The sequence below is a fragment of the Wyeomyia smithii genome, chromosome 2 (genome assembly GCF_029784165.1).
Source record: "Wyeomyia smithii strain HCP4-BCI-WySm-NY-G18 chromosome 2, ASM2978416v1, whole genome shotgun sequence".
NCBI classification, from domain to species: domain Eukaryota; kingdom Metazoa; phylum Arthropoda; class Insecta; order Diptera; family Culicidae; genus Wyeomyia; species Wyeomyia smithii.
Window position 1 is genome coordinate 115,546,641 of NC_073695.1, and position 288,358 is coordinate 115,834,998.

General features: G+C 39.7%; 11 protein-coding genes, 2 long non-coding RNA genes and 1 other non-coding gene across 23 annotated transcripts; 6 read left to right on the forward strand and 8 right to left on the reverse strand.

Moving 5' to 3' along the window:
• Nucleotides 1-804: 804 nt before the first annotated feature.
• Nucleotides 805-22,293, reverse strand: LOC129725680 (opsin, ultraviolet-sensitive-like). 3 transcript variants are annotated; one of them, XM_055681750.1, is made up of 6 exons: nt 22,141-22,293; nt 21,868-22,072; nt 21,639-21,805; nt 20,783-20,825; nt 20,087-20,223; nt 805-1,653 (listed from the first exon to the last, which is right to left on the reverse strand). In XM_055681750.1, exons 3-6 carry the CDS (start codon nt 21,739-21,741, stop codon nt 1,112-1,114), a joined length of 825 nt encoding a protein of 274 aa, XP_055537725.1. In that variant the 5' UTR covers nt 21,742-21,805; nt 21,868-22,072; nt 22,141-22,293; the 3' UTR covers nt 805-1,111. The 3 variants fall into 3 exon arrangements, with proteins under 3 accessions (XP_055537725.1, XP_055537724.1, XP_055537726.1); XM_055681749.1 differs by having other exon boundaries at nt 21,868-22,256; XM_055681751.1 differs by lacking the exon at nt 805-1,653 and adding an exon at nt 19,891-20,014 and having other exon boundaries at nt 21,868-22,257.
• Nucleotides 5,541-7,370, forward strand: LOC129725681 (E3 ubiquitin-protein ligase sina). 2 transcript variants are annotated; one of them, XM_055681753.1, is made up of 3 exons: nt 5,541-5,645; nt 5,721-5,860; nt 5,920-7,370. In XM_055681753.1, the coding sequence occupies exon 3, from the start codon at nt 5,989-5,991 to the stop codon at nt 6,841-6,843; it is 855 nt and encodes a 284-aa protein (XP_055537728.1). In that variant the 5' UTR covers nt 5,541-5,645; nt 5,721-5,860; nt 5,920-5,988; the 3' UTR covers nt 6,844-7,370. The 2 variants fall into 2 exon arrangements, with proteins under 2 accessions (XP_055537728.1, XP_055537727.1); XM_055681752.1 differs by having other exon boundaries at nt 5,594-5,860.
• Trnas-gga (transfer RNA serine (anticodon GGA)) lies at nt 19,096-19,166 on the forward strand. Its single transcript has one exon. It is a non-coding gene; the product is annotated as a tRNA-Ser (tRNA).
• Nucleotides 22,294-29,315: 7,022 nt separating the features above from the next.
• On the forward strand, nt 29,316-30,275 carry LOC129725683 (uncharacterized). Its single transcript, XM_055681754.1, has 2 exons — nt 29,316-30,025; nt 30,083-30,275. The coding sequence occupies exons 1-2, from the start codon at nt 29,380-29,382 to the stop codon at nt 30,235-30,237; spliced, it is 801 nt and encodes a 266-aa protein (XP_055537729.1). The 5' UTR covers nt 29,316-29,379; the 3' UTR covers nt 30,238-30,275.
• Nucleotides 30,276-39,500: 9,225 nt separating this feature from the next.
• On the reverse strand, nt 39,501-40,479 carry LOC129725684 (diuretic hormone class 2). The gene has a single exon (XM_055681755.1). It carries the CDS (start codon nt 40,231-40,233, stop codon nt 39,889-39,891), a length of 345 nt encoding a protein of 114 aa, XP_055537730.1. The 5' UTR covers nt 40,234-40,479; the 3' UTR covers nt 39,501-39,888.
• A 6,902-nt stretch (nt 40,480-47,381) lies between these two features.
• LOC129725679 (tRNA (guanine(37)-N1)-methyltransferase) lies at nt 47,382-49,866 on the reverse strand. Of its 6 annotated transcripts, none has more exons than XR_008728143.1 (5): nt 49,760-49,866; nt 49,296-49,640; nt 47,870-49,244; nt 47,661-47,816; nt 47,382-47,596 (listed from the first exon to the last, which is right to left on the reverse strand). XR_008728143.1 is itself a non-coding variant. In XM_055681748.1 (4 exons), exons 2-4 carry the CDS (start codon nt 49,233-49,235, stop codon nt 47,423-47,425), a joined length of 1,692 nt encoding a protein of 563 aa, XP_055537723.1. In that variant the 5' UTR covers nt 49,236-49,244; nt 49,296-49,751; the 3' UTR covers nt 47,382-47,422. The 6 variants fall into 6 exon arrangements, 1 of the variants encoding a protein (XP_055537723.1); XR_008728142.1 differs by having other exon boundaries at nt 49,296-49,662; nt 49,760-49,854; XR_008728141.1 differs by having other exon boundaries at nt 49,296-49,710; nt 49,760-49,849.
• Nucleotides 49,867-53,159: 3,293 nt separating this feature from the next.
• LOC129725685 (uncharacterized) lies at nt 53,160-54,801 on the forward strand. The gene is made up of 2 exons (XR_008728145.1): nt 53,160-53,996; nt 54,055-54,801. It is a non-coding gene; the product is annotated as an uncharacterized LOC129725685 (long non-coding RNA).
• Nucleotides 54,802-55,755: 954 nt separating this feature from the next.
• On the reverse strand, nt 55,756-57,495 carry LOC129722917 (uncharacterized). Its single transcript, XR_008727678.1, has 3 exons — nt 57,209-57,495; nt 55,986-56,610; nt 55,756-55,920 (listed from the first exon to the last, which is right to left on the reverse strand). It is a non-coding gene; the product is annotated as an uncharacterized LOC129722917 (long non-coding RNA).
• A 6,543-nt stretch (nt 57,496-64,038) lies between these two features.
• On the reverse strand, nt 64,039-65,537 carry LOC129722916 (uncharacterized). Its single transcript, XM_055676769.1, has 3 exons — nt 64,834-65,537; nt 64,541-64,778; nt 64,039-64,427 (listed from the first exon to the last, which is right to left on the reverse strand). Exons 1-3 carry the CDS (start codon nt 64,834-64,836, stop codon nt 64,087-64,089), a joined length of 582 nt encoding a protein of 193 aa, XP_055532744.1. The 5' UTR covers nt 64,837-65,537; the 3' UTR covers nt 64,039-64,086.
• A 7,673-nt stretch (nt 65,538-73,210) lies between these two features.
• Nucleotides 73,211-75,608, forward strand: LOC129722229 (double-strand break repair protein MRE11). Its single transcript, XM_055675525.1, has 4 exons — nt 73,211-73,452; nt 73,504-74,106; nt 74,173-75,020; nt 75,179-75,608. Exons 1-4 carry the CDS (start codon nt 73,347-73,349, stop codon nt 75,515-75,517), a joined length of 1,896 nt encoding a protein of 631 aa, XP_055531500.1. The 5' UTR covers nt 73,211-73,346; the 3' UTR covers nt 75,518-75,608.
• Nucleotides 75,609-96,923: 21,315 nt separating this feature from the next.
• On the reverse strand, nt 96,924-100,058 carry LOC129722807 (serine-rich adhesin for platelets-like). The gene has a single exon (XM_055676575.1). The coding sequence runs from the start codon at nt 100,020-100,022 to the stop codon at nt 97,434-97,436; it is 2,589 nt and encodes an 862-aa protein (XP_055532550.1). The 5' UTR covers nt 100,023-100,058; the 3' UTR covers nt 96,924-97,433.
• Nucleotides 100,059-100,652: 594 nt separating this feature from the next.
• Nucleotides 100,653-207,881, reverse strand: LOC129726125 (protein sister of odd and bowel-like). 2 transcript variants are annotated; one of them, XM_055682777.1, is made up of 3 exons: nt 207,325-207,881; nt 205,254-207,189; nt 100,653-128,102 (listed from the first exon to the last, which is right to left on the reverse strand). In XM_055682777.1, exons 2-3 carry the CDS (start codon nt 205,792-205,794, stop codon nt 126,250-126,252), a joined length of 2,394 nt encoding a protein of 797 aa, XP_055538752.1. In that variant the 5' UTR covers nt 205,795-207,189; nt 207,325-207,881; the 3' UTR covers nt 100,653-126,249. The 2 variants fall into 2 exon arrangements, with proteins under 2 accessions (XP_055538752.1, XP_055538753.1); XM_055682778.1 differs by lacking the exon at nt 207,325-207,881 and having other exon boundaries at nt 205,254-206,524; nt 206,589-206,925.
• Nucleotides 207,882-248,621: 40,740 nt separating this feature from the next.
• On the forward strand, nt 248,622-255,746 carry LOC129719835 (uncharacterized). The gene is made up of 6 exons (XM_055671244.1): nt 248,622-248,865; nt 248,931-248,998; nt 249,059-251,112; nt 251,836-255,515; nt 255,581-255,648; nt 255,709-255,746. Exons 3-4 carry the CDS (start codon nt 249,157-249,159, stop codon nt 255,238-255,240), a joined length of 5,361 nt encoding a protein of 1,786 aa, XP_055527219.1. The 5' UTR covers nt 248,622-248,865; nt 248,931-248,998; nt 249,059-249,156; the 3' UTR covers nt 255,241-255,515; nt 255,581-255,648; nt 255,709-255,746.
• A 19,733-nt stretch (nt 255,747-275,479) lies between these two features.
• On the reverse strand, nt 275,480-277,284 carry LOC129724478 (zinc finger BED domain-containing protein 4-like). Its single transcript, XM_055679415.1, has 2 exons — nt 276,834-277,284; nt 275,480-276,781 (listed from the first exon to the last, which is right to left on the reverse strand). Exons 1-2 carry the CDS (start codon nt 277,266-277,268, stop codon nt 275,531-275,533), a joined length of 1,686 nt encoding a protein of 561 aa, XP_055535390.1. The 5' UTR covers nt 277,269-277,284; the 3' UTR covers nt 275,480-275,530.
• Nucleotides 277,285-288,358: the final 11,074 nt, after the last annotated feature.

Here is a 288,358-nt window from a genome sequence, read left to right on the forward strand (position 1 = left end):
ATCGGACATAATTGTCGCTGCGCGTGAGCAAAAGTCGAACTAATTTATATACTGTAAATATGATGTATACTTAACGTCAAAATCAACTGACGACAAGGCCAAGACATGTATGCTGAAAGGTGAAACAATTTTTTCAGTATCCATGTGGACGACTGTACGGTGTTGCCATCCGAAAAATGATAATGTGTACGCATGTTTAGTTCTCAAACATGAAACTTTCCGGAAGAATCAAGAGTTATTGGCGCATTATTTAAAATTAAACGTACCATCAGAACTTCCTGATAACCGCTATAAGTACGCTCTACAGCCAAGTTTTCCACGCTTGCGAGGTTAATAAGGCGAAAATCGGGTGCCCCGGTGAACCTTACCATATGCACAATGGTACTGAAACCTGGGTTTTGGTAGAATGGGACCTGAAAATAAATATAACCCTTCAATATGGACCCCCACTCTGACAGTCATGTCACACTTTTCTATCGTAATTTAAAGGCCAAAAAATATGGCAATAGCATTAAGTGCAAAAAATGACAATATCATTAATCTGCATGTTATCTTAAGCGTCGAGCTGACCAAACTGCCACACCTTTTTCATATACAATCTTGAACAGCTCAACGATCGATGACGGACTATGCACGATAAATAGGTTTTGCTCATAGCGACAATTTTATGAGAATTTAAGTCATCAGATGGCAGCACTAACCGTCGGAAATCGGTCGTGTACAAAATGTATGAAAAATATGGAAGTTAGGTATCTTGTTCTAGTTATCTTTGAAAAAAGTCATCGAGATGAAAAATCAATGTCGTCATGTTAATTGCCAAAACAAAATATATTTATATTATATTTAGCACTGCGCTTATCATTGCTTACATCGCACATAAATCATTCTCAAATAATTTCGAATTGTACTGTATGTTTTATTCTTTTCGCATAGATTTGTAACAGCGTTGCTTTGGCCGTAATATAATACTCTATATTTTTTTTCTTTCACGGTTAGCAGAGCTCAGCGCAGACTAATTACCAGTTATCTTGTCCATTGTTCCTGCGTTAGTCGAGATATATTGGATCAATTCGTTTGTGAAAATAATTTTTGAAACACTATTAACACTGATTTACGTAGCAGTGTTGGTTGAGGCGGCTTCTGTAGTCGTCGAAGCGGTGTCAGAGGGTAGAGTTTCGGTGATAGCTAACCATGGTAGGCGCTTTTGAAGCTCCACTCTATACCGTGGGTGACTTATTGCATACACGTAAGGGTCCAGGCAGGCAACAAATTTACAAGCACATGCTGGAAACATGGTTACTCCAGGTGTAAGCAAACTTTGATTTCCGAATGCTCCGATTAATGCCAACACTGCATATGGGGTCCAAGATGCAACGAATAGGAAGCACACCGTAATCGCAGCTTTGGCAATCCGTACTTCAACGGTTGTGTTAGCTTGACTTTGATTAGATCGCAGTGAATCAACATTCATTTTTTTGGCCTGTTCACGTAGTGCTTTCTCATGGTTCACTACATGGGATACAATCTGGCTATAGTAATAAATGATCAGGCTCATTGGAAGAACGTAACTGAACGTGAAAATCGTGCCTACGAACATACGTGTGTCAAAGGTATTGGTGAGGTAATCAAATGTACATGATGTGAGATAGCCCTCTGAAAAAAAAAGGAATACAGTACATTATTTACATGTGACATGTTTCATGCATTTTTTCAGCGATTTCAAATATGTTATACACCATTCCTTAATGCTACGTATTAATCAATTCTATGGACTAGATACTAGGCTTCTGAATACTCCTCTTCGTTAAAATGTGTGCTGCATATGCATTCAACCACCCCTTGGCTATACACTAGAAATGGTCGGGTATGGGAAATTTGTTACCCGTACCCGACCCGTATCCGACTCATCGAGAATTTTCAAACCCGTACCCGATCCGAACCCAAAGTCGGGTTTGTTCAACATACCCGTACCCGACCCGAACCCGAAACATTTTTTTTCCAACGACCCGTACCCGAAAGAAAAATACCACGAAATTGCCGGTATCCGACCCGTCCTGGATTTTTGACGTAGAATACGTCTTACGGCAGCAATTACAGGGACAATACAGGGATCAAATTTCAATACCGAAAACATCGAGAGCGTCACAAAAATTGTCCAATTTCAAACGCTTTAAACCCAGTCAGTTTCCAACCGACTTCTGTCATTTTTGCAGAAATCGATTGGAGAATAATTTAAGCACCCGTTCAAATGCAGAAAATTGTAATCTGATTGTTCAAACTATTGTAATATTGAAAATTGTTGAACATTGTCGAAACGCAAATGTCGACTTTTGATTGGTCGCTTGCTGCCTTTCCCTAAAAAGGACGACAGAAGTTAGCCGGGAATGCACTCTTCGGGCTATATAAGCGACTGTTTCTCCTCAAGCAAATCAGTTTAATAGCAGCAGGCAGCAGCAGCGGACATCAACACCGATGGCAGTAGGCGAAGTGGATCAGCATCGGGCAACAGCGGCGGTGGTAGTGGTTAGCTGCAGTTCTTACCTATTTCAGTTCGGCTTCCCTTCGATCCGAGTTGGACCCCACCAGCGGTAATCCGATTCAGATATCGTTGGGTGAATACAACCCGAAACTGAAAGAGACTCGCACCGCCAGGTGATTTGAGAAGCCACCATCATCCAGCGTATGTAGGGTGTGTGCACATCAGGGTTGATATTTGTTGACACTCTTGAGTGAAAGTGAAAAAAAGCATCCATAAAAGTTATTTTTTACAATCCTTTCAGAGTTCGCCCTTCCCGCTTTTTGCATGGAAGTGAACTGTCAAAACACTTCATTATATTTCATGCGATGGAATCAAGACAACAAAATCAGTTTATCAGTTAACGAAGATTGTCAAGGCATCGGTCAGTGTCAGTGAAAGTGTTTCGGTGAGGTTCATTTTGGTTGAGTGGACTGTTTGTTTTTTTCTTTTTCGCTTTGAAGTGAAGATCATTTGGTTGGATTTGTCGTCAAATTTTATTCCGTAACCGTAAACGGTGCGCGCGATCTATTCCATCTGAGTATAACAGTACGTTACTAGGACGAAAATCTAGTGTATCTGAAAGAGTGCTGCGATCGTTGGAAGTGAAAATTAAAAATGATTGGCCGTAATTTTCGAAGAATTTTGCTGGGGAAAATGACTTTTATCAGCACTGGTGCACATAACGTGTGTGAATATTTAAAGCGTGTATCCCTATTTCTCCAATTTCATTCTTGTTTTGGATACGGCAGCAAGTGAAACCGCGGTGCCGGCTACAGAGGTAAACGTCATCTGGAGCAAAGAGACTATTAAATTAATTAACCCCAATTGAGTGTATTCCCAAACCTATGCCAAGAAAGACATTGACACAAGACAGGCTGTCATATTCTACGTTACCTCTGCGGTCGTGTCTTATAAACAACCTCTTTCACTTTTTTTTAATTCATTTTAATTTTTTTTCGAATACCTGGTTACCTCGCATATTTTATGCAATGATTGTCATATGTGGTTTCTCGAGATAATGGCCGGAGTTGGGCTAGAACCTATGTGTTCATGTGAACGGATGAGTCCAGAGTTCCAGGCGATATATTGGTTCGCCTAGAATCCAGCGCATTACTCTTGTTTTAGCTTTGACCTGTTTTTGTTTTTTCTCTTTTCAATCACCAAAGCAAATGTCAAATCATTTCAGCTCACTGTAATGTGAACGCTCGAGGTGATATCCGATATCATCTGGCGATATCAGGTGATATCCGGCGTAGTCTCAACAAGGCATCACATAGAATTCATCTACTGGTAAACGACGAATTTGCATACCTGAGTGATTTATTACGCAACATATTTTGATAATTTCTAGAACCCGTTTCCTAGCTCATAAAAATTAGAGAAATAAATGAAAATTGTACATGGGGATTGTTGTAGTCCGCTGCAGCTGTTTTTCAGGTAACTCTTCCACCTTTGAACTGAAGCTGTGTGAAACCTGGGGTGACATTGCGCATTTCGTTCCGAGCAACTCGAACAAAAATAAATGATCGCTGGGGGGCGTTATGTTTCGTTTTTAGTAATTTTTTCGACTTTGCGGGTTAGATGAGCCGCAGGACAAATTACAATGACAGCTCCTTTTAAGCTTAAAGCATAACTGGCAGTATGTGGCCTACTCGAAAATAGCGAAAATCGTTCGAATCGAGCTGCGCAATACCACCCCTGTAAGCTCAAGTCTCGAGTTTATTAGAATTTTCAAAAATTCACTTTATGCATGAGATTTTCACGTAGATGTTATGTTTGTCACATAAATCATGCAAAATGACAGAAAATGAACAAGTATAGGAACTTTCACGTAACAATAACGTGAAAAATATTTTGATTGTACGATGAAGACATCCATTTTTGTGACGACAACATGAAGACATTAGAGAAAACATGTGAAGACATTGAAAAATATGTGAACGACCCGAATTTTGCATTAGTGCATTAGTGGTGATCTTTTTTTGTTTGACAGTTTACGAATTACCGGAAGCCTTTGAGCTTCGGGTAGGAAGACATTTTTTCGCGGACCATGAAGACTTTTGAAAAAATTACCTGGCATCCCTGCTCTCACACCAAATCGCGGTAAACAAGTTTGTTCGAGTGTTCTAGAAAAAAAGGAAAAATCATGCGCTCACTCACGTCAGATATCGTTACTGTGAAGCATTCTCAGCTGTCAAAATTCCGTTTGGTAAAAAGGGCAAAATTTCGTAAGCCTCTTTTCTTTTCAACTGCGTACCACGCCTAAATTAAGAAAAGTCAGAAGAATATGTATTTCTTTTGAAATTTCTGATATCCGATATCATCTGGCGATATCAGGTGATATGCGGCGTAGTCTGAACAAGGCATAATTTAAATGATTGTCTTGGTAGTGCAGCTACGAACAAAGGTTTGATTCGAACAAAGGCTTGATTCGAATATGTATGAAATGACAGCGAATAAATGAAAGAGATCCATTCTTTTGGTATATATTATTATTTATAACGTTTTAACGTCTCAGCATTCAGAAATGCACTGTTAGATAAAATTGCAGCAAATGCTAGAGTTGCAATTCCCTCTACTATATGTTTCAATGGAATATAAGAATAGCGTGTCTTGAATACCACCCTCCTGCTTTTTATTCCTTGGCAGATTTGCCCTGACGCAGCGAAATAAAGAAATTCCTTTTAAGTATGGGGAAAAATAAAAAGGTCTTTTTATCGGGTGGGCGATTGTGCCTGCGAGATCCATATAAATGGTGGTAAATAGGAGAGACTTTTTACTGGGATTTCAAAGGTCTCGATCAGACGCTTTATCAGACTTCGAAATATTTCATGTGCTTATTCGCCCTATATGTAATGAAATCGATTTATATACTTAAAATATTCACGTTATTGGTATTTTTTAAAATTCTGTTATGAAAGTCTGATGAAATAGCCAATAATCCTAAATAGTAACAGAAGTAATATTAGTTTTATTTTATACTTCTGTAAATACACATTGTGGTGTTATTACAAGGTGTGGTGTAGTATAGTAAAGGTACGTAATAGAAGAATGGCTCCTACTCAGACAGCAAACGCTAAAAGGGAAAACACTTTCAAACAGTTGTGAGAGAGGGTGAAGTTCGGGAGTAAATATTTTTACCAATATGTTTCTAATAAGTTTCGATTAAGGTGACTGCAATTAGTACTATTTGTTTCCACAGGCAGTAATTTCCAAAAACAAACGAATAATGTAATGGAAACCCAAAAGTGAGCTTTGCTTTTACAATATTTTGATACGCTCATTCAGAAGGAGTGACTACCAAAATACAAGAGGTGGCGGAGCTCCAGTGGCAGCCGAAGAGTAATTATGATTCAAAATTGCAATTTCCATGCACAATAGTATTTTTGTTGTCCTTTTAGTACGTACAAGTTTATATATTGGATTTGTGATAATAATAGCACTGCCAACCAGCTGATAGCAGAAATAAAATGTCTAATAAGAACAATAACCCGAAAAGACGAGAAGTGACCGGATCATCTTCTTCTAATTCCTCTATCTCTTCAGTCGGCGCAGGCGACAATGGCATTTCGGCAGATTTGGCATCGTTGTTTGAATGTCCTGTATGTTTTGATTATGTACTACCACCGATATTGCAGTGCCAAAGTGGTCATTTAGTATGCACAAGTTGTCGTTCAAAATTAACCTGCTGTCCCACATGCCGTGGTTCTTTGGGAAATATTCGCAACTTAGCAATGGAAAAGGTGGCTTCAAATGTGAAATTTCCATGCAAACATTCAAACCACGGTTGCACTGTCTCATTGGTTTACACCGAGAAGGCCGAACACGAAGAAGCCTGCGAATTTCGACCGTATCTTTGCCCTTGTCCTGGAGCGTCTTGCAAATGGCAAGGATCACTAGACTACGTAATGCCACACCTTATGATGTCACATAAGAGTATCACAACTCTGCAGGGTGAAGATATTGTATTTCTAGCCACAGATATCAATCTTCCGGGTGCTGTGGATTGGGTAATGATGCAATCTTGTTTTGGACATCATTTTATGCTGGTATTGGAAAAGCAGGAGAAATACGATGGTCACCAGCAGTTCTATGCTATTGTACAGCTAATCGGATCCCGCAAAGAAGCTGAAAATTTTGCCTATCGGCTGGAGTTAAATGGAAATAGGCGTCGTTTAACTTGGGAGGCGATGCCACGATCGATCCATGAAGGTGTGGCTAGTGCGATTCTTAACTCAGACTGCCTCGTATTTGATACATCCATCGCGCAGCTGTTCGCAGACAATGGAAACCTCGGTATTAACGTAACTATTTCCGTTGTCTAGAAAACCGATTCGTTGACATTTCATTACTTTTACCTAAAAATAATTGAAATAATTTATGAATGCTGTGCACACATATAGAGGCCGCAGACATGTAAAATAGTAAAAGTCATTGCGGAACCTTTCCGTTGTATCATTCGACAAGTATAAATTACACTTGGGGTATGTTAATAGCCCGTATGAATAGAGGAGTTCACTCTGTTTCGCCCGTAAGATTTGCACGGGATGAGTAACTCAAACGCTTTTATTCATACGGCCTAATGTGTACAAGTCTATAATCGATAATGCGAACAGAATTAAACTAGCGATTTAGACGAGCAAGAATTGAATAATAACTTAAATACAATCAATCAGTTTTGTGTGGAAACCAAGCAAATAAATCAACTCGTCTCGGGAATAGCTAAACTAGAACTTGCCTTCGTTTCCATCGAGCGAGCATTAAAATATATGATGTTTTGCCTCACGTTCAGTTTACATTGTAAGGATGTAATATTTTCGGTCAATAAACTAATTTTATTGAATATATAAAATCTATTGTTTAACATTCTTTCTCGTGTATACACATGACACATGACACAAAATTTGTATACACATGACGTGTATATAAATTTCCAAAGGGGAAAGTTTTCATACTTTAAATAATTAAGTTTAAAACTGGTAGGTACGTGCATCAATTCGTTAATAAGTTTCATTACTTGAAATTCTTTCGAGGCCATAATAATTTTTACAGTACAATCTACATTGAGGATGTGATACATAACCATGTGTATTGTCATAATATTTAAAATTTAAATACGCTTGAGTGTTTGCATGCATCCCCTAATTTCTAGAAAGCTTAAAATATATTCGTGCACGATAAAACATATTCAAACATTTGATGAATATCAAAAATTTAAATCGCGTCTGTGGGTGTATGTCGGGCTGCATTTAGGACTGTGGGAGCCCGGGGCAATGGTGCTTATTACGGGAGTCACTTCACGGTGAAATCAGAGTGAAGTGAACAAAACCCTATTACGGGACTCACGTAAGTGAGAAAAACGTCTGCCGCGGAATCTGGGTTATTATGAGTGTCATATCAGTGAAGTGAGAACGGAACAAGCGACGTTTCGCGTGGAATTATTTCACGACCATTTTGAACGGTGAAATGATTCCACGAAGATGCCATAAGTCTTAAAGTTGATTGATTTGTGATCTAATGGTAAATATTGGATTTATTCTTCAGTAACAAAACGAATCAGAATTGGATCCGTGCCTTAAAGCGGTCAAATTTTCATTTTTTTTTGCCCGATGAAAATTTTTGACGTGGGACACGTCTTTGTTTACTATACTGGTATGCATTCTGTAAAATTGGGAATGAAACGAGCAAATGTTGCGTCAGATTTCAAACGCTAATAACAGCATAACCACATGATGGATAATAATAACCAATATGTTGTTGGATAGATAAATAGTATAACAATTTTGTAATGTGTTAATTATTACTTTAATTTCATTGCTAAGCGGTAAAATTGATAAAAATTTCAATAACAAATTTATGCGAATAAAGAACCAATTACATGCGAGCATTCCTAGCACAGACGACGTGAATGGACACCATCCGTTCCCTGTGATATTCCCTATATCAATTTCGAAATAAAAATTGACAGAGTCCCCCCGTCCCAATAGGTCAATTTATTTTTGCTTCCATGAGCTTAGACTAATATAATGTCTCGAAGGTAAAAGTTTTCCTAAAAGTTTGAAACAATACCCATCCTTGAACAATCTCTAAACCTGCGTGTTAGGTACTGAAGAACCTAATAAAAACTGATGTCTTGAAAGAAAACATGCCGGTAAAAGCAACAGTAAAAGTGGAGTAAAGAACCGCAGGTTCCTCGTCGTGATATGATGTCTCGAAGGTAAAAGTTTTCCTAAAAGTTTGAAACAATACCCATCCTTGAACAATCTCTAAACCTGCGTGTTAGGTACTGAAGAACCTAATAAAAACTGATGTCTTGAAAGAAAACATGCCGGTAAAAGCAACAGTAACAGTGGAGTAAAGAACCGCAGGTCTCTCGTCGTCTATGATTGCAGTGGTACTCTTCTATTCGTACATTTCAGCGGTACACTTCTATTCGTACTGCAGTAGTACTATTCGTATCGCAGTGGTACACTTTTGTTCGTACATTTCTATTCGTATGCAATTGAGGAAAACTTGCAATGCTGCTGTTGATGGTGATTGAAAGTTTATCTCATGAATATGATTACCATAAATTACTCAACAAGAATTGTAAACTTTTGCAACGGATATTTAATTAATTTTATCTTCGATATTCACTAAATAATCGTGGCCGGATAGTATCGAAAGAGTAAATTCCTAAATATATACATTTATAGAAGAGTAAGAGCCTGCGAATGCTTGTGATTTTTTTGTTTATTTAGCAAGACTCGTACAGAATCTCTTTTTACATTTCAAAATTGATAGATGAAATATTATTATTCTAAGCTTTACCATAATAAACGTATATTTCTTGTCTTTGTAATACAGCGAATGTAGTTGTAGGCAAATGAAAAAATTGTCAAGCAAAAAATAAAAATGTAATTGTGGATGACGATTTTCTGCTGGAACTTGTGAGAAATTTGTTCAAAATATTTTCTTATGTTTGCCAATTGATGAACCTTTGTAAGGGCTTCCATAGAGAGCTTCGTAGCCGCAAGGTTACAGAGTCCGCTTTGATAAGCGAGTGGTCGTGGGTTCGAATCTTAGTAGAATCAGGCCATTTGGTTGTCAAAGGACTTTAACATGGGTTCATTCTCAGGCTCTCTACTACATACCCTTCCTTCAAGCTGAATTCTATAGTACCCTTGCTGACTTTCATCCTAACAAAAAAGTCCCTCTTATAATAAAACTGTTCTGAGTAACGTATAATAGTTCTCTTCAGGGAATTGTAATTATGACGCGGTCTTGGCTGGAGGAACGAGGTTTCGATACGACTCCTTCCTCTTGACAAAAATATAAGTCCTACTTATAATAAACCTGACCAGAGGTGAAGCATTGAGTGCCTCTTCAGGGAATTGTGATTGTGACGCGGTGTTGGTAGGAGGAACGAGGTTCGATAAGACTCCTTCCTCTTGACAAAATAAGTCCTTCTTATAATAAAACTGATTTCAGAAATATTTACCCTCTACAGGGAATTGTAATTGGCGATATTGGCACGAGGAACGAGGTTTCGATAAGACTCCTTCCTCTTGACATAATGAGTCCCTCTTAGAATAAACCTGGCCAGAGAGGAACGTTAGGTGTAGCCTCAGTTCAGGCAATTGTAATTTGGCGATATTGGTAGGATAGAAAAGAGGCTCGGTATAGTAGAGCAGTAAGCTTGAAATGTAAGGGTAAACTCTCACACACAAGAACGGATATAAATAAAAAAAAGCGTATCATTCACTTCAATAGTGATACTGCCAATAATATGAAGTGCGGAGTACAGAAAACACCTGGGCAATATCACAATAGATCAAAATGACTCTGGTCGCAGTGATGAGTCCACACAGAGAGGAAAAAAAAGGGCTTCCATATTATTTTGAAAGTAAGATCCATACTATAGATTTGATTTAGTTAGAGTTAAATAAGACAAAACCACTCATTATGATAACGTAAGTATTATTGGATTTGGTTTTTGAGGATATAGAGATAATTCTGACTTTGACGCATTATGAGAAATTCTTGGTGCTTCTTCAACAAACACGATATGCTTGTGCCTTGTCAAATACATATTTTTTGCACAAAAAAAAAAAATACTACAGGTATAATATCGCCAAATGTAAATGATATTCTTTCGAGTGTTGTTGAATATATTCCAAAAATTGATTTCCAGGGGAGGCTGAAAATAAAAATACGTACAGTCGCTGAGCAAACACATTGATTCTGTCTGCAGACTCTGTATATTTTGTAACAAAAAATCCCCTAATTACAGTGTTTAGTCCCACGTCACCATTTCATACAACCCTAGGGCTGTATACCTTGTAGTATTTTTGATGTCGAATGTCTTAGAAATGCAGAACACGTCAAGATCTGGTGTTATCTAAAAAAAACGGAAAAAACGACTTTCTGGGACTTAGAGTTTTTTGAGCTGGGAAACAATCTCATTTCACTTGTCCTATTCTCAATTTAACTTCACTGTCAATCTCACTCCACGGAGGTGATTTTTGTCACCTCACTTGAGGTGGAATCGGGAATAGGTCTAAAAAAGTGAAGTGAGCGTGAGAGTGAAATATATTTCACCGTGAAGTGACTCCCGTAATAAGCACCAATGTATCTTGTGCAGGCTTCCCATTTTAGTTGTCGACATTTCAGTTAAAAGATATGTTACACTGAAATATAAATCAAAAGAAGGTTATAGCACGATTGTGTTAGTTTTGTTCCCTTCTAATACAAAGTACAAAAGAAGAGAACAAGAGAAACCAAAGCGAGGGGGCTCGGAGGCCATGGTCCTCCTGAACTCCCCCTAAATCCGGCTATATGTGTATGTTAGTTTTACATTTATATACCTACTAGCTGAACAGGCAAACTTCGTCCCACCTATTTTTGTGTTTAATTTGATAATTTTAAACGCATATATCAAGATGGCTTGACAAAATAATTGTTTTCAATTCTTTTATCACCAATATTTAGTGGTTAATTTGTGAGTTCGAAGTCCAATTTGTGGTAATTTGTGGTAAAGTGGTTTCTGAGAAATTTTCAAAAAACTGAGTCAAGCCATCTTGAAACATGATTTTGCTTCAAATGAATCGGACAACGATGATGTATACATCAATCGAAAGCTTTCAATTTGTGGTTCACGAAAATGTAATTTTAAGGTCATAATTACTAGTGTTTGTACAGAAATGTGTGTTTTATTGTTCAGGTAGTTCTACGTTTTGTTAATTTGTTGTTGACGTTGCTGGCTAATATGGTAAATATCGAGATTCGGGGAACTAAGCCAACACACTTGCTATTACAAGTAGCCCAACAGGCGCAGAATGAATATGTGTAAATTTGTTGGTAAAAAGGATATCGGTGACGAAAATGTACTTCAAAGGAAAGTAATCCAAATTTGACGGATTATTTTTCAGAATCAGTAGGTATTGCAAACAATAACTAACACTTTTTCATCACCTAGATTCTGAGAAATGTTTCGGAAATATTTAAAATTTAATGTTTAAATGGGCTGCCGGGATCCAACTTAATGGTGCTCTCTTGATATTTTTCCATGCACGTGTGCTAACTTATGAGAAAAGTAATAAATAATTCTGCTATCCGTGGTTCTGTCAAAAGCTACTAGTGGCACCGTCGGGAAAAACGTGCTGTTTTGCAAACTGAGGATTTGTTATGATTTTGAACAATTTGTAAAATCAACTCGAACCATTTTCAAAATGAATAAAAAGAACTGAATAAAATCAACAAGCATTGAACCCGAATGGATATTTTTAAAATTGATTTGGTTTATTCAGAAAAAAAAACAAAATTGATTTAAAGCACTGAAATCAATAAGAATATGCTCACACAAGTATTAGAAGTTGGTGTTTGTTTGCTTAACAACCGCATCGACTACGACGCTACAACAGCTTGAATTTGTTGTCAATTGTATGCAGCTTGAGCGGGTATTACACGAAGCAAATATTTGCTATTTTTGGTACGGATTTTATTTTGCGCAAATAAAATTCGTACCAAAAATAGCAAATGTTTGCTTCGTCTAATACCTGCTTTAGAATCATAATAAAGTCTTCAACTGCATCGCACACTAAAAAAACTAGCAACTAGCGAAAAGTTGACTTTTCTGTGCGTGGGTATTTTACCAGTTCCGCTCGAAGTGTACCTTAGGGTGGAGAATCGTTATATGAAAAAAAAAATCACAGGAGGGTTGTGTGCAAAGCCACGACCGCGAGGTTGAAGTAGAATACTTCTACACAGCTCTACTTACGGCTGCACATTAACCTAAGGCCGGACGAAACGGTTCACGCCGCTTTTCGCGTTTAGCCTGGCAGAGGCATAATGTGCACGGCCAACACAATAGAAAGGTGTTTTCACATTGAAAATTAGACACGGTTTAACTGGAGTAAGTGTTGGCAAATGCATCTACCGCTAATACCGCCGCTATCGTACGAAAGCGCTTCGTTTCATGTGGGGAATAATATCAACAACGAAAAATGACGCGCGTCTAAGCACACCCGAACTGTTTCGCCATGCCACTTCCATTTACTTTCTTATAACATCCGCCTCATGGAAGTACCGGCTGCACCTACCGCTGAGGCTGTTACCATACTGCTACTGGTACCCAAAACTATAAACTCTTCAAATTAAGTGTTTTTTGTCCACAAAAGAACAATTGTTCAATTCCCTATCGGATATAATGCAATCGCAGCTCTGTAATATTACCGACAGTAATATTCTTCTGAACAGAATGATCCAACTTTTCCATTAGAGGAAGTGCCGGCTGATGTACGGCAAAAATCTCGCCCGATCGCTCGCGTTGGCGTTCGTTCTCAGGCAGAGGCCTGAGACGTGGTGACCAACCACAGGGCAAGTGATTTGTTTAATTTGAAGGCAGCCACAGGCGCAACCCGCTGATATATTCTGTTACCGCTGAGTGCTGATATCTGCTGCTGCTGCTGTCAACGTTGTGGACGGTCCATCCAGCTCACCTTCCGACTAATGAATGTAGCTAGTTTTCCCAGAAACACTCTTTTATAGCCGAAGGGTGCTACGTAATAGGCCACGCTCTATCAGTTCAGTTGTTCCCATCCCTAATGTTCTTCAGACAAATTATTCCACAATTCGCATTTGATTTTTGTATCCAGCGAATAAACACCGATGGTGCTCTCACACAGGCAACGGTTTTAACTCGTATCTTATTGTGGTTCGTAACATCAAGCGGTTTCGTTTGCACGCTGTTGCGTGTTGCATCATGTTGCAACTTGGCAGCTGGGAGACGACGAAATTCTGTTTATGCTGATTGATTGAATCGACTTCATATTAGCTCTGCATAGTCGAACTAACTGCTTTTGTGAATGCGTTCTAACAGGGCAGTTTATTATTCAATGTCGGTTATGCTGATCGCAGTCTTTGCGCTGCCCCTACAGTGGGGGGTTTACTAAATAAAGTAAAAATTAGACAACTACAACAGATTTTGATTGCATCCCGCACAGAATGTCTGTTTGTGTTGATGCCAGAAAATTATTAACCTTCAATTATTTTTTTATTTGCCTTGAAAAAAGCATTTTGCGGTTCAAAATCGGTTGCTAATTACAACCTTTGAGCTGCCCTAACATTGGGGGAATTCAGATACACGGACAACACATTTTACATTCATTAAATTCGACGGGTGTGACAAAATTAAATTGCTAGGATGCAACACAGAATGCTTGCTTGCGTTGACAAAAATTATTAATTTTCAATGACTTGTTTATTTGCCTTGAAAAAGGCATTTTGATTTCCAAAATTGGATTTCCTGATAGCAATCTTCATGCTGCCCCAACACGGGGGGAATAATGACTGTCTGGCGACACACGCTGAGAAAAACCGCGCTGCTCCTGAGACGTGGTGACCAACCACAGGGCTAGTGCTGCTGCTAAGGAAGGACGACTGCTGTTGTCGCTATCTAGAACTATTATGAGTGGCTCCGGCTGAAACAGGCTCTTATATGGGCCGAATAGCATGTTTTCAACTGCAAGGTATATGATCCTGTCGACCGTGCTTGGGAAGCAAGCATATAACGACCAATCAGAGGTCGAATTTTTCGTTTTGACAAGACTTGGCTATTTTCAATAGTACAATAGTGTGAATAATAAAATTACAATTATCTTATTTTGGGAAGAATCTTAGAAGATTTTCCAATCTATTGCTGCAAGAACGAAGGAAATCCATCGAATACTAACCGATTTATTAGCATTTGAAATTGGACATATTTTTCACTTTTTTCGGTTTTAGATTTTCATTTCACATCCCTATGTAGCCGAACTTCCTGAGAGAAGTATTCTACTTCAAAACGAAACTCAATAGCAGAAAGCCTGAACCAAGTTTTTTTTTGTTCTATTTGGGGCCCCAAACAATTCTAAAATTTTCGGAAGTCGATTGGTTTTGTCTCCGCTTGGCGCATTGCATTTCAAATTTATATGGAAATTTGTATGGAAAAAACAACTTTTTAGCATTTCCCATTCTAAAGAGCTCAAAAAAGCTCAAACCATAGGTTTCATGGCTTCAAATGGTAGTTTTTTTATGCCTAACATCTTGGCCGAAGACACTAAAGAGCTAGGGTGTCCCAAAAAATACTAGAGCTGTTCAAAGTTGATTATGTCGAAATTTATGTTGCAATTTTCTGTCAACACTGCCAGCGTCAGTCAGATTTCCATCAGAAGTAACCTCTGTAACCATGCTTGTCTTTTCTCCTCAGAAAACCTTTAGAGTGCAGGAGAACATCTTGCACTGCGGAAACAACTGCCGTCACACTTAAGAGCAAATCCACGCTCATGCTAAAAGAGAGCGACAAATGATTTTTATCTGTTGAGCTACCTGAACGCACTGCGGTGAAATCTAAAATCTCTCTCTAGTGAGACAATGAACTATGGTGTACTTTCTCACACGTGTAGACATCACGCACAATAATTACACTGCAGAGCTATCTGCGGTGCGTTTCACAGTTGGTTTCTTGAGCATGGCAGAAGAGGAAAAGAGATTGGGAGAAAAAAATAGACTGCGTTGCTCGTGCCGCTCGTGCCGGTCTAATTTACTCTGGTGGAATTCGTTTTCACAGTGTAGCTACATGAGGACTACATTTTTACCCGGTAGGTTTTTTTTCACCTTCCGGATTACTCGCCAGTGGACACTGTTGTGTATTTCTGCGTTTTCTCTGTAGAGTGATTCACCCCTATTGTTTCTATCAGATTTGAGGTGAGCTGGAAGTGTGTTTGTCTCTCTGTAAGCTGGTGGAGACACTTTGAAGTGGAGAAAGAAGCAGTGTGGTGAAAGCATTTGCTACACGCAGGCACATACTGGAAGGGAAGTGCGCGGTGATTTTTTTCTCCTCTCCTTTCACATACTGAGGAGAATGACAAGCATGTCTATGTCTGTCACACAATGTAAATTTTACCTACGCCTAGAATATTGACCTAAATTTGTTTGCTTGATCCAGCTGAGTGTATAAACTCGTTACGACAGGTTACTTATGATGGGAATCCTACTGATGCCGGTACATGAATCTGCATCTGCATTTAAATCGACATACTCAACTTTGAACGGCTATAGCTCTTCTTAGGGACATCCTAGCTCTTCAGTGTCTTCTGCAAAGTTGTTAGGCATCTAAAATACTATACTTTAACATAATGTAGTGCATTATTAGAGTATTATTAAGCTTTCTAGAAAGTTAAATGAAAAAAAGTAGGTTCTCCCATATAAATTATCATACAAATTTGAAATGCAATGCGACAAGCGGAGACAAAACCAATCGCCTTCCAGTAAGTTTAGAATTGTTTGGGGCCCCAAAAATAACCAAAAAACCTTGGTCCTGGAAAATCGATCACTTTGCTCCACCCTAGTACCTATATGTACTGGAAGACTGATGACACGTGTATGTTTTACAACTGGTTTTCATAACCGATTTCGCTAATGAAAACTTATGCCTTTTCTTTTGCCTAATTTACTTCGCTAAGAGTTGTAGGGCTTAAAGAAATTTCTATTACTTACCCGGTACAATTTTACTTTTCTTTTTTCGACTCTAAGCAAAGTCATGCTATTTTTTAATTTTAATTTAAGGAGTAAATGTAGTAATGAAGATAGAAAATTCAACTAACTGAAAATATGATTGTAGAAACTACGAAAAATATAGTTCAGCAGGTGGGACTCGAACCCACAACTTCCAATCTCCGGTCAGATGTGTTCCCGTTACACCACCGCAGAACGTTAAAGACGTAGTTCTAGAATCGAGTTTTGTATCGCTTATCCAATTCTCGCACTTCGTACATTTACTCAGTAGAGACTATTATTTATAGCTGGCTATTGTTTCAACACCCTCAGTGGAAGTTGGAATGACTTCTCAGTGTGAGAGATAGAAACGTGCCAGTAAGTTGCCATCTCTACCAGCAGCAACATCGACTTGCGTCACAAACATTTTTACTTTTCTTTTTTCGACTCTAAGCAAAGTCATGCTATTTTTTAATTTTAATTTAAGGAGTAAATGTAGTAATGAAGATAGAAAATTCAACTAACTGAAAATATGATTGTAGAAACTACGAAAAATATAGTTCAGCAGGTGGGACTCGAACCCACAACTTCCAATCTCCGGTCAGATGTGTTCCCGTTACACCACCGCAGAACGTTAAAGACGTAGTTCTAGAATCGAGTTTTGTATCGCTTATCCAATTCTCGCACTTCGTACATTTACTCAGTAGAGACTATTATTTATAGCTGGCTATTGTTTCAACACCCTCAGTGGAAGTTGGAATGACTTCTCAGTGTGAGAGATAGAAACGTGCCAGTAAGTTGCCATCTCTACCAGCAGCAACATCGACTTGCGTCACAAACATTTTTACTTTTCTTTTTTCGACTCTAAGCAAAGTCATGCTATTTTTTAATTTTAATTTAAGGAGTAAATGTAGTAATGAAGATAGAAAATTCAACTAACTGAAAATATGATTGTAGAAACTACGAAAAATATAGTTCAGCAGGTGGGACTCGAACCCACAACTTCCAATCTCCGGTCAGATGTGTTCCCGTTACACCACCGCAGAACGTTAAAGACGTAGTTCTAGAATCGAGTTTTGTATCGCTTATCCAATTCTCGCACGTAAAAATGTTTGTGACGCAAGTCGATGTTGCTGCTGGTAGAGATGGCAACTTACTGGCACGTTTCTATCTCTCACACTGAGAAGTCATTCCAACTTCCACTGAGGGTGTTGAAACAATAGCCAGCTATAAATAATAGTCTCTACTGAGTAAATGTACGAAGTGCGAGAATTGGATAAGCGATACAAAACTCGATTCTAGAACTACGTCTTTAACGTTCTGCGGTGGTGTAACGGGAACACATCTGACCGGAGATTGGAAGTTGTGGGTTCGAGTCCCACCTGCTGAACTATATTTTTCGTAGTTTCTACAATCATTTTTTCAGTTAGTTGAATTTTCTATCTTCATTACTACATTTACTCCTTAAATTAAAATTAAAAAATAGCATGACTTTGCTTAGAGTCGAAAAAAGAAAAGTAAAAATGTTTGTGACGCAAGTCGATGTTGCTGCTGGTAGAGATGGCAACTTACTGGCACGTTTCTATCTCTCACACTGAGAAGTCATTCCAACTTCCACTGAGGGTGTTGAAACAATAGCCAGCTATAAATAATAGTCTCTACTGAGTAAATGTACGAAGTGCGAGAATTGGATAAGCGATACAAAACTCGATTCTAGAACTACGTCTTTAACGTTCTGCGGTGGTGTAACGGGAACACATCTGACCGGAGATTGGAAGTTGTGGGTTCGAGTCCCACCTGCTGAACTATATTTTTCGTAGTTTCTACAATCATATTTTCAGTTAGTTTAATTTTCTATCTTCATTACTACATTTACTCCTTAAATTAAAATTAAAAAATAGCATGACTTTGCTTAGAGTCGAAAAAAGAAAAGTAAAAATGTTTGTGACGCAAGTCGATGTTGCTGCTGGTAGAGATGGCAACTTACTGGCACGTTTCTATCTCTCACACTGAGAAGTCATTCCAACTTCCACTGAGGGTGTTGAAACAATAGCCAGCTATAAATAATAGTCTCTACTGAGTAAATGTACGAAGTGCGAGAATTGGATAAGCGATACAAAACTCGATTCTAGAACTACGTCTTTAACGTTCTGCGGTGGTGTAACGGGAACACATCTGACCGGAGATTGGAAGTTGTGGGTTCGAGTCCCACCTGCTGAACTATATTTTTCGTAGTTTCTACAATCATATTTTCAGTTAGTTGAATTTTCTATCTTCATTACTACATTTACTCCTTAAATTAAAATTAAAAAATAGCATGACTTTGCTTAGAGTCGAAAAAAGAAAAGTAAAAATGTTTGTGACGCAAGTCGATGTTGCTGCTGGTAGAGATGGCAACTTACTGGCACGTTTCTATCTCTCACACTGAGAAGTCATTCCAACTTCCACTGAGGGTGTTGAAACAATAGCCAGCTATAAATAATAGTCTCTACTGAGTAAATGTACGAAGTGCGAGAATTGGATAAGCGATACAAAACTCGATTCTAGAACTACGTCTTTAACGTTCTGCGGTGGTGTAACGGGAACACATCTGACTGGAGATTGGAAGTTGTGGGTTCGAGTCCCACCTGCTGAACTATATTTTTCGTAGTTTCTACAATCATATTTTCAGTTAGTTGAATTTTCTATCTTCATTACTACATTTACTCCTTAAATTAAAATTAAAAAATAGCATGACTTTGCTTAGAGTCGAAAAAAGAAAAGTAAAAATGTTTGTGACGCAAGTCGATGTTGCTGCTGGTAGAGATGGCAACTTACTGGCACGTTTCTATCTCTCACACTGAGAAGTCATTCCAACTTCCACTGAGGGTGTTGAAACAATAGCCAGCTATAAATAATAGTCTCTACTGAGTAAATGTACGAAGTGCGAGAATTGGATAAGCGATACAAAACTCGATTCTAGAACTACGTCTTTAACGTTCTGCGGTGGTGTAACGGGAACACATCTGACCGGAGATTGGAAGTTGTGGGTTCGAGTCCCACCTGCTGAACTATATTTTTCGTAGTTTCTACAATCATATTTTCAGTTAGTTGAATTTTCTATCTTCATTACTACATTTACTCCTTAAATTAAAATTAAAAAATAGCATGACTTTGCTTAGAGTCGAAAAAAGAAAAGTAAAAATGTTTGTGACGCAAGTCGATGTTGCTGCTGGTAGAGATGGCAACTTACTGGCACGTTTCTATCTCTCACACTGAGAAGTCATTCCAACTTCCACTGAGGGTGTTGAAACAATAGCCAGCTATAAATAATAGTCTCTACTGAGTAAATGTACGAAGTGCGAGAATTGGATAAGCGATACAAAACTCGATTCTAGAACTACGTCTTTAACGTTCTGCGGTGGTGTAACGGGAACACATCTGACCGGAGATTGGAAGTTGTGGGTTCGAGTCCCACCTGCTGAACTATATTTTTCGTAGTTTCTACAATCATATTTTCAGTTAGTTGAATTTTCTATCTTCATTACTACATTTACTCCTTAAATTAAAACTTACCCGGTACGTAACGACCCCAAATTTCCAGTAGTGGTAAAGTTGACCAAGGAATTACATAAGCCCAAACCAGGCAAGTAACGAAAATTGCCTTTGTGTGTGTTAGTCTACCTTCGAAAGGACGCGCAATTGTGTTGTACCTATAATCGTAATGATGCGGATTTAGATGCAAGTATTAAACATATGATTATCATGTCAAATAATTTACAGCAAATATTTAAACGGTATACAAAACGGTATACAAAAGTTACGTACGTATATTGTTTATTTTATAAATAAAAAGCTTACAGAGGGTTTGATATTTCTGTAGGCCTATGTACCTGGATATATAAAAAATCTCATTTATATGCCTAAGTAGGCTTATATTCAAGACGAACAATAACAAGACGCACAGCTCCCTGCATGTGACTGTAAACAAGGTCGGGACGCCCTCAACGCGTCCAAGAAACATCAACTTTGTTTGTATGCGTGTTATCGGTTCGGCACGTTTGACAAGACATTTCTGTAGTTGTTATTGTCAAGCTTGTATTAGATAGTTTATGCACATTACACACACATTCACCATTAATGTTTCCGGGAGTCGTTCGAGGGCGCCACATTACTTGAAGTTCGCAAGGTATATGAGCAGATCTGCCACTTGTGTATCTTGTTATCTTGTCTTTGCTTATATCTAATTATTTCATATGATGAGTAATTTACCTGTCGTAGGCGATACATGCGTTCGTTGCACTAGCCCCGATACCTAAAAGGAATGTCATTTAATTATATGAATGTCACGAGGCTAATGGATATTTCCAGTGGATAAGAGCTAAACAACTATTTTGTTGATCAAAGCATTAGTCAGAACCTAACTTTTACTTCAAACTTGAATGAACTTCAACAACCACTCCTGAACTCATGTTTTGGTTAAACGGGCATAACTCTGACTAAACTCTAATTTTGTGGGTTTTTGAAGTTGTGGAGTGGTGTGTGAGCGTTAGTGAAGTTTTTAAGTTAGATAAAGATGAGCAAGCAAGTTACTTAAACATTGATGGTACTTAATTGAGATTGAATTTTGGTTTTTAAGTGTAGTAGTGTCCCGTTGTTCAGTAAGAAAGTTCCTCGAAACTATTAAGCTTAACCTTATGTCAACTTCTAAGTTCGTTTTGTAAGTGAAATTCCTTTTGTTTGTTTGAAGTGTGTCAATAATATCAATATTATTATAATTGAAATATTCTTTTTTACAATCACTTTTGCTTGTAAAAGAACACGATGTTTTCGAAGTTACGTTTAAAAGCGACGAAATGTGTTCGAAGTTTGCACAGTTGTTAATGAACTCAAAATATCGAATATGAAATTTATAATTCAAGATATAATACTATTAGCTGGTGAAATTACCACTTATCGTAAGACCACGACGAGCAATAATTTCGTAAGCAATATGAAATAAATCGACACTATTTTTAACGAATTCATCTTTTCGCATCGATGACTTAATTTAATGAATGTTTTTGTAATAAACGTAACCACTAGAGTGTAGAATAAAAATGATTCGACTAGTTTTCGAAATACATACCAGAAATGGCGCCCATGAATGCAAAGATTTGACAACCCAGAAAACCAGATGTAAATCCCTTTGTAAAGGAATTATAAATAAAGATGGGAGTTTTGAGCATCATTATGAAGTCAAATATGGCTAAATTTACGACAAAAACATTTGACGGTGTTCTTAGGGATTTAGCACTGATAAAAGAAGAAAGAGAATTATGGTTTATACAGTAAATTGTAATAGTAATTTGACTCACGATGAGAAAATCCATATAACCAATCCATTTCCAACCAAAGAGAATATTGTAAAAGCAATATACAGCAAACCCAACAGATAGTGAAGTGACGATTCAGGCTCGGGATATTTTAGCCAATGTTCTGGAATGTGAGGCAAATCCTCGGGAGCTACATTCCACCCCAGATACCGTGTTTCAGGCGAAAGTCGCGCTTCAGGCCTAAGTACTGTATAATTGTTGAAGTTATAAGACATTTTATTTTTGGTGATGTAGCGAGCACACAGAAAATAACACCTTTAACACACACGCCCTCGTTTTAGTTCTGTTCACTGATAAACGTTTTTCAATTAATGACCTACAATACCGTCCTAGACACTCTTGCAGTGTCTACTGACAAAATTTTAGATATCGTTGTGAACTTTTATACCAAATTTCAACCTAAAGAATTTCTCTACGAAGTCAAAGCAAATGCAATTAAACTGCTTTGATGGGATTACTGGATTCGATTGGTTCGATTTACGCCTCATCGAACGCATGCGACGTTTGATGGCACGATACGAGTAAAATAATTCAATTAAACGGATTTGAAACAGTTCCAAGCGATTCTGAAGGTGTTATGTTAAGTAGCATTTCATTTTCAATGTGAGTAATGTGTCACAGAAATAATACGTGGCTATAATAGAATCTTCGCATACAGAACCGGGAAGATACATTGCATGTACAACGTTCTTTTGTAGTTTAACAAATGGATGAAAGCTCGATCAAAGGCCAGGAATTAAGTTAAATTAGGCAGTGCAGAAATTTGCTAAGTTATCTAGTAACAAGTTGTTGAAGAACATTGTTCGTCGTAAACGTAACAACTAGGCTAGATATAATATATATATATATATATATATATATATATATATATATATATATATATATATATATATATATATATATATATATATATATATATATATATATATATATATATATATATATATATATATATATATATATATATATATATATATATATATATATATATATATATATATATATATATATATATATATATATATATATATATATATATATATATATATATATATATATATATATATATATATATATATATATATATATATATATATATATATATATATATATATATATCATATCTAGTTGTTACGTTTACGACGAACAATGTTCTGTAACAACTTGTTACTAGATTTTAGAAAATACTCAAGAAGCAAACTGCTAGTGTTAAAAAAGAAACGTGGAACTGCTATTGGAATTGGTGATGCATACTAGCAATCGATGTTGTTTGTTGAACAACAATTGTGGACAATCAATGTTCATGCTCCGCCACAATAGGTCGAATACCTGGTGGCAGTGGAATATACCGAACAGGCAAAAAATTTTCATGCTTACAATCTTTACAGTGAGTGTAGAAGAAGTGATGCCTAAGATATTGGTATTTGTATTTGAGTAATCCATCTGACAGGAAAATGTCTCAATGAATAAAAAATTTACTAAATAATCACTGTTTTGAGCCTACTTATAAAATACCGGGTTGGTACGTCAAACACGATGTGGTCTTCAACAACGGTAAAGCAACGAAAACACGCTGTAATTGGTTATTTTTTTAAACAAAGAGCAGTAAAAAAAGTTGCAGTAATGTTGCGTTTCGGAGATTTCTGTTCGGAATGCGAAAATTTAACATTTGGAACAAGGCAGGGGCATCTAACTCTCTATTTAGCAGCTTAGTGATAAACAAACATTGCTGTATTTGTCTTCGGCGTTACAATCAATTTGTTTCTGTGGCACCAATCAACAAATGAACTTAGACAGTTTTGTAAACGGTCACAACACTCCTGCGTTTGTATAACAGCATACAACTTTGAATCGACAGCATACACCAGTTTACAACAACCTCTATTCAAAATCAAAGCAGCATCAATAAAGAATAGAATGAATAGTAGCGTTTCAAGATTGCTACCTTGTGGGGCACCGGACTTATTTGTAAATGACCGTGATACGCAACCAGTAATCCGTACCCGAAGTTCACGATCCGTGAAGTATGATTCTGGCCAGGACACCAATTGAGTAGAAATCCCAAGCCGAGACAAAATATTTGTCGAATGCTGCCTTCAAGTCTGTATATATGGCATCGACTTGCGATTTTCTCTGCATATTTGTTATTTTTTCCGACGTAAATTTCATCAAATTCATTGTAGCCGATCTACCAGACATTAAGCCGTGTTGGTCAATTGTGATATAGCTTTTTGTGACATCGAACATAGTTTCACGCACCATAATTTCCAACAGTTTTGAGGCTGCTGAGAGGCTCCCCGGACGAACACATACGATTCGCATAGATTCTCTAGGATTCCTCACATTGGATTCGTGAGCGTCCTTGAAAAGGATTCCTGAAAAAAGAATCCTCAGGAATACCCTGTATATGGCTCTAGGATTCTTGAATAAGAATCGTGAGTGGGAATGCTCCGGATCGTGTTTGCGATTCCTTTCACGATTCCGTCACCGTGTTAATCGGTATCCTGGGGATTCTTACTCAGGATTCTCAGCGTATTAATAAGGGTCGTGATCCCTTGATAAATAATCACATTGTAACGATCGCCACGTTTGAAAACAGGAGTCAGACTGCTTCCAGTTGCGAGGGAATTTAATCTGCTGGAACGAACGATTGAAAATGATATTCAATGGTAGCGCTAAAGCGGCAATATACCGACATATCACAACTGCTGGCAAACCATCAGAACCGGGAGCGAATGATCTTTTCATTGTTTCCGCTGTAATCAATACGAATACTACACTCAATACGAATACTACACTCAATACGAATACTATACTCAAAACAGAGAACACAGACATGCGTCGTTTTTTGATAGCGTGTAGCAATCTTCTTGCTATAACGCATGCATGACTCAAACGAAGTTTTTAGTAACATCAGAAATACTAAATGTGCAAATTTGTCTGTAAAATACAGATTTTTCGAGTCTGCGTTTTTTCAATTTGCCGTTGTATAAAAGTTCATCAGAGTTTTGAGTTTTGTTTTTTATATATATTTGCGCAGACTCTCTGAAAATGTGTACGAGTGCGTAACCTGTGAGGCAGGGTTTTCAGGATTTCATGCAGTTTCAAAAATTTTACAATCATACATCTCACTATTTTGTGAAACGAGAATTAACATTCGGCCGTGATGAATTGTGTTCGAAATAGTAACCAAAGCCTTAAATCCAGAAAAAACGCAAGTTTAAGATTCGAGGTTCGCTAACATGATTATTACTTAAAGCTTATGAAATTTACTTCCTCACGTAAAAACAAACCAAAATATTTTGTAAAACGACAATGAATACAAAAACTGTTTCCTATGAATATTTTTTCAAGCAACGCGATACCGTTCAGTTATAACAATACTCTTTACAAAAACAACGCTTTTTTTCTCTTGGTTCAAATTGACAGTCAGTAGCAGCTCATTCTGGTTCATTTTGACACTTACACAGCTTCGTATCCGTTTCTCCCTCCCAGGACAGGACTATCCTCCGCAGTAAGAGCAGTCAAGGAGAACGTGATGTCAATCCGGGAAGCGTCTCTAAACATGTTATCAAAGCATTAGCTAACATTTTTAGTTCAAAAAGGTTTCAAAACTTTTCAAAATTGAAACTGATCAAAGTAACCCCAAATAATGAAAATTCTAACAACGACGAAAATAAATGTTTAAATAAAGATTTAAATGTTTAAATAAAGATTTTCGAAGGGCTTAAACTAACTTCTCAAGCAAGTTCTACGGATGCCAGTACTGGTTCTAAAAATATGAAACCTGTAATTTCAGTTGTAAAATTTATAAAAACTCACGAAAGGGTGAAAAACTGATCAATGCTACCCTGTTTTACGGTACATATATTTATCATATAAACTTTTACGTTAAATCTAGCTCAACAGTAACTTAGCTATGGTTATCAGTAAACTTAGCTATGATCCCGTACACACTTAGATATTATCACCGAGACCGGTAAAATACATTACCGAGATTTCAACAGCTGAGATTTCGGTAAAAATCTCGGTAATACATCAAAATACCGAGATTCTGTAAAACCAAAAATTGAAAACCTATCAAATTTCAACGAGATTCTCGGTAATGTTTTACCGAGATACTCAATAAAAAATTACGGAGCTCGGAAAATTTAACTGTCAAATTATTACGAGAACTTCGGTAAAATTTACTGAAGTAAAAGTGTGTGATTTTTTCAGATAAACCCAGAATATGATCAAAACCGATTAAAAATACATATAAATTTATTATTTATTAAGTGAAATGATTCAACCGAGGATTCAACTAAACAGAGCATTAGTGAAAACGGGACAGTTGTATTGCTTCCAGGAAATAAAGTAACAACTATCACTCTGCAATTTCCATCCTGCGAAGCGAGTCGATAACCTACAAAATTGAGTGTAGAAAAAATTGATTTAATCCTTTGTCTTCAAATATTCTTCGCAGCAAAAAAACAAGATCTAAAAAAAGTATACTCACTCAATATTTAAGTTAGTCTGCAGATTTTTTCATAATAATAATCAGCCGTAAAATCTACTCGTTTAACATCTACACCGAAACACGAACAAAACTGTTAGTGAAACACTCGTTATTTTGACAGTTCTGTTTTACGGAATCTCAGTAAGAGCTTTTTTGTTCGACGAAATCTCGGTTAAATGGTGTCAGAGTTCCGAGTTTCGGTATTTTTTCGGTTTCCGATTTCTCAGTATTTTTTTTATTGAACAAAGGTAAACTAAGGTAAACTAAGAAGTTTTCAAGTAGTTCGGTAGTTTAATTTACCGAGAAATCATGCAGATAAGTGTGTATGACCCTCGCAGCGGTTTGGCGGATTTTACTAATGACAGCTTGACGTAAAAGTTTTTGACACATCGATTTGCTCGCTGATTTTCAGCAAACATTTATTTACTGTTTTGTGTTCAGCAAATAGATTTGCTGTAATCGATTACTGGTTTTCAGTAAATTAAACAATTCAATGCTGGTTTACAATGAAAATAAAATTGCTGAATGAAATTCAGTAAATTTTGGAACTGACTTACAGCAACATTTTGGAAAAAATGCTGTGAACCAGCAAACAAGTGTTTTGCTGATATGCTTTCAGCAAAGTATTTTGTTAAACCATGAAGAGACATTTTGGTGTGCAGAATGCCTGCACTCTATGCTACAGCTGTCAAAATTGGAACAAAATCCCAACCTAGATCCCAACAAGCCACTGTGTTCATATACAGCTTAATAAGCAATTATTAAGCGGATTCTGGTTTAATTAAAGCTTAATAAGCTGCTACTTGACTAAATTGTTGGGGGGGCTTCAGCCCCCGCTAGAAAGTGTTAAGCCCCCCCCCCCTAGAATTTCTCAGAGAATGATTGTATTCAATATAAGTACATTCCATATTACTTCTTAAAGCATCAAAATCAACCCAAATTGAGATGTCGTAATTCATTGGCTAAGAACTAGTTCTGCACCCAGGATCGATTCTCAAACCTAGCTCTCTTACTCATCTTACCAGGCAGACGGGAGCTGTAGAAACTCGTGCTGTGTATCAAGAAGTTGTCACCATTTTACTCGGTTTTGAGCTGTGATTCACCAGTTACCCAGACGTCTCATCACTCTCAAGTCTCTTTCGATCTGGTCGAGCCATTATGCACGCTGCGCCCCTTACTTTCTGGTGCCGGTAGGGTTTGCTGACGAGAAGTGATTTCACAGAGTTGTCGTCCGGCATCCTTACGACGTGATCGGTCCACCGCAACCTATTGTCTTTCGTCAGGTGTGCAATGGGGTTCTCTCCAAGCAGCGCTTGTAGCTCATGGTTCATGCGCTGTCGCCGTTATCCGTCGTCCGTTTGTCCTTGCAAAAACACCAAGAGGACTAACGGTTATATCAGGGATTTGTAGTTTTTTGTATCGGAGTGGTCATGTCCGGTCAGCACCGTGATTGATGCGTACGTATGTAATGTCTGAGAAGAACAGGCTGTCGATCGAGAACGTGGTCAATTTGTTCTGCTGTACGTTGGTCGAGGAAAGAAAGGACTTTGGACTGCCAGTCCGCGGGAAGCTGGTGCATAGCTGGCCGTTGTCGTTCGTCACGGTGTGCAGGCTGTGCAGGCCGATCACCGGCTTATATAAGTCTTTCCATCCGTTCATGTCCCCAATGACGATCTTGATGTCTCTACGCGAGAAGCTATCGTAGAGTTTCTCCAGTTGTGCGTACGCTTTTTTTCTGCATCAGGTCTTCCTTCGTGAGGGCAGTGCACATTGGGAATAGTGTAGTTGTAGAACCGGCCTTTTATTCTCAACAAACACAACCTGTCGCTGATTGCCTGCCACTTCATCACACGACTCTGCATCCTGCCCAGCACTATAAAACCGCTACCAAGCTCATTGGTTGTGCCACCGCTTTGGTGGTACTGTGCCTTGCGGCCACAAATCCATCGTACCTTCTCTCCTTTCAGGCAAAGCTCCTGGAGAGTAACGATGTCGAAGTGGCGGGGCTCTAACTGATCCAGCAGAATCCGGTCGACATCCGGGGCGTTGAGCGATCTACTGTTACATATACCGAGTTTCTAATCGTCGTCCTTCTTTCGTCGGCTGGGTCATTGCCGATTGTTCCGGTTCGTTTTGCATTCTTGATTCTCCGTAGTATGTTTATTTTAGTATGCTGCCTTACTAGGGCTGCGATGCCTAGAAATAGGGCATTATGCCTTGAACCATACTGGGGTCTATTTTATTCCAACTAGTACGGGTGTACTGTTAAAAAGCACTGCCCAGCCGTTTACCAAACCTAGCTCTTCTCAATATCGAATCAGTGTTGCTGAAAGAGGTTGGCGTTGACACTGTGTTCAAGATATTCAGTACATCTTCGGAGATTCTATCACGAAGTGATTTTTTCTTCTGTTACGATACTATTTTAAGCGTTGTTAAATAAACATATTTAAACTCTTTTTTCTCTTTTTTTAAAATGACATGCATGAAAACTAGCCCCCCTAGAAATTTTCCTTAGTTGCGCCCATGGATATAAGTAATTTCCAAAATCTCCACACACAACGTTTCTAGGAAAAGTCGAAATGCGTTTAGGTTAAGCTTAGGGTTTAGGGTAGCGAGTACTCGTTTAACATGTTTGTTTTTGAATGTATTTAAACAGCAAGCCTTGCCACTATCAGAAGCAAAAAGGGGATTTGGTAATCTCGAAAATCGGTTGCTATCCAAAACAGCAATGGGCTGCATTGTAAAAACAGCAGCGCTGACAGCAACATACCGGTGTGTATGTGCTAAGCCAGTGAAAACATTCTTGTTGAATTTGATGATTTTACATGTTCGCTGTATAATATTTTCTTAGAGTGCAGGATTACATCAATCGATTACCGACAGGAAATTTTAATGAGCACCCCTACTGCAAGGTTTAAAAACAAAACGTTGGCATTGTAATATTTTGATGGAATTGCGGTTGATAAATTTGTACAGTAAGTTTTAAACTGGTGAACATGAGCGGAATAGAAATAATTTTAGCTAAACAAGTTGAAATGATCCATCGGATTGAACAGTTCTTCGGATTGCATACGGCTAGATCCGCTATATCCGTTGAAATAAGTGTTTTACAAAAGCAAACTCGAAGTAGCACTGAGAGTATTAACAGCGCCAAAAATGCATTATGCCGATTTCGAGATGAGCAGTATCCGAAATACGTTGTTTTAATACGAAAAATGCATCGAAATAATTTTCTTTTACTGGATTTACTAAAGCATCTGCAGAAAACGGATAAAACAGACCATCGAAAAGCTCTAGTAGAACAGAAATTAAACACGGATCATGCTCACCCAAATGTACATACTGTTGATAAAATGTTTTTGGCTGATTACCAAAAATCTCCATTTGTTACTAAAATGAAGCCGCGGTGTCTTTCGTTTTTGGATTTTAATGACAGCATTAGTCCAGAAGAGTTTGAACAAATTCCAAAATATATGCGAGGGCGAGAAAGTTTAGATGAGCTCGTTGGATTTTTACAGACAGTTGTAATATCTTCCTTTGAAGAGAAATACTCTCTGTTATACAAAAATAAAAAAGCTGTTACGAATCAGCAGGATCTGGTGCTGTGGAAAGCTTACAATCAACAACAATCGAATTTTCCAAGTAAATGAAAACACATATCATATAGGTACGTTTTATTTCAATATTAATAAATTGCAGATAGTAAATTTATAACTCAAGGTGATATTGCACGAAAAATGGGAAGGCTGATTGATAAAAAAGTCAATGCAAAGCTAACGATGCTTCGTCATTTGCACATTCTGCAGGAAACGCGCCATGAAGGTACTGTCTACTATTTTTGGATTCGTGAATAAACATTAGCTACAGAAAAAGGGCCTATTTTTCATATTTGAATCGTCGTCTCGTCGTACGTAAAAGGTACATAAATCTTTTTGTTGCATCGCAAATATAATGATGTATATTGATGACTAGAAAGAAGGTGTGAAAATTGAATTGAATTGAATTTGGCTTAACCAAAGACTTCTGAAGGTGTCTTACTTCAGTTTCACTTCCTTCAGTACACTTCAGTTTTTTTCTAGGGCTGCTAGAAGTGTACAATATTCATTTTGGGTTTATTTTTATCTAAACAAACCGCGATTTTGAAACGTCTTAAGGAGATTCATATTTGATTTAGTGAAAATCCTACGAATTGGTAAGTTTTTTACATCGTTTTTGGGGTTAACGGGCAGTGGCAATGATATTGCCACCAACGTTTATGCGGTTGACGGGCAGTGGCAACTGGCAACTATATTGCCACCAACATTCTGCGGTTAACGGGCAGTGGGAACTATATTGCCACCAATGTTTTTGGGGTTAACGGGCAGTGGCATGGCAACTATATTGTCACCAATTTTTGTTTTGACGTAGAATTACGTCTTACGGCAACATATACAGGGGACCAATTTCAATACAGGGCTCCAATTTCAGAAAACAAGAACATCGAGAGCGTTACGAAAATTGTCCAATTTCAAACGTTTTAAACCCAGCCAGTTTCCAACCGATTTTCGTCATTTTTGCAGTAATCGATTGGAAAATCAACTAAGCACCCGTCCAAATGCAGAAATTTGTAATCTGATTGTTCGAACTATTGTACTATTGAAAATTGTCAAGCCTTGTCGAAAAGCAAATGTCGACCTCTGATTGGTCGCATAATGCTTCTTTTCCTAACAAGGTCGACAGAATATACCTAGTTGACTAGGTATGCGCGCTTTTAGTTTTATGTATAATTTATTCCATGAGTGTACCGATACCACACGGACGTTGGTTACTGATCGTGTCAAAGAAAGAAAAGCCAGGTTTCAATGTCTGGCTGATCGCGCTGGGCGCGTTGATATTTAAGCACCTGTTTATCTGGCGGCTGCTATGGAGTTTTCGGTAGCTGCAGAGTTATTGGAAATGGCAGGCAATTCTACTAGAGAAAACGGAAGAATTAGAATCTTCGACAAACGGTTATCCGAAATGATGATAATTGAACAAACTTGCCAGTGTTGTTACTGTTGTGAAATATAATAGCACCTTTTGGTGCTCTACAATTATGTGATTGAAGTAGTTAAGATTTTTCATCATGTGTAACAGACGAAAACCGCTAATTTCAGCATTTGCAAGCCAAGAAAAATTCAACATTGCCTCAAGAACGTATTGGTGGCCCTGGAAAGGGCCGGTTGTAATTTATACTTGTTCTCGTGCTGGATGGCAGCAGATAACAGAAATGCAGCACTTACGCTATTGCGTCTTAAAACAAAACGATTATAGTTTGACATCACAGCAAAATTTCGATTTTCATACTCATGTCTACCATCGGTAATATCAAACACGCAACAATCTGCTTCCATGCGACACGGGGACAGGAACATTTTCTGCTTTCAAGCTGCACAACATGACACAATACATGCTATTTTGTTGCCTTTATGAGAGCGCTATCGGTCCGGCTTGACAGAATGTCCACAAGAAATCACGAAACTTAGAAAAAACTGTAGGAACTGGAAATAAAGGCGGGGATTATCAAAAGATTGCTCTAAGCCTGAATAAATGAGATGTATTTTTTGTTGAACCCCTAGGTTCGACTGGTTACGTATCAGTGAAGACTGGCGTGTAGGCAACACTGCCTGCTTTGACATATAATTGTCTATTTCCGTTGTGAACAAACAAACTCAATAAATCATTCTCTTTCTTATCATTACCTTCTACCGTACACACGTGTTTTAACTACGTTCCGCATTTCCTAGTGCTTTTACCCTGCTAACAGGTTATGTGCTCAGCGTTCTCGGTTAACAAGTATACTGCCGTTCCAAGCATAGTTGTCCCATGTTCTACACAAACCTTATGCTCGCTGGGACAACTATGCCTGGAACGGCAGTATAGGATTTGAGCGAAAAACCTTTTTACTCGGTCGAAAGAGTTTCAGATTCGTAGTTATTCGGTTTCGCGGCAGTGAACGAAAAAATAAAAAACGATGGACTTTTCGAAGGCTAACGTGATTCGATTAAATAATCGAAATTACCGGTCGTGGTCGTTCAAAGTGCAGATGCTGATGAGGTGCGAGGGAACGTGGAGTTACGTCGATCCGGGCACTCCGGATAGTCCGATCACCGACGCATGGCGAGAGGGTGATTCGAAGGCGAGGGCGACAATCGCGTTACTGGTGGAGGATAACCAGCATAACCTCATTATGGCAAAGACGACTGCGAAAACCACGTGGGAGGCGTTAAAGGCGCATCATCAAAAGGCCACTCTTACAGGGAAAGTTTCATTGCTAAAAGAAATTTGTAATGCAAATTATAAAGAAGGTGAAAGTATGGAGATTTTTTTATACGAATTAGAAGAGCTATATTCGCGTTTGGAGAGCTCTGGCGAACAGCTTTCGCATTATATGCAGGTGGCAATGATATTGCGAAGCCTTCCGAAAGCTTTCGATCCCCTCACCACGGCCTTAGAGAGCCGATCAGACAAAGAACTTACGCTAGAACTCGTCAAATCAAAGCTCATTGACCAGAGCGAAAAATTGTACGGTGAGAAAGTGCCGGAAGAGCGCGTGTTGAAAACCAGCAACGAATATAAAGCAGCGGTCGCTGTGTGCTACTTTTGTGGCAAGCCTGGCCATAAAAAGAGGAGCTGCAAGGATTTCCTCAGGCAGAAGAGCAGCGGAGAGGCTTACGGAAAGAAAAAAAAAGTCAAGCCCTGACCAGAAAGCGAGAAAAGTGCGCGAAAACGACATGTCATTCACATTCATGGTGCGGGAAAATGTGGAAAAATGTGCGCGGTCATGGTTGATTGACTCAGGTGCTACGTCGCACATGTGCAGTGATAGATCGGCGTTTATCGTTCTGGAAAGTTCGTGTTCGAATGTGACCGGCGCGAACGGAAATGAAGCTCGCGTTGAAGGCATCGGTGATTGCCTTATCGAGTGTGTGAACGACGTCGGAGAATCGATCAAGCTAACGTTGCGCGGAGTTTTGTACGTGCCCACGCTGGAGGGCAACATGATTTCGGTCAGCAAACTCACGTCAAAAGGTGTTCGGGCCGAGTTCGAAAAATCGCAAATTGGTGTACGCAAATACTGTCGTCGCGATCGGTGATAAAATCGGGGACATGTACTGGTTACGGATGGTTGTAGCAAAAGTGATGAAAACCGAAGAGAAACAACACAGCAAAAACTGCCAACACTCATGGCATCGTCGAATGGGTCACAGAGATCTGGAAGTGCTTAAAGACATTAAACGAAATGATTTGGCAACGGGTGTTACAGTAGTGGACTGTGGTATTCGAGTTACATGCGAATGTTGTATCCAGGGGAAAATGTGCCGCCCGCCGTTCCCTAAAGTCGCGGAGAAAATTTCGAGAAATGTGCTGAACATTGTTCATACGGACGTATGCGGTCCAATGGACGTGACAACACCAGGTGGCAGCCTTTACTATATGTCAATGATCGACGATCTTAGCCGCTTTGCGTATGTTTACTTCCTGAAGAAAAAATCGGAGGTGGAGGATCGAATCCGATGCTACGTGAGGATGGTTGAAAATCAGGTCGGACATAAGCCGCGGATTATAAGGTCTGATCAAGCCGGCGAATACTCCAGCAAGGCTCTCAGGCGGTTCTATGCAGACGAAGGTATAAAAGCAGAATATACAGCGGCATATTCTCCGCAGCAAAACGGGGTATCGGAGAGGAAAAACCGGTCGCTTAGCGAGATGGGGCGATGCCTACTGCTGGATGCGGGAATGCACACTCGGTTCTGGGCAGTAGCAGTGAACACGGCTTGCTACCTTCAAAATCGCTTGCCGTCAGCTGCCGTCTCCCGAACGCCATATGAAATTTGGCATGGTCGGAAGCCGCGGAGTTCAATGACTAATCGGAGAAGCAGCTGGCTAAAGAGGATAAACCGTCCGGAAGCTCACAGCAGCCAGTCAAGCGGACGATCCCGTCTAATGCCGAAGTTATAGAATGGGAGGTAAAAGATTTCTCGAAGAGGACTGAAAACCCTGATGATGTTGGATCCGAAGAAGAGTTTCACGGTTGGGACGATGCGGAAGACTTGGGGTCCGAGGAAAATGACAACGAAGCGGCCACGGTAGATGAACCGCAGTAGCAATCAGTTCGTCGTAGTGAAAGATCATCACCCGGTATCCTGCCTAGTCCCTCCGGGACGGAGTACATCAAGTGAAGGAGAACACAGTTGAACCCAGATCGTATCGTGAAGCCATCTCTAGTGCACAATGTGCAGAATGGACAGCGGCGATGAACGAAGAGATAGAGTCACACCGGGAAAATGGAACCTGGGATCTTACTGCGCTCCCACCGCACTGCAAGGCCATTGGATGTAAATGGATTTACAAGTGCAAAGTGAACGAAAATGGACAACTTGTGCGATACAAAGCCCGCCTAGTAGCGCAGGGTTTTTGTCAAAAGTTCGGGTCAGACTACGATTCAGTCTTTGCACCACGCCGAGCATCCAAAGAGCGAGGAGCAACATGATGGCTGTGAGCGGGCCTGGCACTACTCCGGACAATCTAGTCCGGAGGATGTGCGACGACCCGGACATCTGGAACGCGGTCTGTGCGGCCGCCTCTCAGATTGTTCTGGAGCTGCAACGTGTGTGGCGGGTCAACCACCAACACGCCAGTGGTAGCTAATTACCACTCTCCAGGTAGTTAGCTAGGAGGTTATAAGAGTAAAGAGGGTGCATCACGCACAAAAGCACCTCCCCGACTTAATACTTAACCGTCGTTCCGGGAAGACCAGGGCTGGAGACTGGAGGGGTTTTAGTGGGTCGGGACAGGGATCAGTAGGTGCCTGGGCAGGTGTAACTACCCCAGCATCTCTCCCCTAGTCTCATCCCCACACCCTGAGTTCTCTTCTCAGGTGTCTGTTTGCAGATTTCCCCGCCACCTTAAAAAAAAAACCCGTCGTGAAGCAGGTTACTCTCCGGACTATGCTGACGGTGGCGAGTGCAAGAAAAATGTTGGCCAAACACGTCGACATAAAGACCGCTTATCTCTACGGGCAGTTGCAGGAGGAGATTTATATGCGCCAGCCTCCTGGCTACGGGAATGGTAATGCGGACCAAGTCTGTAGGCTGAAGCGCAGTCTATATGGCCTAAAACAGGCTGCGCGCGTTAGGAACAAGCGGATCGATGATGTACTCAGGGCGATGGGGTTCCATTCAACAAATGCTGATCCCTGTCTTCACATTAGGGAGACGGCAGGTACGTTCTGCTTTCTCTTGATTTACGTCGATGACATTATTGTTATTTGTTCAACTGAGACCGAGTTCGTAGACGTCATCAAGATATTGAACGGTAACTTTAAGATCACAGTTATGGGAGATCTAAAGTTTTTCTTAGGAACCCAAGTCCGACTCGAAGCCGGACAGTACCGACTAAACCAAAAGGCCTATTTGAGCCGTCTCCTGGAAAGATTTAGCATGACTGAAGCAAAGTCGTCGAAAGTCCCGATGAACCCAGGCTTCCTCCAACAAAAGGAGGAGAATATCAGGCCACTGGAGTCTACAGAGCAGTACCAGAGCCTCATTGAGGCTTTGTTGTACGTCGCCGTGAGTAGTAGACCGGACATTTCAATCGCAACCTCTATCTTGGGACGACGTGTGAAGGCGCTCACTGAAGCGGATTGGAACGAGGCTAAGCGAGTGTTGCGCTACTTCGAGTCAACGATCGACTCGGAACTTTGTCTGGGCGGCACAGATAAGCAGTTCGTGTGTTTCGTCGACGCCGATTGGGCCGGCGATGAGTCTGACCGTAAGTCAAGCTCTGGATATCTCTTTAAGTTTCGAGGAGGAGTCATCGAATGGCGTTGTCGTAAATAGCAGTCCGTTGCTCTGTCAAGCACCGAGGCCGAATACGTTGCGTTGGCAGACTGCCTACAGGAGCTTCTATGGATTCGAAAGTTGATGTAGGACGTGGGAGAGCAGCTTGTTTCCCCAATAATCGTCTGGGAGGACAACCAAAGCTGCATCGCTCTAGCGAAATCGGACCGGAATGAGAAGAAGGCGAAGCATATCGACACAAAATACAGCTTCGTGAAGGATCTATTGCGCGAAAGAGTCGTGAAGTTGCAGTACTGCCCCTCTGAGCTGATGGAGGCAGACTTGCTAACCAAACCCCAATTTTTTTTTTCACTAAGCTTAAAGACAAGGAGCTCTTCTAAATATATACGCATAAATTGGGTTTTGTTTACAAATGTCAGATAGGACCTTTTGAAATGTTCCTCGAGAAATGTTTTCGTCGACTGGTGCCGCAAGAACTGGCTAGTAATCAGCAATAAAAAATGCAAGGTTATGACATTGCACCGAATTTCAAACCCGATCATGTTCGAGTACCGCATTGAAGGACCTGAGCTGAAAAAAGTCGATCGTGTGTGCGACCTTGGTGTTTTACTCGATGCCAAGCTTAATTTCCATTTGCATCGTGCCAGCCTAATATCGAAAGTGAATCGACAGAGATCCTCACTGTATAAAAGCGCTCTACTGTTTACTGGTACGACCATTACTCGAAAACTGCAGCATGATTTAGTTCCCCCACCAGCTATCTTGGTGTTTACGGGTAGAACGTGATAAAAAAGATTCGTACGATTCGCACTACGGGATCTACCCTGGCGTGATCCGGATAACCTCCCACCGTATACTGATCGCTGTAGGCTACTCGGCCTTGACACACTTGAACGTCGCCGAAAAATACAGCAAGCTGCTTTCGTTGCGAAAATTATGAATGGAGAAATCGATTCACCGTCGCTCCTGTACCAGCTAAACTTCCGTGCTTCTCAACGTGCCTTACGATCTACTGGCCTGCTTCAAACCTCCTTTCATCGCATATCATTTGGGTTCTACGAACCAGTAACCGCTGCAATCTGAACCTTCCTGAGTGTTGAAGATTTTTTTGAGTTTGACGAATCATCCCGAAAGTTTGTGCATAAGTTGAAGCAAGCAAACATTTTGTAGATTTGACCCTGATTCTTGTTATTTGTTAAGACTTTTGTCAGATAAATTGAAGTAAAATAAACAAACAAATAAACATTCACAACACTTCATTAACAAGGATGTGTCTTGAAAAAGACGGTTATAGTTTGACATCACAGCAGAATTTCGACCTTCATATTCATGTAATAATATACGAGAAGTATTCGGAAAAATATGTCGCTTCACACCATTAAATTGATTAACCCTAATCGAGTGTATTTCCTAAGCTATTGCAAAAAATGTATTGACATAAGACATGCTGTCGTAATTCTACGTTAACCTTGCGGTCGTATCTTATAAACAACCTCTTCAACTTTTTTCATTTGATTCAAAAGTGATTTTTTTAACAAAGATATAGATATGTTGTTCCTCCTGTAAGGAATACGTTTTACTAAAGTTTATGTCGATTCCTTGCGTAGTTTCCACGGCCTCATTAAGGGGCAAGATTGCCCGCTTTGGTATGTTCAAAAGGGTTTCAAAATTTTTTATCTAAAAAACTTATTTTGGATGAAATTCGAGATCGCCGTTTTTTAATACCACTGTTTTTGAAAAAAAAAAAAAAAATCAGTGTAGGATCTCAAATTCCGCTTCTTCAATATATTTTAATGAATGAATGAAAATTTAGACAATTTCCTAATAATTTTCTTTTTTTCAATATCACTGGGTTTTTAATTTTTTTCCTACACATCCACAAAATTTCGTTAAATTCTGAGAGGATGCTTCAACCTCTCAGTCAAGTGGGCGCGAGATCCTTCACATGCCATACTATGCATATTCGAGATTATAGCATGATCAAATTACTTAAATGAATACAGTTAAGTAGACACCAGTTATCGATTTGAAACGGGTAAGCTCAAAATAACCAATTATCTCGTTCACAGATTCAGCTTAAGGGGTTATATACCTTTTTAGTTTTCAAAAAACCGAAAAAAAAATTATTGCATTATCTTGGAATACAACATCTTGAGAACATTTTCACAAATTTTCATAAAGTTCTGAGCAATAGGAAGAAAGTCAGAGCGATTTGCAGCGCGCCTCGCCACGGCCGCATAAGCTAAACTAGAAACTTTACACGCGATTATCTCGGAATAGTGTTTTCCGAAAAATGACTTTGCCGTGATCCTGATTGCGGGAAAACTACTGAACCGATTTCCTTCATCTTTTTTTTTAAATTTTCGTTATTAAATTCACCGGTCCTTGAACGATCGCTTTTTGCAACATACAGTTACATTTTGCCGCAAAAAAAATTTCAATACAATTTTTAGCGCTCAAAACGTGCATTTTTTGGGAAAAATGTTCCCGTTTGCACTGAAAACAAAATACTCATAAAAGCGATCGTTCAAGGACCCGGCACACTTCTAAACTAATGAAATAATATGAGTTTTTTGATTTCGGTAGACCCGCTGAGTCTCTATCAGGATCACCGCAAAGCCAAAATCAAACGTATTTTGTTGTTGTTGATAAACTGTACTTTCAGAAAAATACCACTTTGATGCAAGGAAAATGGTGCTATGCACTTAAAAATAAATTCAAACTTCCTTCATTTTTCTCGACCAAAAAGGTATATAACCCCTTGAACATGCGACAATAATAATAGATTAACAAATTACTGTCAGCTTCATTATTTCCGAGTAAGCCTAGGAGGAAGGGATTCCACGGGGATGATAAATTGCTAAACCACTTCGAGAAATAAATTACCCCACCCCTTGAAAATTTTTATTTTATTCTATAAGTTATATCCCTGTTGGTCATGAGCTTCCCTAGATTTAAGGGCTGGTTACACCAACCCAGCTGTTCTAAGGTCAAATATTATCGTTGATCTTTCAAATAGAACTATTTTACGATTTTTTCGTTTTTTATGCATCAATCAATAAAACATATGGTAACACAACAGATGACACTAGGTCTTGAAAACTTGAATATATTTTAATCGTACATATCGAATATTTCTTTCGTATTCGATGATATTTTAATCTAATTGAATAAATTTATATGTTGCTTTATTCAGTTTCGCTGTTAGTACTATGGAGAATGTCTTTTGTGGATCTTTTTACTCTATTTTCGAAGGGTGTCAAATATAGGGGATAAGCGTGAAAAAGTAAAATACGTTTGAAATATTTAAAAGCTTGGAACATTTTTATTCATGTTTGTTTTCAGACACCTTATCATTAAAAAATACTTTGAGCCTTATAATAATTTATAAAAAGTACTATAAATTACTGCTGCGATTGTAACTATCAATTCTTATTGCTGCTGTCATGATTACTGTTAAATGTAGGTACAATGACAAAATGCCACAAGATTCGGTTCATCGGAACAGTTTTATTGCAAAGTTAAGATTTGTTTAGTGATATCAACCAAACCTTGCAGCGCTTGAAATATCCAATCATTTTGACACCAACTAGAAATCCTCTATAGGTTATCATCGTTAACGTATCTAGAGAGAATATTCCGAGAACTGGTTTAGTAATTTTTTCTCGCTCTTTAGTATAGGCTTTAGTCTTGTACAATTCTGTTATCCACTCTACGTTTCCGTCCTGGTCCACCAGCGAAATTAGCGACAGCCATCGCCATTCTATGCTTCGCCTCTTGGGCCCCTGAGTATCCTCTTGAAAGGCCGAAATCCACTGTTCTCTTGCTATTTTCCAGATCATCTCTGGCTCGCATTATTGTTTGTCCATATCTGGTGATTAAATCAATCAATACGTCCTCAGGCTGGTCTTCCATACTGTTATCGAAATTTTCGAAACTTTTAATCGGTGACGTGTGGACACACAAAATTAATTTTACTGCCATTGCCAGGAACACACACACGAAACACCATATGTTAGACGAGAGCATTGCTTTCGAATGTTTTACGATATATTTGAGCTTTAATAGGTTGAGCGATTGTCAATTTATGGCTTTTTATCACTTCACTTCTATGATTTTACTAAAAGTTTAATAATGGTACAAATTTTGCAACCATATGGATATGTTAATTGCTTTGATGAAAAATGTATGTACAACACGTGGTCGCTCCACAATTATCAGTGCAGAGTTCTGTTGCGTTCTCATGTTATTTATACCTAATCCATGTTAAAGGAGCCAGGTCTACACAACTCTACAGGTAGTGGCACATATGCTAAATAAGAAAATCACGGTTTTATCTGAAAGTAAATGCATTTATGGGCCTGCGCACAATTAATCAAGAGGGTATAAGAGGTAAAATAATTTCGCATCATAGAATGGAATCTGCTTATACCGTTGCTAGGGGTGATAGTGGCAATATAATGATCTCACTTCAAAGGCATAGTTCTATCCATTTATTCACACATGATGGAATGAATCAGGGATATTTATTTTAAAAGCATCGTATGCTTAAAATGAATCCTTCTGAAAAAAAACCCTCCAAACAGGGTTTAAACAATAAAGTTCATTTACTTTTAAAGAGGTAAGGAGAAAACCGGAGTTATTTTTAACTCGATTATTTCTACAACATTTTCTAAAAATAGGTTACAAAGTGGGCTTCGACAAGCGAGAGATCGATCGATAAGTTCGAATCTTATAGCGAATTTCTTTATTCCCAGAGCCAACCTGGAGTTATCTGGCATCTCTTTCTTGCATCGTAAATCACAATATTGTGTCTCTATTCTAGCGTTAATTTGCACTGACCCTGTGGAAAAGAGATATTCGCTATAAGTAGAATCAGAACGTTTGGTGTCCGACAGACTTTTACGCATGAGTTCATTCTCAGGCTCCCCCATCTTCTCACCTTGACCTTTCTGTCACGCTAAATTTAAAAACAAAAAGTCAGTCCGATAGTTGAATAAATACACAGCTTTCCAGGCAATCATGCCGATACTTGGCAGGACTACCTAACGCGAGGCTCGGTAAAAAAGAGCAGTAGAGTTCAGCGTAGAGGAAGGGGTGAAAGCACAAAAACCCATCACCTACCACGGTGGAAAAAGATGCAGTGCTGAAGTTGGTCTCTGGCAGCAACGATTATAACATTTCGTTCCCGTGTTCTCAAGCCGGCCGTAATGGTTAGGCCAAATCAGTGAACATTCAGTAATTGGATTAAGTAAACTCATCGGGCACTCTAAATAAGCAATTAAAAGATGAAAAACCATTAAAAACATGCCGCGTAAAACACGACTTTTATGAAAATCCGTGTAAAAAAACGCATAAATTCCGAAATCAGCGCAGATTCCGAAATATGCATAAAAAACTGCCACACTTAGATGTTATCACCGAGTACGGAAAAATAAATTACCGAGATTTCAACAGCTGAGATCTCGGTTAAAATCTTGGTAAAACATTAAAATACCGAGATTCTGTGAAACCAACAATTGGAATCTTGTCAAACTTTAACGAAATTCTCGGTAATATTTTACCGAGATACGCATGAATTATTTTCGAAATTCGGTGAAATATGCTGAATACTCGGAAATTTAACCTGTCAAATTATTACGAGAACTTCGGTAAAATTTACTGAAGTGCGTATTTTACGATTTTTTTTATACACACTTAGATTTTATTGCCAAGAACTCAACAGTTTATAAATTCAGCGAAATGTTGTACGTGTTTTCGGCAGAATATGTATGTGTAATGTCCACGGTCCACACAAAATTTTTAGAATTTATATGAGCAGTTTTCCACGGGGGGGGGGGGGGGGGGATGAAAATCGTTTAAAATCGGTCCACATGGTATGTGGATGGCCCCTAAGTGTGTTACGGTGGTTTAGAGGAGCTCGTAGTTTCGAGGTTACAGAGTCCGCTTTGACAAGCGAGTTCATGTGTTCGTACCTTAACAGAATCAGACCGTTCGGTATCAGAGGGACTTCTACGCATGGGTTTATTTTCAGGCTCCCTTTCTATAAAAATAGGGCGTGCAAAGGGATAAAAATCTGTCACCGAAAAAGTACCTTCCTATCCCGTTTTAGTCGGTGGAAATGCTTACTCGGTCTCTGACAACAATGGTTGTAACACTTCCTTCTTTCCTCCTCTAACAACCGTGAAGCCCATGCTATGCTGGGTGCGATGTAGTGCGAACTGCGTCTTTTCCCATGGTGAGGAAAAAACTCAACAATGAAAACTGGCCCGCGTCAAAATACATCCCGAACTGTTTCGACGAAATTCGCGCTGCACCGCATTCAGCATAGTATCGGCCCAAAGATGTGACCGGCGCCGTTATCGATCTATACAGATCGGAAACTAGTGAATTGTTGTACATTGAAGATGGTCAATTATTCTCATACTAGCCATCTTACGGTAGTTCTTTGTACAACTCCACTAGCTCAGATCCATTAAGGAGGAGCAACTACGAAATTTGCAGTCATTCAACAAGCCCAAGTAGTTTTTGAAATGTATCGTTGAAACAAAAAAGCACCATTGCACAAACACCGTTCCGTATCGGAGGAACTCGACTTTCTGTTTACACAGACTTCGCAGCCAACTATTGAGTGTACAGGCCACAATTGTGGGGCTAGGTGCTACGATTCTACTGACACTAACAGTCTCTCCCGAGCCGGGACTCGAGCATACGACGACTGGCTTGTTGGGCCAGCATCGTACCTCGAGACCAACTGGGAGGCAAAAAAAACAAAGCCTTGGTTCTACATTCCGATTCGGAACTTGACCTTCTGTTTATTCATACACAGACTTCGCAGCCGACTGTTTAGTGTACAGGACAATTGCGGAGCTAGCGCTACGATCCTACTGACACTAACAGTCTCTCTCGAGCCGAGACTCGAACCTACGACGACTGGCTTTGTACACACTTAGATATTATCACCGAGTACGGTAAAATACATTACCGCGATTTCAACAGCTGAGATCTCGGTAATACATCAAAATACCGAGATTCTGTAAAACCAAAAATTGAAAACCTGTCAAACTTTAACGAGATTTTTGGTAATGTTTTACCGTAATACTCAATAAATTATTACGGAACTCGGAAAATTTAACTGTCGAATTATTACGAGAACTTCGGTAAAATTTACTGAAGTACGAATTTTGCGGTTTTATCAGATAAACTCAGAATATGATCAAAACCGATTAAATATACAAATAAATTTATTAATTATTAAGTCAACTGATTCAACAAAACAGAGCATAAGTGTAAACAGGACAGTTGTATTGCTTCTAGGAAATAAAGTAGCAACTACCACTCTGCAACTTCCATCCGGCGAAGCGAGTCGTTAACCTGCAAAATTAAGTGAAGAAAGAATTGAATTAATCCTTTGTCTTCAAATATTCTTCGCAGCAAAATAAAAACAAGATTTAAAAAAGTATACTCACTCAATATTTAAGTTGGTCTGCAGATTCTTCCATAATAATAATCAGCCGCAAATCCTGCTCGTTTTACATCTACACCGAAACACGAACAGAACTATTAGTGAAGCACTCGTTATTTTGACAGTTCTGTTTTTCGGAATCTCGGTAAGAGCTTTTTTGTTCGACGAAATCTTGGTTAAATGATGTCAGGGTTCCGAGTTTCGGTATTTTAGTTTACTGAACTCGTAAATTCTCTATTTTACGGTTTTCTTCGGTAAACAAATTTACAGTATTCCGGTAAACACGTTCGGTTTCCGATTTCTTGGTAATTTTTTTACGGAATAACGGTAAACTAACCAGTTTTCAAGTAGTTCGGTATTAAGTATTACCGAGAAACCATTGTGCAGTTAAGTGTGTAGGCCAGCATCGTACCTCGAGACCAACGGGGAGGCACTGATACCTAAAAAACAATCGATAAGTTAGAAATCACTTTTTTCCATTGGTCAAAATTTACTTTTATAATTTATACACATATTTATACACATGAAAAAGTAGGAGGGTGGTATCCAAGACATGACCGCATTGTTTGACTACAATAATTTTATATTTACTTTTGAGGCTCTGTTTGCTTTGAGCTTGTTTTACTTTTGGCACTTTTGGTTCGAGCTATTATGTTTAATCACATTTTTTAGTTTTCTTTATTTTTTTCAACTAATTTAAGCTCAACATCCTCCAAAAAGAAGGTTTTGTTCTTTTGTTGCTGAAGCTGACCGAAATCGGTAAAACGGTAAATATCGATAAACAATTACAGTTTGTAGTCGACAATGTATATGTACAGAAAATTTAAAATTGACACAGAATTTCATGAACATGTTAACATTCAATACAGGTCGAATTAAACATTTTTTCAGTAAACAGAATCAGAAAAAAATTATTCCGTTTCAAGATACCAAAAAACAACGAGGATGCCATAATTGAATGTCTCATGTCTGTTATCTTCAAAAATAAACCGACCTAGAATGATAAACAACATTTTCCTCAGCAATTGATGTTTGCATAGTGTTGTTCAATTACAAGTAAAGTTATGGAAAGTAATATTTTCTTGTAAATGCTAATAGAAAAAATTTAATTGAAAAATACAAATACAAATGTGGGAACTCTAATATCAAGATGAAATAAATTTGGTTTTCCTCTATACCGCCACCGCGAGATATTGCATAGGATTGTCATATTGAACTAAATTAATTTAGCTTGCAAAATATAATCATCAGTACAGCTCGTTTATCTAACTTTTTGTAGATTTGTACGAAGCATTCTGGTTTTCTATTGTATTTAAATACCCTTTATTTAGATATGTATTTAAATAAATCTGAGAAATACAGAGCGTAGAGTTCAAAATTAAAAACGCATTTTATCTGTACAATGCACCAAATTCATATACCCTACTATCTGCCTCTACCGACACGTGCAGAATTTTGTTGTCCCCGGCGGTGCAGCGTATTTTGCGGCACCCGAATAACCATATTGATTTCTGATATTTATGTTACTATACGAAACAAGAAGAAAAAGAAGAAGACAAATTGTGTTGTCCAACGGTTGCAACACGATAGGTACAAAGGGGCCATCCACATTCCACGTGGACAGATTTCGGACGATTTTGAACCCCTCCTCCCCCCTGGGACAAATGCTCATATAAATTCTACAAATTTTGAATTTTTTTTCAAGGTGGCGGGGAACAGGCACCTGAGAAGAGAACTCAGGGTGTGGGGATGAGACTAGGGGAGAGATGCTGGGGTAGTTACACTCCTCCAAACACCTACTGGTCCCTGGACATTACGCATACCCCCCCCCCCCACATCCAAAGCTGTCCACGAGGTATGTTGATGGCCCCTTGGACCTTTGCCATGCTGAACGCCAACTCGAGCGAACAGGCGAGAGTCTTGCCGTAGGTTAATGAACAGCCGTAAGTAAAACTGTTCCTTGACCTACGACAAGGCTCTCGCTCGATCGCCACCAAAGATGCCAGATGTTTTTGAAAAATGTCTGCAACTGCTCGAAAAACCGCAAAAATTTGCTCGAAATCTTAAAAAACTCTATCCGTGATCCGAAAAAATTTCGCTCGCGCAGGTAAAAGTCTGTAAAAATCTGCACACATTTTAAGAAATCTGCGCAAATATAAGGAGACTCTGACAAAAATCTGCAGAAACCGTGGAAAAACTGCAAATATCTGCAAATCAATAAAAATCTGCACACGGACTCCAAAAATCTGCGTTTTGCAGACAAATCTGCACATTTGGTATCCCTGATCGCCACTGTGCACACCCCACTGTGCGTCGACAGCGGCAATGTAGTTTTCCCTTGGCTTGGTTGCACACAAATGAATATCGAGTTCTACTGCACTGATAGACGACGAGTGACCAGCGCTCTATTCATGTATTGCTCGGTGCAGTACTGTTGCCTGTGCCAGCATGTTTTCCTTCAAGGCATCAGATTTAATAACATTCTAACAGCAGAACGTAAAACTGTCTGATAGTGGAGGTGGTTACGAACTTTCCGAAAAAGCTTCACCATTTAAGACATCTAAATAGTCTAGGCTCATGGAAGCAAACACTAGTTGACCTATTGGAACGGGGAATTACTGTCAATTTTTTTTACCACTGCTATACAGGATATCACAGCAGCAAGTTGGTGTCTACTCATGGAGTCTGTGTCAGCCATGCTCGCATGTGATCGGTACATTGTACATTGTTTCATTCGACCATGAAAGTTTTATGAAATTTTCACTGTTTGACAATGAAATGGTAATGATAACTGAAGAATCACAAAATTGTCCATCATTTTATCATCCAACGACATATTGATTATTGTGATCCATCATGTGGTTACATCAGTATTACGGTTTAAAATCTTTCATTCCGACGTTACACCTAGGTTTTACTCTCCGCAGAATGTATCTCGATATAGTGCGGTTAGACGTAGTCCTACGTCAAACGTTTGAATGGCATATCACATATTCCAGTGCATGGAAAAATTCTTGTTAACAGGTACTTATATATTATATATGTTCTTATAAAAAAATTTATACACTGACCACTTTTCGTCAGTGCAATGTAGCATTAAAGTATACTGTCGAATCTCTCTATAGCGACATTTTTATAGCGACGAATCTTGCTATAGCTTAATTTGCAGTGGTGTCTTCTGTTTACGTACATACAAAAACTTTCGTTTTACTGCGACATTCCTCTATAACGACGGTCCCTTGAGAAGACTTTAATTCATATTAATACCATGTTCTATTCTGTCTTTGTTTTAAAGTTAGAATAAAAACTGATTTGTGTTAAAAATATTGTGGAATCGTGTACATATTCAATTACTACTCCTTGTGATAACAAACTGTACAAACTACTCCTAATAGTCTTAAAGTATTAACCAAAAGTTTGGTAAAAGTATTTATATATTTTTCATTAAATTAACCCCGAAATAAGTTGCATATTTATTCAGTTCAATTAAATTCAGTTTATCGCGGTAAACTTGTTTCTCAAGGATTTTCACCAAATAACTGTTGAAAACATATGTATTTCGCTGAATTGGTCAACATCATTGACAGTTAACAGCTGTGATATCAACCTCTTGTTCTAACGGATCAAAGGACAAAAAAAATCACAATACGTAAACATATAACGTTTGTCGTTGGCGGTTGTAACCGCGAAATAATTCTGCTCAATGCAAACATCCAACGTATATGGGAAGATTTATTGAATATATATTGTATGCTACATTTGCATCTTATTCAATTCAGCTTCCACTTGCTTTGTGTTTGCCTGTACTTTGTCCTTTTTAACAACCGTCTTCGATGGAATTTTTTTAGTCTTCTTCGTTGTAACTATCTGCGCGTGTAGGTTCTGAAAATTTTTATCGGCTTTTTCTCGCTTTTCATAAACATTAATCTGCGAATTTGAAAAAAGAATTTACCATTTCAAATAGTTTTAAATATTTTATATTTAGTTTTACCTTTTTTAGTTTACCAGAGACTTCTTTTGCCTTTTTCACGTTGTTTTTCTTTGCTTGTGAAACTGCAAATACGTTTTTAGCTTTCTTCGCAATCTGCTTTTGCTGGTTGCGATTTTTTATGTTCTTCTTGCCCATAGTCTTTTTGCGATTTGCTACCTGTAAAAAAATTCAAACTTGTATTCCAGAGCTATTCAATATTGTAATATTACAATTTCGTTTCAATGTTTGTTCGGGGTTATCTTTGTTTCCTTCTAATGAACGTTTTACACCTGAAGATGCACAAAATAGTACTTCCTCCGTCAAACAGAAACTGACTCTCATCATATCTTTGTTTGGGGATACATTTCTAACAAAAGCAATCTCTAGTAAATTGTCGCCTAATTTGAAACCTAAGCTGCTTTCTACCATATGACGGGCAATTGTTTTACTGTCCTCTGTTCCTTTGGCAAAGCAATAACAGTGAACTATTGGATGCGAAACAAGTTTTAGAGTTTCTGCTTGGAATAAACCGACATAATGAACTAAATGTTCGATTGCAAGTGCTGGTAGATTCATAGTAATGTGAATTTTTCCGCTGAACTGGGTATCTTTATTTTTCTCTAGTATTAGTTGACGAAGTTCTTCTCGAATAAAATTAATAGCATCTTTATTAAAGCATGTGGCGTGTGCTTGAACTTTGTTTTTAATACAGTTTTTTACTAAAGCTTTGTATGAATCAGGGTTCAAGTCATTCGCTAAAACAGTACACCCCTTCTTCGCAGCAGGTACACTAAATGGTCCTACTCCGGCGTACACATCCGCTAGTACATCACTTTGATTGAGCATTTTCACTATTTTTTCATGTTCAGTAGATAGCCTGGGATTCCAATAGACCTTAGAAAAATCGAACTCAAAAGTATTTCCATTCTCTTTAACTGTAACTTCAAAATCTTTCTCGCCAGCTATCACTTCCATTTCAAAGTTTCGATAAGTATTATCGATTGTGACAAGTTTATTCACGACTGTCCTGCAACCAGGTACTTTGTCTTTGATGACTTCTCCTATGAGATTCTTATACTCGAGCAAATGATCTTTCAAATTCAAGTGTACTACATGACCAACTTTCGAAAATGACGATAAAATATCTTTATCTTCTGGGAGTACTGCTCTCAGTACTTCGTCATATTTCCAGTTGTCATACTCAAGTTGAATGTTTTCCCACGTCAAGTTGTTTTTGAATAGATTTCCAAATAGTGCATTTTTTTCAAAGTCGTCCCAGCTTTCCATGATCAGTGGGTGCAGCACAATTTTACGTTCGGCTGATTTAACTGGCTTAAATTGTTCCATCTTTAACAAAAATTTTTTAACGCTTTTGCAAACTTTGTTGAAATCTTCGTTTTCGGGAACCGTCAAGTGTGGTACTTTGGCACATTTTTTGAAAGAATTTCTTTCGAGGATGGTCATTCCTCTGACAACGGTAGGAGGGTGAAGATCTGTACATTCCATATTACGAAAGAAGTGACGTAAGCGATAAGTGTACAACTGTAAATTAGATTTCAGAGATATGCGATACCGCCAAAATTTAAAAAATAGCATGTGACTAGGCTAGAAAGTGTCAGATTATTTTTAGAAAATAGTCTACTACACATAACATACCTTTAAGTTTTATAAGCTGGCCGAAACTACTTTATAGCGATGCTAAACTTAAAATCTGTTGAACGTTACAAACACAAAACATGTGTTAATTATTGTTGTTTTAACAGTAACCTCCGTCCTGCTCCCAATTTGAGGAAAATCAAGAAAATGCTTTGACAGTGTCGACTGTATAAGCTCAACAGGGTTACTCATATCATATCGATGTTAGGGATGGGAAACCTATCGATAATTATCGATAGTATCGATAGCTGCCGGCTATCCATAGAGCGCTTAAGCTTTCCGCGTTATCGATAGTTATTGATATTTTCCTCGCATTGGCATTTATACTCCACAATGATGCCAGAACTGAAAAAAAAATCGGCCTTGCCTTTGTTTAAAGAGAATTCGATGATTGTTCGCTCTCACATGAAATCCTCTTTAAAATTGTTAGAAAATTGAAGGATACTCATTTTTGCTCACTCTACCTTACACGGACACCGACGAGATTTTACTTAAGTGCGAATTATGTGTGCGAATAAACTTTTAAATATTGTTCCTGTCCACAACTGGAGTAACACTTTGTTGTTTTTTTTCATCTGGTCTTAGCTGTCAAACTATCGATAATTATCGATAGTTATCGATGGTATTTGGGAATTTATCGATAATTATCGATAGCCATTTTAGTCGATATTTCCCATCCCTAATCGATGTTACTTGGATAGTGAGCGATGTCGGTATAAAGTTCGATAGTATCGATATCCGTAATAAATCGTGATTTGAGCGCAACCAGGGCCCTGTAGCATAATTTTTACGTTACTAGGGATGGGAATCGAAAGCGAAGGTATCGATATTTGGTATCGCGATATATTGAAACGATCCGATACGAAGTAACAACTATATCACAATGAAAGTATCGATACTTCAATATTATCGCAATATCGAAACGGGTGAACGGTCTGCAAAACGCAGATTTTTGGAGTCCGTGTGCAGATTTTTAGTGATTTGCAGATATTTGCAGTTTTCCACGGTTTCTGCCGATTTTTGTCAGATTCTCCTTATATTTGCGCAGATTTATACAGACTTTTGCCTTGCCTTGGATCACGGGTAGATTTTTTTCAGATTTCGAGCACATTTTTCCGGTTTTTCCAGCAGTTGCAGACATTTTTCAAAAACATCTGGCATCTCTGGGGTGAAGTGACAAACGAGAAAACGAACGAAACCGTGGTAGATTTTAGGGTTGTCGATATTAAAAATCAAATATCGATATTCGTTTTATCGATATTAAAAGCGGCATCAATATTGAAATCGATATCACGTGTCGATATCGATATTTTATCGATATTTTCCTTCATATATTTTTTGCTTGGATTTTAGTTAGGCCTGAAACAAACTGAACGCCGACGTGAGCGATCGGGCGAGATTCTTGCCGAAGGTTAATAAACAGCCGTGAGTAGAGTTGTTCATTAACCTACAGCGAGAAACTCATCCGATCGGTCGCGTTGGTGTTCAGCATGTTTCATGCCTTAAGCAGGTATTAGACGAAGCAAATATTTGCTATTTTTTAATACAGATTTTATTTTGTGCAAATAAAAATCGTACCAAAAATAGCAAATATTTTCGACGTCTAATACCTGCTTTAGTATTGCATATTCCGGCGAAGAGTTTGCTATTTCATCTCGTCCGTTAGGACAGCGGGCCGCTTGCTGATCGCTTTACGCAAGGTGCATTTTCCAATCAGATTAAACCGACGTTTCGTGAGCCGCGTCTCCTAATCGTCACTGATCCATTGAATAATCAGCAGCCAGTTACTGAAGCATCCTACCTGAACATTCATGTTATCGCTTATGTAACACCGATTCTTTACTGAAATTCATCGATCCTGCCATCCCAATGTAACACCAAGGCATCGCATTTGATCGGTTTAATGTGGTGGTTATTGCTCCGAGAAGTTCCACACCCAAATTTCTGGAAATTCGCTCTATACATGCTGTCAATAAAAAAAGAAAAATGGCAACCATATTTCTGTCGAACTGCTTACATTTTCCATCTAGCACTTATTGATTCTAATACCAACAATTCTGGTACCTACTTTTTAGTTGGTTTGCCCCAAAATAGCTGAAATAGAGTAAACGTCCTTTAATTTCTATTGACCTTTTTTCGAATAAATCTATTTATAAATGGAAAACCCAGCCTTAACCAGGGTGGCCACCCAACCGAGAAAACCGGGAAAAAAACTGGAATTGTTTGGATCCGGGAAAAAACCGGGAATTTCACTGAATATTACAAGCCGGGGTGAGATTGTCAGCTATCTCATGGCGATCACTAAAATTCCTTGAATAAGTTTTCTTGAAAACGACCAAGAAAGACTGGTCTTCTGACCCGGAAGAGATGGCTGACAGGTCACGGGCTGGATGGCACAATCTCACCCCGGCTGCCAGTATATTCAACTCATTTCTCACAGTGCTTATATCAGTTTTGTTTTTATTCATCTTTCTCTTGGAAACTAACTTGACCACGGTAAGCTCCCCGGAAGTAGCAGTGAAACGGCTCGAGTTTTGCCTAGAGCAAATGGTTCACGAAGATAATCTCGCGGGAACTGTAGTTGACAGATTTCGCCAAGAATACTCACAACTGTTGGGTATGCATTCGACGGAGACATTGCTGACTTCCTACCGCCGTAGTGAAAAACGCCTTGATACTTTCTGTAGAGATCTGATAGCTGATTTAGGCAAGAAACGTCCTAACTTGACCGTGTTTATTAAGGAGATTTTGATCCAGCGATTGGTGTACGATGCAGTACAGGATGCCGGTGGTGAAGACGAAATTGATATCACCAAGTCGTTAATCTATTACGCTCGCGTTTCACATAGCCGATATATTGAATTGTTGAAGACAAAGAAGAAGGAGAATTCAGATCAAGATGAAGAAGCCAGAAAGAAGAATGCCACGGCCCGTGCTCTTGAAGCTAATGTGTAATTCTTTTATATATTGAATCTTCGGTGGTTGAGGTAAAAACGGTTCCTACAAACTTAATTTGGCCTAGGAGTCCCCGGTAATGAGTATTATATGCGTTGTTTATAAGTTTTAAAAATTCTACGCCCCTGCGAGCGACCTTCCGGCAGTTAACCGGAACATTCGCCATGGCGGACGAAAACCTGCGTGCAGGCATATTTTCAAGCTTTTTCTGTGTTTTTTATTAATTCCTCCTCCGTTTTCGTGACAAAATTGTTGGAATAGATCTTGCGCTTCAAGTTTGCCCAGAAATTCTCCATCTCCTCCAAAGATCGCTTCGAGTAGTGGGTCGACGCCAAATCTGGCCAGAACACCGTGTCTTCGCCCTTATGGTATTTCTTGATAAACGACACAACTTCTGGCAGGCACTTCGTACTGGAAATTTCCTCGTTCACGGCCAGCCCGGAGCAAAAGAAGAGCAACTTTGACATCCCTTTCTCGCTGATTGTCAGCCACAGCCGCACCTTCTTGGGGAACTTGGTCTGTGAAATATACTTCACCTCGGTGCTCACTTTCTTCGTAGGGGAGGTAAAATACAAAGTGCCCTACTAATCGTTGTCATCTAGGGTTAGATAGGTCTCGTCGTCCATCACCAATGTCACATCGCGATTTGCCAGGGAAATCGACTTGACCATCTTAAACCTCTGTCGCTGCGTCATTGCCTGCAGCTCCGAGACTAGCACCAGTGGACGGGACTGCTGCTTCCTGACATGTATGCCCATGTTTTCCAACAACTTTTTCACTGTTTTACCGCATGCACCAACCTCCCGACCAAGTGCACGCAGTGATTTAGCCACTTTTCCCTCGGTCTTCCTCTTCAGCATCCTTTGAAGCTTCTTCTCGTTCAGGGTCGTTGGCCGTCCAGAACTGGGCTTTCTTCCGATGCTTTGATCGTTGTCCAATTGTGTCAAGATATTGTAGATGCCGGAACGGCATACCAGGCGTCTACAAAGTGCCGCACGATGTCCGTTTTTGACGTGGCGGGGTACCATTTTTTTACCGCAAACGTTATCCTCTTGAAAAAGATGACGTCCGTCACATTTTTCGAATTTCTGCAACAATATTTCTGGATTATAATAAGCCTAAACACGCTTAAAAAGTGACTATATTAGAATGTAATTCGATAATGGGATGTAAATCGACAGTCACGCTTTTTTAACCCTTAACTGTATGAAAAAATGCAGAATTCTGAAGTACAAATAACCGGGAAAAATATTTGAACGAACCGGGAAAAACCGGGAAAAAACCGGGAATTTAATTTCGAGTTTTGAGTGTCACCCTGCTTAACGTTTGTTTTCAGTATAATGTGCACTTTTAATGAATATCTTATATTGTGTGTAAGCATTTTAAATTTAATTTTGATGCCTTGATGAATTTATGATCGGTAGGCAAAATTTCGCCGGTAGCACTCCCCTGATGGCAACCGAGAATATCGGACAGCAATATCGAGTCGCAATATCGAAATATCGATAATATCAAATGCGCCAATATCGGTCAAAAATATTGATATTGTGACGAGCAAATATCGATAATATCGAATATCGATAAAATATCAACAACCCTAGTAGATTTCATTTAACGAGGCAAGTAGCGGGAGAAGAACGCTAATACTACTAGTATGCCATTATAAACTAAATTAAACTAAACTTAATTTGGTGTGATCTTACACTCGAAGTAGCGGCAGGAAATGGCACCGCAAGGACAAACATTGTAAGTATTTATTATTGTAATTTTATTGTAATTTTATATTGTAAGTATATTTATTCAGGTGCGAATGCAACTTCTCTCGGAACAGCTACAATGGCAAGCTTCAATGAAACGACAACTTGACTGATTGTCAACAGCTACGACAGGTGGATGCCTTTGCAAGCAATTGAACCACACAAGAAACCTAAGCTCGATGAAGGAACAACGACGACTGTAACTCCTGGGACGCTTGGAATCGTGAGCAGGAAAGCATCTACACCACTCAAACCTCGTATCAAGCGGGTGAATCTGCACAGTACGCAATATGCTGTTTTATCTGGAGCAGGAGAAAGAATGCTGCAGAAGTCAAATGCTGTACGGGGCCTACCTCAAGTGATCGATTGTGGTGCGAACAGCGGTGATAATCGGGGTGGTCATTCTGCACCGAGAAACAAACGACGCTTTCGGACTATGCTAGAGTAGTCAGTCTATACACCAGAGAGGCGTCAAGACACTCACTGTTAAGGCAACTGTCAACATCAAAACGGGCGAGCTGTATGAATTTGCATTACCGTCATACGTTTTGGTGTGGCAGTTGCCTTAACGGTGGGTGTCTTGTTAGTTCTCTAATTTACAGTTTTCTATACACAATGCTGCAAATCGAAACGTTGCTGAGAATTGAACTATCAATAAGACATAGGAATTTGCTAGGATTGTATTTTTATTCTGTTTGGTGTGCAAGAAAATAATCTACATTTAGTATTTAGTAGTAGAAGGCCGTGTGTAATTTCAGACAAAAGGTTTATAAATAGACTGTTTTAAATTATTATTTTCGGATATTATTTTATGAGTGATAATGGTACTCCAAATTACTGCAGTTGTTATCTAGTTATTACGATTATGCTTCACATGAATTTAATTGGGTTTTGGTGGTGCTATACATTTATATTCTCCGGCGAGCTGGCTATTTTTCACGATCTGCTTTCGCTGGGTTTGAATATTTTCAGCAGTTTGATTCTCTATCGACCTGAAAGAAATTGTGCCATGAAAAGTTACTTGTGATCTTTGTCATAGTTTATAATGTAATTACGTTTTATTTCCTGTTTCCAAAATGTATAATAGCATGTATGGTACCATGGCTGGTTTTCCGAAAATTACTGGCTCAGGAACGTTTCATCTCTTTCAACGCAGAACAACTCTCTCACCCTGTGCCTAGTTTAGTTCTATACGTTCTATACATCATGATCAAAACAAACCAAATTCTCTTTACACATGCATGCCAATAAACGAACCCAATCATTTTATCATGTCGACCTATATCGATTTTTTAGGGTGGTGACAAAGTTTTCAAAAGTAAATTTTTCTTGAAATGTATCTTCCCAGATATTTTTCAGCATTCAGCACAAAAAAAAAATGCAACGTAGATCATGCAACCCTAATATCCTAATGAAAAAAGTATTCTACCGGATACGGAATTTAACAGTAGAGGTCCCGTATTGAACTTTGATGCTAAAAAACCGTATGAGTGTTGAAAAGCTGTTTAAAAAAGAATCGCGTCTCGGTAAAAAGTTTTTTCCCTGATCGTTTTTCAATTTTCCTTGATCGAAAATTGAATTCACTGACAATTCCTGATTTTCTAGGTTTTTTAAATGTGTCAGTTTTCAAATTTCTATTTAAATAACAACATCATATCCAAAACGTAACAAAGTTTAATAACCATTAAATAATCAAATAACAAGTAAAATTAATATAACCATAGATGTCAAGTACTAAATTGTCCTAGATTAAAAGCTAAGCCCTCCTGTTTATTCGACACATACTTTGCAGCTAACCGTTAGTGTACAGAACAATTGCGGGGGCTAATGCCATGATTCTTTTGACTCTGACGGTCTCTCCTAGCCGAGATTCCAACATGTGACAACTGACTAGTACTTAATTTCGCCTTTCCCTGTAAATTCCAAAAAATAGAAATTAATTGTTAGTGGTAAGTGTGAGCTCAAATGATTTAGTTACCGTGCACTTTCTGAAACCGCTTTATACCACGTTTCTTTGTCAACAAAAAGGAAAATCCTCTGCGATAGATGCAAAGTGGTGAGTCGATTTCGTTCGTCATCCATAATTCGTCCAGCCAGAGAGAAAAGCCTCTCTGACGGAACTGAAGTGCCGAGCGCTGCCACGAATACTCGTGCTAGCTTAAATAGATGTGGAAATTGGTGGGCAATTGTTTCCCATATTACCAACGGGTTGCTTTGTCTCGAGGAAGGCGTTTAGAGCTAAAATCCTCCGGTGCTCCACTCATGTACGATGACTGAAGTAATTTATCATGCGTGCTCCATAAATCGTCTTTGCTTCTTTCGTCGTATGTTGGTAGCTTTTGAGCGTCATTGGTATTCTGAGCCCCTTCGACTTCTTCCTGGAGCATTTTTATTATTTCCTTCTGAATCAGTGTTTTTGCGTTAGCTACTGCAGTTATTTTTTGAAAATGGAAGGACATAAAGCGAGGATCAAGCCACGTTGCCAACGCAAGAGCCATGTTATTTTCTATATCGTCACATCGCCCTTTCAGTTCCTTTAGAACAAAATTTTTGAACTTTTGGGCAAGAGCGTCGTCGGCTGTTATTTCCACCGCTTCTACTTTCTGAGAAAAAAAAAAACAAGTTAAGCGCAACGCTTCGAACTTCGTTTTTACTTTAACAGTCGCTATTTACTGTTATGTGCTCGACAAAAAAAAACACCCTTACATGCCCAATGGGTACTTGGGTACCCACAAATTGAAATTCTTGTAACTCTGACAATTTTCATCCGATTTCAATAGTTTTATCATTTAAAAATTCAGCAACTTATCTACTTTGAAATCAGTGTCCTCGGTGCCCCGAAAAAAATTTCTCATTCGCCGAAAACCTGCATTTTATAAATATTTGACAATATTATTGTCAAATATTTTCTAAACACTGATTTCAAGGTAAAAAGGTTGCTGAACTTTCTGGTGCAACAACTATCCTCGTCGAGCATGTAAGGGGGAGAAAAAATTAAGTCCCCCTCCCTTTATTACTATATACAAATGTTATCAAGAGATATCTTTCAATGAGATTATAAGTTGTTACTGATTTTTACCACTATAGATTGCAGTGAAAAAAAATCCATCTTGTGAAACCTGAAAAGATACCCAAGTACCCCGTCGAGCACATAACGGTTATGGTTTATAGAAAATCAGAATGTTGAGAAATACAACTTACACACTTAGTTTCTTTTACCGAACTCAGCAATCTTTTTAACGAGTTCTCAACAGCTGAGCCATCAGCTATCTGTTCAGTAATTAATTTGCTTGACGAGTGTTCGGTAATTTTTCATTCTCGCTGAAACGTCAAACATAGAAGATAGCTCAGTAAAAATTTACAAAGTGTTCATCAAAAATTGCTGCATGAGTCGGTATTTACAATGCTGACTATTCGTCACGAATTACCGAGCGTTTTGTAAATTTACAAAGCTGACGATTCGTCAAAAATTACCGAGCGTTCTGTAAACGTACAGCGAAAAGAGAAAAATAAATACGACCATTGTGAAAGCTGCTATTACAACCGTTGAATAATTTTATGAAGGTATTTCGGATTGTTTGGATCGATTTTACTGGTGTTCTCAGCACATTCAAGTAAAAACTTGATACGTTTGATGTTATGATGAATATAGGTTTTTTATTGCAGGTTTCTAGTAAACTGCTCACCTGTGGTGGAAAAATTTCCATATGCTGACAGAAATGATTTGCATTATCTCAATCGTAATAGATAGAATCTTGGGTGAAATCATTGTTGCGGATGTGCCATGATACGAAACATTCAACTAAAATACACAAATACGTACATATTTGATAAATTACAACTTACTGAATAGATCGTGTACTTCCACGTCGTTTTCTTGTAGATTTTAAAGTACGATATCCATTTTTATTTTTTTTGTTAAAAACCACACGCGAAACACTTTAAAAACACAACTTCGAAACTCTTTGAATATTTGCAAAATGACGGACTTTTGATGTTTCGTTTTGACAGATATAGAAAAATTGCCGAACAGTATAGTAGTAAACATCAAGAGTTCAGTAAATCAATTGAAGGGTTTTCAGCAACACCTAGGTAGGTGCTGACAGATCGTCAAATATTTACTGAACTTTATGAAAGTGCAGAACATACTTTAGTTTACAGAAAAGGTCAGCAATGTTTTTTGCTGAGCTCGTCAAGTGCCTTTTGTATAACGGTAATTCGGTAAAAACTTTAACCGACATCAGTTGTTGAGGAAATTACAAAATGATCAGTATTTTTTCACATTTACTGAACATGACCGTAATAAAAATTACTGAACAATTAAAACGAGAATAAGTGTGTACACTAGTTATCATTTTGACCATGGGTATTACTTTGCTGGCTGTAGTGTGTTTTTCTGCAGATATTTCCTCCGTTGCAAGCGCGAAAGGACACAATACGTTTTTGATTGAAGTTAAAGTGGCTACTTCTAGCCCTGACAATACTTCTACTTCGGGAAATTTTAAAGCAGCCAGAGTTATCGTTGATAACATTTCTAAATAAGATTTGATCATTTGTATGTGGAACTCCACCTGGTTGTCACATCTTGTTGCAATCGCCGTAACAGTCCCTCTGGAACTCCTTTCTCTCTCTGAAGTCGCTTGATTTTACAGAGAAGTTTTGTTTACGGTGAGAAAGCGTAACTATATTTTTTAATTTTCGAATTATGTCTGGAATACCAGGAACATACGGCACTGGTTGACTGTTGACTTGCTTGAAACCCAGTGCATTTGCTGGCATGCTTGTCTTTTCTCCTCAGAAAACCTCTAGAGTGCAGGAGAACATCTCGCACTGCGAAAAACACTGCTTTCACACAAAAGAGCAAATCAACGCTCATGCTAGAAGAGAGCGACAAACGATTTTTCTCTGCTGAGGTTCCTGAAAGCACTGCGGTGAAATCTGAAATCTCTCTCTTGCGAGACAATGAATTATGGTGTACTTTCTCACACGTGTGGACAACACGCACAACAATTACACTGCAGAGCTATCTGCGGTGCATTTCACAGTTGGTTTCTTGAGCATGGCAGAAGAGGAAAAGAGATTGGGAGAAAAAAAATAGACTGCGTTGCCCGTGCCGCTCGTGCCGGTCGAATTTACTCTGGTGGAATTCGTTTTCGCAGTGCAGCTACACGGGAAGGTTTTTTTTCACCTTTCGGACTACTCGCCAGTGGACACTGTTGTGTATTTCTGCGTTTTCTCTGTAGAGTGATTCACCCCTCTTGTTTCTATCAGATGTGAGGTGAGCTGGAGGTGTGTTTGTCTCTCTGTAAGCTGGTTGAGACACTTTGGAGTGGATAAAGAAGCAGTGTGGTGAAAGCATTTGCTACGCGCAGGCACATACTGGAAGAGAAGTGCGCGGTGAAATTTTTCTCCTCTCCTTTCACATACTGAGGAGAATGACAAGCATGTTTGCTGGTATCAGATTTATGGTATGTGCAAAGCATGGCACATGTTTTGATTTACCAAAGGCCTGTACACAGGCTTTGGTAATGTTTGCAGCATTGTCCGTTATAACCAAACTGACTTTGCTTGGTTCAATATCCCATGATGCGAGGAGCTCCAACATCTTTTTTTCTAAATAATCAGCCGTGTGGGATTCTGTCAAATACTCGACGTCCAGAACAATAGATTTCATTTCATTGCCCCAGCATAATGAACAGTCATGCCTAAAAAGCTGTTTGTTTGGTGTCGCTCTGTCCAACAGTCCATAGTGATACGGACGGAAGGGATTCGTAACAGACTTTTACGAATATAGGCACTGATGTCACAGTATCTCGTTTCCATGAGAGACGTGAAAGTTTTTCGGCAAGGAGGTTGCCAAAGAGGTGCAGCTATTTTCATTAAGTGTCGAAAGCCCTCTTTTTTCGGTGTGGATAGACATAAATTGCCCTTGCACACCATGAACAGCAAGCCTTCCAGAAGTTCTTTGAAGCGTTGGCTACCTTCTATAAATAAAACAAAAGATTGAGGAATTAGTGATACTCTAGGTAATACTGATTCTTCTGAACTAAACTATTGATTAATAATTAACAGCTTTAGATAGTTTGTTACGAATCAACCAGAGTTCTTTTCGTTAACTTTTCATTTAGAAAACAATTCTGTTGAACATAAACACACAAATTGAGAATTCGTTGAACTAATTAGAATTAACATAAACTACCTTATGAATATATTTAAAAAAGTTTGTTTTTACCATCATAAGCCTTTCGCCTGGCAAAAAGGGTTTCCAATGTCGGTTGCAGTGGCTCGTCAGTTTTATCTTCTTACGAGATCGTTACGGTTACACTCGAGGATGGCTTTGCAGTATCCAAATCCTGCAATCCAAAGATTGTAAATGAATAAGAACAATCCCTCGACCTCAAATAACTTACCTTTGACGAATTTGAAGTTTTTGACGAACTAATGGCACTTCCCCTTTCAGAGGCGTTTTCTGGTTTCTTCTTGAGTTGTTCAATGCCGTGGTATACTTCCAAATGTTTCCACAAATTGCTTGTGTTCCCGGAATAAACAACTTCTTTTTGTTCACACATCTTGTGCACTTTGCACGCTTTCCGTCCAATTTTTGAAAGAACGACCAAGCTCCACTTTTTGTAGGCGCCATTTTCACAAAAACCAATTCGCGTTACAATTTTTTCAGTTCGTAGATAGCACTGGAAGTTTTGATAAAATTACACAAACTAACGTTAACGGTGTTAAACGTTCGCACCTACGGGAAATCTCTTATGTAATTGTCCTGATGAACGTGATAACAAAAGAAAATTTTCTTCCTTCTTGTTCACATTAAGTAACCACACCAATATCAGCCACACCGTCACGCGATTTATTCCGATATTTTCCAAGTATCAAATGATAATATATCGATATCCGATAATATTGATCGATGCTAAATACTCGATATATCGAAAGAAAAGCATCGATACCTTTGGTATCGATAAAGTATCGCACATCCCTATACGTTACTAATACTATTAGTCTAGTACCTTGTAACTTGTTCATTTTTGTAGCATAATCAACTTACAACTACAAATCTACAAGACCGAATTACAAGTATATCTAGCTAATATTATTTGTGCAACTTACAAGCTTTTGTTGCAAAAACAAAATACAAGAATAAACTATTAGCATTGATTCGTATTTTTTTACAAATCTACTTCGTGTCGTAGTTAGAATTACAAGTCCTGTTAAACATCCACAATCATTATTTCTATCGCAGAAATGTATCGTTTTAATATTTTAAACGAGTTAGACAACGAAGAAAGTGAAATGCTAAATGATCCAATATATCGTCGAGTGAAATATTACGCACCACGTATCAATTTCGACTTTCTCTATGAAGCAGATTTTTATCAAGCTTTTCGGATGACTCCTACGAAAGCTGAGGAAATACTCCGAGTAATCGGTCCTGATATAGAGCTATCTAATCGTGGAGGAGCACTAAAGCCTCACCAACAATTGTGCGTCACATTACACTGGCTCGGACACTACGGTATCGGGCTAGGTCATGGAATTCACAAATCAACTGTAGGAAGGACAGTGCATCGAGTTGTGGCCGCAATCAACAGACGACTTTTTCAGTGCACAGTTTGTTGGCGATATCCCACGTGTGATTGCGCAATTTTACAGAATGGCAAGCTTCCCTAGCGTGATAGGTATTATAGATGGATCTCTGATTCCCATTGATGCACCCATAATAAATGAAGAAGCCTTCGTTGATCGGAAAGGATTTCATTCCATCAACTGTAAGTTCGTTTGTGGTTCAAACCTTGAGTTTTTTTATGTAAGCGCTAAATGGCCTGGAAGTGTACATGATGCAAGAGTGCTACGTAGAAGTACCTTGTTCCAGCGCATGGAAGAAGGGAATATTTTCCCCAACAGAGTCATATTGGGAGACTCGGCTTATCCCTTGAAAACATGGTTAATGAAACCATTGAATAGTGATCCAACAAGCGAAGGTGAGCGCAGGTATAACAATAGATTAAAGTCCACAAGGCAAACTATTGAGCGGGCACTTGGAGTTCTTGAAGAGAAATTCCCTTGTTTGAATCACTTGAGAATAAACCCACACTTTGCTGGACAAATTGTAAAATGCTGTGCAACATTATGTAATATTTCCCGGGAAAATGACGAAGACGACCCACAATTCGAGAACCAACCCTTTCAAGAAGTAGATGAGAATAATGATTTCAACGATGATACCACAGAAGCTGATGCTCGTAGACGACAAATGCAAATCATCCACTCGATGTATTAAGGCAATTGTTCAATAAATAAGACTCGTTTTAGATAGACTTTTTTTTATTTGCGACAATCACCATTGAATCTGTTAGGACTATTTTGCTCCTATTGAACCCGTTAGGAACAATTAACAATATTTGATGCCTTCCTCTCGACCAACCTTCGTGTGCAATCCAAAGTCCTCACCAAACAAACTTCTTTAAAGTGTTCGGTGAAATTATCTGTTACTTCCCTGTTCGAGTTCGATTGAATTCAATTGAGTCCCTTTTTTATGTACTTAACCAAACGTTCTTTATCGGAATCGGTATTATTAGAACTACATGTTCTCCATTATGAAGGTGGAACCTCTTTCATTAAACTTTCCGTAAATCACCTTTCCAAAATAACTGAAATCTCTTACATTATGACCTTCACTAGTATCCCAGAATTTTGGAATTTTCAGATCGATATCGTCTCATTGAAAAAAGTGTCTCGGATGGTCCTGTGGTAAGGTGCTAGGTGCTAGCCAGGCATCGTATGTTCGAGACCAGACCAGGAAAGTGCTCAGTGTCGTTAGGATGGTGGCACTGGTCTCTAAAATGTTTTGTACACTAAACCTTGGCTGCGAAATCTGTCTATATTACTTTTTATCGTCAAAAATATTTTCAGGCTCAGAAAACTCTATTCATGCTTCTAGTTAAATCAAAATTATAAAATCGAGCGGGTTCATTAACTCCTACATACAAACTAACTTTATTACCTATCTGTAAGTGCATATTTTTCTCACACAGTCTACTTTCATATATGTACGTACCATTCTGTGTTTACTACAACAAATAATATGAGAAAAAATCATTCGCGTTCTTAAGTGTTCAAATGAAAGTTCAAATACCTTTCAAATGCAACGAAGAGCGATCAAATCGGCTGACGCACATCTGAGAAACCTGTTACAGAAGCGTGCCAGCCATAAAAACACACGCACGCACACACACACACACATATATATATATATATATATATATATATATATATATATATATATATATATAAGATATATATATATATATATATATATATATATATATATATATATATATATATATATATTTATATATATATATATATATATATATATATATATATATATATATATATATATATATATATATATATATATATATATATATATATATATATATATATATATATATATATATATATATATATATATATATATATATATATATATATATATATATATATATATATATATATATATATATATATATATATATATATATATATATATATATATATATATATATATATATATATATAGATATTTATATATATATAAATTTACATAAATACACACACACACATACATACATACATATACACACACTCACGATTATTCAGTTTTCGAAACGTATAGGGTATTGGTATTCGTAAAATATATGTTCTGCGAGCGCTACTGCGATCCCAAATTGAAAAACTCACAAACTCTATTTAGAGCCCTAAATTGAGTACTCATAGTTTAATTAATTAAAATCTGATGGGGCACACATAAGACGACCACGATTATTCGGGAATTCGACCTCGTCACCCCCAATTATCCGCAAATTCATGATCTAGTTATCACGCTGTGTCCATGTTTCTTAGTCCATCCCATACCCATAAACGACCTTCCGTTGTAAACGACGCTTAAGTAAAACTTACAGGCACTGAATTTGAAATTCTTAAAACTCCAAATAAATCCAACATCATTTTTACAAACCGATGCACATTTTATTGTATAGCTCGAACGTTACCGCATTACATTACCTTTACATCGTTAAAACATGATCATACATATTTGCATCACTTTGATCGTCGGGTTCAGTATCCGGTGTAATACTTTGCACGAGATATTCTTCTTGAATCGGTTCATCTAAGCTTTCGCGGGGAATTCGAAGATCAGTGTTTCCCAGAGTTTGTGTGAAATTTGAAGCTGGAAAACCGTAACTACGCTCATATCCGAAGATTTTCAAGCTCATTAAATGACTCTCGTTCGTCATTTTTTCGATTTCCAAAGATTTCAACTCACGTTCTCTTTCTAGAACATCTATGGTCAATTGCAGTTTGCGACGAGCAAGGTCTGCATTTTCTGCTGCTCCATTCGAATGATCTGAAATTATAATTAGAAGAAGAAACAGTGACAGTTACATTCCACCATATTCCGTAGAGAACATATTTCACACTCTTTTCATGCACTAAAGAAAAATATCAAAGAATACTTACCAATTTTTCTTTTCTTCGGAAGGGGTTTTTTAATTGATTGTGTAGCGGAGACTTTGGATGTGTTTCGATTTTCTTTTTCGAAAAATTCTTCCTCCGCCAATTCCTCCATACTTTCTGGAATAACTAGCCCTTCGAGAACTTCTTTGCCAAGAATATCGTAGACGAGAATGTCAATGTCGTTAGTTTTATATTCCGATCCTCCACCAGTACCCGTTTTCCTGTAATTGTCTCGTTTTTCCTAAAATTTTGCAATAGTTGCTTTAAATACCACTGTCATATAAGGTGCTACCTACCATTGAAAGTTTCCGAACATTTGGCCACCAAACATCTCGAATGTACAAAGGTTCTTTTCCGTCTGGAAGAGCACCGATTGATTTAGCATATTCTCCAATGCTTGTCCATCCAAACAGCACTTTTTTTGTTCTCGAATGGTGTCGAGAATGCAAAGCTTCAACTTTCTCTGCTCCTCACGTTTGTTCACTTTTTTTACAGACATTTGCGAAAATATACTCACAATGAAAGCTCGTTTGTTTATAGATAATAAATTAGCTGAATCAGAGCCTTAATCCCTCGGATCGATGAGAATAATGTGTCAATCCCGCGGTAAATCCGCTAGCGTGAGTTTGATAGGTAACCTATAAAAAACTGCCAAAACTGATGTTGACGGATATTTTGACGCATCATTCTGTTTCGAGCTGCTGTCAAAATTATTGGTAAATCCAGTGCTCCCAATAATACAAGTGCTAATATTATTAGCCAAAAAAATAAATATTATGCAACGCAAAACATTAGTACTTGTAATTTCTAAACTTGTAACTTGTAGCTAATATTATTAGGTCAATTATGCAATAGGGCCCAGTGCACCCTACACACAAAGAAAATATTACCAAGTGAACACGTGAAAACAACGTTCATTTACGTTAACCTGAATGTTTTCACTGGTTTAGGGAAATAATATGCATAAAAATTGGTGAAAACAACGCAACAGCTTAATGAAACGCGAATACTTAATTTTGGGTAAAAAATTGTATGGAGTTTTTGATACTGATATTGTTGATTCAAGGTATCCGACTTTTTTTTTACCTGAATGATGACTTCCGTGCAGGTACTCAAAAGTAGGTAAATCACTTTTACCTAAAAGCACAGAGAACAGACTAACAAGCAAACGATAAAAAGTGTGTAAAACAGATTGCGCACGCAAAAATATACTCTCCGAATTACACCCCCCGTCATGCTGAGTGGTAAACTAAGATGTGTTGTCGCTACCGTCGCCGTAGAGCGAACGGCATAGCCAATATATTTTAACGTCAGTACCAACAGGAGTGAAAAGCACATATGACACATTCCAGCGTAACGCGACACCTTGAGGAACCGACTTTGGTGTACATTTTAGGCTGGATATTAGCAATTAGCTTAAAGAGCAAATGATTAAACCGGTCGTAAATAATGCCAACTAAATGTACTTTCTTATGACTGGTTGGTTTAGCAATTTAGATAGTTGGTTCATGTACTGCAGCCCGATACATTTCGTAACGCGACACCATCGCTGAATTTCGCTTTTTCAACCTTCGATGGCATACGATCAGATATCTGCTTTGCTGTAAGTTCTTGAACCCTGGTTCCTTCTAGACATTTGTTCTGGAGACAAAATCCAACAAAATGACCTATTACAACATAGAAAACACTGAATTTTTAGCGAAATGCTCCCAAAAATATTTCGGTGTGTCAATGGTGTCGCGTTACGCAAAACAGTCTCCTGCAAATGGTGTCGCGTTACGAAAATGCGAGCTTTGTAAATGTGGGCATCATGATTTGTTTTTAGTCATATTATCTTCGGCAAAGTAGTTGTTTAGGTTAATATTAACATATTTATGCTATGACATTTACATTTAGTTCAAAGTTACGCCAATGGGGGGTTTCAGATTTATATTATTTTACCACTAATCGTACTGAGAATGGTTTTCTTCATAAAAAAGCTATGTCTCTTTCAGATTTTAATTTCTTTTGATATAGTTTTCCTTGAAGTCAGGAGGAACAAGTAGATTATGCAAAGCTATCATTCCACACCTTCCACTTTTCGACTGGCAAACAAAATTAGCTGTAAATTTATGAAACATTGGGGCCTTTTACTGAAGCCTCGGCGAGCAACTCGTCTCGTTTGGATTTTCCAGCTACAATCTTACTCAAAATTGCACTCAAATTGCAAATTCGTTGAGGTTTCCAAGATAAAATTATCAAAATGTACTTGAAGTAAGAAAAGATATGTATGTGAAAAACACGAATGAATCCGTTTTTTGGGGTTTGTTGTGGCTTGCGTGTTGGAATATTAGGTAGTGTCGTAACCATCAGCTATTTAGTGAGTTTGGTAGAGGAATATTGTTATTTTATAATGTACCTAGAGTTTGATGAGTTTGAATGGATGTTGAGAAGTTTTTTTTATTGCTTTATTAAGCTGGCTGTCAGCCACAGGCTGGTTCGCCACCGTGTGTTGAAAAGGTAGTATTCAGCAACTCATCAAGGAACGAAGTGATGTGTAATTGGCCTGGTTGTTTTCGTGTTTCGGAGTTTCCATCGTTTGATATTTAGGTATATCGTTTGGATATAATACGTTTTCAATTTTTGACTAGAAGTAAAAACATTACCAGAGTATATGTAGTGTACGTTAGGTTTCTGTTTTATTCTCTGTCATGTGGCAAATCCTTCAATATCACATTAAATATGTAAATAAATCGAATGAATGTTGTAACTATATCAATCGATAGTAAGTGTTCCATCTGGAAATGCACGAAGGTGATAGGCAGATTTGATTCCTTCAACTGGGGAAGAAGATTCCCATAAGAAGTTTTCACGGGAGTTTAGGGCGATAATTTCCGAAGGTTTAATTTCTATCGTTCGGATACCCGGAAGGTTATTCTGGCAATTGCCTACAAAATCCGCAGCGTTGTTGACCGCATCAATTCTAAAACCCCGTGCCAGGGTTTTTTCACGAGCGACCATTTTCGCTTTCCCACCAACAGCGTCGCAGAGCCCTTTACCATGCGATGTTGCGAAATACTTCCACTCAAACATTTTAAGATATTTCTTCGCGAAATATTCAAGAGCCGTGCACATGAATTGGTTTTTGAATTCTGATGATGGCCCATCGCGCCAAATGACCTTACGAATTTCAGGATTTTCAACATCCATAAATATAATCAAGATAGGCGAATACAGCATTTTTGTCCTTCGCCTTATAATCTGATACCAAAATCAGAAACTTGATTTCTTGATTGTTTTGAATGGCAACGGTAAACAGAACACCGACGCTCTTGACCAAAGGGCACTTTGTATTTAATATTTGTAATATTCAAAGCGTGTCACTTGCGAAGAAACAGAACGCGATCTGAGCGTCACGACTCGTGGTGGATGAGACATATGAGAAACATAAGAATGTGTTTGTGAAGCAGCTTATGCACGCACATTATTAGAAGCTTCACGATATGCGCGAAAGCAAGTATTGTTGCTTTTATACTCAATAGGACAGCGCAAAAGCGCAATGAAAATATAAATGTAACTTTAGGCCAAATCTACCGAATATGCTTTTAAATAGTGAGTATCTTGTTTTTGATGTGTTTTTCGTAAATAACATGGTTGGTTAAAGCAGTATTTTTGCCAAAAAGTAAAGAAAACTAGACACACCTAGCAATTGAATCAATTGCAAAAGAAACAACATATGTCTATTAGAGGTTAAAATAGTCAAATACACTGTTTTACACTATCTTCACTATCTTTGAAATTTTAATATATTCACGTTTCCTCAATTTATTTTAATTTTCAAGAACAAAGATATTTTTCATTTATAATGTTATCTGAAAACCATTCTAGTATTTTTTCCATGGATTTTTTATTGGCATTGAATATGTAATGATCTAATTCCAGTGAAAAGCAAACTCCTCACTTCTAGGTGGATATAATTTGATGCAGATGACTATTATTTATCATGATTCTATGTTGTATTATCAATATACACTGACAAAAGCTCAAAAACTCGTTTTTGGTAACTTTTTAAAGACACATAAACTTTTCGTAACGCGACACCATAACTTTGACCCTATTGTAACTTTGAGGAGAATGCACCAATTTCACATACCAGCATATGCGAAGAAAGGTCTCATCGAGTACTAAGAAAATCCTGAACACTACTTTTCTACGGTTTGTAACATTTACACAATAAGAAAAAAACTACTATTTTCGTAACGCGACACCATAATAAAGGACCTGTTTTTCAATGACCTACCAATTGAATCTACTAAATAGCAGCAACAACTGCGTTCAGGCCATTAATACATCCATAAAAACCCTTTACTTTCTGATGCATCACATGCCCATAGCTACAAAATAGTATCATTTGAGCATATTTAAAAAAAAAACCAGGAAGGTTGTATACAAAGCCACGACCGCAAGTTGAAGTAGAATACTTTTACAAGAAAGATAACTTGGCTGCTTGCGTGTCAGTCATTTTTTCTAGTAAATAAATGTTGACCGTTCATTGGCAGTATTGTAATTTCTTTTTGTTTGATATTTTGAATGAAGTTCATTGAATATTTTTAAATTTTGTTCAAATGAGAAGTATGCACATTTAATACGACATCATTAAACGGGAACGGAACAAAGGCTACGGTTATGCAGAACGCGAATGACGGCGCGATTAATTATAGCGCAAACGAGAAAATATTAACTCTTCAAATATTAATTTTTGTTCTTCAAATTTCTGTTGTTCAATTTAATATCCGATGAAATGTCTGTTTATTATCTGATGAAGTTCTTATATAGGCCAAATGATGTATTCCCAATTTACTTGGTCCATAACTCTGCCGACCGTTGCTTGGGAAAGCAATCGTATAACGACCAATCAGAGGTCGAATTTTGTGTTTTGACAAGGCTTAAGGATTTTCAATAGTACAATAGTTCGAATAATAAAATTGCAATTTCATGCATCTGGTAGGAATCTTAGAAGATTTTCTAATCAATTGCTGCAAAAACGAAGGAAATCCATCGAAAACTAACCGATTTATTAGCATTTGAAATTGGACATATTTCTCACTTTTTTCAGTTTTAGATTTTCATTTCACATCTCTATGTAGCCGAACTTCCTGAGAGAATTATTCTACTTCAAAAGCATTTTGCGGTTCAAAATCGGTTGCTAATTACAACCTTTGAGCTGCCCTAACATTGGGGGAATTAAGATACACGGACAACATGCACTGTGGAAGCTATTTCACATTCAGTAAATTCGACGGGTGCGACCGATTTAAATTGCTAGGATCCAACACAGAATGCTTGCTTGCGTTGAAAAAAATTATTAACTTTCAATGACTTGTTCATTTGCCTTAACAAGGCATTTTGATGTTCAAAATTGGATTTCCTGATGGCAATCTTCATGCTGCCCCAACACGGGGGGAATAATGGCAGTCTGACGACACACGCTGAGAAGAACCGCGCTGCTCCTGAGACGTGGTGACCAACCACAGGGCTAGTGCTGCTGCTAAGGAAGGACGACTGCTGTTGTCGCTGTCTAGAACTATTATGAGCGGCTCCGGCTGAAACAGGCTCTTATATAGGCCAAATAGCATGTTTTCAATTGCAAGGTATATGATCCTGTCGACCGTGCTTGGGAAGCAAGCATATAACGACCAATCAGAGGTCGAATTTTTCGTTTTGACAAGGCTTGACTATTTTCAATAGTACAATAGTGTGAATAATAAAATTACAATTATCTTATTCTGGGAAGAATCTTAGAAGATTTTCCAATATATTGCTGCAAGAACGAAGGAAATCCATCGAATACTAACCGATTTATTAGCATTTGAAATTGGACATATTTTTCACTTTTTTCGGTTTTAGATTTTCATTTCACATCCCTACGTAGCCGAACTTCCTGAGAGAAGTATTCTACTTCAAAATAGTGTCAAAACTCTGATTTTGTTAATCTTTTATGAGTGTATTAATTCAATCATTTATTCATGTTTTGCATGTAAATTCAAATGAAACAAACGTTTTCCGTGAAGTTCAATTTATCCTCTTTCACATACACAACAGTTCTAAGTCAAACATGCAATTTGAAATTTGGATGTCTTGGCGTAGATGAGCTAGGAATGTGTCATATACTGATAAAAATACAGTCTGTTTAGCGACGGTAGCGACATCACACTTTACTTTACCATTACGAGGGGTATTATTTGAAGGATAATTCATGGCACACATGCAAAATTTTACACACTTTTTTTAGACCGTTTGTTCGTCGCCTGTCAGTCTGTTCTCTGTGCTAAAAGTACCTTCCCGCACAGAAGGGCTGATTTGCGACAAAAATACGAATATTTGGGTATTTTTATTTTTCTGTGTAGGACAGGACGTGACAAGTGGCTTCTAGTTATTCTTCTTTTCGTTCAAAATTGCCTTCATGAAACATTTTGATTTTTCGGCACGACGCTTGCCAATATTTCAAAAAACATTAAAAAAAGAAAGTATCAATATCTAGGGTTTTCCAAATTTTGGATTCCAGTTTCAATTAATTCATTTGATAATGCTTGCTCGTTGAGTCTTCAACCCATTTTGGGTTCCTGTTGCTTTTCATGAAATGAATCTGCTATTGTTCATCATACGTAGTTTCAAAAACATGAATAATATATCGAATGTTGATTTTTACAGACATTACCTAGTGCATGATGACATTAGTCTAGTGCATGATGTATAAAGACATGGTGACATGGCCATATTGGAAACAGATTTGATTGCGAAGAAGTTTGTTTAGAACAGCCCCTGAAAAAAAATGTCGCATCGTTGAATATATGTATCATTTAGATGCAATTATATTGTAAATCTAACAATGTTACATACCTTGCTATCAATATTTGTGTTTCTCGAAAGCAACTCACAAGTCAAACACTGAAAACTGGGACGTTCCTTTTTCAAGTGAGCAAGGAAACATAAATAAACAAGGAAAAATTTCTTCCTGTTGCATAGTGATACTTCGTCTCTAACCTCCCTAAGCAAAAAAACACTACCTCAGCCCGCGCCTTCTTTTGATTCAAACCGTTACACCATGTTCTACTCATCATGGTTTAGTGCATGAAAAGCAGCTATCTGGCCCAAGTATGATGACAGTTCTACAAGGTATGCTACATTTTTGTCTATCCACGCACACAAACAAATCTCGTTATGAAAAATTTCGCGTTTTGTATGGAATTCAGAACATTTTTGGAAATTTCTCGTTTTATGTTGTTTTATATCTGATTTTTTTGGTTGGAGAGTGAATCTCCAGTTGAAACACACTAGAAATTGATATTAATTTAGATTTAGTGTGAAAAATTGGGACAATATGTCGAAATAAAATATATAAAAATACTATATTTCTAATAGTTGGAGCATAATCTTAGTCATTGTCATAGGTCGTGACTTTTGTTACTGTATGAAACATAAGCGACTCTATTTAGAAGCGCTATTAGAGTACAAGAAAATAACGAAAAGTGCAAAAAGGTTACCGGCAAATTGATGAAAAACAGCATATTTTACCTAAACTGCAGCATGTTTATGTATTCCCCGCAAATAAAACATGTTTCAACATCATTTCTATAACTTTTCAGGAAAGTATGTTTCATAAGTTTAGTTTAAAACGCGAAATCATTTCAAATTTCATACAAAATTGGAAAAAGTTCATATCGATCACTAATACTAATGCATCGACGTGAATAGCATACCTTGTAGAACTGTCATCATACTTGGCTAGCTGGCATCCGGCCATGTTTCGAGGGCTAACATCTCAGCGTGTGTGTAAACGAGATAGCATATCACCGCCACTTCTCATTCGCATAACATAGCATCTGTCATTGGAGCCCGCAAATCGCGGATCCACTGCGATGTTAGCTGCGATGAGGCAATGCAAATAACATAGAGATGCCAGCTAGCTGATGAAAAGGTTTCGAAAAATTGTCGAACTAAACACTGTTCATTCACTTGGTAAGCAGAAACAGTGTAAACAAAAAATATCGATAGTTTTCGCAGCACGGCCAACCTTACCGACTAATAAAGAAATTTAACAGTGCGCTAGATAAAATCGACATTCAGGGCTTTCATTTTGACAGAACATTGGGTGATTTTTGGTTATCCTTGTTGCGTCCTGTTCTAGAGTGCACCTAGCAAATTGCAATGTTAAAAAAATGCGGGTCGTAAATCACTGCATGCTACGGCCTAACCTAACTGACAGCTCAGGAAGGTTTGTTTACAAGGTGTTAGGAATTGGAGCGACTATTCGTTTTTTTTATTCTTACGATAATTTTGACCTATTCCATTAGAAAAAGCATGAGAAACTAGTGATAATGAACACATTTTAATTAGAGTAAATTTACATTCCATACTAAGTCTCCGAACCTCATATCTATGAAGATGTTGTGTCCAGAAATAAAGAGATGAATGAAAGTTGAAAATGAGAAAGTTGAGGCCAAATAGTTCACCATTGAGTTCGTCTAGTTGTTTAAATTTGAAGCATTTACTAATACTAGAAAAATACACCTTCCTCCTCACCTTTTATTCTCGTGTATTTATAGGCGTTCACAGATATTTTCATTATTAGAGTTGACAACCCTGCGCGATACCTCTGACCTAAGTATCGATTTCGTCAGTATCGATGAAAATATTGTTCATCCCTACAGTAGGTTACCGGCAATTGATATGTAAACATGTTTAAATTTCATGTTTATACTTGTGCTTCTCGCTTATAGTTGCGGAAGTTAACTAGTGTATTGTTATTTTTTTGCTGACCGTTGCGAACATGTCTGAAGAAACGCGAAATAATACGATCGATCCGGAGGGAGTGATTAAGATTCTTGTGGCAAGTGACATACACTTAGGGCACAACGAAAAAGACGTGATTAGAGGTAATTCAACAGTTGTGAAACTTATGAAAAATAACTGAAAACTATTTCTAGGAGAAGACAGTTTTATTGCCTTTGAAGAAGTACTTCAACATGCATTGGAAAACGATGTTGATGCAGTTATTCTTGGCGGTGATCTGTTTGACATAGCAAACCCATCAACAAACACATTGAACCGATGTACTCGTCTACTAAAAACTTATATGTTGGGAGATAAACCCATTAAACTAGAATTTCTCAGTGATCAAAATGAGAACTTTTTGGAATCGCTAAACCAGACTGTGAACTATGAAGATCCCAACATGAATATTGCAATTCCAGTGTTTTCTATACACGGTAATCATGATGACCCAAGTGGTTTTGGTCGCATCAGTTCTCTTGATCTACTGAGTACCAACGGATATGTAAATTACTTTGGTAAATGGACAGATCTCAATAAAATTAATATTAGTCCCATACTGCTCAAGAAAGGTGAAACAAAGCTAGCCTTGTACGGACTCAGCTACATTAGCGATCCAAGACTGGCGCGCTTGTTTAACGAGGCCAAAGTGTTCCTTGAAAAACCTGAAGATACTGACTGGTTCAACATTATGGTTCTACATCAAAACCGGGCTGACCGTGGACCGAAAAATTATTTGCCAGAAAAATCGCTTCCACGTACGTGCTATGGAGTAACTAAGCGACTTTTGTGTTTATTAAAATGTTTTTTTCTTCACTTTGTAGGTTTTCTAGATCTTATTATCTGGGGCCATGAGCATGACTGTCGTATCATACCGGAAGAGAATCCCACTAAAAAATTTTATGTCAGCCAGCCGGGTTCGACCGTTGCTACTTCGTTGGCAGAAGGAGAATCTATTGATAAATGTTGCGGGCTTCTCAGCATCTATAAAAAACAGTTCCGCCTGGACCCGATTCCGCTGCAGACGGTCCGACCATTTATATTTGAATCTATTAATTTAGCCAATCTGGTGCAGGAATTGCAACTTGACGAAGGTGATGCACAAGCAAAGGTACAGTCATTTGCATCTGAAAAAGTAGAAGAAATGATCGAAAGAGCGAAGGAAAAATTAACTGGGAATGTAAAGCAACCAAAATTACCTCTTATTCGGCTTCGGCTAGAAGTGACCTCAGTTGACCAGCAGTTTAATCAGATTAGATTCGGTCAACAGTATAGCGGACGAGTTGCCAATCCTCAGGACATGATTTCTTTTAAAAGAAAAATTTCGCGGGTTAAGGATGAAACTAAGCCGTTAGATAAAGAAGCGCTCAATCAAGCTTATCAAAATCAACGTGAGACTGCAGCTAAGCGCGCGGAAGAAGTTGTAGAGCGGTATTTCAAGGAAGCAGCACAAGAAAATCAATTGGAAATTTTGTCATCGAAAAGTATGACTGAACTAACTCGGCGTATGGTCGATTACGAAGATGATGATGCTGCTGAGAACATTATAAAGTTTTTCGAGAAACAAGCCATGCAGTATCTTGACGGGTTTACAGTAAATGAAGAAAATATCGAAGAAATTTTATTCAAATTTCACGATAAAGAACGAGAAACTCATGGCGAAATGCTTAAGGTATAGAATAACACAGAATTTGATGTTTGATACCGAATTTGTCTATAAAACCTAATTTACCTAGTTTAGAATATTTATAGTCAATTCATTTACATTTGCTTCGATTGAAACTGATTGAATCAGGCTTATTTGCAACATTTTTTATCTATTGATTTCAGATGTTGGATAGTCGTACTCACAAACGAATAGATTCAAATGATCGCTCTCGGTCTTTAGCCGACGATGACGACAATGATGAATCCAAGTCGACGAGCATTCAAGCCAATGTTACCACTACAAACCGTGGTAGCGGTCGTGGTAGTAGGGGCGGTAGAGGCTCACGTTCTACTACGTCCAATAGCGGCCCTAGTCGCGGTAGAGGTCGAGGAAAAGGTGCTGCCAGCAGTACCGTGAGCAGCATTGGTTCATTTTTTAATAGCACTGTCAAACAAGAGAAACGTTCAAGTGCTAGAAACGTTTCAAAAGTTGTTTACATTTCCGAAGATGAAGAAGACTAAACATTAACTTCGTATTCCTAAAATAGAACTGTCTCTGTTAATTTCTTCAATCACCTAACAATCGTTTCTGTTAATAAAATCGATGTCAACTTGCTAAAAAGATGTTTTTGAGACTTTTTATGATGTCTTCAGTTGGAATAAAACTACAGAGACATCATATCGAGAAACCTGGAGTTTCGTCCGCTCTTGGGCTATGGTTCGGATCCTATTTGATACATCGAACACTCTGAGTGAAGATAGGAGTTCAGTTTTCTGCACGGTCCACATATTTCTTTGGAGTTCAAAAGGTACACTCAAAATATTTTTCACGTTATGATTACCGGAAAAGTTATGTGAATATTTTCCACTGTCGTTTCACGTAGGTTTTACGTGATTGTCATTTGAGTTCATCGTGATCTGGTGAGATGATTTATCCTGTGAATATTATTCAGTAGACATATGCGTTTCATGTGATTTTCACGTAGAATTTAACTACCGGCAAAGTGAAAAGTATTTGATTAACGGATAGCTACTACGTTTTATAAAACGTATTAATTTCGATTGTGGTTTCCCAAATTCTTGAGAGAGAAATTAGATTTCAGAATTTTTTGAAATATGTTGCTAGATAAATCGCACGGGCATGCAAAATTTCCAATTTGAAAATGGATTGAACGACATAAAAACTGACAAATATTAAGACATCCACCGTCTATAATTACTGTTAGCTGCTACTGTTTATGTTCAGGTAACTCCTGGATCTTTGAACTGAATCTGTACAAAATCTGTAAGCTAAAGATTCCATGTCGAATTATGGTTTTTCCTAAATCTCACTCATTGGCAAGTCATCGATGAAATCAATTTTATGTTCAGAGACCGAATTACACAACAGCTTCGCCATTTTGATTCTTGTATATTTTCGCACGGAGAGTTCATTCTGTTTGACTTTGCCAAGTTCACGTAGATAATACGTGATAAAACATAGTAAGCATGTGATTTTCACGTAGATGTTATGTTTGTCACATTAATCATGAAAACTGACAGAAAATGAATAAGTACAGGAAATTTCACGTAACAATAACGTGAAAAATATTTTGAGTGTAGCAATCTCGGACCGCTACTCTTCATGTGATTGATGTAGATATTTCTAAAACTTTCGAATGGTTGCCGTAAATTGTATACCTATGACGTTAAACTTTATAATGTTGTGAGAAATATTGCGGTCTGCTTCAGTGACTAGTGAATATTTTCAGCCAATGGTGGTTCAGATACTTTTTTTGAAGGCATTCAGAAATGCAGTATCATCCCCTATCGGACAAAGAAGTTAATCTTATCTGAACACACTATGTCCGGTCAGCTTCTATCGAGAGTAACACAGATTCGAGATCTCGGAGTTATTTTGGAGAGGGCACTCTATGGTCAGAGGGCAGCGCACTATGAGACGTTTTCATACAAGCATGCGGACAAAAATATTTTCATCATTTTTTCTACATTTCGGGTATTTTTTCTGCTTGTTATGAACAAAACAAGTTACTTAGGATCATTTGGTCGGTGTTAAGTCAGACCGGACCAAGTCATAAAATTGGAAAAAAACGAGATAACGATAGTATTGGATAAAGATTTTCTTAAGCTACATTACACAACAATCAGATTTTATTTATCTCTAAAACAGCAGAAATAACAGCATGATTTTTGTCTGCATGACCAATGAAAAGCGATCACAGTGTTCAGTCAGAATGGACCAAGTGTTTATTTTCAAGGAGACTGCCTTCGGTCAGCTATTGATAAAAGCGAACGAACGGAAGAATTTTCAAGCGTTTTTCCGGATTTCTTTGTATCAGAGAACTCTTTCACTCACCCCCCATCGGAATCTGTCAAGTTTCGCGTACTGCCGTGGTTTTGAATGTGTTTTTGAACCGTTTATTGCTGTCACTAACATGACCTGATATCAGCCTTATAGTGTGCAGACAAAGTGAACCATGTGTTAAGCAGAGTCTATGTTTAAGAGTCCCGCAAAGATGAAACCAAAGGAACCAAATCAGTGTCAAACGAGGGTACCAATCGAGCAATGTAAATAAACAAGGTGATAATGTTAGGAGTGGATGAAAAGTGTTGTAATTGAGCGTAATAAAGAATATGTGTTTTTCCGAAGTTTTACTTACACATTTTAATCCAACATTAAACCTGTACACTGGTTCACGTAAATTTAACAAAACATCACCGGTGTAATCTTTCAAAACTGTGTACCTTGTGAAGAATTTCAAAAAATGATATTCGCTTATGCATGGTGAAAAACAGAACTGTATAGTTCTTGGCAACAAACGGCACAAAAACTGTGTTGCCGAAACGATAGATTTTCTCTTCGCGCGACTCTATATACCATAGACTCTGGTGTTAAGCAGAAAAAAGTTGAAATTATCGGAATTTACAGCATCGGTTTGAAGTCAACATAAATGAATTTCAACACTATCAGGCAACTTATCGGAATGCTTCTTTGCCCGTTAGTCAAAAAAGTATACTTTTCCAGTAAAGTAAAAGTAAATGAGAAACGTTAATCATTTGTGTGGGTGACACAACGTTCCACAATTTCAGAAAGAAGTTCAAGTTACAGTAGTAATACTGACTTAAAACTTGATGATTTTACCAATGAATTATATCCTCAGGAGGTTGAAATAAGTGGTAAGTGTATGTTTGGTACTGTTTTATGCAAGCTAATTAGATTTATGCCCGTAATGAAACTACAAAGCTAAAGGCAACACAAACGATTGTTTGGAGAAGACCTTTCATATTAATACAAGAAGAAGCTGACTCGATTGACATTTAAGTGTGTAAAGCATGCTGTCAATATCTATTCAATATTATTTTCTAATTGATAATGGAGAACCTGTACCAAATTTTCATGAAGCTGTCCTTGAAGCACTACATTCAAACGTGACAGAAATTCCAGAACCAAAACACGAGAAAACCATCCAGTCCATTATCAATTCTACGGCAATTTTTGCCAAAGTTGCAGAGAAAGTGGATGATTACGAATAACTTAATTGAGTAAATTAACCATATTTTTGTTCCATTAAAACATTCCGCTCTTACCATTGATTTGTTGAAACAAACACAGTTTAAAGTTTATTCAAACTATTTTCGAAAATTGTTGATGTCGCAGAAGCTAACCATGTAGATTAAAAATCTTTTTGAATGTTCGACGATCAATGAACTAAAATTATTTGTTCAATTGTTCAGTCATAATTTATGTGAAGAAAAAAATTGTTCAGTCATAATGGACCAAGTCATTAATGATTCTTCTTTGATTCAATCAGAGTGGACCAAGTACATTTAATCAGTTACAAACCTCTCCTTTTTGAGCTCACGGCACTCCTTTTTTTCAATTGTCACATTGCATGATACAGTTAGAGAGTTACTCCAACTTATAACATCAAAACTGCGCAAAAATATTGAAAACTTCAAAATTCCCAGAGCAACAAACTTCAAACTCGTTTTTCTTGAAATGATCAAAATGTCACTTGGTCCGGTCTGACTTAACACCGACCATTTGTGACTATATTACGGTCAAACTTTGATAGAGGGGAGTATTTTTTGGTATAAAAAGAGGAAATAAATCATGGATTCGTTCGGTATCCAGCACTTCTCCCTTTCAGTGGCTGCCCCACCATTTCCAATAGGCTTTTGACAACCTCTAATGTGTATGGAACATGTGTGTCAAGTTTGGTGAATATCGATCAAGGCGTCCTAGAGTTAAACATAAGCAAAAAAAAACGTTTTTTCTAATATGCTTCAATTTTGCTCCAAAAAGTAGAGTTTGATCACTTGCCAAAAAAGTTATATCGTTTGGTCGCAGGTAATCGCAACAAAACTCTTTTGAATTTGTTAGTAGACACCTGAAACTTGAATAAAAACAGGGACTTAACCTTGGAAATCCTGGGAGTTGAAAGATACCGACCAACAAAGTTGAAAATAATGATTTTTCTTATTTTCTTCTTATTGCCAAACGGTTTTAATCGTTTGGTCGCAGGTAATCGCATCTTAGCATTTCTGAAATGGTTGGTTGACAGCTGAAACTTGAATAAAAATAGGGACCTAGCCTTGGAACTCCTTGAAAAAAAAGATATCGACCAACAATATTTTCTTCTTATTGTCAAGCGGTTTTAATCGGTTGGTCGCAGGTAATCGCAGCTAAACTTTTCTGAGATTGTTAGTAGACACCTGAAACTTGAATACAAACAGGGACTTGGCCTTGGAATTTCTGGGAGTAAAAAGATACTGACTGACAAAGTTGACAGTAATGATTTTTCTCATTTTCTTCTTATTATCAAACGGTTTTAATCGTATGGTCGCAGGTAATCGCAACTTAACTTTTCTTAGATTGTTAGTAGACACCTGAAACTTGAATAAAAACTGGGACCTAGCCTTGGAAATCCTGGGAGTGAAAAAATGCCGACCAACAAAGTTGTGAATAATGATTTTTTTATCATTTTATTCTTTTTGTTATTACTTATCTCTTTTTCCACTCATTCTCCTGAAAGCCAAATCACTTACGTTTATGAGAGTATGATACACTGAATAACAATTATGTTAACATGATCAAAAATTTTTTTTTTCGGATTTTGAATATTTCTCATGAAAACTAGAAATCTTCAAGTCGGTTTTAAACGCTTGGTCGCAGGTGGTCGCAGCTAGACTCTTGAATTCGTTAGTAGACACCTGAAAGTTGAAAAAAGCAAGGACCCAGCACGGGGGTTCTTGGGAGTAAAAAGATGCTGTCCAACAAAGTTGAAAATAATGATTTTTTTTCCATTTTCATCTTTTTATTGTGCTTTATCTTCTTTTTTTCACCCATAAAACCACACAACCACACATTTTTCTGAAAGCCCAACGTTTACAAAAATATAATACAATCAATAGTTATTCTGTTATTATGCGCGAAATTTTTTTTATATTTTACTTTTTTTCGAAGAAAAAGTGCATTTTTCACCATTGTTCATCTTCATATCTCGATATCTCAGGTATAGTACCTGCTACAGTTTTGAAATTTGGAACTTTTCCTAGTTAGAGTGTCTACTTTCTATAAAAAATATAGAGAAATAGGTCGGCGACAGTCACTTTTCCGATTTTTGTCCGCCTGAAATCCTATAGTGCAGCGCAAAGGGTCATGTCCAATTTCCAAAACCAACCATGTACATTTTGTTTATTGGTCCAAAAAATCATCTGTGCAAAATTTAAGCTCAATCGGACATAGTTTGGGGGTGCCTCACCCTTCTGGGAGGCTTAGTTTGAAGAGTATCAAACATGTTTCTCGATTATTTTTAATGCATTCCTTGGTTGAAGGCTTCAAAGTATAAAGTAATTCAAATCGCAAGTAAAAATTTTTCACCACATGTTCTTTTGAAATATCGAAAGCGAAAAAGAATCAGTTTGGACTACTGATTGATATTTATTCGACCGATTTTTTTCATCATTGGTACGCACCGACTGATGATAAATACGATGTCGAAAAGGAGAAGTTCTATGATCTCCTTGAGAACACATACAGTGAGTGCTCAGGACATGACATCAAGATCGTCTTTGGAGATGCAATTGCGTACGTCGAGCAGGAAGACTTCTTCCGCCTAGTAGCTGGTAGAGAAAACTTCCGCTCTGCGACGACGAAAACGGCCTGAGGCCATGCTTGGTTTCACTCTTTTGCTCTTTGAATGCTCATTAGGCTGTATTTGATCAATGAGGCAGAATTCGAACAAGTCATATATGAAGCACTTGTACCCTGAGGCATATCAATTTCGCTGCAGCCATGACATGGCTATCTGTAGCATTAACATCCCAAGAAACATTTTTTGGCTAAATAAACATTTTTATAACTAATCTTATTCAGCTGACGGCTGAACATAGGTCGAATAATATATTTCTAAGTGTTTAACCCGTACATCTATTTCGAGGCGTCGAACGGAGCAGGATTGACATTGAGAATGATTTACAAGCTGCAGGGCCGGCGTTTCATGTGGGTAGTTTGGGTAGTAGTACCCACTCGGAAAATATCCTAGTGGGTACTTACCCACACGGAACTATCGGACAAAACCAAAAAAAGTACACTAAAGTTCTTTTTGACACGATTCTACGTACCGTGCAAAAAAAAAATCGTGTAAAAAAACCGCGTAATTTGGAAAAACGTCGTAAAAAACGCGTTATTTGGAAAAACGTCGTTAAAAAAATCTTTTAAAACAAAAACCGTGTAAAAATGAAACTTTGTAAAAAACAGCCTATTATAGTTTGTTACCGTTACTGCTACTTACTGTAACAATTTTACGCGAAGACGAAAAATCGTGCAAAAAAAAACGTGTAAAAAATCGCGTTATTTGGGAAAACGACGTAAAAAAAATCGTGTTATTTGGAAAATCGTCGTAAAAAAGAATCGTGTAAAATGAAACCGTGTAAAAAAAATCGTGTAAAAAAAGACTTTACTGTATTGTTGCGAGCGACAGATTTTTTGATGGATATCGTTGAGCGAGAGTTTATAGAGTTCTGAATTTTATTTACGATAGAGTTCTAAAGTTTTGTTTTCTCGTTAAAATTTTCCATGCCAAATTTGAGCTCAATCGAACTTCGGGAAGTAGAGCCTCAAAGCGGTCAAAGTTACAGTTTTTTGATGGATGAAAGAAATGTTCGAGGTGGGAGTGTCTCTTGTGTGTTCTGGTGTGGCTCGAGTCTCCCAACGCAAAAGTTTCCATGTCACTGAAATTTAACTTTTGTTTTTAAAACAAATTTTCATGCAACAACATCAGTTCTCGACATTTTATGCATTTCTAAGAGATTTGCTATAAAAAAATCGATTTCTGAAACTTCAAGAACTACTCTCGTGCCTTTTCAGGTTGATCAAAAATGTAAGACTTTCACGACTGTAAGTGAAACCCTCTCAGAAGTTCGATTAAGCTCAAATTTTGGATGGAAACTTTTTTCGAGAAGACAAAATTGTTGAGGCCTAACGTTAGCTTCGAAAAAAATGCTCGAAAAAGGCCGATTTTTTATGATTTTACTTTTACATGCACTGACGAAACTACCCATGCAGCATCAATCATAGTAGCATGAGTCAACAGAAAACAGTGAAGCTACTCCGTTCAGAAGTGTGCGCGATCAAAAGAACGTTACCCCTTCGAAAACAGACATCGTACGGAAAAGGGACGCCGGTTATGCTTGTTCCGGTATCTACAACATCTTGGCACTGCTGGACTACAATCAGAGCATCGAAAGAAAGACCGGTTCCGGACGGCCGACGACCCTGAGCGACAAGAAGCTCCAAAGAATGCTTAAGAGGAGAACCGAGGGGGAAGTGGCTACATCGCTGCGTACGCTTGATCGGGAGGTCGGTTCAACCGGGGAAATTTATAGTATGAAATGCCTGCCGGAAGTTGCGTCGTTTATCAAGAAATACCGTAGGGGCGAAGACGCGGTGCTCTGGCCGGATCTGGTGTCGGCCCACTACTCGAAGCAATCGTTGGAGGAGATGGAGCGGCTGAAAATCGATGCGGTACCCAGGTCGGCCAACCCACCCAATGTTCCCCAGCTGCATCCCATCCAGAGTTTCTGGACAAACCAGAAGCGTGAGAGCTACCTCAATAATCTTGACGCGAAAATTGAGGAGGAAATGATAAATAGAATGAAGAAAGAAGTCAAAAACATGCCTACACGCATGTTTTCGTCCACCATGGCGAATGTTCCGGTAAACTTTCGGAAAGCCACTCGCAAGGACGTGGAATTACTTTTGCAAATGAGTCTATATAATTGCCTCCCATGGTAATTTAATGGGAAACATGACGAAATTCCAAAATCTAATTTCTCTTAAACATTCCATTGGCCCCCTATTGTTGATGCAATGTCGACTTTTCGTAAAATTTTGTTCAGGTATCAGGTCACCCCCCCTCCCCTCCCCGGGTACGCCTTTGTCACCCATGAACCTTCCCTATTCCTTACTACCCACTCGGGAAAATAATGTGACGCCGGCCCTGACAAGCTGTGCATCCACCAACCATTGACGAGGTGAAGAAAGCAGTTAAACAGTTGAAGAACTGCACTACATTCCCGCCGAGCTTTTCAAGGTCGGGAGGGAATAGCTGTATCGTGCCATTCATCGGATCATGCCTAGGGTAAAGGTTGATGAAGAGTTGCCCTCGGAGTCATACGCCCGTTTGGGCAGTAGGGTCATTCCATACGAAGTGACCACGAAAAAGCATGAACTTGTACACGACCATCACGGATTTGGCTCAAAGTTGGGGGAATTATTCATTCAGGTTCACTTTGAAAAAATTCAATTTTGGTATCGATTGAAATACCCCTGCTCTGTGGGACCCCCCTTTTTGTTACAACGTTGTCAGACATTTTTTGTTCAAAATCTCTTTTACCGTCTTTCTTTCAATTCATAGACGTAAGACGTCCGCAAAATACTGATAGATTATTTATAAAAAAATAAACCAAGGAATCCAAAAAAAAAAAATTTTTTGACCGGAAGTATTGCCAGATAGATTATTTTTGTATTTAAAAACTAAATTTACATTTTTCGGCAAATGCAGCCATTTAAATTTTAAATTTGATTTTTTCATCGTGTTCCTTGGAAAATTTCACGTAAGAAACAGCTAGGTAACATGAGCCAATCTCGAGATATACCATTTCTAAGAAACCAGTTTTGAATTGCTCCCTTTGTATATCAAACAATCATATATTTTGGAAAATGTCTCAATCATTTTTAAAAAAATTTCGGTTACTAAGCAACCAAAAAATAGATATTTTTTAATCTTTTTCTTGCAGCAGAATTTTTTCCCTGTTCAATTGATTCAATAAATGATTTTTAAATCTTTCGAAAATATTAAAAACGTATTATTTGCGTTGGGGCGCTACTTCATTTACAAAAAAAAACCTAAATTAATCCACCTAGCGGTCAGACCCAGCCTTTCTCATTCAAACTTATCATTTGTAAAAATAGATTTACATGAACGCTTCAATCCATGTGTATTCCTTTTTTGGGTTCTAGAATAATGATGTTGTAAAAGAAGTATAAAATATGAAATTTGACGTAATGCAAATGCTCAAGAAAAACGAAATAAAAGAAATGACTCTTAATTTCGAACAATTCAATCACGAGCGATACCGGGAACATTCAAATGGTACGATACCACATTTAAATTATATTGTGGCCACATATATTGATCAAAGCAGGTATAGTTTTAAATAGCCTTTGAATTTCTTTTCTTTCCATAACTTTTGAACCACATATCAAATTGTTATGAAGTTTGTTATTTGTAAGTTTGAGAGGTGACTCGTTCGTATGACACTAGGTATGTTCAAATAAGTCGTGTAATATTTAAGATAATAGAATTTCGTTGTTTTATTAACAATTCAATACATAACGGTTGCTTAGTTCGATCAAATAAAATGGGAACGTATAGGGCAGCCAAACTTTGAAACCACGTGTTAAATCATAATTCATCAGTTAACCCTTAACTAGCCCGTTCATCTGATGATACTATTGATCAAATCGGTTGTGTACTTTCTGAGGTAATAAAGTTTCGTGATTTTCACAATTCGGTACATTACAGACGAAGTTACAGTTCGATTACAGTAAAATTCAATAGGGTGTTATGAGTCATATAGACCTTTCATTTGACATTAATTTCGTGAAAATCGGTTCAGCCATCTCTGAGAAAAGTGAGTGAGTTTATGTATTCTTCGGAATATGTTTCTTTTCATCGCTAGATTTCACATTTTTAAACATAACAGGCAAAGTAATAGTCCGATTGCAATAAAATCAATGGGGTCTTATGGGGTAACTTGACCTTTCATATGACACTGATTTTGTGGAAATCGGTCCAGCCATCTCTGAGAAACATGAGTGGAATTAAACAGTCTTCAGAATACGTTTCTTTTCATAACTTTTGAACCACATGTTCAATCTATATAAAATTCAAAAGTTAAGGAATAGCCCGTTTATTTGATACCAATTTTATTGAAATCGGTTATGTGGTTTCTGAGATATTGATATTTCGTGATTTTTACATTTTTAAACATAACTTCTAAAATAAAAATCCAATTACAATAAAATTTAATAGGGTCTTATGGGGCAACTAGAACTTTCATTAGCATATAATTTCATTTAAATCGGTCCAGCCATCTCTGAGAAAAGTGAGTGAAAAAAAAATCTGCACATACACACACACATACATACAGAAAATGCTCAGCTCGTCGAACTGAGTCGAGTGATATATGCCATTCGGCCCTTTGGAGTACTTTCATATCTTCGGTTTTGCAAGTGATTGCTATACCTTTCTAGGAGAAAGGCAAAAAGTTAAAAAAAATATTAATTAGGAGTAAAATATTCGTGCTGAAGAAATAGCGAAATAAAAGAAATGACTTTGAATTTCGTCCACTCCAATCACGAGCAATACCGGGAACGTACGAATAGCACAATACCAAATTTAAATTTTGTTGAGGCCATATGTTTTGATCAAAGCAGTTACAGTTTTAAATAGTCTTTGAATTTCGTTTCTTTTCATAACTTTTGAACCACATATCAAATTGCTATGAAATTTCTTACTTGTGAGTTTGAGAGACAACCCGTTCAAATGACACAAGATATGTTCAAATAAGTCGTGTGATCTTTGAGATAATAGACTTTCGTTGTTTTTATAATTTAATACATAACGGTTGGAATGAAAACACGATTATAGTCAAATAAAATGGGAACCTATAGGAAAGCCAAACTTTTCATTTGGCACTAAGATTGTTGAATTTAGTCCAGCCATTTTTGAGAAAACGAGTGAATTTGAAAAGTCACCGGAACATGTTTCTTTTCACAATTTCTGAACCACATGTTTAATCAATATAAAATTTATCAATCAACCTTCAACTAGCCCGTTCATTTGATATCAATATTGTTTAAATCGGTTGTGTACTTTCTGAGATAATAAAGTTTCGTGATTTTCATATTTTGATACATTACAGACAAAGTAACATACCGATTACATTGAAATTCAATAAGGTGTTATGGGGCAGCTAGACCTTTCATTTGACACTAATTTCGTGGAAATCGGTTCAGCCATCTTTGAGAAAAGTGAGTGAGTTTGAGTAGTGTTCGGAATATGTTTCTTTTCAAAGCTGGATTTCACATTTTTGAACATAACAGGCAAAGTAATAGTCCGATTGCAAAAAAAATCAATGGGGTCTTATGGGGTAATTAGACCTCCCAAATAATACTGATTTTGTGGAAATCGGTTCAGCCATCTCTGAGAAACATGAGTGAGATTTAACACTCTCCTGCACACGTTTCTTTAAATAACTTCTGAACCACATGTTCAATCTTCATGAAACTCAAAAGTTAAGGGTTTTTTAAGTAGCTCGTTCATTTGATACCAATTTTGTTAAAATCGGTTGAGTAGTTTCTGAGATAATGATGTTTCGTGATTTTTACATTTTTAAACATAACCTCTAAACTTAAAATCCGATTGCAATAGATTCAATAGGTTCTTATGGGGCAACTAGACCATTTGCAATTAATTTCATGAAGATCGGCCCAGCCATCTCTGAGAAAATCGAGTGAGATTGGGAGTGCGTTACATACACACACACATACACACACACACATACACACACACACATACACACACACATACACACACATACACACACACATACAGAAAACGCTCAGCTCGTCAAACTAAGTCGATTGATATACGAGATTCGACCCTTTGGAGCACTTTTGTGCCTTTGGTTTTTCCAGTGATTGCTATACCTTTCTAGGAGTAAGGCAAAACTTCTTGAAGCGGAAGGATCAAAAAACTATGCCATGGGGTTGAACTTAGAACGCTTTCATAAATCTATCTTTTGACGATTATGCTGAAAATATAATAGAGCTAGCTAACAATTTATCATATCAAATAATTTATTTCTCTGATGGTGTAGTTTCGCAATACATGAATCGGTTCAATATGACTAACCTGCTGTTCCATGAAAAAATTTTTAGGGTTTCTGCCGAGTGGCATTTCTTTGCCACAGTTCATGGGAAAGGACCGAGTAACGGACTTGGAGGCACATTGAAACGATTGGCAACAAGGGCGAGTCTACAAAGCACAAATATTCAGTTGCCAAAGCAGCTCCATGATTGGGCGATGAGTAATTGTAATATAAACGAGATATTCGTGATTTAATTTGATACTGCAATTCCTTCAAGTATCGATTCCATCATTATGAGATCGGCTTCTAACTCAACAACGGGCTCCACGTTTAAACTAATGAAAACACGCAAAACTAAAAAAAAGGTAAGCAAATTGTTGTTACGTATGTTGTTGTATTTTATTTCCTTTTCATATTTGTTCATTCTATTATGACGAGAAAATTGAAATAAAATTATTTTCAATTTCATATTATCGTAGAATAAAACAATATCAACTAAATAGCGACGAAAGTGCAATGAAGAGAAAAAATGAAATTAAGAGTGATAAACCCATAACTTTTAATGGAAAAAATAATTGTTGGGAAATAATTGAAAGAAAAAATGGCAACACTGCTGCGAAAAGGAACTATTGTCGGATTCCTTGGTAGGTAGAAATATCCTAAATATCATTCGTTGGTTCGTTATTTGGGTTAGAAGGTTAACAGATATTTGTCAATAATTATGATTGTTTGATCTAAAATGGAGAAATTCAAAACTTGTTTGGTAAAAATGGTATATCTCGAGATTGACTCTTATTACCTCGGGGTGATAGTTGTTTCTTACATGAAATTTTTCAAAAAACACGATGAAGTTATCAAATTCAAAATAAAAATGGCTGCATTTGCCGTAAAATATAAATTTTGTGTTCAAATACAAAAATAATATATTTGGCAACATTTTCGGTTAAAAATTTTTTTTTCTGGATTCCTTAGTTTATTTGCTTTAAAAATCATCTAGCAGTATTTTACGGATATCTTACGTATAAGAATTGTAAGAAAAAGAAAAAAGAAATTTTGAACAAAAAATGCCTGACTTTGCAAAAAAAGATGAGGGTCCTACAGATCGGGGAGTATTCCAGTCGATACCAAAATTGGGATTTTTTCAAAGTGAACCTAGATGTCAAATGAATGTTGTTAAAAAAAGTGAACCTAGATGAATAATTCTCCCAACTTTGAGCCAAATCCGTGATGGTCGTATCCAAGTGGTCTGGACACTTCGTATGGAACGACCCAGTATATGACGTACTCGAAAATAGCGAAAATCGCTCGAATCGAGCTGCACATTGCCACCCCTGGACTGTAGTAGCTATCGTAGTATATCCACGGACCAACAGACGTGCCACTCGATGACGATTTCATCGACCATAAAAATAACGATAATTTTGAAATTTTGCTTAGTGGGCAATAATGCCGTTAGTGTCGCTATAAGCAAGCGTGCATCATTATTTGTCATTATCAAAGACAAAACCACAGTAATGCCGCTTGTGTTGATTTAAGCAAGCGTGCACACCCATTAGCAAAGACAAAAACCGTTTTACGAAAACAAGCTAGTAGGCAATAAGCTCACATGGGGGCGCATGAGTGTAACGTTTCGAATAAGACTGAAGATTTTTCAGGATTTTTGTTCGAAGAGGCACGTCTGTTTGTCTGTGGTATAACTCTTGTGTACAAAATCATGTACGGTTCCGGCTGTTGCAGGAAACCTTTGTTGGCGAATACCAATGTGGTTTTCGAGGGGGACGCTCTATCACGGACCAAAAGTTTACCTTGTGACAAATCCTCGATAAATTTCGAGAATTAAACTTTCATAATCACTATCTATTCATAGACTTCAGGCAGCGTTCGACTTAGTTAAGAAAAATGAGTTATGGCAGATAATGCGCCAGTATGGTTTCTCAACAAAACTAATTAAACTGATTCGTGCCACCCTTAATGGTTCCACATCAAGCGTCAGGGAAGCCGGTGAGTTATCAGACACTTTCGTGACGTTAAATGGTTTGAAGCAGGGAGACGGGGTGTCAAACTTATTGTTCGACATCACACTGGAAGGTGCTATACGGAGAGCTGGCGTGCTGAGAAGCGGCACCATCATGACGAAGTCTCACATGCTCCAAAGTTTTGCGGAAGGTATCGACTTCATTAGTATTATCCGAGGCCGCAAACAAACCCCGTACAAAACAAACACTCTACAAAATACTGCTTCTCCCGGTGGCCCTCTATGGCCATGAAGCATGGACACCGAAAGCGGTTGATCTGCGAGCTCATGGTGTACTTGAGCGTAGAATCTTGCGGTCAGTCAATGGCTGCAAACTGGAAAATTTAGCGCAGACGCATGATCCATAAAGTGCACCAGGTATATGAATCGGCGGATATAGTCAAGCGGATAAAACACGACAGGCTACAGGTGGACTGGATATGTAGCTAGGATGTTTAGCAAACGATTAGCAAAAAAGCAGCGACTGGAAGTTTGCAGCCCAAGATCGAGTGATATGGCGACGTATTCTAGATTCGGCACTGGATCGATAATCGGTCTGCCGCCGCAAAAGTGAAGTAAAGTAAGTAAGAATCATAATTGTATTACCTACAACTTTGTCTAAAACACTTTTTCAATCAAACAAACCGTTTTCCTGCTATAGAATATTTTATTCATCAGTCACATTTTTGGAAAAACCTTTTGAAACAGCAGTCGTGAGTCAAAGCGAATAACTGAATTTATAAAATGATATCTTTATCAAAACGAAACAACTGTGTAAAGTTTCAGTGAAATCGGAAGTGATCGATCATCATCGATTTTCAAAGTAGCCGGGACTGTCTCTTGGGTCAGCACTAAAAGGCGAATAGTTTCCAAACGAATAGCTCTCATAACATTTCAAATCCGACCACTAGCAGCGCTGCGCTACAACTGACAGTATTTCCGGATTTCAAACGAAGCAAGCTCCATTTCTAATGGTCTCTTTCGACCAGATTTCAACATATGTCAACTGGCTGGTTAAATCAGCATCTTCCCTCGAAACCAACTATTAATGTTATTAATAATCAAAGAGCACACGAAACAGTGTTTTTAGTTCAATATAATACAGCGGAGTGCCTTAGTATAACACCGCATTGATTCTCTACGGAACAGTCTTTTGTTTCATACAAGACTGCACAATTTTAGGAATTCAATTCGATTTTCTGAGTAACGAGATAGAAATCTAATCTTATAACCTTTCACTAAGCCCCCTCACTGTCTCAGCTAACAAAACAGTATTTCGAATATCCTTTCCAAACTGTGACTTTTTGAGCAGTGTTCAAAAATTTGCATTCATTTGCCGTTTTTTAATCACTCCTTAACTGCCATATCGTTCTTATTTCCCTATGTTAGAAAGATTGAACCTGTTCGACCCCAAATTGAGCGAAATGCAATTCGAGAGTGCTAATAATCGATCATAACAATAACAATGACGCCGAACGACATGTCAGGTCAGGTTGGCTGATTGCAGAGTCGACCAGTCTTCTTCTTTCTGCCAACACTAACGGAGCACCAGTTATTATTACTATCATTATTATTTTATACACAGGAAGGCGAGGAAGCAGATGAGGCCATATGATTATTAAATATTATAATAGGATTCGGAGTTTGTCGACGGTTGAAAATGTCCGGATGATTGCAAAATTAGCCGCTTGCTACCAGCATGTACGACCAGACGCACCAGACTCACTTGATGGAGGCACTTAAAACAAACGGTCAAATTAGCACCCAGTAAAAATTCATTTTCCACCCAATTTTCCGCTCTTCGAATGGAGCATGTGCATGGGACAGCTGAAGAAAGGGGAAAGTATCGGGTCGATTTAATTTTGGCATTAAATTTTAATTAATTTATGACTTTGAATAATTACAGTCAGTTGTGGCCAAGAAGAACTCGGTGTCACGTGGGTTGTTGATGTTTTGCTGTACGGTGTGGGCAACGAATAGAAGGTCAAAATCAAACCGGAACTTTTTGGAATGGCAACGGCTGCCAATGGCAATAACGGTAATGATGAAGAGATTAGTTGACGATTTCATCAAATTTTACGGCTCAGGCTGGTGCTGACCATACTAAAGAGTGGTCACAATTTAAATTTAGATTGAAATTAAAACGATAGCTTGATTGGATCGACCAATAATAGCAGCTATTAGAAAAGCTGTGATTAAAAAGCTTAACTATTCGCATTCGAAAGTTTTTTTTTGATGTCGTTTTTTTGACACAGACTCAATGAATTCAGTATAGTCTAGTACTCGATAGACATGGATCAGAACTTGTGGATTAGTATTCTTGTACGTACTTCAAATTCATAATAGATAATTTAAAATGTTATCCATTGACCGTGACAAAACCGTTTTCAATTTTTAGCATATATCACATTTGTTATGTCCAGAAAATTTAAATTTTTATAATTTAAACTAAAATACTTTTAATTGATAAGTATTTTTTGTCACCAGAGCAGTGCAGAACATTTTTTTTCAAAAATCCCCAATGGATGGCTTAAGTGAAACCAAACAAAATACGGAACAACGTTTTCCTAACGTTATGCGAAATATTGTATCGTATCTGGTCTATAAATCAAAGCTTCTCTATTTACGGACTTCGTTCGTGGATTCTTATTTAAAAATGCCCAGCTTGTACCCTTGTCAAGAAACAAAATACAATTCATTAATCAAGCCAGGAAAAATCGCAATTGCCTCTGTACCAATTGCAGAGGTCCATCGCGAACGATGCGACAGTGGCATGTTCATTTCTCTTTGAAAGCGGCGAAAATACACCCCATCGTTATCGAAGAGAACAATGATCCTCTTTTCAATTGCATACACACAGTTGTTGCTGCATTCTGGGGAATGTGCTATAAATTAATAAACATAATGGATGTCAAATTCATCAGCACACAGATTTAATAATTCCAATAAATTACAGTCCATCGATGGCAGACGTGGCACTAGTATTACCGGGTGGGTCCATTTCGGTTTGATTTGCGGCCAGTTGTGTAATCGAATGTGTATTTAGAGGTGAATTAGGGTAAAATAATTTGTTTGAAAAAATCTAGGAGAAGGGAAGAGTTATTTTTTTATATGTTGAATAATTTTACAACAGAATTGTAGTGGATTTTAAATGTAATAAACATTTGTTTAAATCTCTTTCGCCTATGCTGGCCATACTTATTTATCAGTCATATATGTTGATTCTGATTTTCATATTTTGCTCAGATAAATTGACCTCAATGTGTGACTCGTATATGGTTCTTACACTTTTGACCCGTATTCCACCATCGACGGGTTTGTTGTGTGTACTTTCGGGATAAATCTGTATGCTATATAAATACTGTGGACATTTCATCCGAGAGTAAAATGCTGAGGTTGTAGGTTTTGTGTCATTCTCGCTTTTGGTTAAAAATATATTATGTATCAGTTTTTTTCATAAATTTGAAACCACAGCACAACATTTTTGTCTGTACGTTTTGACAGGCTAATTGTAATAGATTCGCAGCTGTACCGTTACAAAGTTCGCCTTGACAAGCGGGTGTTCGTGGGTTAAAATTTTAGTACAATAAGGCCATTCGGTGTCAAAAGACTTAAAAATATTTACTCTCACGCTCATAAACATTGCTTCCACGCTGGAGTCTAAAAAAGCAAACAAGGATTAAAAAGTGATATCACTCAATAATAATATAACCAGCAATACAGGGTGGAAAAAAACTCTTCTACGCGTATGCCTTCTACGCGTAGTTATTCCACTCTGAGTTATTCCGCTTTGAAGTTTCTAGGATACTCTTCCATCAAGTCGCGCTTACTTGGGGGTCATACCACTTAGAAAACAACGTCTGAGTAAAGGATTCAAAGTTGTGTTCCCTAACATTACACTATCGATAAGATGTGAGAACACTACCGGCAGAATTTTTACTAATATGAAGGACTGGTATGTTTTGTTCAGAGATTCAGGCAGCAAATAACAATGAAGATGCCAAATTCTATGTCGTTGAAGAGGGCCAACTTTACTTACTGGGGGATCAAACGGCTACAGATCTACAAGTTCTTAAGGTGGGTTACGGTGTAGACAGTTAGAGAACACTTTTGTTTTTGTTCACACAACATTTATTTGACACGACACAATACAAATTAAGAGAACACAAATGTTCACCGTTTCCTAAAATTCGAGGAGTGGTAGTAGAGATACCGATAAATGAACAGAACAGAACGATAAATGAACAGAAATAAACAATCGCAATGGTGGAGAAAATTGTACAAAAATTAAAGTCAATAAATTTCTTAGTAGAATGGAATTGAATATTGAGAATAGGTTATGTTTTCATTTAATTCTACTACAAAGAATCGAATATCCTTAAATCGAATACCGTCCGTAGATACGTATTTCGGTTGCTATATACAATCATCATCAGTGCTCATGTGGACTGTTGAAGAGCATAACTGAGTAACCCCCTTTTTATATGCGTGTAGGTAGAAGTAGGTAGATGGAAAATTGTGAAAATATGTTGTGGTTGTTTTTGTCCTGTACTGGATCTAGGGTTTTCAGGTAGGTTTTTGAAAAGCCATGAAAAATGACTACCTACGTCTTTAATGAGCAGTGTGGATGGATGTTGTTTGAAGATTTCTAAACTTTCAGATACGTCCAACTTCCATAAATTATTAACGGGGCGAAGCAGGTGAATGTTATCCGAAGTTAGTGGATGTCCCTCACTAAAGATGTGTTCAGCCACTTTTGATTTGAAAAGGTGTGGTGGATCATTTTTGGAAACTTTGCATGCTTTGGTAACTTCTGCCACATGCTCTTCAAAACGGATTCCCAGGTTTCTTTTGGTTTGCCCAATATAAACCTTGTTGCAGTGGCAACAAGCAACTTTTTAAACCCCTGCTTTATTTAATCCATCAATTGAGTCCTTATTGGAGCCCAATATTGTTTTGAGTTGGGTATTCCTACTAGTGTAGACGATATCCATGCCAAATCTTTTTGAGTGAAGTTGACGTGTTAAGGCCCCATAATATTCAACAGCTATTCTTTTCAGGTCTTCTGTAATTGGTGTGAGTGTTGTAAAAGATTGAACTCGCTTCTTTTTGTTTATAATGGCTTGAATGGTGCTCTCATTATAACCATTTACTCTTGCAACTTCGAAAATGTATTCCAATTCCTCTTTCCTGGCTATTTTACTGAGGGGTAGGGTTTCCATCCTATGTATCATGTGGTGGAAGGATGCCGTTTTATGCTGGAAGGAATGACTAGAATAGTGGGTATTACCCGTTTTGTGTTCGTGGGCTTTCTAAAAATCTCAATTTCTAAGTCCTTAGAATTTCTAACAACAACAAAGTCTAGAAAGGGAAGACTATTGTTCTGTTCCTTTTCAATCGTAAATTTTATATCTCTGTGAATTTTAATAAGAGATGTGAAAAACGTATCAAGTTCCGTCTCTTTCAAAATACAAAAAATATCATCCACATATCTCCACCACCGTATTGGTAAAACGTTATTGGTTTCTAATTTGTTTTCTATGTTTGCCATGAATAGCTCACATATGAAGGGATAAAGAAGATTACCCATTGGAGCTCTTTTTGTTTGTTTGTAAAATTTACCTCGAAAAGTGAAATAATTTTCTTTCATACAAAGTCGGGTTAGTTTCATGAGACTAATATTGGGGAATTAGCCAATCCTCAAGAAGATTCAAGTTTTCATTCACTGGGACACTTGGTAACAAAGCCGTCACGTCAAACGAGACCATTATCTCATCCGCTCCAATGTTACCCGAAGATTTCAAATTTTCAACGAAAACTTCGTACTCTTAACCGATCACCTTGGGAATTTACTGGGCATAGGTTGAAATTCGTTTACTAACCACTTTGCTATTTTTTCTGTTGGAGCCCCTACAGCTGAAATAATTTAAGCGTGCGGATAAGCGTGATGTATCAAACTACCGTGGTGTGACTTCGCTAAGTGCAGGATCCAAACTGTTTGAGATCCTTGTTAGCAATGAATTGTTTCGATTAGAAAATCATTATTTCCCAAGACCAACATGGTTTTTTTCGGGAAGTTCGACAGCGACAAATTTGGTGCAGTTTACTTTCGTATGTCTAAAGTCAATGGAACAGGAAGCTCAGATCGATACACCCACAGACTTACAGACGTATCACTGGAATCAAGCTCCATCGCCACAAAAAAAACGATCATTTAAAATTTCCAATCAAATAACAGTCATTGCGCGATAACACCGTTTGGAGCGTCATGCAATCTCACACATAGTTTGTGGTTCTCAATTTGACACATGCACGTACGCTAGCGGTGACGTCGCAATACAAGACGCAGCACGAACATGACAGCAGATGGATCTAGTGTTACTATTGTAAAGTACTGGTATCATCCCCAAACGATGATTTGATTGAAAATTTGTTTGAAGTGTTATGTCTGTTAGTCTGTGCTACACCCAAGAAACAACATTTTAACATAAACACTCCTAAAATACGAAACATTGCCGGTGTAGACTGGTCACGTCGAGTTCTCAAGTAATACAAAAAAACTAGGATAGTTTCCCAGTAAAATGAAACCGATTTCGTCAAAATTGATTCATTTTTTTGGCCATTTGAAAATGAATTTCGCCTGTTTCAACCATTTTGCCTATTTGTCTATTGTGAATTTTGGTCTAGCAACATTTCTCATATTGTTAACAAACTTCGCACACAGTTCCTGTATCAACAACGAACATGTTGCAATTAGCTACCCACCTCCTGCGCTTTTCCGTTGTTGTAAAATGAACTGAAATGCAGCTGCAACTTGAATTCCGTATTAGAATTTTTGCCGGTATGCAAATAGTTCTTAATAGAAACAAAATTTACTGCTTGCAAAGGATTTAGATTTTTTAAAGGAAAAGTAAATCCACACTGATAGTTGGTTGTGTCAATCGTCACTTTGAGATTTGACAGAATGGAACACAAAAAGAAAACTGGGAGTTGGATCAGCTTCGAAAATAAAAATAGGCCAGACCACCAAAAAAAAAAAAAGGGTTGGGGGCGCTACTTCCATGGTGCGAAGTTCATTACTGTCAGAAGCAATATGCGTAAAATTTCATGCTTTACGAAGAGTGTGTTTCGAAAATTCATAATGCATGAAAGTGAGAGTCTGGTAAACAGAAACTGCTGGTATTTGACATTTTTGCTCTCAACTTGTAGATTCCCAAGATACCATTGCTTGGAATGCGTAGAATTTATAAAATTAGGTTATGTGTTATGATGCGAACATAAGCAATCCTAAGGAAATATTCCTTATCTTCTGAAGTAGGGGTTCCTGGGTTAAAACGCACCAGTTAACGAAAGCAGATCATATTCTTGTTAAATCTGAGAGATAAAACCAATGTTGTATAATGATCAAAATATAAAAAACCCTTAATAGTGCTTATTACCCCAGGTACCCCTATATCAAAGTATAACAACACATGAAGACACACGATAAAATAAGTTTATTCGGCGTTTAGATACAAGATAAAGAAATGTAATAGAGAAACACTTTTTTTGTTTAGTTTATATATGAATAAAAAAGACAACATAAAATTAGAGATACTATAGATGGGTATGTGAAACTGCAACATTTCGAACGAAAGCAATGTTATTTTCGGTTATTATACTTCGTTTTCTAAATATTCGTTTTAATTCGTTTCATTGCAAGTTGTGTGAACAGTTTACAGTTCTTCCCTCGTTGATTATAACTATTTCTTCACACAACCATTGTTCAATAGTTGTTTTTTACGTTCCACAATATTTAAATTGCAAAAGAAGTTTTAACTGCCTATTTGCATGTTATAGTTGTTGGAGCATGTGCTAGTAAACAATTTTTATCTCGATAATTCGATTCGTTGTACACTGATCTTCTGACTCTGATGATTTGACAGTACTTGACGATTTAATCGTTTCAATAGATTAAAAATAAATAACCAGTTCTCGTGTAATTCAGGTCCAATAAACATCTGAAGTTGTTGTTAGCGCTGCTGTCGTTGTCGTTCTCGATTCGGTTGGTTCAGTTGATAGCGAACCAGCTGTTGATTCTTGTGTTCTAGTTATCTGTGTTGACGTTACCTGTGTTGACGTTGATTCTGTTTCATTGATTGTTTCAGATGTAGACTGATCTTCTGATGATGATGATGATTCTTCCACAACCGTCGATTCGTTTGATTCAGTTGATGACCACTCGGCATCTGTTGTATCCTTTTTTGTTGTTTCAGTAGAAACGCTTCCTATCGTACTCGATTGTGCTTTGGTGATTGCTTCAGATGTAGACGGGTCTGAAGATGATTGTGATGATGTAGACGGGTCTGACGATGATGATTGCGATGATGTAGACGGGTTTGAAGATAATGATTGCGATGATGTTGACGGGTTTGAAGATGAGGATGATTCTTCCGCAACCGTCGATCCATTTGATTCAGCATCCGTAGTATCTTTTTCTGTTGTTTCAGTAGAAACACTTCCTACTGTGCTCGATTGAGCTTCAGTGATTGTTTCAGATTTAGACGGGTCTAAAGATGATGATGATTCTTCCACAACCGTCGATCCATTTGATTCAGTTGATGACCACTCAGCTTCTGTTGTTTCGGTAGAAACGCTTCCTACTGTACTCGATTGTGCTTCGGTGATTGTGGATGACGAGCCTGTAGAAACGCTTCCTACTGTACTCGATTGTGCTTCGGTGATTGCTTCAGATGTAGACAGGTCTGTAGATGATGATTGCGATGATGTAGAGTGGTATGAAGATGCTGATGATTCTTCCCCAACCGTCGATCCATTTGATTCAGTTGATGACCACTCAGCTTCTGTTGTTTCGGTAGAAACGCTGCCTTCTGTACTCGATTGAGCTTCGGTAATTGTGGATGACGGTCCTGTAGAAACGCTTCCTACTGTACTCGATTGTGCTTCGGTGATTGTGGATGACGAGCCTGTAGAAACGCTTCCTACTGTACTCGATTGTGCTTCGGTGATTGCTTCAGATGTAGATGGGTCTGAAGATGATTGTGATGATGTAGACGGGTCTGACGATGATGATTGCGATGATGTAGACGGGTTTGAAGATAATGATTGCGATGATGTTGACGGGTTTGAAGATGAGGATGATTCTTCCGCAACCGTCGATCCATTTGATTCAGCATCCGTAGTATCTTTTTCTGTTGTTTCAGTAGAAACACTTCCTACTGTACTCGATTGAGCTTCAGTGATTGTTTCAGATTTAGACGGGTCTAAAGATGATGATGATTCTTCCACAATCGTCGATCCATTTGATTCAGTTGATGACCACTCAGCTTCTGTTGTTGCAGTAGAAACGCTGCTTTCTGTACTCGATTGTGCTTCGGTGATTGTGGATGACGGTCCTGTAGAAACGCTTCCTACTGTACTCGATTGTGCTTCGGTGATTGTGGATGACGAGCCTGTAGAAACGCTTCCTACTGTACTCGATTGTGCTTCGGTGATTGCTTCAGATGTAGACAGGTCTGTAGATGGTGATTGCGATGATGTGGAGTGGTATGAAGATGCTGATGATTCTTCCCCAACCGTCGATCCATTTGATTCAGTTGATGACCACTCAGCTTCTGTTGTTTCAGTAGAAACGCTGCCTTCGGTAATTGTGGATGACGGTCCTGTAGAAACGCTTCCTACTGTACTCGATTGTGCTTCGGTGATTGTGGATGACGAGCCTGTAGAAACGCTTCCTACTGTACTCGATTGTGCTTCGGTGATTGCTTCAGATGTAGACAGGTCTGTAGATGGTGATTGCGATGATGTAGAGTGGTATGAAGATGCTGATGATTCTTCCACAACCGTCGATCCATTTGATTCAGTTGATGACCATTCAGCATCTGTTGTATCCTTTTCTGTTGTTTCAGTTGAACTGCTTTCCACTGTACTCGATTGTGCTTCAGTAATTGCTTCAGATGTAGAAAGGTATGAAGATGATGTGGATTCTTCCACAACCGTCGATCCATTTGATTCATTTGATGACCACTCAGCATCCGTTGTATCCTTCTCTGTTGTTTCAGTAGAAGGGCTTTCTACTGTACTCGATTCTTCAGATGTAAACTGATCTTCTTCAGTGCTTGTACTTTCTGTTACAGTTATTGATGGTTTGGTAACTGTACTAGAGTTTACATTACAATTGGCATTAATAGGAAAATCACATACATTAGCCTTTGAATTAAAATTTAATCCAGAAGGGCATATGTGGACCATTTTATAGCCATTTACACATATATAAAATTTGTTGCAATCTTCGTGTGGTGTCATATCGCCTGTTACGCATAGCGATCCGATATCAGTATTGCAGTTTGCGTTATTAGGCCAATCACAGGTTTGTAGTTGATTGTTCCAATGGAGACCTTTTGGGCAATTCTGTAGCACTGATTGACCCCATACACAGGTAAAGAATTTTCCACATTCAGTTGGGTGAGGTATATGAACAGCGTAAGCAGGATTGTTTAGCTCGGGGCATTGCGTTTTTTCAGTGAAAATTGCACGGAAGCACAATAACACACACAATAGTCCAAATAACATTATGATGCAAGGCTTGATTAGATCTGTAGACCGATAGCCAAGATACTACTGATGATGCCAATAAATTCTGTGTATTTATACCACCACAGAAAGTCACGAGTTGAGTGACTGTAGAACTGATTCACATCAAAGTGCTTTCTTTTGTACAATGACTTAGATACAAATTATAGATATCGTATTGCAACTGTTGTCATAAATGTTGACATTGTAGATAAGACTACTTTCTCTATGTTTTTGTAGGTAATAGCGCATGCTACTTGTGTGTGCTGATAATTGAAGAACTAGAGTCATAGGCCTTTTTTGTTCATACAAGAGTCATATGTCTATTGAGAGGACACTTAAAAGAATAGATATGATGTGCGATAGCGTATTAAGTGAAATCTTTCACTTCTCATTCACGTGTTATTCAGCCTGTAAAGAGTGCACTTCCGGTTAAGTGTTATATGAATTGAGAACGAGGCGAATAATCCAGATGAGAATAAAATCATAAATACACCTTAGTTAGATACTACGCTTTCAAACTATTTTATTTTCATTCAGTTTATTCAAACTTACCTTTAGGGAAAAATAGCTCACAAGACTGAAAGTAAATAATTTCTTTTAGTTCTTTTTAGGTATAATGATAATCAGTTGAATTCTAAAAATATGTTTTATTGCTTTTCGAGGCTATAATCACTAGATTTTTTGCTTGTTTAGCTCCTTTCACTGTCATTTTATGGTTCTGAATGTTTGATTTATCGTGTTACATGTATTTTGTATGTGTGTTTGATGTTGGTAAAAACAATATAGTGGAGATTGCTGTACATTGTTTTTGCATATATTCATAGCTGTGATACTTCGTTCGTAAAACTAATATACCAAGAGCAAATAATTTCTTTTCTATGTTTACTTATTTGTTTGTTTGTGAAGTGTTTAATTCAAACGGGACATATTGCATCACTAGGTTATAGGTCTTTCAAATTGCTGTGCTTGGTTTTGTTTTTCATTTTATGTATTGCTTATTCTACAGTTATGTAATTTGGTTTATTTCCAGGGAGTGTCCCGCTTGAAAGCAATCTACTTAATACATTACTTGCTTTTGCTTCACGTTATATTATAAGTCTAGTAATTACAAACTACAGTATCTGCCAAACCCTAAGTAATATATGGTTGCTATTCCTTCCCGGCTGTTAATGTAAATATATTTGAAAAATTATCAAAAAAGGCCTATTTCATTATATATATATACTTTTTTTTTAAATTTGTTGCATTTACTTTTCGTTTGTTTTTTTTTCACTGGTTTTCTCTAAATGCTACTTCAAATGACTGTAAATATTGTTGTTTATTCCCTTCATAGATCCAACGGTTGCTTCCGGAGCATCGTTCCCGAAATCGAGGTTTTCTTTGCTCGAGGGGTTATTTTTGATGGAGCAATTTCTCCTTTCAAACAACGCCTCAATTGTTTGGTCTGTTGAATTTATTCGATTATAATTGGTTTGAAATTGCTTTTCCGTTAATTTGACGCTGCTGCTGGGGCTGCGGTTGTTTACCATCTACTTGTCTAATACTATAACAAAGCTTTGCCTCCTCTAATTGAATATTTTATTGTATTCCTACCACCCTTTATTTTATTGTGGCAATACCTTCCGGGTGGGTAGCCCCCCCAAAAGCCTTATTATGTCTTTTTTTATCGCTCTGCACTTTGCTTTTAATTTTATGACCGTTTAAGCGATCCTCTCTGATTTGATGGTTAGTTATATCGGTGTTGTTGTTTAGGCTAGACAATATCTTCATGGACATGTTTCGTTTGAACTAAAAGGATCATATTTATTTCATTAGCAAATCAGGATTTTTTCTTATGGCCGTGTTGAGTAGAGGACCGCTTTTAGTTAGTATTTTTGCAATACATAAACTCTGAAACTAATGATTTTTAGGAATACGTATCAATCAACTGTCAAGTTAATTACTCAAAAATGCTTGCAATGTTTGATCTTTGCGTGACCTTTTTTTTAAACGTTTGTGCACCTTTGTTCCTACGTTGACTCGAACAACTTTTTAATCCAAAAGATTACAAAAAAGATAATAACTAATGTGTCATGTTCTACCGGTGTTGCCTTTTGCCTTTTCATTCTGATGTACATAATCTCACCTACATGGTTATCGTTTTCTATGCACTTCTTTGTTGCTCTTACATTGCTGCTACTTTCACTATGTTTTCACTGTTGCTAAAAATGTAAATCGTAAGAATTAAACTTTTTTGTCTCTTCATGCATCTTGATGTCTATGACAAGAGCACGCTCTAAAAATGTATAAATATTATCATCGTTACAATTACTTGAATTGCATTTTTTGTATATTATATTTTATTCAACTTTTGCGCTTAGCTACTACAATCGTTGTATGCAATAAACTCGTCGGTTGGAATTATATTTGTCCTATTAATTTGAATTTAGTTGAACAAACTATTTACCCGGGAGTAGATTTTTCGACAAATTAGTTAAGCAATGGGAAAGTTAGTTTTGAGAGAAGTTTCAATCTGCAGAATCATGAACGAAAACTCATACGCCCCCACACCTTTCCATGTTTGAAATTTCAATATTTTCCTTCATCGTGAAATTAGCAGCCGCAAATTTGAAATTTACTCGCTACCGTTTGTTCGGACTTAACTAGGGGAAAATTTATTTGAGTAGAGCTCGCAAACTAGTTTGTGTGCAAGAGGCCGCCGCTTCTGACGGCGGTTGGGCGGTCGCCTCGGACTGCGAAAACCAAGGCGGCTTATACTACCTCGATGATGCGTCTTCGCCGCATGATTTATGAAAAAATATTATGCCCGCTCTAAATTCTTCATTAATATATTTACACTTATATTTGAATAAAATATAGAATTCATTGAAGGACGCTTTTTGTTAATCATCAAACGTGGGACATATTTTTAATAGACATTCTGTTGTGAAAGGGATGTTGCAAATCCGGGATATATAGTCACGATAAATGAATCACAGGCGATCATATAATATTGTATTCGACATCGCGTCGATTATGCCTTGTGGCAGCATGCCTCTATTATCCATTACGCCTCACGTTCGTTATGCCTCGAGTCTGCGCTTGTGCCTGTGTTCATTGAGTTCTTTGATTGCTCATTGGAATGAAAATGGCTATCTTATTTCATCGTCCGCACAATTTTCACATCATTCAATGCAGTGAGTATCTCTTGATATATTTACTATCCTTTTTGTTAATAGGATACAGTTTCCGCCAGTTCCGCGTAAGAAACAAGTGTTATCAAGAACAGTAACGGAGAAAAAAAGTTAATATGATGTTTGGTTTCCCACACTGATCACAAAACTAAAAGTATTCTAGTTCGATTGGACCCCGCTTTTGGCCCGGACTGTACATTTAGTGGCAATAGCACACCTGGTACGAGATGGATACGACTCGGACACAGGCGCAAAGAAGCAAACTTTAACACCCTTATCGATTGTTATACCAGATGCATTATTAATCCCTTCCGGCATTGTTTAGCGCTTTTCCATCCTTTCACACAACTGCAACACTGAAGTGCAACAGATCTTGAGCCGCTGATGCAGCAAGACGTTTATTGATGATGTTCGGTGTGTACATACACTGCCTTGGCCTCATTCTCTCGGACCAGCAATAAGAAGGCCATCACAGAAGAAACTCCCGCGTTCGGGCAGTGCATCGCTTGCTATATAATATATTCCTTTAGGGATTGAACGGAAGTGCACCGGTAGGGCAGTGTCAAGCTTGAGTACTGTTCAGAACAACATTGCCATATGTGCAGTTCATTGTGGACTATTTTCCAGAACCGAGGGGGTGGCTGGTCGACTGGCTAAGAGTATTCTTTCCTTTAGTAGCAGGTTCACAAAAGTGCAGCTATCAGGTGGTGTGAGAGCATAAATCTCTCAAGACACACTTGAACTCTTACTGGTTACAACCGCCTTGGCGTTGATTCCGAGGAGCTTGAGTATGGGTGGGTGTCAACAGTTTGTTCCACACAAGTACCAGCAGCTTGGGTTGGCGATTGGAAAGACCATGGCGGATGCAAGTTCCTCCGAACAATGGAATTGTAGCAACCAACCAACAGTTAACAAGTTGTTCCTGGTGCACTGCTCAGGCAACATGAAGAATAAATCAATTATTCAAAATCGAAAATGCAGTAAATAAATCAATTATCGCAAACAAAAAAAAAGTTTCTTCAACCTTCTTAGAACTGAGAGATAATAAACCTACAAGCCAAAATTCGATAATCTAACAATTTTGCATGTAGATTGATCTATTTTTTGTTGAATAACTCCAATTCATAAAAGAACTTCAAATATTTTTGAGCGAAGTATTGACAATATAGGACAATGTACTATGCTGTACTTTCGCCGGTGGCAGTCGTCCGTACAAAGCCGTTGTTCATCTTCCAGTTTCGTAGAGGCCAATTGGATTACAACTCTTCCAGAATAGTGCTTGTGGACCAGCTTTGCCCCTCGGTCCGCTGCCGTTTCGATTACCCGTTCCCTCCGTATTACAATTCAGGATGACTGAGTTTACCGACACAGTTCATGGTTCGATTGTTCGATTGGATGTTGTTTCGATTCTGTTGCAACCGAGGAGAGTCGTTCGGCCGGGCTTCCCAGTGTCATTGGGTACTGCCATCGATATTGCCGAAGCTCTATCGTCGTCGCCGTGGTTGGTGGTTGTTGCGGGCAGTAGGATGACCATTGCATCGTTCGAGCAGGGTGGGGGGTTTCGGGTATAGAGCACACAGCATTGCAAGTTGAAACTTTGTTATTGCAAGTCTGATTCGGCTAAGGATACTCCGTAACATGCGCTATACACGCAGCTCATTGTCCATTGATGATGATTGCTTGTTCAGACGAAATCGGGTGAGAGCGTATGATAATTGAATTTTGTAATTTTACAACAGCTTAGATCGAGTTTGTTAGTGACCAAAAGCTGTTAGTGTGCACTGTTTCCCATATTATTTGACAATGGGTTTTACGTTGTGACTCCATTTGGTATTGAAATGTGTCCATAATTAGGTGTCTAACTGATTTTTATTTCATATTGATTGATTTTTGATCAGATTTGAAACTGATTTAAATTTTGAAGATCATCAGTCTGTTATCTCATCTATCTTCAACGTAATATATTTCGAACTATCTGTGTTGACATTGATGTTAAAATGATTTTTATTTGTCAATTTTTTTAGGAAACATAACAGTTAAATATTGGTTCCATTCCACCAACCAGTAGACTAGTTTTGATTTATGTAAAGCGCACTCGAAAACACTCCTATCCTTTTAGTACAAGAGGCTTCTCTTCAGTTTCGAAAAGTTTGACTCGTTCACTTCTGTGTCTGCAAGAGGAAGGCAGCAAGGGTGTTCCACCATGTACCACCAGTAACCAGTTTTAAACAATTTAATAATTTTCACATCGTATTTCCAGGTCAAACAAGTAGATGCAAACATACTCACACAGACAACGGCATTTGCGAGCCCATTCGAGGCCCTGACCGCACAAAATATGTAATAAGACTTTTACCGCAACTGGAAAACTTTTGTTTGCATGATCACTTAAAATATATTTTTCGGATACTTCTGGATGGTGCAAATGCAATCATTGTTCACCATATTCTGCAGCAACAGAAACGCATGTGTACTTTGAGGGTTTTCAGTACTCTGACTGAGTAACCAATTGAAAAGTTTTCACTGAGAAACGCTCCACATCCCCCTGCTTGGACTATGACTGCCTAATTTAAAGGCAATGCTAGACGAGTTTGCGCTCAGTTAAAGTTGTTTTGAAACTTCTCTCAAACTGGATTGTTTAATTGATGACTTGTGTAAATTATAGCGCCTTTTTCTATCAAGAGCTATGTGTACTAGCTGTTTTATCAAACTTAAAATTAGTTTTAATATTGTCTTGTATGATATGTTCTTCTTCTGCTTGTATTTTGGAGCAACTAATTCCTATATGCTAATAATTGTAATTAATGTCTTTCTAAAGAAAGCGTGACCACTACCACTACTTAATGAAGAGGACTAGAGTAACTGTTGCTGTTTTGGAGTATGCGGATTAATCATGAACGGTACATTTTCGCAATTGACATTCTTAATTGATAAGATGTGTTTGTAACTGAAGCGATGTGAAAAGTTTTGATAACAAACACCAATTTTTAGTCATTGCAAAGACCTCAACTCTACTAGATCATACTTATCGCGTAAAATCAGTAAGAAGAAATCGGCTTCGATTTTTATAAGTCCACTTGAGGAAACTTTGATTAGGAGTGGTTGTAAACAATAAACAAGATTCAACAAAAAGGTTTTTAAAGTACTTGCAGGAAACATTGGCTTGATAACCTCTTAAAGGCCAACAGTCGGGAAAACAATTTAATGGTTTCGTTAATAATTCCATAACAAGGTGGTTCGTCCTCACGGATTTGAATAGTGACAGTCGACACTAAACATATAAAAATGCAGATTTGTCTGTCTGTCTGATCCAAATAGACTTGGAAACTACTGAACCGATCGGAGTGAAAATTTGTATGTAGGGGTCTTTGGGGGCGGAAAAGGTGATTGGGATAGTTCGAGACCGCTCTCTCTACTGTAAAGGAGGAATCCAGTACAAATAAAATACAACTTTCGGCATAAGTCTAGTAATAATCAAATAAATTGAACCAAATTTGGTATGTAAAGGTATGTGGGGACAAAAAATGTTATTACAAAGGTTTAACACCCATCTTTCTTCTGAAAGGAAGAGCTCCCGTACAAATGAAACACATATTTTGGCACAACTCAAGAACTGATCAAGTAAATGGAACCAAATCAAACGTGAACCCGATCAAACGATTATAACAAACGGGTAACACAAATATATCTGAATTTGACATAAATAAAAAGGCCTGTGATCTTCTTGATATGCCATATGATAAAAAGTGCAGAATTATACCAAATTTTGTTATCATGCACTTGAATGTTAAAAATGTGAATGTGAAAAAAATATTGTACTTTCTAACTAATTCTGATCTTTTTCTGCCAAAAACCTTACAGAACTTGCTATAATTTGTAATAATCAGTAAGTATTTTGATAGAAATTTTGATATTTCAACTATTAACGAGACCAAGTTTAGAACACAAGTTGATACACAAAGTTCGTAACAAAATATCAAGATTTGTTATAATCCTGACAGTTTTGACTGATCGGGAAGGCTTTTGAGAGCAAAAAATATCTTCATGGGGGCTCAAACTTACCTCCGGCCCGCACAAATTCCTATCTCACGCCTCCACGAGTCATATGATACAATAGACTACCAGTTGAAACATGGGAAATGTTGTCATCCGACAATAGCTAAATGAGAAGGTGCGACGGGATCATTGGCGCGTTAACCATATCTCGGCGGTAGAGGAAATGCTTCGCCAACCTGAGCGTCTGTTCACCAAGATGGTGCGGCTGAAAACAGCCTCTGATCGCCATGTTATTAGCGGCTGATCAGCGTCTTGGTATCAGCCTAAGACTCTAAACAGTGCTGGCACAAAGGTACCCGGCGAGACAGGGGGTTGGGGAAGGCCCAACAAGCCGGCCCGCAAAACACAAAACGTTGCAAATATCGAAAAAGGAAATACCGATCGGAGCAATCGGCACAGACCTAGGCGACGAAATAAGGACTACGATTGGAAACTTGGTACATAGAACTGCAGATCGTTAGGCTTTCACGGCTGCGACAGGATCATTTAAGATGAACTCAATCCACGCAACTTCGAAATCGTAACACTGCAGGAACTTTGCTGGTCAGGACAGAAGGTATGAAAAGCGGACATCGAGAGACTACCTTTTATTAGGGCTGTGGCACCACCAACGAGCTTGGGACTGGCTTTATAGTGTTGGGTAGGATACGCTAACGCGTGATCGGCTGGCAATTGAGAATAAAGGGCCGGTTCTTTAACTACAGCATTATTAACGTGCACTGCCCACACGAAGGAAGACCCAACGATGAGAAAGAAACATTCTATGCGCAGCTGGAGCATGTGTATGATGGCTGTATGATGGCGGGACGTTAAGATCGTCAGCCTGCACGCCGCATCAAATGATAACGGACAACGATGTGTGAGCTTTGCAGCCTCCTGCGGTATGGTAGTAAGAATTATCTTTTCCCCCCGTAAAAACATCCACAAAGCCACCTGAAGATCACCTGACTTACAAGTGGAAAACCAAATCGACCACGTTCTAATGGATGGTAAATTTTTTCTCAGATGACATCAACATTCACACCTACCGCAGTGCGAATATACATTCGGACCATTACCTCTGCATGCGCTCAAAACTTTCGACGGTGCGAAACACGCGTCAAAGTCGCCCTTTGCGACCAAACATCGGGCAGCTACGGGACGCCGAAATTGCACGAGAGTACGCGCAGCAGCTGGAAGCAGCATCACCAACGAAAGAGCAGCTTGGCGCAGCTACTCTTGAAAACGGCCCGAGGGACATTCGGTCAGCCATAGGTAGTACTGCTGTAGCGGCACTTGGTACAATGGCTTCGAACAGGAGAAGGTTTGTCCACAAGTGTAAACAGTTAGTGGAAAAGAAGAGTGCAGCACGAGCGAGTATACTGCAACACCAAACGAGGGCGAACGTGGAGCGCTACCAACGTGCACGGAACCGGCATGTGCAGGGTGTGAGGTGATTGAAAGGTGAAAGCAGTACTACGGTGAGTAGAGGACAACGATTGAGTTGTAGTAGCTCTCTTTGTACGCGCTGATGACGACAGAATTCCAGCCCCTGACCTCTAGGAGATTAAAGAGGAGATCGGCCGGCTGAAAAACAACAAAGCCGCTGGAGCTGACCAACTCCCCAGCGAACTGTTGAAATACGGTGGCGAATGTCTGGGTGAGGCACTACACTGGGTTATTGCTAAGATTTGGGATGAAGAGGTAGTATTAGATGAGTGGATGGAGGGTACAGTGTGCCCCATCTACAAAAAAGCGACTTGCTGCAACTACCATGCAATCACGCTACTGAACGCCGCCTACAAGGTACTCTCTCAAATTTTGTGCCGACTATCGACTATCACCGTTTGCGAGGGAATTCGTGGGGCAATACTAAGCGAGATTTATGGGTGCCCGCGCCACCACGGACCAAATATTCGCGTCACGGTAGGTCCTACAGAAGTGCCGTGAATATAATGTGCCTATACATCATTTGTTTATCGTTTTCTAATCTGCGTATGACACAATCGATTGAGATCAGCTATGGCAGATTATGCACGATTACGGTTTCCCGGATAAACTGAAATGATTAGTCAAGTCGACGATGGATCGGGTGATGTGCGTAGTTCGAGTTTCAGGGACACTCTCGAGTCCCTTCGAATGTCGAAGAGGGTTACGGCAAGGTGATGGATTATCGTGCTTGCTATTCAACATCGCTTTGGAAGGTGTGATACGTAGGGCTAGTATCGACACGAGTGGCACGATATTTAGGAAGTCTGTTCAGCAATTTGGCTTCACCGATGACATTGATATTGTAGCACGAACTCTTGGGAAGATGACGGAGACGTACATCAGACTGAAGGCTGAAGCTGGACGAATTGGACATCGAAGACTAAGTACATGAGAGGAAGAGGTTCCAGAGAAGACAGTATCAACCTCCACCATTATTTCATATTAGCGGTGATGAAACCGAGGTGGTAGACGAGTTCGTGTACCTGAGCTCACTGGTGATTGCTGACAACGACACCATCAAAGAAATTCCTCGACGCCTTATGACAGGAAATCGTGCCTACTTTGGACTCTGGGACTTTGGGAGCAACAAATATTTTGGTGTTCCTTCTTATGAAAGGAAGGGCTCCTATACGAATCAAACACAAATTTCGGCATAATTCGGGAACTAATCAAGCGAATGGAACCAAATTTTGCATTGGAGGTTTTTGGTGGTAAAAAATGTTTCTGTGATGGTTTTACTCTGGAAGGGAGTAAGGAAAACAGACATTTCAATCTTTTTTTCCGGTAAACGGCCGTAAATGAGCAGCCAAAATTTGATTCCTGGCGCCATTTTCAAATCCAATATGAAAATTTCTGGTTCCTGGGAAACAGCCAAAAATGGTCGAATACCACCTAATATGGGAATTTCCGGAATAATGCTCAGAGACCAGAAACTGACTCCACATGCCATTTTGACTTCCAAGATTATGACTTCCAGTTTCTGGAAAATAGCCAAACCTAACCGAAGACCATCCAAGACCATTTCCGAAATCGGTATCCTGGTTATTTCCGTTATATTCGGGATGATGCACAGAAACCAAGAATCGACCCTAAACACCATTTTGAATTCTAAGATGGTGACTTCCAGTCTCTGGAAAGCAGCCAAAAATTACTGAACTGAGTATACATTACTCGTCAATGGAGGTGAGTATTTTGACCACTGGGTATTTATATATGAGCTCAACATGAAGAGTCATATTGATGTTCAGAGCTCAGAAAATGACTCAACGTGTCATTTTAAAACCAAAGCCGAATACCAGCCAAAATGGGTACCGTGGAATGAGGTGAAATTGATCAGTGGGGTGAAATTGATCACCTGGAAATTCGTGATAAAAACTACTAATCAAAAGATACTGATCTTACAAAACTAGGCAATGTTTACGAGTCCTAAAATGCAACTTTTGAAAGATTCACATACCTGTCGAAGTTAACCCTTACATGCCCGGTGCAATTCAACATATTTTCGAAAAATTCTTCTCAGTCAAAACTCAATCAAATTTGATCGAACAAGTTTCTAAATAACAAAAAAAGTATTGAATTTACTTGTATTAATCTTAATTAGGGGTTATTTACGTTAAATTTGGAGAAGTGAGTAAAGTTTGATAAAAGCTCAAAAAATATAATTTTCAACAATGATTTTTCCATATCATCAAAGTAATACTGATGAATTCACAGGAAACCCCAAACATTTTAATTTCAAAGCTAGTTTTTTAACTTTTGCAACAAACCAAATTGAAATCGATCTAACAATGATCAAATGAGAGCAAATCTAGCAAACTGCAGCTCGTGAACCAAAATAAATAAACTTTAACCTGAAATATCGTTATTTTCGTTTACAAACTACCTGTGATTGATATTTTTCAGTCCAGAAATCATCATTTATCATAAACATAAAGAAAAAAAGCAAATTTCCAATAGAATGTATTGATTTCAGGGGTGATCAATTTCACCCCGATTTATCTCATATTACCTCATAGAATTCTCGAATTTATTTCATGAAGTAGACGACAGAAATTTCACCAATAGCCATAGAGGTTCTCTAGAGCACATGCCAGTACTTGTTTTAAATATATACTATTTTGGGAAAAATGTACATGAAGCTAGTTGATTGGAAATATTATAAAAATTGGTCAATTTCACCCCGTTCCATGGTATTTCCAAAATCGAAGCGATGTACAGAAACCAAAAGGCGAGTTTAAACATATTGAATATCCGATTCGTTCTGCATTTGTAAAACATAAAAAAAAATCGCAATGTCAATCTAAATTAAACCGACTCAGCTGGTTAAATATGTTTAATTTAGTAATATAACAAAGTAACAATAAAGTAAAAACTAAAATAATAAAACCTGCAGCAAACTAAAAAAGCAACCGAAATGAAAATGATTCCAAATTCGGAAGTATTTACGGAAAAAAATAAAAATGAAAAAAAGCGCATGATGTCATGTTTAACAAGTGATCCGAAAAAGAAAAGAAAATTAGCTTAAGGCTGGTTCAAATTAATAAAGTTCAACGAGAACAAAACACCAAAACAAAAATGATTCAAATTCAGCCTAGTTGTTCAGGAAAAATCTCATTCTACCTCAGTTGTCCTCGTGTAATGGGGAAGGACCCCTATCTGATTATAAATGCAAAGGCTAGCAAGGACTCATACAAATACTTTGTGAAAAGGTCCGGCGCATAGCAGAGGTCAACAGAATAATGACTACCTCCAATGTGAACTAAGGACATGGATTGTCCCCGGAAGTAAAAATCTGTGTACCGTAAAACGGGGTGAATAGAGACAGTGGGGCGAATATAAACAATACTTCTGAGCTTGAAAAATGTTGTCACAAGGTCTAAAAAATCATGTAGAAAAATTTTCGTGGATAGTTCAATAGTAAACAAGTCCTCCAAACCCATTTTTGGGTAAGAAGCACTACTGTCAGTTTGTTTAAAATAATCCAAAATGGAGACTCAAGTTCAGAGCGTTTCGGAGTGCCAAAAAACTTTGGAAAACTTCCAATTCGCCAATTTACGTGGCGAATAGAAACAACACCATAGCGAATATTTTTACACCACAACAAGCAGTTTTAAGAAATACAATCATATTTTTATGTAAAATGATACCTGAAACATGTTTTGTATATCCTTGGCCCATCTTGGTCAGCACTTATTAACATAATGATCCAAAAACGTATAAAAACCCGGACTCACTCCGTCTGGTGCAAGCTGCAGAGAATATTACGTAGAAAAAAATGTCCCTTCGTCAAGCGACCACGAAATATGGAATCAACCTTCTGAGCCACCATCAGAACACAATCCAGCAGAAAACCAAGCTATTAGCCAAAAACTCGACAAAAGTCTGATTTATTTGCTGCGTGACACTTGACATAAATCGACAAAGACATCAACAACCCGAATGAAACGGACCAAGATTCCAGTTCTACCAGCACGAAGTGTTACTGGAGGCCGTGTCTAGACCGAGTACAAAAAAAATCCTGAGTCGGTAGAAACGCTTGACCCAACTCAGAATCCTTCGTTTCTAATTTTGTTAGGACATATCCATACATTAAGATGACATTCATGAAGTAGTAAACCGAACGTTTTCGCTATTTAAATGCTTTTTAACGTCATCATATCAATAAGGATGCGATTGTTTTTTTTTTTCACCGAAATAAAATTCAAATCTTTCATCAGAACAAGAAAATCGAAGTCAACTGATAAGTATTTCTATTCATCCAATTGCGGGGCGAATAGAAACATACAACATTATTTTTAATGAAAGAATAAATTATTTATTTATCGAAATGGTATTTACACCATTGGTAGTGGAAGGCTACACACATGTTTTAAAGCTTTTATATTCGTTCTAGACATTACAGTATTTTTTGATTTATCGAAGACTATTTCTATTCGCCCCGTTTTACGGAATATATAAAGTTTAATGGAAAATACATCACCGTGAATGAAGTTCTGTAGATTGACAGAACAAGTAAATAAAAATGTCGTGCCAATTGTGAAATTTTGCATTTTTTTTACATATCAGTACGTGAGAAAGATTTTCGTAAGTTTTGTCGTTAATCTTTTCAAAAGTTAGTGTAGATCGATTTTGTAAAAGCAAAATATGCAATGATGGATTAGGCATAGTCTTTACACTCATAAAGTTTTATTAAATTCTGAGAGCGTGTTGTCAACCATTTTAAATCCCAAATTACTGCACAAATACTGTATTCGACTCGATGCACATTGCATTCTATCGCAGAGCATACTATAGGCCTCAATATTAACTTAGCACTGACAATCAATTGCAGTTCGGATGAAATTGATTATAGTTTTCCTTTATGATTTGGACGCACGGCTGTACACGCACACGTGAGTAAAACTGTCAACGCCGCAATTATTCCCATGGTGGCAGTAATTTCGTGCGAATGAAATCTATTCCTAATGGTCTGAATGTTTTTTTTTTACCATAGAGTTTTCAGTCCCGCGAGCAATTGTGCAAGCTTTGTCGATCAAGAGTTACTACCAGGCACATTTTATGCACGCAAATGTCAAACTGAAAATTTGTTCGTTAAGCCCATCAGGAAACCGACAAAAAATCATCTAAAATGGTGCAGAAAATGGAAAGTACTCCCAGCTGAGTGCGTATCAGAGCATCGGGTAAAACTGATTTAACTGGATAGTGAAAAATATATAAAAATAAAATAAATAAAACAAGCGGCAACCGTTTTACCACCATGAATGGATGTCCCAACAGAGCTTTTGTTGTTTATTTTATCAGCGAGCACTATGAAAGCCTGGTTTGGACGGGAAATAGACCTGCCAGCTGGGCTGCAATCGTCATTAACGGTGGGAGGTTAGGTGAGAGGGTGTTCGGGAGACAGCAGTTGTCGGAGTCAATCCTGATAAGCTGTTGCGTGTGTCCATAACAAAAATCATCAATTTTACCCCAACGGATTTGAATTGAGTGGTCACTTGACCGGACCATGTCGACGAAACCCGATGGTAAGGTGACAGCTGCCGAGGGCGGGCAGAGAACGGTTGAATTACTCAAAACCAATTTCAAACCATGGTCGACGGTCGAGGCGGTTATGGATAGGTATCGCATCGTTTTGCATGAATTGTAATCGAACATTGCAATCGTTTGAATTTTTGATAGTGCGTTAAGCTTGTAACGCACAATCTAAATATTTTTATGTGCAGTAGGGTAATGAAAACTGTTGATACTATAATGGTTTTTTTCGTTTACGGTTGGTAGAGGTGGGAAAACAGTGGACACGATAGGTCAAAAGGGTACAGTTAATATTAAGAAAACTAGTAATGGCAGCAATCAATTTTTTGTACAAGGTGCAATGTACAACGCATTTTTCAGAAGATAAGTGGAAATATACTGCGTTTCCTTTTGCTGTTGTACAAGATTTTCTGAATGAACACAGTGTTTTTATGCAAAATTAGATTAAACCACATTTAAATCTAAATTGGTTCACCCTTTTGGATAACGTTGACACTGAATACCTCTATCAGAATAAAACCACAACACAATTATCGTTTTCACACGAAAGAGAATGCTCTTGGCCTAGACAGTCACCTTTTACTTCGCTGGAAATCTCAAGGGCTAAAAACAGCGGGTATCGTCGAAAAATAGAATACACTGTTGCAACTTTTCCCACGGGATAAAATTGCACCGGCAAAAACAGAACGAAGAGTTCTTTTGTTTCTGATTGTTGCGACGCTTCCGGCAAGCTATCCTCAAGAAAAGCAGAAACAAGCGATGCAAAAATGGGCTTACCGTCCTACAAAAGAAAATCTGAGGCTGTCGTAGTACGAACACTGAAACTGGTCTTGTGAGGCGTCGATGAAGGTAAGAAAGCCACACATACCGCACCGTTCTAAGAACATGAAGTGATAGCGAAAAAAGTGCTGACAGGTTTTTTGAAATTGGTCTGATACTTCCTAGTCCGACGCCTGGAGGGGCATACCACTACTAGATTCCTGCTCTAGAGGTTTTTCCAGTCATGTTTGACGTTCGGCGTTTCCCCCGACACAGGCACAGTTAGTAAGTGCACTTTGTGTATCGTTTGTTTGTTTCTATGCACGTGTTGCGCTCTCAATGATTCTATGATTTTATGTTAGTGTACCATAAGAATAAAAAAAAAACCAAACCAAGGAGCTTGACCTTTCATGTTACGACTTCATGACTGTTATCGAAAAAAAAAAAAAAACTAGAAACTTGAAGCGCAAGAAATACTTTGGCGTTGATAAAATCTCCGGTCACTTTTTTAAACCTAGCAATTGAGCACAAACCGTTGCGCTCACTTTTACGACATTTCGATTGCAATTAGTACTGAGACTAACGATTGTTGTTTCATTTTGTACGGAAGTTTACAGCTTAATAGTAGGCCTGGTAGATAACTTTCGAGGCATTTAATTGGATATGAAGTTTATTTCAGTGTTTTATGGTTTTGGTAGTGTTTTCATTTGAAAAATGAGTATTAACTTCGGTTCGCAGGAATGCTACCATTTTCTAGAAAGTTATCTCGTTACGATCGTACCAGAAGGGTCCATCACCGACTGATTTTTCTTTTCAAAGTTTGATTTTTATCTTTCTCATTAACTATTCCGGCAATTGATTCATCCTAGAAGAGGAAGTCTCGTTAGTTAAGATACTATCTTATACTCAATTCTAATACTAATTCCAGTACCAAAAAGGGAGCAGTGACGGCGATCAAACACTAGTGCCGCGTTGCATTTAGTCGCTTTTAATGACCCGCAACGAAGCTCTTAAAATGGAAAATGGACCATCGAAATTTGCCTCCAGTAATCGTAAAACAATTGTTATTGTTTTTCCCTACCCAATTTGCTCGCTGAGAAGCGCAATGTAATTGCGAATTCAAACCAAGGTTAGGGAGCAATACAAGAGACTTTACCATTGCTTCGGTTCTCAATCCTATCACCACGGCCGCCAGGATCGACCGCACTGAGGAACTGCAGTAGCAAGCGAAGATAGTGATAGAAACAGGCGAAAAAATCGGTGGCACCATCGCAGAGTAGCGCATTTCCCTCAAATTCAATTAAAAATAATTACATAATTTCTCTCTTTCACAAGCAACAGACTGTGGAGGCGAAATTGCTATTTTATAATCAAGAGCAAAAAGAATGGTAAAACTATAGACGTTGCGAAACCGGCAATAGCCACCCATCCCAATTGGCGTTTCTGAATCGGTGTTGGACAACCGCTTCAAGAGGTTTCCACTCGCTCAGCAAGCGTGAATGTCTTCGCGGCAAGCACTGCTAAAAGTACAAAAGGAGCTTAGGAGAATGGGAATGACAGCAAATGGCGCGACAACCGAAGGAAGGAAACCAGTGCATTCTGACCCCGATGTGCTGGCAAAGGGCAGAATACTTGCAAGCAAAGCTTGAACATAGAACAATTGCAGACCGTCAAAGTGCATGGAGTGGAATCAAAGTAGATGTATTGTAGCTAATGGTTGCTTTTAGCGGATATTCAAGATTTTTAAATGAAAGGATTAAATGGAAAATAAGTCTACGAGACTACATTTTGAATTTTAATTTAGAAAAAATGAAAACCTTAGATAACCTTTTAGACTTGAAAAAAAAGAACCGAAAGTAACCATAGTTACAAAAGTATGACAAATTCAGCAAACACCCAATTTCCGGCAAAACTATATTTCCCTCGTTACTAAGATTTTTCGGAATAATTTATCTTCTTCTTCTTCTTCTAATAAAAAATGAATTTCCGTAACGCAGTTGATCTTGATGATATTATTTTCTCCGTTTCTAAGGTATAATGTAACCATTTTAACCGTTCTAAGCTTAAAAATTAGGCGATATTTTTTTCTAATACTAAAAATTGTGATGGCATTCATAAAACAACGTTAAACATAAAAAATCATGATAGGTAGGTATCTCATTACTAAAAATCGAAATAAAATTCACAAAACTACGAAAAATATGCATGATAATGACTTTTTATGCTTAATTCACCTCTAAATCAAAACTCAAGGCAATATGGAAATGATAGTATATCAAACATCACCCTATGATGCTATGTAAGGATTTGCTGAAGATATTGTACATGTCGTGGCTGACCCGATAGATCTCAAGAAAGTTTAAAAGAATCTAGAACATATTGCAAATGATTGAATGGCATACATTCCAGGCACATTAGGCTATTTCAATCAGATACATTATTACAAACATCGTAGTAATCGTAATTGATCTTGCAGATTATTAGACCTATATTCAAGAATGATTTCAGAAACCCTGACCTTGAATTCTGTGATGGCGAATTCCGGGTACTGACGAATGGTGAACAGAAATACCTTTCAATATTAGAATTTTCAGAATATTTTCAACAGAACGATGCAGGGAGACCAGAAATCATTTCCATGAGCCATTTAGAATTCCAAGATGGCAACTTTGTGTTTTAGGAGAGTAACCTAAATAGAGGTATGTCAATATCTCCAACACATCCGAAAGTGGACCTTCGGTGTGGTATTTTTGAAATCCAAGATTGTGAATTCCGTCGAAAGAGTCTAAACGGCATGAATCGAAAATCGACCCCAACACCATTGTGGAAATCATAATGGCTGGAATGGAATATAAGAAATATAAGTGTTGATAGCCACGCTAAGTACGTTTGGCTAGATTTATATATAAATCAAATTCCGTATCGTCGCCATTTTTATTTCCTTCCCTTCTGAGGTGTATCTGACTATTTTCACAACTTACCCCAAACGCTATTTTGAAATCCATGGTAGCGTCTTACGGCTTTAAAAAAAATCACCTAGAATGATTTCCAAAGGTCTGAAATCATCCTCAGATGCCATTTAGTATTTTTAGATGATAACTTCCTGCTTCTAAAAAAAAGCCTAAGATGGCAAAATATCAGTCAATACTGGTGTTACGCCTGTACCTACCGAGGGCTACAATGTGGGTACGCCTCTGCCGAGAAATAACTCCAGCGCCATCCTTAATCAAGAGAGTAAATCCAGTTTTCTGGAGCCGGCCGAGGATTATCTTCCCCAGTATCGGGATGATGCTTACAGGCCGAAATCAACTCCAGATGTTTTAAAATCCACTTTCGTCTGTGAAACAGCTTTACATGGACGAATACTAAACAATACGAGTATTTCCAAAACAGGATGAAATTTGGACGCCGGTAATTGAACGCAAATGTTTTTTTTTGAAATCCTAGATGGTGACATCTGATTTCTGGAAGACAGCATAAAATGGGTTAAAAAGTATCCATTATTTTTTGAACCGAGATGGCAACTTTCGGATCTAATAAATAGCCCACAGGGGTCAAATACAAGCCAATTTCGGTATCTCAGGAATTGGGTTAATACTCAGAAGCCAGAAATCAGCTCCTGGCGATGGTTACTTCCACTCTATGCGTTCTAAGAATATTCATGTTGTATTTAAAGTGATTATGGAAGTAGAGTAGTGAGGGGCAAAAGTACGCACGGAGTAAAAGTACGCATTGGCCTTTTCGAAGCATACGAGCGAAATAAACTGGCAGCATTGTTTGAGTTTGCAGTATTATAACGTGAGTTAATCACACATATAAACACATAAGATTCTGTTGAAATGGTGCGAAGCTATGAGGAAAATTGTGTTTGAGCTGTTGTGTCTTATTGTCTTAGTTTTGGGAACTATGATTGACTTTTTCGAAAACTACAGAAATTTGCTGAAAATCTTTTCATGTTTTTCATAAAACTCAAATCACTCGGAAAACTCATTGTGGGGCAAAACCGCGGGGTTAAAGTACGCACTAATCGCCATTCACCACAATGAAAAAAATGTGTTTAAAAACGATGTTTTTGTACAGAAATTACTCAAGAATAACTAATGATATGCGGATATGCACCAAAACTGATTAATATTATGGTTTTATGATTTTTTTGATAGAACCTTACAACCGTTTTTATGGTTTTGTTGATATGCTTTTAAAATGTTCCTTCCGGAATAGATTGGAAAAAGGGACAGACGCTATTTTTAATTTCAAGATGGCGACTTCCGGCTTCTAGAAAACAACCTAAGATGGTCAAATACCCATCAATATGTGTATTTCTATTGTCGAGATGACGTCCAGAGACTGGATAACGACCCCAGACACCGTTTTGGATTTCGAAAGGCAACTTCCGGTTCCTGGGAAACACCAAAATGTGGTAAAACCACGTACCAGGTAAAATGGGTATTTTCGGAATCGGGATGGTGTTCTGAGACCATTGAATGACCCCAGATGCTATTTTGGATTCCAAGATATTGACTTCCAGTTTCTCCGGAAACGACCCAAAATGGTCAAGTATCCCCCAAAAATTGTATTGCTGGAATTAAAATGACCCTTGAGACCGGAAATCGACTTCAGACGTCATTTCCAAATGCTAGATGGTGACTTCCAGGTCGTCTGGTTGAATTTGAAAATCGCGTTTGGAGTTGATTTCTGGTGTCTGCGCATTGTCCCGATTCTTGAAATACACATATTGGCATTCGGTAATTGTAAGGTGAAACCTCATTGAATCCAAAAATGGTCGACTTCGAGTCACCACTTCGAATTTTCAAAAGCACAAGACTCGGAAATACTCATTGCGTTCCCTATGAAAATTCTATTTTATGTTTGCTTCACCACAGCAAACATAAAATAGCATTTTCACAGGGAACGCATTAACTATTTCCGAGTCTTGTGCTTTCGAAAATTCGAACTGGTGACTCGAAGTCGGGCATTTTTGAATTCAATGAGGTTTCACCTTAAGTTGTGTTCCGGAAACCGGAAGTCACCATCTTGGAATTCAAGTCTGGGATCGTTTTCAGATCTTTTGGCGTCATCCCGGTTCCGAAAATAAAATTTAATAATTTATTTTATGGCCTCTAGAAACCCCAGTGGAATTTATTTTGGGACATTTTGGGACATATCACCAAAACACCCAAAACGCGGCCTGTGGAAGTAATTTGATGACCTTTGAACCAATAATTGTAAGATTCTGTTCAAATATTAATAAAGTTTAAAAGATTCGGAACATATTAACAGAAAACTGGATTTCCGGAAATAAGAAAATTGTTTCGTAGCACCGCTCTAACGCAGCTAAAAAGAATCAGTCCAAAACTAGCAAAAAATAATTAACTTTACGGAGGATAGTGTAATAAATACACTGTTCATACAGTGCGAACTGCACTGCCTACTTTAAACTGCGAACTTTTGCCCCGCGTGTGGGGTAAAAGCTCGCATTTGAGTACTTTTTCTAAAAAGTGAAATTCTCATGCTACAAACAAAATTCGAGAAACTCTGGTAATACATTTTGAGGACAAAAGGTTTATGTATTGCTTGGAAACAAAACCGAATTTTATGATAATTGTTTGCATTAGTTCTGTTGCAAAAAAAAATAAATGCTGCTTTTCCCCCTCACTACTCTATAAGGTGTGAAATGTGACGTAATATTTTAGAAGTAAGTTGTGCTTAATACTCTTCTGAAATGTTTCTACGGTGGTTTGACACTCCTCCATACTCTTGAAGCGGGAAGGTCTCCCAGACAAATAAAACAGATATTAAAACCAATTTTTCCGGAAAACAGAATAGAAAGATTCAAGATGATGCACAAGAGCAAAAAATCGACTCCAGACGCCTTTTTTGAATTCAAGATGGCAACTTCCGGTTTCTGGAAAACAGCCGAACATGACCGAATATCAGCCAATATGGGTGTTTCCGGAACCAGAATGATGCTCTGAGGCCAGAAATTGACACCAAATGCCATTTTGAAATCTAAGATAGCGATTTCCTGTTCCTTAAAACAGCCGAAAGTGACCAAATACCATCTAATATGGATACTTCCGGAATCGTAATGATACACAGAAGCCACAAATCGACACCATTTTGAATTCTAAGATGGCGTCTTCTGGTTTGTGGGAAGCAGCCAAAAATGGCCGAATACTACTTAATATGGATATTTCTGTCATCGGGATAATACATAGAAACCAAGAATTGACCCTGAACAACACCATTTTGAATTCAAAGATGACAACTTTTGGTTTCTGGAAATCAGCCAGAAATTGCTGAGTACCACCCAAAATGGGTATTCCCGGAATTAGATTGATGCTCAAAGGCCAGAAATTGACTTCACATGTAATTTTGAAATCTCAGATGGCGACTTCCGGTCTCTGGAAACCAGCTCAAAATGACCAAATAACACCCTATATAGGTATTTCCAGAATCGAGGTGATGTAAAGAAGCCAAAAGGCGAGGGCGTTCTTATTACGATAAAAGGATGGATGTTCTAATTACGATAAATCCAATAATTTTACACAATTAATCTTTTGAATTTGATCGTATCCAATATCCGATTGTCATGCATTTGCAGACTATAAACAAATCGTATGGAGTCAATATGACATGTTTCAAATTATTTAAATAAAGAAAAAATTGGCCGGGGCGAAGTTTGTCGGGTCTGCTAGTTGTTATATATTTAATGCAATAAGTTTCACCATAAACTTTTTTGTAAAACTTTGATATTCAGCTATTCCCTAAATCTTGATTTTCCCACTGTTTTGCAAACCTTTTCGTGCTTCATATACCTTTGCCAAAAATAATTTTGTTATATTTCAAAATTTAAGATAACTTACACTCATCAGCTGTGATTCCAAACATAAGTATCAAAGTCGTAAATCTAGGCCTATAAACAAGGCTGCTCTCCAGGCTTTGTTTAGCTCTAGTCTAAAATTTCGATTGGACCAGAATACGTCATACGTTTGATTCATCTACGAAACGTTCAAAATGAGGTCGATAGAGAAGATAAGAGAGTAGAAAGCAGTAGCAGCTTACTTCCCAATTAGTGACACTACAAACATAAAAAAAGTGAAAATTATTTCCGAAATTCATCGACTTTTGTGCACAAAGCATACAAGATTAGGGCGGAAACGGTTCTTTTGGTTTTACTAGAAAGACTTCGTGGATTTCTGATAGAGCTTAGCGTATGAAAATGTCAAGGTTTGTTATTACTTAGTTGAACAGTTTAAACATGTTTTGTCGATAATCTAAACATGGTATTTTTGCGTAACATTAGCAAGACTATTGACATCTAAACGAAAGTAACGATGAGGTCTTTGCCTAACCTAACTAAATCAATTTTGCTTCCAACGTGTTAAAATTATTGACTATTTAAAATCGTGACGTGACCTGCCTGTGAATTGACACACAATTTTCTTCCTGGAAATAACCCGTTCATTCAATATCCGCGCAACTGCCAAGGCAACGCAATTGACTAGAGAGACACGAGTTTGATCACTTACTGTTAATTGCTATCTGTTTACAGAGAATCAAATAAGGACCAGAGAATACGACTGTAGCAGTCAGACTAGGTTAGAATGACATAATATAGAAATACTATAAATCACTATGCTTTGATAGCGAAATATGTTATCTTGAATAGAAGCGACTCTCTAGGAGATGCGGGCTGTGAGTATTATTGTTTTTTTTATATAATTGCCTTGAAAAATTGCTTCAGTTGCATCGAGTACGTTCATTCTGTAGGATAAATATATGTATATAGCTTGTATTTAGTTACGTTTTAGTTTCAGCATGTATAAATTCCGGGTTCTAAACTTTTGAACAAATCTAATGAGGAATCCATATAAAAAATCAAACAATTGCATAATTTACATTTTTCTTTCCACTAATTTCGTTGCTTATTTTCTTAGTATTGCATTTGGATGACACAACTCTTTTTCATATAACCTACTTTTCGACCAGCTCACAATCTGTGGACATGACAGGAAACGTGTTTTCCTTTCTCTTGTTATGTGTCATTTTTCACTCGTCAATCAACTTCTGAACCATCTGATTCTTATACAGTGGGCCACTTTTTGGATCATTTATCTTACAGAGCACATATTTGACGATAGCGGTTTTCGGGGCTGGAAGTCTCATATATAATAATAGATCAACCCTTCCCTCACCGTACACCAATCGAACCGACACGCAAACTGCTGCGCGAAAAAAGCAGTTTATACTTGAAACTTTTGCTCAGTTCCCTAGTTCTCGAACTGCCGATAGTTGTGTCCGATGTGGCTGTCCCGAGTAATGAGTTATTAATCACCTCAACTTGTCAGTATCGCTTGTGTGATTATTGAAATTGGGTTTGGGCGCTGTACATGGCCTAATTCGCTTAAAGCTATAACTGCTGTTAGAAAAGATTAGTTGGTGCTGTCTATATTGTGGGTATTTTTTACCATAGGTTTAGTGAAAAGAATATATATATTGCTTTTACTTCGCTCTTTTTTACAGCACAGATAGAAGGAGGCTAGTTTGTGGGAAATACCCGTAATACTAACGAAAAAGTTACTTTTGCTTTCCTACATTTAACCAATTCTTTCTATTTTTCGATGCTTGCATTGTCTCACTGTTTTGGTATATTTTTTAAATGTATGTTACATTGTAACTCATTGTTGCTGCTGAAAGATTGAAATTTATTTGCCTTTAGCTTATTAAGGCAGTACACTCTGAACTATTCGATCATTGAACACTAATTAACATCGTCGATAAAAGCGCCAACACTGTTAAAAGGTTCACGGTGAGCTTTACAGAATCATTACGCAAATCTTGATATAGCGTCGGGACTATTTCAGGTGTTACCTACATTCTCTTCTTGAAGTTAATTGAATGGGTTCTTGTCAATTTTGTTCATTGTTTATTTTGCTTTCGTTCTTTTGTTGATCTAGTAAGAATTTAGATTTTCGCCACAGTTTCCCCCATTTGTCCATCGCTTTTTGTAGTGAAAAGTGTTATTTTTCCTGGTTTGAAAATGGTGTTTTCTGACATCGATTAATCGATTAAAACGTGTCCAAAATAATTGACATTTGCGATGGCATTTTTTTGTACTCTGCTGCTGCGGCTGCTGATGGTTGTGTTGTACGCGATGATTGCGTTTGATGAGGATAAGGATGACGATGATTGAAGATGATATACTTTTTATCGGTTGCCATCGGCTTTGATTCTAGGGCGAGTTTCTAGGGTGGAGAAATGGTACTTTTTCTTTACTTCCTCGCGCACTATTGGTTGGTCCTGCATTGCTGGACTGGACTGGGTGATAATGGTGATTGATAATGACTTGGATGTCCAGCGCAGTCCGCAGCGAGTCATGAAGCGGGGTGGTACTGTTGACTGTGCGGCTATATATGAGGCCTGTTGTCGGCCCGAAAAATGGCAGGATTTTTTTTCATACACGCTACGGCCGATGCTTTTAGGTGGACTTAATATTTTTTGCTTGAGATTCTTACAGAAAACAAGTGACTTTGCGCGCATGCAGAATGGAGAAAAAGTAACCGAAGATTGATGGGATGTGTCATTATTTAGCTTTTTTTTTCAACGTGCCTACTTTCCCATGGTGGTTGTCGTCCCCATCGCGTGCGGGATTTGGGCTCTAAGATAGGTGACAAAGAAACGACTGTGTGGAGTGATTGTTGGAGTTGTTGTTGTCGTTGAGTGAGACGAGGGTAAAAGTGGGACCCAGGATCATTGGGCGATTATGGAGTGCGGTATTTCGGCATAAGCTTCGGAGGTAACAAAGTTGAGCTGGGATTTATAGCGGAAAAAGATATTGGGGGCAGTTATCGCATTGATAGTCCGACATACTAAAGAAAATTGAATTAAATGCTGCTCCAGGAGATTTTTATTTTGAGGAGATAATTTGTTTGTTTTTTTTTTTTTTTAACAAGTAATGAAATTTAAATTTTTTCTTTGATTACAGTTCATTCCATCTATATTGAACCAGTTTGTGGGGAATCGAATTTGAGATTTTTTTAAATTTATACTTTCATATGTTCATTTTTCAATATTGATAATTTTTTTAACGTTTACTATAGAGTTGTAAATTACTATTTTTTAATTATGAGCACGTATAAACTCGATGTCTATGTTTGTATAAAATTCAAATGCCATAAACTATGAGTTGCCGCAATATACGCACGATAGAGCATCAAAATCACCCCCAAAGGAAGTTACTTGAAGTGGATGACAGGCGAGAGCCATCAATTTCCAATAAACGCAATTTTTCAACCCAAATTGAGTAGATAGTTGAGCGATTGTGGACCGGGAATAGGTTGCTTATACAGTCTACACCCGAAGTTTGCAGAATGAGTTTGTTATTTTTTTGTACCTATTCCTTTTTTCTACAATTCTTCCATGGGTATGAGACATAAATTGAGTAATCGTTAATAGTATGCCAGTTTGGCATTTCCCGGAAAATACGGGGAAATGACACGATTTCTCTTGCAAAGAGGTGGCGCATTAGCGTTGGGAAGCAGGTGATTTGACTGTGAGTGCTTACATCGGCCACGCTTTTTGCCACTGTTAGGAATCGGTGAAAATTCTGCCAGCTTTCCACCTAGCATTTATTTCGGCAGAGATGCCTAGAGTGCAGTTATTATGAAGGAAAACTCTTCTTCCAGGCAAGATGGCAATGAGTCATCATTAAAAAGTAATTTATTTTTCTCCTTAAAATTACTTTTCATCAGTTTTTTTCTTGTCCTATTTTCAAGCATCGGAGGCGTGAAGCTTAGCTCAAAGAACTTTTAGTGTTTTAAAGATTGGAAAATTTCACAGCAAAATAGATGCTCTAATATGCTCGTTATTCTACCATGATAGAGTTTTCTGAACGAGGGTAAATTAATTTTGCATTGATGAGAGAAGACATGATTGCTACAAAAATGAATGGGACGAGATCCGTACATGGGAAGCAGGCACGAGTAGAAAGAATTACAGTATTTTGTCGGCTGACTTGTTGGAACATCACTGGATCTCGGAAGCGTTCCGTTAATTTTCATTGAGATTATCCACTCAGGAAACAGGATAAGAAAAATATTTTAATGAAACTGGATGGAATGTCATGCAATTTCAAAATAAACCTCAATAGCAGCAGTCGTAGCAAAGAGTTAGAATAAAAAAAAAGGTACTTCAACGCAATTTTATGGTTAAATTGTTAGCACAACTGAATCTTACGTCGTAATAACATCAATATCCTCATCCTCATCCGCTTCGTCATCTATGTCCGCGGCAGGATCTTGAAGAAAATTGTCACTCCATGAGGTGCTGGTGGTTGTGACCACATCGATTGTCATGCTACTGCTTTCGTCGTGTAATTGCTGCAACTGCCTCTGGCGTGCCTCGTCCCGGTCGATATCCTGACTACTGTGATAGATCTTTCTACCACCGATCATATCATCTTCCTTATAGCAGGCTGATTCCAGGTGTTTGTTGAGATAAGACTTCAAGGCGAAAGTTTTATGACATCGTTGGCATTCAAAATTCTTGTCTGTGGAATGGGTTTGCATGTGCGCCCGGAGATTAGATCGATCGGCAAATGCTTTACCGCAGTGGCCACAGCCGTACGGCTTTTCTCCAGTGTGTGAGCGTAGATGGCCTTGCAGTAGCCATGGACGGGAAAAGAGCTTTCCACAAACACCGCAACTATGAGACAGTTTGTGAGTGAGCAGATGCATCGCTAGGGCAGGCATAGAAACGTATGCCTTGCCACAGGTCTGACACTTTTTCGCGGATTGGGAGTCTAGGCTGCGATGCGTTTGCTTGTGTCGGGATAGATTACTCGATGTTGCGTACTGCTTACCACATTCGGGACATTTATATTTACCTTTAGTGTTCGATCCGGCGTGCGATACTGACGGTTTGGCTTCTGCTGGTGGCTGCTTTTGCTCGTTGGCTGCTGTGGTTGGTAATTTTGTGGCAGCGCTGGTAGTTTTTTTCCGGTTTTTCGAACGACCATCGCTAGAGATCAGATCATCGTAGGTGTACAATTCAGCAGCTGAAGTAGAAGTCACTGAAGAATCGGTAAGATCTGTTTTGGTCTTTTTACTGGGTTGTGCGAGTGCTGAAGTTGAAGAGGAAGATTTTTTGGTCCGCTTGATGGACTGGTTGGAAGACGATGATACAAATGAACCCACCACTAGCTGGCCGGCCGGTGAAGATCCGTTACTTTCCGTGTCAGATGAATGCTCCGACGTTGGCGGCGTTAGGGGAGCAGCTGAGGCAGCTATAGACTTTACCATTGGAATGGTGGTGGTAGTCGTTGTAATTCCATAACATGGAATTATCATCGATATTGGTGCCGATCCCGGGGGACACTGGTAGCTGCCGTCGACGATATTTATTATGTTATTGGTGTTCTGCACGATGGCAGATGATGGGGCACTACTGGCGGTTGGTGCGCTGGACGTGACAAAATTCACGGTTGGTTCCGTGCTTGGATGAAGAATTGTCACCACGCACGGAGCCGGAAGAGGGGGTAGGCTCTGCGATAAGGACAATAAATCATGTGCGGCCTCTGTTTCTTCGATGCTCCGCTCGCGGAATATCGGTGAGGTGGTGTCGTACTGGAATAGGGCGGATGACGTCTGATGACCTGTTGTGCTGCTTCCACCACCGCCAATAGCTTCGTTGGAAGATGAGTTGATGCCTGCAGGCCCCGGCGAGGGTGATTTATCTCCTTTCTTATCTGATGGGGGCTGTGTGTAAATTAACATCTGTTGTTCTCTTTTATTCGGATAATTATTATGGCTACGGCCGGATTTTAGCACCGCCGTCGCTGTTGTCGGTAATGGTGGCTGTAAAGTTACTGTTGCTGCTGATGCCAAAGGCGACTGGTTGACGACGGAATGAATTGAGGAAGCACTTACCGTTAAATGTCTTGAGGAATTAGCCTTCACGTGGCTAATGGTGCCGTTGTTGGTGTTATTATTGCTGTTAGTTTTGATATTGGTGTTACTGTGGGAAACGGTGGCGGTGATTGGGCCACATTTCGTGTTCCGGAAATCGCTTAACTGAATGGAGAATCCTGCAAGCAGAGAAAATGAAAGGTAATTAAAAGTGGAAGCCGTTCTGTCGGTATCTAATTAGGCAGCGGTGAACTGGAAGTTATTGCAGGGAATACTGGGAGGTGAGAATGATAACAAACAGGGCAGTTAGGGTAATAAATCAGATCTACATCAGTGAAGCTTAATTAGTTGAGCAAATCTTTCAAACATCACTACTACACTCACACCCAAATTTAATTGTTATGTTTGCCATTTCAGTCCATAGAGTATTAAGGAGGTGCATTTAAAAAAAAAATTCGTGTGTGCGTGGTAGTTCAGAAACCAAATTATAAACCAATACACAATGGTTCAGAAGCCGAAAAAAAAACAATACAAAAGGAAAAGTAAATGATCACGGCGATCAACCCAACCAATGTTGTAAAAAAAGTTTTTTTTTTATAAAATTTTGAAAATAACCGACTCATATTGAAATAACACATTTTCGCTCTAACCTTTTTTTTTTTAATTTTCACCTGAAAACTGTTCTTGAACGACTTTTAGGGCTATTGAGGAGAAACAATTTGCAATGCTGACATCGTGAATATCTCAGTTCTACTCGAAGTTATTGATGTTTTTTATCGAAAAGTATGCCTTTTTCATTTTTTCGTCATTCTCTTTTGGGAAAACCATAATAAATATCTCTTGGTCTCAATTTGAAGGGCACATTTGACTCTCTATATGGTGAAATTTTTGAAAATGTGTTATATTTTATATTTAATTTATTTGATTCACAGAGCCAGTGCCGGATTTAAGGGGGGGCCCAGGGGGCACGGGCCCCGACATTTTTGGGGCCCCGGGCCCCCACAATCGCTAATCCGACTCTGCATAGAGCTACCCCAATTTCCCTCTAGAATGGATTCTGGACCATTGTGAAATGTTAGCAAAAGTTTGTAATTTCCAATTTTTTTGTGTCCTACAAATGGGGATGTGAGAAATGAAAAATGTTTATAACAACATTTATGTAGGGTAATCGCTCCATTATTCATCTCAACAGCTTGGTGCGCCTATATTCATATTATTTCTCTCATTTGTCCAATTTACCGTCAAATTTCTATTAATTTTTTGAAGTATATCTATTTGCTTCTCGATTTTCTCAAGTGGCTGAAAGTTTTACGTTGAAAGTATGGTAAAATTTAACGATAAATGGATCAAAAAGGCATGATGAGATGAATATAGGTACTGAGATGAATATAGGAGCGGTTACCTTAATCACCTCATTCTATGATCCAAAGAAATCATCTGCAATTTATTGCTTTTTTTAAACGTGCTGCTCGAGTATTAATAAATAAGCTTGTGGTCCAAAATGAGCAATATAAATATTAGGGTGGGGAAAAGTGATCGATTTTCCAGAACCAAGTTTTTTTGGTTCCTTTTGGGGTCCCAAACAACCCTAAACTTACCTGAAGTCGATTGGTTTTGTCCCCGCTTGGCGCATTGCATTTCAAATTTGTATGGAAATTCAAATGAGAAAACCTACTTTTTTGCATTTACCTTTCTAGAAAGCTCAATAATGCTCTAATAATACACATCATTATGTAAAAGTATAGTATTTTAGATGCCTAACAACATTGCAGAAGGCACTGAAGAGCTAGAATGTCCCTAAGAAGAGCTATAACTGTTCAACATTGAGTATGTCGATTTAAACGCAGAAAATATTGTTTTCAACCAACATTACCAATGTACCGGCGTCAATAGGATTCCCATCAGAAGTAACCTGTCGTAACGAGTTTATACACTCAACTGAACCAAGCAAACAAATTTAGGTCAATATTCTAGGCGTAGGTAGAATCTACAACGTGTTTCAGAGGTTACTTCTGATGGAAATCTGACTGACGCCAGTACAGTGGCAGTGTTGGCAGTAAAATGATTTACAACATAAATCTCGACATACTCAACTTTAAACAGCTCCAGTATTTTTTTTGGACACCCTAGCTCTTTGATGTCTTCGGCCAAGTTGTTAGGCATCAAAAAACCTACCAATTGAAGCCATGAAACCTATGGTTCAAGCCATTTTGAGCTCTTTAGAACGGAAAATGCAAAAAAGTTGGTTTTTCCATACAAATCTCCATATAAATTTTAAATGCAATGCGCCAAGCAGAGACAAAACCAATCGACTTCCAATAAATTCAGGGTTGTTTGGGGCCCCAAAATAGAACAAAAAAAACTTGGTTCTGGCTTTCTGCCATCAAGTTTCGTTTTTTCCATATAACGATTCCCCACCCTCATAAATATACATTTTCAAACCTTATACAAAATTTCTACAAAAACTTTTTTGATACGAAAAAAAGGAATTTTCTCACGTATTTGAAAACTCCAATGACTATGACTAAAAAAGTCTGTTTTGTAGATAAATGCTAACGAATTGCCGAAAAATGACCATGCGTGCGCTTTTTTTTATAATAAAGGATGACGCTTGGTACTTCAACAGTAGTTGTTTGAAAAGTTTTTTTTTATTCTTTTCGTGCCAAAGTTATTGGAAATCGTAAGCCAAATTGGGTCCCGCCATGCGAAGTCTGTACAGCAGCTTCATTGTATAGAATCAGTTCATCAGTGCTTTTATAACATATTAGTAAATTCGAAACTCTGATACCCCAGTATCAAGTTGCAGAAAGAGAGTTATGATGGGAAAACGTACCGATATCTGAGTTTATATCTGATGTGTTTTTCATCATTTTTATATGTATAAATATAAATATAATAAATATAATAGCACTTTATAAACAATCTGCTCTACAATAATTTTCATGAAAATAACGCGAAAATTTATTAAACATTTGTATTTTTATATTTTGTTCAGTATTTGTTTTTTTTATTATAGTATTTTAGTGTATCAATTTGTTTTTCTCTGATGGCTTTGAATTTGACACTAATTGTAAAATTTTAACAGTTTTTGTGTTTATGTAAAATGGAGGTGAATTAAAGTTTTGTCACTTGGTTCTTTTGTTATTTAAGACAAAATCGTCATTTGGAACGTTGACCAATTCAATCAGAAGGGGGATAAATGATAGTGAGATAACATTCCAGTTGAATGATTATCATAAATTAATTGTTATAACATTATTTGATAACTGTTCAAAACACATTAAAAGTAGCTGTTATTCAGAAGAATCATATTTTGTAATGCTTGCAATTTAGGAGGCTTCTATTCCTTAAGCAAAACATATTATCTTTAATCTCTCCAAACAAATCATATCATTTTATTAGATTATCGTTACAGAAATCTTTGCGTAGCAGGATATGTTTGCGAAAATCACTTGCGAACCATGCTCATGTACGCTTATGTATTTAGACGGTTAGCTAATGGTTCCATAGTCTATCCTAAACTGCCTCAAAAGCTCTTTACAATGTTCTTTTAATTGCAATTAATGTTCGATAATAATACACTTAAAATTATCCTCCTTCCGGCCTTCATCTGTCGTAATGCTGGGCTTGGAGATGAACTCACCAGAGATCTAAACTGGATTGGGCCAATAAATATTGGAGCGAAATGGAATTAAATGCATAAGCATCGTTCGAGCAAACCAAGCGTCTGCCAAGTGTACATTCCTGACCATGAACAAAGATCCGGCTGTGGTCATCGGGACTCAGCTGTAACAGAAACCAACCGGGGGCATCGCTTGCATGGTAGCGCCAGCCGCAAGACCGGAAAAAGGCAACAGCACTAACGAGCTAAATCGAATTTGAATGAAAATTGCTGGTTCCCGTTATGCTGGCATGGCATGTACGCCCGTCCGGGCGGTCGGACAGAGAAACTGGCGGCCCACAAAATCTTGACCAGTCGGGTGGCTGACAGCCGTTGGTGTAATTCTACAGTACCTGTTCTCATTTAGGTATTGCAAACATAAGCTAAGCAACCTCACCTTGCCAAAACTAGTGTGGTTCGAACTCATATGGTGTTGGGTGGAATTACTTTGAACTATGAATACATATATTGACAAGATTTTACAGGCAAACTCTAATCTATTATTATATTTATCGAATACATTTTTAACAGAAAGAAAAAGAGAAAATTTTGCTTTTTTTCAATTTTAGTTGTTAACTCGCACATTAGTTATAGATATCTACACTTGTTTGGACGAGTTTCTCAAATCCACCCTAGGATACAGCATAATTTCACTAAACCTTACAGGTTCCAGAAGGGCAGATTCTTCATTGAATGGACCGGAGGGTTCTGCATCGCAATGGGAGTAAAATGTGTGACCAACTGAATGTTCATGGTCGATGGTATCCTATAGAGAAACGAGATAGGGTTGCTTAGCTGTGCGATGCAATGTTCCATTTAAATAGGTAATGTGTGCAATTAAACTCTGCAGATTAAATATGAAATATTCATAAGTTAAGGATGCAAACTGGCTGCTCTCTTTAATTCTGCGTCCAGCAATAGGCTTTTGGCGATGGTCTGCACTTTACGTCGCTAGCAGAAACCACCTAGCAGGGATCGTTCCGGCACCATCCAACAGAAACTACCTAACAGGTCACTATGACCGATGTAGACTGTGAACTGGCGTCGGCTGCTGCGTAATAAATTAATTTTATCGCTGCGTATGCCTCGATCTAGAAAGTGGATAGGAATAGCTGAGTAAGTGTGTAGAGCTGGATTATAAACTATCGGTAGAGCAAAAGCCAGTATCTTTTTACTTCCAAACTTTTTAATACATGTATTCAAAATTTTCAGTTGAATTATTATTTATTATATTTGAAAAATAACGTTGCAATAAATAAATGTAACATAGTTTTGAATATTTTTCGAGAATTGCTGGAACAAAAACAAATATCATTGATTTGGTTTTGTATCATCGTAATAGAGTATACATTTGATTAATTTCAACGTTAGCACTGAAGTGTTTCGTTATCGTGTGACCACCTATAACTTTCAGCTGTGTTTGGTTCTTAAGTTTACGTTCGCCACAATAGATCAAACAACTGGTCGCAGTAGAAAATGTACCCAACAGTAAAAAAAAGTTCCCCTTTGTAAATCAAATAAATGACGGACTTCAACGTCGGTGTAAAACATGTTCATCCAGAATCCAGAACGAATAAAGTAGTTCTATCTCAGAGTTAGGGGGAGCTCCGTAGCCGTAAGGTTACAGAGTCCGCCTTGGTAAGCGGGTGGTCGTGAGTTCGAAACTTAGTAGAATCAGGCCATTTGGTTGCCAAAGAACTTTAGCATGGGTTTATTCTCAGGCTTTCCACCAAGTACCTTTCCTTCAATCTGAATTCTACAGTACCTCTGTTGACTCTCCTTCTAACAAAAATTAGTCCCTGTTATAATAAATCTGGTGTGAGTAACGTATGAAAGTTCTCTCCAGGGGGTAATTAGGCGATATTGTTAGGAGGGACAGAGGCTCGGTATAGTAGAGTAGTAAGCTTGAAACGGAAAGGTAAAACTTAAGCCCCAAGCACAATGGATACGTTTGCGTTGCGTTGACGTTAATTTGACAGAAAATGTATGGTATAACTGTCAACTTGCCGCAAACACAGCCGCAACGTATCAATTGTGTTTAGACCTTTACACACAAGCACAGCGTATCACTTACTTCAATAGTGATACTGCCAATAATATGAAGTGCGGAGTATAGAAAACACCTGGGCAATATCAAAATAGATCTAATCTCTGGTCGCAGTGATGAGTCCACACAGGAAAAAAATATCTTAGAGTTATAAAACATGGTAAGTCTCAAAATGAAAGTATTTTATAGTATCTTCAGAGAAAATATATAAGAAAATATTTCCGTCAGTCCTGGGATTAAATCGTTAACTTTTTTAGAAACTCGCGCCATTATTTTCTGCACACACTCCTACGCCACCTCAGTGGCTAATTTGTTCTAATTTCTCGCCATCCATGCTGCATAATGCATCACCTTTCCAGTCTTTTTCATTTTCCTCTTGACCATTGCCCAGCCCTTTTTGATTGGGCGGCATTGGGGGCAATTAAGTGGCTTAATATTCTTTTTGATTGAATCCACCTTGTAGTCACGTTACCACAGCACCATATATTTGGCGATATTCCAATCCGAGAGTCCTGGGTTTACCATGAAATACACATGAATCCACAGTCATAAATAAAAGTCATAAATACACAGTTGAATTGGTGAATTATATTTTTAGAGCCATAATGAGTAGCCGAACCCTATTTGCTGCAATCGCGAGCGAGAGTGTTTTCGCCCTGCATCGATGACGTCAGAATCCACAATTTTTATCTCTCTCATTATGCGAATCAACTTTCTTATGTTAAACTCCCTATAAAAACCCCACATTGTACATCGAAACAGCTAGAAATATAATTTTGTTAGAAGTAACCACGCACGTTTTTTATTTCATCCCGCTTCTTGAAATTCGCTCATAGTGTGTCCGCTTCGGTTGTGATTTCCGCGCGATTTTTGGAATCCACGCTAACATATGGTCCTTCGAGCCGGATCGCGAACGTTTCGCCGCGAACCGCGTGCTCTGTGATCGCTAGTGCCCATAAATTGGCCCCGTCGCCGCCATACAGGCCCCGAGTGCTTCTGCCAATTGGCATCTAGTGGTGTAGAACAATAGTGTGAGAAAATCTGTAGAAAAAAACTTTTGGACAATAAGTGCGCGAAATCCACAAAGATGGATAAACTCGTCCGCGAACGAAAATCGCTCGAACCGCGATTAAAACGTATTTCGGAAGCATTGGAGAAATTAAGAGGCACAGATGCCGAAGAAGTTGATGTGCAAACCGAACTAGACGCCCTAAATGAGGTTTGGGCTGCTTTTTGTGCCGTGCATAAGAGAATACTAGATGTTGGTGAGGACGATCAAGCCTATGAAGATGCGGTGCAGCAGCAGGCGAGATTTGAATCGTACTACATTACATTGAAAAATCGTTTGTTGAAAATTCTGAAAGCAGTGAAAGATCGCGATAACGCTGCAACTGAGCGTGCTGCCCAGCCTGACATTATAAAGCAGCTTGCCGATCAACAGGCAGAATTTCTGCGCATGATGTCTACAAGCATGGCCGCGCCGTCCATTGCTAGTGCCGTCACCCATCCCAACGAAGCTGCAACTCCATTGTCTGACTTAAAGTTGCCGCGTATGAATATGCCGGTCTTCAGTGGCAATTACCTAGAGTGGCAATTTTTTTTTTAATGGGGGGATTTGTTAGTAGCTTAAGTATTTATGATAAATATTAGTAAATAATGAGTATGTGTGTCCAATCACAAATGGTGACTTCTCAACACTGTTAGAAATTTGTAATTTTCATTATTAGGATTTGTTTGCTTTCGCAATTAGGACTTATCATTCGTAGGGATTTAAACCTACTTGTCAGAAAAGGGGAAGTAAACTTACAACTAACTTAATTGCTAACTTATTGGCTATAAAGAGAGCTTATCGTAGCAATTGAGGATTGCAACGATTTTTGTCGAAAATTGTTAATAATTTTATTTGACATAGCTCCTAATGGTTCAACACCAGTAAGTCTATGTAATTCGAGTGTACCAAACCAAGGAGGACGCTTCAAAATCATTTTCAGAATTTTATTCTGAATCCTTTGGAGCGTTTTCTTCCTTGTTGAACAGCAACTTGACCAGATCGGTACAGCATAAAGCATTGCTGGTCCAAAAATTTGTTTGTAAATCAAAAGTTTGTTCTTTAAACAAAGTTTAGAATACCTGTTAATGAGAGGATATAAACATCTCGTATATTTGATGCACTTGGCTTGTATACTCTCAATGTGCTCTTTGAAAATAAGTTAAGTGGCAATTACCTAGAGTGGCAATCTTTCTACGATTTGTTCGACAGTTTAGTGCATGAAAATGTGATGCTAAAGGACAGTCAGAAGCTCTATTTCCTGAAAACGAATTTGGCTGGTGAAGCGGCTTCCTTGATTTCGCATTATCATTTCGCAACTATTGAACTGCGCTGGACAAGCTAAAAACCAGTTACGACAAACCACGAGAAATCGCTAATCAACATATAAAGCGATTCTTGGTTCAGCCTACGCTTACGTCACCGTCTTCATACGGTCTACGATCATTGCATGACGTATCTGATGAGGTTATAAGAGCTTTGCAGGCGATGAATAGGGAAGATCGAGACACGTGGCTTCTTTACATTCTCAGCGAAAAGATAGATCCGGACACAAAGCAGTTGTGGTGCCAGAAGATAGCCGAAATGGATGAAGAAAACATCAATCTGCAATGCTTTCTGAAGTTTATAGAATCTCGGAGTTTCGCTCTTCAGTCCTCTCAGCCTCCGAGAATAAAGACTAATGTGCCCTTCAATCAACCTTCAAAATTTCAACCTCCATGCAAAAACGCTAGCGCATTTGTTGCCACTAATAGTACGTCCTGCAACGTATGCAACAAACAAAACCACCAATTATACCAATGCGGTAAGTTCCTTCATATGAATCACGAGGATCGAATCGCTCACGTTAACCGTATGAAACTTTGCAACAATTGCCTGAAAGTTCATCCCGGTGAAAGATGCCAATCAGGTACGTGCAGAAAGTGCAATTCATTCCATCACACTTTACTGCACCCGAATATGCCATCCACAAACACACACTCCACCGGTCCGGCGGTCATGGCCCCGGCAAATCCAGGACTTTCAGCCCAGTCTTTGATTTCGGCCCTCGACTCACCAAACGGTCCCGATGCATCGAATGTTCTTCTTGCCACCGTCGCTATCAACGTGCTGGATAGCCATGGACATCCGCACGCCTGCCGTGCCGTTTTAGATTGTGCTTCCCAAGTCAATTTCATCAGTGATAAATTGTGTAGGCAACTCCGTCTCAAAACGCAAGCAGCCGACCTGAACCTCGAAGGCATCTCATCTACCCCAGCACACGTTGACAGATGTGCCGATATAACCATCTCCTCACGATGCACCGATTTTCGCACATCCACGTCGTGTATGGTGTTAGAAAAAAACACCAAAATGCTTCCTTGCAAGCCTGCAAACATTGTAGATTGGCCTATTCCCGGATCAATTCATCTGGCTGATTCACTATTTCATCGTCCTGGCGAGGTAGAAGTGCTACTGGGAATAGAACTCTTTTTTCAGCTGCTCGAGCCTGGTAAAATCACCCTCAGTACCGACGGCACTCTACCTACACTACAAAACACTAAACTCGGCTGGGTAGTAGCTGGCCGTTACAACGAGGCCAATAATTCGTATGGCTCTCACACTCCGACCTGTCTCCTCGCCTCGACCGAGGATACTCTCTCTCAGCAGTTACGTAAGTTTTGGGAGTTTGAAGAGTATCTCCCAGCATCTTACCGAAGAAGAGCAACTTTGTGAAAAACATTTCTCTGATCATACTATACGAGATGAGTCAGGAAAGTTTGTCGTTCGTCTCCCGTTTTTACGCGATCCCACCCAACTAGGTGAGTCGAAGCAGATTGCTGAGAAAAGACTTCGCTACTTAGAGAAAAAACTCGATCGTAACCAACAATTGAAAGATGAGTACCATGCGTTCATCCGCGAATATATCGATCTTGGGCATATGTCACTCGTTAGTGATACCAACACAGATAGCAAATCGGTTTATCTCCCATATCATTGCGTGCTCAAAACAACCAGTTCGACCACCAAATGTCGAGTCGTTTTTGATGCCTCGGCAAAGACGACGAGTGGTCTCTCATTAAACGATGTGCTCATGAGCGGTCCTGTTTTGCAAGATTCACTGATCAATATTTTAATTCGATTTCGCTTTCCACCGATCGTTCTCGCAAGCGATGCAAAGCATATGTATCGAATGATATGGCTGAACGAGCATGATCGTGACTTGCTTAAAGTCTTGTGGAGATGGACTAATGAGGAATGCATTAAGGAATATCGTCTAAATACCGTCACCTTCGGAACAAAAAGTGCATCATATTTGGCTACAAAATGTGTGCAGGAGCTTCTAGAGTAGTTTCGGCATCAATATCCTGTAGCTGTAGAGAAAGCGGAAAAAGGCATTTATGTCGATGACATTCTGACTGGTGCTTCGTCAGAGGCAGAAGCAAAAAACTTACGGCTGCAGTTGACTGAAATTTTTGCTGCCGGTGGATTTCATCTCCGGAAGTGGGCGTCCAACAGCGCAGAAGTTTTAGAAGGGGTTCCTGACGCCGATTTAGAAGTGAAAATTCCCATTGATGAGAATCCAAACAGCACCATCAAGGCTCTTGGAATGCAGTGGCAGCCGTGCAGCGACGAGTTCCATTTTTCATACCAGCCAACCGAGATCCTTCAGCCCACAAAGCGAATCATTTTATCGCAAATAGCCAGCCTTTTCGACCCGCTTGGCCTTCTATCACCAATTATAGTCAAGGCAAAGCTGGTAATGCAGCGAATGTGGGAGCTGAAGGTGGCTTGGGATGCAACTCCCCCCGGTGAGTTAACCAAAGGTTGGTTAGTTTTGGTGCAAAAGTTTTCGCTTTTCAACTCTTTTCAGATTCCGCGAAGAGTGATCGACATGCGAAATTGGTCTCGTCTCTACCTGCACGGCTACTGCGATGCATCCGACGTAGCAATGGGTGCTTGCATATACATCCGAGCCATAAGCGATGACAACAGAACTTCGTCCCATCTTCTCTGTGCCAAATCGAAACTGGCACCAATAGGCAACAACAGAATGACCATACCCCGATTGGAATTAAGTGCAGCAGCCATTCTCGCACGACTGATATCAAATGTGAGAGAAGCTCTTTCTTCTACTACTTTCCACGAGATTCGGGCCTTCTCCGATTCCAAAGTTGTTTTAGCATGGCTGGCAGGGGCTGCTGCAAGACGGAAGACCTTCGTGGCGAATCGCGTGGCAGAGATCTCGTCACATCTACCTTATATCAACTGGGCTCACGTAGGCACTCTCGACAACCCAGCTGATCTGGTATCGCGGGGTGTATTTCCCGATCAACTTCAAGCAAACTCTCTTTGGTGGCATGGACCAAGCTGGGAGGCAACGACGATTAATTGCGAATCATCTTCAATCGACAATCTCAATACAGATGAGCGACGGCAGATAGATAGAGAGCAGAGAACTACAGCCGTGGTGTGTTTGACTGCAAACGACAATCGTTTCCTGGATGATATGATGGCCCGGTACTATCCGAATCTTCAGCTTCTACTTCGTGTAACCGCCCGGATGCTCCGTTTTGGACACCCTGAGTACCGTGGTTCCCTTCGTCTCGCTTCGGATGAGATAGATTCCGCTTTGGAAAAGTACGTTCAACACATACAGCAGCAACATTTTTCAGGAGAACTCAACCGACTGCGAAGTGGCCTCAACGTTGAGCGTTGTAGCTCATTATATCAGCTTGATCCATTCCTAGATAAAAACGGTATCGTCAGGGTGGGCGGCAGGTTGCAGCAATCGGATTTGAGCTATGACAATAAGCATCCGTTCTTGCTACCCCGGCACTCGATATTGACTTCACTCATTTTGCTTCACGAGCACAAGGAGAAATTGCATTGTGGCCCTCAGTCGCTGTTAGCAGCTACACGTTTACGGTTCTGGATCTTACGCGGCATTAGTGCCGCTCGCAAGGTGTATCGTGATTGTTTAACGTGCAATCGATCTCGACCAGCACGCATAGCTCAACAATTTGGACAATTACCCGCTGATCGGTTGAAGCCACTTCCCCCATTTTCCATTACGGGAGTCGACTACACTGGTCCTGTAGAAATCATCGGACGAAGAACACGGGGTGCAGTATCCTCGAAAGGTTACATCGTTTTGTTCGTTTGTTTGGGGACACGCGCAGTGCATTTGGAGGCTGTCTCGGATCTAAGTGTATCATCATTTATTGCTGCATTTACGCGTTTCACTAGTCGATACGGAGTGCCCAGTAAGATGTACTCGGACAATGCCACGAACCTTAGAGCAGGAGCGAGACTTCTTAGAAAGCTGTACCATCAAATAGATGCAACCGAACACAGTGATGAAGTGAACGATTTTTTGGTCAACAAGCGAGTGCAATGGCTTTTTATACCCGCTCGTTCGGCTCATCATGGTGGCCTATGGGAGGCTGGAATCAAGGTGGCAAAAGGATTTCTCAGCAAAATTGGAGGTAATTATACTTACACCTTCGAGGAATTGAGTACTCTTCTGTCTCAGATAGCGGCCTGCATGAACTCTCGTCCGATCTGTGCTATTTCCGATGATCCCACGGATCCTCAACCGCTTACGCCTGCGCATTTTCTAATCGGGCGCCCGCTAGATGCTTTACCCGAAGTTAATCATCTTGAACAGCAGATAAATTCACTATCCAGATGGAACTACGTTCAACGTGTCGCCCAGAATTTTCGAGCTCGGTGGCAGTCCGAGTACGTGCTCTCTCTTCAACGCCTGACGAAGTGGCAAACATCGTCCCCTAACATCGCAGAAGGAGATTTTGTGCTTCTTGTTGAAGGTAACGAAAGGTGAAGGTGGGTCGTGTTCTGGAGCTTTTCCCTGGGACCGATGGCCGTGTCCGAGTTGTCTCGATCAAAACTGGCAAGGGTGTTTTCCGCAGAGACGTCAGGAAGCTGCGACGTTTTCCTCTTAATAACAACGAATATGTGCCAGGAAGAAATGGGCCTGAAATTACTGCTCGTAATTTGGTGGGCGGTTTATGTTAGAGCCATAATGAGTAGCCGAACCCTATTTGCTGCAATCGCGAGCGAGAGTGTTTTCGCCCTGCATCGATGACGTCAGAATCCACAATTTTTATCTCTCTCATTATGCGAATCAACTTTCTTTTGTTAAACTCCCTATAAAAACCCCACATTGTACATCGAAACAGCTAGAAATATAATTTTGTTAGAAGTAACCACGCACGTTTTTTATTTCATCCCGCTTCTTGAAATTCGCTCATAGTGTGTCCGCTTCGGTTGTGATTTCCGCGCGATTTTTGGACCTCACGCTAACTATATTGTTTTGCGATTTTCAAATCGGTCCACGTACGTCGGGTTCTCAACGTGAGTGTACAGATTTATTTTTATTCTTTCCCTTTCCAGTTAGCACAAATTTTTTCAAATTTCATGTATCGAGCCGAAACTGAAAGAAGAATAGTTTCCAAAAAAATAGTTGTCAAAATACCTCAAATCCGACCACTAAGGGCGCTACCGTACAATCATGGGCGCAACTATGGGAGGGCCAGGGGTGTATATAGCCCCCCCTAGACTTCCTCACCGAATGATTGTATTCCCTACTATTTTTCTCGAGGTTATTAAGAAGGTGACTTTGTAAGATCAGCACGCAGGATCGATTCTCATGCTTAGCTCTGCTCAATATTGAATCAGCTTTGTTAAAAGAGGTAGATGTTGACGCAGATTTTCATTTCAATAGTTCGGATTTATAGACCCCCCCCCCTAAAAAAATTTGAAATTTTCCTTAGTGGCGCCCATGCCTACAACTGACAATATTTCCGAATTCTAAGTGAAGCAATCTCATGCCTGTTCACGGCCTACATTACAAAAACTTAAAATGAAATTAATTTGTAAATTGATTTGGTGTACCATTTCAACATTATGCCTGTAATATACATTCGGCCAAAGACGCAAAATGTTACCAATTTATTCTCTCATACTCAAAACCATTCGCGACAGGCGGCGTAATACCTCATAAAATACCAATGCTTGTCCCTTAGCTGGCGATCAATTCCTAGTGCCTATTGTTCCTAGTTCTAAATCATTCCGTTGGACATATTCTTCCATGAAACAATGCACAATTCGACTGAAGACTCCGAAAATGGCAACAAATTGAAAAACTATTGTCAAATTACTACAATGTGCCACACGATAACGGTGGTGGCAAGTGCTTCCATTCCTTGCCTCGTAGGACTAGACCAAACTACAGCTCCACAGCAGTGTGCTGTAATATCCTTGCCCATCCGCAGTGGCGAGGGATCGAAATCGGACCAACGGTAAAGGCAAAATCGACACAATCTGCTGATGCAGGCAAACACTGTTTAAATCAACGCCAGCTACTTGCTGCCGGCTTCAACATGACTGGGATGGCAGGGGACCGGTAACATAGAGCTGTTTGATTCATGGTGCATGTATGGGTAGGATACAACCGTTCATACCTTTAGTCCATACGGAGAGCTATTTGTTCGCAAGAAATCACTGCTCCGGCTACGACCGGGCTGCTGCTAAAGTTTTGTTGAAAATTATCACCATTATTACGCTACTTCGCGTACAAAAATTCGGGTTCGTACAGAACTTATAACACGTGCATTGGGCAGAAGAAAAGGGTGTACGTAAAAGCACCATTCATCACTGCGTGTGCTGATGGAAGTGGTACAAAACGGAAGAATCGGTTTGTGTATAACGTAATTAAAGAATGATCCAATTCTTAACATGTTATTTTGCACAACGAGATGCAACATTCTTAGGAAATTATTGGTTATTTTGTGAATACTTTTTTACTTTTAGCTACGCAATTATTTAGTTTCTAGGACAGAAAGACGTGCCTTATTTGAAAAATGTAAACTGTAATTTGAAAATATATAAGCTATAATTTATAAATAATAAGTTATAAGCTTATGATTTCTAATAATCTAAATAGCGCCAAATTTTATCAATCTCAAAGTACTTTTGTGTTTTATTTATTTGGTGCATTAAACATGTCCTGAAATAATACCTAACATTAGTGTTCCATCAGATTCCCAATAACTATATGACGTCGATGAAGAGGTGCTGCTCTGTACCTTGTTATATGATACACTATATTTCCCCGTCATAAGACAATCATGCTGGTGATGGTGAAGACCTACGCGGTGGTGGCGCCGTATGGATTTACTCTACGCTTATAGTAAGTTTTGTCATAACATAATGCTTTATTATTTGTCCACCAGACAGAATCCCTTACCGTTCTCAGCTGACATTAAAAAGATGAGGATGAGAAGTGCGAGAGTGGTTGATTATGGAGGAAACAGAAGTGCGATTGTACCTACATGATGTTATTTTATCACTGGATGGTAGATAGCGTTTCGTTGGGGTTGTAACTACTATTGTTACAACCGCTTCTCATTCTATGGACGGTCGGTATCCGGATCCCAGGGCATACGTGTTCCGCCAACACCATTGGGATTCACATGTGTTGACTTGTTGGATTCACTGTGGGACAGGCGATTTATTTGGGACGAAAAAGGCATTTCACCAGATATACGATTGAATATGTATTCAAATATTTAAAAACAATTTGTTTTTCAAAATGCAATCAAGCATTCAAGTTTTAATTATAACTACCTAGATATATTTTATTGAGAAGTCATTGCCTAGAGCTGTGTTTCTTAAAAGATTGGGTGTTATTTTTTCCATTAAGAAAACGGCTGTATATCCAAATTGACTTTATATTTTTAACGTTTCATATTTAAGAACATGTGTGCTGTTGAAACAAAATTTTAGGGAAGTTCACCTCTTCGTGGTGTATTCTGGTAAATGTCAACTATAACTATAAAACTTATTGTTCGCTTAAAAGTGGCTGTCTTGAACTGTCCGTTTTAAAAGTGGCTGTCTTGATTTTAAAGCAGGTATTAGACGACGCAAATATTTGCTATTTTTGGTACGATTTTTATTTGCACAAAATAAAGTCTGTATTGAAAAATAGCAAATATTTGCTTCGTCTAATACCTGCTTAACAGTTGATAAAAAATAGAGGCATAAAGACAAATTAAATTTCAGCAAAAGCCAGTTTTACGTAAATTACTTTAGCGCGTTCATAGTTCTACGAAATACTACAAACACAATAAAAAGCTAATCATTCTGTGCCGAACACGCAACAGTATCGGACGTGTTTGGTGATCGCTCCGATAGAATATAAAACAATAGACGCGTGAGCAAATGTTGGCATTGTTTGCCTGGTCGAGTGAAGGTTCAAGGTCGCCCGTCTTTGTGCAACTTTTTCGCATCGTGGCTGTTTGCTGGTGCGTAAGCCGATTTCGCTGCTAAGTGATTTGTGCTACAGCAGTGGACGAGAATCTCAACACAAAGAAGAAAAAGAAGAAGCCAACAGTTGACAGCGAGTTGTGTCGCTGTGTTGAGTGATCGCACACCCAGCTCGCTGCTGGTGGCTTTTTGGAGCTGCTGTATTGGTGCTGTGGCTGTAACGGCTGCAGCTTCGACCGTTCGGACGACCAACCCTGCTGAAAGGAGAAGTAAAGAGGTACGTGTTCTGTCGGCGCTAGTGCGCTAGATTTAGCGCGATGGATGTAGATCCCTCGCCTCCCGTGCCACCATCCCCGAACCCCCCCGACCCTGTCCCTCCTGCCAACCCTTCATCTGTTAATTCTCCAGTCCCCTCTCGCCCCAGGCTTTACCCGGACGGATCTCAGGGCAGCTTTACTGTTTTCTTTCGGCCAAAAGCAGGACCGAAATCGAAACCGTTAAACATCCTGCAGATTTCGAAAAACCTGACGGAGGGGTACAAGGCCGTGACCGAAATCTCCAAGGTCAGACCCAACAAGCTCCGTGTCGTGGTCAGCGACCTGGAACAGGCCAACGCTATTGCTCGCTCCGAGCTTTTCACACGCGAGTATCGCGTTTATATACCCGCACGAGACGTGGAGATCGACGGTGTCATAACCGATTCGAGTCTGTCGGTCGAGTGTATCTTGGCAAGCGGTTTTGGCTGCTTCAAAAATGCTTTGTGTCACGACGTAAAAGTGAAGATCATAGATTGCAAGCAATTGCGGTCTGTGTCTCTTGTCAACGGCACAAAAGTGTACACTCCGTCAGACTCGTTTCGTGTTACGTTTGCCGGATCTGCTCTCCCTAGCCACGTCTCGATCGAATGGGTTCGTCTGCCTGTGCGATTGTATGTACCCCGTGTTATGAATTGCACCAATTGCAAGCAGCTAGGCCACACAGCCGCCTACTGCTGCAATAAGGCACGATGTAGCAAGTGTGGAGAAACTCATGCGGACGATTCTTACAGTGTAAATGCTGAAAAATGTATTCACTGCGGGGAAAATCAGCATGAGCTCTCCACATGCCCGGTGTACATGCAGCGCAGAGATAAAATCAAGCGGTCACTTAAGGAGCGTTCAAAGCGATCTTACGCTGAGATGCTGAAGAAGACCGTGACCACTTCTACCATAACATCGAACCCCTTTGATCTGTTGTCCTCTGATGAAACCGATTCTGACGAGTCACCAGCGTCTAGAAAGAGGAAAAATATTTCCTCTCCTAAACTTCCCCGAAAAGGTCCTAAGATTTCCCAAAGTGAAATGAAAGTTACAAACAAACCAAACAGTGCTGCGGAAAAACCGAAGCAAACTTCTCCTGGGCTTGCAAATTTAAAGTCCCAGAAGGAGTTCCCAGCACTGCCAGGAACATCAAAAACCCCAGTTGTTCTTTTTGCACACCCAGTTGATGAAACAAACTCTGGATTTGTGAAATTCTCTGACATTGTGGACTGGATTTTTGAAAATTTCAATATACCCGATCCAATTAAAGTTTTTCTTACAGCATTCCTCCCAACAGTTAGATCATTTTTGAAGCAGTTGACTGCCCAATGGCCCCTCCTTGCAGCGATTGTATCCTTCGATGCCTAATTCATCTGCCCATACGAAGGATTCTATCTCTGTCTTACAGTGGAATTGTAGAAGTATTTTACCAAAAATGGATTCATTTAAAGTTTTAATAAATAGAAACAAATGCGATGCATTTTCCCTTTGTGAAACTTGGCTTACTTCAAATATTGATCTCAACTTCCAAGATTTTAATATTATTCGCCTTGATCGAGACACCCCATATGGATGAGTACTTCTAGGGATTAAAAAGTGCTATTCTTTCTATCGTATTAACCTCCCCTCGATTCCAGGCATCGAAGTTGTCGCATGTCAAATGACAATACAAGGTAAAGAGCTTTGTATTGCCTCAATATATATTCCTCCCATAGCACAGGTTGGGCAACGGTTGCTCTTTGATTTAATAGAACTTCTTCCCTCGCCACGTTTGATTTCGGGAGACTTCAACTCTCATGGTGTGGCTTGGGGTTCCCCCTACAATGATAACCGCTCCTCTTTAATCTATAACCTTTGCGATGACTTCGATATGACTATTTTGAACAACGGTGAAATGACACGTATCCCGAAACCTCCAGCGCGCCCAAGCGCTTTGGATCTATCCTTATGTTCGACGTCGCTACGGTTGGATTGCACATGGAAGGTAATTCTCGATCCCCACGGTAGCGACCATTTGCCTATTCTTATTTCAATTACTAACGGGTCAACCCGCATGCGACCAATTGACATTCCGTATGACCTCACACGAAATGTCGATTGGAAGTTATACGAGGAAATGATTTCAAAAGCGGTCGAGTCGATTCATCATCATCCACCACTTGAAGAATACAACCTCCTCGTGGGCTTAATCCTCGACGCCGCGTTGCAAGCCCAAACAAAGAAATATCCCGGCGTAACGATCAAAGAGCGGCCTCCAACTCTGGGTGGGACAAAGAGTGCTCCGATGTCTACACGCAAAGATCCGACGCGATTTTGGCCTTCCAGAAGGGAGGTATACCCGACGACTACGATACGATACGGTATTCGGAGCTTAATACCAAGCTTAAAAGCCTGGCTAAAGCAAAGAAACGCGGATATTGGCGTCGGTTCGTGAACGAGACGTCGAGGGAGACATCGATGAGCACTCTTTGGAACACAGCCCGAAGAATGCGGAATCGCGTAATGGTCAACGAAAGCGAGGAGTCTTCAAGTCGGTGGATATTTGATTTTGCCAGGAAAGTATGTCCGGACACTGTTCCTGCGCAAAACTTTGTTCGCGATACGTCTTCGGGTCACGACGCAATAGAATCACCTTTTACGATGGCAGAATTTTCAGTTGCCCTCCTGTCCTGTAACAATAACGCGCCTGGGTTAGATAGAATCAAATTCAACTTGTTGAAGAATCTATCCGGCAATGCCAAGAGGCGCTTGTTAAACTTGTTCAATAAGTTCCTGGAGCAAAACATTGTACCGCAGGATTGGAGGCAAGTGAAGGTGATCGCCATCCAAAAACTAGGGAAACCAGCTTTTAATCACAACTCTTATAGGCCAATTGCAATGCTATCCTGTATCCGGAAATTGATGGAAAAAATGATACTCCGTCGTTTAGACCATTGGGTCGAATCAAATGGTCTACTATCAGATACTCAATTTGGCTTCCGCCGTGCCAAAGGGACGAATGATTGTCTTGCGTTGCTTTCAACAGATATTCAGCTGGCGTATGCTCGCAAAGAACAAATGGCGTCTGCGTTCTTGGACATTAAGGGGGCTTTTGATTCCGTTTCTATTGACATTCTTTCGGGTAAACTTCACCGACAAGGGTTTTCTCCAATTTTGAACAATTTTTTGCACAATTTGTTGTCCGAAAAGCACATGCATTCTACGCACGGCGATTTGGCAACTTTTCGCATTAGCTACATGGGTCTTCCCCAGGGCTCATGTTTAAGCCTTCTTCTCTACAATTTTTATGTAAATGACATCGACGAATGTCTGGCAAATTCATGCACGATAAGACAACTTGCAGACGACAGTGTAATCTCTGTTACAGGAGCCAAAGCTGCCGATTTGCAAGGACCATTGCAAGATACCTTGGACAATTTGTCTGCTTGGGCTTTACAGCTAGGTATCGAATTCTCTCCGGAGATGACTGAGATAGTAGTTTTTTTCTAGGAAGCATGAACCTGCTCAGCTTCAAACACAATTAATAAGTAAAACGATTTCTCAGGTTTTGGTACACAAATATCTTGGTGTCTGGTTCGACTCTAAAGGCACCTGGGGTTGACACGTGAGGTATCTGATGAAAAAATGTCAACAAAGAGTGAATTCTCTCCGTACAATAACCGGACAATGGTGGGGAGCCCATCAAGGAGACCTTATGAGGCTTTACCAAACAACGATATTGTCAGTTATTGAGTACGGGTGTTTCTGCTTTCGCTCCGCAGCAAACACACATTTGATCAAACTGGAGCGAATACAATATCGTTGTTTGCGTATCGCCTTGGGTTGCATGCAATCGACCCATACGATGAGTTTGGAGGTCTTAGCTGGAGTACTACCATTGAAAAACCGCTTCTGGAGCCTGTCTTCTCGCATTTTTATCAAATGTGAGGTCTCGAACCGTCCTGTGATTGAAAATTTTGAAAGGTTAATCGAACTTAATTCTCAAACCCGTTTTATGACATTGTATTTCAATCACATGTCCCAAAATATAAACCCTTCTTCGAATATTCCAAATCGTGTCAACTTATCAAATACTTCTGATTCCACTGTGTTTTTCGATACATCCATGATAGAAGAAACTCGTGGAATCCCGGATCATTTACGCGTGCAGCAGATCCCCAAATTTTTTTCCAATAAATATCGAAACATCAACTGCGACAAAATGTTCTACACTGACGGATCACTTCTTGATGGGTCCACTGGCTTCGGTATTTTCAATAACAATTTAACCGTCTCCCATAAGCTCGATAATCCTGCTTCTGTTTACGTCGCAGAATTGGCTGCAATTCAGTACACCCTAGGGATTATCGAAAAAATGCCCACGGACCATTATTTCATCTTTACGGACAGTCTCAGTTCCATTGAGGCTCTCCGATCGATGAAAGATGTTAAGCACTCTCCGTATTTTCTGGGGAAAATACGGGAACATCTGAGTGCTTTATCCGAAAAATCGTTTCAGATTACCTTAGCGTGGGTCCCTTCTCACTGCTCGATACCGGGCAATGAGAAAGCGGACTCTTTGGCTAAGGTGGGCGCAACAAACAGTGGAATTTATGAAAAACCAATTGCCTTTAATGAATTTTTCTCATTTGTACGTCAGAATACGATCATCAGTTGGCAAAATGCTTGGACCAGAGGGGAACTGGGAAGGTGGTTACATTCCATAATCCCCAAGGTGTCGACGAATCCGTGGTTCAAGGGGTTGGATGTAGGTCGGGATTTCATTTGCGTGATGTCCCGGCTTATGTCCAATCACTATAGATTTGACGCGCATCTCCGTCGTGTTGGGCTCGGAGAGAGTGGTGTCTGTGCCTGTGGTGAAGGTTATCACGACATAGAGCACGTTGTTTGGTCATGCCCTGTACACCGTGACGCCAGGTCTAAATTAATAGCTTCCCTGCAGGCCGAAGGTAGGCAGCCGGCTGTTCCTGTTCGTGATGTCTTGGCGAGCCGTGACCTATCCTACATGTCCCTTATATACGTTTTCCTGAAATCCATCCACGCCCCAGTTTAGTCCTATCCCCTTCCGCCTACATCCAACCTAACGACAAGAACACGTTAAGACCCCGGATCCGGAAACAGCAATCAGACCCGCACGATACTCTCAAGGCCCGAGGGAGACAACCCAATATGCCAGTCCGTAATGTCTTGGCCCAGCAGCGGAACAAATTTAATATGCTGCTTCCCCATGGCAATGAAAACCATCATACAGTAAACCAGTGCTTTTAATGCAAAATTTTATAGCTTTAAGTTAGATTTAGTTTTAGCTCGTAGTCGGCAGCGAGGATAAAAAATTTGCTTTTAGTTATTAAGATACTTTAGAAAGTAAGCTACTAGATATAATTGGCGCCGTTAAACATTAAATTGTATTTGTGCCGTGTCAAATAAATTATATATGAACAAAAAAAAAAATACAAAGCTAATGAATTCAAAGGAAGAAATGCATTCATTATTGGAAGACATAGCCCTTCTTTGCCATCTTACTCTAGCAGTTCGATGCTGATAAATTTTGTGGTAACAAACAAAATTTCCTTCTGCAGCATTATTACGTTTGAACATTCGGAAGCCATAGCGGTAGTCAAAAATGCTCATGAGAGGAGGGTGACGCAATCCTTTCTACATCTTTAGATTAGTGCAGAATTTTAGTGATTTGATTCAATGGCTTGTCATGCCTTTTACATTTTTAAATTTTTTTCTAGTTTCAATCATTTGTTAATAAAAATAGAATTGTTATGAATTGTTCGACTATTGAAATGTTACGTGCTTTGGGTGTATATTCGGCTGACAGACTTAAAAATATAGAACGATTTTATTTTTAAGGGCCCGACTGAAGAAGTCACTGATTAGTAACGAAACATAGGACAGTAAAAAAAGGCGTTCTACAATTTCATTACTGCTCGACCCAACACACATAAAATTTAAATATATTTGATAAACCTTTTTAAACAATCAATTTCAATTTTGCTTCAACAGTATTAAAATGGTTACCTCCCATTTCAAGTGCTTGCTATGCCCATGTCGGAAGCACGCCTGGAAGAAACCAAATGGAAACGCCTGGTATCTGATTTACTGCTGTTGCATGTTGAATTTTTAGTTATAGAAAATAAAGTGCTTCAATAGAGACGACCAGGATTCATACAGGATAGATACAGGAAGGTCAATGCAGCTAGAAACAGATTCCATCGGCGGAAGAATTGCTAGTAATTGAAGACGAATTTTGTGTGAAACAGTCAGTAATTGGAGTTTTTCTCTGTAGGTACCAGTTGGTGTTAGATGACAATGACGGCTACTTTCGTACTGACAAACTTATAATTCAGCTAAATTAGGTATTTTAAGTTATTGATGATTAGAATAGTAGCATCAGTCTTAATATGTGTCGTAATTATACACGTATTATGTTGCTTTATTCTTAATTTTTAGCGGAAGTTATTAGCTTGTAAGGCAATAGTGGTTCGAACTGGTTTAATTGATATCCACCTGGACATTTTTCCTGGACAAGTGTATGCTAGTAGTTCAATCCGTCTTGATGTTTGTTGTTTGGAGTTAATTCACTTAAGTATGATGTTTTATTAAAGTTTCGTAACTAACTTCGCGGTATGACTTACTTTTGTTCCTGTGCGGACCCATCACTGCGACCAAAGAAATTTGATCTATTGTGATATTGGCCAGGTGTTTTCCATCCTATACCAATATCGCCTAATCACAATTGAGAACTTTCATACGTTACTCATACCAGTTTTATTAAAAGAGGGACATTATTTTTGTTAGGAGGAGAGTCAACAGAGGTTCTCTACCGTGAGATAACAAAGTGACGTAAACGCCATGTTTTCTAATATGGGGTTTTTATGCCAATTCGTTATTCGAAGACCCATCTGTTGGTTTTTTTTCTAGATGTTACTTACTCAAGTTTAAGTTTAAAAAATAGGTTATTTGACACGGCACGATACATTTTCTGTTTTACTGAGCCAAATACAATTCGTATTAATTCTTCGTTAGCAGGAAAAAGAGGGAGGCGCTTATTTTAATTCTCGCGGCCGACTACGAGCTAGTGGAGATTTAAGGCAAGAGGAAAGGAAATACAATTTTGACTTCATTTGACACTATTTTGGAACTTCAAAATCTTTTTGTTTTTCAACTGGTAGAGCTATAATATTCTTGTTTATTGTTGGCTTAAAATATTTGAGTAAGCATTAGGGTGGGGAAATATGATCGATTTTCCAGAACCAAGTTTTTTTGGTTCCTTTTGGGGTCCCAAACAACCCTAAACTTACCTGAAGTCGATTGGTTTTGTCTCCGCTTGGCGCATTGCATTTCAAATTTGCATGAAAATTTATATGGGAAAACCTACTTTTTTGCATTTACCTTTCTAGAGAGCTCAATAATGCTCTAATAATGCACTACATTATGTTAAAGTATAGTATTTTAGATGCCTAACAACTTTGCAGAAGACACTGAAGAGCTAGAATGTCCCTAAGAAGAGCTATAGTTGTTTAAAGTTGAGTATGTCGATTTAAATGCAGAAAATCTTGTTTTCTGCCAACATTACCAATGTACCGGCGTCAGTAGGATTCCCATCAGAAGTAACCTGTCGTAACCACTTTATACACTCGGCTGGACCAAGCAAACAAATTTAGGTCAATATTCTAGGCGTATATAGAATCTACAACGTGTTTCAGAGGTTACCTTTGATGGAAATCTGACTGACGCCAGTACAGTGGCAGTGTTGGCAGTAAAAATGATTTGCAACATAAATTTCGACATACTCAACTTTGAACAGCTCTATTATTTTTTTGGCACACCCTAGCTCTTTAGTGTTCTCGGCCAAGTTGTTGGGCATCAAAAAACCTTCCATTTGAAGTCATGAAACCTATGATTTGAGCCATTTTGAACTCTTTAGAATGGAAAAAGTTGGTTTTTCCATACAAATCTCCATATAAATTTAAAATGCAATGCGCCAAGCAGAGACAAAACCAATCGACTTCCAATAAATTCAGGATTGTTTGGGGCCCCAAATAGAACGAAAAAAACTTGGTTCTGGCTTTCTGCTATCAAATTTCGTTTTTTCCATATAACGATTCCCCACCCTAGTAAGCATGGATGAAGACTCTTTGTATCCGTGTCTTCAGCATAGTATATCTGTATCCGTAATCTGACAAGTAGACAAGGGATTTCAAATTTTAATGTTAACATTTGTCAGAAAGCAGTATAGCTGTGTCATGTACTGCAGATCAGCGCTTCCCAGAATGTCTCTAACGGGTATGTTCGGTGGTTTCCTCGGGCCCGAAGGGAATCTATAAGCTCGGACCTAACACCACAGAATTCGGTACACGACCAAACAACATGCTCGATGTCATGGTAGCCATCGCCACAAACACAGTGATTACTTTCAACAAGCCCTATACGAAAGAGATGCGCGTTTATCGTGATTGGACATAAGTCTTGACATCACGCGAATGAAGTCTCGACCTACATCCAACTCCTAAATGTTACTTATTTATACGTTGCATAAAATCAAGAGAATAAAGTGATTGAAAAACTTAACAAATGGATGTACGTTACAATGTCTTATCACGGCAGTACTGAGGAACTCAGTTTTAGGCAAGGGTATGTGGTGAATAGCCTGAAAACAAAACCCATTTTGAAGTCCTTTGGCAGCCAAATGACCTGATTCCACTAAGATTCGAACCCACGACCACCCGCTTGTCAAAGCGGACTCTGTAACCTAGCGGTTATGGAGTTCTCCAAATGGCTTACTTACTTACTTTCCTGGTGAAATGTCCCTCAGGATTTAACCTACGTTACAATTTATGCCAACAAACCATGGCAACTTGTCTCCAGCAACCCACCTACCCAAGATCTTGCTCTACTTGGCCCAACTACTTGTTTCGCGCCTCTACGTCTTGTACCGGCCGGATTCGAGAAGGATATCATTTTTACGGGATTGTTGTCTGGCATTCTCACAACACCTTGAGGATAGGAGCCTGTAGGCGATTTCGATCAACTAGATTAGTTGAGAGAATTTGTTATCGAAATTGTGTTTTGGTACATTTTGCATGTTGTAGGATAAGTACAACGATACACCGTGCCCCAGTGCTGAGTCGAGAAAATTCCTAGCTCGAAAAGATCCTCGACCTGATCGGAAATCAAACCCGACATCACAACCGTGTGGGAGAGCTAGCCGGCCGACATCGCTAACCACAGAACCACGAGGACCACAAGCAGTTGTTGTCTGACGTTACAATGATCCGAGGTACACAAAATCGTCAACCACTTTGAACTCATCTCCGTTGATTGCTACGCTACTACCTGTGCGAGTCTATTGCGCTCGGTTCACCCTGTCAGCAGATGCTAAGTCTTCGACGATTTCACATTTAATTCAACATTTTCTGCTTCACGTTTCAGCTTGGTGTACTGTTTGGTAACCGCCTGGAACGTCGTTCCGGCAAGGTCCACTGACTGGATTTCTTGAGGATCGTTCCCCGCATGTTAAAGACCGTACCTATCAGGAAAACAGGAAAGATCGTCACTTTGTCGAAGTCCCTTGCTTGTTTCAAACGAGGACTTGGATAACGCACCCGAAATCTTCACACAGCACTGTACACCATTTATCGTGGCCTTGGTCAGTCTTGTCAGTTTCGCAGGGAAACCATTTTCGTCCAAAACTTTCCGGAGCTCTGCACAAGCGAGAGTATCGTAAGCTTTGAGGCCACTGAAAAGGTGGTGCGTGAGGATTCGATATTCGCGACATTTTGGGAGGATCTGCCTAAGCGTGGAAATTCATAGAACCGACTTGATAACTTCCCACAAACCTTCCTGCGTTGAGGTCACCGAGGACAATTTAACGTTATGTTTTGGGCAGCTAGCGTTTGCATACACCAGCTGCGCGTAAAAAGCGTCCTTATCATCATCGCTACTTCCTAGGTAGGGGTGTGCACGTTAATGATGTAACATTGAAGAAATGGCCTCTAATCCTAAACTTGCACATTGTCGATTGGTCACCACTTAAACACGCACTTCTTCATTTTGTCCATCACAATGAGAGCTGTGCCCAGCTCGTGTGTGTTACCGCAGCTATGGTAGATGGTGTAACCATCTCTATACGTATGTCCCGATACTCCCTTCTGCAGCGCTACAATGTCGGATCCCAATAAATCGGAATGAACGTAGGTAATTCTAAAAAAAAAGGAACTCGCAGTTTCATGATACGGGTTTTCAATCGATAGTTTGTTTTGTTGCCTAGGTCTATGGTTCGTATCTACATTATTTGCTTCCTGTACTGATCGTTATAAGACTGGCTTTTTTTTCTAAAGATGGCGGGGAAATCTGCAAACAGACACCTGAGAAGAGAACTCAGGGTGTGAGGATGAGACTAGGGGAGAGATGCTGGGGTGGTTACACTCCCCCAGACACCTACTGATCCCTGTCCCGACCCACTCAAACCCCTCCAGTCTTCAGCCCTGGTCTTCCCGGAACGACGGTTAAGTATTACGTCGGGAAGTGGCTTTTGTGCGTGATGCACCCTCTTTACTCTTATAACCTCCGAGCTAACTACCTGGAGCCTGATTTATGCCTGGCTTGTAAGGCCTGAACAAACCCTTAGTCTCGCCGAAGGACCATCGTGACAGCATTGTTTAAAGTTGTATGCCCCTAACATGGAGAGCAGACGCTGTTTTGAGCCGCACCCTTTTGGTAAAAAAAAAAAAACGCTCGAGTTGACGAAGCACTACCTATACCGCCGAGATATGACGCACCAAAGATAGCCTGGCACCTTCTTACTTAGTTTTTGTCGGATAATAAAAGTTGTCCAGGATCCACTAACCAGTTTCAGATGGCAGTCTATTGTGATTGTATGACTCGTGGAGGTGTAAGATAGGAACTTGTGAGAACCGAAGCTAAGTTTGACGCTCCTTTCAGGTTGTCAACTCACCATTTGAATCAAAAAAAAAAAATCTATGAAATACTAGGATATGTCTATTTTCGCACATCTCAGCATTTGAAATTGATCTTTCAATATTTGTATAGGTTTTCTGTTTTTATGAGCATTTTTTGAAATCACATGCTAACAGAATTCCTTCAGATTGTCCCACAGTGACTTACTAGATAAACCTTCAGCTCAGGCAGGCGGAAACCTATAGATATTGCCGAAGTACCACCCAGAAGCGCGTTTCCATCGTGCTCATATAGAATGCACTCAGTTTTCTTTATTGTTCTTCCTGGATTCCAGTGGATCGCCGTCTATCCTTCCCTGTTAGCAGCGATGCGCGGCAAAATTCATAGACACACAAACACACATATACACACAAAAACATTCACGTAAACGAAAGCAGGTCGTAACTTGCAATCCGTACTGTATAATGTTACACACTGCCGACTGCCAACGCGAGCGCAGCGCTTTGATTTATGCTTATAAATATAATGTTTTTGCACATTTAAATTAAATAGATATTTTATATGCACTCTTTGTTCGCAGCCCACTCGTCATTGTTACTGTTCCGGCCAGCCGCTATCATCCCTTATCCTACATTTCCCAGAAAAAGCAAGCGCCAAAGGGGTGGCAGGGGATCTCAAAGCTGGTGCGCGCGAAAGCATTCAACATGCTGCATAAGAAAACAAAACGTGGTCGTTTTTATCTTTCCTTCTGATTTCGGATGCTTTTGTTTTCAGGACGTTTTCCACCAGTAGATTCATGTAGAAACATCGTTGGACGGCAGGCTGGTATTAGGCAAAGCGGACGGTGTTTGGTGTGGTCCTTCTGGGGTAAGCGAATGTTGCTCCAGTCAACATTTGAGCGGTGGTAGTGGTGGTGGTGGCCGGAATAGATTCCAGCATGTTTGCAGTATAGAAGCGCTTCGTCTCCCTGCGTTTCTCACGTTTTCCACAAAATGGTCTTTTGTGGCTATGGAAGCGGAAGCCCTGGCGGATGTACGCATTCGGTTGGTCTATTGTTGCTAGCCTGACTTGGCTGGCTGGCTCTGCTGTAGTAGCTGATCTATAACGCTTTCTGCTACGATGAGTAATATTTTGCCTTGTGCAGAAAATGCGATTCACGCGAATTTTTAGCCCTGCATAGTGATATGGCAAGATATGTCAGTCCGGTGCGGTCCATGCGGTATGGGAAATCAGTAGGTTTGCGTGTTTACTGCAATGAGGGATAAACTTATTGTGTTCTGATGCTACTGGTTACAGTATTTTACGTTTTATTGCAATTGCATGATCATGACGTATTGTTCATTTTGCTCAATTGTTAGGAATATCCGGTCTGATTGGAAAATTGCTCCGGATTACAATGTTTGGTTATGATTTATTTCGGAATTGTTTTCGCTGCAATACCCTGCCGAATAGAGCGGAATTAGCGACACCATTCAGAAAAGAAAAGACTGAGGACCGCTTTTGTCGGCCAGTTTGGCACGGAACGCTAAAGTCATTTGCTGCACTGAGTTGCAAAGAATAATTACTATCAGCTGTGAAGCACCTTTAATGCTCTTAGAAGGCATTAATTGTTCATGTCAGAGTCAGGCCACCGCAGTTTTTTGATCCAGAAACCACCCAAACCGGCGAGAGAGTATGAGCTTGCCAAAGTGCTCTCGAAGCGAGTACCTAGATCAATTAGGACTTTATGTGCAGTCATTAAAATTTATTTTACTGCATTACTAATTGCGAATTAATTGCTTTTTACCCTCTAGACAGCGGACTTTTGCGAGTTGGTGGAAATTCTTTGCTATTTATTTGAACATTTTCCCTCGCGAGTGTTATCGATTGTACTAGAGATGAAATTGCTTTTATCTTAATTTGGTTAGTATATTTTCGATAATTGCATAACAATTCACAAATGAGATGTTTTGTTAAATAATGTTTTTGATTTTTTGTTCCCTATTGCTTTAGATATATATTGGTTGCTTACAAGATTAGCCTAATTATGGTACCTTTAATGAGAATAAAAGACAAATTGTTGCCGATGACTTTTTTGAAACAGACCAATCGGTCCTATATTTTGCACATGTTACTAATTTCTTCTATCTCCATTTCAGCCGATGTACGTGCATAAGTTTGTTCGTCGTACGCATACGGAAGAAAACACGATCTCTGTATTGCTTTAGAGAGAAACTCAAACATTTGCTTTCTCGCAAACGGATGCAAGCCATAGAGAAAACACACACTTCATCGCAAAAAAAGTGATTGGAACCTATTTGTATAACGAATGCAAACACTTAGCTGTCCTTCATTCTGTTATTTATAGTTTATTACTTTTCTGTCTAATGCGCGATCCTAAGACACAAAAAGTAATAAAATGTTGCCCAAATTTACCAAAAACTTCGCCGTTTGTATTGGGTGCACGATCAAACTTTGTTTAAAATTTTTATAGGTAAAATTGCAATGTGCAATTCCACAAAAACGGGCAACCATTTTAATCTATGGGCCAAAAATGCAATTTTGTGCAATTTGTATTATTTTTTTGAATTACTAATTGAATTACTATTTGAATAACTAATTTGTGAAAAAGGTTTATATAGAAATGTTTATGGTTATGTGATGATTACAAGTTTCTCTAGAGCCAGAACGGTTTGTTTGATCGGTGTAACGTCTCCGACAAAGCTCTCGTTTTGACGTAGAACTACGCCTCTCAGGAAGTTCGGCTGTCCATCTAAGCACTGATGAAGGCGCTAAGTTAGCGCTGAAATGCGTATTCGCAAGTGATAAGTGAAAAGTGATAGAATTAAAAAGTAGAGATAAAAGTGTACCGTGCTGGATCGAAATCCGTACACTTAAGCACATGATAATCTTCAACGGTCAATATAAAATCAAGAAATTACATATTGCTTTAAACTGACATGTTAACTTATAGGTCTACTTATATTTTATCACTATTTTCAAGCGAAATGATTTAAACTACTCTGAAACTCGAAAAAATCATGTTTGAATAGAACATGTTTTGAATCGAAATCCGTACGCAGTTTTTCGTCTGAATCGAAATCCGTACACTTTTGAATCGAAATCCGCACGCACGCGATATAGACTGGATTAAAGACCGTACAGCAGTGAATCAAAATCCGTACAGATATGGAGTACGTAAATGAATTTTATTTTTCAATTTATCTTTAAAATTACGAATAAATATATTATATTTATTTATTATTTGTTTATTTGAGCATGTAGAGTAAGAATTACTTCTTATAAAATTCTACACTAAGCAAAAAAAAAAATTGTGGCGGTCAATTGGTTCCTAAAGTTTTACACGATTTTCTAATTTATATATCAGCTGAAATAGTGCAGCTTTCTGTGCAAAACATGTTTTTAAAAAATGTTTATCGTTGTCCTTCAAATTTTGAATGGAGAATAAAAAACTGCTCGAATGCCCTAAATTTCGAGCAATTTTTTATTTTTCGTCTAAAAATCGAAGGAAAACGATAAACTTTTTTTGAAAATCAAGTTTTGCTCAGAAAATGCGGCTTTCTTTTAATGATATTTAAGAACTGGAATAGCTTTAGGTCCCAATTGAATGATTCGACATAAAAAACATAAATTTTTTCTCAACTACCAGCTGCAAGACGCCTTCTTCCAGGCCCAGATTTAAGAAGGGGGCAAATGCCCCGGGCCCCCGATTGCTATACCCCACTTCATGATCCAAATCTTCCTCTCCAGCAGCGAAGGTTGGTGGAACTCCTTTTGATTGAGATTCGTAGCCATAAGTTACGGCTCTTTTATCGTAGTCCCTAGAACGCCGGAACCTCTCGAAGCTTCCCGGTACGACTTTCCCTCGCGCACTTCTGTCACAGCTCTTTCGGGATTGTTTGCCGTATATTTATGCTTGTTTTCTTCCATAAAATGCTGAAAACAAGGATGAAAGTTCAACAAAATATGCATGATACACACGCTGTACGGATTTAGATTCAAGCGATTAACAAGGATCAAAATCCGTACGGCACAGTTTTTGATGAATAAATACAATTTGCACCATTTACCAGACAATACACAGCTCGAAAATGACAAAGACTTACCTTTTCAATCGATTTCAAAAAGATTCACAGAGTAAAACACTTATATCCCACTAGAAAAAACGTTTTTATCTGAAGAACGTTTCCTTAGTGAAATCTCTAACGATGCGACGAAATGACAACTGAAACCGATACACGATTGATTTTGTATTTTTAATATTTTTATTTCATGGCCTACTGGCGCATACTTCAATTTAACAGAAAGCCAATAGTTCAACGGACATGTACATGTAACTTTTATATGAGTTTTCATTTTTGCAATGCTTAAAACTGAAGAAAAACATCAAGGTGTACGGATTTCGATACTGTACGGGTTTCGATCCAGCACGGTAATGTAAAAAAAGTATAAAGGGATGTAAAATAAAAATATAAAAACGGAAAAGTGCTAGTAAATCGCTTAGTTTTCGAAGGATTTCCTTTGTTCGTTTTTTCGACACACGGTCTACAAAATTATAAACCTAGTAATTCGGAATGTACTTTTTGGCCTATATAAGAGCCTGTTTCAACTAAAACTTAGCTTAGCAGAAGCAACAGCTGTGGCAGCGGATAGCAGCAGTAATTGCAGCGGGTATTAGTATCGATAGTGACAGGGCCATCTGGTGCGGCTGCACTTCCTCTAATTATAAGCTGCGTTTTTGCGGTAGCGGGTACATCAGCCGGCACTTCCTCCAATGAAAAGTTGCCTCATTTTGACAACGCACAAATGTTTGGGCTGTCATTTAAAATATGTGATCAATCAAATTTTCAATGTGAAAACAACTTTTCACTGTTGTATCAAAAAATGCCTTAAACCCCACATGCGATGAACATTATACCCGATATTAAATTGAACAACAACTGTCCTTATGAATACAACAAAAAATATCGAAAATTTATTATTTTGTCGTTTTGGGCTAAAATTAAAAAAAAAAAATTATATTGTTTGTTACACTGTTCAGTTACATTACTGTTCAGTCGTATGGGCAAATTGAAATTCGGTTCAACTCCTCTCTTGTACAACATTTTAAACATATTCAATACAAGTGATGTAATAAACAACTTATTTTTATGTTAACGACTGGTAATGGTTATGCAAAGGTTGGTCTGTTTTTTGGCGTTTTCAGTCTTTATGAAGAAAATACACGACAATCTAGCAAAATTGCCCGACGTTTCGGCCGTTTTGGTGGCCTTTTTCAAGGGAAAACTGTATTCAACGTAAAAAGTTACTAAAAGGTACTAATAGGGTATACAACATAGATAGTTACTCACTTTAGTTGTGTCGTATTTGTCTTAAAAGTTGGTTTCCAACGGTCGGAAGTCTTGTATTTTGGTGGTTTGGTTTTTGCTTCGGCTGCGACGAACTTTTGCTTTGTTTATTCATCGGAAAACTGCGAACTTTGGTCACTTTGAAATTTGCTGTATAGTACATTAACGATCGATTTGAAATGGTGCTCAGATTAGGCGGGTATTGATCATTGCGGTGAGCTACTAGGGGTGGTTTGTTGGTGTTGAGTATTGCTTCTGCGGCGGGTGTAGTTTTTGATAGTGTGTAGTATTCCAGCGTAAGCAGTGTAGATGCCATCGATATCAGTTCGGTGGTTAACTGTGTTGTCTGTATTGGCAATATGACACATTTCTAGCATTGGTAGTGCCCATGTGTGCCTGCTTCTATCTATTATTTCTACCTTGGTGAGGTCGAACATGTGTTGGTGCTTGATGATGAGCTCCATCATGGCTGTTTTGCCTCCGAGGTTAACCATCGAATTATCACGGCTGTTAGCACCATCCTCTATCAACCGTTTGTATAGGTTGATGTTGGACTTATGTCCGTACTTTCGTGGTTTTGACTAAGCTAGATATTGTTTTAATTGGTTTTTGTGCAATTTTTAGGTGCGGAAAATCGGCTTGCAGGTGTTTCACTATGCTGCCGTGAGATGACAAAGTGACGTAAGTGCCACTTTCTCGAATATGAGTTTTTCATGCCAATTTGTTCATTATTCGAATACCTATCTTTTGGTATCTTCCTTTTCGTTGTTACTTATTCGTACGTTACATAAAATCAAAAAAATAAAGTGACGTTGGCACACATTTTCATACAAAAGTGACGAAGAATTCTTTCGTTTTTGGGCCGTACTGAAAAACTGATCACTTGGATCTACGTCACAACGTCATCTCACGGCAGTATGGCTGTGGTCAATTTTGGGACGAATGGCAGTGATCGATAGATAGTTTGTGTGTTCACCGGAGTGCAATGATTCGATGCGTTTGGAGTTGCAGTGTTAGATAGCGTTTTTGCTTCTATTGCGTTGGAGCAGCGGTTGATCAGTCTGTTGATTAGCGAAGGTGGGTAGTTATTCCGTCTCAGGTGTTCGAAGATCGTGTTGCGTTGCCATTGTGTGCTGTTATCCGTTGTTGTAAGTTTGGTGACTCTTTCGATGAAGTTCTGCGCTACATTTATCTTCATCGTTAGTGGGTGAAAAGAGTGATAGTTGAGTATGCGGCCAGATGCCACCGGCTTAGCATACCACTGCGTTCGCAATGTTTGGTCGGGATATCGTATCACTGTCAGATCTAGGAACGGGAGCTGTGCATTTTGTTCTTCCTCTTTGGTGAATTTCAGGTGTTCATTGTATGCATTGAATGCATCTAGGGTGAACTGTATATGTTGTCTGGGTAAGGCTATGAAGAGGTCATCTACATATTTGCGTACAATGGGTATGGCGAATGGTAGCTTTTTGGTAACTGTTTGCATCAATGAGTCCATGACTATATCTGCCAGGATAGGCGATAAGGGATTCCCCATGGCAGTTCCGAATACTTGCCGGAAGTATTTACCTCTGAAGCAAAAGAAGCTGTTTTTGACACAAAACTCTATCAGTTATAAAAACATGTCCAGGTTTATGTTGGTTTTCGATCCAATTTTGTTCCACTGCATGATTATGTTGTGGGTGATTAACTCTATTGGTATATTTGTAAACAGGGAAACGACGTCAAACGATACCAAAACGTAGTTCGGCGGTAGGACGGTTTCGCTTAGGTATGCTGAAAACTGGAAACTGTCTGTAATATTGTACTCACTGTGGAACGATTGTTGTATTATTTGTGCTAGATATTTTGATAGCATGTACGTTGGTGCTGTTATGTTTGGAACTACTGGGCGTAGGGGAAGGTTCGGTTTATGCGCTTTGGGTTGTCCATATATGCGTGGGCATATTGCTGTCGTTGATTGCAGTTGTACTTGAGTTTTCCTGTCTATTAGCTTCAGATTAAACAGTCTGGTGATCAGTGAGTTGGTTTTGCGTTGTACTGTTGGAGTAGGGTCTTTGGATACTTTTTCGTATGTTGGGGATTCTAGTAGCTCCTGTAGTTTTCGGTCGTATTCTTCTTTATACATAATTACAGTTCTATTACCTTTATCTGCTTCTACTATGCAGATTTTTTTCATTCCCGGCTAGAAATTTGACGGTTGATTTGATTGCGTGTTGGCAAAACTGATTAAGTGGATCGGTTCGGTGATGCTGTTTTGTTCTCGGAATGTAGTTCTGGATTTGGGTGACAATATGACATCTGTTACGGTCCTGTATGGTGCGTTGTCCATATATAAATAATAGATAGAAGCAGGCACACATGGGCACTACCAATGCTAGAAATGTGTCATATTGCCAATACAGACAACACAGTTAACCACCGAACTGATATCGATGGCATCAACACTGCTTACGCTGGAATACTACACACTATCAAAAACTACACCCGCCGCAGAAGCAATACTAAACACCAACAAACCCGCATACCCGCCTAATCTGAGCACCATTTCAAATCGATCGTTAATGTACTATACAGCCAATTTCAAAGTGACCAAAGTTCGCAGTTTTCCGATGAATAAACCGAGCAAAGTTCATCGCAGCCGAAGCAAACCAAAACCAAACCACCAAAATACAAGACTTCCGACCGTTGGAAACCAACTTTTAAGACAAATACGACACAACTAAAGTGAGTAACTATCTATGTTGTATACCCAATTAGTAACTTTTAGTAACTTTTTACGTTGAATACAGTTTTCCCTTTAAAAAGGCCACCAAAACGGCCGAAACGTCGGGCAATTTTGCTAGATCGTCGTGTATTTTCTTCATAAAGACTGAGAAAGCCAAAAAACAGACCAACCTTTGCGTAACAAACAACCTTATGTAGTTCTACGTCAACCTTGCGATCGTGGCTTTGCATAAAGATTGGACTCGAAAAAAAAAACATTTTCTCATTTTCTCTTGATTTCTCTTGACGCTGCTTCTGAGATCTGGAGTGAGGCTTTGCCCATCTTCCTTAGACAATTTCTCCTCCTTTAAGGTTTGCTTTACCTTCCAAGATTTACTGGCGTAGCTCTTTTTGTTTCGAATGCATCTCGGATACTACTGCACATATCGCGATAAAATTTTGCACACATAAACATATCACTTTTAACTAGTATTACCCAAAAGCCTTGAAAATGATACACATGCTTTTCAATTGAAAGCGGAGATTATCATCGTCACTTTCACATTACGATTCTCAATTGAAAATGACACTGAGCGCTGTCGGAGACAGGGTGCTTCCATACAGTACTTCACGCATGTATTGGGAAGAGAAAGTAAAGAAAATCGTGACGATATGAAACGGAGGACTCCAACACCAGGTTCACAATCAGAAATAGTTACGCAGCGGCAGTGATCAACAGCGAAAAAAAATTCCGAAATATTGATCGGAACTTGCGTGACGTATTTATTGGATGCCATTGTCGTTTCAACTGCGGCTTGCGGTATCACAAAACTATCATCAAACGACGCAATGCGGTGCTAGTTTCAATTGAGACGCTGAGGGTAAAGAGAGAGTCTCTCTCTCTCTCTCTCTCTCTCTCTCCGTCAATTGAAATAGTCATCACATTCATTTGAAATGATCCGATGAACAACAGACGGGAAAGAGAGAAAAAAGTGATTCCATGACAGTAGCCGAAAGGAATCAAGTGTAGAGCAACATGTCAAAAGGATCTATCTGCTTTGATCGATTTTTTGATCGATCGGTTTCTTTCAACCGCCACGGCTTATTAAACACGTTTCATGATATGTCCTTTACACCATTTGCTAGCGGCGAATCTACTTTTTAAATAAAAACCACGTTGGGAATAGCTTTAGCTGAACTATTAAACAAATGAAAAGTCAATCAAGAAAATCGATGAAAGTAGATAGATCCTTTTGACATGTTACTGTACAAGTGAAGCAAAAAACTGTTCGAGTTGAAATGACAGCGCGAAATATTCAGTTTCATTGTGTTGTTTTGAAAAAGCAGAGCCCTGACTCGCGTTTCAAATCGGTACATTTGACCAAATGGATCTCCGTATAATGTAAACGATCACTTGCAGGTAGTTCAAGCTTTTAAGAGGAATCTGAACAGCTCAGTTAGAGATGTGGCTAAAAAACTGCGGCTGAGTAAAACTTTCGTTCCTGATGCTGTATCACGTGAAGGTACACGTACACAGTTCTGAAGACGCCAAATCGCAATGAACGGCAGATTACTATATATATATATATATATATATATATATATATATATATATATATATATATATATATATATATATATATATATATATATATATATATATATATATATATATATATATATATATATATATATATAAACATGAAGTAACATGTTTATCATCTTTTCTGCATGAAAAACAATTAGATAATTCCTTTATTTGCTCACAATAAAAGAAATAAATCATCGCTTCAGTTTCCTTTAATGGGCCACCATTTCCTTATTTGGACCACAACAATTTCCTAATTTGGGCCAGGTCTAAATAATATATCTCTTCAACCGTAGCTGCCGCTGATAAAACCAAATCTGGCTTACGCAATGAGAGTTCTGGATCTGTATCAACTGTAGACTGCACCCGTTCTTTCGTAATAGGGAATCCTTTTCGTGCCATCCGAGTTATCCAGCGAACAAATGAGTCCTCTTCCGCGGCAGTCAATGCAGTTTGTTTACCTTTTCGTGGTTTTCCAGACCACTTGCTGCTTGCACGGAACATTACGGTGGATCGTGGAACATTGGAGCGCCTGCGAGCTTCTCTAGTCGTAACACCACTTTTTATTGCTTGAAGACACTCAGTAACAGCTGCTTCAGTATAATTTTTACCAATTTCCGGCGTTTTTCCCATTTTAGCAGCAATTTTATACAATAACTCAATCATAACCAATTTATGGTAACTATGATTCGCGGCGTTATTGCAATGATAGCTCTTGTTCGAAATGAAGCATGCCGGAACAGGGAAAACAGTATTATTTCCACCCTTAATTGGGCCACTATTTTTTCAATATTTTAAGTGTTTTTCTAGTAAAATTTATTGCTTATCTTTTAAAGACACTCTTATCCTACCCGTTCATCGAAAATCTGATTATTTTCGCTCGGAAAGTGTGATGTCAGTTTTTGGTAAAGGCGTTTCCTATGAAAACGTTATGTAAGGAAGTCAATTTCGTACCGAAGCATCTCAATCCCCCGAACTCACCTGAACTGCGGCCAATTGAGAAATATTGGGCCATCATGAAGCAGGCACTTCGAAAACATCCTAGAGAAGTAAAATCGGAGAAAAATATGAAAAGAAAATGGATTTCCACACAGCAGTGGGTCCAAACGTTGTAAAAGACCTTATGAGCAGTGTCAAGAGGAAAGCTCCTGCATTTGGATATGGGGATAAAATTGAATAAAATGAACAGTGGAAAAACTAATTAACATGTAACAAGAGTGAAATATCTTTTTGTGATGAAATTTGATTCCGTACATCTTTTAGTTTTTGTAGAAAAAAAGCTTTTTAAAAAGTGGGTTAGTTGTTTTTATTTCTATAAAACTTATTTTCTGTATTACGGTAGTTTTTCTGGAAGAACAAAATTACTATCCACAACATATCCAAAAATGTTTTTTTTTATTTTTTTTTTGGTAAAAAAGTTTCTTCGGCATATATTTTTACCAAAAGACAAAACTATTATGTGCAACTTTGTTCAACGTTTCAGCCAAACTAAAAATGGCAATAAAAAAATAAAATTGATACATTTTTGATGGAATTGCTCAGTTAATCCAGCATTTTGAGGCACAATCACTGTTTGCTCTATGTGATAATTATTTATTTGGTCTAGTTTTGCAATATCATCAGCTTTGTTATTATTGACAAATAACAGCGTGGAATACCCTTCGCCAATAAATTGTGCTTTAACTCGAAACAACGAAAAAGTTTCAAGTCCTCAGGCAGGCCGCATTCGAGAAAATCGTCCAACAGATGAGGCCATTCATTCGGAAAACCACATCAACCGAATGCACCCCACACATACATTCACACGCCCGGAACTGACTAGCAAGCCAACACATACAGCGATTAGAACCAGGAGAAACAACCGCTAGGAATGCTTTTAATCCGTTTTTCAGCTCCGATTAGATAGACCCATTATTAAGAGGAGCAGACCAGGGCAGCTCGGTCAATTTAACCATAAATTACTCCGCTATCGATGCCTTAATCATTGTCTGAAATAATGGGATCATAAAACTACTCAATTAAGATTAACCCCTCCTCGTGCCCATTCTGTTTGCACTCACTTTCATCAGCCATCCGAGAAGCAGTCTTTCCACATGCTCCACACTCGTTGCTGCACAAACATTGTAGTGCAATGCTTTCAAAGGTCCAAGCCTCGGTCAACGTCTGATGGTGGCTTTTAGGGTACGCAAAAGGCTCAAATATCCTGGACGCATATTTTGTATGTGGATATACACTGAAGAAAGGGCGGGATTCCATTATGGCGCCATTTACGTTGGAGTGCCACTGTACATCAGCTGCCATGATGGCACAAAGGTAACAATTAAATCTGCTCTTCTTCTGTAGATATTTCTCTCGATGGTTCGGCATGGTAAGCAGGCTGGAAGATTGCAGCTAGCACCTTATTTTCTAACTTGATGCGTTATCGTCCCGAATAGATGCTTTTTCAAGTGGAGAAAGGCTTGAGGCGAATGCTTGTTGCTATACGTTAGCATGTTGCATTCGCCTATATAGAGATAGTAGTTTCCAGATTGCATAACAATGCTCATCTGAGTGGACGCAACATTTTCGCCATCCTCTTTGGGTATCCGTTATGGAAGCATCCGACTACGTATGTGTAGTGTGGCCTATGGGCTATGGTAGGTGAAAGTATTGGAAGCATGTACTGCTTAGTATACCACTTGTGGACGAAAGTGCGCCTGCAAAGAGTGAACGCTATGAGCTTACTGCATACCATCGTCCGTGTCGGGATGTGGTGCAATCTTGCGTTTCTTTTAATTGCTTGGTTTGCTCTGCTATGTAGTTTAGCAACATCATTTGAGGTACCAACCAGAGGTTGGTGTGTTTGCGTGGTATGTTCATAATAGATATGTATGGACCTTTTCTCTGGGATGCACTATCGTGGTCGTTTGTGTCCAACTTGGTATTATATCAATATTATCATGTCTTTCTTTCTAATATTTATGTTCTTGATTTCTTTTAGTAAATCGGCGAAGTGATATTTTCTTCATCGCCTCCAGTGGAGACGCAGGGTATCTTGAGAGAAGGGTTCAAGAAATGAGACTGTAAGAAACTCGACAACAGAAATGTGAGACAAATTGTTTTTTTGAAGCTTGAGTTTTATAGTTTTTTGTGGTAGCAACGTAGAAATCCTAGTGTTTTTATGGACGTTTCCTGGTCGAGATTGGAACATATGGCAACTGGTTCGTTACTATCAGCATTGTGCTTTGAGACCAACCAGTGACTAAATTCTTCGAAGAAACAATCAATTCTTACCGGCACGATGCACTACATTTATTCACTGTTTGCAAAATCGCATCGAAGAGCTCTCGATTGTCATAATGTTCTTTGGTTGCCGAATTATATCAAACGACGTTGTAAGCCGTCATCGGTTGGTTTGTAGTCATTCATCATGGACTTGGTTGCCAGGCATCTCTCGATTGCTTACTGTTATTTACTTACCTGGTATCCAGCAGTAAAAAACATCGTTAAACATATAGTTGCAACCACCAAAGACCTCATGTGCCAGCCATAAATTGCTAACAAACACGCGCGTGGCTAAAGCCACCTACCTGGGCTGTCCTTCGTTCTCGATGTTTTTTTTCCTCGTTTGGTCGCTTTCCCTTATTCCTTTGAATGACGTAGAAGGGGATCGACATTGCGGCAGCCGCCCAACGACATGCAACACATACGGTATGTGATTTGAATATTTTGGGCATAAATTCTGATTATTCAATCAGATTTATTATTGAAATTCATTCATTTTATAACTATATGGCTCATAATTTCAACAAATAATAACATCCCACAGCGTGCTTTCCTGGCGACCATGACGTGGCCTGAAGGTTTGCCATCGGTGGAAAAGAGCCACAAAGCGGAAATGATCCATCGGCGATGATGTTGATGGAATCGTTCGCCAAACCTGATTACGAGTTGGTCGCCAGGAAGAGGCGGGTAGGGCAAACAGCAACAGCGCAGCAGAATCAATAAATTCATTTCCCGTGCACATAAATTTCGTGCTAATGGTGTTTTCTCCGGTTTTTATGTCTACACATCTGCAACTTGTTTGTACGTGAAAGCGACGACGGTCGTTGCCACCGACTGACTGTTCTGGTAATATGGACGTAGTTTTCCTCTGGGAGCTTTTTCTGGCCAAGGATCAATCCATGCGTTGGATCAATTCTAGTTGGCTTAGAGGGGGAAATGTGAAGAGTGACTGATACTCATGTAGATGTCAGTAATTGTTTTTTTTAGTTTGAGCATGTAATCAGTCTGTCTGATTATAGGCAGCAAAAGTAACAAGGGTAGAAATTTTCTCGAAATGTAATGACACGTACCATTTATACGCATTAAATTTTGATGTGCAACTATAAAACCTAAAAAGTGAAAATGAATATGGCCCCTGCATAAGAGCTAAAAATCAAGGATTTAATCTATTGAATAACAGAAAATGTATTTGTGGCATGGTAATCGCTTTGTTGAATTCATTTTTAACCGACACTAGCGCGATTCTATGAAGTGAACCGGAATGATGCAGTAGTTAACATAAAGCCAAGTTTAAGTTAGGTTAATATGTGGGCTCTTTTATCGACAGACATTTGTTGATTACAGGTTCATTCATTATTCTATACTTAAAACGCTGCGTAGTTTTGTTTGTCTGTAAAAGTATTTACTGTAGGTACCTCGATAATCTTTTAGTATTCCGCTCAATCAATGTGTCCAATAAATAATATATGTAGCAAATTGCATTACTTAATACAGTTAAAATCGATAGGCCAAAAATTCTCACGCAAGTCTCTCTCTAACTAAGTAAAATTTGAACCAGCAGTTCTGCACCCGAAGGAAATTACCAATTGGTCCCATTTTATTTCGAGTGAAACCGATCCGCCGATTACAAAAGGAGCAATCAACAACGAGCCCCCATTATCACTGACGCTTCCCGCTTCGTATCCCATCAACGTCGGATTGGATTTCACTTTCTCTCCGCATTCAATCTGAAACAATCCTATCAAATCAACGCGTAACTCGATGCTAACTGCTTGTTTTTCGGTGGAGCTAACACAACCATAATCGAGCGAAGTACTTGTGGTCTTTTCGGGCGGGAGTGGAACTTAGGCCAAAGCCCGGTAGCTGTCACTTGATCAAAGCCGTCTGAAATGTCACCATCTTTGCGACGTCGATAAGATTTGAAGAGGGTGGTTTTGCGGGAGCAGCCGGAGCAGTGTCTAAACGGGGGCAAACAATATCCTTCCCGGGCTTAAAGTGCCTTTTTTTTGTTTCTGAAATATGCTTTTACTGATGTTTGAGTGTGTTTAAAATTGACTATATTTGCTTTCCAGCCATCCAGTGACCGGCTGCCTCCATTTCAACTCGTTCCGTCACCACTTTGGGAACGATAAATTTAACATCGGAGTGCGCGGAGCGAAACCAACGATTTCGAGGCAGTCATTAATCTTGCTTATAAAAACATATAATCCTTTATAAACGTGTTTTAAATAAATATTTATTGAAGTAGATTTACTCCTTCCCAGTAGCGGCGAAAATGGCTTATGCTGAAGGCTAGAATACGCTTGGGCTTTGCTTGCGTAGACAAAAGATTTTCCCCTTGCCCCATGGTATTTCCCGTCATCGGCTTGCAAGGTATACACAGCTTATGAGAAGCTAATGCTATATGATGAGACTGTCTTGGATAGAGTGGGTGATTTTTAGGGTTGTCGTTTAATGTGATTGTCCTATGGTCTATCATCTGCACTGTGCGTTGAATGAGTCGGTTTAACGAGTCGTTCTTGTTGCTTGAAAGCAGTGATCTCTCGCACCGAAGGTGACTTGATTTAGGAGAGATTGATGGAAGATTTCCAAGTGTGTTGTAATGTAGATTAATGGTGGGTTTATTCAAGGAGTTTCCTTTCTCTACATCTTTCATGCTTATATGGGAGTTGATTGACAGCCCTGGGAATTTTGTGTTTAATTGAACGTAAATAATGTTGGTTAATGGAATTTTCCTCATTAGAAGGCGTCTGCATGAATCGCAGTGTATCGCTAAAAACGGGTGACATCGACCTATTTAGAGCTCGAACAGCTAGATTCTAATGTGATTAATGTGTTGATCAATAATTTAATATTTAATAGGCAATTTGTCAAACTCTGCATGGTTTATGCTGGCAATGCATCTCAAAGGGCGAATCGATTTGATAGTTAAAAGTACGGTTTTAATCTATAAATATTTTATATTTAGCTACGGTATCTCAGAAGTCAGCAGATATGGGAACAGGTACTCCCAGATGGTCTCGAGGTACGATGCTGGCCTAACAAGCCAGTCGTCGTAGGTTCGAGTCCCGGCTAGGGAGAGACTGTTAGTTTCAGTAGGATCGTAGCGCTAGCCCCGCAATTGTCCTGTACATTAACAGTTGGCGGCGAAGTCTGTGTATAAATAAACAAAAGGTCGAGTTCCGAATAGGAATGTAGCACCAAAGAAAAAAAAGACTGGGGCTGCAAAACCTTGACGAATACCTCTTGACAAAAATAAACGCTTATTAACGGGTGACAACTGAAAATTCGATGTTTTGCAGACTCTCAGACAACTAACACGCTCAGAGAGAAATGAGAGTGTGTGTGAAAGCTCTCTCTTTCTCTTCATGCCAGTATTTTTTGTTTCGTTTATGAATGCCCAGTTCTGGTAAAAATGATGTCGAAACTAGGAACATTCCGCAATCGCATTGTACAGTTAGCAATGAACTTCACAACAATTCTGGCAAAGAGTTCACGGTAAACCATTTTGAGAGCGAAAATCTTCCGGTTTCTTTTGTGTATGATTTCTTGCAAACCTCAACTACAATCCGTCAGGAAGGTAGTAAAGGACTGGCCAGAATAGTGGACAGAATAAATTTTTCCTCTTTGTCAAAATCATTGTTCAAGCCTACTGGTCAATCAAAATCAAAATCAAATCAATCGAAATGTATACTAGAACAATTGTTCGAACAAGCTCATGATTCCATTTTCTCCAAAACACCATATCGATGTAAAGTATGTGTTTGTGCTGGATAAAATATAAGCACATTACGTCAAAAAAAAAGGAAAAACATAAATGTTTCTGAACAACCACTCGACTCTATTGGGGTACAAATAATACGCAACCCAACGAATCTATCTCAGTGTCGTCCAGGCTAAGATTTCTTTGGGATTTTAAGTTCCTTTGGTGCAAAAATAACTGGAGATCAGGGTAGAATCAACAGATGCATTCGAAAAACAGACTTGAAGGCCGTACAACGCTCTTGTTCCGGCATCATTAGAAAGCTTCGTTTGAAGGCCGGTAACGGATTATTCTCAAACGGTCAATATTTATTGTTAGTTCATAATGAATGTATTTTCATGAGAAATAAATCAATTTTTCTTCAATTTCATTCGCCTTTTTTAGACAGCAGTAGAAAAAAAAGTTCAAATTTTTAGTTGTCACCCGTTACAATAACAATCGTTACAATCGAAAACTAATAAAAACCAGATTAGCAGCAGCAGTTGGCAACACGGCCCAAAGACATTTGATGCAACCCTACGAATTTCAACATTCGCGTTGCATGCGAAAAACAAGGAAGGAAATATTTTTGCTCTTGTCATCCCCCACATTTTGACAATTGCATATGAGAGTTCGCGTTGGTGCGAGCCAACTAGCTGACATCTCTACCCTAATTGTATTGCTCTTGTTGTCTTGTTTTTGCTTTGACCTAGTTTTATTTTCTTCCCAGTCCGCACAAATGACATGTTGGTGACCTTTCAAAGAAGATTTATATTCGTATGAAGAATATGTTCTGTAAATGGTCAGGAATGCTGAAAAAGCGTCGAAAAGGCGGGGCTTAGAGCCTTATACAAACTTTTAGTAATTGTCACAAAGTGGTTTGTAAGAAATATTCTGCTTCATCGTATTAAAAACTTAATAATATTTATAGAAGAAACCAGAAACGTTTCTTATTTTCGAGTTGACACCGCGAGTCATATTTTCATCAATACATTCATGAATATTTTTCGTGACAAAGTTCTAGAATAAAATATTTCATTCGTGACCAAACTATTTTTTTTTCGATGATGGAAATTAGAAATGACTGAATGTCTACATATAAACTAATAACATACAACAAGTTGAAATTGTGATAAATGCCTAAAGTCTTTTTCAAATACAATCTCATTTGCATGGTGAAAGTATATCGTCTACCCCTCAAAATTTTCATGCGCCCTCCGAAAAATTAGGTTTCAGATAGTATTCCGAAAATTTGAATATTCAAGCAACAAAAAATCAAATTCATTCCTCTTTTTAATCATTTTTCTGTTCGTATGCAATTTCTGTTTTAGAATGTCACAAAATATATGAAAATTTTCGAGGAAAATGTAGAAATCATATTCTGTTATAATTACATTTAACCTATAACCTTTATATTTAATGTTTTAAGCAATCATCGCCCCCATCTTGATAAACCAAAATAACGTTAGGTATTCTTCACTAATTTTTTTTTGTTCATCTATAATTTATTTGACACGGCACAAATACAATTTAATGTTTAACGGCGCCAATTATATCTGGTAGCTTACTTTCTAAAGTATCTTAATAACTAAAAGCAAATTTTTTATCCTCGCTGCCGACTACGAGCTGAAACTAAATGTAACTTAAAGCTATAATATTTTGCATTAAAAGCACTGGTTTACTGTATGATGGTTTTCATTGCCATAGGTAAGCACATGTTCCGCTGCTGGGCCAAGATATTACGGACTGGCATATTGGGTTGTCTCCCTCGGGCCTTGAGAGTATCGTGCGGGTCTGATTGCTGTTTCCGGATCCGGGGTCTTAACGTGTTCTTGTCGTTAGGCTGGATGCAGGCCGAAGGGGGTAGGACTAAACTGGGGCGTGGATGGATTTCAGGAAAACGTATATAAGGGACATGTAGGATAGGTCACGGCTCGCCAAGACATCACGAACAGGAACAGCCGGCTGCCTACCTTCGGCCTGCAGGGAAGCTATTAATTTAGACCTGGCGTCACGGTGTACAGGGCATGACTAAACAACGTGCTCTATGTCGTGATAACCTTCACCACAGGCACAGATACCACTTTCCCCGAGCCCAACACGACGGAGATGCGCGTCAAATCTATAGTGATTGGACATAAGCCGGGACATCACGCAAATGAAATCCCGACCTGCATCCAACCCCTTGAACCACGGGTTCGTCGACACCTTGGGGATTATGGAATGTAACCACCTTCCCAGTTCCCCTCTGGTCCAAGCATTTTGCCAACTGATGATCGTATTCTGACGTACAAATGAGAAAAATTCATTAAAGGCAATTGGTCTTTCATAAATTCCACCGTTTGTTGCGCCCACCTTAGCCAAAGAGTCCGCTTTCTCATTGCCCGGTATCGAGCAGTGAGAAGGGACCCACGCTAAGGTAATCTGATACGATTTTTCGGATAAAGCACTCAGATGTTCCCGTATTTTCCCCAGGAAGTACGGAGAGTGCTTAACATCTTTCATCGATCGGAGAGCCTCAATGGAACTGAGACTGTCCGTAAAGATGAGATAATGGTCCTTGGGCATTTTTTCGATAATCCCTAGGGTGTACTGAATTGCAGCTAATTCTGCGACGTAAACAGAAGCAGGATTATCGAGCTTATGGGAGACGGTTAAATTGTTATTGAAAATACCGAAGCCAGTGGACCCATCAAGAAGAGATCCGTCAGTGTAGAACATTTTGTCGCAGTTGATGTTTCGATATTTATTGGAAAAAATTTTGGGGATCTGCTGCACGCGTAAATGATCCGGGATTCCACGAGTTTCTTCTATCATGGATGTATCGAAAAACACAGTAGAATCAGAAGTATTTGATAAGTCGACACGATTTGGAATATTCGAAGAAGGGTTAATGTTATGGGACATGTGATCGAAATACAATGTCATGAAACGGGTTTGAGAATTAAGTTCGATTAACCTTTCAAAATTTTCAATCACAGGACGGTTCAAGACCTCACATTTGATAAGAATGCGAGAAGACAGGCTCCAGAAGCGGTTTTTCAATGGTAGTACTCCAGCTAAGACCTCCAAACTCATCGTATGGGTCGACTGCATGCAACCCAAGGCGATACGCAAACAACGATATTGTATTCGCTCCAGTTTGATCAAATGTGTGTTTGCTGCGGAGCGGAAGCAGAAACACCCGTACTCAATGACAGACAATATCGTTGTTTGGTAAAGCCTTATAAGGTCTCCTGAATGGGCTCCCCACCATTGTCCGGTTATTGTACGGAGAAAATTCACTCTTTGTTGACATTTTTTCATCAGATACCTCACGTGACAACCCCAGGTGCCTTTAGAGTCGAACCAGATACCAAGATATTTGTGTACCAAAACCTGAGAAATCGTTTTACCCATTAATTATGTTTGAAGCTGAGCAGGTTCATGCTTCCTAGAAAAAACTACTATCTCAGTCTTTTCCGGAGAGAATTCGATACCTAGCTGTAAAGCCCAAGCAGACAAATTGTCCAAGGTATCTTGCAATGGTCCTTGCAAATCGGCAGCTTTGGCTCCTGTAACAGAGATTACACTGTCGTCTGCAAGTTGTCTTTTTTTTTTTTTCTTCACATAACATTTATTTGACACGGCACAAATACAATTTAATGTTTAACGGCGCCAATTATATCTGATGACTTAAAAACTAAAGCAAATTTTTTATCCTCGCTGCCGACTACGAGCTGAAATTAAGTCTAACTTAAAACTAGCATGGGATTTCCAATCAGTGTTTTGTTGTTCAATGGTCGTCTGATAATCGTCGAATGGCATGTATGGATTCGTTCTGCTGAGCCACGATGTCGTGAGTTGGGACAGAGGCTCGTAGTCCTTGGGTCCTGGTTCTATTGTGCGGGGTCTGGTTGCTGGTTTTGTGCTTAAGGTTCAAACGTGTTCTTGTCGTTTTGTTGGGTGTAGACGGAGGGGAACGGGACTAGACTGGGGCGTGGATGGATTTCAGGAAAACGTATATAAGGGACATGTAGGATAGATCACGGCTCGCCAAGACATCACGAACAGGAACAGCCGGCTGTCTACCCTCGGCCTGCAGGGAAGCTATTAATTTAGACCTGGCGTCACGGTGTACAGGGCATGACCAAACCACATGCTCTATGTCGTGATAACCTTCACCACAGGCACAGATACCACTTTCCCCGAGCCCAACACGACGGAGGAGCGCGTCAAATCTATAGTGATTGGACATAAGCCGGGACATCACGCAAATGAAATCCCGACCTACATCCAACCCCTTGAACCACGGGTTCGTCGATACTTTGGGGATTATGGAATGTAACCACCTTCCCAATTCCCCTCTGGTCCAAGCATTTTGCCAACTGATGATCGTATTCTGACGTACAAGTGCGAAAAATTCATTAAAGGCAATTGGTCTTTCATAAATATCACCGTTTGTTGCGCCCACCTTAGCCAAAGAGTCCGCTTTCTCATTACCCGGTATCGAGCAGTGAGAAGGGACCCACGCTAAGGTAATCTGAGTAGATTTTTCGGATAAAGCACTCAGATGTTCCCGTATTTTCCCCAGGAAATACGGAGAGTGCTTAACATCTTTCATCGATCGGAGAGCCTCAATGGAACTGAGACTGTCCGTAAAGATGAAATAATGGTCCGTGGGCATTTTTTCGATAATCCCTAGGGTGTACTGAATTGCAGCTAATTCTGCGACGTAAACAGAAGCAGGATTATCGAGCTTATGGGAGACGGTTAAATTGTTATTGAAGATACCGAAGCCAGTGGACCCATCAAGAAGTGATCCGTCAGTGTAGTACATATTGTCGCAGTTGATGTTTCGATATTTATTGGAAAAAATTTTAGGGATCTGCTGCACGCGTAAATGATCCGGGATTCCACGAGTTTCTTCTATCATGGATGTATCGAAAAACACAGTAGAATCAGAAGTATTTGATAAGTCGACACGATTTGGAATATTCGAAGGAGGGTTAATATTTTGGGACATGTGATTGAAATACAATGTCATAAAACGGGTTTGAGAATGAAGTTCGATTAACCTTTCAAAATTTTCAATCACGGGACGGTTCAAGACCTCACATTTGATTAGAATACGAGAAGACAGGCTCCAGAAGCGGTTTTTCAATGGTAGTACTCCAGCTAAAACCTCCAAACTCATCGTATGGGTCGACTGCATGCAACCTAAGGCGATACGCAAACAACGATATTGTATTCGCTCCAGTTTGATCAAATGTGTGTTTGCTGCGGAGCGGAAGCAGAAACACCCGTATTCAATAACAGACAATATCGTTGTTTGGTAAAGCCTTATAAGGTCTCCTGGATGGGCTCCCCACCATTGTCCGGTTATTGTACGAAGAAAATTCACTCTTTGTTGACATTTTTTCATCAGATACCTCACGTGACAACCCCAGGTGCCTTTAGAGTCGAACCAGACACCAAGATATTTGTGTACCAAAACCTGAGAAATCGTTTTACCCATTAATTGTGTTTGAAGCTGAGCAGGTTCATGCTTCCTAGAAAAAACTACTATCTCAGTCTTCTCCGGAGAGAATTCGATACCTAGCTGTAAAGCCCAAGCAGACAAATTGTCCAAGGTATCTTGCAATGGTCCTTGCAAATCGGCAGCTTTGGCTCCTGTAACAGAGATTACACTGTCGTCTGCAAGTTGTCTTATCGTGCATGAATTTGCCAGACATTCGTCGATGTCATTTACATAAAAGTTGTAAAGAAGGGGGCTTAAACATGAGCCCTGGGGAAGACCCATGTAGCTAATGCGAAAAGTTGCCAAATCGCCATGCGTAAAATGCATGTGCTTTTCGGACAACAAATTGTGCAAAAAATTGTTCAAAATTGGAGAAAATCCTTGTCGGTGAAGTTTACCCGAAAGAATGTCAATAGAAACGGAATCAAAAGCCCCCTTAATGTCCAAGAACGCAGACGCCATTTGTTCTTTGCGAGCATACGCCAGCTGAATATCTGTTGAAAGCAACGCAAGACAATCATTCGTCCCTTTGGCACGGCGGAAGCCAAATTGAGTATCTGATAGTAGACCATTTGATTCGACCCAATGGTCTAAACGACGGAGTATCATTTTTTCCATCAATTTCCGGATACAGGATAGCATTGCAATCGGCCTATAAGAGTTGTGATCAGAAGCTGGTTTCCCTGGTTTTTGGATGGCGATCACCTTCACTTGCCTCCAATCCTGCGGTACAATGTTTTGCTCCAGGAACTTATTGAACAAGTTCAACAAGCGCTTCTTGGCATTGCCGGGTAGATTCTTCAACAAGTTGAATTTGATTCTATCTAACCCAGGTGCGTTATTGTTACAGGACAGGTGGGCAACTGAAAATTCTGCCATCGTAAAAGGTTATTCTATCGCGTCGTGACCCGGAGACGTATCGCGAACAAAGTTTTGCGCAGGAACAGAGTCCGGACATACTTTCCTGGCAAAATCAAATATCCACCGACTTGAAAACTCCTCGCTTTCGTTGACCGTTACGCGATTCCGCATTCTTCGGGCTGTGTTCCAAAGAGTGCTCATCGATGTCTCCCTCGACGTCTCGTTCACGAACCGACGCCAATATCCGCGTTTCTTTGCTTTAGTCAGGCTTTTAAGCTTGGTATTAAGCTCCGAATACCGTATATAGTCGTCGGGTATACCTCCCTTCTGGAAGGCCAAAAACGCGTCGGATCTTTGCGTGTAGACATCGGAGCACTCTTTGTCCCACCACGGAGTTGGAGGCCGCTCTTTGATCGTTACGCCAGGATATTTCTTCGTTTGGGCTTGCAACGCGGCGTCGAGGATTAAGCCCGCGAGGAGGTTGTATTCTTCAAGTGGTGGATGATGTTGAATTCCGTGTGAGGTCATACGGAATGTCAATTGGTCGCATGCGAGTTGAACCGTTAGAAATTGAAATAAGAATAGGCAGATGGTCGCTACCGTGAGGATCGAGGATTACCTTCCATGTGCAATTCAACCGTAGCGACGTCGAACATAAGGATAGATCCAAAGCGCTTGGGCGCGCTGAAGGTTTCGGGATACGTGTCATTTCACCGTTGTTTAAATAGTCATGTCGAAGTCATCGCAAAGGTTATAGATTAAAGAGGAGCGGTTATCATTGTAGGGGGAACCCCAAGCCACACCATGAGAGTTGAAGTCTCCCGAAATCAAACGTGGCGAGGGAAGAAGTTCTATTAAATCAAAGAGCAACCGTTGCCCAACCTGTGCTCTGGGAGGAATATATATTGAGGCAATACAAAGCTCTTTACCTTGTATTGTCATTTGACATGCGACAACTTCGATGCCTGGAATCGAGGGGAGGTTAATACGATAGAAAGAATAGCACTTTTTAATCCCTAAAAGTACTCCTCCATATGGGGTGTCTCGATCAAGGCGAATAATATTAAAATCATGGAAGTTGAGATCAATATTTGAAGTAAGCCAAGTTTCACAAAGGGAAAATGCATCGCATTTGTTTCTATTTATTAAAACTTTAAATGAATCCATTTTTGGTAAAATACTTCTACAATTCCACTGTAAGACAGAGATAGAATCCTTCGTATACGCAGATGAATTAGGCATCGAAGGATACAATCGCTGGAAGGAGGGGCCATTGGGCAGTCAACTGCTTCAAAAATGATCTAACTGTTGGGAGGAATGCTGTAAGAAAAATTTTAATTGGATCGGGTACATTGAAAGTTTCAAAAATCCAGTCCACAATGTCAGAAAATTTCACTAATCCAGAGTTTGTTTCATCAACTGGGAGTGCAAAAGGAACAACTGGGGTTTTAGATGTTCCTGGTAGTGCTGGGAACTCCTCCTGGGACTTTAAATTTGCAAGCACAGGAGGAGTTTGCTTCGGTTTTTCCGCAGCACTGTTTGGTTTGTTTGTAACTTTCATTTCACTTTGGGAAATCTTAGGACCTTTTCGGGGAAGTTTAGGAGAGGAAATATTTTTCCTCTTTCTAGACGCCCCAGGATTGGCATAAGTTGTTCCCGCTGGTGAATCGTCAGAATCGGTTTCATCAGAGGACAACAGATCAAAGGGGTTCGATGTTATGGTAGAAGTGGTCACGGTCTTCTTCAGCATCTCAGCGTAAGATCGCTTTGAACGCTCCTTAAGCGACCGCTTGATTTTATCTCTGCGCTGCATGTACACCGGGCATGTGGAGAGATCATGCTGATTTTCCCCGCAGTGAATACATTTTTCAGCATTTACACTGTAAGAATCGTCCGCATGAGTTTCTCCACACTTGCTACATCGTGCCTTATTGCAGCAGTAGGCGGCTGTGTGGCCTAGCTGCTTGCAATTGGTGCAATTCATAACACGGGGTATATACAATCGCACAGGCAGACGAACCCGATCGATCGAGACGTGGCTAAGGAGAGCAGATCCGGCAAACATAACACGAAACGAGTCTGACGGAGTGTACACTTTTGTGCCGTTGACAAGAGACACAGACCGCAATTGCTTGCAATCTATGATCTTTACTTTTACGTCGTGACACAAAGCATTTTTGAAGCAGCCAAAACCGCTTGCCAAGATACACTCGACCGACAAACTCGAATCGGTTATGACACCGTCGATCTCCACGTCTCGTGCGGGTATATAAACGCGATACTCGCGTGTGAAAAGCTCGGAGCGAGCAATAGCGTTGGCCTGTTCCAGGTCGCTGACCACGACACGGAGCTTGTTGGGTCTGACCTTGGAGATTTCGGTCACGGCCTTGTACCCCTCCGTCAGGTCTTTCGAAATCTGCAGGATGTTTAACGGTTTCGATTTCGGTCCTGCTTTTGGCCGAAAGAAAACAGTAAAGCTGCCCTGAGATCCGTCCGGGTAAAGCCTGGGGCGAGGGGGGACTGGAGAATTAACAGAGGAAGGGTTGGCAGGAGGGTCGGAGGGGTTCGGGGATGGTGGCACGGGAGGCGAGGGATCTACATCCATCGCGCTAAATCTAGCGCACTAGCGCCGACAGAACACGTACCTCTTTACTTCTCCTTTCAGCAGGGTTGGTTGTCCGAACGGTCGAAGCTGCAGCCGTTACAGCCAGCAGCACCAATACAGCAGCTCCAAACAGCCACCAGCAGCGAGCCGGGTGTGTGATCACTCAGCACAGCGACACAACTCGCTGTCAACTGTTGGCTTCTTCTTTTTCCTCCTTTGTGTTGAGATTCTCGTCCACTGCTGTAGCACAAATCACTTAGCAGCCAAATCGGCTTACGCACCAGCAAACAGCCACGATGCGAAACAGTTGCACAAAGGCGGGCGACCTTGAACCTTCTCTCGACCAGGCAAACAATGCCAACACTTGCTCGCGCGTCTTTTGTTTTATATTTTATCGGAGCGATCACTAAACACATCCGATACTGATGCGTGTTCGGCACAGAATGATTCTTCACTAATTGTTTTTGGTGACTTTTGTTAAAAAGATTAATTCTTTACGATAATGATTATTTCTAGTTTCTCAATACGGGGACACTTGTGAGACTATACTAATCGAAAGTTGGACTGAGGACATTTTCCCTCCATATTGAACTAATACTTTCTATGTTACTTGATTGAAAAAAGCTAATTACTTGAATTCATGTGACAATGTTAATAAGATATTTTTTTTTAAAGAATCACATATTCTTCTCGGCAACATTTGACACATATTTCCTTACAAAAGTCACGGTGATCAAGCAATAACATTTGTCGGCCAAAGTGAAATGTTTAATTTTCGTAATATTTACTTAAACTAAAAGAGATAATTTCCAAAGTCACTGTGACAATGCTAATAACTTATAAGGTTTTTAAAAAGTCACAAATTCGTTTAAACAAAACTTTTGATGTATATTTTCTCACGAAAGTCACAGTGACTAACTGGGAAAACTATTCCTATGATATGTCACCATGAGTTTATAAAAAAAATCAACCGTACCTCTTAACGATTTGGTGACTATTCTATGACGAAATATCTTTTGTTCTTCAAATTAACACCGTGACTACCTTATGAAAAAATACTTAATGCTTCCAAAGCAAAATAAATCTTTCTGTAAGAGAAAAACCAATAAATTGTAATTCAATTGTCACAGAGACAATAATAAAAAAAATATTTGTTTTTTGATCGTAGTTTTAGTGTCTTTTGTGAGAAAATTCACACAAGTTTATCTATAAAAAGTAATAGTTACGCTATTACAAAAACTGCTTCCGTATCTTTTTAAAACGTTTGGGGGACAATAATGAGACGAAAGGCTTATGTCATTTGTAACCCTCGTGCGGATTGGGTTCTCTTTTCAATTGCCAAAGCAAATGTCAAACCATATCAGCTCACTGTAGTGTGAACACTCGAAATGATATCCGATATCATCTGGCGATATCAGGCGATATGCGGCGTAGCCGAACAAGGCATAAAACTGGCCAGAGGGACATTCATTCGAAACCTCTCCAGGGAATTGAAATTGGCGATAATATTGGCCGGAGGCAGGGAGGCTCGGAGTACTTTACCAAACAGTCCCGAGCCGTGGTGTGGCTTTTGCTGTTCGTAAGAGTCGTCTCCATTCCACTCGGTCCATGGCTGCAGTTCGCCAGCTCTGCAGTCTGCGTAGGGTCCGTAGATCGTCCTCCACCTGACCGATCCACCTTGCCCGCTGTGCACCTCTCCGTCTCATCCCCTGACAGATTGGTTTCAAGAAACATCTTTACCGGGCTGTCGTCCAACATCCTAACGATCGGATATCGTTGCGGGGGAAGAAGGTACTTCGGACTACCATACCACAAGAGGCAGCGAAGTTTACGCACCGATGGCCGTTATCATTGGACACGACGTACCGGCTATCAGGCCCGATTGCTTGTCTGTATATTGCCTCCTGTCATTCATGTCCCCAGTGACGGAATTCACGTCCCGTCGTGGGCAGCTTTCGTAGACCTGCTCCAGCTGCGCGTAGAACGCTTCCTTCTCGTCATCGGGTCTTCCTTCATGTGGGAAGTGCACGTTGATGATGCTGTAGTTGAAAAACCGGCCCTTTATCCTCAACATGCACATCCTTGCGTTGATCGGCAGCCACTCGATCACGCGTTGGCGCATCTTGCCCAGTACTATGGAGCCGGTTCCCAGCTCGCCATAACTCTGGTAGAAAGCAGCCGCCCGGTGCTCGCTTTTCCATACCTTTTGTCTTGTCCAACAAAGATCCTGCAGCGCTACGACTTTGAAGTAGCGTGGGTGTAGCTCATCGTAGATAATCCTGTCGCATCCTGCAAAGCAGAGCAATTTGCGGTTCCATGTCCCAAGTTTCATCTCCAGTCAACAGTTTTCTCTAAAACTTTCGTTTTATAGTAAACAGCATTGACGTTGACGCCTTTGTGGATGAAAACCAGTGGGAGCTTTCCTCGCTTGCAAACTACCCCTAAACCATCACCCATGAATCCCGCCCATTTTGTGTATTGTGTGGCTGCTCGAGGACAAATAGTTTCTCATAAGAAAACCTAAATTAATCCACCTAGCGGTCAGACTCAGCCTTTCTCATTCACGGAACTTTTTTTTGAAAATGCTCGTTCTCAGCACTGTAACGACCGATTTGGGAAAACTTGGAATTTTATTCAAGGGGAATAGTTGCTCTAAAGATTGAGTTGGTAAAGATGCCACCCCTCTGGACCCCTCCCCGCTTTTGTGAGACGCAAATATGTGTGTGTTTTTGTTAAATTTTTGCTAAATGCTAAAATAAATGTTTCATCGCGTATGGATTCGACAGACCTTACCGCAAAAATGTAGAGCTTAAAATTTGAAGAACGTTTCCTTGTTCGATTTTTTATGAAAATTAGTCGTTTTTTGATTTTGTACTGAAATAATTAAGGAACTCCAAAATTCACTCTTACATACCATATTTCATCTACCTGACATGATTTGATACATGGAGCAATGGATACGTATGAAAATTCCCAGTATTTGCTCAATCTGTTTAAAATATTAGATAAAAAAAAACACAGACATATTCGCGTCTCACGAAAACGGGGAGGGGTCCAGAGGGGTGTCATCTTTACCAAAACATAGAGCAACTATTCCCCTTGAATAAAATTCCAAGTTTTCACAAATCTGCCGTTCCAGTGCTGAGAACGAGCATTTTCAAAAAACAAGGCCCGTCCCAGGTCTTTACGGGTTAAATCCAATAAAGGTATATTCATTCTTTGGGTTCCAAAATAATGATGTTGTAATTGAAGTATATAATATGAAATTTGACGCAATGTTAGTGCTAAAGAAATAGCGAAATAAAAGAAATGGCCCCTAATTTCGAACAATTTAATCACGAGCGATAACGGGAACGTTCAAATAGTACGATACCACATTAAAATCATGTTGAGGCCATGTATATTGATCGAAGTAAGTATAGTTTTGAATAGTCTTTGAATTTATTTTCTTTTCAAAACTTTTGAACCAAAACTTTGTTATGAAGTTTGTTATTTGTAAGTTTGAGAGATGACTCGTTTGTATGACACTACTTTTGTTCAAAGAAGTTATGTAATATTTGAGATAATAGACTTTCGTTGTTTAACTATCAATTTAATACATAATGGTTGCTTAAGTTCGATTATAATCAAATGAAAAGGGAACGTATAGGGCAGCCATACTTTGAAACCACGTGTTCAATCATAATTCATCAGTAAACCCTTAACTAGCCTGTTCATCTGATATCAATATTGTTTAAATCGGTTGTGTAGTTTCTAAGATAATGAAGTTTCGTGATTTTCACATCTCGATACATTACAGACGAAGTTACAGTCCGATTACAGCAAAATTCAATAGGGTGTTATGAAGCAGATAGACCTTTCATTTGACACTAATTTTGTGGAAATCGGTTTACCCATCACTGAGAAAGGTGAGTGAGTTTATATAGTCTTCGGAATATGTTCCTTTTCATAGCTGGATTTCACATTTTTAAACAAAACAGGCATAGTAATAATCCGTTTGTCAAAACAAATCAATAGGGTCTTATGGGGCAACAAGAACTTCCATATGACACTGATTTTATGAAAATCGGTCCAGCCATCTCTGAAAAACATGAGTGAGTTTAAAAAGTCTTCAGAACACGTTTCTTTCCATTAGTGCTGAACCACACGTTCAATCTTCATAAAATTTAAAAGTTAAGGTTTTTTTTAGGTAACCAGTTCATTTGAAATTAATTTTGTTCAAATCGGTTGTGTAGTTCCTGAGATAATGAAATTTCGTGATTTTCATATTTTGATACATGGTGCCTAAACTTAAAATCCGATTACAATGAAGTTCAATAGGGTGTTATGAGGCCACTAGACCTTTCATTTTCAACTAATTTCGTGAAAACCGGTCTAGCCATTTCTGAGAAAAGTAAGTGAGTTTAAGCAGTTTTTGATATATGCTTTGCTTTTATAACGTGATTTGACATTTTTATAAATAACGGACAAAGTAACAAACCGATTACAATGAAATTCAATAGCAACCTATGGGACAACTAGGCCTATCATTCAAGACTAGTCTCGTGAAAATCGGTCCAGCCATCGCTGAGAAAAGTGAGAGAGTTTAAACAGCCTCTGGAAAACATTTCTTTAATAACTTTTGTTTGTTACTTAGTTAACTTAGTTTTGTTAAAATCGGTTGTGTAGTTTCTGAGATATTGATGTTTCGTGATTTTTACATTTTGATACATAACCTCTAAACCAAAAATCCGATTACAATGAAATTCAATAGCAACCTATGTGGTAACTACACCTTTCATTTGCAATTAATTTTACGGAAATCGGTCCAGCGATCTCTGAGAAAAGTGAGTGAGAAAAAAAAGTTGCCCATACACACACACACACGCACACACACACATACACACATACATACATACATAAAGAAAATGCTCAGCTCGTCGAACTAAGTCGAGTGATTTACGACATTCGGCCCTCTGGAGCACTTTAATACCTTCAGTTTTTCAGTGATTGCTATACCTTTCTAGGAGAAAGGCAAAAAGGAACTCGTGACCAGCGTGCCGTGAAAGTATTATTTTCACTCTACTTTCTTGTGGCCAAATGTCAGTTGCCAAAATATTACAGGCAGATCCAGTAGATATATTCAGATTAAAAGATAATTAAACGACTCGTGGAGTCCTTGCAGATCGTGGCTGACCGGATCTTCTGCGGTCCTCCAAAAATGGTGTTTTCTTCTACCTTTTGATATGGTTTTATAAACGAAATCTTTCCTTATCCATCACAATTGCAAACGTTTGAATATTGTGCAAGGACGGTAATTGACCAAAAACCGCTTTTTTACAACTTCTAGAAATTGCTTCATCGAGCATCAAAAACAAAACACCACTGACAGACAACCAACACCGTGCGTATTTATGTGTGCATGCTTATAATGGGAATTGGTAACTCTAATATTATTGCCTTCATGGGATATACGAAAGGAACGATAAATACAAATACTCGATAACTTTTATCCGAATATACTGAACACGGTGAAATGACTTGTCAATTCTTCTGTTCGTTCACCCTTCTTTCTGATTTACAGGATATGTGAATATGTTTTTAAAACGAACTCTTGAAGTTGGGTTAGATAAATCGCTTACTAATAGTCAACCGTTTAAATTTCTTTATTTTCCTCAAATTGATTTTGCTACAGCAGCATGCTCCAGTAGTGTTGGTGGGAAAGTTTAAGGTTGAGTAGTTTGTCAGATAGGTCTTTAAATCGATTGATTCGAAGATCATAAAACGAATATACTGCTTGAATAACAAGTAACTGCAAATATATTCAATTGAAACACAAAAAAGATGGGTTTTTTACCGCTTTTGTCGACTAGTATGATAAACGGCTGAGTGAATTTACAATATTTCAATCTATCGTTTTTGGTCACCTTATGCAATAATTTAGTAATAAATATCCTATCACGTAATATTATAAATTTATGTAGGTATTATAAGTATTATGCATTACTTAACTGCACTATGGCATTTTTATCTCGGTAGGGTGCACTTGTATTAAGTTTAAGGACTACAACGCTATGCTAGGTATCAAAAGTCCCCCATTTTTTCGCATAGAAAACATTATTTTCAATTTAAGATTAGTAAAAGTCTTTCTTAAGGCTTCCCACTTACCTTTGACATAACCGAAATCGCTATTTGGTCAGCATATTCCCGTCATATTGTACGGCAGATTTTCTCGGACCATTTCGGTTCTGTGCATTCTCATCAACTGGTTCAACGGAGAGCAAAGTGGCCCAATTTGGCTCGTTTTATCGTCACGGATTATATTTATAAATCGATGCTGATGTGACTTCCAATGTAGACCACAGAACACAACGGGGATGTTCCATATGAGACACATCTATCTGCCGGCAGCAACAGAGCTACAAACTGCTCAGCCAGCCGTTCTGCGGTGTTAGAATGAACTGCTCTTCTGTCGAAACTTTTTGACTGGTGGCTGCGCTTGTTGTGCGAGCTTTGCGAAAGGCTCATATGCTGTTCATTGCAGTGACACGTGGCCAAATACCTTCGGGTTTCCCGTGTTGCAATGCTGCGGTTTATCCAGGGACGCTCAAGAACAAACTACTAAATTTTTCGATTCTGAGATAGTTAAGCCGATCAACCCTAGCTGTGCCAACAATGATCCGAGAATGTGGCATGTCATGCTGCTTCCCGCCTGGCAGTGGCAGCCACTGCAACCGTTGTGGCATATTTCGGTTGCATATAAATAGAGTGTTTCATAGCGACATGACCAGACTGGAAATAATCTAAAATTCATACAGTTTTGGCCCGTTCACTCAGCACCGCCCCGTGAGACATTTTTTCTCTCTGTACGTTTATATCGATGTTGTATGTCTGCCGGCGTACATGCGTGTGTGTATGTATATATGTGTGAATGTAGGTTTGCAGCTGGCTTCGATAAAGTATTTTTTGGCGACGCAAGCTATGTATAAAATGCATATTTTTGAAAAGCCACAATAAGCTGATATTAATTGATATTGAATTTTGGAAAACCGGTTATAGAAAACGCGTATTTATTCAATATTACTAATCGAATTGGAAAGTTTTATCATGTTATCAAAAAATGGGGAACCAACATTTTCGATGAAATCAGATAGCTAACCTGCTTATGAGCAGTTCCACAGAAAAACGGGCAACCGTTTTAATCGACCAGTTTTGATTTGGCTGAAACCTTGCATACCTTCTATAAGCAAAAGATATCGCTTTGGTTTTTTTTTGATTCACCATTCATTTTTGAGAAGCTATGTAAAAATGCTATGCAAATAAGGTATTGATGATTACAAATATTTTTAGAGGCAAAACGGATTGTTTGATTGGTATGACGTCTTCGGCAAAGTCGTAAATAATAATTTTGTCTTTCTGAAATCTCTATTTTTTGGGAAAAAAGTAAAAAAAAGTCATTATCATCTAGAAAAGATTAGCTAAACATTGGTGGGTGTCCGTTAATAGAAAAATGAGAAAAAAAATGTTAAAACTTTCCAGAAAAAAGAAAAAAAAATTAAAGCCAGAACGTTTGGTTTGTTTGGTATAACATCTTCAGCAAAATTTAGACAGTAAGTTTGTCCTTCCAGAAAAAAATATACATCGTGAGATAAACTTTTTTTAAAACTGAATTCATTTTTGCAAAAACCACATGTTATAAACCAATCAAAAATAGTTTACTTTACTTAAAATTTATTTTTACCGATCAAACAAACTGTTTAGATGCCAAAAATGTTTTTTTTTATCATCGATAGACAATCGGCGCGAGAAGTAATTCCAAAACTTGATGTCCCGGATTTTGGGATGACGTCGAGAAACGTCGGGACTAAACTATATAGGTTAGAGTGGCAGCGAAAAGGGTCATGTCAAATTTCAAAAACCGACTGGGTACATTTTGTTTATTAGCCCAATAAAATCACTGTGCAAAATTTCAGCTCAATCGGACATGATTTAAGGGTGCCTTAAATCGCTCAAAGATGTGATTTTTTGACACTCGAAAATCTCGAAAATAAATTTTTGACAAAAAATCGACCTTCTGGGAATTAGCCGTCTTCTGGGTAACCGAAGGCTTGATATGAAATATATTAGAACTGGCATCTAAAATGACTCACAGCTCGTTCCAAACCAGATGTGAATAATTTTAATATTCATTAGGTATCACAAACTTGATTTTCATTGAGGAGGTTCATTTATTGACGTAGGACTACGTCTTTGTTTTCTATACTAGATTACATTTTGTGAAATTGAAAATGAATTATTAAATTTTTTTTTTTGTTAGTAGCTTAAGTATTTATGATAAATATTAGTAAATAATGAGTATGTGTGTCCAATCACAAATGGTGACTTCTCAACACTGTTAGAAATTTTTAATTTTAATTGTTAGGATTTGTTTGCTTTCGCAATTAGGACTTATCATTCGTAGGGATTTAAACCTACTTGTCAGAAAAGGGGAAGTAAACTTACAACTAACTTAATTGCTAACTTATTGGCTATAAAGAGAGCTTATCGTAGCAATTGAGGATTGCAACGATTTTTGTCGAAAATTGTTAATAATTTTATTTGACATAGCTCCTAATGGTTCAACACCAGTAAGTCTATGTAATTCGAGTGTACCAAACCGAGGAGGACGCTTCAAAATCATTTTCAGAATTTTATTCTGAATCCTTTGGAGCGTTTTCTTCCTTGTTGAACAGCAACTTGACCAGATCGGTACAGCATAAAGCATTGCTGGTCTAAAAATTTGTTTGTAAATCAAAAGTTTGTTCTTTAAACAAAGTTTAGAACTCCTGTTAATGAGAGGATATAAACATCTCGTATATTTGATGCACTTGGCTTGTATACTCTCAATGTGCTCTTTGAAAATAAGTTTTTTATCATAAATTAGTCCCAAGTACTTAACCTTGTCGGACCAACTTAAAATAACCCCATTCATCTTGACAACGTGATTATTGTTTGGCTTGAGGAAAGAAGCCCTAGGCTTATGCGGAAAAATTATCATTTGAGTTTTAGAAGCATTGGGAGAGATTTTCCACTTTTGCAAGTAGGAAGAAAAAATATCTAAACTTTTCTGCAATCGACTGCATATGACACGAAGACTTTTTCCTTTTACGGAAATGCTTGTGTCATCGCAGAACAATGACTTTGTGCATCCTGGAGGCAAATCAGGAAGATCTGAAGTGAACATGTTGTACAGGACTGGACCCAAGACTGAACTTTGAGGTACACCTGCTCTGACAGGAAATCTATCAGATTTTGAATTCTGATAGACAACCTGCAGAGTTCGATCAGTAAGTTAATTTTTTAAAATTTTGATTAGGAAAATTGGAAAATTAAAAATTTGCAATTTCGCAATCAAACCTTTATGCCAAACACTGTCGAATGCTTTTTCTATGTCTAAAAGAGCAGCTCCAGTGAAATAACCTTCAGATTTGTTAGCTCGTATCATATTAGTAACTCTGAGCAATTGATGAGTTGTGGAATGCCCATGGCGAAATCCAAACTGTTCATTTGCAAAAATTGAATTTTCGTTGATGTGTGACATCATTCTGTTAAGAATAATTCTCTCAAACAGTTTACTTATTGAAGAAAGCAAACTCATTGGTCGATAACTTGAAACTTCAGCTGGGTTCTTATCCGGTTTTAAAATGGAAGTAATTTTTGCATTTTTCCATAATTTGGGAAAATATGCAATTTTGAAGCAGCATTTGAAAATTTTCACTAAAAATTCCATTGTGCTCTCAGGGAGATGTTTGATTAGTATATTAAAGATTCTAGCGTCACCAGGTGCTTTCGTATTTTTGAAATTTTTAATAATTGATTTAATCTCATTCAAGTTAGTTTCAATTATTTCTGCAGGTAAAAAATTCTGGGAAGAAATTAAATCAAATTGACGTGTGACTTCATTTTCAATTGGACTCACAAAATTCAAATTTGAGTTATGAACACTCTCAAACTGCTGAGCAAGTCTTTGAGCCTTTTGTTCATTGGATACAAGAAAACGTTCACCATCTTTTAAAACTGGAATAGGCTTTGAAGGTTTCTTAAGAATCTTCGACAGCTTCCAAAATGGTTTTGAATATGGTTTCAATTTTTCAACTTTAGTCTCAAAATTTTGATTTCTCAGAAGAGTAAATCTATGTTTAATCTCTTTCTGTAAATTTTTATAAATAGTTTTAAAAACAGGGTCACGAGAACGTTGATATTGACGTCTGCGGACATTTTTCAAACGAATTAGAAGTTGAAGATTTTCGTCAATTATTGATGAATCAAATTTCACTTGAGCCTTTGGAACAGAATAATTTCTGGCATCAACAATTGCACATTTTAATGCTTCCAAAGCGGAATCAATATTCACTTCGTTTTGCAAATCAAGCTCATTATTGAAATTTCTCTCAATATGAGTTTTGTATCTTTCCCAATTAGCCTTGTTATAATTAAAAACAGAGCTCATAGGGTTTAAAACTGATTCATGTGATAAAGAAAAAGTTATTGGAAGATGGTCAGAATCAAAGTCAGCATGTGTGATCAAATCACTACATACAAGACTTTGATCTGTTGGCACCAAATCAATTGTTGAAGGGTTTCTTACAGAAGAAAAGCATGTAGGACTATTCGGAGACAAAATAGAATAGTATCCTGAAGATCAATCATTGAATAAAATTTTGCCATTGGAATTACTTTGAGAATTATTCCATGAACGATGTTTAGCGTTAAAATCGCCGATTATGAAAAATTTCGAACGATTTCTGGTGAGTTTTTGTAAATCACCTTTAAAATAATTTTTGAGCTCGCGTGTGCATTGAAATGGTAAATATGCTGCGGCAATAAATAAAATCCCAAGTTCAGTTTGAACTTCAATTCCCAAAGTTTCAATAACTTTCGTCTCAACATGGGGAAGAGCACGATGTTTGATTCGGCGATGAATAACAATTGCAACTCCACCGCCGGAACCCTGAATCCTATCATATCTATGAACCACGTAATTGGGATCATATTTTAATTTTATGCTAGGTTTCAAAAATGTTTCAGTAATAATTGCAATATGCACATTATTTACTGTTGAAAAATTAAAAAGCTCATTCTCATTGGCCTTCAATGAGCGAGCATTCCAATTTAACATTTTTAATTGTTTTATTTAAAATCATTGCTAAATTTTAAATTAGAAACAATTTTAATAGTAAAATTTGTGCCTATTTGAATGGCTTCAAACATTGATTTTGCCTGCAACATGGCGTTCATAAGTTCGAACATTGCCTGTTGCAAAAAAGAAAGTTTACCTGCCGTAATAGGCCCCAGGCAGTTGACATTAGAAAAAATATTTTCGGCAGCAATATTAGCTGGAGTAATAGGTGTACAATTATTTTCTAGCGTGTTTTGCTTACCCATATTAACGGTCATTTTCGAACTAGGCGGTATAATGTTCGAACTACCTGTAACCTGTGCATAAGTTAAACGGGTATGCAAAGGAGTAGGTAAACTATGCGTCACTGGTACGCTTGGAGAATTTTGTTTTGAAGTTGGTTTTAATTGAGAAATTGAATTTTGTTTACCTTGCCTTGCCTTAACAATTGCTAAACGGACTGGGTATTGATAAAAATTTGACATATGGTTGCCGTTACAATTCGCACAGCGAATATTTTTACTCTCTTTCACAGGACATGTGTCCTTTTTGTGAGAAGAGTCTCCACAATTAAGACATTTTTGGTCCATGTTACAGAATTTGGAACCATGGCCATAACGTTGGCAAGTACGGCATTGGGTGATATGCTTTTCACCTCCGCCATACTTCCTATAAATTTCCCACTTTACACGCACATTATACAAAGCATGTGCTTTTTCAAAAAATTTTAAGTTGTTAACCTCATTGCGGTTAAAATGAATTAAATAATTAACAAGGGAAATTCCAGTTCTCTGACTGTTTTCGCCTCGTGATTTTTGTTTCATTAGAATTACTTGGGTAGGGGCTATGCCAAGTAATTCTGTTAAAGTAAGTTTGATCTCATCAACGGTTTGATCGTTGGTGAGACCTTTCAAGACAACCTTGAACGGCTTGGCGTTCTTGGTGTCATATGTAAAAAATTTGTACATCTTGTCAGTTAAATACTGAACAAGACGATCACGACCCTTTACTGAGTCGGCCAATAAGCGACATTCACCTCTACGGCCAATTTGATAGGTAACTTCAACGTCAGAAACAAACGTTGAAGTTTCTTTTTGAATATATTAAATTCAGAAGAAATAGTTACCACAATAGGTGGAACTTTCTCCTTTTTTAAAGATTTTATATTTTGTATAGTTTCATTATTGGTAACTTCCATTTCATCAGCTTCATGCTCAAGCAAAATATCAAAAGGATTGTCACTACAGACACTCGAAGTGTCAGAAAGAGATGCCTCTCTTTTCCTCCCCGCAGCGATGCGAGGTTTCTTTTTCCGTCCAGCCATTTCAGGTGATACGAAAAAAGTTAAAACAAATGTTAAATTCAAAAGTAGGTAGTCTTGAGAAAAACTGATGGGAAATAACTTTCAGGTAGTCTTTAAAAGACACACTGACAAAACACAAACTTTGAAGCTATAGGCAGTCAAAGACCAGTCCACAAGCAACCGAAAAAACGTTTGATCTGTAGGACAGTTCAAGACGCACTGATGAATTATTAAATGATTATAGCAAGCGAACGACATAATGCATCTTAGACATTTATCTGTCGGTGGATAGATAAAATGTGTAACAATTGTTTGATATAATGTTTAACTTGTGGCTTTACTGACTAATGGTGAAAAAAGGTGAAAAGTTCCAAGGTCAAGATTTCCCATACATTTTCCTTGCTATTCCCTTGTTTCCCGAGCACGGATAACAATAACATGGACGAAATAAATTCCACTGCCTACATATTTTGATTCAACAAAGAGTTTTGTTCCGTTTGTCTTTCTCTAAGCTGCGTTACCACGCCCTCATGGCAAAAATCTACGCTGAACTCGATACAAAAGACTGCGTGTAGGAAATTCAGCTTCAGTCTGGTTTGTCACACAATAGCCAGTGGAGTATAGCTGTTAGAGGTACGCGACATTAGGAAACGAGAGCTGCATACGAGTCAACTTTCAGGCACTGCGGAACATGTTACCTTTATTTTGCATACGACAGCAACAGTTACAGTTACCATCGTACGCTGCAGGATATTTTGCTGGTACAGCTACTGGAGGGCACAACGGAGAGCAAATTTTATTTTGCGCGGCCAAGCAAAATATTCAATACTAACGGTGGTGCGATCATCAGCGTTCTGTAGCACACATTTCGAGCTGAAGATTATGGAATCGGTTCGGTTTTATTTTGCATACGGCAGCAAAAGGCACCATTGTACGCTGCAAGATATTTTGAGGGCACAAATTATTCAATGCTACTGGTGATGGTGTGATCATCAACGTTCTTTAGCACACATTTCGAGCTGAAGATTATAGAATCAGTTCTTTTCAGAACTATAAATGCTTGAAAATAAGAGTTGTGAGAATTTTCACAACTACTAGTAGTGTGAAATTTTCATATATTCATGCATCGTTATTTTTACAATAACGACCATCAAATATAAATGGTAGTGTTGCCTATGATCAGTTTATCGCAGCATAGCATTAGATAACACCAGATTGCATTTCTAAGACATTTGGCATCGAAGAAAAATTTCGTTTTTCCCAATTTCATGTACTTGGTAAATTTTAGAGGGGGCCAAAAAAACACAAGTTTGAGCGCTTTGAGGCACCCCTAAATAACTATTGAGCTGAAATTTTGTGCAGATCGTTTTTTAAGGCCAATTAACAAAATGTATATGGTCGGTTTTTGAAATTCGATGATGATTTTTTTCCATGCAGACATTGCCACCCTAACAGCTGAAGCCAAACGACTTGATAAATTAATTCTTGAGTTGACAAAACTGGGATTTTCGCAAATTATAAATATGCATGGAATATGCATCAATGGTCTATAAAAAGCCTAAAATATCCCACCTGAAATATTCGGTTCACTTTTTCTCAATCAATAAACGTCGCATTAAAAAGAAAGTGAACACCAAACGATAATCTACAATAATGAGTTTGTAATTAGCGTTCGTTAAAATGATTTAATGCAATGTGCAGAGCTTTCGGTGGATACTGAACTGAAGCATTTGCTTTGTGCCCGCATATCGTGCGCGTCAACTCGTTATACGATAAAATCGAAGTTTCAAGAAAGGCACAAGAAGCAGAGGCTTAACTAGTTAGTGAAGAAAATAGTGTACGTAGCTTTCAACATACGCAATAGCTGTAGACGTAAAATACTTATTACCGGTGTTGTAACTAGAAAATTTGAACATTTATCATAGACTTATTAGCGTCTTCGTCATTTCGGCGTCACTTGTTGACATTCTGTAAGGTATGATAGAATAATCAGGCTACCAGTTTACAATTACATGAGACTGATAAAGGTCAGTTGTTACAAAACAGAATTTGAATTATTTATATAACTTAGTTGGCGATAGCTTAAAAGTTCGGCTGCTAACACTATTCAAACAGTTCAAAATCAACGCTTAGCCTACGTCAATCAAGAAGGCAAATTGCGGTCAGTGCAGCCATCAATTAAGGGGAACGTGTCACATTCAATTAACCAAATTTAGAACTGAACATGACGGTTTTATCAACCTTTCTGCGCGTCAGGTAGTTGCAGCATTAAAGAGAGGAAGAAGCGGAAAGCTCCATGACACACGCAACACGCCACCATTGTGGGACGTCCAGCCTATTGTTGGTTTGTCGTCCATGCTTTGACTGAGCCATCGAAATGTATTAGCAGATGAAGGTGGGGTTGAGGGTGGTGGTCATGGTGACATACAGTTATAAAACAACATTAAAACTTGACTTCAAGTTCCTGCAAGGCATGTTAACGCGCTAATCACGGCCTTGTATTTTAATTTTGGAAACATAAATCATGTTTTGCCCTATTAAAGGAGACGAACAGTAAGTAATGATGCGTGGGTATTCTGAGCTTCATATTTTTAGGTACATTCTGTAAACTGCGTACACAATTTACATGATTGCTTGAATATATTGGTATTTATAATAATAGTAATAACGGAAATTGGGTAAAGTTGCGGAACTAAACTTTAAAAATTAAACTCTCATAATCTCCGTGCGATTATCTTCGTACTCCTTTACACCGCAAAATTCGCCAGGTGAGATTTTTGTCGAAGGTGTAGGCAGCTTTTAAAATTTTCCGGGAATCTTCATTATCTAAGTGGAAACGATTTGACCGAAGGCCATATTGTTGTACAACCGTGAACGTTGTGTATGGATGAAGGGATGTTTCTTTTTTGCCTAGGAAAACGGTTCAGTGTATAGCAGACAAAAAAACTGATTGTTATTGGCGTACTTTCTCAGTCTCTTTTCCAGGAATATACAAAACGCCCGCAGGGGCAATAAAACTTTGCTCCAATAAAGCATATCAAAGAGCCCCGCGCATGTGAATAGAGGGCGGAAAAGGAAAAAAAAGGAAAATTCCGCCTTTGGGTGGTTACAAACCGTGGACATGGCGGAAACGAAAGCGAATCTTTGTTAATTACACCTGAATGGCCGCAATTAGGCTGTTGATAAAGTTGATGAAGGTTCTCAACGCATTGGTGTGAGATAATAGAACTTACTATGCAACGACTTGTATCCGCAGATGAGTGCGGAAGCGGAAATGCGTGATTTGGTCTTTCGGATGGAACTACTTTTCTTCAGAGTTTTTCATTTGCACACAGAAGAATGCAGTCATGCATGTAACTCTAATCTAATGTGATCGAAATTAAAGGTAAATGAGAAATTAGCAATGCTCGTTATAAAGTATTCAAAAGTTGATCAAATATAAGCAACGTAGAGCAGAGTCAAACGTACCAATCGACTCATTTCTAAAACAATGAACTAAAGTCTGAGTGTGTCTGTTGTAACCGCTTGTTTGATTTCAACAAATTTGGCCTCATATAAAATAAATGATTGGTTGATTATAACTATTGAATTTTATTACGATTTAATGTGTCATTTAAATGTTACAAACTAAAATGAGAGGAAGATGTTAATCAATTTTGTTTTGAACTTCTCGATCTTAGAGTCATATCATGCCTCCAATGTCTCAGCCCTTTGAACTTTACATTCTGTGCATGCTGGAAAGGAACAATTCTCTGTTTTGTGACTCAGCTGGTGTTTATAAGGACTTGCGTAGCATGGGAAAAGGGGGAGGATAATGTTTGATCGTCTCTCGAACGGGTCGATAATAAAATGAAGAAAGTAAATGAGATGAGCAACACCAAATTCTTTAGCAATGGAATCCTAACCAAATTTACTAACGACCTCTGAATCTACCAGTAGGTACTAAATTCTTTCATACGTTGCGTAAAAATAATTTGCGGGCTACCTACGGCTACGATACTAGAGCGTTTGCACTCGTTGCAATAACAACTGCCTAGACATCGTTTCAAAAGGATATTTCAGATTCAAAAGTAATGGCTGAATGCTATTCTAGCTCTGAGAAACCCTCTCGATAAACTTATTATAAACTATTAAAAATAATAGTAAAACGAGCTGTAAATTTTTCTGCTATTTTTTAACGAAATTTAATAATTTCCATGCGTACTCCAGAAATCTGACCTCATGGACTAGATATTATGACACAATAGGAGTTAATTATGTCCATTCAATCCCTTATTTTAATTTTGTAGCGGGTGTGGAACGATGGACCTAGTTTTTTCCAGAGTCGATGCAAAATTTAGTCATGGTGCTGCGAAACATGGCCAAACACTCGCTAGAAACATCCTATCCTCACGATGCGATTCTTGAACCAAAGGGAGGAGTCGTGGTAATCACCTTGCTTATAAAACTTCAATCCTCAATTGCAAAGCACCAAAACTCTTTGCTTCTAAGCAGAGGAACAGAATTTTCAAGAGTAAAATATAATTTTGCTTCGATATTGGTTGGAATTGAAACTTTGGATACATGCAAGCGGATGTTTTTTTTCCAATTATTGCATACATTACCCACCATAAGTTGGAGAAAGGTCTTCTGGGACTATAATCGGAAAAAGTACCATCCAAGTAAAAATAATCGTTGTATCAATGGTTGTTGGAGCTTTTTACAACCAAAACAAGCACTTTACCCAGTTTTGTTACTTGGGCACAATTCAGCATTGAATTTGTGAGCCCCGATGAACTATGATACTGTCTTTCCAAGAGCAGGGAGCAAAGGTAGTTTTATTCTGTAACTAAAGACCACATGACCGCGTGTTGTAGTGATTCTCACAGGGTTCAATGTGAGTTTCGTAGTGATCCTCACAGAGCTTAACATGCTTCTCACATCTTCAATTTGAGTTCCAATACGCACAGTCTAGCTGCAAGGAATCGAACGGGTCGCAGGTTGTGGATAGCGAAACGGTGGGAATATAATAAATAAGTACCCCTGAACAAGCAGCAGGAGTCAGTTCGGACCGTAGTGTGCTCTACACAATCTCCTCTAACGATTCCTAAAAGACTAGTCGACACCACCATAAGCGTCTTAGCTTAGTCGTTCTCCTGAATGAGCGGCCCAAACAGCTTCTGTACTCCAGAGGAGACATAGCAAAAAACTTTACTACGAATATTCAAGAAGGAGAAACGGATCGGAACAAGCGGCAATAACCAAGGCGACGAATAATGGACACCGATTGGAAGCTCGGAACATGGAACTGTAGATCGCTAAACATCCAGGGTGGCGACAGGATCCTACTGGATCAGAACCTCGTCACTTCGGCATCGTAGCGCTTCAGGAACTCTACCGGAATGGAGAAAACGTGGAGATGCCCTCTCAGCTGGTCTTGAGACACGATGCTGGCCTAACAAGCCAGTCGTCGTAGGTTCGAGTCTCGACTCGGGAGAGACTGTTAGTGTCAGTAGGATCGTTGCGCTAGCCCCGCAATTGTTCTGTACACTTAACAGTTGGTGGCGGAGTCTGTGTATAATAAACAGAAGGTCGAGTTCCGGTACGGAAGGTAGCACCAATGCTTTGCTTTTTACCGGCTTTATTGTGTTGGGCAAAGTTGCAAAGATCAAGTGTAAGCGATCAGCGACAGAATGTGTGTATTGAGAATTGAAGGCCGGTTCGACAATTACTCCGTTTTCAACGTGAGCTGCCCGCATGAAGGAAAACCCGATGACGAAAAGGAAGTCTTCTACGCACAGCTGGAGGACGTCTACGATAGCTCGGATCACTATTTAGTGGCGGTTTGTATGCGCTCAAAACTGTCGACTGTCTACTAGTCACGACAGAGCTGATCCCCGCGGTTCAACATCAAATAGCTACGGAACCCACTAGCTGCCGGAGTCTACGCGCAACAGCTTGAAGCGGCACTACCCACGGTAGAGGAGTCCGGCTTAGCTTCTTTCGAGAATGGTTGGATCATGATCCGCACGGCCATCATGGAATCCGCGACGACACTGGAAACAGAGGCGCCAAGTGGCAGAAACGACTGGTCTGATGGGTAATGCGAGGCAGCGGTGACAGAGAAAAGCCGGATCTGAGTAAATTTCCTGAGGGTTAGGACCACGATTTTGACCGTGAACTGTAAAGAGCTAGAAGAGCTATTCACTGCTAATAATACGCAAAAGTTCTGCGAAAAGATTAACCAATCCAGTAGAGGCTTTGTGCCGCAAGCCGACTTTTGCAAGGATGTGGAAGGTAATCTCATCACAAACGATAGCGAGGTGATCGACAGGTGGAAGCAGCACTTCGATGAATATCTGAAATGCGATGCAAGAAACAGAAGCTGAACTTGAAGGCACCTGGGAGTGCTAGCAGTAGATGACCGGGACCGGCTGAAGAACAACAAAGCCACCTGAGAATAGTAAAGTAACAGAGAGAGAGAGAGAGAGAGAGAGAGAGAGAGAGAGAGAGAGAGAGAGAGAGAGCATGGTAAAGTAGCAGAGAGAGAGAGCACTGCATTGGGACATTCTGGGAAGAGGGTAAACTGCCGGAAGAGTGGATGGAGGGATTCGGCTGCCACATCTATAAGAAGGACGACAAGCTGGAGTGCTGCAACTATTGTGGCCTTACGCTCATCAACGCTGCTTATAAAATACTCCTCCAAGTTCTATTCCAACGTCTAACACTTTTAACCAGGAGGTTTCATGGGAGCCCGCGCAACCACGTACCAGAGATTTTCAATCCGACAGATTTTGCAAAAACGTGTCCACGCATGACATTTTTGTCGACTTCAAGGCAGCCTATGATGCAGTTGATCGAGAACAGCAATGGCAGATCATGACTAAAAGCGGAAGCTAAACCGCCAATGTATCGTTTGTGCTGATCGGAAACACTTATTTTTAAGCTTTTGAGTAATTACCGTTGAGACCGGACCACTGTCTACATAAAGTTATTAAAAACGATTCAAGCTGTGTTTGTTTGAAAGCTCATGTTAATTAAGTTAAGAAACTGCGTCTGGGTAATTAAATTGATGAACCCTTCGTTAACATGAAATTAATATTTTTTTATGAACCGTTTTTACTGGCCAACAAAAATTGTTCTCATTCTTGATTTTCCTATGAAATTATTCAAATTAACATATCATTGGAAAGGGGGTTATATATCTTCTTTGAATGAATCTCGAACGAATATTTTTTGAAGCGACGATTTTGTAGTTTAAGCATGAGTACATTAGCTCAACTGTGTACATGATGCAATGTGATAGTATCACAATATGATAATGAAAATAAAATAAATTTTCCATATTAATCACTACCCCATCGAAGGAGCAGAAACAAATGAACAATGAAAAATTAAGTCCCACACGGGGGTGGTGGTGGTTATTTTTCATCCCATTATCTTGAGCATACCCTATCTACCTTCCTCTTTAACAGCGGTAATTCTGCAAAAATGAAAGCTCTAACGAGCTCACGTACTTTGCTAGCCTGGCACCGAAGCCAATTTTCCCCCCTTTTTTCACATTAAAAGAATACGAGAACAAGACATGGGGTCCAATCTGCATGATCATGTTGCTTGGTAGGCCAGCTGAATTTTACTTTTAATTAAAATATATTTGAATTTCATCGCGAATTACCCCTCTCACCTTGTTTATTCTCGCGCCTCAAGTTAAACTGTTTCTATATAAAGAGTATACTGCTGTGGCTAGAGAGCTTGTCGCTTGTCTATTTTTTTATTCCGGTGTTTTGGTAGACATTTAAATACCTGTTCGCTGGTTCCAAGAGGAGCAGGTTGGTAGATGTTGTTGCTGTTACGCGAGCAGGGAAAAACCATTGGTCATAAAACATAGCCCACTTCAAGTGGTTGTTCAGTGCGTTGCATAGTGGACTGTTGAAATCATTAAATCGGTAAAATATGATTTAGAAATTACTACAGTTAAGTACTAATAATAAAATAAAATGGCTAATAAGTACAACGGAAATAATATATATAAAAAATAATATATTATGTATAATTTGTGTATTAAACGTCGTATGATACCATTTCTTTTTAGCGTGAACCGTTGTGCATCATGACACAGCTTTCGCAATACTTCCTACCAAAAGCAACATGCTGCGCGTTTTCCGAGTTTTTTGACGTCTTTCTTTCCGTTGCGTAATGGTGCTACCGATCAAGGCCTGGTATTGCCTTTACGGTTGGTTTGGTGGGTTTTGGATGTAAGGATGAAAAAATGGGGACTTTGGGACGACGAACAAGAGTGTGTGAAAGAGCGAAACAGAGAAAAGCAAAAGATAGAGACGAAAGCAGAAACTTGTTGGCGTTCGCTTTACGACATGAATAATATATAAGGAGAATAATTTTCCAATTAGAAATTCAAAAACAAGTTTTTTTTTGTTCAGCCGCCATCGATGCCGGTGGTAAGGCTATCCGAATGGTGCATTTATTTGGGTGGTAAAAGGAAATTTTTTTGCTCAGTAATGAACTGAGTTCTTTGGGGCAGGAATTCAAGCTTACTGCAAGGTTTATTATCGGTGCTCGGAGAGTGAGGTAATAAATTCGATCACCTGGTGTGCACAAATCAGTAATTGGTGAAAACTTTTGATTCCTGTGCTTTGGGGCAACTTGAATGTAAAAACATTCAAGAGTTTATCTACACTCCACTTGTCACCAAGGATTCTGATTAAAGTGCTTAGGTGATTTACTTGATCCACAGGTATACTACGAATAATTTCAAAACTGCTGTGTGTTGTGTTTATATGTCTTTGGACATTCATTCTAGCATTAAAGACTGTTTATTTTATAAAGCAAAAGCAAAGCCCTGGTACTACTTTCCGATTCGGAACTTGACCTTCTGTTTATTTATACACAGACTTCGCAGCCTACTTTTTGGTGCATAGGACAATTACGGGCTAGCGCTACGATCCTACTGACGCTAACAGTCTCTCCCGAGCCAAGACTCGAACCTATGACGACTGGCTTGTTAGGCTAGCATCGTACCTCGAAACCATCTGGGTGATTTTATAAAGAGGACATTTATTTTTGATAAGAAACTGTCGTTTCTTTTCGAAGAAGTTGCAGTATATGTAAATTTTGAAAAGCGATAATAAACAAGAACTGAGGAATCTGACTTAGGCTTGAAAAAATATACCTTATCCGAACCCACAATCTCCTTGTCTCCTGAATGGTTAAAATCGAAGCATGGGTATTAGTATTTCACTGTTGAAACTTGATCTTTCTGTTTATTCGACGCAAATTTTGCAGCCAAATACGTGGTTAAAAGCGAAGAACAGAGATGCCAGATGTTTTTGAAAAATGTCTGCAACTGCTCGAAAAACCAAAAAAAATCTGTTTGAAATCTGACAAATATCTATCCGTGATTCGAAAAAAAATCACTTACGCAGGCAAAAGTTTGCGAAAATCTGCACACATTTCAAGAAAGTCTGCGTAAATATCAGGAGACTCTGACAAAAAAATGATTACAAGCGTGCTTTTATTTCTCCGGTAACAGCAGTACAACTAGTTGTCGTCATGTTGCTCGGTTTGGGGCTGTATTTCGCCAGTACCCCGAACGTCTCATCACCCGCAAGTCTCTTCGAGCTGGTCGAGCCATCGTGCACGCTGCGCCCCTCTATTTCTGGTGCCGGCAGGGTTGCTGAAGAGAAGTGATTTCAAAGGGTTGTCGTCCGGCATCCTTACGACCTGACCGGCTCACCGCAACCTATTGACATTCGCCAGGTGTGCAATGGGGTTTTCTTCAAGTGGCGCTTGCAGCTGGTGGTTCAAGTACCGTCGCCATTCTCCGTCGTCCGTCTGTACTCCACCGTAGATAGTTCGTAGCACTTTCCGTTCGAAAACTCCAAGAAGCGTTGTTGTCTCGATTCCGGAGAGGACCGGTTTTATCAGAGTTTTGTACAGCATAAACTTCGTGAATCGTCGCACTGGACTTGATCGAAGTGTTTTCCGGAGTGAAAAGTGGGCACGATTTCCAGCCTGGATGCGTATCTGGATCTCTTTGCTGGTGTTATTGTCGGCGGTCACCAGTGACCCCAAATACACAAACTCGTTGACCACCTCAAGCTCATCGCCATATACAAAGACTTGATTTGGGAGGATGATGTTGTTCTCCTTGGAGCCTCCCACTCCAGAATATATTCGAGGACATGACGTGTTCACCTATACAGACACCTCTTGCATTTCCTTTTAATCACATACCCCGGGATTGCAAGGGTGTACTCTCAAATTGCGAATATCTCAAAAACGGTTAGATTTACCGCAAAACGAACAAAATTTACGTCCTGAAGGGTCTCAAAACCATATTACTTATATGTATCAAATTTGACCTTTAGGCCCTCTGCGCCACCTCTAGAGCCTAGACCCTAATGAAATTCAACCAATTTTTATATGTTACTTATTGAACCCCAAGGAGGTCTTTTGCCTGGGAAAACGGGTCAGGCAAACATTTTCGAAAAAGGGCTCCACCCTACTGTCGCAGGCGTGTGACGGCGCCATACCTTGGTGCTGTCAGTCCGGAATTGGAAGGCCACCGGCATACTGATAGCCCGAGGCAATAGCTGATGTCCGCAGTGCCTGCCGATTTTAATAGACTCTGTGCCAGTGCGCCAAACCCGTGGGGTGACCTACAGGATTGTAATGGCAAAGGCTAGAGGTAAGTCAGCCTTGGCAAGAATAGTCACTCGTGGTGTTAGAAGCTAGCCAAAAAGACGACCATAAAGCTAACCCTGGATTTTTCAGGGTAGTCATGCAAAAATGCATAGACGACTGCTTCTTCTCGGACAAGTGGAAGCGACTGAGACTGGTATTACTGTCGAAGACCGGGAAACTTCCAGGAGGGTAATCCTCCTACGATGGTTGCTGATCCCTCCGTCACCATGACGGCGGAGCATGAAAAAAGGGGCATTTGCTATTGCGCAATCATCATACTAGATGTGAGAAATGCGTTCGATAGTCTCTGCTGGAAGTCTATAGCCTATGCGATGCGGAGTCTTAGAGTGATGGTGCCACTGTAAAAGATTCTAGAAAGTTACTTCCAAAATCAAGGGCTGCTGAACACACATGAGGGTCACAAATGCGTTCCAATGACCGCAGATGTACCGCAAGTTTTCATCCTGGGTCCGGAATCGTGGAGTGCCATGTATAACGGTGTTGAAAGTGAAGCTCTTTCCTGGGGCGGTGATTGTGGGATTTGCAGACGACATAACTCTCGAGGTCTGTGGCAAGTCACGTAACGAGGTCGAGTTGAATCTTCAATGACCAGGTTGCAACGGGAATGGTCCAATTTTACTAAAGGTAGATGGACAATTCGACTCATCCCGGCGATATCATGAAAAAGATAGCATTCCTCTGACACTGATCCTGTTAGGCCATGGCTGCTTCTTATTTTTTGTTCAGTCCAAGGCTGCTTATTTTTTGTTTAGTCCAAGTTTTTTTAAGTTGAGTGTGGATATGTGGGGTTCGCAACCTTGGTGAATCCTTACAGAGAGAAGTCAGTGACAGCGGGTTTTGAAGCAAACGAAAACAACAAGCCAAAGTTGTAGTATTGCAGCTTGCCACAGAATACACGTTAGATTGATCTCTAGCGTCAATAGAATTGCTAATGTTTTCCACAGTCAACTTTAAGACTTGGATAATACAACAATTCATAGAAACGATATTAAAGTCGACTACGAACAGCGTTTTAATGGTTCTCTACAAGCGCCGTTTTGTTGTAGGCTAATAATGCTTCGCAAAGAATTGTAATGTTACTATATCATATGTTATTTACACTTAATTGCTGCTAAATAAGTTTATACTTTCAGTGCGTGGATTTTTTAATAAGGAAATTTTCGAACATAATTTTCTTTACTTAACACAACTGATCGCAGGTTTGCGATGTGATTGTTTGTGGTTGTATACACATGCTTAGAAGAGAACAATAACTCGTTATATCGTAACAAGTATTTTGCAAATAACTAACTACACTCATGAGCTTTATCGACAAACTTACCGTTTTGATGTTCTGCTATATTGGTGTAGTAAACCGGCGCAACGCATGCCTCCGTAGGACTGGTGGGTCCACTGTTCTCCTCCATTCGCTGTATCACTCCTCCTCCTGCTCCGGACATTCCACTTCCTCCGCCGGCAGTGATCCCGGTGCCATCAGCTCCAATCACATTTCCTATCGCCCCGGGACCACCACTGATCACACTCACACTATTCAGTATAATTACATTTCCGGCCGAAGCCGGGCTGGGACTGCAGATCACTCCCCCTGGGCTAACCAGTGGACTGCCGCCCTTGCCAGCAGCGCTGCTATGCTTCACAATCACATTTCCCACTTCCGTTGTGCTGCTTCCGTTGCTGCTGCTGGTCCCGCTGATAATTGTAACATGGCCACTGCCGTTTCCAACCCCACCACTACTAACACTACCGTTTGGTTGGCTGGGTAGCAACCCATTAGTAGCGAGCCGACCGTAGGGAATTACTCTGCCGGTATCCTTGTCGTTCCCTAGCCCACTTTGCTTTTTTACGATGTAGCAACGGGGCATGTTTGGATTGATCCGAACTAATAATGTTATTTATTTCTGGAAGGAACCCGTGAACCTCTCGCACCTCTTGCACCACTGGTACCAAGCTGCTAGACTAATAAATCGATAAAAATAAAAGTTCTTCTTGCCGCTGGGGCTCTGGTTGCCTTTTCTGGCGCCTGCCAGGAAAGAGGAAAGCGGCAAACGATTCGGAAAAACAACACACTTGTTGGATTTATGAAATATGTTTTAATGGCCCTCTCTTTCTCCGGATAGAATCACGAATCCCAGCTGGGATCTGGTTGGGTGGGGGCTTAGAGACTCAGATCGCTTGCCTGTTGTGGCAAGTTTCGCGTTTGAACGACTGTTTTTCCTCCCACTACACCAAGCGACAGGCTAGCGATGGTGGATCACATGTGCATCAGAGCGGATCTATCTTTGAAGGGACTGCGAAGAGAATACAAGAGCAGGTGGCTTCGCGTCCCACTGGTTTCACTTACTTTTGGTCCGACTGAGTTGTTGATTTTTCCTGGTGTGTAATGTTTGTATTTTCAGTGTCGTCAGGCCTGCCGCTGGTTTGATTGTGTGTGTGAGAGAGTTTCGGGCTTCTGGTGTTTAGGGTAGATTTGCTCGATTTTTTGGTCGAGTAGGTGCTGCTCTTTCCTGGGTTGTCTCGATTGGATTGTGGATGGGGTGAGAGGTCAATGATAGCGGCCAGCAATATAGGTGAGTCAGTGTGTATATTTATGTGCTTAGAAAAAAAAACAATCGTATAACACTTGTTGTTATGGGGTAGTTTTGGACGAGTTTCTTACTTGCTTCACATCAGCAGTTAGCGCTATGTCGTTGTTTCTGTTTGCGGGTGGGAGGAAATTGCTGTTTACGTGAGTTGTTGTGCAGCGGTATTGATTTATCCTTATTTGGTTTATTTTTTTATAGTTTGCTGTATAAAATATTCATTGCTCTATATCGTAATTGTACATTAGGAAGAGGGAATTAGATTCCAAATTGCTAGATTTTAACTTTGCTTTTGTTTCACAGGACAGTTATTGCTTTCGTTGTATTTTCCAATAATTAATTGCATTTTTAACTGTTCGTTCTAGGTTTCAAATCACATTTAAAATGGATCTCTGTTTCAGGAGTTTGCTAATATATGTATGTAATAATTACAACCTGATGCAACAAGTAGCCGAAATAGAGTGCCATCCACTTCGGGTTGGGAGACAGGTAAAGGAGCGGGTGGTTTTCTGCATGATTCCCTCGAACGGATGTCCGGGGTGGACAGGTCCGGTCCAACAGGTGCGGTTTCAGCAGGTGTTTGTTATCTACGTATAAGCACAATTTTCTTGCTTGCTATGCTTTGTCAGTTTTGGTAGTTTAGTTCAAGTAAAAATTACACAACACTTTCAAAGAACACTGGAAAAAGTAAACTCGTTCTGATACTGCTGTAACAATAAAACTGAAAATACCAACGTCTATTGGAGTTCACTGAGTTCAAATGTACATATTTTGACAACGATACAAAGTTAGAGCAGACTTTAATCTACTCACCGGCCCCGTTCGTTGATTTGGACACTTTTCAACAATTTTCAGCTTGGAATTAAAAAAGCACTGAACCGGGCCCGGCGGCCATGCTGGTAAACTCGAATTTTCATAGCATTTTTCACTACGCACTAGCACCATCGAAATAATAGCTTTCGGACTTTTTCTCACTAATACAACCAAATATATCCTTTCGGGTTGTACTTGAATCTCCTCTAACAAGTTGTTGGTTGCTCGAACAGGTTTTCACAGTTCGGCTCATCACATCCACCACCACCATGATAATAAAAGCATTCGCCGTCCGAGAGCCATTTTCTAGTAGCTCGATTTTTCCCGCATTCAGCTCCCAGAAAGCGCCACTTTTGGAAATCACTTTTTGCCACTTTTCACATCCGAAACTTACTAGAATTTGAAAAATGTTTGTTCACGACGCGATTTCCACACAGTCGGTGGGTGAAAAAGTGCTTCTTGCGAGAAAGAACGGAAAAAACGGTCGGAACCGAGAACTTAGAGGAACAGGAAGCACACAGCGCTCACAGAGGAAAGAAAACACACAGTGGCTAATGCTGGCGACAACCTGCCCGTCGTCAACCGAATGTTATTCTGTCGTAAATGAACCTCGACTCCCATCTCGCTTTTATCCTATGTGCAAGAATAGCGCCAACATATTGTGCACCCTAAACACGGGGACGAAAGGACACTCATCATCGATTCGAGCAGTTACCACTCCCTTGCATACGTTTGTACAGCGACGAGTTTTCACTGAACACAAGGGGTGAAGAAAATTCATCCATGAAAACATCAAACAAGTGGTAGTGACGGTTCGTACAGGTTGTTCATTGACGAACGCGCATGACCGGCAAAATAGGAACGTGGGTAACACAACATTCAAACATACGATTTGTACGACGGAAGGCTTTTCACTCTTGGCAGGCGATTGCGAGAATTTTACTAATAGGTATGTTTGGTTTGGCTATAAATGCCAGGGGGATCAATGCCCAACGATGACGTCTAGCTGCGATCTAATCATTGGGGTTGGTTTTCGTTTGTTTTTTCATTTCATAGGTCATAATCCCGAAAGTAAATGTAGATCTAAAAAATCTGCGTTCTTAAATTTAGTTTGGTGTTTTTATATTTCCTCTATATGTTATATGTTATATCTGTAATGTATCAAAAATATCTGAATAATTAAATCAAAAAAGTGTAGAAGATTTCTTGCATTCGATTCGTTTTTTTCTAATTTCAAAGGAAAGCAAAACCTTGGTGCAACTCGACCTTTTGTTTTATTATACACAGACTTCGCAGCCATTTACGTACAAGACAATTGCGAAGCTAGCGCTACGATCCTACTGACACTAACAGTCTTTTCCGAGCCGGAACTCGAACATACAACGACCGGCTTGTTAAGCCCAGCATCGTACCTCGAGACCAGCTGGGAAATAGATATTTATTCTCATTCTAGAGTTTTTAATTTTCGTATTCTATTACTAATCTCGGCAACTATTATTTCATTCTGTTGAACTATGAACTAGATTCTTTATCTAAATATATAAATTAGGGAGAGAAACAGAAATGTGCGAACCTCCATAACTTGGCAATGGATTTTCCGTCAAAATTTCAGTCGTTTGTTTACCAGTTGACAACTACTGCTAATAATTCAATAAAACGAGAATCATAGTTTATTGTACGGAAAAAATTAAAACGAGTTTTGCTTACTAATTACAAGATCAAGATCAGGAATTGCGGTGGCTGTTGCATCTTCAGGGTTTGCAGCACCATTACTAGAAGGTGGTTGTAGAGCTCATTCCGCGTTCAAGCTGCCGTTAAATCTCCAGCTGACTGATGAACCAGCATGTAATATTCCTAAGAATTCAGTAATAGCGAAAGTGTTGCAGAATTGTAAGCTGATCATTTGGGACGAATGCACAATGGCAAACAAACGGGAATTTGAGACACTTGATCGAACAATGAATGATTTACGAAGCAATACAAGACATTTTGAAGAAGCAATGATTTTGTTGGCTGGTGATTTGCCATTCATTTTACTCATTCAATTATAGAAATCACATCCCTGTAACTAACTTTCAGGTGATTTTGGACAAACGCTTTCTGTCATTCCTCGATCAACGGCAACAGATGAAATCAACGCTGCAGTTGACGACCAATATGCGAGTAATGCTGCAAAACCAATCCAATCGCACTGGTGTTCTCGAATCAATTATTAGCTATTGGTGATGGAAAAATACCACATGATGTTTCTAACGGCTTGATCACATTCCCACAGAATTTCTGCCATTTTACAACGACGAAAGAGGAACTTATTTCGAATGTTTCCCAAAACATCATCCAAAATAATATAAATTCGATGATTTGAATTTTGCAATTTAGTATGCGATTCCTGAACAATTATCTATATTCAAATCAGTAGATTGTGTGACAAATTCTGAAAACTACCAATAATACAACGGAGTTCCTGCTTTTGTTAGATTTGCCAGGAAAGCCACCGCAAAATTTACAATTGAAGATTGATTCAGTTATCATCATGCTCAGGAATCTCAATCCACCGAAATTATGCAACGGAACAATACTGGGAGTGAAGCAGGTCAAAAATAATTTAAGACAAGGAACAATACTTAAAGGAAAATTCAACGACGAGGAAGTGCTGATATCGAGAATTCCTCTAATTTTTACAGATTGTCCAATCGAGTTCAAACATATACAATTTCCTGTACGCCTTGCATTCGATATGACCATCAACAAAGTACAAGGGTAATCTTTGGAAGTGTGAGACATGCTCGCGCACATGCTCATTTAGGCACCAGACAACAAGGCGAAAAACTGCTTCAGATGTGAATTCTTTAAATAACTGCAATCACATACTTATATATACTTATATATACTTATATATACATACTTATATATACTTATATATCACATACTTATATATAAAATATTTCGTCAAATGAAATTAGAAATTACCAATCAACGGAATGTGTTTCTTATATATATATATATATATATATATATATATATATATATATATATATATATATATATATATATATATATATATATATATATATATATATATATATATATATATATATATATATATATATATATATATATATATTTTTTTTTTTTGTTTGTTTCAGGTGGAGGGGAAATTTGCATCCAAACCCCTGAGGTGACCAACCTCAGGGAGTGTGGGGTTGGTTTGAATCAGTGACCGGACCCACTAAAACCCCTCCAGTCTCCAGCCCATAATACTCCCCGGGACCACCGCTAGGTATTGCTTCGGGGAGCGGCTTTTGTGCTCTGTGCACCCTCTTGGTTCTATAGATCTCTTTGCTAACTTAGCTAACTAACCTGGAGACTGGCCGTTAGCTAACACTGGCGTGTCGGTGGTCAACCTGTCGCCTGTTTTGCAATTCTAAAACTATTTGAGAGGCGGCTGTACAAACCGCCCTCCAAATGTTTGGGTCTTTACACATCCTCCGAACTAGGTTGTCCGGAGTGGTGTCTGGCCCGCTCACTACCATCATGTCGCTCCGCGCATGCACAAAACGAGGGCACACGAAGAAGACATGCTCAGCAGTTTCTTCCGCATCCGCGCACTCGGGACACATGGGGGACCCCGCATGCCCGAATCTGTGTAGATACTGCCTGAAGCAACCATGACCTGACAGAATCTGTGTCAAGTGGAAGTTAACTTCTCCATGGCGCCTCCCGACCCATCCGGATACGTCCGGAATAAGTCGATGCGTCCATCTACCCTTTGCGGAATTGGACCATTCCTGCTGCCATCTGATCATCGAGAATGACCTTCTGGTGCCTCGTATACCCCTTGTGTCACGTTGATCGAAGCATTCTACGTCCTCCTTAATGGCTATGCTGATAGGCATCATGCCGGACAGGACGCAGATTGCGTCGTATGACACTGTACGGTACGCGCTCACAACCCTCAGGCACATGAGCCTGTAGGTACTTTCCAGTTTTCGACGATGACTGTTGGTACCTAACGCTTTGGACCACGTTGGCCCACCATACCTAAGTATGGACGAAACCACGCTGGCAAGAAGTTTACGCTTGCTGCCATATACCGCTGAGCTATTGGACATCATTCGAGATAGTCCTGCAGCGGCCGTTGAAGCCCTCTCACAGGCATAGTCGACGTGACTCTTAAATGTGAGCTTATTGTCAACCATAACCCCCAAGAGCTTCAAGGAACGCCTTGAGGTAATGGTGCAGTCACCGACTCTGACCACCGCCTGTTGCTCTAATTTGCGGTTGTTCACAACCGTAACCTCCATTTTATGGTGCGCTAACTCCAGTTTCCTAGAGTGCATCCAGTCTTCGACCTTGCGTATGCAGTGCGCGGCCGTCAACTCGACCTCTTCGATCGACTCGCCGTAGACCTCTAGCGTGATGTCGTCTGCGAAACCGACGATCACAACCCCTACAGGGAACTTTAGTTTCAACACCCCGTCATACATGACATTCCACAACACCGGGCCCAGGATGGAACCTTGCGGTACCCCTGCGGTGATTGGGACGCACTTCTGACCCTCCTCCGTGTTGTAAACTAGTACCCGATTCTGGAAATAATTTTCCAAAATCTTGTACAACGACACCGGTACGTGGATGCTCCTAAGCGCGAGTGCTATGGAGTCCCAACTGGCGCTATTGAATGCATTCTTCACGTCAAGCGTGACGATTGCGCAATAGCGAATGCCCCAACTCTTACGCTGGAGTGCTACCTCTGCCGTCTTGGTGACAGAGAGAATAGCATCCAGCGTGGATCTACCTTTCCGGAAGCCGAACTGGTTACTTGCCAGACCGTTTACACCCTCTGTGTACTTCACCAGTCTGTTGAGGATAATCCTCTCAAGCACCTTGCCCGTAGTGTCCAGCAGACAGATAGGTCTGTATGCCGATGGGTCCCCTGGCGGTTTCCCAGCCTTCGGCAACAGCACCAATCTCTGTCGCTTCCACCTGTCCGGAAAGAGGCAGTCATCCAGGCACTTCTGCATGACTGCTCGAAATAGATCGGGGGCCACTTTCATGGCCGTCCTGATGGCCAAGTTCGGGATTCCATCCGGTCCCGGTGCCTTGCTCACCTTTAGGGAGTTGGCGATCACGATGAGTTCCTCATTCGTAACCCTTACCTCCTCCACAACCTCTGCACGGCTGCCGTCTCTCACGGATTGGATGCCCGGCAGGTTGGCCGACCATCCCTGGTCTGTGTCTGAGATACTGGAACGTCGGACGTGAGACTCAGCAACCGGAGGCCAAGGATTTGGCTCGTGTCGTGGAAAGAGTCCCTCGATGATACGCTCCAGCATCGCTGGTGATCGCTCTGCAGGCGCCAACACGCCTTTGGTCTTCGCCATTACGACTCTGTAGGCGTTGCCCCACGGATTCATATTGGCACTCGCGCATAGCCTATCGAAGCAGGCCCTTTTGCTCGCCTTTATCGCACTTTTAAGCGCCGATTTCGCTGATCCGAATACTACACGGCGCTCTACCCTCTGTGCATCGGTACGTGCACGTTGCAACATCCGTCTTGCACGGAGGCACGCGCTACGGAGGTCCGCTATCGCGTCGGTCCACCAGTATACCGGTGACTTATCATTCCTAGGTTGGCGGGTCCTAGGCATGGTGGCGTCGCACGCCCGCGATAATGTGGCAACTAATTGGTCAGCACTCGGGCGGAGCCAACTGCCCCCCTCGCGCACTCTTCTCATTGCTTCTGCAAATACCTCGGCATCGAAATGCGATGTCTTCCACCCGCGGACGGTCGGAGTATTGGCTCTACCCGTCGCCTGCCGCCTCACGTTCTGGACTACGCTATAGCAGACCGACTGGTGGTCACTATAGGTGTAGCCATCGTCTACCCTCCAGTTCACGATCAGTCCTGGGCTGGAGAACGTCACGTCGATGATCGACTCCGCACCATTTCTGCTGAATGTACACTTGGTTCCAACGTTGGCCAGATCTAGGTTGAGCTTTGCCAAAGCTTCCAACAAGATCTGACCCCTCTGGTTCGTGCGGCGGCTTCCCCACTCAACAGCCCAAGCGTTGAAGTCGCCCGCCACTACTAAGGGTGTTAGTCCCGTCAGCTCCATAGATAACAAATCGACCATCTGGGTGAACCTTTCGATAGACCAACGCGGCGGAGCATAACAACTGCAGTAGAACACTCCGTCCACCTTGGCAACCGCGTATCCTTCATTTGAGGTTGACACAACCTCCTGAACCGGGAACTTGCTGGTCGTGCATATGGCCGCCGTACTGGACTTATCTGCAACCCAATTACCGTTTCCGGGAGGAATGCAGTAGGGGTCCGATACGATTGCGATGTCCGACCGCGACTCAGACGCTGCTTGGTATAGCAGCTGCTGTGCCGCATAGCAATGGTTCAGGTTCAATTGTGTCACCCTCACGCCCGTGGTTTCGTGGCCGCCTTACCGGCTGGGCACCGTGGGCCTCCCATAAAGTGCTTGGCGTCCCGTTTTCCAGTACATACCAAGCACTTGGGAGGCTCCCCGCAGTCTTTAGCTTTATGGCCAGCACCACCACAACGCCTACATAACTGGCTCCTATCGGGCCCCTTGCAGGTCCAGGACTTGTGTCCTCCCTCGAAACACCTGAAGCAAACGTCCGGCTGCTGGAGTATGCTCAGGGGACATACTGACCAGCCAACCTTAAGTTTGGCTGTCTTCAGGGCCAGAGTTGCATCGGCCGATGCAAGCCGGAAAGTGGCCACCTGGGTCCCCGCTGGACCCTTTCGGAGGCGAATTACCTCAGTGGCTACTTCCACTCCGCACTTCTCCTTGAGGGCCTGTGCAATATCGCACCTCTCGGTGATTTCATCCAGGTTTTTGAGCTGGAGAGTCACCTCTGAGGTGAGTGCCCGAATTTGCACATCTTTCCCGAGGACCTGCTCGGCTACCGTCTTGTAGGCAGCGCCCTTGTTTTTAGCATCCTTACGGAGCTCAAGGATCATCTCGCCGGTGCGAGAACGACGGATGGTCCGCACATCCGCTCCCAGATCCTTGAGCTGGGTTTCGCCTCTCATTTTCTTCAAGACTTCGGAGTACTTGGACCCATCCGTCTTGAGTATGAGGGCGTCGCCCCTGCTTCGCGCCTTCTTTCCCGTTTTTGGACGATTTGTCGCCTTCTCGTCGTTGCGCTTGCTGTCTTTTTGGCGCTTCCTTCCTCCCACGGTAACCCAAGGGTTTCCCGTAGCTGCCACTTCGGCAGACTTTTCGGCGGACTTGGAGGCCGTTGGTGTGCTATCTCGCGGGCTTAGCACAACCAACCGTTTCTTGCTGTTCTCGGGGGCTTCCCCCGGAGACTGCCTTGCTCTTTTTGCGGTTGACCCGGAGGCGCAAACCGCTGCAAACATGCAGGTGTCCGTTTGGACCGACTTCGTCGCCCTTCCGGTCACCTCCGTTGCATTCTTCTCTGCAGCCACCGCTCTTGCCTTGAGCACGGCGTGCTCCTTATTCGCAGCATCGACGGAGGACCGAAGCATGTAGAGAGCCTGCTTCAGGTACTTCGTCGTGTTGGTGCGACTTTTCGCAAACTCGATTATGGCATCGAGCTGCTCCGACAGCGCCACTACCTTCGGTAGCGTGTCTCGCTGTCTTCCGACCGCCTTTATCAACAGTGGACCAGCCACTGCGATGTCTTGCGTCGATCCGGTAGGCGTACTGCCTTTGCCGTCTTCGCAGGCGTCCTTTACTGCATCCATCTCCGCCTTTCTCGGCGGAGACCTCTGGATGCCTCCTCGTGCAAACGGGTTTTTCAACCCATCTGCGCCCAATTGTTGATCTTCATTATTTTTGTTCATTTTTGTTAAGTGGGTCCCCCTTCCAGCCGCTATCCTTATCCATACTGGAGTGGTCGCCTATCTGGTCCCATGGTAGTCTATGCCGAAGCAGTGAGGCCATGGCTAGGGGCGGCTGCCATAGCGCCTTATGAGCAACTATGACACCCCCGACCGGCGCAAGTCAGGAAAGGACATCTGATCCCACTCCTGCCCGGCTCCCACCGAGCAATGAATTTGGAACGTACTGGAAGGCCTGCCAGGTTTTACGGGACGGAGACCCCTGCACCGGTTGTTGTCTCGCCGTTTCAAGCCGTTGTCACACGACCTTACTAAGGGAGCTCGGCGCAGGTGCCAGCCCAGAATCGTGGTACGAAAACGAAATCCGACTCTTATCATATGGCGTTGCGACCAGTTACCGTAATTGGGAACTTACTGGCATCAATCCCAATGGGCGAATTAGTGCATTTGGGTGGTGGGAGTTTCAGTAAAATTTATATTTTAAATATATATATATATATATATATATATATATATATATATATATATATATATATATATATATATATATATATATATATATATATATATATATATATATATATATATATATATATATATATATATATATATATATATATATATATATATATTTAAAATATAAATTATATAAAATAAAATATAAAATATTAATTATATATAATTATATATATATAATTAGAAATTCGACACTGCCGTTAAAAAAAGCTCAAAGGTATTTAACAACACACTAAAGTCGCTTTTTACGCGGGGGATACGTGCCGCGTAAAAAAAACCGCATAAAAAACCGCGTAAACTCCGGAATCCGCGTAAAAAACGCGTGAATTCCGAAATCCGCGTAAAAAACGCGTGAATTCCGAAATCCGCGTAAAAAACCGTGTAAATTCCGGACTTTGCGTGAATTCCGGAATCCGAGTGAAGAAATTCTGCAATCCGCGTAAGAAAAAAAATACCGCGTAAATTCCGGAATCCGTGTTAAAAAAACCGTGTAAACTCCGGAATCCGCGTAAATTCCGGAATTAACGTTAAAAAAAACTGCGTAAATTCCGGAATCCGCGTAAAAAAACCGAGTAAAAATAAACTCGCGTAAAAGGCGACCTTAGTGTATTCAATAAACAACTAATAAATGGTTGTGAAAGTAATATAAAAGTTCTTTCGCAGAGCGAATATTAAAATTTGGCAAGTTCATGCAAATCCGTAAAATAATGAATATACTGTGAACAAGTGCGAACTCCTCAATAAGCTGGCGTTTATTCTGAAGATAAGAAAATTCTTGTTCTCTGGAAGTGTTAGTTTTTGATGAGTGAGTGAGATATTACGTTTGCTAACTGGGTTCTCTAGTGATTCGAGAACTACCCGAATTTCTTCTTGTATGTTGAGACGGTTTTAGTGTGATCATTTATACTGTTTTGCTATTGTTGTTAGCTGGCTGCTGCTCTGCCGTGAGATAACAAAGTGACGTAAATGCAATTTTTTCGAATATGGGGTTTTTATGCCAATTTGTTCGTTATTCGAAGACCCATCTTTTGGTATCTTTCTTTAAGTTGTTACTTATTCGTACGTTGCATAAAATCAAGAAAACAAAGTGACGTAGGCACCATTTTCGCACTGATTTTTAAACGAAAATATAAAATTATTAGTTTGACCAGCGCAGACTTCTAATTTAAATCCTTTAGAAATTCTATGGAAGATTGGGAAAGTCTAGGTTGCAAAGCATCATCCAAAGAATAAAACAGAATTATGGAGCGTCGGACAGGCAGCGTGAAATGCTAGTTCAGCGTGAAAACCTGGTGGTAAACATACCCGGAAGATTGAATATGGCTTTACAAAACAAAGGACAAGTCATAAAATTTTGAAAGTGAGTTTTGTAACGTTAAATATCACTTTGATAACGATATGTAGAGAAATAAAGCTAATTTGGATTGTTTTGTATATATATTTAAATAGTGTATTTATTTTTGTCACTACTTTAAAATCACTAACTCACGCAAAAAAATTTCGGAATCACCGACAAAGAAATTTCTCCAGTTATTTCTCCGTTCTTCTTTCAAAAAGAGTGTCTGCAGATCTTAATGACGTAACATAACATCATACGACAATTAAAATCACTGCGCAAATACGAAAAATCATCCATCACTGCTAGTGTATTTATTGTTTTCTCCATGACTGTATTTTACGCTCTAACTTTTTTATTTCAAGTTTCATCTCAAAACTGTCTTTGAATGACTTTTAGAACTTTTTAAGAGAAACAATGTGCAATGCTGACATCGTAAATATCCCAATTTTACTCAAAGTTATTATTATTTTTCATCAAAAAATATGCGTTTTTCATTTGTATGTCATTCTTTTTGGGGCAAACATATAAAATATCTCTTGGTCTCATTTTGAAGGGCATACTTGACTCTATAAATGGAAGAACTTTTAGAAATACGTTATTTTTTAAATTTGAGTAAATTCAATTTAAAAACAAGACGAAAATTTCAATAATTTTATACATTATGCATATAAAAGCACCCAGATTAATTTTTTGGTATTTTTTCATATAACGAGACGTAATTGTCTTCAATTTGAACCAAATAGATCGAAAATCGATCAACTGGTTCAAAAGTTATGATTTTTTTAAATAAAATACATCGAATATAGCCGTTTTTTATGGTCACCCTATTTCGGAGCTGGTCCCCTTAACAACCCAACGAAACAATACGGGTTTGATTGTTTTCAACATAGATGCATCCCTGCGATTTTGAGCACAATTGAAGCACTTTGCGTGACCAACTTCGAAATAGGGTGACCATAAAAAACGACTGTGTTCGATGTATTTAATTTTAAAAAAAATCATAACTTTTGAACCAGTTGATCGATTTTCGATCTTTTTGGGTCAAATTAATGGTAATTAGCTCTAGACTCAAATTTCCCCCTAAATTTGGTTTCTGGACCATTGTGCAATGTCATATCACGGCAGTGCTGTTGTGTTAGGTTAGGCGGGTAATTCAAAGGGTGAAGGTGTGGGTTCCATGTACGCTGCCATACTTGTACTCTGAACCGTGTGTCCTTAAAATACAACACCAACTTTTTAAATTTGGTGACTGGTGTTTTGAATAGCACGAGATGCTGATTAAAGAGAAACTAACACCATCGCGTAATTTCTGACATCTTTGTACCGTTTTTTCCTGCATTTGCAATTTACAAGCCATCAGTCAACAGTCAGTCAGCAGTCATCATAGTTTGAGACTGGCACTGACTTTGGCGTAAACCAGTAGTAAACCCTTCAACTAGTAGCGATCCATTGCATAACTTGACTTGATGTTGCTGATTCGGACCCGGCTGCGGAAAGAGTTTTGGTGTAAACAAAAATAAACAACGTGAGCAGGGGAGTGCACGCATAAATTGCTGCGTGTTTTAGCGTTGATGATTGGCGTGAGTTTTGGGGTTTTCCTGGAAATCTTTCGCTTCTCACCGAATCCATTGCATCGTAGTGTACGATTTAGTACAAACGTCCTGAAATAAAATATAATTTGTTTTATGAAGAAGAATGTTGAAACATGAAATCAAGGCGTTATTCAAGGCAACTTTCGAAGTAATGAAATAATGTACAGGGTATCACCGTGAATGTGATACAGTTTATTTATGCCATGAAATTAAAACAGATGAATATTTCTTCTCTGGTTCTTTTTTACTATCATGGTAGAGTAGTAATCTCCCAGATGGTCTCGAGGTACGATGCTGGCCTAACAAGTTAGACGTCGTAGGTTTGATTTTAGGCTCGGGAGAAACTGTTAGTGTCAGTAGGATCGTAGCGCCAGCCCCGCAATTGTCTTGTACACTAAACGGTTGGCTGCGAAGTCTGTGTATAAACAAAAAGAAGGTCGAGTTCTGGATCGGAATGTAGCACCAAGGCTTTGCTTTGATAGAGTAGTAAAGTTACTGTTGAATCAGTTCAATTCGAATTTATCGTCTTTGCCTTTAATCCCAGCTCGCAAACGTTTTTCAAAATTATTACAAGCCGCTCGTACGACTTCGATAGGCATTTCATCCCAGATTTTCACCAAACGTCCTTCACCCTGCATAGCGTTATGACTCATGTTCATTTTACAAGCCATTTTTCTTGCTGAATGTTATATTATTATTATTTTATTCACCGGATATTACTTCATGTACCAACTATCTACTGTTCAAAATATTTAATAAAGAAAACCAGAACTAAATACAATTAGATCGCCCATTTTTCAGTTACCACCAAGAACGTACTCGTTACTATTCTGAACATTTATTATAAATTTTCAAAACATACTAATTTTCAGTGGTGGGCACCGCTAACCGAAAATTTAGCGACGTTAATCGCTAAGCCGCTAATCGGAAAATTTAGCTCGATAATTACTAAACGCTAAACACCGAACCCACATTAGCGGAACTTTCGCAAATCGCTAATCGCAAACTTATTAATATGTAAATAGTCACATCGCTATATTTATTGCTCGTGTCTTGTATGTTTTGGACCACTTTGATCTTTTGTGGTAAAACAAACGAAAACAATTACTTTTTGGAGTTATTTATAATGAGAGGTTCACAAAACGGTGTTCATACTTGATTTTGTAAAAACAAGGAGTAACATAAGCTATTCAACTTGCATTAAAAATAAATACTTTTAGGAATGTGTTCAATTATTATCTGAATCGAAAAAATAGAACCAAAGTTGTCATAATGTCAAGCGCATTGCAATTTACAAACGTTCTTGGTGTGCTGAAAATTTTAAACCTTGAGCATGTTTTTCAAAATGCTTCTGTGGTTGGTACGATAACTGGAACTCCATTCTAGGGTAAAAAGACTGACTTGCACTTGTGTCGTAACGAGAGGAACTCTAGACAATTAAGACAATTGTTCGTTGTTTGAATGAAACATACGTTCCAAAAGTAACTTTTGCAGTAAAGTATGTTCATGTTTCGAAGCAATTTACGTACGCCATCAGCCATATACAGTTTTTCTAAATAGTTCTATTGTCGCTTCTCTACGAAATTCGGCGAATTAGCGATTAGCGTTTCGAAGGCAAACATTTTAGTGACGCAAACAGTTTCGCTAACCAGCTCAAAAATTAGCGAAATCGCTAAACCGCTAACTGAATATTAGCGTCGCTAATTGGCGATTAGCGAATTAGCAGAATAGTACCCGTCACTGCTCATTTTATACAAAACGTTTTTTTTAAATAAAACAAAAACAGTTTTGGATATCAATAACATTCTTTATTCATGTGGAAGGACATTTGATGCCATTATGTATGGAGTTCTTGCGTCAATTTGATCTCGTAAGTATGTAGGCCGAAATCTTTTCGCAAAATTCGCCATAAAGACGTCACAGAGATGCACAACGCTTGAAAACACATGTGAGAGACTGAAGTGGGGCTTCTTAAATTGATGCACAATATTCTAGACACTACTGGCACTTCTTTGTCTCCGGGGAAGGGGAACATTTTGTACTACCCGTGGATTCAAATTTTTCTGCTAGACGCTCAATTGTTGATCTGGCAGAACAATTATGACGGTAATAAATTTTAATAATTTTAACTTGTTATTGGATCGTGTATCTTTTCATTATGAAATGGCAAACCTTACTGAAGAGATTTCCGCAAAAGAGAGTAAGAGAGAGAGGGAGAGAGAGTGAGAGAGAGAGTGAGAGAGAGAGTGAGAGAGAAAGAGTGAGAGAAAAAGAATGAGAGAGAAAGAGTGAGAGAGAAAGAGTGAGAGAGAGTGAGAGTGAGAGAAATCAAGAGAGAGTGAGAGTGAGAGAGATCAAGAGAGAGTGAGAGTGAGAGCGATCAAGAGAGAGTGAGAGTGAAAGAGATCAAGAGAGAATGAGAGTGAGAGAGATCAAAAGAGAGTGAGAGTGAGAGAGTGAGAGTGAGAGAAATCAAGAAAGAGTGAGAGTGAGAGAGATCAAGAGAGAGTGAGAGAGTGAGAGTGAGAGAAATCAAGAGAGAGTGAGAGTGAGAGAGATCAAGAGAGAGTGAGAGTGAGAGAGATCAAGAGAGAGTGAGAATGAGAGAGATCAAGAGAGAGTGAGAGTGAGAGAGTGAGAGAGAGAGAGAGAGAAAGAGTGAGAGAGAGTGAGAGAGAGAGTGTAGAGATAGAGAGAGGGGGAGAGAGGGAGAGAGAGAGAGGGAGAGAGAGAGGGAGTGAGGGGGAGAGAGGGAGAGAGAGGGAGAGAGGGAGAGGGAGGGAGAGAAAAAGAGAGAGAGGGAGAGAGAGAGAGGGAGAGAGAGAGAGAGAGAGAGAGAGAGAGAGAGAGAGAGAGAGAGAGAGAGAGAGAGAGATTACAGCTTGGCGGGTTCAAATACCGCCCAAATGGTTGAATATCCCATATCAAAAATATTCTTTGGTCAATATCTTACGCGTCACGTAAAATATCTTTTCATTCAAATTTCAGTTGCTTCTGACGTAAACCACGATTTTGTTTGAAAATTATGTGCAATATCATTTAAATTTGCGTGAAATTTATTGAAATTGTCTATCATAAAGACTTAATGTCAAATCGCATATAGAGAATTGACTCCATCGCTTACGATGAAAAATTCCATATTCCTAGCTTAAGATCGCAACTCTCTAGGTTTTCGGAATCACGAGACTGAATGACATTTATCAGCCCATTTTAGATGATGCTAAACTTTTCCAGGAGCTGCAATAGCTTCGATGCTTCGACGTTGAAAAAAAAAAAAAACAATAATAAACAATTATTTTAAAATGTTTTCTGGAGGTCCGCTTAATTGAATGAGCTTGAATTTGAGCCGTCAAACATTGAAATCAGTTTTAATCGTTTAAGCTAAATTATGTGTGCTGTTTAAAACGCTGTAATTCGTTGAATAAATTAGAATAAATTAGAAGATTTTTTTTTGTTACACAATTTTAAGAGCCTAAAGATGAAAATAAAACAAAAATATATTTTTTTTTATTCTCGCTTATTTTCCGTCGGTCTATTTCCGCCACTGTTGTGGCCAATTACCGACGCCCAGGGAGGCGACTCCACACCCAGGTCCCTAACTCACGACCCGTTTATTAACGGACCGGCGCCAACGGCTTTACTTCCTCATGCGATGGAAGGCGTGATCCCAGAGATTTTTCGCCTCAGAAAATCTCCCGGTGTCGGCTAGGATTGAACCTAGACCAGTTGGGTTGGTTGTGAGTCGATCACGCCACCTCACAACCATCGACACCTATGTCGGCGGTGGGATTCGAACCCAGGCGTCGAGAGTGGTTGGCGGAAACGTTACCAACCACACTAGGCCCCCGCTCTAAAACAAAAATATAATCGGGGTGTTTCAAACATCTCTGGCGGGCATTACTTTCTATGGTAATTGTTGTAGGAATTATGATTTATTTTTTCTTCGGTTACACTAATTTAACGCAAACTTTTGTCCCATGGTTACTGCGGATAGTTGCCTCATTATAGGGATTACATTCATTCGTAACAATGCAAATATCTGCCTTAAATTTGCACTTTTGTAAGCAGTACCCGATCAGAAAGAAAAACAAAAATCTAACAGAAGCAGTTAGTTTGTTACGGCAAAAACCTTACAGGCTGTGTTTTCAATTTGATCCCGTTAGGTGTTAAAACAACAGAAATTATAACAGAAATGATTCTACTAGTATCAAACACATATCAATATTGGTACTAATGTATCAGCTTTCTAACAAAATAAGATAGTATATAGAACAATATTGTAACAAACATTGTTAGAAACAACAGGTTTTGATAAAAACGAAAAATTAGTTAGACTTGTTTCAGAACTACTTCATTTCAGGTTTTGTTATTATAACTCATTCAGATTCAATTTTGTTATCAAAATTATATGGAAAAATACAAAACTGTATCAAAATATGTAATTTGTATCTCGTGTTGATAGAATTTTGTGATTTTTTAGTTATGCTCTTCTGATCGGGTATCCAAAATTTTCATATAAGTTGCCCCACAGATAAACACATAAGGCCGTTACAAATTTTGTTTTCATTTTATGTCAGCCCTCCCCCCCCTTCAAAAATCTGGAATATTGGAAGGGTAAGAAAAAAAAAGCTCGTACCGTTTTATTCATTTTATTTGTTTTCCGACAGCATTAATGCTTAATTTAGCAATGAACAAGTCCAGTGACAGAGAGAGTGTCGTCAAAAGGCAAGCGAAATAGATAATAATGATAATAAAGTGTTATTTTTCAACATTTATTTGAGTGCAAGTTACAAACGTCATAACTTGCACACAAACTTTTATCAAAGATATTCCTTTTTTTTGTCTCGGTGTTATTTATTTTTTGCCACCCCCTTTGCTAAGTTTGATAACCTTGGACATAAAAAGAATTCGAAATTTGAATCAGCCTAAAAAAGTTGAAGAGGTTGTTTATAAGACCAGACCGCAGTGTTAACGTTGAATACGACAGCCTGTCTTATGTCAATGTATTTCTTGGAATAGGTTTGTGAATACACTCAATTGGGGTTAACTAATATAATAGTCTCTTTGCTCCAGATGACGTTTACCTCTATAGCCGGCACTGGTTACAACAATGCACAATGGTCCAGAAACCAAATTTAGGGGGAAATTTGGGTCTAGAGCTCTATAGCAATGTTTTAGAGAGAAACTTTCTTTTACAAAGTTGTTACATACATAAATAATAATAAAGCGCTTATGGAAAAATTATCCAAATTAGGATGACCGAAATTTTCGATGCAATCAAGTATCTAACTTTTTATCTTTGTAGATAGAAAAAAAATTGTTCTACAATGTTATAGCTCTAATAATTTTAGGTAACTTTGTAAAAAAAAGTTGCACTAAGATATTTTAATTTAGGCAGTGGCTACGAAGAGGCTATAGACGAGGGCAAACAGGGCATTCCCCCCTTTATAATCGCTATACCATCGCAAGCCACGCGCGCTAGCGACACACTCTATAGCAAGTCACGTACGCTATATAGCAAACCACGCACGCTAAATAGCAAGCCACGTACGCTATATAGGGGAGAACCGTACAAGACGCGCCAGTTGGGTAAGATGGCCCATGCTATTAATTCCTCAAAATACTTACACATGTGGCTTTTTATGAAGAAATTCTTCACTTTTCTCATGAAAACCCAGCTTCTCTACAGTTCTCATATGAAAAAGTGTGCCATAATGACTAAAATACTCAAAAAAACTGTGCAATTGGCTGTGGCTCTGTTCAACATGTAATTATTCATGATTTTTTTTTAATCTTTTATGATTAACTGACTAGTCATTAGTACAAAAAACTATGGTCCCCCTCAGCTTAACACTTTTGGAGTTTATAATACTATGAGTATTTCAAATTATTTCACTAACTTTCGTCAACTTTTATCTAAAAACAATCAAAATTAAAATTGGGGCAGAATGCACTATAGAGAGCTTGCAGGAGATTGCTTGACAACTTAGAGCATGCCCCATTATTTTTGATTTTACTTTCGAGACTTCAAGCGCTTCTCACTTCACGTGCTGATTTCTGCTAGTGGCATATTAACCACTTGCTTTGGAGCATACTGACCTTTGTTGTGGTGCGTTTTGGTTACGGGCTTGTTTGGCGGCAATGGTAATTTTTACCAAAAAAGACATTGAAATCGAGTATTTTAAAATAAACTTCGTCATAAACATACAATAAATAGATCCTACAATCATCCTACACGTTCAATGTCGCTTTGAAATGATTCAATGCGCTGTAAATCGTGAAAATGCTTAACTGGTGCGTTTTGTACAATCCTCCCCTATCAAGCCACGCACGCTAAATAGCAAGCCACGCACGCTAGCCAAACGCTATATATACACGCTATATAACAAGCCACACACGCTATATAACAAGCCACGCACGCTAGCCACACACCTTATATAGCTAGCGGCACACGCTATAGATATTCACACACGTTATGTGCAGACACCCTAAATATATATATATATATATATATATATATATATATATATATATATATATATATATATATATATATATATATATATATATATATATATATATATATATATATATATATATATATATATATATATATATATATATATATATATATATATATATATATATATATATATATATATATATATATATATATATATATATATATATATATATATATATATATATATATATTTATATATATATATATATATATATATATATATATATATATATATATATATATATATATATATATATATTTATATATATATATATATATATATATATATATATATATATATATATATATATATATATATATATATATATATATATATATATATATATATATATATTTATATATATATATATATTTATATATATATATATATATATATATTTATATATATATATATATATATATATATATATATATATATATATATATATATATATATATATATATATATATATATATATATATATATATATATATATATACATACGCTGGGTGACGCTGGGTTGGATAACTGCTGGTGGGGATCGAAGAGGAGCCGAACTGAAAGAGGTAGGAACTGCAGCCAACCACTACCACCGCCGCTGTTGTCCGCTGCTGATTCACTTCGCCGACTACCATCGGTGTTGATGTCCGCTGCTGCTGCCTGCTGCTAGTGAACTGATTTGCTTGAGGAGAAACAGTCTCTTATATAGCCCAAAGAGTGAATTCCCGGCTAACAAGGTACTCCATTCTGTCGTCCTTTTTAGGGAAAGGCAGCAAGCGACTAATCAAAAGTTGACATTTGTGCTTCGACAATGTTCAACAATTTTCAATAGTACAATAGTTCCAACAATCAGATTGCAATGTTCTGCATTTGAACGGGTGCTTAAATGATATTCCAATCGATTGCTGCAAAAATGACAGAAATCGGTTGAAAACTGACTGAGTTTTAAACGTTTGAAAGTGGACAATTTTCGTGACGCTTCCGATGTTTTCGGTTTTGAAATTGGATCCCTGTATTGAAATTGGGTCCCTGTATAGGTTGCCGTAAGACGTATTCTACGTCAATAAAAAAAATCACCAAAAACCTACAGCAACGAAGAACGTGGATAGCCCTATATTGATAATCGGCGAAACACGTAACCTATTAGGAAGGAAAGTAGTCTAAAGATAAGCTTTGCTTGAAATTTGTTTGAACAAAAATTTTAAGGAAGAGGGACCAGAAATGATCCAAAATTTTTCTTCGTGGCTTGTGGATAGCTCATGAACAAAAATATATCGCATTTTTTTCCAAATTGCACAAAAATTGAAACCTTTTATACATTTTCTGTTATAATTTCATTGTTATCAAAGATACCCGCATGCGAAAAACTAGTCACCAATTACAGAAAAATATCTATAGCATAGTTGAAACTATATTGATGGATTTTGTTGTTGTACAGCTAGTACTTGTTTTAAAAATGTAAAACTCGGAGATAATCCATTGAAGAGTCATATAATTGAGATATACTGTAAAAAGCAGCCGCTTTTACGGAACCCCAAAGAAACCATATTCATTTGCATTCATTTGTAATTAGTTGATTTTTGTAATTATTTAGTTGACATTGTACATCTGAAATGTACATCAATCCAATACAGTGTTGTCAGATTGCTTGTATGTTTCTAGGCCAATGCAAATTTCTGTCCTGCATTACAGTAACGGATGCATTAAATAAAACGTTTAATGATTTCGTTTCGTAAAAAATCGTAACCCGATGTATTTTTCAATGAGACTCATGTTGTTTCGTACATTTTTTTACCTTCTAGTTAACCTATTTACAACTGTGCATATTCTTTTCTTCTCTGCCTTTCATAGTGCAAAAAGTCGTTTTTAATCAAATATGGGAACATGTGAAGTTGATTTTCAACAATTTCATTGGATTTGTATGTAGTCACGAACGCCATCTAGAAGACCAAACCGTCACGTATGTATACATCATGTAAGTTTTGCTGTTTTATTTGTGTATTTTTCTGCAAGAGCTACTTGAACAGCATAACTTTGGTTAATGGAAAAGATTGTCACAACAAAACTGTACCCAAGAATGCCACACATATAAGAAAGCATTCGGTTGTCTATGGTGCGTGTTGTTTTTCTTGTTTGGGTGGTTGTATATATGTATTCTTTTCCTTGAAAACAGCGCATCATACAATGACAGAATGACAGTGGTAGTGGCTAAAGAATCGTCAGCTGAGGCAACCAGTTTATTATAACTAAGCCAGCAACTTGCAGAGAAACTGACTGACTGCGACAATTCTTATTCATGACGACGATATTTGCGAGCAAATAGTGGAATTTCATTGCAAGCAACTAAATAGAAGCTCCAGATCCAGACTAAAATATAAGGACAATGCTGCCGGTGCGGATGGAGCAAAATGTACGTTCAGTCTTGGTGCGAGGAAAAAGGAGATTCACAAGTGGGAATTACGGTTATCCTGTAGCAATAGCTCATTCTAGAGCTCACGAAAGAATGATGCATTTTTTTGACCCAGACGGATCCTCCCTGAGAGAAGGTTTTTTTCGGAGAAAAAACTATACACCCGAGAAAAGTAGACTCAATCCTGCAATTTTTCGTTCACGGATGCATGGGTGATTCTTATTTTGAAATAAAAATTCAGTTTAAGCTTAGGTAGACTGCCCGTTGTTGCACTCCGTGATTGGTCGAACCAACGAAATTGCAAAATGAACCAGATGAATGGTATTCTTATTTTGAAGTAAAAACTAAACATTTGGTTAATATATGGCTCATTGTGACGGGATGTTATTCTATGTTTGCAGTGGCTTTGTACTGTGATCCCGATCGAAAGCATAGGTTAGCACAAAGAATTCGACACATACGCCATATAACTTTTGTCGCTTGACTTATTTACGGTATTGTGTTCGCCATTGAATATTTTTTTTGTCTTTGATTTAAAAAACAAGATGTCGTGTTTCACTGCTGAATTTTTTGTTCAAAATGAAGGCAACATTACTTTTAAATATTTTCGTATATTCGATATTGGTCGTAAAATTTGGAAAGAAAATTGTTGCTAAGTTATTCTTTAGTGAACCATTAAAATAATATTCGAAAAGTGAAATGTAAGACACATCCTAACGCGAGCTTGAATACCGCATGAAATATAACACTGAAAAATCGACTGCTATTTCTACGAGTAACAAAACAATTTTTTGCTTGACAGAATTTAATTCGTGAGTTGGAATGTCATACTGCACAACGCAACAGTATTCGTCATGACGAAAAGCATCCACCCGATATTTCCTCCGTGTCAACCGGTGCCAGGGCTACCGAAACTTCGCTGATGAGGCAACAAATAATGTTCTCTTGCCAAACAACGAAATACCGTGCGCCAAGACAGCCATAACACACAGTTCGCAGTTTTGCAGTAAGCCAACGGCAACAGTATGGCAGCGGCGACTAAACGGGCGAGGTGCTAGATAGACAATGTTGTTGCTGGTAAACAGGCAGGCATCAGGGAAAAAAGCGATCCAAAGTGCTGTAGCAATTTTCCCACCAGTTCCCGGGGCGATTTTCTACATACAGTTAGCGTCCTTTCTTCGTGTTCTTGATTCTGTTTTTCAACTTTTCAAACGTTCGAGCAGTTTGGAATGGAACGGTAGCGTTCGACAATCAAATCGCGTCAACATTGTAGAAATGCTGCAGTCGCGGGACAAGATGTGCGTCTAAATAGGGAGTGAAGCAAAAGTTTTACCCCGCAGTAGCGCACATAGTAGGAAAGCACCCAACTTGTTGTTTGCAATGGAAAAACGAAAAATGTTCCATCACGCAACATGTATTTATTTACCACCACCACCACCATGGCGGTGGGTTGCTGCTATGCTACATACGTTACTGGAAGTAACAGAGAGAATGGCGCTAGAATGCTGGCCATTTCGCGACACGTTTTAAGTTTTTATAAAGGGAAAGTATTTCGTACTTTTAACACACAAATTTCGTGATTAGTCAGGACATGTGGAATGATCTAGATAAAAATTATGCACAATTTTCGATTCACATATCGACTACTACATAATAAGGTCGTCGGTGGGTGTAATTATCTGCCATAATGTGTGAAATGACTAGTTTTAATAAAAAAAAATATCTATTATTAGGTACAGACTTCACACCCAATAGTTGGAAACAGTAAGATCGTGGAGCTAGCACAACGTTCCTATTGGCTTTAACGGTCTCTCCTAACCAAGGTACAAGTTTACAGTTTTTGATGTGTTAGTTTCTCGAGACCGAAGCTGTTTAAAAAGTTTATTTTAATTTAGTTTATATATCGGACAGTTTCCAGGCCAAATGACCTATCGACAATTTACAAAGTAGCTTCGACTTGACGGAAAATTTGCATACGTTTTTGACTTAGAAAACTGAATATACGAATGAAAATTTCGATTTGATAGAAGTGCGTATGTATTATAGCTACACTTTATTTACGTTTTGTAAAGAAGAACTCGGCTGGTAAACGTTGGTAAACCGCTGGACAGTGCGTACCAGCAGTACATCCGTACTAGATGGCATGAAATAGACCTTATTGTGGTCCAAAGCATAATGCCCAGCTACTCCTATCCTACCTCCACGTGGTACCGACTGGGATATGCGCAACCATGGTCGTATGTTGACAGGATAGGGAGAGCTGTTCTCCTAGGAGGGCAGCTTGCCTGAGCGTCTGTTCTCCATGTTAGGGGCGGCTCAAACAGCGTGTGATCTGGTGCGACCGGCTGAATTATGAAATGCGATGACTCGCCAGCTACACCCAAGATGACAGCCCCGTCGCAAGACTAGGCATCCGCAGCTTTAGTAAGGCAGTATGCTGAAAAATTATATACGAGCAATCGAGAATTGAATACGAACCGGAACAATCGGCAACGACCTAGGTGACGAAATAAGGTCGACGATTGGAAGCTCGGTACATGGAACTGTAGATCTCTGAACGCCCCGGGTGGCGACCGGATTCTGCCGGATAAGCCAGAACCCCGCCTCTTCAACATCGTTGCACTCCAGGAGCTTTGCCGAAAAGTAGAGAAGGTACTGAGGATTTGTGGTAGTGCTGGGACTATCCGGATTAAAATATCCGGATATCCGACCTCGGATATCCGACAAATATCCAAAATCCGGATCAACCGAATATCCGGATATTATCCGACAGGATATCCGGATTTTCGGATAGTCGGATATCCGGATATCCGGATATTGTATCCGAACATAGTTCTATGAGATTTATGTATATAGTTACTTACGAGGGGATGGGGGATTGTGGAAAAAGCCAGTTTTCGCGTTACATTTTATTCGAACGGGCCTCAAAGACAGAAAAAAAATCCGGATATCCGGATAGCATATCCGGATATCCGACTACTCGATTATCCGTATCCGGATATCCGGACATCCGAATAATATTCGTTTACACATCCGTGATCCGAGCTTTGGATAACCGGATCACAAATATATCCGGTTAAAAGTCCCAGCACTAATTTGTGGTCGCAAGGCACAGTATTACCAGAGCGGCGGAACAACCAACGAGCTGGGTACCGGCTTTATAGTGCTGGTCAGAATGTAAAGTCGTGTGATCAAGTGGCAGGCGATCAGCGACAGGGTGTGTTTGTCGGTAATAAAAAGCCGGTTTTACAACCACACTTTCCTCAATGTGCACTGCCCTCACGAAGGAAAACTCGATGTAGAGAAAAAAGTGTTCTAAGCACAACTGGAGAAACTCTACGATAGCTGATAGCTAGACACCAAGCTCGTCATCGGGGACATTAACGCTCACATCGGTAGGGAAGACATTTACAAGCCGGTGATCGACCTGCACAGCCGGCACACCGTGACAAACGACAACGGCCAGCGATACGTCAACGTCAGGACTGACAGTCCGAAGTACCTTCTTTCCCCGAAAGGACATCCAAAAACCCGCCTGGAGATCACCTGACCAACGTAAAGCAAATCGAATTGACCATGTTTTCATCGACGTACGCGACGGACGAAACGTACGTACCAATCGCGGTGCTGATGTAGGCTCGGAACACTACCTAGTGCGGTATCTTTGTGCTCGAAACTGTTGACCGTATACCACGCGTGACATCGCCGAACTCCGCGGCTCAACACCAAGCAGCTTCGGGACTCCCAGGCTGCGAAAGAATAGCTCAAAGCGGTACTACCCACGATGGAGGGGCTGATGCAGTATTCGCACAGCTATCGGGGAGACCGCAACGGCGATACTAGGAGTAGAAGCACCGAGTGGCTGAAACGACTGGTATGACGGGAAGTACGAGGCAGCGGCGAATGAGAAGAACCGGACAACAAGAGAGAACAAGGTCAAGTACAAACGGGCACGGGTGGACATGACCACGAATCACAGACGAAAAATGCGCCAGTAAGAGGATCAGGAACATGAGGAGCTAGAGTAGCTGTACTTTGCCAGTGAAGCGGAAGTTCTATGAGAAAGTATACCCCTCTCGGAGATGCTATGTGCTGCAAGCCAACATGTGAAACGACGCGAATGGGAGCCTTCTCACGGAACTGACCTAGGAGCACCAGCAGCAGATGTCCTCGCTTATCAATACTACCTACAAAATACTCTCACAGATCCTGTTCCGTTGTCTACCACCTTTAACCAGGAGGATTGTGGGCCAGTACCAAGTGGGTTTCATGGGAGATCGTGCCACTACGGACCAGACCTTTTCATTCCGACAGATCTTACAGAAATTTCGCAAGTACAACGTGCTTACACATCACATTGCCACATCATCGACTTCACGGCGGCCTATGATACAGTTAATCGAGAACAGTTATAGCAGATCATACACACAACGATTGATCAAGCCCACCATGGCGCAAGTGCATGTTTCGGAGATACTCTCGAGCCCCTTTGAATCACACAGATGGTTAAGACAAGGTTTCCTTTCCTGTTTGCTGTTTGACATCGCCCTTGAGGGTGTAATCCGGAGGGCAGGCATCGACACGAGGGGCACGATTTTCACAAGGTCTGTTTAGCTTCTGGGCTTCGCGGATGACTTTGACATCATCACACATGCAAAATACATGCGAGCGAGAGACTCCAAAGAGAACAGCCTCCCAACTCTAGTCTTTGTAGACGTCGATGAGCTTGAGATGGTCGACGAGCTCGTGTATTTGTGGTCACTGGTGATCGCAGACAATAACACAGGCAGAGAGATCCAAGGACGCATCCAGGCTGAAAATCATGCCATCTTTTCACTTCGGAAGACCCTCGATCGAGGCGAGTGCGACGACGCAAACCCTGATAAGACCGGTAGTCTTCTACGGAATTTAGACAATAACGCTTCTCGCGGAGGACCTTAACGCCCTTGTAGTTTTCGAACGGAAGGTGCTGCGGACTATCTACGGTGGAGTACAGACGGACGATGGAGAATGGCAACGGCGCATGAACCACGAGCTGCACGCGCTACTTAGAGAGAACCCCATTGCAACCTGGCGAAAGATAATAGGTTGTGGTGGGTCGGTCACGTCGTAAGGATGCCAAACGGCAACCCTGTGAAATCACTTCTCTTCAAAAATAGAGGGGCGCAGCGTGCACAATGGTTCGACCAGATCGAAGGAGACATGCGGGTGATGAGACGCTTGGGAAACTGGCGAAACAGCCCAAAACCGAGCAACATGGCGACAATTTCTTGATACAGCACGGCCTCGGCTGATTGGTAAGGTAAGTAAGATATTTTTTTGTCGAAGATAAAAATTATAAAGCATTGTTTTAATTTCAATATTTTCACAAAGAATTACGTTCTAAGTATTCTAAATAATACTCGTGGTCAATGCAAATCAAAAACTTGATAGGGATTAACTTTTTGTAATAAATCCTTTTTCGAGTTATTTTAAATTTTAATCAAGAAAAAGTATAATGTTTTGAAAACGTGACTTTTCACTAATTTATTTGTGATTCTCCAGTTAAAACTATAGTACATAGAAATTTCACTCGCGCTGCCCACAGTACGACCGATAAGTTGAAGGAATTTCACTACGAACTGGTTCCCCATCCTACGAATTTTTCCAGATTTAACCTCAAACGATTATTTCCTTTCCTGAAAATGAGGCTTTCTAACAATTGATTCCATTCGAACGAAGAGCAAGAGTTGGAAACAAATAACTATTTGGAAGGACTTGACTTACAGCACAACAAAACTGGCATCGAAATGTTAGAGGACCGCTACAATAAGTGCATTACTCTAGATGGAGAAAATGCGGCGGGATTGGTGTTTTCAACTAACATTTTTTGTTAGCAGGCGAAAAACTTTTCAGCCCATGTAGGGAGTCATCCACATTCCACGTGGACAGATTTTAAACGATTTTGAACCCCAACCCCGGTGGACAACTGACCATATAAATTCTAAAAATGTTGTATGGACCGTGGACATTACACATACCTTGCAAAACCATTTTTCACAGTTAAAACAACATTGGGCTACATTAGTGATAACTTGTGAAGTATTCATTCAATCTTCCTGCTTCAAAAACTTAGAAAGGATGTATGTGTTAAATTAGATATTAGATATTGAATGCATAGAATTGAGTTGATAATAGATAATTATCTATTATAATAGACGGATAATAGATTTTGTATTGTGTACCATTAGGTTTACCGCAATGCAATAAAAGAAAATTGTTCGATCTCTCATAAAACATTAAGACTTTTCTTAAATAGTATCAGACTTATAAAGTGCTCAGTTTCTAATCATGATTTACTACAATGCGAAGGCAACATCTAATATATTGTTATACCATACTAAAGCTTCTTTTAAGCTGACTTTAATTTATTGGACACTTTCTGTTGCACAGCGAGTGCGAAGAACTCCATAAGACTAAAAATCAAACAACTCTGTTGACTATCGGAAGCTCTTTGGGGATCACCGAGGTGTACGTTTCATCCTTTTTCCATTGTATAAGGAACAACGGCCACATCCACAAGCACTCCGACAGATATACCGAACAGAGTCTTCTATTTCCCTTTTTTGGGACGCATAAAGCATCGAAGTGGATTGAGTTCGGAACTAAGTATGTGATTTTCTTCACTCTTTGCTCTTACCGCTAGCTTGAGCGCTTCGAAGAATATCGATTTGCAACATGTGGCCAATTCTCAAGCGTATATCCCCGAAGCAAAATAAATTGTCTGAAATCGATCAGATCGAAGGTGAAACAGAATATCTTTGCGAACCTCGGCGGGGGCTGCTCTGCCGGACACACACTTGGTTATCGGAGCTGCAAATCAAAAACTGTCAGTAAAAGAAAACCGAGGAAGTTAGCTGAAACTGCTTCAGCCCTTAGATTAAATAAACATGTTTTATGTGCGACAGCACCTGTTACCGTTCTTCCGTATGGGATTCGAGAGTAATAGATACCACACCGCAGGGAAAGAAAATTCACAGGGAGTTCACACCTTCGCTTGCTCGATACCTGATGGTGAATTGCTGATTTTGTTTTAAATGAGTTTTGGGTTTGGAGAGTAAATTCAGCAAAACGCCAAAGGGAAATTGAAGTTTTTCTGGAAGGCTACCTCCATAACCCATGTTTGCTACTTAAAAAGGAGTGAGTCCAATTTCAAATTCACATCGCTACTCTTCACTGTCATTTGTTTGATTTAGTGCAAAACATATAACATATTTTCAACAGTAACGATTTGATAAAATATGTATCGTTTTAATTGTGTTTTTTCGGTGAAGAATATTGTTCACCGAAAAATATCAATATAAAAGATACATGTTTAACGCCATGACTATTCCTACTAATAATTTGTTAAAATGTTTTATCAATGTATGAGATTATAGGTATATAAAAATGGTTAAAGTTCCTTAACACTAGTTGCACTCCTGATGCTTGTAAATATTCGGCTGGTGAGTTTTAGTTTTACCTTATTTTTATCTCTTGAGTGTTTTATGTGGCATTGGCGCTGTGCTTTTTCCATCCATTTTTTCATCTTGCACACTACGTTGGTAGAAAGCACTTGATGCAGTAGTTGCTCTTAAACTCGCACTATTTTTTAAGTCAGACATCTCCCCACTTCATTCCATTGGTACACATAAACACATGGAAACAAACATAGACACACATTTATGTTGTTCGTAGTGAAACAGGTTATGTGGTAGATAGCGAACCAGTTCTAAGGATTGGCCCGGATCGGCAACGACTAGCAGCGACTTAGCAGGAGGTAATATATTATGCTTGCTGCAAGTCGCAAAAAAAAACTTATGTGCAAGTGCCCATAAAGAACGTTCTTTTCAACAGCAGACACTCATTCTAGGTTACCCGACTCTTGTGTTGTGCCGAATAGGAGCATTCGAAGAGTCGATAGGTCATGAGCGTAGAAAGGTTATTGTTTGGAAAGGTCATATTGAGAATATATGTAATGGCAACAAAGTGTCAATAATAAATGCGAAACTAGTTTTGAAAACTTCCTTTAAGATGCATTTAATATTCTTGCAAAAACCGAGATCGTTTATCAGTGCTTATTTTGTTTTGTTGATCGCTATCTAATTGCATAGTAATTAAGACTTTATTTAAATGTGGGAACGCCTTTTCATATTAGATTATAGCTTTTTAACCATTTTTATGAATTTTGGTGTAGCTCGCGAGCTCGGAAGTGTGTCAAAAGGCCGCAGAGTAATTTCTCGTCGAGTTCGTCGTTTCTAAGTTTGCTTACGGGAAACACCGAAACCTGCTATTCTTAGTGGTATGGACGATAGATGGCTCTCAAAGCAGCTCCCGCAGTTCGTGGTTCATTCGCTTTCTCCACGTTCCGTTCACCATCTGCAGTCTACCGAAGATGATACGCAACACCTTCTAGTCAAAGACCGTAAGGGCGCGTTGGTCCTCCACAAGCATAGTTCATATCTCATGGGCGTAGAGGACTACCGATCTGATCAGTATCCTGTAGATGGTCAACTTGGTGTGGCGGCGAATTCTACTCGCTCGAAGCATCCTTCGGAGACCAAAGTAAGCGCGATTTCATTCCATAGTGCTCCAATGAATTTCTCTGCTGGTATCGTTGTCAGCAGGTATCAGTGGACACAGGTATACGAACTCTTCGATTACCTCGATTTCATCACCACCAACTTGTACTCAAGTTGGGGGGTTAGCATTATCTTCTCTTGAACCTATTTTTCCATGTACTCCGTTTTCGATGCATTATTGAGCAGTCTAATTCTTTTAGAATATCGTGCCACTCGTATCAATCCCCGTTCTTCTAATCACACTTTCCAGAGCAATACCAAACGGTTGGCACGAGAGACGGTAGTCGTGTATAATTTGCCACTTTTTGTGGTGGAACCAGATTACTGCGTCCTTTAATTAGAACTATTGTAGTATATCCCCATTACTATACGTACAATGTAGGATAACCAGTTGGGTGTCCCAAAAAATCGACGTTGAAAAAGTCAAGGTGCTCAGCCCTAAATTGAAAGATAATGTTATTTATAGCATTTTTGTAGAACATTTTGATTTTCTAAAAGATTGTTTTCAGGTTGCCCAAACGTGATTTATAAAAAAATGACTTTTTAAGCTACAAACCCACTCTTTTTCATTTTTTCAATTCTGTTTGGTTCCTAAATTTTCCCATATATTTTTTCATTTTTGTGGGATTTATTTTGAATATTTAGCATAGCTCAGTTCAGCATTGCATTCAGTTATTTGACTCCCAGAGCCAATTAAACATCACAGAAAAATTAATTTTTCCCATAATTTTTGGATAAAACCCTTCAAAACACAAATAAAAAATGTTTGATCTAGAACTGAAATTTTCATTGCAAAGCGAAATAAACGACAGAAATTTGCATGAAAAAAAATACTTAAAAGATATCTTATCGAGGAGCTGAGATATTGGCATTTTTATAGCTGATGGAAAATCTGATGACATTTTTATATCTGATGGAAAACTATGCATTTTAACAAATATGTTCAATAACTGTTTTATTTTCAGAGATAAAAAAAAACAACGTTCAGAAAATAAATGCGTTTTTGGATGACTGCTAACTTAGAAGAAGGTTTAAAAATTCGGAAAAATCTGCGAAAAAAGTTAGAACGAAAATTGTGATTTTTTGTGCCTTCTAATAAAAAACTTAATGTTATACGTAATATGTAAGAGATAGAAATATGATGTCTTTGGTAAAGTTTCTTGTTTTAAGATAACCTAAAACTTTGTCAAAGACACCTTGCGTCTATCTTATTCTGATCAAAAGTATTTTCTTTATCTCACTTATTGGTGGATTGATCACCCATCTTTTTACATTTAAAGATGCATTTTTGAATATCCCGAAACTTTTCCGGACATACTTTATGGCTATAATCAACATTTGAATCACTATTTAGGAAGTTATACGCACAAATGGCAAAATAAAACACTGTGCAATGGAGATATTGAGCTTTAGTGGCTTTTTGGACAAAATGCATAGTTTTCCATCACATATAAAAATGTCAATATCTCAGCTTCCCGATAAGATATCATGCACATTTTTTCATGTGAATTTTCGTCGTAAATCCCGCTTTGCAATGAAAATTTCAGTTCTTGATCAAAAATTTTTTTGTTTGTGTTTTGAGGGGTTTTATCCAAAAATTATTAGAAAAATTTATTTTTCTGTGATGTTTGGTGGGCTCTGGGAGTCAAAAAACTAAATGCAATGCTGAACTGAACCATACAAAATATTTAAAAACAACCCCTACAAAAATAAAAAAAAATATATGGAAAAATGTAGGAATCGAACAGATTTGAAAAAAATGCAAAAGGGTGGTTCTGTAGCTTGAAAAAGTCATTTATTCATAAATCACGTTTGGGCCACCTGAAAACGATATTTTAGAAAGTCGAAATGTTTTACAAAAATGCTATAAACAACATTATATTTCAATTCAGGGCTGAGCACCTTGACTTTTTCAACATCAAGTTTTTTTGGGACACCCTAATAACCAGTCACCCGCTATTAATCGAGTCAGGTAGAATGTGCTTAATAGAGCCAACTAACTTTCCAGGATTAGCAGACCAAATCCCACTCGATTGCAAGTAGACCTTGCTAAGAAATTTGATTCTGCTCATGTGTAATGCACCACAGCTGCATAGCAGATGTTTCCCCTAGTAACAATATTGGTTTAATCAAAGTTTTATAGTTCGTAATACTGTCGAAACAGCGCTATAAAACTTTAATAAAACCAGTTTCGTTACTTGGGTCGCTTCCCATGTCACAGAAGAGACATCCTGAACTCAACCAATGTGATAATTCGATTAGAGCGTAAATCTCTACTTGGAATACTGTAGGCTAGATGCCCTTTGCCACTGATATCTGTACATCAGGACCGAAGATTCCTGCACCAGTTTTCGAACCAGTTTTTGAGCCGTCAGTGAAGAATACCATTGACCCCTGACGAACCATATTTACCCCGCACTTCCAGACGGAGCGCTATTCTTCTCGCTCCTCGTAGGGAGAGTCGTAGTTGTCCACAGGTTTCATCCAGCCACCGCACATACTCAACACTGGCCCTCTTTTGAAGAATTGCAGAATACTCAGATGACCTACAAGATCACCAAGTAAGACCTCTTTAAGACGCTTGAGCCATATTTCCTCTCGATCGATTGTGTCGTATGCCGATTTGAAAACGAAGAGATGGTTTGTGGGCAAATTGTTTTCGCAGTATTTCTGCATAACCTTTCGAACCGTGAATATCTGATCCGTGGTGGCGCGGACAACTATGAATTTCGTCCGGTAGTGCCCCACGAACTGCTTCGCAAATTGTAATAGTCGACGGCAGAATATTTGAGAGAGTGCCTTGTTGGTGATGCCCAGATTTTTTTGCCTGGCAATTGCAGCAATCGCCCTTCATGTAGATGGTAAGCACAATATTTTCCATTTATTCCTCCGCTGCCGCTCATAGCAAGTCCGTCCCATTTGCGTTTTGGTGCTGATGAGAAAATAGCAATTAAAAACCGTAACGCTTTAGGTGAAAATTTGCACTCAAATGCTTTTTCAATCAAGACCATCCACAGAATTTAGTACTGCAATGACAATCTAACACTTTTGCATCATAAAACTTGCATAAACACCGAAACTTGATTAAAATTTGTTGAAAATCATAAGCTGGGACTCACATGCGATTACTTTTACGGTATGTAGCCAGAATGATAGCGAATCAGTCCCATAGCCAGCTACGACCGGTGAAGAAAAACAAACTACTGCAAATCGATGGTGGTGCTATAGCTTGCGTTTGGAATGAATCCATCGCTGGTCAATTCATAAATAACCTTCTCTTGTGCTTCATTAAACAAGTTTTTGTGAGAAGCATAAGACAATGTATCAACTGCGCCGCTCATAAGATTCTTACCCACGTCTTTACATAAAATATAAATAAAACACGAAACGTAGCATTTACTAAAGAATGCTTTAACTAACAATACAGTGACACACCTCAAGCGTTCACTGTCAACAAACAACAGCAGAAAGAAGCTACAGGTGGAAACTTTGTCTTAAAGAAAACATTGTACTATCAGTTAGAGCCACACGATGTAGAACGCGTAAAATTTAATCAATCCTTCTATCCTATCGTACATCCAAATCTAAACCTGAAGACCATAAGTTGTGGTAAATATCACATTTTTCATGATCATTATTGGCTGTGGGGTTAAATTGCGAAATTTTTTCCAATGGGACCGACTTGCGATCACTTTTGCTATGGGACAAACCGACTTGCTATTTTTTCATAGTTCCTCAGAACGAAGTATTTAAAAATATTTGTTTTATCGAAAGTAGATATAAAAAGGAATTGATTCCATAAATAAACTCGAAATTAATAAAAATGCAATTGGGACGAACTTGCCATGCCGGTACTCGTTCTTTTCTCCAAATCTTGGCAATAGCTCAGTGCACGGCTCTAGCCAGTGTTTCTCCATCGTATTTCTGAAGCTTGCTGGGAAGTTGGTCCTCTCCAGCAACTTTATTGTTTTTCAGTCAATCTCCTCCTCTACCTCCAGGAGATCAGGAGCTGGAACCTTGTGGTCTTCTCCTCGTATACCGAGATAAAATGCCATTCCGTTTTCGTGCTATACTGCATCGTCGTTCAGATGTTCATCGTCATGCTTTAACACCTTAACACCTAACACTGGTTCGTAAGAAGGTTGCCGTCCAAGATCCTGCACATATTGACTTGCGGCACGTTAGCTTTGCAGAACTGGTTCAGCTTCCCGTAAAACTCCTGAGTATCTTTAACTTGGTTCAACTCTTCCATCGTTACGCGATCTCGATACTTCTGTCTATCTTCGGAGAACTGAGTTTTTGTTCTTCCATGCTCGTCGGTAGCATTCCACATTCGCTCTCCTATGGGGATTCAGTATTCTCACTCGTGTTGCGTTCTTTTCCTCGAGTAACTGTTTGCACCCGTCGTTAAACCAGTCGTCTCTGTGACCTTGTATCTAGTAGCGCTCCAGCAGTGCTATCTATAGCGAAAGCTCAGCCATCTTCAAAAGTAGCTGCGTTAAGCTACTCTTTTGTAGGTAGCACTGCCTCAAGCTGCTGCGCGTATTCAATCCTGGCGTACCGCAATTGCTCAATGTTTGGTCGTGGCGTACGATTTCGGCGGGTATTATGCACTGTTGAGAGTTTTGAGCCCATGCACATAGCTGCTAGGTAGTGGTCCGAATTCATATTCGCACTGCGGTTGGTGCGAACGTTGATCACGTCGGAGAAGAACCTGGCGTCGATTAGAACGTGGTCAATTCGGTTCTCTGTCTATTAGTTGGGTCACGTGTGATCTCCAGGTGGTCAGCGTCCTACCTGAGCATTCATGTCGCGATGACAATTTTCACGTCTCGTCGCGAGCACCTATCGTAGACCTGCTCAGGCTGCACGTAGAATGCTCCCATCTCATCGTCGGGTCTTCTTTCATGTTGATTGTGCTCGCTGTAGCAGCTCTTCGTGAAAATCGGGTCAATCGGGTATCTGAAAGCATGACTCCATCCTCAGGCAAGCCTCAAGGAAGCAATCTAGGCTCATTGCTGTTTGAGATATTTTTTAATGACGTGACGATATTTCTTGCGAATGATGGAATACTTATCTACGCTGACGATTTTAAAAACTACCTGACAATACGAGATGAAGCTGATTGCAAGGAGCTCCAAAAACTGCTGGATGAATTCGTTCATTGCATTGGTGCAAGCCAAATTTCCTGGTAGTGAGCGTGACAAAGTGTTACGTGATCTCATATCGACGATTCAAAAGGCCTAGGGTAATCGCTCCATTATTCATCTCAACAGCTTGGTGCACCTATATTCATCTTATTTCTCTCATTTATCTAATTTACCGTCAAATTTCTACAAATTTTTGAAAGTAAATCTATTTGCTTCTCGATTTTCTCAAATGGCTGAAAGTTTTACGTTGAAATTATGGTAAAATTTGACGATAAATTGATCAAAAAGGCGTGATGAGATGAATATAGGTACTGAGATGAATATAGGAGCGGTTACCCTATTCTGCACAACTATGTCATCGGTGATCAGATGCTTGAACGGGTTGACGTCAGGGACTGGACTATTAATCCACATTTAGGCTGCATTATTCCGCTACAATCAACAATGCCAATCGTAAAATAGGTTTTGTTCTGAAAATGGCCCACGATTTCATTGACCCCATCTGCTAACGTGCTCTCTATTATTCCCTAGTTCGTTCGATACTCAAATTTACATCGGTCGTTTGGTCACCATATGGAGCTGTGTGAAAATCCAGAATCGAATCTGTTAAACATAAATTTGTCCGCCGTGCGCTAAGAAAAATTCCATGGCGCAATACTACCGACCTGCCCCCTTACGAACATCGATGTGCTTTATAGGGTATAGAGCCGTTGGAGTCTCGTCGAGATATCAACCGACGTGTGTTTGGCGCTAAAATACTGCGCGAAGAAATCGATAGTTCCAGTTTGCTGGAGCACATGAGAATCTATGCCTCAGAAAAAGTATTGCGTCCACGGCAACTAATTCTGCTAGAATCGAGTAACATCGTGTAATAACGATCCAGTCAACATTACACGCAGACGTCTTCGACACTAATGTTTTTGTGGCAGTTTTAGACAACACTTGTGAACTGTATTTTTAACTTTAAACTAGTTTTAAAATTATATCATTAAGATCACAATGTTAGATGAAATAAATAAACGAGTAAAACAATTGGCCCTTCAGCCTCAACATGCATATCCTCGCGTTGATTGGCTGCCACCACATCACGCGTAGGCGTATCTTGCCCAGTACTATGAAGCCGGGTCCCAGCTCGCTGGTGACTTTGTATCATTGAGGGACCATCATTTTGGCTCTGTTAAGAGTGCCACGCTGACACCAGGACGTTGATCAGCCGCTCCTAACATGGAAATTAGACACTGTTTTAAGCCGCAACATCTCTATGAACAGACGCTCGGGTTGACGAAGCATTTTCTCTGCCGCCGCAAAAGCCCGAGGGGCTACGGAACGGCGGTGATCAACATCAAAACCAACAAAAAAATCTTTCAAAATATTAATTGCAATCTGCGTGACGTAGTTAACGATGCCGTCGCCGTTGCAATATAATGTGATTGCTTCCGATTTAACATTGTTTACGCGTTAGAAAACTATCATCAAATGCCCTGACGTGGTGCTAATAAACAGTCATCCGTTTCATTTGAAATGAACTAATAAACACCAGGCGAATGAGAAACTTGTAATCAAACCCATTTGACTGCGAAAATGTTCATCGTGATTCAATGACAGTAGCCGAAAAAAAATGAAAATGAACCTGTTCGGAACGAATTGACTGCGCGAAATATTCAGTTTCATTTTTATGCCTCGAAAATGTGGAGTCCTGGTTGTATGTTAGCTAGAATCACGTGCACATGGGAGTTCAGTAAATGGAAAGCTCAGAGATCACCGGTTGATTTTGTTCATTCTAGTCGAAAATGTTTAAGGGAATTCAATTGTTTCTTTTTTAACAATAGAATTGTTCGTTTGTATATAGAAAGCCCAAATGCTGAATTCATGATTTTGTCATCATAGCATTGACGGCCACAGTATCGTGCATTCTTTTGAAAGTCCACTTACTTTTTACCTTTTCGTCCATAATACGCAACTGACGAAAGTATATCGGTACGAAGGTAGGTACAATTCTTGTTTGTAGCCGAACAAACTAAGGGTTCAACTGGCATCGGAAAAGATTCCGGAGATTTTAATATATGTATCGTAAACCGGGGTGACTTTTATCAATGCTATGAACATTTCTAGAATATTTTACGAATATACTGAATTTTTTTTGATAATTTAAAAATAAGTACTGACATAAATTGAGTAAGATCCACTCACTATGTTAAGTGTTTAGTTTTCTAAATTGTTCTAAAATGTTTACATCAATTTTCAATGCAATCAGACGGCCTAAAACGTCTTAAACGTCGTTTGTAAAAAAAGAACCAATTTGGGGGCCTTTCGCATTCCAGCTATTTAAAAGAGGGATGCAGTGATCAAATTCACCCAGGTTTATGGTATTTAGTAAAGATGCTAGCGAGTGGAGATCTTCGTTCGATGCTTTTGAAAAGGGAGGAGTACAGAAGGAGACTGCATGTTGCGCTACTTAACAGAGTGGACTAAAGAATGAAGTTATTTCTTTTAAATGCCTGCTAAGTTTGTGGGTCTACTGGAAATAAGATTTGCCGACAACTGCCACCTGCTGAGCAGGGTGGAGTAACTGTCAGCAGTATTTTAGATCTATTAGAATAAATTGAGTTAACCGTGCGACGTCTTAGTAGGAGGCTAATTCAGTACTGTTTTAGGATTAAAATAAAAATTGGCTCCGAATAAATTGCATCACATTTTGCTTTAAATCTTAAAATAAATTTTTCTTCTATATCACTTCAGTCTCAACGACCGGCAGAGAAGAATGTTTGAGGATGTTTTATTTAGAATTATTATCCAGTAAACGATGAAATATGAGTTAAACTGGAAACGAGTACCATGGATAATTTGGACAAAGTTTGTTCACATCTAGAAGACAAATGGTAGAAAAAAGTTCTTGTCAAATTTAAACTAAGAAGACACTGTTCGCTCCAAGCTGCAAAAAACTTTCCTCCTACGTTTACATCCAAAATTAAACACATGTCAAGGTTTCAATTAAGGGATTTACTCAGATGTCATATTTGTTTATGCGGAGCAACAATACCGAAGGAGCTGCCGTCTGATATAACTACGGTTGGAAGAATAGCTCACAAAAACCTAAACTTTTGCTTGATGGGTGTTCCTGTGGATCAACAGTGTAGCGGTACAGTCTTTTCCATGGAATTTGAGCCCGTTCTGTAGGCAAGCAGCACGGTACAGCTTTCGTTTACAAGTGGCATGCATGGGTGGGTTGGGTGCTAGTATGGGAAAATGTCATCCCTCCTCAACTAGTAAGTACCCAGATGGCAGCGGATAGTGGGTGAAAAACTGAATCAGTTCTTTCTTGAACATTACATGTAGTTTGTTTAGTAAGCTTGTTGTAAAACGGGGGGTTTTTGGGAAGGACTCGCAAATGAATGTTAGATTTTAATCTTTTATAAGCATAATTAATTTCAATTTGAGGTATTATGTCACCCTTGTCAGTCATATGAGGATTCATAGTTTTTCCATGTGCATTGCGGGTTGATAAACTAGATCTTTTTGAAAGGTGAAAAGCGGTTGGACTTTTTTTTGTGAATTCTGTGCGATGACGAATTATGTAACTTGATTTTGCAAGAGACAGCGACGAATCATAATCAAAAAAGTGACATTGAAATGTTAGATGGCTCAAAACTGAGAAAGCTTTTTTTTTTTTTGTTCTCGCTTATTTTCCGTCGGTCTAGTTTCGCCACTGTTGTGGCCAATCACCGACGCCCAGGGAGGCGACTCCACACCCAGGATCCTAACTCACGACCCGTTTATTAACGGACCGGCGCCAACGGCTTTACTTCCTCATGCGATGGAAGGCGTGATCCCAGAGATTTTTCGCCTCAGAAAATCTCCCGGTGTCGGCTGGGATTGAATCTAGACCAGTTGGGTTGGTTGTGAGTGGATCACGCCACCTCACAACCATCGACACCTATGTCGGCGGTGGGATTCGAACCCAGGCGTCGAGCGTGGTTGGCGGAGACGTTACCAACCACACTAGGCCCCCGCTTAAATTGTGGATGCTGTTTTCAAAACTTTTATATTAAAATGTGAAATCAATGAAGAATTGACTCCTTAAATCAAAAAAATATCGCCAAAGTTACTGTTTTGTGAAAACACTTCTATCAATGAATATGATACGAAATACGCAGCAAAGTCAAAGGAATTTAATATTTCTTTTTAATAAGTGTGATCTCAACTTGCTGCGTTACACATATTAAGAGTTAATGTACGGCACGTTTTTTCTGCCTTCCAGAAAATTCGCACATCTTGTTATTTAGTTTCTCAGCATAATCGTCATGCTGATGCCGTTCTTGAAGTAAACATCTTCAGAACGTTGGAAAGGGGGGCATCATTCAAACCCGGCTACGAGTGAAAAGTTAAACGAACAAATAATTCAAGAATTAAAATTGGTCGGTAAGACGTATGGGAGGGCGATGGAGGAAAATAACAGTGTTGATCTTCCTAGCCGAGGAGCGAAGATAGAAAGAACTACTTGGTAGGGGTGTAAACTCAACAACGTCTTGAAGGAAAACACTGTCATTTCTGTGGTCCACCCGACCGAATGCACTGCGGGAGGATGTGTCTACGGGGTGCCACAAAACGAATGCGAATGTGGCTTCATCATCGTCTACATCGCCAGATCTGTTTCCCCTGGTCTGGCAGTGGTGAACAAACGGTGCAATATGATTTACTATAGGGTTGAAAACACATCATGCAAGCTTTAGTTGATAGACAGGGTTGAGCTTTCAAAACAGATAGCTAGTGTTTGCGACAACACTTCATCCCGCGTTACAGCCCTGTTCGCGTTTGAAATCCCAAAAGACTGCATTTGTCCCATTCAAAGCCATCGTTGTTCGTCATTCCGACGGGCGGCACACTGCGGAATGACGTGGTCTTACCAAGCGCAACAGCGTCGAAATTGTTCTTCGGCATCGTCTGTGCACACAGACAGCCCGGTTGCCAAATGCGAAAACATTTATTTACTCAAGCAGCGATGCATCAAGAACTCTCAAAACTTTCAATTCGTTTCAAAACTTCCCGCTTCGACACGATATTCGTGGCAATGCATTCGCTCTAGTGTTGCACCACGGGCTGCAGAAAACTGCAGGGTAATTCCAAGTCGAACTTCTTGTCGCTGTCAGAGCTTTTGAGTGGATTTTAGTTTGTGCACGTTCCTCTGTGGGGCGCATACGATAACAACGTAATTTAGCTGCAACTGAATACATATAGTACAAAATGGGCACATTATATTAAATGATCCCGATTTTCTGTCAATTAGCGTTTTCGTTTAGGTTCCGTGATATTCACTTCTTTCTATTACAATCTTAAAATAAAGTCATCAAAAAGTTCAACGACATATTTCACATCTTATATTTCAAATATCACTATTATATCTTTCAAATGCCACTATACTGAATATCACATCAATATTCTTAGAACACATAGACTAAAAGTTACCATATAAGATTATATTCATAAATTTTATGATGTTTTACGGAAACCAGAAGTAGCCATGTTTCATTTGAAATAGGCTTTAAAGTCGGAAGAAGAGGTACATATTTCTCACCGAGGTAAGTGACGAATTTTTATAATTTTACCCTACTCTTTACTGTTCTTCTGTACCGAGTCGTGCTAGTAACTGCCGTCCGCTTAACAAAGCGTACTATGTATCCTTGAGGATACGCAGCTTCCTTGTGTTTGGCCAGTTTTGCTATTTTCCCGCAAGCGTAAATGTATATATTTCGAACAGGCATCTGGAGTCATTTTCCGTGCTCAGGGCATCGTTCCGGTTCTGGAAATAGTTTTCACGAATTACTTTCCTTGAAATTCTGGTAAGTTTTCGTAAATCACTTTCTATTAAAATTACACCTGTAAACACAAGTTTTATCCTAGAGTTCAAACTGGAAAAATAAAATTAAAAATTATAGCTTTTCAATCATGCCTGTGAACTTTGGTGCCCCTAGCAAAGATAACGTTTTCAGAGAATAGAATTATAAATATTTTTCGGTAGTAAATAAAACCTCAAATTAAGTTTGAACTTCAGTTCTCAAAATTTTAATAACTTTCACCTCAAGACGGGGACAAGAAATACTAATGATGACAAAGACGAATTCTAAGCGCAGTAGGAACATTAATACGATCGCTGCCCAAAACACGATGTTAAGATTGTCATCGGGGATAACAACGCTCAGGTCGCTCAAGAGGAAAAATTTAGACCGGAAACTAGTTGACTTCGCCGTCTCGAAGAAAATGGTCATACGTGAGTCATTCCATGCTACTTCGCAAATCGATTCTGATCGACCATTTTCAATCTCGCTGAAACTTGTCACAGTTGTTTCTTTTTGATAAAGGGGTCATTTTATGATATCAGTTCTTCATGTAGTCTCGCGACTGCTGCTTCAAAAGGGCCTACTCAAAATGGTGACTGATAGATGAAAATTTTTATATCGGACCCGCCAAATTATATATATATATATATATATATATATATATATATATATATATATATATATAATATACGCCAAAAACTATCCGTTGAACGGTACCATTGCCCGCCAAGGTATAATCTCGCGCGGCTGAAGCAACCCGAAGTCGCTGAAAACTACGCGCTTTCTCTCGAAGCTGTACTGCCTTAAGAGGACGAGCTGGAAGAAGCCCCTCTCGAGGTCTGCTGGAATACCGTCAGAACGCAGTAATGTAGCGAATTTTCGACTGACCAAGGATGGAATCTGATTTAGACGGCTCGCGTGTTCCTCCGCACTCACTCCAGGGTTGATCCCCAAGTTGGACCTTCCGGGGCTTAACAGGGACTCCCGTTTTTGATGAACAACCACCCTTTTCAAGGAAAATATAATCCAAGGTGGACTTTACTGACTCGACCAAGCGTCGTGGACCACGTAGGTTCCAGATTTTCGTATAGTTTCTCCAGGCTTTCTAGTAATGAAGAAAAACTCGGAATTTTTGTTCCAAGTAACAGAAAAAGGCCCCAAACGGACCTGCGTGATTTTATTAATTTACGTGTCGGTTTTTGGACAAACAATTTTAACATGTGCTTTCAACAATTTAATTTTTTTACTTTGTATAAATTATTATTTCACAATTTTTTCAGTGGCGGAGCACGTTTCCCGCTAGCCCTTGCCTTGCCATAAGTGTGTGTGAGTAAGTGCAAGGTTGCTCTTGCGTGCGGCACGTTCTCGCACCAGCATGATAGTTCAGAGAGGACGCGAGAATTAAAAGATAAGTATTAGTGTTGGTGACGTTTTGCCTGTGTTTTTTTTTTTTGTTTGATTTGCATGGCAAAAGGGAACTGTGACGTCGAGCACCCCTCGGCGTCCAACAGTGCCCAATAGATACGGGCGCATTTCGGGCAACAATGCAGGATGTGATTATCAAGAGACGTCATTGTTAGTGACGAGGCAGAATTGAACGATCAATCGAACAAGTGAAGCTAGTGCTGGAGAGCGTTTTCTTAAAGTGCATATTCATTTATATGGCAAGCTTATATTGATTTTAAGATTAGGTAGATACAGTGGAATAGAAAGGGTAACCTAGTTTAACCGTGAGTAGATTACTCGGTTCATTATAAAATGTTATAAAACTATATAATTATAAAACTTATTCTAGAATATTCATCTAACCTAAAATTACAATTCACATTGTCGAAATTAGTACGGAGGAGAAACTGTAAAATTGTAAGCTTACATATTAGTCTAAAACAATTATCTACATGGCTAAAATAAATTAAATTTCAGTTAAAGCTGATCCAACTTGAACGGCGTTTACAAACGGGTCTGCTAGAGAAAACAGTTTTAACATCCTTTAAAATTTTACAAAAGGCACTTCCCTAAAGATGGCTAGTTACGGGAACGACTCGCAAGTGGAAAACAATTGTGCTTTATGTGCTCAACCCGACGAACATGACGATATGGTGGCGTGTGATTCTTGCCACTTATGGCACCACTATTCATGTGTAAAGGTCACTGCTAGTGTTCAAGATCGGAAATGGCACTGCCCCTCCTGCGAGCCCCTTTGCGAGGGCCGAACAAATAAAGTTCAAGAAAAGGATAGCGAAAACAATTTTCCTAATTCTAACGTCCTAGGTGTCCAAATGAGGAGTGAAAAGTCTTTGGCCAATAGTAAAAGCTCTCGTAGATCTAAAAAGCTAATCGGGGAAAGCATAACGTCCAGCACACGTGTTCGCTTGGAACTGGAATTGAAAGCGGTAGAAGAACAACGCCTTTTGCAAGAAGAAGAGCTGGCGGAAGAAATGAAGTGGAAGGAAACGCAACGAAAACTCGAAGAGGAATTTCGTGAAAAGGTGTTGGCAATCGAAGCAAAGCGGATCAACGAGGAAAAAAGAGCATTGGAGCAGAAAATGGCAGATGAGAGGGAGTATAGAAGGCAACAGATGGCGATAAGGAAGCAATCGGCGGAGGAGAAAAACAAGCTTATTCAGCAGGCTTCCGAGTACAATAGCAGTCATGGTAGTATTACCAGTAGCGGTGTTAGTTTTACCAAAAGTAGGGACAAGGTGAAAGATTGGCTGAAAAATACAAACCAGCAGATAGAGGGAACAAAACAAGCTTCCACGTCAGCAGTTAAACCCAGCGCAGATCTAAATCAAGTAGTACCCTTAAATCGTGCAAATAAGAAAATGAACACTGTGATTAATTCGCAACTTCCAACCCCTAATAATGTCGTCTCTCAACATGGTGATGTTGTTAAGCCATCAGTTAGTCAGAGAGTACAAGAAACACAAAATCAAACGAATCAATTAAATAAACCAAACAATTATAGTAAAGAAACGTCAAATATAAGTGCTAGGTCGCGAGTGCAAGACTATGCTTCGGAGATTTGTTCCGCAATTGAATCTGAGAACAATTTCGATAGGAATAATTATGTTGATCATAGCCAATGTGGTCCAACAAATAGTCAGGTGGAATATGAGGCCAGTGACCAGCAATCGATTCAGCACAATCCAGATAAAATCCGGGATCGCAGGAAGGACGATAACCTCGAAGGCCCAACGAGCCGACAGTTAGCTACTAGACAGGTTATCGGGAAGGATTTACCGATATTTTCGGGCAATTCAGATGAGTGGCCAATATGGATTAGCAACTTTCAACGGTCCACGACAAGTTGTGGATTTTCTGACGATGAAAATCTTATCCGTCTCCAACGCTGCCTAAAGGGTCCAGCCCTTGAAGCAGTACGAAGCCGTTTGCTTAGTCCGGCAGGTGTACCACATATAATTAAAGCCTTGCAGATGCGTTACGGACGACCAGAAACACTGATTCGTGCTTTGACGGAACGGGTTTGCAGGTTGCCGCCACTAAAAGCCAATGAACTGGAGAGTATTATAGAATTCGGACTGGCGGTGGATAACTTGGTACAACATCTCAAAAACGTTGGGTATCAAACACATCTGTCCAACCCATCACTATTGCAGGATTTGGTAGGAAAATTACCGGTCGATTATCGTCTAAAGTGGGCAGCATTCAAAAGCGAAAAACAAGATGTGGATTTAGGTACGTTTGGACAGTTCATGTCTAATCTAGTCGAGCTTGCTTACAATGTGGCAGATGACATTCCTTGTGCAAAATCTCAAAAATCGAAGTATCGGGAAAGGTCGTTCGTGCACACTCATGCAGAGACAGGACCTTCGTTTAAAAATGAATTACACAGTAAACAGACGTTAACCGGAAGACTGCCAAAAAAACCGTGTGCAGTTTGCAATGCAGAAAGCCACCGAGTATCGGAGTGCATCAAATTTAAAGCGATGAATATAGACGGAAGGTTGAAGGCGGTACGTGAGTGCCGGCTCTGCAGGTCGTGTCTAAATTGCCACGGAAAGTGGCCTTGCAAAACAGCAAAAGAATGTGGAACGAATGATTGTCGCCTAAAACACCACCCCCTTTTGCACTCTCCGAGCACAACAGTACAGGCAGCCATATCGACAAGTCATCTGAGCGAGTTGAACACAATTAGCGGACCTTTTTTTAGAATTATTCCTGTTACACTATACGGAAAGAATTGCAAAATTGACATTTATGCATTTGTAGACGAAGGGTCACAAATAACTTTGTTGGAAGATTCGGTCGCAGACCAGCTGGGAATAGTGGGATCTACTGAGCCGCTCAATTTACAATGGACCGGTAACATCAAACGCTGCGAACCCAAATCTAGGCGGATTAGTATGGAAATTTCTGCTTGTGGAACTTCGAAACAATATGTACTGGTGAATGCACGTACAGTCGGCGGATTGCTCCTTCCATCGCAAAGTATGGATTACATGGACATGTCAAAAAGATTTCCACACTTGCGTGGTTTACCTATCCATAATTATTCGATTGTGTCGCCAAAACTCTTGATTGGTCTTGACAACTTGAAACTCACCGTACCACTGAAAATACGGGAAGGAAAGTGGATGGATCCAATAGCCGCGAAGAGTCGTATTGGGTGGAGTGTTTACGGCTGCGCGACAGAGCCGCAGTCGACAGTTGTCTGTGGGTTTCATGTTGGAGGATAGACCGATCCAGAGCAAGAACTCAACCAACTAGTACGAGATTACATCACACTGGACGACGCTGGTGTAAAATATCCTTATGCTCCACAGGAGTCCGATGAAGATAGACGTGCTCGAATAATAATGGAGTCTACTACACGCAGAATCGATGGAGGCTTTGAAACGGGCTTGCTTTGGAAATGTAACAACCCGACGTTTCCGGATAGTTACGGAATGGCGTATAAACGGATGTGTTCTCTAGAAAGACGTCTCAGTAAAGAGCCAGTTCTTTATGATCGATTTAGGCAGCAGATTCGCGACTACGAAGTGAAGGGATATGCACATAAGGCTACAGAGAATGAAATTGCGACGACTGATCCTGCGAAATGTTGGTACTTGCCTTTGGGGATTGTACTGAACCCAAAGAAACCGAATAAGTTAAGGCTAATCTGGGATGCAGCGGCCACGGTCAACGGTGTTTCACTGAACTCTACATTGCTAAAAGGTCCCGATTTGCTGACAGGTTTGCCGTCGGTCATGAGCACCTTCCGGCTATATCGCTTTGCCTTAACAGGCGATATAAAAGAGATGTTCCATCGCTTTGTCATACGGACTCAAGACCGTCAGTATCTAAGATTTCTGTTTAGGGACAACCCAGACCAAGAGCCAGTGGTTTATGTTATGGACGTCGCTATTTTTGGAGCTTCGTGCTCCCCAAGTAGCGCTCAATACATTAAAAACGTGAACGCCAAAGAATTCGAAGCAAAATTTCCACGAGCAGTAGCAGCCATCGTTCATCGTCACTACGTAGATGACTACTTAGACAGTTTCGGGACGTCGGAGGAAGCCATCAAAGTTGGAAAAGAGGTGAAGAAGATTCATGCATACGGCGGATTCGAAATCCGAAACTTCTTGTCGAACGATCCTGCGATTGCAGCTCAAGTAGGAGAAGAATCATCTGCAGTTGAAAAAGAGATCCGATCGGAAAAAGATGAGCGAATCGAATCAGTACTGGGCATGAAGTGGATACCGAGCAGTGATACTTTTACCTATACAGTTGCCCTTCGAGACAACCTCAAACACGTACTGGAGAAGTCTCATGTTCCGACTAAACGGGAAGTCTTACGAACCGTGATGAGTTTCTTTGACCCATTGGGACTGATTTCGTTTTTCCTGATTCATGGGAGAATTTTGATGCAGGATATATGGGCGGAAGGTATTGGATGGGACGACAAAATAACCGACAAGCTGAGAGTGAAATGGAGAGATTGGATCGATCTCGTTCCACAACTGAACGATATAAGAATTCCGAGATGCTATTTTCTGGACGCTGTTGAGGAAACGTACTCATCTTTACAAGTTCACGTCTTCGTTGACGCAAGCAGATCCGCCTACGCTTGTGCAGTATATTTTCGAGTGGAAACGCCACATGGGCCGGAGGTTCAGCTTGTAAATGCAAAATCAAAGGTAGCACCGTTGAAAATGCAGACTGTTCCACGGCTTGAACTTCGAGCTGCTGTTCTAGGATCTCGTCTACTTCATAGTGTTTTATCAATGCATGCTCTCCCAGTGGTAAAGCGTGTACTGTGGTCTGACTCTAGCACCGTGCTCGCTTGGATTAGATCGGACCAGCGACGATATCATCAGTATGTGGGGTTCCGAATTGGAGAAATTTTAACATTGACCGATGTTAGTGAATGGAGAAAGATTGGCTCGTCGTTGAACGTGGCTGACGATGCAACTAAATGGGGTTCCGGTCCAAGAATCAGCTCAGACAACCGATGGTTTCACGGACCAGATTTTTTGAGGCAACCTGAAAAATGTTGGCCAGGTAAGGATGAACCAGTTGCTCCAACGAATGAAGAGCTTCTTGTTTGTAATGTACATTGCAACATACAGGAACCATTGATCGATACAAACAGGTTCAGCACATGGGTTAAGCTTCATAGAAGTGTGGCTTATGTACTCAGATTTGTCAAAAATATTAAATCCTTGAAAAGGAACAAAATGTTGGATGTCGGATATCTGACACAAGATGAATTGATGAGCGCGGAACAATTATTATGGAGACAAGCACAGAGAGAGATATTTGCATCAGAGATAAGCATTCTAGAAACAACCATGGGAGAACCTGAAGATAGACATCGAATCCTGCCAAAGTCTAGTGCAATCTACAAGCTTTGGCCGTTCATGGACAAGAACGGAGTCATACGCAAACGTAATCGGTTGGGCAACGCAGAATGGATACCGTATAAGACCAAGTACCCGGTTATATTACCGAGCAAACATCCAATCACTTTTCTTATAGTCGACTCATTCCATCGTCGCTTTCGTCATTGCAATCGGGAAACCGTCGTGAACGAGCTGCGGCAACTTTACGAAATCCCAAAATTAAGATCACTGGTGACAAAAGTTTCGGAAAGTTGTATTTGGTGTAAAGTTCTTCGTGCACATCCAAGCCCGCCACCAATGGCACCGTTGCCAAAAGTCCGATTGACGCCATATATACGGCCGTTCACTTACGTAGGAGTTGACTATTTTGGTCCAGTGCCAGTAAAGCTCGCTCGAACCATCGTCAAGAGGTGGATAGCTCTTTTTACTTGCCTGACTATTCGCGCTGTGCACCTGGAAGTTGTTCACAGTCTATCGAAGGAATCTTGTGTCATGGCAATAAGAAGATTCGTATCCCGACGTGGTGCACCGGCGGAGATATTCAGCGATAATGGGACAAATTTTCATGGAGCGAACAATCAACTGAAGCGCGAAATAGAAGACCGAAACAATCATTTAGCTGCGACCTTCACGAACACAACAACTCGTTGGAATTTTAACCCACCAGGCGCGCCACATATGGGAGGTGCGTGGGAACGAATGGTTCGCTCAGTGAAGACTGCAATAGGCACCATACTGGAAGCCCAACGACGTCCAGATGATGAGATTCTGGAGACCGTGATCATTGAAGCGGAGGCGATGATAAACACGAGACCGTTGACGTACATTCCTCTGCAATCAGCCGATCAGGAAGCTTTAACCCCCAACCATTTTCTTCTGGGTAGCTCAGATGGAGTTAAACAGCATACCGTTATGCCTACGAATTATCGAACAACTTTGAATAGCGGATGGAAACTTGCTCAACACTTGTCGGATGGTATATGGAAGAGGTGGATCAAGGAATATTTGCCGATCATATCGAGACGTTCAAAATGGTTTGAAGATGTAAAGGAAATCGAGGTAGGAGATCTGGTGCTGATTGTGGATAGTACTGTACGGAATCAGTGGATAAGAGGCAAGGTGATCAAAGTCGTCAAAGGAAAGGATGGACGTATCCGACAAGCCTTAGTGCTGACAACTAATGGAATCGTCAGACGACCGGTTGTTAAGTTGGCGCTGCTAGACGTCGTAAGAGAAGGTAAACCGGAAGAAGATTGACTAGATGGTTTACGGGAGGGGGAATGTGACGTCGAGCACCCCTCGGCGTCCAACAGTGCCCAATAGATACGGGCGCATTTCGGGCAACAATGCAGGATGTGATTATCAAGAGACGTCATTGTTAGTGACGAGGCAGAATTGAACGATCAATCGAACAAGTGAAGCTAGTGCTGGAGAGCGTTTTCTTAAAGTGCATATTCATTTATATGGCAAGCTTATATTGATTTTAAGATTAGGTAGATACAGTGGAATAGAAAGGGTAACCTAGTTTAACCGTGAGTAGATTACTCGGTTCATTATAAAATGTTATAAAACTATATAATTATAAAACTTATTCTAGAATATTCATCTAACCTAAAATTACAATTCACATTGTCGAAATTAGTACGGAGGAGAAACTGTAAAATTGTAAGCTTACATATTAGTCTAAAACAATTATCTACATGGCTAAAATAAATTAAATTTCAGTTAAAGCTGATCCAACTTGAACGGCGTTTACAAACGGGTCTGCTAGAGAAAACAGTTTTAACAGGAACCAATGTTTTTTTTCTGCTTTTCACAATTCCTTTTGGATGGGGATGGGGATGCTACATTTCTGTATATTGAACATCGAGAATGTTTTACAGATTTCCAGTATAAAAGTCTGTATAAAAATTTGTAAATTTCGTAGAAAATCGTAGGAGTCTATATGGCTTTACAAATCTGTAAACTGTAAACTGTATGGATGAGAAATTTATAATTCACAGATAAATTTAAATTTACATATGTGGCATCTCTGATTGTTATCGCGGTTTCTTAGTTGCCGGTTTTGGAATTTTCTCACTCAATCGTTTACAGTAGGTACAGTGCATACTGGGGCCGATGCTGTTCGGGTGACTGCGTCGAAACAGTTCGGGATGTGTTTTAACGCGCGTCAGTTTTCATTGTTGTTTTTTCTCCTCTCGTGAGAAAGGACGCATTTGCAGTGTGGCGTCGGCCTAACATCGGCCTGTATTTTGAAGGGCGCGTTTGCAGTTCTGTATGTACATATACTTGTGTGGGAGTTTTGTTTTGCACAGATTGGTCTGTGTTTGTGGCATCCCTGCTTGTGACCGCGGCTTCGTGGAAGCCGGTTTTGAATTTTTTTAATCTACCGATTGGGCCGATGCGGCGCTAACTGCGTCGAAACATTTGCGCGTCAGTCTTCATTGTTGATATTTTTTCCTCAGGTGAACGGAGACGCTGTTACGAAAATTTTGAGCAGTTTTATGCCCTTGTTTTATAATTTTTCTAGCTTTTGAGTAAATACTGAAACACATAGACAATTTTTAATTTGATTAAGTAGAAATCTTGTCGGTCAGCATGGCAAATAAATTTTGATTGCGATTGTTTTGGCATTTTGTTAAATCTAATTAGTACTCGGTCTTGTTAGATATGCATATTTGCATTTTTAAAAATTTTCTAGCTATGAATGCATGAAACTTTGCCAGTTTTTCATACTCAGTAGGTATCTTCGCTTTATTATTCAAGAAGTAAGTGGTAATCAACGCGAAATACCGTGTCTCCGCGCGTATGCGTCGGTAAGAGGGAATAGAGCGGTCGCGCATAACTTTCCGGGGTAAACGTGTTTTCGGCCCAGGTGAGCTTTGCTCAAATATAGATTTTTGGTGTGTTGTGACTTCCGAGGTGTACCAAACTATTTATTCGCAGACTGTCCACCCGTAGGTTCTATTACAGCACGCAGTGATTCAGAGTAGGTTCCGTTCGTTCGATAAATATCGTAAATAATTAATCGCGACAAAACATTGTAACTAATCGCCACCAAATATCGCAATTATTTGCAATTAATATCAGGATTATACGCGACTCGTCTGTCAACGCACACATCTTTATTTTTTCTTTTTTTTTCGTTCGATTCGAACGGCGATGACCAAGCAAATAGGCCGTTTTTGAAGCTCTCTTGCTGACCGCTTGCAGTATGTGTTGAGGGTCTATATATTTACTTTTTTCTTGTTTTTGGTAATGCATATCTGGTTGCTTCGTAACATTGTGTAGTCAGCTGAGATAAATCAATGAGAGATACGTTTCGGTAGTTGCATAATGACTTCATAAACATATTTTCGAATATTGAAATCTGTCTTGATTAGGTTATAGGTCCGGTATCCTCGCGTGCGATTTATTTTTGCGGTGTTGCATCATCAACCGGAATGAGTTCGGATCGCGTTATGATTTTCGTAGAAGATATAATAAACTCGTACGCGCGCTATTTGTTATTATGAACCCGGTATTAGAACTCAGCGCATCGTTTACCAAAACGAAACCTGCTGCAAACCTTACCCTTCTCTCCAACATCCCAGTGATTTCTCGTGGAAGTGCAGAGGTGTTCTCGGCTTCCAATAAAGCGAGTATCACGTCAACATATTCCCATACACACTCCTTCTTTGACCTGAATTCGGATGCGGCCGGCGCTGGTATTGCCTAATATAAAGATTAAGGTCACCAGTTTTTACACATTGAGGATGAATGTTAATCCCAAGCATCATCCATTGGTTCTCTGTGTAATTACAGCTGATCTGGCAATAACGGAGTAGCAACCGCGGGCGGTCAATCATGCTCATGCTCGTGCTCATGTATAAATTATTATTTTACAATATTTTACCTTTTCTGTTTCAACTTGTCTCCTTTTCTTCCTCTTAGTAGAGTAGCACTACCGGTGATTTTAACCTTCAATTTCTTTACTATAAAAAAAACTACTTTACTTTGTTCATTTAAGTTAGGTTAACAAATAATCGTACTCGCCACTCTCAATTTCTAACACACTAGCACTTTCTGTTCTAGGTTTACTTTTAAGTTTTCTAATAACGTTAGGCCTAGAGTTCTACCACCACTTCTAGTATAACTAATTTATACACCTCGTGTATTCTAATAAGAACTTTTAACTTAAATTTATCCGACGCGCACTTCTATTCTGCTTGAGGGTCGAGATCAGAAAGAAAGCATTCCGCTAAATGCCAAGCTTTAGATGTCTAGAGAATGCTAGATAAGACCGAAAATTTGACGAAGATGTCAAATTTTGACATATAGTCACATCCGTTCCGCCTTGCCCACCTTAGATGACATCGTTTGTTAATGTCTCTTTTTAATTTAATTGACCCCGAGCTTTTTGGATTCCGTTCACACTTTCATCGAAAAAGTTCCGCCGCTTGGGACATACGTAACAAACAATCCCTTTGATACTGTATCTCTCTCACTACTCTCGCGATACCGACAACACGGTCAACAGAGTCGCATTTAGGGGTATGGTCGTTTATAGCAGGCAGGGAAATGGACTTGGGATGGAGACACAAGGTAGTGTTTATCGGAACCACCGGTTACAATACAAACAGAAACGGAGACAGCAAACTCAACTTTTCCAGGAAAAAGCGAGCTGCAAGGTGGAGGAGTGCGAAGAACTACAACAGCTGTACCGCTTTCATGAAACACGAAAGTTCTATCAGAAGGTTAACGCATCCCGCAAAAGCTTTGTTCAGCGAACCAAAATCTGCAGGTATAAGGGCTAGGAATATCTTGAAGGACGATCATGAGTTGATCAAAAGGTGGAGACAGCACATCGATGAACATCGGAATGACGTGCAGGCAGGAGATCAGAACAGCGACGCAAGAGACTCTGTCGATGCAGCATGCAACGGAGGTGTGCCACCTCCATCGATAGGCGAAGTTAATGATGCTATCCTGCGGCTTAAGAACAACAAGGCAGCTGGAAAGGACGGTATCGAAGCGGAGCTTCTCAAGATGGGCTCCGGAAAGTTGGACAGTTGTCTGCATCGGATGATTGTTAAAATTTGGGAAACAGAATGCCTATCGGAGGAGTGAAAGGATAGGGTTATTTGCTCCATCTACAAGAAAGGCGACAAGCTAGATTGTGAAAACTACCAAGCAATCACTATCCTGAATGCCGCCTACAAAGTGATATCCCAAATAATTTTCCGGCGACTGTCAGCACTAACCAATTCGTGAGAAGTTACTAGGCCGGCTTCATGGAGGGTCGGTCCACAACGCACCAATTCTTAACTCTGCGGCAGATCCTCCAAAAATGCCGCGAATACAGAGTCCCTACGCATCATCTCTTCATCGACTTCAAAGCCTCTTATGTCACGATTAATCGTGAAGAGCTATGGAGAATACTCGACGAGAACGGTGTACCCGGGAAGCTTACTAGACTGATAAAGGCTATCCAACCCATTCGGATCCCTTACCTGCTTGCTGTTCAATATTGCGCTATAAGGTGTTGTGAGACGAGCAGGAATAGACACGCGGGGCCCGATTTTCGTTAAATCCGGTCAATCATTCTGCTTTGCGGATGACGTGGACGCTGTTGGCAGAACATTTGAGGCGGTGGCAGATCAGTACACCAGACTAAAATGGGAAGCAGAGAAGATTGGACTGACGGTAAATACGTCTAAAACGAAGTACATGCTAGCGCGTGGTGCTGAGCGCGACTGAGCACGCCTAGACAGTGTTGTGATAATCGACGGTGATGAGTTTGAGGTAGTCGACAAGTTCGTGTACTTTGGCTCAATGGTGACTGGAAACAACGATACCAGTCGTGAAATTAGGAGGTGAATTTTCAGCAGGAGTCGTGCCTAAAAAAATTACGAAACGTCTAAGTTCCGGAGCAAAGTGCACCTTATACAAAACGCTTATGAGACGGGTTGTTTTTTACGGACATGAGACGTGGACAATGCTTGAAGAGGACCTGCGGGTGTTCGAAGTTTTCGAACGCCGAGTGCTAAGAACCATCTTTGGCGGTGTGCAGGAGAACGAAGTGTGGAGACGGAGAATCAACCATGAGCTCGCGCAACTCTACGGTGAACCCAGTATCCAGAAAATGGCCAAATCTGGACGATCCGATTGGTACGAGACGAAGAGGAGCGCAAAGAGCAAGGTAATTAGACCAGGTGGAGCATGATCTGTCAAATAAGGGGTGCCCACGGGATTGGAGGCGGGCAGCCATGGACCGATCAAGTTGGCGGAATAATGTTGTGCAGGCCATGTCTTAGGGCGTACGGCCAATTAAGTGAGTAGTACTCAAGACGGGTAAGAGCATGTTGGTTGATTTGGCAATGGATTATAATTGCAATTCTATAACCGGAGCCCTGATTTCTATCGAATTTATGAACCACGTATTATTCCATCATATCTCAATTTAATATTTGGTTTGAGAAAAGTTTCAGTAATAACTGAAAATTGCACTTTATTGAGAGTTAGAAAACAAAAAGCTCATTCTCATTGCTTTTCAATTTGCGGGAGTTCCAAATCAAACTATTTAATGGTATAAATTTTTCCAATGTGGATTACCTCAAATAAGAAATTTACCTGCAACATGGCGTTCATCGAACATGTTGCAGAAAAAAAAGTTAATATGGCCTAATGTATCCCAGGCAGTTAATATTATAAAAAAGCAATGTAGTAATACTGTCTGAGTTTATCACCTTTTTTAAATTCACCGCCTATTTAAAAGCAGTAATAATTTCGTCGGTTTCTTGGTTAGTTACTATTGACGGTTATCTGGAGATTTGTAGAGTGTAGTTTTTCAGATTCGTCATTCATTATTGTCAATACTTGTAATGACGTGGGACTACTGACCTTTATATATAAAGAGGTTACAGAATTGTTTCACATTGAAGAAGGTACAACATCTCAAAAACAACATCCCAAAAACTAGGGTAACAATGCACCTATATTCATCTTATTTCTCTCATTTGTCCAATTTATCGTCAAATTTATGCATATGTTTGAAAGTAAATCTATTTGCTTCTCGATTTTGTCAAGTGGTTGAAAGTTGTACGTTGAAAATATGGTAGAACTTGACGATAAATTGATCCAAAAGGCGTGATGAGATGAATATAGGTACTGAGATGAATATAGGAGCGGTTACCCTATCTATTAGAGAATTTATTCATTCCACCAGCTCACTTTGTTTTGCCCTGGAGCCAACCTAACTGCTGTCAAAACCGTTCTTTATTCGCATGATTCTGACCCAGTATTGACCTGGCGTGCTGTCCGAAGCGCACCGTAAAATTTGTCAACTTCAACCCACCAGCGCACGTGCTTAGTTCGTAAACAGTTATCTCTTTCTTACTTGCGTCGTTAATCGTGATGACGTTTTTTTATTCTTCGGTAGGTTTGCTCTGACGCAGTGGAATAAAAAAACTCGCTATATGTAATTCTCTGCGCACCTTCACTAACTCAGGTCAATCACGGAGGTGCAACTATGTTGTGTGCGGTCGTCAATACTTATGCTCATACTCAGCAACGCTTTGCATTCTAACTAAGTTTCTTTCAATCCTTTTTCAGTTTAGTGGGGTATATTTTTCAAATATCTTTGCACACAATAGATTAGACATAGTAGATTGAAGATTTTTTCCTGATCATAAATATGCAAGCTGCAAATTTGATAATGATGAATGTTGACAAACCTGCAAACAAAATATTGTTTCTTGTTTACCGTTAGGTAGGTATGTTATTATATTGTCTGCTTTTGTTTGTAAAAAAAAATCGAAACTATCACTTAATTCTAAATTGTAGTAGATCTATTGGATAACAATTAAGCGGTTCAATAAAATTGACACGAAAGCCTCTGTTATCCCTGTGTATGAAGCATAACAACCAAATTTATTGAAACTTAATTGGCTGGCATCATTATATTCTGGTCCTGGCTCGTGCCACAACAGTTTTTCATTTGCAAATTACTTTTCAATTATTCCCTCATGTTATCTGTTTTCCGAGAGTATTGTTTTAGATGTCGCACTCGTACTGGTGGAGCGCAGGCAACGTATAAATCCCAATCATGCTACTGGAGCCGCGATAATACCTGGGCGGGGGACATATTCCGCAACGCATCGCAGGAATCACGTTCCAGTCGTAGGGCTGTTTGTTCCGCAGTTCGAACCGCTTGCTCGGTTGCTGTGAAGAGAGAGGCAGCGGAAAATTGTACTAAAATTTATTCAGATATGTAAATTCATGCTTCAAACGCCATACAAATATTTAATTAAAACTTTTGCCTCCTCGTGGCGCTTCGGTGGCGTTGGTTTTGGTCTTCGGTTCTCGCTGTCTTCATAGCCTCTATCAGTCCGGTGTCGTTTTTGTGAAGTTAGTTTTTATTTAAATCGCGCCGAACGACAGCTTAAATTAAAAATAAAATAGGATCTATACATATACAACACCAAAACAACTTTCGAAATCTGAAAATGTGATGACAATGAAAAGATGCGAACATGATGTTGTTATTTGAAAATGCATAACATGCTGTTGCCTTCCTGGCCGAGGAATAGTATTGTGATTCAGAAGTAAGGTTAATGACGGAAGTACAGATATAACTTAAGTGACTTCAGTTTGCAATGTTATTCGACGGATGATGTATTCGACCACGTTAAAACGTTAAAAATTTAAATTTCAGACCATCCTACCCTCCTTTGTAGCAATAAGTAACGATTATTATTACTTCTCTCTAAAATTACGTAACGCTAAACCACCTGCTTCCACCTGTCTCAACTACTCCCTCGCCCATATGTATCAATAAGTAATGAAAACTAGCCCCTCTCCTCCTATTCATGCGTTACGTAATTTGTATATAACGCCTTGTCAGTGAGCACTTAAATTGTTGTTTTTTCTTTCAAATAGCTGGTTCGTTGTTCACTGGGTATCTTGATGTTCCACTGTGCTAGGAAATTATGGAAGGCTTGTATTCCTCGGGCACTGTCGGATTCGTGCGGAGTCTAGTTGCTGGTTCCAAATCCGGGGCCTAAGTGTGTTCTTGCCGTTTTGTTGGATGTAGCCGGAAGGGAATGGGACTGAAGCGGGGCATGGATGGATTTCAGGAAAACGTATAAAAGGGACATGTAGTGTAGGTCAAGGCTCGCCAAGACATCATGAACAGGAACAGCCGGCTGTCTACCTCCGGCCTGAAGGGAAGCTATTAATTTAAACCTGGCGTCACGGTGTACAGGGCATGACCAAACAACATGCTCTATATCGTGATAACTTTCACCACAGGCACAGATACCACTTTCCCGGAATCCAACAAGACGGAGATGCGCGTCAAATCTATAGTGGTTGGAAATAAGCCAAATATAAGCAAATGAAATCCGACCTACATCCAACCCCTTGAATCAAGGGCTCGTTGATATCTTGGGTATAATGGAATGTTATTCAAGTAGCCTTATTTTAGTTATTTCGACGCCCTATCGCTTCAAAGATATGTGTTCATAAATATTCCTAAAAATTTATGATTTTGTCATATTAATGAATACAAGGATGTCTCCTGAGTGAAAAAAAATCAAAGTTTTATGATATGATGTTTCCAAAACCATGTGAGAACTTGTGAATACTTTCTTACTTTACTGGCTTTGGTCGACGGGCCGTTTCCCAGTCTAGGACCGACCAAATTAAATTGTAAACCGTAAGCGATTATGGTGCCATGACTACCAAAATTTTGTAATTCAAAACGAACCAAAATTATACCACTCTCAATTAAGGCTTCCGTAGACGGGGTTCGAGACCAGACTATATCTCGAACTCTACTCATAAGTCAGAATAAGATTTCTCTCAATCGACCAATCAGGACACGACACAAAAGACATTACTTCGTGCCACGCGAGTGGAGCATCGGTCAATTTCTTGTAAACCACTCATACGAGCCAGAAGCTCCTTTAACCGACCAATCAGGACAAGACGCGTAAAACGTTCCTTTGTGCCACGCAAGCCAAAGACCGGGCTTCGAGTAGTTGGCGATAGGAGATCATCGAGCTATTAATTTGGAACCTTTCCAAAAGACAGCCGCGAGAGTGAAGTTAAGCTAGAAGATTTCGAAATGACGCAACGTGACCAAAAGAAGGAAAATATAAAATCATAAGTGTAAACGAAACAGAAGAAAATATTAAAAAGAATACAAGAGAGGAAAAGTAGCTAGCCACGTGAGGATAAGAAAAAAAGCTATAAAGTTGAATCAAAACGTGAAGCAACGTGAAAAACCTGGATCATCCATTTTGTTTAACATGCGCGTGGAGTCCTCCACAGCGCGCGTCGGCAACGTCAACGGTTTGGCGCTCCCACCGGCATCCTGCAGAAGTTAGAAGCGAAGTTTCCGCTACACAGCTCCTCGGTGACGACCGAGTGGCAGCTAAGCGGCATGTAACCTGCCTTGAGAGGACTAGCCGGGCCGGTACGAAACACGCTTCCTCGCAGTACAGACATTTGTCGGTACTGGCGCTTAAGCGAGGATGTTTCGAAGGTTAGTCACGGAAGAAAGCTTGGGGAAAAGCGACAATTACCTGTGGTAATTAGGTTTCGGTATTTTAAAGCGATCTCGAGCGACTTATAAATCGTTTTGTGCGAGAACAGTGAACTGGTGATCCCGTTTGGCGCGGCTTTACTGTTACAAGATATGTGCAGCTTCTTCTGTCTTGGATAGCCCTTCCTTCATGTACCAGCAGATCGTGCCTTTTCTGCCATCGCACACATCCCACCTAGTGCGAGGCCTGGTTCTTTCTGGTTCTCTGCTGGAGATGGTTTTGGTGGCTCTCTCGTTAGGCATTCTGACCATTGAAGCCTGCTACGCTGTTTTACCTTCATCATATCAGCATGATTGTATATTTGGTACAAGTCGCGATTCATGCGCCTGCGACATGTTCCAATTAATCGCTAAGTATCAATGGTAGAGCTTTATGCTAAAAAAAATCTTAAAACTCGTCGATCAGCTTCCTTCAGCGTCCATTTTTATGTCCGTAAAGGGCCACCGGGAGGATCAGCATACTATACAGCGCTAGTTTTGTGCGAGTTTGCAAACTATGGACCCTTAGCTGGAAACGCAGTCCGTAGGAGGCCCAGTTCTCAGCTGCAATTTGTCGTTTCACTTCACGGCTCATATCGTTATCACATGTCACAAGCGTACCAAGATAAACAAATTCATTAATCACTTCAAATCGTATCCCACCAATCTCTCCACGCTTCTATGTACTTTGTTCTGGTAGAGTTAATCCAGCATAATCTTCAATCTGAGTCTGCAAGTTATGCTCTCGTAACTTCTGTCGCAGGGTGAACTTCTGATCCATCGTGAAACGCCCTTGTCGAAAACCAGCCTGGTATTCGCCGACAAAGGACTCCGTTAACGGTCTCAATCTGGAGAACAGGATACGGGAGAGCACTTTGTTTGCGGTGTTAAACAACGTAATGCCTCTATAGTTGCTATTATCCAGTCGATGGCCCTTCTTCTTGATTAGCATATATATGACGCCTTCCTACCAGTCGTTCGGCATTTGTTCATGCGTTCAAATCCTCAGTATGAACTGGTGGATCGCATGGTACAGCCGCTCGCTTCCCGCTTTTAGAAGTTCAGCCGGGATAATATTCTTCCCAGCGGCCTTACCGTTTTTCTGCTCACTAATCACCATTTAAATCTATTCCTGTGTTGGTGCCTCCACAGCCTGTTCCTGTTGCTCATATTGTCCCTCGCCGTTCAAAAGCGCCTGAAAGTGCCCCTTCCACCTTGCTGCAACCACATGGAAATTCCTACTTCTGACTTTGTTGATTGTTCTATAGAAGCTCCGCACGTCGTTTTTAACAAAGTTGTCTTTTACGCTGGCACGCGTCTGCTCCTCATGCTCGCACTTGTTCCGATGGTGGACTCTATTTTCGACAGCACTTGTCTCCCTGCATTTCTCTCTGTTTTTACGGGTAAACGCATTGAACATGCGCCTTCTGGTACGGTTCTTCCCGTCCATCGCTCTCAGGCATTCTGCATCAAACCAGTCGTCGATCGCTATTTTCCTCGCCAAGTACCCACCACCTCGCTCGCAGCCAGACATACGACAAATCCGATGACGCCAAAGATTAGTTATATGGAAAGCATGAACGAATCTATGACGAGTGCCCAAAACATGAAGTAAAAATCGTCATCGGAGATGCAAACGCATAGATTGGGAGGGAGGAAATCTTCCGTCCGGTCATTGGAAGGCATAGTCTTCACTCGTCAACCAATGAAAATGGCCTGAAACTGATAAACTTTTCTGCGACCAGAGAATTGGCCATATTATTTTATTTATTTGGCATTCTCTGCCGCGCATAGCATGTTAGTCCCACCTGCATTTTCAGCAAGGCGAGAAAAGCGCGTTTTTATATGATTTTATAACATTGCTTCTTACGAGATGGGATAATATGTTTGGATGTTTTCCAGCAGTTTTTCAGAACAAAGTTGTTGAGCTCATCAATTGTTATGAAACTATGCATTGTTAGCTACCATTTACGCGTAATAACTCAATTTTACTGAAAATGCAAATGGGACTGACTTGCTATGCGCGGCAGTCTGTCATAATGACATGGCCTGATTTACAAAGTTTCTCCAATTCACTTGGTTATTAGCTGCCGCTCTACAATCCCTGGCACACCGTGTACTCTCTGCCAGATCTAGCTCCACCTGGTCTACCCATCTTGCCTGCTGCGCCTCTGGTCGTCTTCTTCGTACCGGATTCGAGGCAAACACCATCTTCGCAGGGCAGTTGTCCGGCATTCTTGCAACATGCCCTGCACAGCGTATCCGTCCAGCTTTAGCCACCTTCTGAATACTGGGTTCACCGTAGAGTTGCGCGACCACAATTGCTTGTGGAGCCCATAGTAGGCACGACTTCCGCTGATAATACGCCTCCGGATCTCTCAGCTGGTATCACTGTCCTCAGTAACCAGTGAGCCAAGATAGACAAACTCATTGACTACCTAAAACTCATCTCCGTCGATCGTAATGCTACTGCCTTGGCGTTGTCGGTTGGCTTCGGTCCCGTCGGCTAGCATATACTTCATTTTAGACGTATTTATCTGCAACCCAATCCTCGTTGCTTCGCGTTTTGTTCTAGTGTACTGTTCTGTCACCGCCGCAGTTGTTCTGCCGACAACGTCCATATCATCAGCAAAGCAAACGAATTGACTGGATTTGTCCGCTCGATTTATTACATCCTGTAGCGCAATGTTGATTAACAGGCAGGAGAGACCATCACCCTGTGAAGTCCCCTGCGGGATTTAAATGGACCCGACAATCCACCCGAAATCCGCACACAGTACTGCGTCCCAACCACCGTAGCCTTTATCAGTCTAATCAGCTTCGCCGGAAAGCCGTTTTCGGCCATCACCTTCCATAGCTCTTTTCGGTTGATAGTGTCATACGCGGCTTTAAAGTCGATGAATAGGTGATGTGTGAGGGTTCTGCATTCACGGCATTTCTGGAGGATCTGCGGTATGGTAAAAATTTGGTCCGTCATAGACCGTCCTTCCACGAAGCCGGCCTGATAACTTCCCACAAATCTGTTGGCTAGGGGTGAGAGACGGGGGAAAATGATTTGGGACAGCACTTTGTAGGCGGCATTCAGAACGGTGATCGCACGATAGTTCCTACAGTCCAATTTGTCGCCTTGCTTATAGATAGGGCAGATAACCCCATCTTTCCACTCCTCCGGTAGCTGTTCTGTATCCCAAATTCTTGCAATCAGCCGGTGCAAACAGGTGGCCAGCTTCTCCAGGACCATCTTAATAAGCTCCGCTCCTAGGCCATCCTTCCCAGCCGATTTATTGTTTTTCAGCTGCTTGATGGCATCCTTAACTTAGTCTATCGTTGAGGCTGGCACGTTTTCTACATTTGTTGCACCGGCGGGATCGCTTTCTCCGCCGCCATGGTCTCCTGCCTGGGCGCCATTCAGGTGTTCGTCGAAGTGCTGCTTCCACCTTTCGGTCACCTCACGATCATCCGTCAGAATACTAGCACCTTTATCACAGTACATTTTGGCTCGCGGCACAAAGTCTCTGCTGGATGCGTGGAGTTTCTGGTAGGTAGGTATTCTCCTCATCCATCCCCCTCCTGCATTCGTCATCGAGCCACTCCTTTCGTTAGGTTCGTCCCACATGCCCGCTACGCTGTTGATGGCTGTTTTAATTGTGTTCCAACAGTCCTCGAGAGGACCTTCCTCCAGCTGGTCCTCTTCCAGCAGCGCAGCTTCGAGCGAATGCACATCTCAACCATCATCAGGTAGTGGTCCGAGTCGACGTTAGCGCTCCTAGGATCTGACGTCGATGATGTCTGAGAAGTGCCGACAATCAATCAGAACGTGGTCGATTTGTGTTTCCGTCTGATTTGGTGACCTCCAGGTGTACTTGTGTTGGACTTGTGTTGTGCAGGTTCTACGCACGGCCATGTTCTTGGAGGCGGCAAAGTCGATGAGTCTTAGGCTCATCTCGCTGGTCCGCTGGTGCGTGCTGAACCCTCCAATCACCGGTTTGTATTCCTTCTTCTGGCCGACCTGAGCGTTGAAATCTCTGATGAAGATCTTGATATCATGTTTTGGGCAGTGGTCGTACTCACGCTCCAACTGCGCGTAAAATTCATTCTTGTCGTCTTCAGTACTTCCGAGGTGAGGGTTGTGCACGTTTATGATGCTTATGTTGAAAAACCGGCCCTTGAGTCTCAACCTGCACATTCGAGGGCTGATTGGCCACCAACCAACAATCCGTTTCCGCATCTCGCCCATCACTATAAAAGCTGTCCCCAGCTCATGTGTGTTGCCGCAGCTCTGGTAGATGGCATGACCATCCCGGAACGTACGTACCATTGAGCCCTGCCAGTACACCTCCTGCAGCGCTACGACGTCGAATCTGCGGGATTTCAATACTTTGGAAAGCACTCGTATGCTCTCTTGGATATTGAGAGACCGGCAGTTCCACGTCCCGAGTTTCCAATCGTTAGCCCGTTTACGTTGCATGCCGATTGTTCCAGTCCGATTTTTTTTGTTCCTCGTTCATTACTTGTGAGTGTTTTATGGTGGCGGCTTGTAAGGCCTTCGCACCAACCCCCTGTCTCGCCGGAGGATCATCGTGCACAACACTGTTTAGAGTCCCACGTTGGCACGAGGACGGTAATCAGCCGCCCCTAACCTGGAGTACAGACGCCGTTTTGTGCCACTCCTAACATGGAGGACAGACGCTCGGAAGCTCAAAAGAGCTTTCCTTCCCTGTCAGCATACGAACAGGTTTCCACCGGGGTTGGTTACCCGATCTTCCCTTGGTTGCTCGTATCCCAGCTGGCACCGGAGGTTGGGATAGGAGTGGCTAGATAAGAGGCTAAGGACCACGTGTGGGGTCTATTTTATTCCTGTAGACTTGTAAGATCCGTGCACGTGCTCGAACGTGCTGAAATCTCTCGCAGAGAGGACGATGCGTTTCAAAATACATCGGTTGAAAGCTTATGACGTGGCAAAAGAAAACAGTAATCTGGAGTAAACGAAATTCATTTCAATTACATTACAGGTCTAAAGTAATATGCGTCAAATATGTTATTAGACATAGGCAAATATTATATGCGGAGAAAAAATCGAGACTTTACAACACCAACTTAACCTGGTTTCAAATTGAGTTGTATTTAGGTGTAGCCTTTCGCTACTCAATGAATTGAATATTTCTAGCAAAACTATTTTTTCTGCGTCTCAAGTAACGAATGTATATCCAACCGTCCCGTAGTAGAAGTTGGACATGTTGTCCACTTTAGTTCGGTCAATGTCGACCAATTTTCATTAACACCGAGCATACTTGTTGATTTGAAAATTCATATGGAATGTATGAATCGTAGACATTTAACATACACCAGTGAATGTTTTGTGAATTTCTTGTGGAATGAAATCATCAACTCGACACTTTCATTGAATATAAGTTGAGGCAAAATCTGATTGGGTAGCACAATACCGTTCAATAAAATTTATTAGACAGAAAATTTAAAAAAATAATGAGTTAATATTATTGCTGAAACATAATTTTCAAACAACCACGAACTTAATTGGCAACTACTTATTGAACCAGCCTCGTCCAAAATAAATTTACCCAAAACAAAACGGGTACAGAGCTCTCAATCATCATTTTCAGTCCCGCTCTAAACGGTAGATAATTTATTTGATTGACTATTCCGTCTCATTCCCTTATGTCACTTACTTGCACCAGCTCAGCGCTCAACCAATAACGAAACCCATCAAGTGGATTCCTTTTCAGAAGAAGCGATTTTCACACGTCTTTCGTCAACGTCACTTGGCGGTGAAAATCGTTTATGCACTCAGCATTTATTAAAAGCTTTTCCTACCACACCCACTCCAGTAATACATCCGGCGACGCGTTGAATGATCACCATTTAAGTGAGGAAAGGTAGGCAGACTAAATTTGTGTAGTGTGAAGTTAGGTACTATCACCCTTAGCACACCTTTTGACTCAATACAACGTTAGTGGAAGGTATATCAGTGCGACTATTCCAGCAGTCTCCGACATCGTACGGAAGGATGGATGGTGTTTTCCAGGGCAAACTTTTTAAACGTTTACTCTCATTACTGGGCGCTTAGGTGGGTAATCTATCAAAATATGTCAATATCAAGTCATCGGTTTTTATTTGCACGCGGTTTAGAGATGGAGACGGTTGCTTGTGCTATCGTTGTGTCGTACGGCTGTGTGTCGGTACCCAGAAGGTTCCGGTCTATGTAGTGGCAAATCTACTCCGCTCAATCTGATGGGCATTGATGCTTGGGCCATACAGACGGCTGCGGTGATCGAGAAGATGAGCGTTTTGTTGAACGCGTGAGTTATTTGAAGAATTTGTTGAACCGCTGCAGCTGTTCTGAGGGATAATATTGAGTCTAACGGGTGAAGAAGATATAACAAAAATAGAGATAGAAATTGTATTGTATTACTGTGATTTTTTTCAATAAGATATGTACAATTTGGTGGTTTTATATAATGTGCATTTATATTTTATATACTAAAAACTAACCTGTGCTTTTCGTAGTTTATGACGGCAACCAATAAGTAAAACTATTTTCTATCGTTGAAAAACTTAACTTATCAAATACCGCCAATCAAAACAATCAAGCCGTGCTCGGTAATGATGACGAAGGTGATGAGGGGATGATGGAACTCCTATCAAACACTAGCAAAATAGAAAAAAAAAACAACCTTCATCGCAGTCTTTCATTCAACCGGCCGAATAGCTCACCCTCAGGATCAATTTGGCCGCCCATTGGTGGAAAAATATTACTGGTAGGGATTTTCCGGAATAAGGGAACGAGGAAGTTTCGGTTACTGCAGACGGTCTGGTATCCCGACAAGAGTGTAAGGGAGGAAGCAAAAAAACTGCTGTAAAACGCTTCAAACGGGCTGCGCTGGCAATGTGAGTGGAATATTTTTAATCTGTTTTCCAGCTACTGGGTTTCCTCGTTTGCAGGTAAAATTTAGCGTTTCTCCACCCCAACGATACGACGACAACCTAGTTTGGCTCAATACCGTTGGAGGTGTGAAATATTGAAGGATTTAGTTCGAAGTCAGTGCGTTCTGCTCTTGCTTGTTTTCGTTTGAAAGGTGGGAGCATCAGGTAAAAAAGCCTGGCTTCTGTGTGCTGATTTTGTGTATGTGAGGTGCATGGGATACACCGTATTCCGAACGACCAGCTGTTGATGATTTGAAGACCGACGTGAAGGAACACGTGGTGAATATAGAGCCATTTTTCATACTATCACTCTTTACTGCTTGACTGGTTCTGACTGGAGCGGATGGTTTGGAGTGAAAAGCCGCATAGTGGGAAAAGATTGCTCAAAATACTAGATCAAACTACATATTCATCTTAAAACGTTTGAAAACTGTGGGCTTGCACTTGTTAAATTTTATCACGTCCTCTATGTTATCAAACCAATTCGTGAAAAAACCCTACTTCGCTTGCATGCATCGTAGTAAAGATAAACTTTCATGCAGTAACTAGAGTTGCCTGCTACGGAATGATGATAGATGCTGTTTATTTTGGGCACCACATTTCGTCTAATATTTCTCTCGAATAGACTGCCGACCGACAATCGCTCTTCTACCGGTGCATTGGAGAAAACAGGCACTTTTTACTGTCAGCCTCGCAAAAAATCTGACTCGGTCGATGATGGGAACCCATCACAAACACTCGACAGAGTCAATTTTACGTGCCGTAATATCGCTCCGGTGTCTGCTGCTGCCACTCTGCTAATCTAGCAAATAGGGAACGCAACCGTGCTAGTTTGGCCTCTAGGGCGCAGCGCCAGAAATTAGCCGCAGTCAGGTATTATAGATATAGAATGGTATTTTTTTCAGTATTCGATTCCATTTTTTTGGGGCATGAGATGCTGCTTTTCGAAAGCGATGTATTGCATTTTTCAATGGCGACCAGTGTTTGTCTTGAGCTGCGAATGTTGTACAGTAACATTCAGAGATATTGTCGAGGTTACAATTACCATCAAATATCCGAACTAATCTGGTTAGTAAAAGGTGTTATAATTATTCTAAAACCATAAAATCGTAACACCAATCATGATTCAAAATGTTCGATTCGAAAAGATGGAGTTGAAACATCAAATAGCAACAGCTAGTAATTTTTTGTGTTCATATATTTATCCTTTATAGACAATAAAGTATAAAGGGTTTTTTTTTACTGCACCATCAGGTTTGTAATTAAACTCCATACCAGTTTTTTTCAATATTTGTTGATTTTGCTTTATTATTAAATAAATTAATAAGTTAAATTGGTTGCAACTACTCACAAAAGTGTTCTATATAATTTTACCTGTTTTATGATAATTTGTGTCTCTAAAAACTGATTTTTAAGGCTTTAACTCAAGTTTTTTACATACAAATTTGTTCAGATTTCCGAGTACTGAAATCCAGTAGTGTTCTCAGTTACAACAGATTTGCCTCTTCACAAGTTCAATGACATATGTATTTGCCTTTTGTAACACAGTTTTTAACGTAAGATTTTTTCGATAGTCCGTTAATTTGTCGAACGGAGTCAAATTTTACATGTGATTCGACTTTTCAGCCTAGAAACTGCACTTCTCAAAGCTTCTAACTGTACAAGTTCATTTCGTGGAATAATGTCATGTCATGTAATGTCAGGTTATTTACGCCCAAAGGTTCCTGCAGGAAAGTAATAATTTCGCTACGCAAAACCGTTATCCTTTTTCCCCTGTTCCAGCACTGACAGCTCCGAATATTTTTTCTAGCTGTAAGGGTATAAGGTAACAGCTTACTCGCTCCCCCGCACATACACGTTAATTAACTTTAGCCAGTTAGTAGAAAGGTCGGTTGGTTGTTCGATGGTCTGGGAGTCGGAAGACTATGGCTAACGCCTGATGAGGCACGATTATGTGTGTATAATTGAAAGCCAGCATTATATCGTCGACTGGTTGACAGTAAAGTGTTTTCTGCGTACGGATAATAACTGGCATGTTAATAATAGCTTAGCGCTTGACGACTGAATGGATGGATAATAACTATTAACATAAGATATCTGCATAGCCAATTGAAAAGAAAGTTTGAGATTTGTTGTTCTTTTAAAAAAATGCGTAAATGATGGAAAGCGAACATTGAATGAGATTTTCTAATTAAAATAGTGAATTCAATAATTAGTGTTCATTTGGTCAATAATGTTTAATGCTACTAATGAGTCCATTTAAAATCACATATGCAGTAATTCAATTCATCATTAAAATAGTACTTTTCTATAACGTCAATGCAGGTAATGCATTGAGCCGGCATGCTTCTTCTGAGTTGAGCTAGGGAAAAGAAAAGTAATGCCACGAAAAAATGGGAAGCTAATTTGGAATCATTGAATATTACACTGTATTCCATAAGGCGAGGTCTGATAACAATTTTTCGCTTTCAGTATCAACTCTGAACGGATTTGGCAAAACATAAAAGTACCCCATTCCACGATTAGCAGTAAACATGCACGCAGCCTAGTCGGCCTTCCGATTAACTTGTGAGTGCTGCAGTCACCCCGACCGGGCCGGGGGTTTGGAGGAGCAACATGGCAGAACCACTGGTTCTATATTTATGACACTTTTCCACGAATCGAGTTGGTTAATATTTTAATGACATCGTGCCTCAAGTTAAGTGGGTGCTTTATGGAGTAACTGACACTAATTGAGGTTTTCACCCGGTGACACATGTGACAGGAATAGAGTGTAATTGTATTTTTTTTGTTCTTCGTGTCAGCGCAGTAGTTGAGGAAACTGTTTGTGTCACTAATGCCAACCGGGAACGAAGCGTGGGAATATATTATTTATTTGCGATGCGTGGTGTCTTATGGTTGTATGCATGTGTTGAGAATTTGAATTTTACGGTTTTTGTGTATGACGGTTAGCAGTGGTGGGCACCGCTAATCGAAAATTTAGCGACGCTAATCGCTAAGCCGCTAACCGGAAAATTTAGCTCGATAATCGCTAAACGCTAAACGCTAAGCCCACATTAGCGGAACTTTCGCTAATCGCTATTCGCTAACTTTATAATATGAAAATAGTCATTTCGCTATATTTATTGCTCGTGTTTTGTAAGATTTGGACCACTTTGATCTTTTTTGGTTAAACAAACGAAAACAATTACTTTTTAAAGCTATTTACAATAAGAGGTTCACGAAACGATAATCATATTTGATTTTCTAAAAACAAGAATAACCTAAGTTATTTAGCTTGCATTGAAAATAGATACTCTTAGGATTGTTTTCATAAAAAATCAGTTATTATCTGCATCGAAAAAGTAGAACCAAAGTTGTCATAATTTCAAGCGCATTGCAATTTACCAAAGTTCTTGGTGTGTCGAAAATTCAAAATGCTCCTGTGGCTTGTACGATAACTGGAACTCCATTGTAGGGTAAAAAAACTGACAAAAGTAACTTTCGCAGTAAAGTATGTTCATCTTTCGAAGCAATTTACGTACGCCATCAGCAATTCACAGTTTTTCTAAATATTTCTATTGTCGCTTCTCTACAAAATTTAGCGAATAGCGATTAGCGTTTAGAAGGCCAAAATTTTAGCGACGCTAACAGTTTCGCTAACCAGCTAAAAAATTAGCGTAATCGCTAAATCGCTAACTGAATTTTAGCGTCGCTAATTAGCAAATTAGCGAATTTGCGGAATGGTGCCCACCACTGACGGTTAGCTTTTTAAAAAACTAATTTAATGATTTAGGAAAAACGGTTTGTAAAGTAAATTTAACTGAATTTATTAGTTGCTACTGATTAGAGCTGTTCCGAATATTCGGCTGACTGAATATTCGGGCGGAATATTGGCCAAATTACGAAATGGCCGAATATTCGGCTGGCCGAATAGTTCTGCCGAATGTTTCATTTATTCATGTTGTAGGTATAAAACTGACATAATTTGTTGTGTTACTGGTTTATTTAGTTTTTTGAATGTTGGAGATAATATATATGAAAAGCTATATTGGAAATCTACTCATTTAAAAACTTGAAGTTTCGGTTTAAGCAAGTAATCATTTCCGCCTTTTCTGGTAGTAAGCTGCTCCGATGTTGCTCAGAAACCAACCCCTCAGTGGAGAATAAGCGCTCACTGAAGATTGTGCTAGCGGGTGCTGACAAGTACTTCCTTATTAGTTTAAACACGGCAGGAAACGAGCCCAATCTGTTTGCTGACGAAGGTCCTGGTAGTGGCGAGTCGTCTGATGTCCTCACAGCATCTTGGGAACATTCAGTAATTTCGGCAATTATTTTATCTTTCAAGGGAGCACGTTCTTCTTCTGGGATAAAGTTAAACTTGAATCTTGGATCGACGACGGTAGCATACGTGAAGACACTTTCCTGCAGAATGAGCCTGAATCGTGACTTCATATTACGGAGCAATGCATCCTTAGTTGCTTCTACAGATTTTTGGTTTTTATTCGGCTTCTCCAGGTATGAACGAAGGGTAATTACATAAGGGATAACTTCCGAAATGCATGAGTTTTCGCTTCTAATAAGACAAGTAATTTCTTCGAAAGGACCCAACAACTCTAAGACAGGGCTGATCAAATTCCATTCACATTCGGACAAATTTTTGATGCTGTTGAACTCACCGGTGTAGTAGGTTACCGCTGGCCGTTGATCATTCAGCCGCTGAAGCATATAAAATGTCGAATTCCACCTGGTTCGTATGTCTTGCACGAGCTTATGTTCCGTTAGCTCGTATCTCTTCTGGATTTCGAGTAGCTTGTCACAAGCCAACGGAGAATGATTGAAATGGGTAACGATGTTACGAGATTTGGCAATTAAGTCTCTAACTGCTTTTTGCGAGTCGAGAGCATCGAGAACTACCAGCTGCAAAGTATGAATGAAACAGCCCGCATGTGGCAGTTCAGCCGTATCCAATCCTTTGATCATGTTGGCTGCATTATCACGTAGGATCAGATGTACGCTCGAGACAGGTATGTTCCAGTCCGCCAATATTCCGTGTATTTTGTTACCAATTCGTTCACCGGTATGGGAACCAGGGAATTCACAGGTGTTCAAAATCGCATGCTGTTTAGCACAATTTTCGTCTAGCCAATGACCGGTGAGGCTGATAACAGCTTTGTTACTTGGCGAAGACCAGATATCCGTAGTACACGAAATGAACCCATTCCGAGGAAGTGACTTCTGTTTTGCCTCTCTGCATTTAGCGTACATGTCAGGAATGATTGTTGTCGAAAAATATTTCCGGCTGGGAATCTGCAATGTAATTGCTGAATAGTCAGGTGTGGACCTGCATCAGTGAGCTTACCTGATATTTCGGCTGCATTTTGGCCATAAGTCGACGAAAACCTTCATTTTCGACCATCGAGAATGGTTGTAGATCCAGAACCATCATTTCAGCAATTGCACCTGTAATTTCCTTAGATTTGATAGATTTTGGGTCCCACTTTTCTGCTGCGGACAAACACTCCTTAAGTTCATTGAAAAAAAAAAAACACTCCTTAAGTGTAGTTTGAGAGAGCCTCTCTTTGGATGCTTTCGATGATTTCCGTTCACATTCCTTGGCACCGTAAGCTTGGTACAATTTCGGGTGCAATTTTAGGTGATTAACCATCGCCGTATTCGTTGCATTTTTACCAATTCCACCGCGAGATATTGTTGCGTTGCATTCGATGCACTTTGCACTTTTGCCCTCGTCATTAACTAGATAAAATTCCCAAACAGCCGAACGTTTCTCAGTCATTTTGCGAATTTCAACGCGAACACTAGCGAGGGAAAAAACGGACTGATTTGAGGTTATGTTATTGTTATTGTGGGAGGCTAGGCGCATCGAGGTGACGGCTTACAATTTATACACGGAAACAAAATTAGTAATTTAAAACGAGAATGACGGGTGCGATAACGTTGCGTGGCGCTTGAATGAAAGCAAAAATTAAATGAAAAAATATCGTTATCTTTGCAAGTATTCGGCCGAATATTCGGCTGGCCGAATAGTTCATAAAGTAAGTAATCGGTATTCGGCCAAAGGCCGAATAGTGGTATTCGGTACAGCTCTACTACTAATGCCTAATGCCTCATACTCCTGCCTCCCAGGATGCGACCATTGAAGAATTCAGTAAACCTTCGCCGTTCCACTGATTGTTTGCTCGTTCCGTTTACTGATGTTTCTCGGATGGATCCAAATAGCTTCGCTGATTGACGTATTGTCCACACTTGGTGTTGATGGTAAATATTACATCACTTGTAGGTTGACCACTCAGAGTGCCCGCGCTGTTCACCGTACTGATCGAGTGTTCGAATTACAATGGCTGACGATCGCTCGTGTGCCAATATCAGATGTGTAGCCGAAGCAGCGGCAATTAACGAGCACTAAGTTAATTGCCGCTGCTTTGGTTTTTCTCGGCTATGATTAATAATCATTGAGTATACTAGTACTATGATAAGGCCTGTGCTCGAAAAAAGTACACCATTTTTATCTGCGTATAAAGTTTTTGTACGTGGGTAAAAATTGATGAAAAGCTGAGTATAACTAGTTTGGAGTGTATTATTTACATGTGCAAAATTTCATAACAATCAGTTTAGTGGTTATAGATCATTGTGCGATGACGTCACAAAACAAGAAGAAGAAAGCGATTTGGCAGTTGTCGCGGGTTTGTTTACATAGAAAAATTTTCGGCTCGAATAGAAAAGCGGAAGTTTCTTGTTAAAAATTGCGTTTCTAAAATAAACCAAAAGATCACAGTAACGGATTCGCATAGGCGGAGAGTTTTCCCATCTTTTTCGTACTCGTATCATTCATTTTTACTCCGATCACATAAAAAGTAAATAGAACACCTTGTAAACAAACCCGTGGGAAGTGTCAGAAAAGTAAGGTTATTTTTCGTGTGCAATGATCTATGACATCTCATGTCATCGAAACAAGAAGAATTTTGTGCGTCGTCATGGAAAATCCGACTGCGACCATGAGATGGATTGGAAGACAGTGATAAAATCGTTCAATGAGGCCTAGACGACCGAGCGGTGGCCTAGAAGTGGAAGAATATCGAAGACAGCTGACACTGTGAAGGCCCGGAACGCGTTAGATTATTTCTAGCGTTATCCGAACCTTTCGATTCGCGACGTGGCTCTGAAGGTAAAGTGTTCATCCTGATTTGTTTAGCAATCAATGAAACGAGCTGGGCTGCGTGGGAAGCCACCGAACCGCCGTGATCAACAAAACACGACAAACAAAGGAAGCTGTATCGAGAGTGGTTAATGAAACCAATGTATGTGGTTATGGATGACGAAACCTACATCAACGTAGACGCAAAGCAGATTCCGGGCCTGGAATTCTACGTTGCCGAATCACAGTTTGATATTTCGGAAGACATAAGGAAAAAAAAATTGACAAATTTGCCAAAAAATACATGCTCTGGCAGGCCATATGCCAAGGCGGTAAACTGAGTGAACTGTGCATCATAACGGGTACCATCAACAGCGAAATTTACCGTACTGAGTGCCTCCAGAAGCGTCTGTTATCCTTTTTGCGGTCCCACGGAGACTTGTTTACTTTACTTTAAAGGTGACAGACCGATTATCGATCCAGTGCCGAATCCAGAATACGTCGCCATGTCCCTCGGTCTTGAGCTGCTATCCTCCAATCGGCCCTAGCACCTATTTCGCGTGCATCCTCGTCGACAGCACACATCCAACGAGTGCGGGGTCTACCCCGAAGTCGACGACCTCTATCGGGATTCCTACTAAATATAGCCTTCGCTTGACGCTCATCCGGCATTCTCGCTACATGCCCAGCCCACTGAAGCCTACCGTGTTTTATCCTTGACTATATCCGCCGATTTGTATGCCTGGTACACTTCATGGTTCATGCGTCTGCGCCAAACACCATTTTCAAGTTTGCCGCCAAGGATTGAACGCAAAATCCTACGCTCAAAAACCCCAAGAGCTCGCCGATCAGCCTCTTTCAGTGTCCATGATTCATGGCCGTAGAGAGCCACCGAAAGAATCAGTGATTTATAGAGTGCAAGTTTAGTACAGATTCGCAGACTGCGGGACTTTAGCTGGTTACGTAATCCGTAAAAGGCCCTGTTTGCGGCTGCTATCCGCCTTGTTTTCTCACGGCTAACCTCGTTGTCACATGTCACTAATGTTCCCAGGTAAATAAATTCGTCGACTATTTCAAATGTTTCCTCATCTAGCACCACCGCAGCACCAACCTCCGACGGACTACCACGCACTCGGCCAGCCACCATGTATTTCGCTTTGGCAGAGTTTATGACAAGCCCTTATCTCGAAGCTTCCCTCCTGAGAGGTCCACTGCTCTACGATTAATACCAATAATGTCGATATCATCCGCAAAACCGAGAAGCATGTGCGACTCCGTAATGATGGTGCCGCTTCTCTGCACACCAGCCCTCCGTATAGCACCTTCCAATGCGATGTTGAACAATAAGTTCGACAGCCCGTCACCCTGCTTCAAACCATCTAACGTCACGAAAGATTCCGATATCTCACCGGATATCCCGACACTTGATGTAGAACCTTCAAGGGTGACACGTATCAGCCCAATCAGCTTTGTTGGGAAGCCATGTCCGAGCATAATCTGCTATAACTCATTTCTCTTAACTGAATCGTACGCTGCCCTGAAGTCTATGAACAGATGGTGCGTCTGCAAGTTGAATTCTCGAAATTTATCGAGGATTTGTCGCAAGGTAAACATTTGGTCCGTCGTGGAGCGTCCCCCTCGAAAACCGCATTAGTGCTCGCCAACAAAGGTCTCCTGCAACGACCTCAGTCTGTGGAACAGAATGTGGGAGAGAATTTTGTACACGGTATTGAGAAGAGCTATGCCCCGATAATTGCTACAGTCCAGGCGATGACCTTTTTTATAGATCGGGCATATGAGACCCTCCAACCATTCCGAGGGCAATTCTTCATCATACCACACTCTCAGCATGATCCGATGGATGGCACGATACAGCTGTTCGCTCCCGACTTTGAAGTGTTCGGTCAATAGTCATCCTGCTCCTTTCGACTCCACTGTTTCCCTCACCGTTCAACAGCACGCTGAAGTGTTCCTTCCAACGCCTGGCCACCTCTGTTTTATCGGTTATCAGGTTCCCCTCTCTATCTTTGCACATGACAGGGGCTGACACGTTTCGATTTCTGATTCCGTTGACCTTCTTGTAGAAGCTCCTCGCATCGTGCCTGGAGAAGCAACCTCCCGCCTCCGCAAGAATACGCTCCCAACGCTGTCGTTTCTTCCGGCGATGGAGTCTCTTTTCGGTGGCTCTAGCATCTCGATATCTACCCACGCTCTGACGAGTCACAGCCGTGGCCAACATGTGACTCCTGGCGCGGTTCTTCTCCTCCTTCACTCGCTGGCACTCAGCGTCAAACCACTCATTGGACGCAGCTGCCGCAGTTGTACCCAACACTTCTCGCGCTGTAGTGCTGATCGAACTGTGGATGTGTCTCCACTGTTCATTCAGGTTCCCTTCAACTCTTTGCTCAATCCATTCATCAACCTTCTACGAGTACTCTGCAGCCACTACTTCAGTTGATAGCCGCTGGAAGTTCAACTGCATCCTCCTCGTTGCCTTGGATTTCAACACGTTGGACAGCCGGGCGCGGATTTTGGCTACTACGAGATAGTCATCCGAGTCAACGCCGCTCCTAACATGGGGAAACAGCCGCGTACGTTCCCCCTTCCCAGTCAGCATACGACCAAAGTTCCCACGTCCCACGGAGACGAGACATTAATTTGGCCGGATTATCTGGCAGGCTAGAGCCGGGGTGGCTCGTGCTGTAACAAGAAGTCGTCTTCATTCCACTCGGTTCAAAGCTGTATGGCGCCATGCTCCCAGGCGTCTTATCACTCGTAGGTCACTTTCAATCTGATCAAGCCATCGGGCACACTATGCTTCTCATTTCTGGTGCTGGAGGGGTTACCGAAATGAATCGTTGTCGTCCAGCATCCTTGCGACGTGGTCGACCCAACGCAATCTGATAACTTTAACCAATTGTGCAATGGGGGTCTCTCCTAGCAGCGTGTATAGCTTTCGGTTCATGCGTCTACGTCATTCTCCGTCTTCTGTCTGTACTCCACCGTAGATGGTTCGCAGCACCTTCCGTTTGAAAACTTCAAAGTATTGTTGTCTTCTCTAGCCCATAAAGGACCACCGGTCTAACTAGGGTTTTGTACAGTTTCAGCTTTGTACGGCGGCGGCGCACTCGATTGGATCTCAGCGTTTTACGAAGTGCAAAGTAGGCACGATTTCCCGCTTGAACGCGTCTCCGGATTTTCTTGCTGGTGTTGTTGTCAGCGGTCACCAGCGATCCTAAGTACACGAACTCGTCTATCACCTCAAGCTTATCGCCGACTACGATAATCCGGGGTGGGAGGCTAACATTGTTCTCTTTGGAGCCTATTCCCTTCGAATACTTTGTTTTTGACGCATTGATTAGCAGTCCAATACGCTAAGCTAGTCTGGTATAGGTTTCCTTCACCAAAGTCATCAGCGAAGCCTTTTAACTGAACTCACTTCGTGAAAATCGTACCGTAGTCACTTGGATTTGTGAAATTGGTATTGGGGCCTTCGTTCCATATTGTCACGATATTTTCAACTCTCTCTTTCCTCTGTATGCGTGAAGTAGCCCCCTGTCTCGGTCAGCGCTCATTGTCTATTTTCAATTGACAATCGTTAGGTGATAGTGACGCTGTTAATCTCTGCTTTCAATTGAAAATCATTTCTTTACTTTTCGAGCTCTTCAGCTGTCAGAATCAATACAAAAACATTCGAGTAGTTTTCATTTGATTCATTACGTGCTCGAAAATAAAAAAAAATGTTGTTCAATTGAAAGCGACGGGTCACAGCGTTATCAGAACCTGATAATTGTCAATTGAAAATGACTTTGTACTTTGCATCCTGTGGTAACTTTGACAGCTATCTTCCACGGCTTCGAACGAAAACCATTATACGTTTTCGGCAAAGTTGTAGATAGTAATTTTGTCTTTCTGAAAAATTAAAAATATTTTTTTTTCAAGAAATAAAAATTATCTCAACAACCTTTCTTTCTAATTTTACTTTTTTGAATAAAAACTATGAAAAATTGGCTAAACAATGAGAGTTTGAAAGTCGTCTGTGTGTTCTGACCTGGGGGCCTGTTCATGATAAAAATATTTTAAGATTGCTATCTACAAGTTTGTCGAAATTATTGTATTAATCAAACAATAGTACAAAATGTTACCTATAGCCCATAGGAATATCTGTGCAAAGTTCAAGTCAAATCAACAATAACAATTTAAAAAAAAATTGGGACATAGTTTGTTTTCTCTAGTGTAACATATATTTAGAGTCACATGATAAATTGTATATTGCTACTATTAGAAATAGTGCTTTATTCTGTGGCAGCAACAATAAATGATCCTTTTGGACATCTACTTGTTATCGTACGCACAGCGCGCAATGGAAACTTTATTACAATCGTAGTCTGATAGTTACCGACACCGGCGTACCGGAAGTAGGCCACCAACTGCGTTGCGTCAGTATCGTGTCATACGGTGGAATACTCCCCGTTGCCATGTTTCTCGTTTCATTCTCCCCTTACTCGGAAATTAAAGTACTCTGTGTACCTCCCACAGCGCAACGTGAAAAAATGAACAGAAAAATTACTATCACTATACCAAGTTCCTTTTATCTGCTTTTTCTATGTCCCATAGAGGGGGCGGGTGAAGAGCATTTTGTCGGAGGGACTGCTGGCTGCCAAGGAAGTTTATTCCACGCGTGTATCTCACATCGTGCGCGCTTATCATAATGAAGAGTCATTTATTTTAGCGTACGCCGTTTCTTTTCGCGTACTCTGGGAGGATGCGTCATTGCTGAATGGAACACGAACTTCATTCCATACCATTGGCAGGTACCTACCCTGAAGGATGAGCGGTAGGTGGTAGAAAATTCTGCACTTTTTCTCCGATGTCTTCTGCAGGAAGTCATACTCCAACACCACCTCCGTCTCCGAAGGTGCGGTAGAGATATGTGGCACAGCACTTGAAATGCAAATTAAAGTTTTTTACCCGCAACTTTATGTGCGTACGTTCCTATAGTGATGCTTGGACCGAAAGAATGAACGACATGGAATAATTGTGATCTTATGCGGTTACCAGGAGGGTAAAATTACAAATTGTGTAGGCCGCATGTGGCAAGAGGCAGAAGGACAGTGAGCCAAGTATAAGCAGTCATATCTGTTATCTACTTTTTATTCACAGTGTTGTTTTGGTCCCGCAGAATGAACTTGCGTTTAATTTTCACTATAATAAGTCTCACATTCCAAGCAGAATTATGCTATTCTACCCTATCAAAGGAAGCCATCAGAATGAAGTTTCCGTTTGCATCCATACACACGTCCAGCAGCAGCAGCGGAGAAGAGAAACTATAATAACATGTCGCGTATTTTTATCCAACTACGTTTTGATATCGCTGATGGCCTTGCTGCCAGTGAATGGCACCTCGATTCGCGCCAGGATATCACCGGAACTGACGCAGCATCAAAGTGAGGGAAAACCGTTGGATAAGAAAATTAGTATTCGCTTCATCCTTTCAGCGGATTAAGGAATTGTTTTCACTGATAACAAAAGCTTGAGCTGCGGCGACGACGTGCGGTTGCAATCTAGCATGCAGATATTTTCATTTGACATGGTTGAGAGATAACATTCGGACTAATTGAACATGAGATTGCTGGAAAAAATGTGCGCTGAATAGTATGGTTTTTTTTAAAGGTTCATCTTAGAAACTTCCAATCATAATTTTGCTTTACATATAGTATAGTAGCTTGCGGATATATACAGTCTTATTTTGTTATAATTTGAGTCATAATCTTCAATTGTCCAATAGTATTTAAAAAGGGGTCGTGAAGCTATACATGGGGATAAGCTGGCGATATTTGTTTATAATTATTCTCCCTACCGTTTATCAATCAAACTGTTGGTTTATTCGTTTTTAAATTATCGTCGGAGGATGTATTCTGTGTACAGCTGATACATTCACAAACTTTTGTTATCCCTGCACTTCCTGGCGAATTCGGACATCCTACAAAGAATCGGTAAGGCAACAGCTGTACAGAAAATAATTGGATGGTGATGGCATTCCCCCTAGCAGGTCTCGGGGCACGATGCTGGTCTAATAAGCCAGTCGTCGTATGTTCAAAATCCGGCTTGGAGACTGTTAGTATCAATAGGATCAGCCCCACAATTGTACTGTATACTAATAGTCGGCTGTAAAATCTGTGTCCAATAACTAGAAAAGTCAAATTTACCCAAAACCTGCTTTTTTAGTGATAATAACGGAACGTACCGTGAAACAAAGTAATTTTAATTATTTTAATTGTTTCTTGCTTGTTTTGTGTGTAATTGAAAATGTTATGTGACAATAAGAAAAAAAAACAATAGAAGAATAGAAATAGCAATAAATAAAAGTAATTAGATAATATAAGAACGAAGTGAAATATAGAAAATAAGAGATAAAAAATTAAAGCTGGGAAATGGACATGAGAAATAGCGAATTGGAATCAGGAATATTTTAATACGAAGCATGACGAGATAAGCAGTGAACTAAAATAGGAAATAACCTATTGAAAAAAGGGTTGATTAAATATTAGACATTAGATATTTTTATAGACTAGAAATTTAAAAGAAACAGAAAAGTTGGTAAATGGTTGTGCTCGTGCCACTTGAGACCGGGATACAAGTAACCTTATCGGAGATCAGATGACAAATCTCCGGTGGAAACTTTAGTCGTATGCTGACTGGGAAAGGGAAGAGGGGGGGGGGGGGTTCGTACGCGGCTGTCTTCGCTTGTTAAGGGTGGCGTGCAGCAGCGTCTGACCCGAACCGGGCGGTTGATTCATGAAATGCGGTGACCCGTCAGCTATATTTAAGGCGGCAGCCCCATCGCGAGGCTAGGTATCGCAGCCCTAGTAAGGTAGCATACCGAATTTGAATTACTACGAACAATCCGAACAATAATACTGGCATGTGCCTGGGCGTCGGTGATTGGCCACAACAGTGGCGGAACTAGACCGACGGAAAATAAGCGAGAATAAAAAAAAAATAGACATTCGAAAAAGGAAAACGATTATTGGAAACTCGGTAGGTACTTGGAATGTAAGGACTCTACTCGAACCTGCACTATTCTGGCTAGAGAGCTGCCAAAGGTGAAAGTGATAGTCGCTGCTATCTAGGATCCACGCAGCCTGCCACTCATCGGTTTTTCAGACACAAGCATTAAATCTAGAGTAGGCGAAAATATGGATGACATATGGGGAGATGGGAAAGCGCGGCTACGATTATTGGCGCAAGAATTTTGACGAGGTCAATATCTTAGGGCAAGAAGGAATGACCTGCCGTAGCCCCTACACTTATAAATACTTAATCAATACTACAATACTACAATCAAATACTAAAGTGAATGATCATGATCTGTAGAAATTTTAAAAGCGAGAAGACAAGGAAACTCATAGACAGTAAAAAAGTGTGTGGCTATAGTGAACAGCAGGTAAGGCACTTTCCTTGCCTATTAACAATTGCCTCGTCACCAGTTAGCTAATCAAGCCAAAATATCGCCCGTGGCTGGAGACATCGATCAAATGCCATTTTGGCGGCAAAGGCCGCAAGATAACGCATGGAGAGGACGGGTTGGTGCAGTGACCTGGTGGAACTGGAAGGAGGACAGAACGAGTAGTTGGACTGTGCTGAAGAAGAAACGGAGCCCCGGAGTAGAAGAGCAATTGTAAAGGTTAGCTAGAGATAAGAGAGTGGGAGGTAGACAGCTGCAAATCAAAATTGTTAACGTACATATAGCGACTCTGACAAGCATTTCCCTGTAACTCGCGAAGCCGACCCTGAGGCAGTTAATCAGAGAGTTCCTACAGCGCTCGCTGCTGAGGCTGTCGATACTTACAGAGGAGTTCTTTCATCTCCTTGAGAAGACATACAGTGAGTGCTTAGGATATGACATCAAGATTGTCTTTGGAGATGCAAATGTGCAGGTTAGGCAGGAAGACTTCCTCCGCTCCGCATTTGGTAGAGATAGCTTCCACTATGAACGACAATTCGCTGCAGTCAGAGGCATGGCTATTCGTAAGCACTCCTGGATGCACCCAAAGGGGGTGGCCTGTTTTTAGATCGCCCATCTTCTGATCAATGGTTGGCACTTTTCAGACGTTACAGGCGTAAGATCGTTCAGAGAACTAAACGTTGGCTTGGATAACTATCTCGCGGTATCCATGATTCGCGCCCGGTTGTTCAACGTATTGAAATCAAAGACAGCGAGGAAGATACGGTTGAACAACCAGCGGTTATCGATGAGCGGAGTCGATGAGCAAGTTGGAGGGGGCCTGAACGAACAGTGGAGATATATCCATAGTACTATCAGCACCACAGAGCGGGAAGTGCTGGGTACAGCTGCGACAACCACGTCCAATGACTGCCAGCGAGCGACGGATGAGAAGAGCAGCGCTGGATGTCACATGTTGGCTGTGACTCGTCAAAGCGTAGGGAGATCTCGAGTAGCTAGAACCGCTGAAACTTCTCCGCCGGAACAACGTCATCACTGGAGGAACATCGCATTGTTAGTTGGCGAATACCAATGTGGTTTTCGTGGGGGACTCTCTACCACGAACTAATTCTCAATAAATTTCAAAAAATCAACTTGCAGACTCTCAACTCAGTTAAGAGAAATGAGTTATGTCAGGACATGCGCTAGCATGCCTTTCCAATAAAACTTATCAGACTGATTCGTGCTACCCTTGATGGTTCCACATGAAGCGTCAGGGTAGGCGGGGAGATATTGGTCGCTTTCGTGACGTTAAACGGTTTGAAGCAGTATGAAGGGCTGTCAACTTTATTGTTCAACATCGCATTGAACGGTGCTAACGTTTGCGATAAAAAATTGACTTTTTTCAGATGGTGATTAAAGAAAAAACTAAGACTGATAATTGAGTTGGATGAATTTAGTTGAGTTTAGTTTCGTTTATTGCATTAAATACATGACATAAGACAAGTCTTTTTTTAGTGTCAATAGCGGTGAAAACAACAGTTTCTAAATAAAATATTGTTGAATTTCTAACTACTTTTACACTTTACCTACTCATTATTAAAATAATCTTTAGCAGCTCTATTGTATATTGCTTCCGAAACTATTCGTTTTATCCCAACAGGTTGCGCGTTCCAATACACCACACCTCTCACGAAAAATGAGTCACCGTCAGTGCTGATAAAAGTCATTTTCCCCAGCAAAATTCTTCGAAAATTACAGCCAATCATTTTCAATTTTCACTTCCAATGATCGCAGCACTCTTTCAAATACACTGGATTTTCGTCCTAGTAACGTGCTGTTATACTCAGATGAAATAGATCGCGCGCATCGTTCACGGTTACGGAATAAAATTTGACGACAAATCCAACCAAATGATCTTCACTTCAAACCACTCAGCCAAAATGAACCTCACCGAAACACTTTTTCACTGACACTGACCGATGCCTTGACAATCTTCGTTAACCGATAAACTGATTTTGTTGTCTTGTTTCCATCGCATGAAATATAATGAGGTGTTTTGACAGTTCACTTCCATGCAAAAAGCGGGAAGGGAGAACTCTGAAAGGATTGTAAAAAAATAACGTTTATGGATGCTTTTTTTCACTTTCACTCAAGAGTGTCAACAAATATCAACCCTGACTCACCGTACAGTGAAGACCGATGGGTTGGAACCATATAATTTCGCGTGCGAGTTCCTTGAAGAGCAGAAAGTTTGTTGACGTTGGGCAAGCTAATGAAGGAA

Excerpts from the sequence above, each read along its gene's own strand:
- LOC129726125 (XM_055682777.1), bottom strand. The coding sequence starts at position 205,794 with ATGCCCCGTTGCTACATCGTAAAAAAGCAAAGTGGGCTAGGGAACGAC. Across the intron at positions 128,103-205,253 it reads TATAGCAGAACATCAAAACG|GATTCTCCATTCAGTTAAGC; the intron begins GTAAGTTTGTCG and ends CTCTGCTTGCAG.
- LOC129725680 (XM_055681749.1), bottom strand. The coding sequence starts at position 22,100 with ATGTCTTATAACTTCAACAATTATACAGTACTTAGGCCTGAAGCGCGA. Across the intron at positions 20,826-21,638 it reads ATTCATGGGCGCCATTTCTG|GTATCGGGGCTAGTGCAACG; the intron begins GTATGTATTTCG and ends CATTCCTTTTAG. Across the intron at positions 1,654-20,086 it reads TTGGGGTCGTTACGTACCGG|AGGGCTATCTCACATCATGT; the intron begins GTAAGTTTTAAT and ends TTTTTTTTTCAG.
- LOC129725683 (XM_055681754.1), top strand. The coding sequence starts at position 29,380 with ATGAGCGGAATAGAAATAATTTTAGCTAAACAAGTTGAAATGATCCAT. Across the intron at positions 30,026-30,082 it reads ACAACAATCGAATTTTCCAA|ATAGTAAATTTATAACTCAA; the intron begins GTAAATGAAAAC and ends AATAAATTGCAG.
- LOC129725681 (XM_055681753.1), top strand. The coding sequence starts at position 5,989 with ATGTCTAATAAGAACAATAACCCGAAAAGACGAGAAGTGACCGGATCA.
- LOC129722229 (XM_055675525.1), top strand. The coding sequence starts at position 73,347 with ATGTCTGAAGAAACGCGAAATAATACGATCGATCCGGAGGGAGTGATT. Across the intron at positions 74,107-74,172 it reads GCCAGAAAAATCGCTTCCAC|GTTTTCTAGATCTTATTATC; the intron begins GTACGTGCTATG and ends TTCACTTTGTAG. Across the intron at positions 75,021-75,178 it reads CTCATGGCGAAATGCTTAAG|ATGTTGGATAGTCGTACTCA; the intron begins GTATAGAATAAC and ends TATTGATTTCAG.
- LOC129725679 (XM_055681748.1), bottom strand. The coding sequence starts at position 49,235 with ATGCTATTTTTTAAATTTTGGCGGTATCGCATATCTCTGAAATCTAAT. Across the intron at positions 47,813-47,869 it reads ACAAACATTGAAACGAAATT|CAAATCGCAAAAAGACTATG; the intron begins GTAATATTACAA and ends TTTTACAGGTAG. Across the intron at positions 47,597-47,660 it reads TCTCTGGTAAACTAAAAAAG|ATTAATGTTTATGAAAAGCG; the intron begins GTAAAACTAAAT and ends TCAAATTCGCAG.
- LOC129724478 (XM_055679415.1), bottom strand. The coding sequence starts at position 277,268 with ATGACTGAGAAACGTTCGGCTGTTTGGGAATTTTATCTAGTTAATGAC. Across the intron at positions 276,782-276,833 it reads AAATGCAGCCGAAATATCAG|ATTCCCAGCCGGAAATATTT; the intron begins GTAAGCTCACTG and ends ATTACATTGCAG.
- LOC129722916 (XM_055676769.1), bottom strand. Across the intron at positions 64,428-64,540 it reads TCCGAAGAAAAGAAAAATTG|ATCATTCGAATGGAGCAGCA; the intron begins GTAAGTATTCTT and ends TTATAATTTCAG.
- LOC129725684 (XM_055681755.1), bottom strand. The coding sequence starts at position 40,233 with ATGCTCTCGTCTAACATATGGTGTTTCGTGTGTGTGTTCCTGGCAATG.
- LOC129719835 (XM_055671244.1), top strand. The coding sequence starts at position 249,157 with ATGGCTAGTTACGGGAACGACTCGCAAGTGGAAAACAATTGTGCTTTA. Across the intron at positions 251,113-251,835 it reads TAGACGGAAGGTTGAAGGCG|ACCGATCCAGAGCAAGAACT; the intron begins GTACGTGAGTGC and ends GTTGGAGGATAG.
- LOC129722807 (XM_055676575.1), bottom strand. The coding sequence starts at position 100,022 with ATGTTATTTGGACTATTGTGTGTGTTATTGTGCTTCCGTGCAATTTTC.